This window comes from Myotis daubentonii, chromosome 21 (genome assembly GCF_963259705.1).
Source record: "Myotis daubentonii chromosome 21, mMyoDau2.1, whole genome shotgun sequence".
Taxonomy (NCBI): Eukaryota; Metazoa; Chordata; class Mammalia; order Chiroptera; family Vespertilionidae; genus Myotis; species Myotis daubentonii.
This window is the reverse complement of record NC_081860.1, coordinates 1,465,145-1,746,672: the sequence shown is the minus strand read 5'-3', so window position 1 is coordinate 1,746,672 and position 281,528 is coordinate 1,465,145. Positions and strand designations below refer to the sequence as shown.

General features: G+C 58.4%; 4 protein-coding genes and 2 non-coding genes across 8 annotated transcripts; 4 read left to right on the top strand and 2 right to left on the bottom strand.

Moving 5' to 3' along the window:
* The first annotated feature begins 44,990 nt into the window (after positions 1-44,990).
* On the top strand, positions 44,991-45,069 carry TRNAR-GCG (transfer RNA arginine (anticodon GCG)). The gene has a single exon. It is a non-coding gene; the product is annotated as a tRNA-Arg (tRNA).
* Positions 45,070-89,536: 44,467 nt separating this feature from the next.
* Positions 89,537-129,789, top strand: TMC3 (transmembrane channel like 3). Its single transcript, XM_059677973.1, has 22 exons — positions 89,537-89,722; positions 91,589-91,744; positions 94,543-94,618; positions 95,080-95,161; positions 95,898-96,004; positions 97,009-97,107; positions 97,383-97,525; positions 98,447-98,594; positions 100,561-100,604; positions 102,701-102,848; positions 103,848-103,957; positions 105,595-105,673; positions 111,420-111,626; positions 112,660-112,788; positions 113,025-113,092; positions 115,392-115,520; positions 118,935-119,045; positions 120,385-120,507; positions 121,355-121,433; positions 122,789-122,831; positions 127,181-127,430; positions 128,974-129,789. The coding sequence occupies exons 1-22, from the start codon at positions 89,634-89,636 to the stop codon at positions 129,740-129,742; spliced, it is 3,189 nt and encodes a 1,062-aa protein (XP_059533956.1). The 5' UTR covers positions 89,537-89,633; the 3' UTR covers positions 129,743-129,789.
* A 6,508-nt stretch (positions 129,790-136,297) lies between these two features.
* On the top strand, positions 136,298-143,971 carry STARD5 (StAR related lipid transfer domain containing 5). 2 transcript variants are annotated; one of them, XM_059678321.1, is made up of 7 exons: positions 136,298-136,487; positions 137,294-137,343; positions 138,436-138,568; positions 139,809-139,926; positions 140,557-140,650; positions 142,975-143,106; positions 143,671-143,971. In XM_059678321.1, the coding sequence occupies exons 1-7, from the start codon at positions 136,389-136,391 to the stop codon at positions 143,720-143,722; spliced, it is 678 nt and encodes a 225-aa protein (XP_059534304.1). In that variant the 5' UTR covers positions 136,298-136,388; the 3' UTR covers positions 143,723-143,971. The 2 variants fall into 2 exon arrangements, with proteins under 2 accessions (XP_059534304.1, XP_059534305.1); XM_059678322.1 differs by lacking the exons at positions 142,975-143,106; positions 143,671-143,971 and adding an exon at positions 141,507-142,968.
* Positions 143,972-144,108: 137 nt separating this feature from the next.
* IL16 (interleukin 16) lies at positions 144,109-206,539 on the bottom strand. 2 transcript variants are annotated; one of them, XM_059678320.1, is made up of 19 exons: positions 206,088-206,539; positions 182,755-183,098; positions 175,602-175,710; positions 171,322-171,473; positions 167,945-168,055; positions 167,438-167,552; positions 166,443-166,516; positions 165,267-165,495; positions 164,624-164,741; positions 162,094-162,226; positions 157,685-157,772; positions 156,615-157,015; positions 151,035-151,185; positions 148,811-149,804; positions 147,386-147,545; positions 146,161-146,259; positions 144,744-145,008; positions 144,478-144,615; positions 144,109-144,342 (listed from the first exon to the last, which is right to left on the bottom strand). In XM_059678320.1, the coding sequence occupies exons 1-19, from the start codon at positions 206,125-206,127 to the stop codon at positions 144,152-144,154; spliced, it is 3,912 nt and encodes a 1,303-aa protein (XP_059534303.1). In that variant the 5' UTR covers positions 206,128-206,539; the 3' UTR covers positions 144,109-144,151. The 2 variants fall into 2 exon arrangements, with proteins under 2 accessions (XP_059534303.1, XP_059534302.1); XM_059678319.1 differs by having other exon boundaries at positions 146,161-146,262; positions 206,088-206,538.
* On the top strand, positions 201,551-201,629 carry TRNAR-GCG (transfer RNA arginine (anticodon GCG)). Its single transcript has one exon. It is a non-coding gene; the product is annotated as a tRNA-Arg (tRNA).
* A 20,123-nt stretch (positions 206,540-226,662) lies between the features above and the next one.
* Positions 226,663-240,129, bottom strand: CFAP161 (cilia and flagella associated protein 161). Its single transcript, XM_059677999.1, has 7 exons — positions 240,049-240,129; positions 238,074-238,163; positions 235,970-236,202; positions 233,430-233,514; positions 230,438-230,596; positions 229,203-229,276; positions 226,663-227,521 (listed from the first exon to the last, which is right to left on the bottom strand). The coding sequence occupies exons 1-7, from the start codon at positions 240,115-240,117 to the stop codon at positions 227,260-227,262; spliced, it is 972 nt and encodes a 323-aa protein (XP_059533982.1). The 5' UTR covers positions 240,118-240,129; the 3' UTR covers positions 226,663-227,259.
* Between the last annotated feature and the right edge of the window lie 41,399 nt (positions 240,130-281,528).

Sequence of the window (281,528 nt, the reverse complement as noted above, 5' to 3'; positions counted from 1 at the left end):
AAAGGCTCCGACCTGGGAAAACCCAATTGCTGCTGGGAGGGGACGGCCGTGTTGCATACAGGAGCCGGAGAGGCACCCCCTCATGGGGCTGAAAGCCGACCCCCAGGGGCGCGTCTTGATGAGCGGGAGGGGAAGGCCAGTGAAATCGATTTCCTCAGAGCAGTGGTTCTCAGCCTGTGGCTGCCCGTGAGAACCCCCTGGGCATCCTTTTAAAATCCTGGTCTCTGGGCCTCGTCCTCCGGAAACTCTGTGTCTTTGTGACTCGTCTTGTGGCCCCAGCCCATCACCAAGACACAGAATTCCCGGAGGACGAGGCCCAGAAACCAGGATTTTAAAAGGATGCCCAGGGGGTTCTCACGGGCAGCCACAGGCTGAGAACCACTGCTTTAGTCTGTTGCTAAACGTGAATGTATGTATGTATATACATAGCTGAGCACACACACACACACACACACACACGGCCATCTCTCTATGTGTGATTTCTGTGGGTCAGAGAAGGAATGCCTCTGAGGGTGCTACCTCAGCTGCTTCCTGGGTTGTTTTTTTTAAAATTTTATTTAATTTTTAAAAAATTTTAAAAATATATCTTTATTGATTTCAGAGAGGAAGGGAGAAGGGAGAGAGAGATAGAAATAGTGAGAGAGAATCATGGCTCAGCTGCCTCCTGCACACCCCACACTGGGGATTAAGCCCGCACCCCGGGCCTGTGCCCTGACCGGGAATCGAACCCGGGACCCCTCAGTCCACAGGCCGGCGCTCTATCCACTGAGCCACACCGGCCGGGGCTAACTGTATTTTTTATTTCCAAACATCCCCAGATTTTAAAAAGGGGTTACTGTGTTTCCCAGTCTAAGGAAGGGGAGAGCAGGGGACGGTGAGCAGGGGCCGGAGGGGGTCCAGTCCCTGAGCCTCTGGAGGTGGGACAGAACCTGAATTTTTGTAGAAAACGGGTTCCGTCTGGCTGGTGGGGCTCAGTGGCTGAGCATCGACCTGGGAACCAGGAGGCCAGGGTTCGATTCCCGGTCGGGGCACAGGCCCGGGTGGCGGGCTCGAGCCCCAGTGGGGGGCGTGCAGGAGGCGGCCGATCCAGGATTCTCTCTCATCACGGATGCTTCTCTCTCCCTCCCTCTCCCTGCCTCTCTGAAGTCAATTAAAAATATTAAAAACAAAAAAAAAGGAATAAAAGAAAAGGGGTTCCACCTCCGCTGACACCAGCGAATGACTTGTCGCAGGGCTGCGTCTGGACCTGGGCTGTCATCACCTCTGGGGTGGCTCCCGCAGATCAAAGCGGGAGGCGGGCACAGCCCAGCCGCCTGCCACGGGCCCAGCGCGATGCCAGCCTGCAGCCCGCAGGGCTCCGCACACCTCCCGGGTTAATGAGCAGATGGTGGTGTCGCCTCAGCCTCCGCCGCCCCCCGGGGCACCAGGCACCGTATCTCAGTAGTGAATCCTTGCGGATGCAGCCACCGAGGCTGACAGGGGTTGGGGGGCTGGGGGGCGCGGAATGGGGAGGCCAGGAGACCCTGCGTTATTTTGCATGAGGTTTGCCTGGGGGGGGGGGGTCCCAGGCCTGTGGGCTACACGTTCAGTTACCTTAACAGCAGGTGGCGAAGGGGAAATGTGCAGCCTCACACTTCTACACTTTTTTCTTTTGTGTTTTTTATCCTCACCCAGAGGATATGTTCCCATTGATTCTTAGAGAGAGTGGGAGGGAGAGGGAGAGACAGAGAGAAACATCGATGGGAGAGAGACACATCGATGGGTCGCCTCCTGCACGCGCCCGACCAGGGCCTGGGACTGGGAGGAGCCTGCAACCGAGGTACCATGTGCCCTTGACCCGAATCGAACCCGGGACCCTGCGGTCTGCAGGCCGACGCTCTATCCACTGAGCCACACCGGCCGGGGCCAGAAGCCTGTTTGAATGCCGATGCCTGCTAAGGTGTGAGGGCCACTGGGTTGGTCCCACCCCTTCATCTTAGAGGCACGGTCAAGGTCATTCATGTGTCGGCGGTAGCCATGGGGTTGGAGGCGGACCAGGCTGGGGTCACCTGAATTCTGGGAAAAACATTTAAAGTATAGATTCTTGCCCTGGCCAGTGTGGCTCAGTGGATAGAGCCTTGACCTGCAGACCGAAGGGTCCCGGGTTCGATTCCGGTCAAGGGCACGGACCTCGGTGGCAGGCTCCTCCCAGCCCGGGCCCTGGTCGGGGCACGTGCAGGAGGCAACCCATCGATGTGTCTCTCTCACATCGATATTCCTCTGTGCGTTTCCCTCTCCCTTCCACTTTCTCTAAAAATCAATGGGAAAATATCCCTGAGTGAGGATTAACAACAACAACAAAATAATAATAAAAAGGAAGTATAGATTCTTCCCAAGCATCAGAGGCGACCCCTCATTAAAGCGTTGTCATTCCAGATAATAAAACCCTAATATGCAAATTGACCAAATGGCGGAACGGCCGGTCGCTATGAGGTGCTCTGGCCACCAGGGGGACAGACGCTCAACATAGGAGCTGCCCCCTGGTGGTCAGTGTGCTCCACCGGGGAGCCAGAAGCCGGGCTCAGCCAGAAGCCGGGCTCACGGCGAGCACGGGGGTGGTGGCCGGTGCCTCTCCTGCCTCCGTGGCAGCGCTAAGGACGCCCCAGGGGAGGTCCGACTGCCGGCTTAGGCCCACTCCCCAGCAGGCGGACATCCCTCGAGGGGTCCTGGACTGCGAGAGGGCGCAGGCCGGGCTGAGGGCCCACCCCTGCCCAGTGCACGAATGTCATGCACCAGGCCTCTGGTAATAATAATAATAATAATAATAATTATAATAAAAATCCCGTGTGCAGGGCTCGGTTACCCTCTGGCAATTGGTTGTCAGATGCCCAAGCAGCCCAGCCAGGCCTGTGCCATGGCCTCCGCCTCGTGGAGCAGGGGCCCGCGTGCAGGGAGGGAGGCCGACAGGCGCTCGGTGCTCCAGCCGGTGAGCTGAGGCCACCCCCGTGCGGGTGGGAGGACCAGCAGGTGAGCAGGTGGACGCACGTCCGAGCCGGGCCTCGTCCCTCCCAGGCCCAGGGCTGCTGCCTGGCGTGTGTGGGGCTGGGCTCAGGGCAGGCCCGGCCGCGTGGGGCTGAGCGGCACCCCCCCCCCGGGCGCAGTGGCCGTTCCTGGTCTCTGTCCGTGGACACCCCTAGGCCACACGGGAGCTGTCCTGGCCGACTGGAGGGGGGAGGAGAGGGTGAGCCGTAACGGCCGTGAAATGACCGCCCGCACCTGGCCAGCTGTTGTCCATCAGCCGACCGCCAGCCGGAGCGCCCCTGGGGCTGGTGCTGGGGCAGCTGGTGGGGGGGTGGCCGCGGTGCCAGCGCCGGTCTGGGCGCCTCCCCCTGAGGCCCGCCTCCCTGGGGATGGGGTGGGCACGGGTGACGGGCGGCCACAGCTGGGAGGGACCGGGGTGACCCTGTGGTCCAGAGGTTTACAAACTCGGCAACATGGTGGAGACCTGTTTCCCAATGAAACTGCAGGCAAAGCCAATCCAGCCCCGGCCGGTGTTGCTCAGTGGATAGAGCGTCGGCCTGTGACTGAAGGGTCCCGGGTTCGATTCCCGGTCAAGGGCACAGGCCCGGGTGGCAGGCTCCATCCTCAGTGGGGGGAGCAGGAGGCAGCCGATCCGTGATTCTCTCTCATCGTGGATGTTTCTCTCTCTCTCCCTCTCTTTTCCTCTCTGAAATCAATAAAAAAAATATATATATAAAAAAAACAACCAACGGAGAAAAAGTAAAAGTGTTTTTAACTCACTCAGATTCAGCGCCTGGAGGATTAGTTGCTGAACCCTGGAGTCCCTGGCGGTCTTATTATTACTGTTTTTTTCATCCTCACCTGAGGCTATTTTTCCATTGATTTTTAGAGAGAGAGGGAGGGCGAGGGAGAGACAGAGAGAAACAGCGATGGGCGGCCTCCCGCACGCGCCCCAACCAGGGGAGGAGCCGGCCACCGAGGTCCGTGCCCTGGACCGGAATCGAACCCGGGACCCTGCGGTCCGCAGGCCGGCGCTCTGTCCACTGAGCCACAGCGGCCAGGACTCGCTTAGCTCCTGAAGTGACCCCAGCCTGTGGCTGCAATAGAGGGCTTATCAGCCGCACACCAATTGCTACGTCCCCCAAGTTGCCGGGAATGGCGCCCCTGCAGGCACCACCTTTTTATTATCGGCTTTGGCTTTGTCTCCCCCTTTGTCTCCTCCACATCAACTCGAACACCCCCAGGACCCAGCACAGGCCGAGGATTGGAGAAGACTTATGTTTTTTTTGTGTGTGTTTTTTTTCTAAAATGTTTTCAATGATGTCAGAGAAGAGGGGAGAGGGAGAGAGAGAGAGAGAAGCATCAGTGATGAGAGAGAATCACGGATCGGCCGCCTTCTGCATGCCCCCGAGTGGGGATCCAGCCCGCAACCCCGGCACGTGCCCTTGACCAGAATCGAACCCGGGACCCTTCGGTCCGCAGGCCGGCGCTCTATCCACTGAGCCACACCGGCCAGGGCCTTAAGAATTCTTATAAAATGGCCCCGGCCGGTGTTCGAAGGACTGGGTCCCCTACTCTCAGGCATGGCTCCCCGCACACTGACAAATGCTCACAGGGACTCTGACGGGACCTGCGGCTCCCGGGCCCTTCCCGCCTGGGCCTCGCGGGCCACGCTGGACGAGGGGTTCCTTCGTGCAGTTGGGCTTGGACACGGCCACCCTGGGCCCTGGCCACGGAGCCCAGTGGGTTCGAGCGCCATCCCTTCTACAGCCGGGTTGTGGGTTCAACCCCTGGTCAGGGCACAGGCTCCACTCCACCGTCCAATGCCTCCGTAAGTGGAACAACAAATCGATGCTTCTCTCTCTCCCTTCAGCTCCCTAAAATCAATCAACCTACACCAGTAAAAGCCTAGGTGGTCCTCACGCCCTCGCGCGCCACGTCATCACAAGATGGTCCACGCACAGCAGAGGCGGGGTCTGGTGGCCGCTCTGCACGGTGAGGCCTGGGGGTCCCACGCTCAGCATGGCACGGAGGAGGCGGGTCCTGGCAGAGAAGGCGGGTTGCAGCAGGGGAGGGCCGTTGGGGGCGATCGGGCCGGCAGGGGAGGGCAGTTGGGGGCTATCGGGCCGGCAGGGGAGGGCTGTTGGGGGCGATCAGGCAGGCAGGGGAGGGCAATTGGGGGCGATCAGGCCGGCAGGGGAGGGCAGTTGGGGGCGATCAGGCCGGCAGGGGAGGGCCGTTGGGAGCGATCAGGCCGGCAGGGGTGCGTTTAGGGCAGTGGTTCTCAACCTGTGGGTCGCGACCTCTTTGTCGGTCGAACGACCCTTTCATGGGGTCGCCTCAGACCATCCTGCATATCAGATATTTACATGACGATTCATCACAGTAGCAACATGACAGTGATGAAGTAGCCATGAAAATAATGTTATGGTTGGGGGTCCCAACATGAGGAACTGTATTAAAGGGCCAGAAGGTTGAGAACCACTGGTTTAGGGGGCGATCAGGCTGAGCAGTTGGGAGCCAGTGGTCCTGGATTGTGAGAGGGATGTCCGACTGCCGGTTTAGGCCCGATCCCACAGTCGGACATCCCCCGAGGGGTCCCAGATTGGAGAGGGTGCAGGCCGGGCTGAGGGACACCCCCTCCCATGCACAAATTTTGTGTACCATGCCTCTAGTTAATAATAATAATAATAATGATAATGATAATAATAACGAAAAGAAACGGGAAATCTGCAGCCGGGATGGTTTGGTAAAGGCAGGGGGCTGTGGACACGCATCGAAGCGTTTCGAGATCAGCGGTACGACGAGACCCGCATAAAAGAACCCCAGTTTGCAGAAATGCGAACAAAAGCCTCTCAGCGCAAATTACAGCTTTTACAACCACACGGCAGAGACTTCCCAGCTGAATCCTGTCCCTGTGACAAGGGGGCATTTCCTGCGCACAAAACCAGCGAGAGCAGGATATTTCCAATTAGGATGAGGACCGGGGAACACAGCCTGGGTGCACTGAGTTGAAAAAAAAAAGTGGCAGATAAATAACACTTCCTACCGTGCGTTGATATGAGAACTAAAACGTTAACTGCACAGTGTGACGCATCGAGGTGGCATGCACTAATCTTCGGCCTTTTCATTAGAAATGGTTGTAATTTTCGACTCCGTCTTGGCAAGCGCCAACTTGAAAATATATAATATGTTCCAATGCTTCGGACTGGAAATTAGAATATGCTCAAATGACTCATGTACGGCAGCAACGGCCGAACTGTAAGGAGTTATTAAGGTGGAAATTGAACCAATTACCGATTTTTCCCCCCTGCCACTGTGGCATAAGATACTTGAGGAGATCATTTTCTGTTATTGTACGTATTAGAGGCCCGGTGCACGAAATTCGTGCACGGCTACCGTCCCGAGGCCTGGCCAGCGATCAGGGCCAATCTGTGGGGTGACCGGCCGGGGCGATTGGGCCCCGCCCCCCCCCCCCCCCCGGCTGGCACCCGCCTTGGCTGGCCTGGGGCCTGTGGGCTGGGGGCAGCTCCTGCATTGAAAGTCTGCCCCCTGGTGGTCAGTGTGCATCATAGCAACCGGTCGTTTCGCCGTTTGGTCTATTTGCATATTAGGCTTTTATTATATAGGATTGCCAAAGAAGTGCTTCTGGCCCAGCTGGTGTGGCTCAGTGGTTGAGCATCGACCTGTGAACCAGGAGGTCACAGTTCGATTCCAGGTCAGGGCACGTGCCCGGGTTGCAGGCTCGATCCCCAGTAGGGGGCGTGCAGGAGGCAGCCGGTCCATGATTCTCTCTCATCATGGATGTTTCTCTCTCCCTCTCCCTTCCTCTCCGACATCAATAAAAATAAAAAGTCCTTCTGTCCATACATTGCAGCCACACATTTCAGAATCTCTGTGATATTACAGGTTCTATGTTATGTCTGCTTTTTTTTTCTGGCTGATATCTGGCTGGAATCCGGAAGTCTCTCTCCTGTCTACCTAGACCAGAAGTTTTTGTTGTTGTTGTTTATTTGTTTTGTTTTTTGTTTTTAAAAAATATATTTTATTGATTTTTTTACAGAGAGGAAGGGAGAGGGATAGAGAGTTAGAAACATCGATGAGAGAGGAAACATCCATCAGCTGCCTCCTGCACACTCCCCACTGGGGATGTGCCCACAACCCAGGTACATGCCCTTGACCAGAATCAAACCTGGGACCCTTCAGTCCTCAGGCCGATGCTCTATCCACTGAGCCAAACCGGCCAGGGCTGGACCCGAAGTTTTAAAAAACATGTGTTTGTTGTGTATTTGGCAGCAAAACCCCTTTCGCTTTGGCAGCGGCGGCCTGACCCAGAACGGGGGGCGGGGAGGGCGTCTGGCCGAGGCGGCTGCGGGAGGGGGTCCCCTTCGGTTTGAGCGACGCTTCGCAGCATCCCGCCGCCCTCTGCCCGTCTGCGGCCGGAAGGACATCCCTGCCTTGCGTTGGGGCTCACTTTCCCCTGTGAAATGGGGACGGACATTGGGACGTTGCCCCCCGGGTTGTGGCCAGGACAGAAGGGGTCACGTCGCCGTGCCTGGCACATGTGCACACAGTAGGACCACAGGCCACCGCCCGCGTCCGCCTTCCCCAGCGGCCACCGCGCCCCGATTTCTTTACTCTCCACGTGTCACCCATTGACCAGAACTGATTTCACCTGCTCACTCCGTGGGGGCCCCGCCAGTCCACTGGGCACCCGTGGGTGCTGCCCGCCTGGCATTGGATGGCTCCACACTTTCTTCATCTTAATGGGATCGCCAAGCGAGGAGCCCTGGCCAGCAGGTGGCATCGGACGCACGGGGGCCGATTAGTGCTCTGCTGGGTGGGTCAGGGGTTAGCGTCAACCTAGGCACCAGGAGGTCAGGGTTTGATTCCCGGCCGGGGCGCCTGCCCCGGTCGTGGGCTCGAGCCACGATGTCGCTCTCTCCCTCCCCTGTCCTCTCGGAAATCAATACAGCTCCGTTTTTAAAAATCTTGAAGGAAGTCAGAGCGGATTTATTCAGACGAGGGCCCTTCTGCTGAGTTCCTAGGAGAGCGTCTGTAGACGGGGCTGTCTCCCATCACCTGGCCTCCCTCCCACCTACCTGGCCTGTCTCCCTCCCCCCTCCGGCCCTCCCCCTCCACCTGGCCTTTCGCACCCACCTGGCCAGGCCAAAGACTTGGCAAGCCAGCGGGAGGTGCGACTGCCCCTGGGTTCAGAGTGTGACCACCCTCATCCAGAAAGAAGCTGTTATTCCCCTTTTTAATTTATTTAAATATATCTTGATTGACTTCAGAGAGGAAGAAGGGAGAGAGAGAGAAACATCCGTGATGAGAGAGAATCATGGACCGGCCACCTCCTGCACGCCCCGCACTGGGGATGGAGCCCAGAACTCGGGCCTGTGCCCTGACCGGGAATGGAACCCTGACCTCCTGGTTCTAGGTCGACGCTCACCCCTGAGCCACCTTCTCTGTTTAGATGAGACGCCGCGTGTACGGCTCACGCGGCGGTGACGCGCCTCTCGGGCTCCTGCCCCTGCCGCCGCCCCTGCTGCACCCCGAGTGGCTGGGCGTCTTTCCTGGCACAAGCGTTGGGGAAGGGACCACTAATCTGTGTGAGTGGATGAGTTTCAAAGTCACTTTGGGGAAAAAAAAAAAAAAAAAAAAAAAAAAAAGGCTTGTTTTGGCCTCTCCTGTCATAGGAAGCTCACAGCCCTTGGTGTAGGGCGATTTCAGACAACATTTTCTATTTCTGTTGAAATGTTAACCTTCTGGGGGCTTGCTTAAAGTCAGGAATGAAGCCCTGGCCAGTGTGGCTCAGTGGATAGAGCGTCGGCCTGCGGACTGAGGGGTCCCGGGTTCGATTCCAGGTCAGGGCACAGGCCCGGGTTGCGGGCTCGATCCCCGGTGTGGGGCGTGCGGGACGCAGCCGATCAATGATTCTCATCATGGATGTTCCTATCTCTCTCTTCTTCCTTCCTCTCTGAAATCAATAAAGAGATATATTTTTTTAAAAAATCAGTAATGAGAATATCTGTGTGACAGCGAAAGGATGCCAATCATCAGAGCCATTTCCCGAAGACGCCGTGGATCAATCATCACCAATTGGCAGTCGACTGTGAAGGAATCATCCATTGATGATGATTAGTTTCACAAAGGATGGGGGGCCATAGCCCCGCGCCCACACAGCAGACCCCAGAAGGAGGGACTCAGGAGATACGCGGAAAATGCTCGTTCTGGTGTGGAGCAGAATAACACAGCAGCCCTGGCCGGTGCGGCTCAGTGGACAGAGCGTCGGACTGTGGACTGAGGGGTCCCGGGTTCGATTCTGGTCAAGGGCACGGCTCAATCCCCAGTGTGGGGCGTGCAGGAGGCAGCCCATCAATGATTCCCTCTCATCATGGATGTTTCTCTCTCTCCCTCTCCCTTCCTCTCTGAAATCAACAAAAATATATTTTAAAAAAACCAAAAACACACACACACAAAAACAGCAGGCTACAGAAATGTTTTGCATGTAAGTTTGTAGAAGACACTACAGACTGGTTTCCCAAACAACCTACAGCCCTAGCTGGTGTGGCTCAGTGGATAGAGCGTCAGTCTTTTCGATGCCTGGTCGGGGCACGTGCCCGGGTTGCGGGCTCGATCCCCAGTGGGGGGCGTGCAGGAGGCAGCCGATCTATGATTCCCTCTCATCATGGATGTTTCTCTCCCTCTCTCTCTCCCTCTCCTTTCCTCTCTGAAATCAATAATAATAATAATAATAATAATAATAATAATAATAAACTACCTATGAACTTTGTTTACCCGTCTCTTTCTCTACTCATGAGGCTGTCAGGGTAAAACATTTCCCAGACTCCCTTGCAGCTAGGGATGGCATGTGACCCATCTTGGCCATTGAGAGGTCTTTTCATCTGTCTTAAACATGTGTGTAACTGCTCACGGAAGCCTTTTTATCACACTTTAATATCGTTGTCAGGTAATTCTTTTTTTAAAATATATTTTTACTAGAGGTCCTGTGCACAAACTTCGTGCATGGGGGAGGGGTGCCTCAGCCCGGCCTGCACCCCCTCACAATCCGGGACCCCTCGGGGGATGTCCGCCTGCCGGTTTAGGCCCGATCCCACAAGGGAATCAGTCCTAAACTGGCAGGTGGAAATCCCTCTTGCATACCGGGACCGCTGGCTCCTAACCGCTGGCCTGCCTGCCAGCCTGATCGCCCCTAATGACCTCTGCCTGCCTGTCTGATCGCCCCTAATCACCTCTGCCTGCCTGTCTGATCGCCCCTAACCACTCGCCTGCCTGTCTGATCGCCCCTAACCACTCGCCTGCCTGTCTGATCGCCCCTAACCACTCGCCTGCCTGTCTGATCAGCCCCTAACCACTCGCCTGCCTGTCTGATCAGCCCCTAACCACTCGCCTGCCTGTCTGATCAGCCCTAACCACTCGCCTGCCTGTCTGATCGGCCCTAACCACTCGCCTGCCTGTCTGATCAGCCCTAACCACTCGCCTGCCTGTCTGATCGCCCCTAACCACTCGCCTGCCTGTCTGATCAGCCCTAACCACTCGCCTGCCTGCCTGATTGCCCCTAACTGCCTCTGCCTCAGCCCCCACTGCCGTGGCTTTGTCTGGAAGGACATCTGGAATGACATCTGGCAGGACGTTCAGCTGTCCAGTCTAAGTAGCATATTACGCTTTTATTATTATAGATTGATTTCAGAGAGGAAGGGAGAGGGAGAGGGAGAGAGAGAGAAACATCCATGATGAGAGAGAATCATGGCTCGGCTGCCTCCTGCACGCCCCCTACTGGGGATCGAGCCTGCAGCCCAGGCCTGTGCCCTTGACTAGAATCGAACCCGGGACCCTTCAGTCTGCAGGCCGACGCTCTATCCACTGAGCCACACCGGCCAGGGCCTGGTGCGATGCTTTGGAAAGCTCTTGGCCTTCCAGGATGGCTGGGGAGGGGGGGAGTCGGTCCAGCCAGAGCCCTCCCCCCTCCCCTGCCCGGTCCCCCTCCTTCCTCCCTTCCTCCTCTTTTTCACCGCTGCACGTGTTTGTGATAAAAGTGCACTGGGCCCTGGATCTGGGCGGAGGGGAGGAGCCGAGGGTGTAAGTGAGCGGCCACGGCCTGCCTGTGCAGCCAGCACACATCGGCTGCATGGACAGGAGCCCATCACACACAGCCCAGCACTGACAGGAGCCCGCTGCTGCCTGCTGGTTGGGTGTTACGCAACCCTGGGACCCGCAGCCGTAAAACTGGGGGGTGTGGGGGGCGGGGGGGGTGAGGAGGGAAACCTGACACTTGCAGGAGGAACACAGGCGCTGGGCCAGGGGTTGGAAATAGCTGAGCTGAGCTCAGGCCCCTCTCCCAGCGCCTGGAAGCAGTTAGTTCTGGAAGCTGGGCCTCTGTGTGGGCCCTGCCTGGGATCTGGGCAGGAGCCTGCGTCCCGAGTGCTTCTCAGGCCCTGACCGGTGTGGCTCAGTGGATAGCGCGTCGGCCTGCGGACCGAAGGGCCCGGGGTTCGATTCCTGGTCAAGGGCATGTACCTGGGATGCGGGCACATCCCCAGTGGGGGGCGTGCAGGAGGCAGCTGATCGATGTTTCTCTCTCATCGATGTTTCTGACTCTCTATCCCTCTCCCTTCCTCTCTGTAAAAATCAATAAAATATATTTAAACACACACACACACACACACACCAAAAAACCAAGTGCTTCTCAGGGGGCGGTCACTGGTCCTGTCCCCCGTTGCCGGTAGGTGATCAATTGATGAGCCCCGGGCGGAAAGGTGACTTGTAGCGCTGCCCCCTGTTTTGGGGTGCCTTGGGTGGGGCCCGGCACCCGAGGCAATGCCCCGAGGCCAGTGGTTCCCCACATGGGGCACCCGCCCCACAGGGGGGCGATTTGATGTTTCAGGGGGGCAATTCGAGGATGAGTTATTCACAGTGAACTTTTTGCATTTCTTAGGGTTCCAGGGGCCACACGGACAGTCTATACATATATATTATGACGTATTTATGCATTTCAGTTCTCTATGTTTTGAAACTGTATTTGCTATTTTTTCCACATCACTTCCTATTTTTTTAACATACTTTCTATTTTTTAAATATATTTTTATGGATGTCAGAGAGGAAGGGAGAGGGAGAGAGAGACGTCCATGATGAGAGAGAATCACGGATTGGCTGCCTCCTGCACGCCCCCACTGGGGATCGAGCCCGCAACCCGGGCATGTGCCCTGACTGGGAATCGAACCCGGGACCTTTCAGTCCACAGGCCGACGCTCTATCCACTGAGCCACACCAGCCAGGACTCACTTCATATTATTATTATTATTATTATTATTATTATTATTATTATTATTATTTTAACAATTTCTTAGCGATTTCTCCCTCAGTCCGTCCACCGTCCTTCCGCTCTTTTGTTTTTCTCTCTCGTGGACGCCATGTTCTTTGGCAGCTTGTTTAGCCCGAGTTCATGGCCTGTGGGCTTCCTCCCTGTGAACAGGAGTTCGCTTTTTGAATAATAAGAATTCTATGGCCCTGGCCACTTCGGCTCAGTGCAGAGAGTGTCGGTCTGCAGACTGAAGGGTCCCGGGTTCGATTCCCGGCCAGGGCACTTCCCAGGTTGTGGGCTAGATCCCCAGTGTGGGGTGTGCAGGAGGCAGACAATCAGTGATTCTCATTATTGGTGTTTCTCTCTCTCTCTCCCTCTCCCCTCCTCTCTGAAATCAATAAAAATATTTTAAAAAAAATAAAAATTCTATGCCTGGGGATTTGGGAGGTCAGGATTTTAGAGATGCTTAGGTGGGGGCGTGGCCAAAAAAAGTCGGGACCTCTGCCCTAGGCTGTGATTTTTGTCGTCAATCCTCACCCAAAGGTATTTTCCCATGGATTTTTAGAGAGAGCGGAAGGGAGAGGGAGAGACAGAGAGAAACATCGATATGGGAGACACACATGGATTGGCTGCCTCCCGCGCACGCCCCGACCATGAGCCCTGACCGGATTTGAATCCAGGACCCTTCAGTCCGCAGGCCGATGCTCTATCCACTGAGCCACACCGGCCAGGGCCCTAGGCCGTGATGTAAAGAAAATGGTCTCTAAGGACCAGTGGGAAATTGCAAAGCAAAGCTCAGCTCTCCTGGTGGAGAGGAAGAGGAAAGTGGAAGTTTTCATTGTCGGTGCCTTGCGAGGACTTGCTGAAAAGCAGGCCAGTGCGATGTGTCTATTTTCGGTTTTAGACACATTTTTCCTTCCCACAAGAGGGGTTTTAAATACCTTCAGGGCCAAGACGGCCACCCCAGACAATTCATTAAGACAACTTTTTTTTTAGCCCCGGCCGGTGTGGCTCAGTGGGTAGAGCGTCGGCCTGCAGACTGAAGGGTCCCGGGTTCAATTCCCAGTCAGGCACAGGCCGGGGTTGTGGGCTCCATCCCCAGTGTGGGGCGTGCAGGAGGCGGCCGATCCATGATTCTCTCTCTTCATGGATGTCTCTCTCTCTCTCCCTCTCCCTCTATGAAATTAATTAAAAAATACGTTAAAAATTTGTGTGTGTGTGTGTGCCCAGTTTTAAAACAAGAGTTGATGGTGACTGTGGCTGAAAGCAGGGTGCCGCTGGGAGCCGCCCAGGGGCACCCACCGCTGAGAGGCAGGCCCGCCCCCCTCTGTCTGGGACGGGATGGGGGGGGGTAGGCCTGCCTGCCGGGGGCCCATGTGCAGGGGATTGAGGGGGCTCCTGCAGATGCAAGAGAGTCCGATTTAAAGGAGGAGAATCATCTTGGCCGAGTGACAAACGCTGAGTCATCCTGGAAGGGCGGTCTGAGTCAGGCCCCTGTGGTTTCACTGAGGCTTGTCTCCCAGCCCAGCCTCCATGAATTCATCGGGGAGCGCAGTGGCCGGGGTGGAGGCCTCTGTGAGATTCAAAAGGGCTGGCCCGGCCGGCGCGGCTCAGGGGCTGAGCGTCAACCCAGGAACCAGGAGGTCAGGGTTCGATTCCCGGTCAGGGCACAGGCCCGGGTTGCGGGCTCCATCCCCAGTGGGGGGCGTGCAGGAGGCGGCCGATCCACGATTCTCTCTCAGCACTGATGTTTCTCTCTCTCTCCCTCTCCCTTCCTTTCTGAAGTCAATTAAAAAAAATATATATCCTATATAATAAAAGGCTAATATGCAAATCGACCAAACGGCAGAACGACCAGTTGCTATGATGCGCACTGACCACCAGGGGGCAGACACTCCATGCAGGAGCTGCCCCCTGGTGGTCAGTGCGCTCCCACAGGGGGAGGGCTGCTCAGCCAGAAGCTGGGCTCACGGCTGACGAGGAGCGGGCCTAAGCTGTCAGTCGGACATCCCCCGAGGGCTCCTGGACTGCGAGAGGTCACAGACTGGGCTGAGGGACACCCCCCCCCCCCAGTGCACAAATTTCGTGCACCGGGCCTCTAGTTTAAAAATAAAAGTGCTGGTTCAGGGAAAGGACATGGGGGCATGAATGGAGGGAGGACTCCTGGTAGGCACTGGGTGCATTCTGGGATGCAGCAGAGGGGCTGTTGCCGGGTGGGAGGGGTTGTCCTGAGATGGCCCATGGGGACATGCTGGATATTTTGAACAATTTCTTTGAAAACTATATTTTTATTGATGTCAGAGAGGAAAGGAGAGGGAGAGAGAGAAACATCAGTGATGAGAGAGAATCATTGATCGGCTGCCTTCTGCACGCCCCACACTGGGCATCGAGCCCGCAACCCGGGCATGTGCCCTTGACCGGAATCGAACCCGGGACCCTTCAGTCTGCAGGCTGACACTCTATCCACTGAGCCACACCTGCCAGGGCCAGCCGTGGCCTCCTGGACACCAGCCTCCATGGTTACCACTTGGGGGGGGGGGATTGCCTGCACCCGGGACTCCCCCTGGCTGACTGGCCCGCGGGGATGGCTTCTGCGGGAGGCTCACTCCTACACAGGAAAAGTCCATCCTTCTCACTTGGGGTCCCCCGGGGTCACCTCGTTTCCAAGTTCCAGGGGCCTCTCTGCGTGTGGAGATGGGATTCACTGGTCACCTCCTCGCAGGGCTACCCCCTGTCCCCCGGCCCCCGTGGGTGGGTGCGTGGAGCAGGAGCAGGTGGAGCGGAGCGCCTGGGGTGCGAGTGCGTGGGGAGGAAGCGCGTGGAGAGGGGGTGTGTGGAGAGGGGACACATGGAGAGGTGGAGAGGGGGCACGTGGAGAGGTGGAGAGGGGGCGCGTGGAGAGGTGGAGAGGGGGCGCGTGGAGAGGTGGAGAGGTGGAGAGGTGGAGAGGGAGCGCGTGGAGAGGTGGAGAGGGGGCGCGTGGGGGCGGGAGCGCGTGGAGCAGGAGTGCAGCCCCGCGCCCTCCTCGGATGGAAAACAGAAACCCGCGGAGCAACCAGCCTCTGGCCCACTTCGCCCTGAACCGGGCATGGCGCGCCTCACGCACAGTTTTTACAAATAATCGTCTTGGGTTTTATGGCCGTGGGCTCCCTGCCGGCTGCAGGCACGCCTACCCCGCGGCGTGGAAATCCAGTAAAAAGAGCAGGAAAGGGCGAAAGCGAGAGAGAGAGAGAGAGAGAGAGAGAGAGAGAGAGAGAGAGAGAGAGAGAGAGAGAAAGAGAGAGAGAGAGAGCGAGAGAGAGAGAGAGAGAGAGAGAGAGACGAGAGAGAGAGATGCTATTCCTCCACCCCTCCTGTCAGTAGAAAGAAAAGAAAAATCGATTCAGAAGGCACTTTCATTCAGTGGAAAGATACCTTTTATAGAAAAGTCTGTATTAAATTATTCGCTCAGTATTATCTTTACAGCATCGTCTCCTTATATATTTAATTTAGCCTTTATGCTGTAAGGCTACGGACGATCCCTTACAATTCGGATTATTTTGTGTAAAATGAAATAGACTACTTTTGCTTAAAACAACCCCCACAAAACATTGACAGTGTGTTTCAGCGGACATAGTGGCTCCGGAGCCTTCGTTTTAATTGGCCGATGTCCGCCCCCTCCCCCCTCGCCCCTCCCCCCTGCCCACTTCCCCTCCCCTTGGGAAGTTCAGCTCAGCGTGTGGCCTCGCCCCTCTGCGCAGGGCCTGTGGGTCTGCTCGGAGCTGGGGTGTGCGTTCCTGTTTCTCCTACTCACCAGGGGGATTGCCCTGGAATCGCCACAAAAGGAACCCCCCCTTCCCGCCCCCAGGCAGCGGAGGGCAACTGCACCAGGGGACCCTCGCCTGCGTGGCTTTGTGGCAGCGGCCACTTGCTTGTGTGGGAGAATCAGGAGTATTTTTTTACCTGTGGGATAAGACACACATATTTCTCTCTGTTTTATGTCTTTATTTACTAGAGGCCCGGTGCACAAATTCGTGCACAAGTGGGGAGTCCCTCAGCCTGGCCAGCGATGGGGGCCGAGGGGCCGATTGGGACAGGCCGGCCGGGGGGAGGGACCGCAGGTTGGCTTTGGGAACACACTGACCCTCAGGGGGCAGTTCCTGCATTAAGCGTCTGCCCCCTGGTGGTCAGTGCACAGCATGGCTACTGGCCGGTCATCTGGTTGTAATGGTCACGTAGGCTTATATATATATATATATATTTTTTAACTTATTTATTTATATTTATTTAAGTGTATTCTTATTGATTTCAGAGAGGAAGGGAGAGAGAGAGAAACATCAATGATGAGAGGGAACCATGGATCAGCTGCCTCCTGTACACCCCACACTGGGGATGGAGCCCGCAACCCGGGCCTGTGCCCTGACCGGGAATCAAACCCTGACCTCCTGGTTCCTAGGCCGACGCTCAGCCCCTGAGCCACGCCGGCCAGGCTCGCTCTGTGTTAGATGTGATGTTTCTCTCACGGGCACAGGAAGGGTGAAATCGTCCACGTTTGGTGGTTCTTATCTGGAGGAGGCGTTAGAGCTCAGATTTGCCCAAATTTATGGGAGAAGAATGGATTGGATGAAGGGGGCGGGAGGTCAGCGGTTCAAACGCGTGGGAAGCGGTTAGCACGGGGATGGGCAGCGCGTACACATGCAGCAAGTGAAGCTGTGATCATTCACAGCGTCGATAAAAGCTGCAGAGAGGTGAGGCGGGCCAGGCCACCGGGAGACATGACGACCAGGAAGTGTCAGGGTTGAGACTGGGCTGCAGAATGGCATGCATGTAGCATGCGTGCACTGCTCTTAAGAATGTTAGTAGCCCGGCCGGCGTGGCTCAGTGGCTGAGCATCAACCTATGAACCAGGAGGTCACGGTTCGATTCCCGGTCTGGGCACAGGCCCGGGTTGTGGGCTCCATCCCCAGTGTGGGGCGTGCAGGAGGCGGCCGATCCATGATTCTCTCTCATCATGGATGCTTCTCTCTCTCTCTCCCTCTCCCTTCCTCTCTGAAATCAGTACAAATATATTTACAAAATACTAACAAGGAGTGTGACAGTTTCTGTCTTTCGTCATCATGATTCCCTACAAGCTCTTTGAATGCAGAGCCCATGGGTGACCCTCGGAAACACACAGACGTCGTCTATTTGGAGTCGACGGACCGGAGGAACCCTGCATCTGGAGGCAGCGCCAGCCGGCCACACCGGTCGTGCGGGGCGCGCTGCATAAACCCTGCAGGTGGGTCAGGAGGCCTGGGTGTATCCGCTCCCTTCAAGCCCGGCCAGCTCTGCACAGGCAACATCCGCCTGTGTAATGAAGGCGCGCTGTTAGGCCCTGGCCGTGTGGCTCAGTGGATAGAGTGGCCTGTGGACTGAAGGGTCCCGGTCAGGGCACAGGCCCGGGTTGCGGGCTCCATCCCCAGTGTGGGGCATGCAGGAGGCAGCCGGTCCATGATTCTTTCTCATCATTGATGATGTTTCTATCTCTCTCTCCCTCTCCCTTCTTCTCTGAAATCAATACAAATCCTAAACAATAAAAGGCTAATATGCAAATTGAACGAGCAGCAGAACAACCGGTCGCTATGATGCTCACTGACCACCAGGGGGAGCGCCGCTCAGCCACAGCACGGATGATGGCTGGCGAGCGTAGAGGCGGTGGCGGGACGCCAGCTCCGACTGCTAAAGGGCACAGGCCAGGCTGAGGGGTCCCCCCACCCCCTAGTGCACGAATTCGTGCACCAGGCCCCTAGTATTTAATTAAAAAAAACATAAAACCACTGTTACCTTTAAAAATGAAACGACATGACCTGGTGTCACGGGGTATCTCAGGCCCCGTCACCCTCTGACAGGCTGTGGTTTGGGGCTCGCTGCTTGGAGCACCTTCCCGCCCCCATCCCTTAGCTGTGATGGGGGAGTTCCCCTCCCTGCAGTTTCAGCTTCAAGGTCGTGACCTCCAGGGGACAGCCCTGCCCTGTCCCTCACCCCTCCTCAGCCAGGGGATGAGCCCCCACTGCACATGCACCTCACACCGCAGTAGCCGCCAAGCAGCAGCGAGTCCTGCGATCGGTTTTCCCAACTCGTATGGGCCCGTGTGATGGCTGGTGTTACCTCCCCGTCCCTGTCTGGCCCAAAGTAGCAGCTTATAAATATTTTTATAATCGACGGGAGGCCCGGTGCATGAAATTCGTGCACCGGTAGGGTCCCCAGGTCTGGGCGGCGATCAGGGCCGATCGGGGACTTCTGGCTGCCGGCTGGGGCCTTCCTTTGTTCTGCGCCGCCCCCTGGTGGTCAGTGCACGTCATAGTGAGCGGTGGAAATCTCGGTCGGTTGAACTCCTGAGGGGACAATTTGCATATTAGCCTTTTATTATAATGGACAATACATGCATGGGTGAAGGAGGGATTAAATGGGTCAAGCATTTATTTTATTTTTGCATTTAATAGAAACACTCTCCCAGCACCACACACTTATTTTCTTAGCTTCCTGGACCTCGGCTGCACTTTCTTGAATACATTTGTGGGGTAATTTGCATATTCATGGAAAAATACGAACTATGCAAACTAGGGTAAGCGTCTGTGTCTCCAGTACCTAGTGGGCTACTTTGGCCTTTCTGTAAAGAAATAACAGCATTCGCCCTGGCCGGTGTGGCTCATTGGATAGAGCGTCGGCCTGCGGACCGAAGGGTCCCGGGTTCGATTCTGGTCAAAGGCACTTACCTGGGTTGCAGGCTCCTCCCCGGCCCAGGCCCTGGTCAGGGCACGTGCAGGAGGCAACCCATCGATGTGTCTCTCTGTTTCTCCCTCTCCCTTCCACTCTCCCTAAAAATCAATGGGAAAAATCCTTGGGTGAGAATTCACAACAACAACGAACGTTATAACAGAGATTCCACGTGCCTCTAGGCAGCTGACAAAGATGGCACAGACCAATAGTCATTAAAATGGCCCGAAACGATCTAGACAGGTCCAGCCATTATTTGTATGTGTGTGTGTGTGTGTGTTTGTTTGCTTTTAATCTATATTTTTATTGCCCCTGGCTGGTGTGGCTCAGTGGATAGAGCGTCGGCCTGCGGACTGAAGGGTCCCGGGTTCGATTCCCGGTCAAGGGCACATGCCCGGGTTGCAGGCTCCATCCCCAGTGTGGGGCGTGCAGGAGGCAGCCGATCCATGGTTCTCTCTCATCACTGATGTTTCTCTCTCTCTCCCCCTCTCCCTTCCTCTGAAATCAATAAACGTATAAAAATATTTTTTAAGTAAAAAAGAGGCTGGTAAATGTCGATTGTAAAAGTCCTCAGCTGGGTGACTTTGCCTCCTACCACCCCCCCTCCCCCCTGGGGACCCTGGGCAGCGTCTAAAGACATTTGGGGGGTGGGTGGGGGGCGCGCACTCAGGGCTGCTTCTGGCACGTAGTGGGTAGAGGCCAAGGATGGGGCTGAGCACCCACAATGCACCGGGCGGGTCCCCACAACAAAAAAGTTATCTGACCCTGGCCCGGCCGGCGGGGCCCAGTGTCTGAGCGTCGACCTAGGAACCAGGAGGTCGGGGTTCGATTCCCGGTCAGGGCACAGGCCCGGGTTGCAGACTCCATCCCCAGTGGGGGGCGTGCAGGAGGCAGCCGATCCGTGATTCTCTCTGATCATGGATGTTTCTCTCTCTCTCCCTCTCCTTCCTCTCTGAGATCAATAAAGAAATATTTAAAAATAGAGCCTTGGCTTTGGAGTCAGACACCACAGGGACGCGTCCTAGGCCCACACTGGCTGTGTGACCTGTGCAAACCCGTTGCCTCCCCTGGCTCCGCCCCCCGCCCCCACCTCCGCACGAACAGGCTGTCCCATCATCTCTAAGATGTCCCCTCCCCCCCATTTCTTTTTTTTTTTTAATATATTTTATTGATTTTTTACAGAGAGGAAGGGAGAGGGATAGAGTTAGAAACATCGATGAGAGAGTAACATCGATCAGCCGCCTCCTGCACATCCCCCACTGGGGACGTGCCCGCAACCCAGGTACATGCCCTTGACCGGAATCGAACCTGGGACCTTTCAGTCCGCAGGCCGACGCTCTATCCACTGAGCCACACCGGTTTCGGCACTCCCCCCGATTTCCACATTTCTGGACCCGGGGGCCTCTTCCGGCTGAGGGCAGGCCAGAGCCTAGTTGGCTCGGGGAATAACATCCCAGGCTGGAGCGCCTGCGGCCTGTGAAGTGTGGCTACGGCGACGCTCGCTTCCAGGCGTCGCGGAGCTAGAGGCTTGGCTGAGCCAGGCTCCCTCCCGGGGAAGCGGAGGGAGGCAGCCTGGGCCCGGCCGGGTCTCTAGAGGCGTCACCCCCATCCCAGCTCAGCCCTCAGCAGCGGGGGGAACGGGGCCCCACTTCTGTGTGTTAGTTGATCCTTCATACATCCCGGGCTCCACTTCTTTGAAGTGTGTGCTTGCATGTGTGTACACGCATGTATGTATACGTATATGCTTGTGCATGCATGCATGTGCACGTGCATATGGGTGCATGCGTGTATAAGCTTGCATGGATGAACATGTGTGCATGTGCATGTGCACACACTTATGAATATGTGTGCATGCCCACACGAACGTGTGTATGTGTGCATGCACATGCATGCACGAACTGTGTGCAGGCATGTGTGTAGGGATGCATGTGCATGCATGTGCATATGGGTGCATACGTACATGGTTATATGTGCATGTGTGCTTGCATGCGTGCATGCACAAGTATGTGCATGACTGTGCATGTGAATGTATGTGGATGTGTGCATGTGTGCACATATTGATGCATGCACGTGTATCCATGTGTGTATGAATATATGTATGTGTGCCTGCGTGCACAATGCATATGTGTATGGCTATATGTGCATGTGTGTGCATGTGTGTGTACCTATGCGCATGCCTCTGTGTGTATGTGTGTGCGCACGCACAGGCACACAGAGCTACAGCAGGAGAACACCTGGTCCACATCCGAGGAGAAGGCCAGGCCTCCAAGCCCTCCCTCCTCGGTCGGACGGGCCCAGGAGGCGGGCTGTGCCCGGGCTGCAGTGGGCACAGGCTTTCCCACCGGGTGGAGCTGGGCAGGGGATGCAGCAGTGCCGACCGGGCCCCGAGCCAGGGCGGTGCCTGTGCCAGGCAGGTGCTGCCCTGGGGGCTGCCTTCGATCGGCTGCTAGGAGCTCAGGGAGACAGGAAACACCGGCTGGTGACAGTGAGGATTCACAGGCCAATGGCTGAGCCGCCTGTTGCTCTTTTACTCTGAATTTTGGTTCACCTTCTGGACGTGGCCATAGACGTTAACAATAGCTGTGCCCTGCTGGCAACACAGAGATGGTCAGCCCGACCGGCGTGGCTCAGGGGTTGAGCATCCACCTAGGAACCAGGAGGTCAGGGTTCGGTTCCCGGTCAGGGCACAGGCCCGGGTTGCGGGCTCCATCCCCAGTGGGGGGTGTGCAGGAGGCAGCCGGTCCGTGATTCTCTCTCATCATGGATGTTTCTATCTCCCTCTCCCTCTCTCTCTCCCCCTCTCTCTGTGAAAAATCAATAAACATAGATTTTAAAGAATGAACTAAAGGGCCCGGCGTGGGGCGTGGTAGAGAGAAGGGCACGCGGCCAGCTCCCGGGAGAACCTGGATACATAGAGCAGCGGCCTGAGGGGCTCAGAGCGTGCAGCCCGCTCCCCCCAGCCCCACTCACAGCTCCCGCTCACGTCTTGGCAACGCGTCCCTGTGACTGTCCCTTGGAAAGAAACACGGCGAGAACCGCGAGGAAGTGGATACATCATGAGCCCGAGCGTCCAAGCTGCTGGGCACATTTCCCGGCTTCTTACTGCTCCCCCTCCCCCTCCCCCTCCCCCTCCCCTCCCCCCTCCCCCCTCCTGGACTGGGTTTCCCACTCGTCCCCCCTCCAAGTGCATGTCAGTCACAGGAAAGCCGGCAGATATGTGCACAGGCGCTCAGAACAGTATCATCATCTTGGGCAAGATCCTTTTTTAAAAAATATATTTTTTTATTGATTCCATAGAGGAAGGGAGAGGGAGAGAGAGAGAGAAACATCCATGATGAGAAAGAATCATGGACCGGCTGCCTCCTGCAGGCCCCACACTGGGAATGGAGCCCGCAACCCAGGCCTGTGCCCTGACCAGGAATCGAACCCTGACCTCCTGGTTCCTAGGTCGGTGCTGAACCACTGAGCCACACCAGCCGGGCAGACAGGGTATATTAGTGAGCGTTTCCCCAACCATGTAAGGATGGGACTTCACGCATGGGCATGCATGTGTGTGCATGTGTGTGTGTGTGTGTGTGTGTGTGTGTGTGTGTGATATGGACATAGGGATTCACGCACCTATAATAATAAAAAGGAAATATGCTAATTAGACCGAACATCATTCCGGACGTCCTTCTGGACGAAGCTGGGCCCAGAGCAAAGCCTGGGAAGGAAGGCCTACTCTTGCACGAATTTCGTGCACCGGGCCTCTAGTATTTCATAAAAAAAGATTTGGTTGACGTTGCCTTGGACTTATTTCCTGGCTTGCGTTTCAGCCCTGTGAATTGATCTGGGTTTAATCATTTCGTTACTGTTCATTTTTTTAAAATAAGAAAAGCATCGAGGCGGCCGGTCCTCTGAGCACCGGGTCGGCCGCCCCCTGCCGGCTGTGCTGCGTGATGTTTGCCCGGTGCCGTGGCTGCTTTCCAAACAACGTGCAGGTGCGACGTGGGCTTTCTCTCAGAGCTGGTTTTCAGATTTCCACGCGGTTGCCTGCTAAGTATTCATTGCTGTGATTGCTGCATTCCGGGTCGTTTTCACTGGAGGGAATTTATTGTCGTTTGCCCATTGCCCTGGGGGGGAACTTTTTGATAAACGTTTACATTTGTTAAAAACGGACGAATAGACTGTGAGTGACAAAGTTCATTATTTCCTATAAATAACACTCTACATTTCATTATTCAGTGTTTAAATTTGCCGTGGTGATATTCTCTAACTGTTAAAAAGAGGAGTTTAGCCCCAGTCAGTGGATAGAGCGTCGGCCTGCGGACTGCAGGGCCCTGGGTTCGATTCCCGGTCAGGGCACAGGCCCGGGTTGCGGGCTCCATCCACAGGGTGGGGCGTGCAGGAGGCAGCCGATCCATGATTCTCTCTCATCATGGATGCTTCGCTCTCTCTCTCCCTCTCCCTTCCCCTCTGAAATCAATAAAAATAAATAAAAATAAAAAAGCCAGAAGATATTTTAAACAAACAAACAGAAAACTAGAAACCAGTGTTTGCACAGCTACCCTGAGGCTCCCTCTGGGCACTGAAGCTGACCGACAGCGGGCACCTGACTCAGGGCTCCGGGGACGATGAATGGAGGGAACTCAGTGGTCGCCCCGGCGTGGCCACAGCTCACGGCCCCGGGGGCACCCTGCCTGCCACCAAGGCTGCAGTGACAGACCAGCCTCAGAGGCCACAGGCTCGGCAAGATGTATGACGTAATCGGCCGAGCCGGGGGAGTGGGCAGAGGGGGGTACAGCGGCCAGGAGACCTGCTGCCCGCGGGAGGCAGGCTGTGCACGCAGACTCCCAGCACACAAGGCATTGGCTCCTGCAACACCAGGCAATGTGCTGTGCTAGCCGGTGTGGCTCAGTGGATAGAGCGTCGGCCTGCGGACTGGAGGGTCCCGGGTTCCATTCCGGCACAGGCCCGGGTTGCGGGCTCGATCCCCAGTGCGGTGTGTGCAGGAGGCAGCCGATCCGTGATTCTCTCTCATCATGGATGTTTCTCTCTCTCTCTCTCTCTCCCTCTCCCTTCCTCTCTGAAATCAAAAAAAATATGTTTTTAAAAACCACAATAAAAAAACCAGGCAACGTGCCCAAATGTTAATGCTCAAAACCCAATTAGTCAACGTTTAACTCATCCAGGAGCCTCCTCGTTAACTTACCGTGTTTCCCGTCAATGGCAGCTTAAAAGCTTTCGTGGGGCTTTCCCCAGGTCGGCCCAGGCGCTCATTTCCGGTGCGTGATCGCATGGTCAGCTTTTCTAGTTATGAACCGATCTAGCTGGCGAGCACGTTCTAGAAGGTTGGCCAAAGAGAAGTCACAGCACACCAACAGTTTGCATAGGACAGCGGTTCTCAACCTTCCTAACCCGCGACCCTTTAATACAGTTCCTCATGCTGTGGGGACCCCCAACCATAACATTATTTTCGTGGCTACTTCATCGCTGTCATGTTGCTGCTGTTATGAATCGCCATGTAAATATCTGATATGCAGGATGTATTTTCATGGTGACACATTGAACATAATGAAAGCATAGTGATTAATCATAAAAACAATCTGTAATTATAGGTGTGTTTTCCGATGGTCTTAGGCGACCCCTGTGAAAGGGTCGTTCGACCCTCGAAGGGGTGGCGACCCACAGGTTGAGAACCGCTGGCCTAGGAAATACTGTTTTTCTGTAGCTCAGGCTTCTGTATTGTCAATGTACCGAGATCTGTGTTACCTCTGTCTCCTTCTTGATGCCTTGGAATGCATGTTTCTATCTTTAAAAGCTTTCACCCCGGCTCGTGTGGCCCAGTGGACAGAGCGTCTGACAGCGGACTGAAGGGTCCCGGGTTTGATTCCGATCAAGGGCACATGCCCGGGTTGCAGCCTCGATGCCCAGTGTGGGGCGTGCAGGAGGCTGCCATTCTATGATTCCCTCTCATCATGGATGTTTCTCTCTCCCTCTCTTTTCCTCTCTGACATCAATAAAATTATATTTTTAAAAAACTTTCATAAGTATTGGTTTGCTAATCCCTCAAATCAGCCTTCTGTACATTTCTAGCAATTAAGTTTTTAAAGACAAACTAAATGAAAAACTGCGAAAGAAATCAGAATGAACTGAAAACACGTTCCTAAAAATGTTGAAATGCTCATTTGTTTTAAGGAGCAATTTGGATATGCTGACTTGTTAATAGTTTGCAGAAAATTAGACATGAAAAGTTAAAGCCATTCAAATCAGGCCAAAAGAAAGGAGGATTCCCAAGGAAATGACTGTGATGGGCTCTATGTTTGCACCTAAGATTCCACATCCGTTCACTACACATGTGAAATTGTGGAGGTAGAAATAAAAATCCCTCAGATGCGGAAAGGTTTTACAAAAACAACAAGAAGGCACTTAAAAAGATTTCAAAAATTGATTCTAAAAACATCAGCATTAACTGAAAAAGCTATATATATAAAACCCTAATATGCAAATCGACCGAACGGCGGAACAACAGAACAACCCGTCGCTATGATGGGCGCTGGCCCCCAGGGGGCGCGTGCAGACCGTGGCCGGCGTCGGCAGCAGGCGGCAGAGCGTGGAACATGGCAACATGGCGGGATGGTGGAGCAGGTGGGCAGGGGCGCCAGGGCAAGGCAGAGCGCTGGTCACTGTCATTGGGGCGGGCCTCTGGTGGTGACGGAAAATTCTTTCTCCCACGCTCTGTGGGCGCCTGCACCTGCTGCCTTTGCCGGAGCTGCGGTTTGCACCCGGTGCCAGCCCCGTTCACTTGGCGCTGTCAGTGGGTGCAAGGGGCTGCTGCCAGCCCTGATCGCCCCTCAGGGCTTCTCCACCTCCCCCTGCTCCCAAGGGACGATCAGCTTGCACCCCCTGCTAGCGCCGGCCCCAACCTCTCCGTGCCATTGGCGGGTGCCAGTGGGGCCGATGCTGTCAGCGGGTGTGAGTGGCCGCAGGGGGAGGAGGGCTGCTGGCAGCAGGGGACCAGGGGCCACGGCAGGAGGGGCCGGGTGGGGGCACGGAGGACGGGCCGAGACCCACCCCTGTGCCCACCGCAGCCTCGCGGCCCACAGTTCGGTTCAAGGTGGGTGCACGAATTCGTGCACTGTGCCCCCAGTTCTCCTACAAAAGGCTTACGTTTCGGTTTTTGGTAATGAAATGTTTCATTTTTAGAAAATTACACATTTCATTATGAAGAATAGTCATTATTGACTTTTTTAAAGAGTATATATTTGTATTTTTTTAAATAGATTTTATTGATTTTTACAGAGAGGAAGGGAGAGGGATAGAGAGTCAGAAACATCGATGAGAGAGAAGCATCGATCGGCTGCCTCCTGCACGCCCCGCACTGGGGATGTGCCCGCAACCCAGGTACATGCCCTTGACTGGAATCGAACCTGGGACCCTTCAGTCTGCAGGCTGACGCTCCATCCACTGAGCCACACTGGTCAGGCCAAAAGAGTACATTTTTATTGATTTCAGAGAGGAAGGGAGAGCTAGAACAGCCTATATACTAAAAGCCTAATATGCTAAGTGTCCGGTTGTCCGTTCAACCAATCAAAGCGTAATATGCTAATGATATGCTAAGGCCGCTCAACGGCTCGCTATGACGTGCACTGACCACCAGGGGGCAGACGCTCTGACTGGTAGGCTAGCTTGCTGCTGGGGTCTGGCTGATTCGGACAGAGTGAGACGGGGCGGACATGCTCTGGAGCCCTCCTGTGTCCCTCCCCGGCCCTGATCGTGCACCAGTGGGGTCCCTCGGCCTGGCCTGTGCCCTCTCGCAATCCGGGCTGAGGAACCACCACCACCCCCTGAGTGCACGGATTTCGTGCACCGGGCCTCTAGTCAATGATGAGAGAGAATCATGGACCGGCTGCCTCCTGCACGCCCCCCCACGGGGGATCGAGCCCACAGCCCAGGTTCATGCCCTTGACCAGAATCGAACCCGGGACCCCTCAGCCCACAGGCAGACGCTCTATCCACTGAGCCACACTGGCCGGGGCAAGACTTTCCATCTTAGTCATTCTCCCTCCCCGAACACAATCCCCTGGAAAGCGATTCCCCAAAGGCCATGCCAATGTGCCTGCAAAGCCCAACAGATTGCTCTGCCACTTGAAACCGGGGGGGAGGGGGGGGAATGGAGAAATAAAGCTGCCCTTTGTATGTCCTGCTCCAGAAAGCACCGAGATTTTCCCAGGGCTGTTTCATAGGAGATTATTCATTCGGGGCATTTTTTTCTCTGTGTCTTTGTGGCTTTGCCAAATGACACATTTACGCTGGATGTGGGCATTAGGGGGATAATGACGGGGTAAAATGAGTGTATTTGAGGCTATTTTAGGATTTTATTAATCCTCCCCCGGGGGCATTTTCCCATTGGTGTTTAGAGAGCGTGGAAGGGAGAGGGAGAGACGGAGAGAAACATCGATGGGAGAGAGACACATCGGCGGGTTGCCTCCTGCATGTGCCCTGACCAGGGCCCGGGCCGGGGAGGAGCCTGCCACCGAGGTCCGTGCCCTTGACCGGAATCGAACCCGGGACCCTTCAGTCTGCAGGCTGACGCTCTATGAATTGAGCCACACCGGCCGGGGCTATGTTAGGATTTTAATATATTTTTATTGATTTCAGAGAGGAAGGGAGAGAGATAGAGAGGAGAGAGGAGAGAGAGAGAGAGAGAGAGAGAGAGAGAGAGAGAGAGAGAGAGAAACATCCATGATGAGAGAGAATCATGGACCGGCTGCCTCCTGCACGCCCCCCACTGGGGATCGAGCCCGCAACCTGGGCCTGTGCCCTTGGCCAGAATCAAACCCAGGACCCTTTGGTCTGCAGGCCGACGCTCTATCCACTGAGCCACACCGGCCAGGGCTATGTTAGGATTTTAATATATTTTTATTGATGTCAGAGAGGAAGGGAGAGGGAGAGAGAAACATCCATGATGAGAGAGAATCATGGACCGGCTGCCTCCTGCACGCCCCCCACTGGGGATCGAGTCCACAACCCGGACCTGTGCCCTTGACCAGGAATCGAACCCAGGACCCTTCGGTCTGCAGGCCGACGCTCTATCCACTGAGCCACACCGGCCAGGGCGCTATTTTTAGGATTTTCAACCTGCACGATCCTCTCATGCTCCTAGGGCCTCGGGAACTTGGGGAACCCTGAGGTGGTGAGACTCGCTCGCTGCGTGAGCACGAGATGCCCCCGGGTGCGAGGCCCCTTCTGCCCAGCTCATTGGGATGAATGAAGTGGCTACACTCAGGGACTGGGGCGGGCCATCCGTGCCCGCAGGTCTGTGCTGGGTCGAGGCGCAGGTCGTCAACGAGCCTTTATTTCCCTGTGGCATCCTCGGGGCTCCCCTGTTTCTGCAGGTGCCCCCCCTTTCCCCATTGTCCCGAGTGCTTGGAAGCCTGGCTCCCACGTAAAGGGGGTACCTTCGGGTAGGGCCCCTGGATTGTGTTTATTGGGGTTGGTGTGTTTGATGTCGGTCAGGAAGGCCTGGGAGAGGCTTGCACAAGCCCCAGGCACATCCGGGCGGGTGGGACATCCAAGCCAAGGAATTTTTAAATTTATTTAAAAATATATTTTTATTGACTTCAGAGAGGAAGGGAGAGGGATAGAGAGAGATAGAAATAGTCATGATGAGAGAGAATCAACAATGGACTGCCCCTGCACGCCCCCTACTGGGGACTGAGCCCACAACCTGGGCGAGTGCTCTTGGCTGGAATCGAACCCAGGACCCTTCCGTCTGCAGGCCAAGGTTCTAGCCACTGAGCAACACCAGCCAGGGCTAAGCCAAGAAATTCTGTGCCATGAAGGGAATCGGGCATTGAAAAGAGAAGAGAGATAAGGTGCAGGCTCGGAGGGGGCAGGGACGTCTGCGGAGTTACTCCACGACCCAGGACATCGTACGGCCCAGCAGTGAACCTCGATTTCGCACTGGCTTGGCCAGAAATAAAAACCTGGGCGGTGCCCTGGCCGGTGTTGCTCAGTGGATAGAGCATTGACCTGCAGACAGAAGGGTCCCGGGTTCGATTCCAGTCAAGGGCATGTACCTCTATTGTAGGCAAATTGCAATATGCAAATTGACCGTCATGCCGTAACAAGATGGCTGCGCTCACAGTGGAGGCCAAGTTTCCATAATGAGCCTTAATGAGCAATCAATAGGGACCTGAGGCTGCACCCCCTGCCCTGGCGGGATGAGCCTGGCCAGGTCTCGGTCCGGTGTGATTTCGAGGCGCCTGTGGGTGGGGGGAGACTTGACTCTGGGTCCCCCAGTGCACCCCAGACTCTGACAGGAGGAAGATTTTCATACACATTTTACTAATGCTCTTTCATCTCTGACACTTCTATTACAGTGAAAGGGCAAATGGCAATATTAAAATATTTCCGCTAATAATTCCCTTTTAATGTGCACGAATTTCATGCACCAGGCCACTAGTCCTATGTAATAAAAGCCTAATATGCTAAGTGTCTGGTCGACTAGCCAGCCTTTCAACCAATCAAAGTGTAATATGCTAATGATATGCTAAGGCCGCTCAACCGCTCGCTATGATGTGCACTGACCACCAGGGGGCAGATGCTCCAACTGGTAGGTTAGCTTGCTGCTGGGGTCCCGCCGATCAGGACTGAGCGAGACGGGCCCGACTCGCCCTGGAGCCCTTCCGTGGTCCCTCCCCGGCCCCGATCGTGCACTGCTGGGGTCCCTCGGCCTGGCCTGCGCCCTCTCGCAATCCGGGACCCCTCAGGGGATGTCGGAGAGCCGGTTTCAGCTCGATACTGCAGGCCAGGCCCAGAGACCCCACCGGTGCACGAATTCGTGCACCGGGCCTCTAGTACAAATATATATTTTAAAAATAATATACAAGTGAAGGAGAAAGGGCAGGAGGATCAAAGGGTCTCAGGTATCTGCACACTGCTTTTCTTTTCTTTCCTTTTTTAGGTTAATCCTCCCCTGAGGATATTTTTTCCCCGTTGATGTTTAGAGAGAGTGGAAGCGAGAGAGAGAGAGAGAGAGAGAGAGAGAGAGAGAGAGAGAAACACATCGGTTGGTTGCCTCCCGCACACAGGATGGAGCCTGCCACCGAGGTACGTGCTCTTGACTGGAATCGAACCCAAGACCCTTCCGTCTGCAGGCGGATGCTCTACCCACTGAGCCACAGCAGCCAGGGCTGGGCCCTGTCTTCCTGGAATCTGGTCCCACGTGGAAGCTGGAAGGCTGCTCCTTCCTGCTCTACCCACTGAGCAACACCAGCCAGGAGGATTCAGCAACTTTATTTATTTACTAGGGGCCCGGTGCACGAAATTCGTGCACTGGGTGTGTGTGTGGGGGGAGTGCCCCTCAGCCCAGCCTGCCCCCTCTCACATACTGGGAGCCCTCAGGCGTTGACCCCCATCACCCTCCAATCGCAGGATCGGCCCCCAGCCCAGGCCTGACGCCTCTGACAGAGGCGTAGACCCCCATCACCCTCTGATCACCTGATCGGCCCCTTGCCCAGGCCTGACGCCTGCGCCAGAGGTGTCAGGCTTGGACAGGTGACCCCCATCTCCCCCCGATCACTGGCTCTGGCCCCCGCCCAGGCCTGAGGCCTCTGGCCCAGGAATCATGCCTGGGCAGGGGACCCCCATCTCCCTCTGATCGCTTGCTCCACCCCCGCCCAAGCCTGACGCCTCTGACCCAGGCTTCAGGCCTGGGCAAGGGGACCATCATATCCCCCCAATCCCCGGCTCCGCCCCCCACCCAGGCCTGATGCCTCGGCCAGAGGAGTTGACCCTCATCACCCTCCGATCACCAATCACCGGATCGGCCCCTTGACCAGGCCTGAGGCCTCCAGCAGAGGTGTCAGGCCTGGGCAGGGGACCCCCAGCTCCCCATGGTTGCAGGCTCCGCCCCTCCCCAGGCCTAACGCCTCTGGCCTAGGTGTCCGGCCCGGGCAGTGGGGACCCGCAGCTGCAGCGGCCCCGCGATCGTGGGCTCCGCTTTAGGCCCAGGCAAGGGACCCCTAGCTCCCGGGACTGCCGGCTTCGACCGTGCCCAGCTCCCATCACTGGCTCCACCCCTACTTCCTGCTATCACTGGCCAGGGCGGCAAAGGCACCTGATTCTCCGATCATGGCTGCCCCCCCGCTCTTAGCTCCCCCCTGGGTTTCCGATCACTGTCAGTGGCAGGGGGCTTCTTCCTGCTTTCCCTTTCGCCTCCCTGCATTGTGCCTACATATGCAAATTAACCGCCATCTTGTTGTCAGTTAATTTGCATATAGCCCTGATTAGCCAATGAAAAGGGTATCATCATACGCCAATTACCATTTTCCTCTTTTATTAGTGTAGATTTAATATATATATACTTTTTATTGATTTCAGGGAAGAAAGGGAGATAGAAACATCCATGATGACAGAGAATCAGGGATCGGCTGCCTCCTGCACGCCCCCACACTGGGGATCAAGCCCACAACCTGGGCATGTGCCCTGGGCTGGTATCGAACCCAGGACCCTTCTGCCCGCAGGTCGACGCTCTACCCACTGAGCCACACCGGTCGGGGGGATTCAGCCACTTTAAACTCCCGTAGGCATGCAGCCTGGTCCTCTGGAATCTAACTTCCCAGCTTCCGCCCCCCGCGGTTTCCGGGGCGCCCACCCCCGCTGTCCTGGGTGAACCCGGAGGCCGGGCTGCTCAGTGGGCAGGGCGGGAAAGCCGTTGTTGCTGAAATTAAATTTCACGGTTCCCCCCTTCGAGGGAAGGTCAGGGCCGCAGAGAAGATATGGGTCATGTTTCCAATTATAAACCCACCAGTGAGGCTATTTTTCCTCCCGAAGGAATAAAAATAGAACAAGCGAGAGAAGCCGTGCGGGGGGGGGGGGGGGGGGTGGAGTCCCCATCCCCATCAGGGCTGCAGCCACCGCTGGTGACCAGGAACCAGACCAGCTCGCATCAGGAGGCCGGAGCCTGGCAGCCAGGGGCCCTGGGTGGCACCATCACTAAGACAGGATAACAAGTCCGGCCGGCGTGGCTCAGGGGTTGAGCATCGAACCAGGAACCAGGAGGTCAGGGTTCGAGTCCCGCTCAGGGCACAGGCCCGGGTTGCGGGCTCCATCCCCAGTGGGGGGCGTGCAGGAGGCAGCCGGTCCAGGATTCTCTCTCATCATGGATGTTTCTCTCTCTCTCCCTCTACCTTACATTCTCTTTAAAAAAAAAAAATCGCCCTGGCTGGTGTGGCTCAGTGGATAGAGCATCGGCCTGTGGACTGAAGGGTCCTGGGTTCGATTCCCAGTCAAGGGCACATGCCCGGGTTGTGGGCTCGATTCTCAGTGTGGGGCGTGCAGGAGGCAGCCGATCCATGTTTCTCTCTCATCATTGATGTTTCTATCTTTCTCCCTAATTTATAAGTTACACTTGATCATGAGTATGTATGGGTGGGTAGGAAAAACGCAGTATAATTAGGGTTCGGTGCTGTCCGAGATTTCAGGCCCCCTCCATGTCCCCGAGGGTCAGGGTCGACCCTGAAATCTGAGAACTGTGGTCCCTGCCCCCTGCCAGCCCTGATCGCCGGCCAGGCCTAGGGACCCCACCCATTCACAAATTCATGCACCGGGCCTCTCATAGAATTATAATTGTTAAACCCTCCTTTTTAAAAAAATATATATTTTTATTGATTTCAGAGGGGAAGAGAGAGGGAGAGAGAGAGAGAGAGAGAGAGAGAGAGAGAGAGAGAGAAACATCGATGTGAGAGAGACACATCGATGGGTTGCCTCCTGCACGCGCCCCAACCAGGGCCTGGGCCAGAGAGGAGCCTGCAACCGAGGTCCGTGTCCTTGGCCGGGAATCGAACCCGGGACCCTTCGGTCTGCAGGCCGCTGCTCTCATTCTCTTGCAGCACATGTCATGGTTTACATCAAAAGAGGGAATTGCATCCCTGGCCGGTGTGGCTCAGTGGATAGAGCATTGGCCTGCAGACTGAAGGGTCCCGGGTTCAATTCCCGGTCAGGGCACATGCCTGGTTGTGGGCTCCATCCCCTGTGTGGGGTGTAAATAAGGCAGCCGATCCAGGATTCTCTCTCATCATGGATGTTTCTCTCTCTCCCCCCTCCCTTCCTCTCTACAGTCAATAAAAATATATTTTTTTAAAATGGGGAAATGTAATCACAGAACGAAACAGGTATTATCCTATATCATAAATCCTATATAATAAAAGCCCAGCGACCGAACGCTGGAATGACCAGAACCAGGCGCGATGATGCGCACTGACCACCAGGGGGCAGACGCCCAATGCAGGAGCTGCCTCCTGGTGGTCAGTCTCTCCCACGGGGGGACCACCACTCCGCTGACCGGGATGATCGGAGCTCCCACAGCCGGCAGATCCCCGCAGGCCACGCCCCCACACCAGTGCACAAATCCGTGCACCGGGCCTCTAGTACTATAACAGGGGTGGGCAACCTTTGTGCGAGTGCGTGCCCAAACCAGCAAAATCTCTGACTCGGAATTCTCCTGCGTGCCCACCCTAACTTTTTGGGAACACGTCACGCCTGCTTGCTATCTCTTCAGGTGTACGCGTGTGAAGAACCCTGAAGAAATCATACAATTCACTCGAGCGACAAAAACACAGTCCATGATGATGAAAAACACATTTGTTTTTCAATGGCTACATGTTCGGTAAAATTATTTGTTTATCTAAGATGCACCTGCACTGGTTTTACCTGAAAAATAAAGAAGTCGATATTAAGAAGAAAATTGCAAGTGGAAGATGATAAGAGAGGGTTTCGCGCGCCGGCAGAAGTGACCGGCGTGCCAGGGATTGCCCACCCCTGCACTGTAAGGACGAATAAACTAAAACGAAACCACATGCAGCACTATGGCTGAAGCTTGCAAAAGCATTGCCGGGCAGACGACAGCTCAGAGCTCAGAGGGGGCTGTCCGTGCAGGGGCGGGGTGGGGCGGGGTGGGAGGGGAGGGCCGCCCTGGGTTGGGGCGCTGGGCTCGGTTCTGGCTGCGGGGATGCGTTCGGGTATGAAAGGTCGTTACTCTGTCCTCGCCCGGCCTGTGATTTATGGTTTTCTGTGAGGATGTCCTGCTTCGGTCAAAAGTTCAAAATGTTCCATTCCCAGCATCTGAAGGAAAAGAGAAGGCCCGGCCGGCGGGGCTCAGGGGTGGAGCGCCGGCCCAGGAACCAGGAGGTCCCGGGTTCGATTCCCGGTTGGGGCACAGGCCTGGGTGGTGGGCTCCATCCCCGGTGGGGGGCGTGCAGGAGGCGGCCGGTCCGTGATTCTCTCTCATCATGGATGTCTCTCTCTCTCTCCCTCTGCCTTCCTCCATGAAATCAATAAAAATGTATTTAGAAGAAAAGGAAACTATCCTTTCACAGCAGCCCCTCGCGATCCCACGTGACCTCTCACCCCCTGATCGTGTCTCCCAGCCTCAGCCCTTCTCTAGCTGGGCCCCGGACCACGGTAGTCCACAGCCCAGCGTCGCCCCGAAAGCGGGGCGTTCATTCTAGATCCAGAACAACCACCTGCTTCCTCCAGACCAGCGCCGGCCCGTCGCCCCCGCCCCAGCCTGTGCTCTGTGCGGTTTTCGCTTGTGCGTCTGTTTGCCTGCCCTGAGCCGAGTGCCTGTGGGTTCCCTGAGTGGACCGGTAGCATCATGCCTGGGACATGCCTGGCCTGGGACATGCCTGCCTGGGACGTGCGTGACCTGGGACATGCCTGCCTGGGATGTGCGTGACCTGGGACATGCCTGCCTGGGACATGCATGGCCTGGGACATGTGTGACCTGGGGCATGTGTGACCTGGGGCATGTGTGGGACATGCATGACCTGGGACATGCGTGGTCTGGGACATGCCTGCCTGGGAGGTTTGCCCTCAGGCCTGTGCCCACGTGCTGAGCAGGACCTACTCGCGACCTTCCCTGCCTCTGTCACTCCGCTGGCAGCCGGGCTCAGACGGCACCTTCTGCTGCTTCTCGCGCCGCAGGCAGAGGCCGTGCGAGCCAGTCCGGCTGCTGCTCCTGGCCCAGCGCCTCTGAGAGCCGCTCGCCGGCCAGCGCCGGGCAGGGGCCTGGCACAGAAGCCCTGGCTGCTCCGGGGGCGGGTGCCAGCTGGCAGCTCCGGGCGGCGTCCGGGGAGGGCCTCTCCGCCGGGGCAGGGGATCTGAATGCAGAGGCTTCTCCCTGCAGCGCCCACCCGCCCGCACCTGCCCCCCCTCACCTGCCCCCACCTGCCCCCGCACCTCAGACCTGCCTCCCGCTCTGGGGCCCTTGTAAGCACCCCTGTGATTAAAGGTCTCGCGGACCAACCGGGTGAGTCTCCCACCTCAAATGCATGGCCTCACTCATATTAGCAATGTCCCTTTTAATTTATTTTTTAAATCCTCACCCAAGGATATTTTCCCATTGATTCTTAGAGAGAGCGGAAGGGAGAGGGAGAGACAGAGAGAAACATTGATGTGAGAGAGAGACACCGATGGGTCGCCTTCTGCACGCGCCCCGACCAGGGCCCGGGCCGGGGAGGAGCCTGCAGGCACATGCCCTTGACCGGAATCGAACCCGGGACCCTTCAGTCTGCAGGCCGACGCTCTAGCCACTGAGCCACACTGGCCAGGGCAGCTTCTTTTTCCTTTGATCCCAGCCCCCGGGGCACAGTCCCTCTCCCTCTCTGGTCCGGCAGCTCGGTGGCCTCTGCATGTGAGCCCAGACCCCGTTACTTTTTTCATAACTTTTATTAAAAAAAATTCTTCATTGTTGAAAGCATTACATGTGTCTGGGGTGGCCTATCCCCCCATTGGCCTCTCCCCAGCCAAGCCCCCCCCCCGCCCCCCCGCACAGACCTCGCCCCCCTGGTGTCTGTGTCCGTGCGTTGAGCCTATAGGCATGCATACAAGTCCTTTGGCTGATCTCTCCCCCTCTCCCCTCCCTCCCCCACCTTCCCTCTGAGGTTGGACGGTCTGATCGATGCTTCTCTGTCTGGATCTGTTTTTGTTCATCAGTTTCTGTTGGTCATTATATTCCACACATGAGTGAGGTCCTGTGATATTTATCTCTCTCTGACTGGCTTATGTCCCTCAGCACCATGCTCTCCAGCTCCATCCACGCCGCTGCGAATGGTAGGAGTTCCTTCTTTTTCACGGCAGCGTAGTATTCCCTGGTGTAGATGGACCACCGTTTTTTAAAAAAATATATATTTTATTGATTTTAGAGAGGAAGGAAGACGGAGAGAGAAACATCCACGATGAGAGAGAATCACGGATTGGCTGCCTCCTGCATGCACCCCACTGGGGATCGAGCCCGCAACCCAGGCCTGTGCCCTTGACTGGAATCGAACCCGGGACCCTTCAGTCCGCAGGCCGACGCTCTATCCACCGAGCCACACCGGCCAGGGCTGTACCACGGTTTCCTAACACACTCGTCCGCGACGGGCACTTCAGCTGTTTGCAGATCTTCGCTCTGGTGAAGGGAGCTGCTGTGAACATAGGGGCGCATATGTCCTTTCTGACGGGTGTTTCTAGCTTCCTGGGATCAATTCCTAGAAGGGGGATCACTGGGTCCAATGGGAGTTCCATGTTTAGTGTTTGGAGGAAACTCCAGGCAGTTTTCCACGGCGCCTGCACCCATCTGCATTCCCTCCACCCACAGCCCACTTCTCCCCACGGTGGCCTTGCCTGTGCCCCCTCCCCCTCTCTCTCCCCCTGCCCCGAGAGTCAGGGAGCTGCCTACTTCCCTCTCCACATTGCTGCCACCTCGGTTCTCCCAGCTGCTTTCCATGCCGGCCCCAGAATTAGCCCCGGAGCGTGTGTCCCGGCAAGCCCGGGCCAAAGAGAAACCACAGCCGTTCTTGTAACGGAGACAATGGAATAGAAAGCGTCGTCCATTCATGAGTAAAGAGCCGACAGGCCAAAGGAACCCGCTCCCCTGTGAGGACGGAGCAGCTGTGGATGGAGGAGCTGCCAGCCCAAGGCAGCGAGGAGAGGGAAGACGCTGAAATGACCGGAGTTGGAGCTGAGGCCTCTGAGCGGAGGGCGGGGGCCGGGGGGGGGGGGGGCCGGCCGCTGGCGCTGAGGCTGGTTCTGTAAGGAAGGGTTCGACAGCCCCGGCCGGTGTGGCTCAGTGGATAGAGCGTCGGCCGGTGAACTGAGAGGTCCCCGGTTCGATTCCGGTCAAGGGCACCTTCTGGTCTGGCCACAGGCCCAGGGCACGTGCAGGAGGCAACCCATCAATGTGTCTCTCTCTCATCGATGTTTCTCTCCGTCTTTCCCTCTCTCTTCTCCTCTCTCTAAAAATCAATGGAGCCCGGCCAGCATGGCTCAGGGGCTGAGCGTCGACCTAGGAACCAGGAGGTCAAGGTTCGATTCCCAGTCAGGGCACCTGCCCGGGTTGTGGGCTCGATCCCCCGTGTGGGGCGTGCAGGAGGCGGCCGATCCATGATTCTCTCTCATCATGGATGTTTCTCTCTTTCTCTCCCTCTCCCTTCCTCTCTGAAATCAATAAAACTATATATTTTTTTAAAAAATCAATGGGCCCTAACTGGTTTGGCTCAGTGGATAGAGCGTCGGCCTGCGGACTGAAGGGTGCCGGGTTCGATTCCGGTCAAGGGCATGCACCTGGGTTGCGGGCACATCCCCAGTGGGGGGCGTGCAGGAGGCAGCTGATCAGTGTTTCTCTCTCATCCATGCTTCTAACTCTCTCTCCCTCTCCCTTCCTCTCTGTAAAAAATCAATAAAATATACATATATATATATTTCATTTTCAGCATTAAAATTTTATTTGTTCAATAACGATCTGCTTTTCCATGGTGCGATGGAAGGCATTGTAGAGAATAAGTATAAAGTGATCAACAGCCATTAATTATGCTAGAATAACTCATAGCTATTTCATTGTTAATTATGCTGTGAACATGCTTGTCATTGACTATTTTCTGTCAAAATGTCTTTAAAGTCATGTTTTTATGTCTGCAAAAAAACAGTCAAAAAGGATTTGGGTAAGATTCGTGGACTAGTGCTTGCCCAACAAAATGATTGTCTGGCTAATGGCTAATACGTGCCTTAAATTGGTAATTAAAGTATATTTTTAGCCCTGACTGGTTTGGCTCAGTGGATAGAGAGTCGGCCTGCGGACTGAAGGGTCCCGGGTTCGATTCCGGTCAAGGGCATGTACCTGGGTTGCGGGACATACCCAGTGGGGGGTGTGCAGGAGGCAGCTGATGGATGGCTCTCTCTCATTGATGTTTCTAACTCTCTCTCCCTCTCCTTCCTCTCTGTGAAAAATCAATAAAATATTTAAAACAAAAACAAAAACTCCGTGGACAAATGCGAACGCCCAGGACCCTGTCTCTGTGGCTGATGTCGCAGATCTGACCGGTCTCCCATCTCCATCAGCTACACGGGTGCCCCGGGACCCTGTGCTTGAGCCAAGTCCGGGGGTGTTGGGTCGCTTGGCTCCAGGCTGCACTCAACCCCCTTCTCTCTCTCCCTCCCGTCTGGATGGTTCCTTTTGTGGCACGAGGGTCGGGCCTGGCCCCCTCGGACACCCACCCAGGTGGGGGCTCACGTTTCACTCCCGCGCTGGCCCGGCTCAGCCCGAGGCCTGGAGGGGAGCACACGCCCTACACTCGATATTCTTGTTTACGGAGAAGCGGGCTTTGGGGGTTATTGCGTTTCCCTGATTGCACAGCCGGGGTGGGCCGCCCCGAGCCCCCAAATGACCCAGAGGGTCCCCCGGGGGGAGGCGATCTGTGGGCTTTCCACGTCCGCCGCTCTGACGGTGGAAGAAAGACCTGCTCCTGGCAGAAAGCTCAGGGGAAAGATAAAACCGTCCTCATGGAACCCATCGCCCAGGGAGGCCCCGTGTGAACTCTGGAAGGGAGCTTTCCAACAGACCGCTTCTGTTGGGATCTTATGTTTTTAAAAAATCGTGTGGAGCCCAGGCCGGTGTGGCTCAGTGGGTAGAGCGTCGGTCTGTGGACTGAAGGGTCCTGGGTTCGATTCCCGGTCAAGGGCACAGGCCCGGGTGGCGGGCTCCATCCCCAGTGGGGGGCGTGCAGGAGGCAGCCAGTCCATGATCCTCTCTCATCATGGATGTTTCTCTCTCTCCCTCTTCCGTCCTCTCATCAATAAACATATTTAAAACAAAAACGAAACACCGCAGTTGCTCTGACCTTTTAACGTTCACCGACAGAGACACAGGACATGGGTGCGTCCCCCCAAACCTGTGTCCGAGGATGGAGCGGGCCTGAGCTCACGGTGCTGGTGAACAGGGGTCCCTCCGGAACGCCCTCCGTGAAGAGCCAGTGTCTGTCTGGGTGGACAGAGCGAGGAATCGGGGGTCCGCGGGGCCCCCCACACGCCTGGCCGCGGCTCCCCGGGCTCAGCGTCCTGCCGGCGACCGAGGCAGCGGTGGCTCGCACAGGGGGACAGAGAGCGAGGGCGGAGGACAGTGATCCCCCTGAGCTCAGACACTCAGCGGGAGGCTCCCTCCTGTCAATAAGCATAGCACACTCGCCCTGGCCGGTGTGGCTCAGTGGACAGAGCGTCGGCCTGCGGACGGAAGGGTCCCGGGTTCGATTCCGGTCCAGGGCACGGACCTCGGTTGCGGGCTCCCAGCCCTGGTCCGGGTCATGCGGGGGACAACCCATCGATGTGTCTCTCTGTCTCTCCCTCTCCCTTCCACTCTCTCTAAAAATCAATGGGAAAATATCCTTGGGTGAGGATTAACAACAGCAACAGAAATAATGAAATTAGCTGGAAGAAATTGGGGGACTGGCGGATTAGAAAAGGGTTAAAAATATAGCAAATGGCACTGGGAACAGAGGCCCTGAGAGGAAGTCCCCAGTGCCGCCCGATCTCCTAGCCCTGCTCTCCCTTCTCCATCAGGGATGGTTTCCTGTTATTTTATTTATTTCTGACTAGAGACCCGGTGCACAAAATTCATGCAGGAGTAAGCCTTCCTTCCCCCGCCTGCCAGCACCGGCCTCCCTCTGGCACCCGGGACCCAAGCTTCCCTCCCAGCCCCGGCTTCGTCCGGAAGGTCGTCCGGAAGGGTGTCCGGAAGGACGTCCGGTCTAATTAGCATATTATGCTTTTGTTATTATAGATTGATGTCAGAGAGGAAGGGAGAGGCAGAGAGAGAAACACCCATGATGAGAGAGAATCATGGATCGGCCGCCTCCCGCACGCCCCACACTGGGGATGGAGCCTGCAACCCGGGCCTGTGCCCTTGACCAGAAATCGAACCCGGGACCCTCCAGTCTGCAGGCCGACGCTCTAGGCACTGAGCCACACCGGCCAGGGCCAGGGGCCGGTTTCGACGTCCCCACAAAGGGCTCAGCCAGGGCCGCACGCGTCTGAGATCATGTCCCGCCTGTGGGTAGCCGGGTTCTTGCCAGCAGAGCCGGCGCCACCTGCCCGTCACCTCCCGCCGGCCTCGCAGCATCGCGGGAACAGACGTGTGCCTCCCGCCCGGGGCTGCGCGGCACACCCGTGCACACACGTGTCATCTCCAGTCCCCAGCCCAGCTCCCCGCAGCCTCGCCTGTGTGTGCGCTCTCATGGCACCGGCCCGGGGAAGCAGGAGCTGTCTGGGGGGCAGCCGGGGCCCCTTCCCCTCCTCTCACCCCTCCCCCACTGCAGAGCCCAGCCACAGTGGGACCCTCGCCTCGCCCCCTGGTTGAGCTGCTGGGACGTGGTCCCCCGCCTGTGCCCTCCCCGCCTCGGGGACCTGACCTTCCCGCTGACAGCGACACATCCAGGTACGCCGGGAGCCGGTCCATCCTTGCTGTTTCAAGGGACCTGGCGTATATGGCATACGGTTCTTAATATGTTTGCTCACCTTCTTGGCGCTGTGTGTTTTAACCAAGGTCACCTCTCCGAGAAAGGTTGAATCCCCAGGTAGGGATTTTCCCCTGAAGTTAGGGAGGGAATAAAACCCCTCAACTAAGTGCCAGGCGGGTAATTAATCACTTTAACTACGAACAATCATGCTTAAGCTACATAATCTTTACTCCCTGGAATGGAGATAAGAAACGCCTTAACCTTTGGAATAGAGATTGATAGGATTGAATCAATTGGTATAAATACAGATGTAACAAGACAACAGGACACAGAACTTAGGAGACAGAACCTAGGCACAGAACCTACACAGAACGTTCTCTAGAGACAGAAGAACTTCGCTGGAGAGAACATGGCAAAAGATCCTGGACAGAAACTGGCTACAGAACTTGGATAGAACATGGCAAGAGAACCTGACTAAGAACCTGGTGACTGAACCTGGCTGGAGAACCTGGAGAACCTGGCTGGAGAACCTAGCAAGAGAACATGGACACAGAACTTGGCTGGAGATCCTGGCTAGGCTGCTGATCAACTGAACGCTGTCTCCGTGTCATTCCTTCTTCGCCGACTCCCTCCACACCTCTGGGGACCCCTGGACCTGCTGGGGCTGGACCCCAGCACAGGTACGAAGCACCTGGCGCCAGGGGGACCACAGAGACGGTCCCGTCTATGAAGGCCCCGCCGTTCGCTCAGGTCCGGGGCGCAGTGTTGCCTTCGCTCCAGTGTTCAAGGGCAGCCAGGCGTGCTGGCTTCTGTACGAAGTCTCTGAGTTTTTATGCGCCAACACCTTCCAAGACTTCTCTTTTTGTAAAAAAATATTTTTATGATTTCAGGGACAGAGAGAGAGGGAGAGAGAGAGAAACATCAATGATGAGAGAGCATCATGGATCAGCTGCCACCTGCATCCCCCATATGGGGGATGGAGCCCACAACCCGGGCCTGTGCCCTTGACCGGAATCGAACCTGGGACCCTTCAGTCCGCAGGCCGACGCTCTATCCACTGAGCCACACCGGCCCGCGCGGGAATGCGGACCTTTTAATGCTCCTGGGACTGAGCGAAGGGGCTAAGGATGCGAATGCTCACGGCCCAGCATCTGCTGCCGGCGTGAGACAGCCAGTGCGGAGAGACAAGATTCTTGTCCGGCCGGTGTGGCTCAGTGGTTGAGCATCGACCTATGAACCAGGAGGTCACGGTTCGATTCCCAGTCAGGGCACAGGCCTGGGTTTCAGGCTCGATCCCCAGTGGGGGGCGTGCAGGAGGCAGCCGATCAGTAATTCTCTCTCATCAGCAATGTTTTTCTCTATCCCTCTCCCTTCCTCTCTAAAACCAATAAAAATATCTATAATAATAAAAGCGTAATATGCTAATTAGGCAGGACAGCTGAACGACCTTCCGGACGTCATTCCGGATGTCCTTCTGGACAAAGCCGTGGTGGTGAGGGCCAAGGCAGAGGCGGTTAGGGGCGATGGGGCAGGCAGGTGAGTGGATAGGGGCAATCAGGCAGGCAGGCAGAGAGGTTAGGGGCGATGGGGCAGGCAGGTGAGAGGTTAGGGGAGATCAGGCAGGCAGGTGAGTGGTTAGGGGTGATCAGGCAGGCAGGTGAGCGGTTAGGGGCGATCAGGCAGGCAGGTGAGCGGTTAGGGGCAATCAGGCAGGCAGGTGAGTGGTTAGGGGCGATCAGGCAGGCAGGTGAGTGGTTAGGGGTGATCAGGCAGGCAGGTGAGCGGTTAGGGGCGATGGGGCAGGCAGGTGAGAGGTTAGGGGAGATCAGGCAGGCAGGTGAGTGGTTAGGGGTGATCAGGCAGGCAGGTGAGCGGTTAGGGGCGATCAGGCAGGCAGGTGAGTGGTTAGGGGCAATCAGGCAGGCAGGTGAGTGGTTAGGGGCGATCAGGCAGGCAGGTGAGTGGTTAGGGGTGATCAGGCAGGCAGGTGAGCGGTTAGGGGCGATCAGGCAGGCAGGTGAGTGGTTAGGGGCGATCAGGCAGGCAGGTGAGTGGTTAGGGGTGATCAGGCAGGCAGGCAGACAGGTGAGGGGTGATGAGGCAGGCAGACGAGTGGTTAGGGGTGATCAGGCAGGCAGGTGAGCGGTTAGGGGCGATCAGGCAGGCAGGTGAGTGGTTAGGGGCAATCAGGCAGGCAGGTGAGTGGTTAGGGGCGATCAGGCAGGCAGGCGAGCAGTTAGGAGCCAGCGATCCCAGATTGCAAGAGGGTGCAGGCCAGGCTAAGGCATGCCCCTCCCCCGTGCATGAATTTCGTGCACCGGGACTCTAGGATATATATGGATATATATTCAAATGCCACAGCGGGAGGTCTGATGTGTCTGCGCGCTGATGGGTCCCCATTATCTGCCCCCGTGGAGCCCTGGACGCCTGGCGACAGTGAGATCGCCCCGCAGGCGCCGTGCTTCTGTCAGCGCTGGTGCTTGCGACGCGGGGAGCAGAGGTAAGGAGTTTGGACCCCAGGTAGCCTCCGTGTTCCCCCGGCTGGTTTTCTCGGGTTTCCATCTCCTGATCTGTGTGGCGAGCCAAGCGGCTTTTCGTTTCTGTGGAAAGAGATGGTCTGTCCGCCCTGCAGACATTAGTCACCCCCCTCCTCCCTCCCCAGCAGGTACTGGCTCCCCCCGGGAACGGTCCCCGGGGGCGCACTCCCCCCCTCCTCCCCCGCCGGCTGGCTAAGGGGGTGGCCTCCCGTAGCCGTTGTGTCTTTAAGCCGAAGCCTGATCCAGTGCAATTCTGAGCAGAATTCAGGCCTCACGGAGGCTCAGCACATGGGCTCCTTTCCAAGATTTCGCTGCCGATTGGGTCGAAGGCGCCGGGATGCAGGGGTTTCTCCCTCCAGGGAACACGGAGAGCCGCAGAGCCCAGCGGCCACCCGATAACTATCACCCGCGGAGCTCACGGGTCACCCTCGGCCCAGCCGGTGTGGCTCAGTGGATAGCGCGACGGCCCGCGGACCGAAGGGTCCCGGGTTCGACTCCAGTCAAGGGCACGTACCTCGGTGGCAGGTTCCCAGGCCCTGGTCGGGGCGTGTGCAGGAGGCAGCCCATGGATGGGTCTCTCTCCCATCGATGTTTCTCTCTGTCTCCTCCTCTCTCTTCCACTCTCTCTGAAAATCAATGGAAAAATATCCCTGGGGAGGATAAGAAAAGAAAAGAAAAGAAAAGAAAAGAAAAGAAAAGAAAAGAAAAGAAAAGAAAAGAAAAGAAAAGAAAAGAAAAGAAAAGAAAAGAAAAGAAAAGAAAAGAAAAGAAAAGAAATGAAAAAGTTGGATTCCTTCTCTCAGACCCGTAGAAAAATATCCCAGCCCTGGCTGGTGTGGCTCAGTGGATAGAGTGTCAGCCTGCGGACTGGAGGGTCCCAGGTTCGATTCCCAATCAAGGGCACAGGCCCCGGTTGCGGGCTCGATCCCCAGTACGGGGCGTGCGGGAGGCAGCCGATCCGTGATTCTCTCTCATCATTTTTTTTTTAAAAGATTTCTTACCTCTCTGCACAAGTAGACTAGCTATTTTTCACATTTTTATTTTTTAAATATATTTTATTGGTTTTTTTTACAGAGAGGAAGGGAGAGGGATGGAGAGTCAGAAACATCGATGAGAGAGAAACATCGATCAGCTGCCTCCTGCACACCCCCCACTGGGGATGTGCCCGCAACCCAGGTACATGCCCTTGACCGGAATCGAACCCGGGACCTGTCAGTCCGCAGGCCGACGCTCTATCCACTGAGCCACACCGGTTAGGGCTCAATCTCATCATGGATGTTTCTCTCTCTCTCCCTCTCCCTCCCTGCCTCTCTGACATCAATAAAAATACATTTTTTTTTAGAAAAAGAAGAATCTTCCATTTCAGGTGAGAGTGCTCGCTCTGTCCCCCGGAAGGAGTGGTGGGGGTGGTGGGGGAGCTGGGAACGCAGGCAGCCGTGTGCACCTCACGGGCGGCAGGATCCTGGGTCGCAGCGGGATCTGGACGTAAAAAACGTAAAATAATCCCGTGAACGCGTGGCCATGCCCCCCGCCAAACCCCACCGCGAGGAGCGGGCTGCACGCAGCTTCCATGCAGATGGGCAGCCGGACACGTGGCCGTTCACGCCCCCGCGCGCCAGCGTGACTAACGTGGACCCAGCCCTGGCCCGTGTGGCTCAGTGGGTAGAGCATCAGCCTGCGGAGTGCAGGGTCCCGGGTTCGATTCCCGGCCAGGGCACAGGCCCGGGTTGCCAGCTCCATCCCCAGTGGGGGGCGTGCCGGAGGCAGCCGGTCCGTGATTCTCTCTCAGCATGGATGTTTCTCTCTCTCCCTCTCCCTTCCTCTCTGACATCAATGAAAATACATTAAAAAATAAAACAATAACAAGTCAGCCTTCTGCTCGCAGAGACTTCAGCCTCCACCCCTCGTTCAGAGCCACTGGCTGTGACGTCACAGGTCATCCATACATTTTCCCCGCGTCTCCGCACAATTCACTGGTTTGCAGATAAGGAAGCCTCGGACTGCGTTTTATTTTATTTATTTTTTTAATTTTATTAACTTAATTTTATATTGTATTTATTTATTTATTTATTTTATTATCTACTTAATTTTATTTATTTATTTTTAATTTTATATTTTATTTTATTGTCTAATTTTATTTATATTTTATTTATTATTTTATTTTACATTTTATTTTAATTAATTTATTTTATAATTTTATGAATTTACTTTTATTGTATTTGTTTATTATTATTGTATTTGTTTATTTATTATTGTATTTCATTTATTGTATTACCTAATTTATGTTACATTCTATTTTAATTAATTTATTTTATAATTTTATTAATTTAGTTTTATTGCATTTGTTTATTATTATTGTATTTGTTTATTTATTATTGTATTTCATTTATTTTATTTTATTACCTAATTTATTTTACATTCTATTTTGATTAATTTATTTTATAATTTTATGAATTTACTTTTATTGTATTTGTTTATTATTATTGTATTTGTTTACTTATTATTGTATTTCATTTATTTTATTACCTAATTTATTTTATTTATTTCATTTTATATTTTATTTATTTTATTATTTTATTTTATTATTTTATCTCATCTTGTCTTATTTTATTACTAATCCTCCCCCCGAGGATATTTTCCCATTGATTTTTAGGGAGAATAGAAGAGAGAGGGAGAGACAGTGAGAAACATCGATGTGAGAGAAACACTTGGATGGGTTGCCTCCTGCACGCGCCCCGACCAGGGCCTGGGCGGCCACCCTTTGGTCCGTAGGCTGCCGCTCTACCCACTGAGCCACACTGGCCAAGCCGCGCTTGTGCTTTATTTTAGCGCAGGAACCTGGAACCCAGAGTCCCCTTGTCTCCGGGTGGGCGGGGCTGGCGGCTCGCTCGCCCGGGGTCCCCCAGGCGGCCATCCGCTGGGTGCGGCCGTGTCCGCAGGTTCCCGTCCAGCTGGGTGTCTGCGATCACAGGGACCCGGGCTCCGGCTGGAAGCATGTTGCCTGTACATGTTAGCGCGTGTGCACGCGTGGCAGACGCCGCCAGCCCAGCCTTCCCTCCCCCCTTCCTTGCTCACAGACGCACCCGGCTGGGACCCCGATCCACGAAATCCTCCTGTTCCCCATTAGCCCTGAAGCTGGGGGGCCTCGAGGCAGAACCGGAGGGGATTAAACAGGAGTCAGTGAGGATTTCTGGTAATGTTCTCCCCCCCTTCCTCCCCCTCCTCCCCCTCCTCCCCCCCTCCTCCCCCTCCTCCCCCCTCCTCCCCCTCCCCTCCCCCCCTCCTTCCCCCTCCTCCCCCTCCTCCTCCTCCCCCTCCTCCCTCCTCTCCCTCCCCCCTCCTCCCTCCCTCCCCCTCCTCCCCCTCCCCCTCCCCCCTCCTTCCCCCTCCTCCCCCTCCTCCTCCCCCTCCTCCCCTCCTCTCCCTCCCCCTCCCCCTCCTCCCCCTCCTCCCCCTCCCCCTCCCCCTCCTTCCCCCTCCTCCCCCTCCTCCTCCCCCCTCCTCCCCTCCTCCCCCTCCTCCTCCCCCTCCTCCCCTCCTCTCCCTCCCCCTCCCCCCTCCCCCCTTCTCCCCCTCCTCCTCCTCCCTCTCCTCCCCCTCCTCCTCCTCCTCCTCTTTCTTCTTAAAAAAGATTTTTATTGATTTCAGAGAGGAAAGGAGAGGGAGAGAGAGAGAAACATCAATGATGAGAGAGAATCATCCATCGGCTGCCTCCTGCACGGCCCCATCCCCCCCCCCCCAAGCCCCTGGAACGGAGCTCACAACCCGGGCATGTGCCCTGACTTGGAGTTGAACTGTGACCTCCTGGTTTATAGGTCGACGTTCAACCACTGAACCACACCGGCCAAGTGAGTCTTTTTTTTTTTTGGTTAAATATATATTTTATTGATTTTTTTACAGAGAGGAAGGGAGAGGGATAGAGAGTTAGAAGCATTGATGAGAGAGAAACATTGATCAGCTCCCTCCTGGGGAGGTGCCTGCAACCAAGGTACATGCCCGTGCCCAGAATCGAACCCGGGACCCTTCCGTCCGCAGGCCGACGCTCTATCCACTGAGCCACACCGGCCAGGGCCGCGGTTCTGTTTGGACGGGTTGTGTTAGAACGCTTACAGAGAGGGAGGAGGAGATGTTTGCAGCCCCTAGAAGCTCTGCCTGGAGCACGAGCCTCAGGTGGCCTGCGAAGGAGAACATGAGTTACCGTCACCCTGTTGGTATTTTTAAAAATTAATAGATTTTTATTGATTTCAGAGAGGAAGGGAGAGGGAGAGAGAGAGAAACATCCATGATGAGAGAGAATCATGGACCGGCTGCCTCCTGCACGCCCCCCTTGGGGATGGAGCCCGCCACCCGGGCCTGTGCCCCGACCGGGAATCAAACCCGTGACAGAGCCACGCCGGCCGGGCCAGTCTCACTGTTCAAGGAAAAGGCCACGTGTCCCCATTCGCCGGGGCCCCTGGCAGATGCCAGGCCCTGAGGGCCAAGCCCACGACGGAGCCTCCGGCAGAAAGGACTGTGGAGCGAATGCGCAGCCGCAACCCAGAGGGGAGAGAGGGGAGCCGGGGATGGGTGATGGCGCATCCGCCGGGGAGAGCCCCCAGGACAGGACCCGAGTGGGGGGCGGGCAGGCGGGCAGCCGGGGGGCAGGGCCAGGAGGCCAGGGCTCAGCCTTGAGGAAGGATGGATGACGTGCAAGCTCAGGGCTCAGGGAGGGAGGGGAGGGCTGAATGGAGGCCGGATGAGGGCGGTCGACCTGGAGGCACCAGGCTCAGCCAGGAGCCGGCAGACGCTTTCGACAAAGGCCAGACAGTCCACGCTCTTGGCTTTCAGAGCTGCGAGGTCTCCAGCGAAACTGCTCAGCTCAGCACGTGCACGGCCGGCGGGTGTCAGGGGTGGAGGGTCGACCTAGGAACCAGGAGGTCGGGGTTCGATTCCCGCTCAGGGCACAGGCCCGGGTGGCGGGCTCCATCCCCAGTGCGGGGCGTGCAGGAGGCGGCCGATCCGTGATCCTCTCTCATCAGGGATGTTTCTCTCTCTCCCTCTCCCTGCCTCTCTGACATCAATAAAAATATATTAAAAAAGGAAGAAAGGGCCGGGGAGACAAGGCTGGTGCGTGATTTCAGCACCGACGCTCAGGGCACACGTTTAGGGAGACGGGACTGAATGGGGTCAGGGGACGGCCGAGCTCCAGGCGGGAGAGGCTGAGAGGAAGTGAGCTCTGGGCACGCTGTCCAGTGACATGTGTGGGGGACAGTGTTTACCTTGACATCCTGGCTAAGGCCTCCTACTGGTGCCCCCCCTTCTTGGGGCAGCTCTGGATCTGGATCCTGGGGCAGGGGGTACAGGGGGCAGGTGGGCAGGGGGCAGGGGGTACAGGGGGTACAGTGGACAGGGGTGCAGGTGTGCAATGGAGGCAGGGAGCAGGAGGGCAGGGGGTGCAGAGGATGCTGGGGGGCAGGGGGTGTGGTTGGCAGGGGGCAGGGGTGCAAAGGGACAGTGGGGGCAGGGGCAGGGGCAGAGGGCAGGGGGCAGGAAGGTAGGGGGACAGGGGGGCAGTGGGGGCAGGGCAACAGGGGTCAGGGGGTGGGGGTAGGGGGTGCAGGAGGTGCAGAGGATGTAGGTGAAGCAGGGGATACAAGGGACAGGAGGACAGGGGGTGCTGGGGTGCAGGGGGTGTGGTTGGCAGGGGGGCAGGGGAGCAAAGGGACAGTGGGGGCAGGGGCAGAGGGGAGGAGGCAGGAGGGTAGGGGGACAGGGGGCAGTGGGGGCAGTGTGACAGGGGTCAGGGGGTGTGGTTGGCAGGGGGCAGGGTGTAGGGGGCAGGGGGCAGGGGATGGAGGTAGGGGGTGCAGGGGGCAGGGGGCAGGGGGTACAGTGGGCAGGGGTGCATGTGTGCAGTGGGGGCAGGGAGCAGGAGGGCAGGGGGCAGAGGGTGGGAGCAGGGGGTGCCGGGGGCAGGGGGACCGGCTTCCGCTGGGGGCTCCGGGCCGGGGCCTGTGGGCGGGAGCACAGGGGCCCAGACAGGCCGCCCGCTCCCCAGGCGTCGCCCGGGATGAGCACCAGCTGCGCCCCGGCCCCTGCGCGCTGCTTCCTGCAAAGCGCTCCTGTCGGCCCGAGCCGGGCTGGGGTTTTGCCAGCTGGCCGGGGCGATGGCTTTTCCAGGCCCGAGTGTCGGAGCTGGGAGATGGGCTCCTAGCCCCGTCCTGCCCCCACATGGGGGGGAGCCCCTCCCCGCAGGGCGGGTGCAGCGGTGCCGGCAGAAGGGCAGGAGGGAAACTTCACTTTGCATTTTTAGGGGCCAAGTACAGACGGCTTGGAGCCCCGGCCGGTGTGGCTCAGTGGATAGAGCGTCGGCCTGCGGACCGAAGGGTCCCGGGTTCGATTCCAGTCAAGGGCACGGACCTCGGTGGCAGGCTCCTCCCTGGCCCGGGCCCTGGTCGGGGCGCGTGCAGGAGGCGACCCACCGATGTGTCTCTCTCACATCCATGCTTCTCTCTGTCTCTCCCTCTCCCTTCGGCTCTCCCTAAGAATCAATGGGCAAAATATCCTCTGGGTGAGGATTTAAAGGAAAAAAAAAAGAAGCAACTTAATATCTTAAAACTGTAAAAAAAATAAATAAATGGCCTACCCAACTCTAACAGAAAACACACACGCACGCACCTGCACACGTATGCGCACCCATGCACAGACATGCACAGACATGCACGCATGACCACCTGCATGCACATGCACGTGCACACACACATGCGCACACGCACACACATGCATGCACACACATACACGCCTACATGCACACACGCGCGCACATGCACACACGCGCACATGCACGCACATGCACACGCGCGCACGCACGCACACTCCAACCCTAAGGAAGCTCATGTCTGCTAATCGCAAGCATCAGGTAGCAGCGATCCAGCGCTTTCCTGGCAAGAAAAACCGCCAGGCCCACCTGCAAGGGTCTCCCCACCTGTGCACGAGCTCCCAACCCGCGGCCCGAGCCAAACTCCCACAGAATTAGGTGCCCCAACCCCCCCTCCCCCTCCTCCACGCCCCCCGCGCCTCCCCGTGCTCCCTGAACCAGGCGGACCATCACTGGGGAATGTGAGCCTCCATGGGAAGGGGAGACAGACATGGGACACGGTGCGGGGAAGGCACGGTGCGTCTGATCCATGTTAATCATGATGGTTGGGGGGGGAACGGGGGGTGGGGGGGCTTCCTGTGTCAGCATTGAAATGCACAGAGGAGCCCCGGCCGGTGTGGCTCAGTGGGTAGAGCGTCGTTCTGCAGGCTGAAGGGTCCCGGGTTCGATTCCCGGTCAGGGCACAGGCCCGGGTTGCGGGCTCCTCCCCAGTGCGGGGCGTGCAGGAGGCGGCCGATCCATGGTTCTCTCCCATCATGGATGTTTCCATCTCTCTCTCCCTTCTCCCTTCCTCTCTGTAAAAAATCAATAAAATATATTTTAAAAAAAACAAAAAACATTATCGAAGACACTCCGTCTTACTTGGTGGAATTGCGTACCTTGCCCTTAGCCATGCCCCTGCTGAGTTGTCTACGTGATGTCTGAAGGGAGGTCTGATTTCCCCACAGAGCGCTGACCAACAAGATGTGTGGTTTTTAAAATACACACTTATTTGCTTTAATAAAAGACGCCCGGCCAGCCACACGCATGTCATCAAGTGAGGACCCGTTCAGAGAACACATCGTTTCAGGATCTTAAAAAACACTCATTAGAAGAAACCGCCCATGAGTAGATCATCTCTATGAAGCTTTCGAGCTGCACGGCGCTTGCGAAAGGGCGTGAATTCTGACATCGTTTAGAAGCTTTGCCTTCTGTCTTTGTTTAAATGTAGAGCCGTTTGTGACTTTTTTTAAGTCCATATTTCATCTGTGACTCACGTCTGGCTAACGTGGCTGATGGAACGCCTTCATGGACGGGAGTGAGTCATGGCCAGGAGGTCAGGAAGCCGTGGCTGCCGTGAATGCTGCCCGTGCGACCAGGGGATCGGCCGTGGGCGCGTTTCTGGAATGTTCCTTCAGGGGCTGTGCCCAGGGGCTGTGTGCAAAAATAGCGGCCGGTTTAAGAACGGCATCTGCCAGCATCTGCACGCGTCTGGGTGACCATGACCGTCTTTGCCTCCAGCAAAGAGTCTCTCTCGTTACTCCCAGAGGGTACGCTGTTCATTAAGGAAGAGCTGCATAGGATTAGAGAAATCTGGGGGAATAAAGTGGGTGGGAGCCGACACGGCGGGCGGCACCGGGCACGCGAGCCTGGGCTAGACGGTCATCCTTCACAGCCTCCTTGCTCTCTGCTCACGGCCGTGCCCTTGACCGTGGACCTGGGGGACAGTGCTCCAGAGCGCAGTTTGGCAACCTGCTTGCTTTGGGTGAGGGCCGCGTGTGGGAGGGTCAGTCTTTTTAATTTTTAAAAATGTATTTTTACTAGAGGCCCGGTGCATGAATTCGTGCACCAGTGGGGTCCCTGGGCCTGGCCTGCGGGATTGGGCCGAAACCGGCTCTCCGACATTCCCCAAGGGCCCCGGATGGCGAGAGGGCGCCGGCCAGTTGGAGGGACCCCACTCGTGCAAGAATTTGTGCACCAGGCCTTTAGTTATATATAAAAAGTATACATACCCTATATAATAAAGAGGTGATATGCAAATTGACCATCACGCCCTCACACAAGATGGCCACCCCCATGTGGTCCAAAGATGGCCGCCACAAGATGGCCTGCAGGGGAGGGCAACTGAGGGGGGACCAGGTCTGCAGGGGAGGGCAGTTAGGGGCAACCAGGCTGGCAGGGGAGCAGTTAGGCATTGATAAGGCTGGCAGGGGAGTGGTTAGGGGGTGATCAGGCTGGCAGGGGAGCAGTTAGGCATTGATAAGGCTGGCAGGGGAGTGGTTAGGGGGTGATCAGGCTGGCAGGGGAGCAGTTAGGCATTGATAAGGCTGGCAGGGGAGTGGTTAGGGGGTGATCAGGCTGGCAGAGGAGCAGTTAGGGGCAATCAGGCAGGCAGGCAAGCGATTGGGAGCCAGCAGTCCCGGATTGTGAGAGGGATGTCTGACTGCCCTGTGGGATCGGGCCTAAACCGGCAGTCAGACATCCCCCGAGGGGTCCCAGATTGGAGAGGGTGCAGGCTGGGCTGAGGGACAACCCCCCCCCAGTGCACGAATTTCATGCACTCGTTTTTATATAAGTATATAAAAAGTACGATGAGTCTGTAGAAGCTAGGTTGTAACCCATTATTTTAATTTAAGACATTATCTTTAGCATCTATTTGTGTTGGTCAATTTTTGCCCCAAAACGTATTTGTAATGATTTCATAGCATTTGTAACCTGATGGGACCCTTCTGGAAATAACAATACGCAGCACAATTAAATCAAAACATATGGCAGAGCTGAAGTCACTTAAAAATTAGAACATTCACTGTATTTATTATTAAATAAAAGGGAAGTGAAGTGATTGAAATCGGTACCTAGTACAAGAAGTTGGGATGCATAATTAAATAAACATATGGAGAAAGAAGCAAGGAATTAACGGCAACACAGTTTTTAACGAATTGGAGAACTGATTTAGAGTGCACTGTGCCCATGGAGGCGCTGAATCTGGGGCGGGGGAAGGGGGCGGAGGGAGTAAGAACAAAACCAAAAAAAAAAAAAAAAAAAAAAGGATTGAATAATCGAAAGAATACAACCTTTCTACATTTTAGGCTCTATTAACATATTTTAAAGATAAACACAAATATAGAAATGAAGTGGCTATCGCCATGCAGATGGGATGATAAAATTATGGGGTTGCCATATGGAAGCACACAGCAATAAATTCGATGAGTGTGGCAAAGCACATGCTCTTTGAGGAACTTATCATGAACTGAAATTTGTTTAGGCCGAAGAGAAAGACGTGAATAGATCAAACACCTTGACATTTTTGAAAAATGTATCATAGAAGTAACTCTTTTTAGAAAACCAGGCTCAGGCCCAGCCAGTGTGGCTCAGCGGTTGAGCGTCGACCTATGAACCAGGAGATCAGGGCTCGATTCCCGGTCAGGGCACAGGCCTGGGTTGCGGGCTCCATCCCAGTGGGGTGCGTGCAGGAGGCAGCCGATCAACGATTCTCTCTCATCATTGATATTTCTCTCTCTCCCTCTCCCTTCCTCTCTGACATCAAAAAAATATTTTAAAAGCCCTAACCGATTTGGCTCAGTGGATAGAGCGTCAGCCTGAGGACGGAAGGGTCCCGGGTTCGATTCCGGTCAAGGGCATGTACCTTGGTTGCGGGCACATCCCCAGTAGGGGGTGTGCAGGAGGCAGCTGATCGATGTTTCTCTCTCATCGATGTTTCTAACTCCCTACCCCTCTCCCTTCCTCTCTGTAAACAATCAATAAAATACATTTTTTTAAAAAGAAAAGAAAAAGGCACAAGAATAGTAATTTGACATGATTCCTGGGAAATAAACAATCGCTTGGAAACTGCTAACAGTGGCAACTTGGAAAACCAGCTACAGAATGAAGTTTCGAAAAGCCATAATTTTCCTATAAAACATGAGTTATGGAAACGTAAGGGGGGATGTTTTAATGACACCCGAAAGGTGAAAACTTAGCAATAAACACAAAGGAAGCCTGCAGAGTGCATTTAAAAAACCCAACGAAGCCATATTAAGCTGCAGAAAAGAAGAACGGAGAAGCGCACGATGTTTGCAAGATCCCTGGTCTTCCCTGAATTAGCTCAGGCAGCATCTTCCTGCCCTGGCAGGTGTGGCTCAGTGGATAGAGCGTCGGCCTGCGGACGGAAGGGTCCCGGGTTCGATTCCGGTCAAGGGCATGTACCTGGGTTGCGGGCACATCCCCAGTGGGAGGCGTGCAGGAGGCAGCTGATCGATGTTTCTCTCTCATCGATGTTTCTAACTCTCTCCCTTCTTCTCTGTAAAAAAATCAATAAAAAAATATTTTTTAAAAATGTCTATTTTTTTTAAAAAAGCATCTTGCTAATCAAAATCTCAGTGTGGTTGTTCTTGACACAATTAGCATCTACAACAGTAAAGGAACAGCCAAACTGTGAACAGAATACAGAGAACGAAAAGAAACACAGGCCAATTCACACATGTATTTAAATTTAGCATAATGACTTTGTTATTTCACAAACTGGAGCCCTGGCCGGTGTGGCTCAGTGGATAGAGCGTCAGCCTGTGGACTGGAGGGTCCTGGGTTCGATTCCCAATCAGCCCACCCTCATCGGCCAGCCCACCCCGATTGGGCGATCAGGGCTGGGGCCGTGGTCGGCAAACCGCGGCTCGCGAGCCACAGGCGGCTCTCGGGCCCCTTGAGTGTGGCTCTTCCTAAGCCTTAGGAGCCCCCTCATTAAGTGAATCGCAATGGACCTGCCTACAGTGTTTACCTTTAAAAAATTTGGCTCTCCAGAGAAATTTCAATCGTTGTACTGTTGATATTTGGTTGTTGACTAATGTGTTTTGCGGACCACTGGGCGAGGCCATCTGGGGGGAGGAGCCGTGGGCAATTGGCCAGCGGGCTCCACGCCCCGATTGGGGTGGTGGGGGCTGATCTGGGGTGGGGCTGGCTGTGGGGAGTGGCTATGGGCAGTGGGCTGGCTGGCCCCAACCCCAAATGGAGTGGGGGGGCCAATCGGGGAGGTCAGCAGCCTGGGGGAGGGGCCATGGGCTGTTGGCTGGCCGGCCCTGACCAGGGGGAGAGGGGACGATCAGGGGCCAGCAGGGGCGGGGTGGGGGGGAAGGGCTGCAGGGGTGTTGGCAAACTGGGAGAGGCCCATGAGGTGTGGGGCAGGCTGGGGGGGAGGAAGCTAGGGAGGTTGGCCAGCTAGCCCCCCCTCCACTCCCCCCGCATCTGCTGGCAGTGGGTGTCATAGCGACCAGTGGATCTGGAATGCCAGTCGCTGGCTTTTTATATATGTAGGTATATTTTTATTGATGTCAGAGAGGAAGGGAGAGGGAGAGAGAGAGAGAAACATCCATGATGAGAGAGAATCATGGATCGGCTGCCTCCTGCATGCTCCCCACACTGGGGATCGAGCCCGCAACCCGGGCCTGTGCCCTTGGCCAGGAATCGAACCCTGACCTCCTGGTTCCTAGGTCGATGCCCAACCACTAAGCCACACCAGCCAGGCAATACATACCTCTTTTAAGGCATGGCCCGAGCGGGACCAGAGTTACCACGGAAACGTATGAGAAATGCATGTGAGTGTCAGCGCCGGGTCACACCGCATAGCCGCCCCCTTCCTTAGGAGAGAGGCCGGGACCCGGATGGAACCCCTGAACCTGGGTACCCGCCCCGCCAGGTGTGTGACACGAGGGCTACCCGTCCCTCCTCCCTCCCTCCCTCACTGACGTGGCCAACACCACAAACGGGAAAGCTGTGCTCGAGCGTAAGAGAAGCCAGGAGGGCCCTGGCCGGTGTGGCTCAGTGGATAGAGCACCGGCCTGTAGACCGCAGGGTCCCGGGTTCGATTCCCGGTCAGGGCACATGTCCAGGTTGCAGGCTGGATCCCCAGTGGGGGGCGTGCAGGAGGCAGCCGATCCGTGATTCTCTCTCATCATGGATGTTTCTCTCTCTCTCTCCCTCTCCCTTCTTCTCTGAAATCAATATATATATTTTTAAGCACCATGGGAGGATACTGAAGGTGATAGCGTTCTCTGGCGTGTGGAGAGGTGCCTTGTGTGCCTTACGGGACCCGGCAGAACTGAGCCCGGGAGCTCGATGCCAGCCATCTCCGTGGATGTACGCGTGTCTGCCCTGCTTCCCTTCATGAGAACTGATTTCATCGCCGGCTTCGGGTACCGCTGACTTGTGACTTTTATGTTTATCACAATTTTCAAATGTACACTTTGTTTTTCCCCATCACCATCTAGCCCCTCGATCCCTGTGGTTTTTAGTCGCTTCATAATATCCTAGCAGATAGCACTACCATTTGCTCCACTAACACCCGCGTGTGGGGATTTAGATCAGTGGTCGGCAAACGGCGGCTCGCGAGCCGCATGCGGCTCTCTGGCCCCTTGAGTGTGGCTCTTCCGCAAAATACTGACGTCTGCGCACGGGCCACGAAGTTTCAATTGCACTGAATGCATGCCCACACGTGGCATTTTGTGGAAGAGCCGCACTCAAGGGGCCAAAGAGCCGCATGTGGCTTGCGAGCCACAGTTTGCTGACCACTGCTTTAGCTGAAACATGAATATTTCAATCAGGCCCTGGCCGGTGTGGCTCAGTGGATAGAGCGTCGGCCTGCAGACTGAAGGGTCCCGGGTTCGATTCCAGTCCAGGGCATGTACCTTGCTGGCAGGCTCCTCCCCGGCCCAGGCCCTTGTCAGGGCGCGTGCAGGAGGCAACCCATCGATGTGTGTCTCTCACGTCGATGTTTCTCTCTGTCTCTCCCTCTCCCACTCTTTCTAAAAATCAATGGAAGAATATCGCCGGGGGAGGATTTATTAAAAACATAAATAAAAAATTTTAAAAATCGGCGGGCTCTCCCTCCATCACGTGGGTGGGCCGCCCTCGGGCGGTTGAAGATGTGCCTAAAACGAAAGCCTGACCTTCACCCCCGGGAGAGGTTTTCCCAGGAAAGCAAGGCCCCAGCCGCTGAGCGGCCGGCACTTGTCCTGCCTGGGACCCACGCCCGAGCCTGCTCTCGCCTGGGCCGCCGGCCTCGGACTGGGCCCGCCGCCCGCAGCCCACCCGGCCGGTCTCGGGCTGGCCAGCCTCCACGTCACACCAGCCAGTTTCTTTTTTCATTTATCTAATTGTCTAAAGTTTTACGTAAGTCTCCTCTTTCCCCTGTGCACCCCCCGCCTCCCCACCATCCCCACCCCGGGCAAGCCCCCACCGCCCCAGGATCTGTGTCCATCGGTTCTGCTCACACGCAGGCATACAAGCCCTTTGGTTGCTCTCTAACCCCCCCTCTTCCCCTCCATTTGTCTCTGGATCTATTCTTGTTCATCACATTATGTTGCTCATTATGTCCCACGTATGAGTGGGATCATGTGACACTTATCACAAGCCAGTTTCTTACAGTAAATCCCTCGTGTGTCCACGTCCTCTCGGTCCTCTGGGAGGCCCTCACGGACGCCCGGTCAAGCCCTCCAGGCGACTCCTCGGGGAGCCGCAGGGCGCGAGGGCCGTGCTGGGAACGCAAAGTCTGTTCTTCTCTTTCCTGGTTAGAAACCTCGTGGCTCAAGCATGTCAAACTCGGGGCCCGCGGGCCGCATGCAGCCACGATGAATATTTCTGCGGCCCAGCCAATATAAGGGTATGTAAGAAACGTTTTAATAAAAATGTCACCACTTAATTTTTACACTATCCTGTTATTCATAATCCTATGTAATAAAAGCCTATATGCAAATTGTCCCCTTGGGAGTTCGACCAAGAGTTCGACCGCTCGCTGTGACGTGCGCTGACCACCAGGGGGCAGCGTGGAACAGGGCGGGCATCAGCGATGCAGCGCTGGCAGCGGGCGGCAGTGGAGGTGCCGCTGGCCCTGAGGGCCCAGACGAGAGCAGGATTGTGGTGGGACGGTGGGGCCGGTGAGCAGGTAGCAGGTCAAGGTGTGAGTGGTCCCCCATCGCCCTGCAGATCGCCCCGCAGACGGCCGCCAGCAGCGGCGGGGGTGGGGCCACTGCCTGGCTCCCAGGCGTTGAGGGAGCCTGGCCCCAATCGATCGCCCCACAAGCGGGATGGTGGAGCAGGTGAGGGGGCGGTGCCAGGCCAAGGCGGGGTGCCAGGCGGGGCGCAAGCTCGGGCCTGCTCTCCGAAGGTCACACGAGGGACCCCACCTGTGCATGAATCCGTGCACCGGGCCTCTAGTTATTAATAACGAGCTACAACGTTCGCTAATGGCTGATGACCAGCATCGTGTTGCATTCGCGTCCCTCACGCACCTCACACGCAGGCGCACCGTCTCTCCCCACTGATACCGGCAGCGAAGGTTCCAGCAGCCGGTGGCCGCGTCCTCGGTCTGGGACTGACCTGCTTGGTGTGCGCAACAGGAAATACCTCGCTTTCGGAGAACGAGAAAAATACATTTATCTGCGTGACGCTTATCCATTTGTACAGTGACTCAGGGTCTGGTAAGTTCATGTTCAAGAAAAAATACTAATTTTTATTAAAATGTTCTGTTACTTTATATGAATGACGACTCATTCATTTCAGCCCTTGGTATTCGGCGTGTCTCTATCAAAACAAACCTATTTTTCTACAAAAACGGACGCTTTATTTTTTGGGGGGGGGGGGCCACATCCACTCAAACCTTGTTTATCTGGCCGGTGTCAGCCTCTGAGTGTGACATGCTGGTCCTGGGATGATATCTAAGGGGTAACATTCTCTGGCAGGTAGAGAAGTGCCTTTGTGTGGTTTATGGGATCGGTCTGAACGCGGTCAGGATTTTTCTATTATAAACACTAGAGGCCCGGTGCACGAAATTCATGCACAGGCAGGGTCCCTAGGCCTGGCCGGTGATCAGGGCCGGTCTCGGCCTTCCGGCTGCCGGCTGGAGCCTTCCTTCATTCCTCGCCGCCCCCTGGCGGTCAGTGCGCATCATAGCGAGCGAGTGAACTCCTGGTCGAACTCCCGCGGGGACACTTTGCATATTCGCCTTTTATATAGATAGATAACATTCCATCACAATCCGGTGTTTTCTGTTTCTCCTGGGATTCTGCTTCAACATTGCTTCTTCTGATAATAAATTATTAAAGCGTAACTGCAGTTTTACAGTGAGAGAACAAATGAGAAGTCATGCTATTTGGAGGTTAAGTGTCATGAAGCTGGAAGAGATTGCCTTTTCTTTTTAAAAAAAATATTTTTAAATTGATTTCAGAGAGGAAGGGAGAGAGAGAGAGAGAAACATCAATGATGAGAGAGAATCATCAATCAGCTGCCTCCTGCACGCCCCCTACTGGGGATCGAGCAGTTAGGAGCCAGTGGTCCCTGTGGGATCCGGCAGTCGGACATCCCCCGATGGGTCCCAGATTGGAGAGGGTGCAGGCCAGGCTGAGGGACACCCCCGCCCCCATGCACGAATTTCGTGCACCGGGCCACTAGTCTATAATAATAAAGGCGTGATATGCTAATTAGACTGGACAACATCCTTCTGGACAACATTCCCTCAAAGCCAGGGCTTCCAGGGAAGCCCGGGTCCCAGGTGCCAGAGGGAAGCCGTGTCGGCAGCAGGGGGAAGGAAGGCCTGCTCTTGCACGAATTTTGTGCACCGTGCCTCTGGTACCCTAATAACCAACCTCTCCTTGCCCATCGCTGTGAAATCAGAAGCAGAGGCATCGCGTGAAAAGTGTGTCCCATGGAAAAGAGCATGGGCCTGCGGACCAAAGGGTCCCGGGTTCGATTCCAGTCAGGGGTACATGCCTGGGCTGCAGGCTCGATCCCCAGTTGGGGCGGGGGGGCGTGCGGGAGGCAGCGATCCCTGATTCTCTCTCATCATCGATGTTTCTACCTCTCTCTCTCCCTTCCTCTCTGAAATCAATAAAAATAAAAATTTAAAAAAAAACCACGTGTCTGTGTTGAGTGTTGACAGGCTGGTCGGACCCCTGCAGGCCTTGCTGGGCTGGTCGCAAGCCGCTGGGGAAGCACCCGGAATGCGGGGTGAGTCTAGTCTCGCCCCCCGCACCCCCTCCGAGGGCCCCGATTTCCCAGGAGGCCCCGCGCTTGCACAGTTGCTTTGGCTCAGGCCTGATCTTTGCAGACGCTGATTCCCGTGACGGCGTCACGCCTCGGCGGCTGGGACGGACGCGCCCAGGTGTTTGCGAGGCGCCTTTGCGTGTCTGCTTCGCGCACACGCGGGGGCTGTGAGCCTGCGAGGCGCGGGGAAGTCATCGGATGGCACCGTCTGCGCACCCACACGTCTGGCTCCGTGGGCGCGTTTGGCCGGCTTGGTAGCAACGGGCGTGTCCATGGCAACCGGGCCCGCGTTGCCATGGAGACGCGGTGCTTTGGCGGGAAGCCAGCGCAGGGAGCGCAGTGGAATGGGGCCGGGGAGAGCAGCGACAGCACCTTTGCGCGGGGACAGATGGCTGCAGGCGCCGCGGCAAATGGGGGGAGGGGGGCCCCACAGAGAAGGCGGCCGCAGACGCATCACAACGGAGGGTCCTAATAGGATCTGTCCTGGCGCGCCCCTCAGCTGAGCAAAGGAAGCTACAGGATTCCAGCTCGTAAGCAGTTCCCCGAAGATGGCCATGTGCCAGTTAAACCAATAAAAGGCATTCCAGCCCGGCCGGCGTGGCTCAGGGGTTGAGCGCCGACCAAGGAACCAGGAGGTCCCGGGTTCGATTCCCGGTCAGGGCACAGGCCCGGGTTGCGGGCTCCATCCCCAGTGGGGCGCGTGCAGGAGGCGGCTTATCCATGATTCTCTCTCATCACCGGTGTTTCTATTTCTCTCTCCCGCTCCCTTCCTCTCCAGAATCGATAAAGATATATTTTTAAAAATTTCTTCAAAAAAAAAAATATGGAAATGTGAATTAGGGACACAAACCGAGCCGACACGAATGCACAGCATCACCTTGATCTTGGAGATGAGATTCCACTAGGCTTCCCTGTCACGGTGTCTAAGGAAGGCAGCCGCTTACATCCTCGTGTCTTTTTTATTTTATCTTTTGTTTTTGCTTTAGGCGGCTCTGCATGCAGGCAACAGAGGGGAGGGCCGGCGTCGGGGATGTTGCCATGGTTGTGGGCTCTGGGGAACCTGCGATGAGACCGCGGATGGGGATGGAGGGCGCTGTGGACGGAGGGGGGCGGCCGCCTGGGGTGCAGGGCGCCTCCTGCTCCCCTGGCTGAGCTGGTGCTGAAGTGAACCAGCTGCTCTGTGCAGCTGTCCCAGGAGAGCTGGTCACAGTCCTCTTTACAGGCCTGCAGCCGTGCTGGCATTTCTTGTATGTTCCATACGTGTGAGTGTGCATGTGCACATGAGTGTGTATATGTGTGAGTGTGTGTCTCTGTGTGAGTGTATGTGTATGCGTGCATGTGTGTCCACATGTGTGTTAGTGTGAGTGTATGTGTTTGAGTGTGTGTCTGTACGTGTATATGTGTGCAGATGTGAATGTGTGTGTTAGTGTGAGTGTATGTGTGTGTGTGTATGTGTGACTGTGTGTGTGTGTGAGCGTGTGAGTATATGTATGGATGTGTGTGTTTGTGTGTGTGAGTGTGTGTGAGTATATGTATGGGTGTGTGGTTTGTGTGTGTGAATATATGTATGGGTGTGTGTGCATGTGAGTGTGTGTATGTGTATAGGTGTGTGCATGCATGTGTGTCTCTGTGTGTGCTTGCGTGTGAGTATATGTATGGGTGTGTGTGAATATGTGTGTATGTGAGCGTGTGTCTGTATGTGCGTGTGTGTGAATATAAAATAAACGAGCAGCCGTATAATCATCTCTTTGGTCTCGAAGCTTCTTGGCATCCTGACACTTGCCTCCTTGCTCCTTAAACATTCCAGCCTCCCTGGTCCACCCGGGCAGCCCCGCGGCCCCCCCTATAACCAGGCTCTCCGGGCGGGGGCAGCCTTCCCCTGCTCCCGGGTGAACCGGCTCCTGCAGGGTCAGGCTGCGCGGACCTGGGGCTGCGCCTTCATGTGCCGGGCAGCCCGAGCCCATGCCCCCCCGCCCCCCGGGCACCCCGAGCCCACGCCGGCGCCAGGCCGGGCTGCTCAATGCTTCCAGGCTTCCCAGGGGAAAACGCCTGGATTTGTAGCATTTGCCAGTTTCCAGGGTGTGAAACTCCCCGCGTGGCTGATTTCAGGCTACGGAGAACGTAACACGCGGCTCCCAAAGATCCAGACAACCTGACCTGCAACTCCTGCAAACTTCCCCAGGCAGCTCCCCCGACAGCCTTCCAGCGGGTTTCCGGAAGATTCCCTGAGTAACTGGAGTGTTTTCTTGTTTGTTTAATCCTCGCCCGAGAATATTTTCCCATTGATTTCTAGAGAGAATGGGAGAGGGAGAGACAGAGAGAAACATCCATATGAGCCCTGACCGGTGTGGCTCAGTGGATAGGGCATCGGCCTGCGGACTGAAAGGTCCCAGGTTCGATTCCTTCAAGGGCATGTACCTGGGTTGCGGGCACATCCCCAGTGGGGGGTGTGCAGGAGGCAGCTGATCGATGTTTCTCTCTCATGGATGTTTCTAACTCTCTATCTCTCTCCCTTCCTCTCTGTAAAAAATCAATAAAATATATTTTAAAAGAAAAAGAAATATCCATGTCTTAGAGACACATGGATGGATTCCCTCCTGCACGTGCCCCGCCAGGGCCTGGGCTGGGGAGGAGCCTGCCACCCAGGTAGGTGCCTTGATGGGACTCAAACCCAGGACCCTTCGGTCTGCAGGCCGACGCTCTATCCACTGAGCCACACCGGCCAGGGTCTGGCCTCTTCATTCTTACAGTCACCCCTTTAAACCACCAGGTCCCTCTGGCCGGTGAGCGGTGACATTGGTCAAGGGCAGATTTGGGTTCAAACTCCCGCTCATGCGAGGACGCAAATTAATACTGAAGAAATACACCACCCATCCATTACATTGAAAAAGTTTTGGGCCCCAGCGGGTTGCCTCCTACACGCCCCCGACCAGACCCGGGGAACCTGCAGCCGGAGGCCCGCGCCCTTGACCGGAATCGAACCCGGGGCCCTTCAGTCCGCAGCCCGAGACGCTCTATCCACTGAGCCACACGGGCCAGGGCGAGAAGGTCCTTTTCATGGACGGTTTGCGGGTTCAAAAGGGGCAAGAAACCGCGGGGCCGTTTGCAAAAGGGCGATCCGAGTCAGGATTCCACGCCCCGCGCCAGCCAGCGTGTCCCCAGGGCGCAGGGGCGGGGCGGGGCGGGGCGGGGCTAGACGCACCAGGAAACGGGTCCGAGCGCTTTTCCATATGGAAGCAGCGTCCTCCCGCCAGGAGCCGGCGCCGCCAGCCGGGTCGGTTTCCAGGCAAACCCGCCCCGGGGAGGGGGCTGGGGGACCTGCAAAGATGAAGGGGTCACGGGGGAGAGAAGCCGGTACCCCCCCTTTTTTCCCCCGCCCCTTTCCCCATCCCCCAGCGCGTCTGGACTCACTTCCTCGCAGACGCGGGCGGGCGGCTGGGCGCAGCGCAGCGGCGGGGAGGGGGGGACCCCTCCATCCACAGGCAGCCCGCTGACTCCCTTTTTCCATAGAATGAACTCCGGAAACACCGTCTTTTCTTTTAAATATATTTGGATTGACGTCAGAGAGGAAGGGAGAGGGGGAGAGAGAGAAACATCCATGATGAGAGAGAATCAGGGTTCGGCTGCCTCCTGCACGCGCCCCACGGGGGATGGAGCCCGCCACCCGGGGCCTGTGCCCTGGACCGGAATCGAAGCCGGGGCCCTATCCACTGAGCCACACCGGCCAGGGCCAGAAAGGATGTCTCGTCCCTGATCCGAAGCAAAGAGGCGGGGTGACAGCCAGGGGCCCAGAGCGCTCCTCCTGGGGTGACCACAGCCTGACCTGCTTCCCGGGCCGAGCGCAACAAAGACCCCATTGAGGGGAGCGCAGGATGGAGCCTGAGGGACCCCTCGCCGACTTCCTCCTCCCAGACCCTCAAAGCGTCGCGTCTGCAAAATCCTCTTTTTTTTTTTAAGAAGGACCATGTGGGTTGCTGGGGGGCCCCCTTGGAACTCAGGGAGAATTTCCTTGTGGGGCGCAGACCCTGACCTGCCAGACAGCCGGGGCCTCCCGGAGCAGCCACTGGCGGGCGCGCTGCAGTCGGGTGTGTTGTGCGCATGCGGAAGTCTTTGCACACTTGGTCCCCAGCCCCCCTTCTCGCCTGCGGGTCTGGCAAATGCATTACCTCGGAGTGAGACACGCCGGCTGTAGGATCAGTTACAGTCCCATCGGTGACTGGGCAGGGATCCAAACGGGCCATGCGAACTGGCCCGGCCTCAGTTTCTTTGTCTGAGAAATGGGTCGAATGCCTGCTCCGTAGGCTGGTGAAGAGAAGGAAGGGAGAGCAGGAAGCTGGGGCCTGATGCCTGGGGTTCAGGGAGTCGGGGCTCCCCTCCCTCCTCCCACCCAGACGCAGCCTGGGATCTAACGGGAGTGTGTACAGTACATCCGGGCAGATGAGAAAATGCTGGAGGCCTCGTCTTGGGGTTAGAAAGAATGGTCTGAAACCACAGGCCAAAAATGCCTTGCTAAATTTGCGTTATGAAATGTCTTTGGTTTAAAACCATGGGATCAGCCCGGCCGGTGTTGCTCAGTGGTTGAGCATCGACCTATATGAACCAGGAGGTCAGGGTTCGATTCCCGGTCAGGGCACAGGCCCAGGTTGCGGGCTCCATCCCCAGTGTGGGGCGTGCAGGAGGCAGCCGATCCAGGATTCTCTCTCATCATGGATGTTTCTCTCTCTCCCCCTCTCCTTTCCTCTCTGAAATCAATAAAAATATAGAAAATATATATTTGGGGGAATAAACAACCATTTCAGTCAGAAACCTCCCGCTAGGAGCTCTGGACAGACCCTCAGACACCCCAAGCTCGCACCGGGGGAAGGGGAGTCCCCCTGTCCACAGGCCTCAGAATGTACCAGAAATGTACCAGCCTCTTGAGGACATTATTTTAGGGGAAAAAAAAATGACTGGTTTATCAGTTAACATCATTCCACACATCTTTCTATGCGTACATTGTCCTGCAGCTGTCATTCTGTCCGTCCTACTGCCCAGGGGAGGGAGGTGGCCAGCGGGCGGTAAGGTCGCAGCTCAGCCTGTGTAACCATAGCGGTAAGCGGTTGGTCCTCCCAGCCCATTCTCCAGAGCGCTGCATTTTGGTGAAATTTTCCCCCTAGAATTGTGTATTATTATAGACTAGGGGCCTGGTGCACAAAATTCGTGCACAGGTCGGTTCCCTAGGCCCAGCCGGGCCAATCAGGGCCTTTCTTCCCGGCTACCGGCAGCTGGCCGGGCCTGCCTTCATTCCGCACTGCCCCCTGGTCGTCAGCGCACATCATAGTGAGCGATCGACTGCCTGGTCTCCCAGTCGAACTCCCGAGGGGACACTTTGCATATTAGCCTTTTATATAGATAGATAGATATAGATGGTTTTCTATTTAATAAGTCAGGCTTCGGTTTAAATGTTGGAGGACAACAGCAGGTAAATGGGTTTGCATAGATTTGCTGTCTTAACCCCGAAGTGGCGTGATCAGATTTCTTATGAGTAGAGTTGCCCAATTATGTATATATATAAACATTTAAACGACCCTTACGACCAAACGACCGGAATGACCTGTTGACCAGTCGCTATGATGCTCTCTGACCATCAGGGGGCAGATACTCAATGCAGGAGCTGCCCCCTGGTGGTCAGTGAGCTCCCACAGCCAGTCTCCTGCTGGCCCCCCAATCAGCCCCAATGGAGGGACCGGCTAGCCAACCTCCTGCAGGCCCTCCCCCTGGCCGGCCGGCCCCCGATAGGCCCCGATCGCTGGCCAGGCTGAGGAACCCCACCTGTTCATGAATTTGTGCACTGGGCCTCTAGTAAAATATAACAACCCTTGCCCTGGCTGGTGTGGCTCAGTGGATAGAGCGTCGGCCTGCAGACTGAAGGGTCCTGGGTTCGATTCCGGTCAAGGGCATGTACCTTGGTTGCAGGCTCCTCCCCGGCCTGGGCCCTGGCGGGGCGCATGCAGGAGGCAACCCAACGATGTGTCTCTCTCACATCAATGTTTCTCTCTGTCTCTCCCTCTCTCTTCCTCTCTCCCTAAAAATCAATGGAAAAATATCCTCAGGTGAGGAGTAACCAAAAAAAACCCTAATAAAATAAAATAAAATAAAATAAAATAAAATAAAATAAAATAAAATAAAATAATAAAATAAAATAATAAAATAAAATAAAATAAATAAAATAAAATAAAATATAAAATAAAATAAAATAAAATAAATAAAATAAAATAAATAAAATAAAATAATAAAAAATAAAATAGAATAAAATAAAATAAAATAAAATAAAATAAAATAAAATAAATAAAATAAAATAAAATAAAATAAAATAAAAAAATAAATAAAATAAAAAAAATAAATAAAATAAAATAAAATAAAATAAAATAAAATAGAACAACCCAATTTACTTGGTAGACTCTTGTGTATCATCCCGCTCCCCATAACCTAAGGCTCGCATTCAAAACGTGTGTCAGCCCTGGCCGGTGTGGCTCAGTGGATAGAGCGTCGGCCTGTGGACTGAAGGGTCCCGGGTTCGATTCCCGGTCAGGGCACATGCCCGGGTTGCGGGCTCGATCCCCAGTGTGGGGCGTGCGGGAGGCAGCCGATCCATGATTCTCTCTCATCCTTGATGTTTCTCTCTCTCTCCCTCTCCCTTCCTCTCTGAAATCAATACAAATATTTTTTTAAAAAATGTTTTTTAAAAGCCAGTGTCCCAGCAGTTAAGATAAAAGGACTTTTCTATCTTCCCCTTTATGGTTCCACTTTTTTGGAGGCGAGTATATATATATGTTGGACTCCTAAGAGCTTTATCACCAAGCGTAATAAGAAACATATGCGAGGAGGGTGTTTTTTTGTTTTTTTTGTGTTTTTTTCCAACAACGTCTAGACTTGGGATCGTTCCCAGGAGAGCGCCCAGGTGTTTATCTCAGCCGCACAGACCGCTGGCTTCATTCCGGAGGCTGGAAGCAGGCGTGGCCTGACCGTGACCGGTGGCCTCCTGGTTCTGCGGGGGATCGGAAGCCGGACAGCCTGGCCCGACGTGAATGGGGGAGCCCTGGGGCTGGGGGGCAGGCGACGGTCTCTCTGATGACCCGGGGGTGCTGTGGCTGGGGTGCCCCTCTCCCTCCTCGGCCTCTGCTGTGTCCCTGAGCCACGGGAAGGGCCCCCGTCTGGCGCGGTGCACAGGGTCGCAGGACGCCTGGGGTCGCAAATCTCCAGCTGCTCCGTGGCACGAATCCCGCGTGAAACTCACGTCCACGTGACTGTGCTGAGATTCTGAGTCGCAGACACCCAGGCCCGTGCTGACTCACTATAGCGGCTCATGCATACGCCTCTCCTCCTCCTTGGACTACACTCTCTCTGTGGTTATTAATCCTCATCCAAGGCTATTTTCCCATTGATTTATACTTACTTTTTTTATATATATATTTTCATTGGTTTCCGAGAGGAAGGGAGAGGGAGAGAGAGACAGAAACAGCCATGATGAGAGAGAATCACGGACCGGCTGCCTCCTGCACGCCCCCCACTGGGGATGGAGCTCGCCACCAGGGCCTGTGCCCTGACCGGGAATGGAACCCGGGATCCTTCTGTCTACAGGCCGACACTCTATCCACTGAGCCACACTGGCCAGGGCACCCATTGATATTTAGAGAGAGTGGAAGGGAGAGGGAGAGAAACATCGATGTGAGAGAAACACATGGATGGGTTGCCTCCTGCAGGCGCCCCAAACCAGGGCCAGGGCCGGGGAGGAGCCTGCAACCGAGGTCTCTGCCCTTGACTGGAATCGAACCCGGGACCCTTCAGTCCCCAGGCTGACGCTCTATCCACTGAGCCACACCGGCCAGGGCCCTGTGTGGTTTTTTCATTGCTGACTGTTGGGCCTGGGACACAGACCTTCACGGCTGGGATACTGGTTTTCAGACGTTGTTCTGGGAAATACATCGCCTCCAGTATGGGCAAGGATGGGCGGGGGGGGGGGGGGCGGGGGGAAGGGAGGCGTTTGCTTGGTTGCAGGGTTGGGGGATAGCAGTCCGTATCCACAGTCTTGCCTCCCATTGATTGCAGTCTTCTGATCTTCGCCTCCGGGATCCCAATCATCTCGACACTAGAGGCCCGGTGCACAAAATTCGTGCACTGGGGGGGGGGCGTGTCCCGCAGCCCAGCCTGCACCCTCTCCAATCTGGGACCCCTCGGGGGATGTCCGACAGGGATTGGGCCTAAACCGGCAGTCGGACATCCCTCTCACAATCCGGGACCGCTGGCTCCCAACCACTCGCCTGCCTGCCTGCCTGCCTGCTTGCCCCTAACCCCTCTGCCTGCCAGGCTGATCGCCCCTAACCACTCCCCTGCCGGCCTGATCACCCCCAACGGCCCTCCCCTGCAGGCCATCTTGTGATGACATGGGGTGGCCGTCTTGTGGTGTGAGGGCGTGATGGTCAATTTGCATATCGCCTCTTTATTATATAGGCTTCCACAGACATCACTCCGGCCCCTGCTATGGTGTCATCACACTGATGGGATCTGTCAGACAGCAGTTCACAGACCTCCGGGGGTGGGACTGTGACGCAGGCGGGCCAGGCTGTGGGCCACAGAACCCCTGAAAATCCAGGTGCCCATCCGCTCAGGGAGGGCGTTCAGGGAGCCTGGGGCACAGATGTGCGCCCCGTGGAGCCCCAGCAGCTGCAGGGGGAGCCCCAACCAGGGTGGTGACCAAGCCACGCCCCCTTGCCTAGGCAGCCTTGAACTTGGGGGGAGCCTTTCCCCCTTTCCTCACAGGAGGAGTGACAGCTCACACGAGTGTGTCCCTTGTTTTTTTTAAATATATTTTTATTAGAGCATGATGCTGGTTTAATAAGCCAGTCGGAGAAAGATAAATATCACATGATCTCGCTCATGTGTGGAATATAATGAACAATATAAACTGATGAACAAAAACAGATCCAGAGACAGGGAAGCATCGATCAGACCGTGAACCTCAGAGGGAAGGTAGGAGAAGGAGGGGGCAAGGGGAAGAGATCAACCGAAGGACTTGAATGCATGCATATAGGCCCCAACCAACGGACACAGACACCAGGGGGGTGAGGGCATGAGTGGGGGGGCGGGGGTAACATGGGGATAAGGACACATACGTAATAACTTAATCAATAAAAAAATTAAAAAATAAAGAAAATAAACATATTTTTATTGGTTTCAGAGAGGAAGGGGGAGAGGGAGAGAGAGAGAAACATCAATGATGAGAATCATGGATCGGCTGCCTCCTGCGCACCCCACAACCTGGGCATGTGCCCTTGAGTGGAATTGAACCCGGGATCCTTCTGTCCGCAGGCCGATGCTCTATCCACTGACCCACACCAGCCAGCACCTGGGTCCCTTCTTTCCACGTACAAGGAGGAGCTGGTCATGATTGAGGCGTGATCTGCTGAGTCCGCGATCCCACGGCCCCCTGCCAGGACTCGGTCCAGACGGGAGGCGACAGCGAGCTAAATCCATATCTCGACTTCCTTCGCGCACCTAGTTCTCTCTCCCCAACCTTTTCTCGGCTTTTGTGGGGTTTGCCCTGTTTATGGAATTTTTTTTACGAATCATTTCGTGGAAACTTTCAGGTGGAGATGGAACTGTTTTGATTCAAACTGCCATCTTCTTCAGAGCTATAGGTGTGCTTTATTCGAAGAAAGGAACGCTGTGTTTTAAAACTGTGGTCTAATGATACCTTTATTAGATGTTGTAAAATCACAATCCTATATAATAAAAGGCTAATATGCAAATGGATCAAATGACCAGTCGCTATGACACACACTGACCACCAGGGGGCAGACGCTCAATGCAGGAGCTGCTACCTGGTGGTCAGTGCGCTCCCACATGGGGGAGCTCTGCTCAGCCACAAGCCAGGCTGATGGCTGCCAGTACAGTGGTGGTGGTGGGAGCCTCTCCCGCCTCCTCAGCAGCGCTAAGGGTGTCCGACTGCAGCTTAGGCCTGCTCCTCGCTGGCAAGTGGACATCCCCCGAGGGCTCCCGGGCTGACAGAGGGATGCCTGACTGCCAGCTTAGGCCCGATCCCCCGGGGAGCAGGCCTAAGCCAGCAGGTGGTCATCCCCCGAGGGGTCCCAGACTGCAAGAGGGCACAGGCCGGGCTGAGACCCCCCGCCCGAGTGCACAAATTTGTGCACTGGGCCTCTAGTTAATAAATAATAATGCACAAATCCAGGTGACTACATGATGACTCAAATTAATATGTGCACAATGAGCCCTAGCTGGTGTGGCTCAGTGGATAGAGTGTCAGCCTGCGGACTGAAGGGTCCCAGGTTCAATTCCGGTCAGGGCACATGCCTGGGTTGCGGGCTCCATCCCCAGCAGGGGTTGCGCAGGAGGCAGACGATCCATGATTCTCTCTGATCATGGATGTTTCTATCTCTCTCTCTCCCTCTCCCTTCCTCTCTGACATCAATAAAAATATTTTTTAAAAAAGAGAAAAAAACAGCAAAACCTCAGATGTGCTTTCTTCGGGGGGAATTCCCAGTGCTTTGGGAATGCTGCCAATCTCCACGCCAGAGCCCCCCTGGGTTTGGGGTGCTGGTAAAGGACCCGTGCTCCCCTCCACCCCGCACGGCTCCGTTTTCAAAGGGAACGTTTAGGAGCACACGTTCGGGGTCACCCCTGCGGGAGCCCCCATAAAAGGGTTTAAGGGGCTTTCGTGGCCTCCCCATGTGCTTCTGCTGAGATGGGGGGGCGCTCCTTGGTGCTCACACAAAAGCTAGCTGTGCAGCAGCCTGGGCTGTGGCTGCCTGCCCCTGGCCCGCGTCCAGCTTTGTTGGGGGCGGGGGGATGGGGGGGAGGGGGAGGGCTCGCTCACTGCAGAGCTGCAGCCCAACCCAGCCCGGCCCGGGTCTGCCCAGCGCGCACAATCCCCATCTCCAGCCGCCTGGCCTCCAGCCCTTTCTTTTTTTTCTTGTTCTCTTTATGTTAATCCTCACCCAAGGATCTTTTCCCATGGACTTTGTCATTTTTTATTTCTTTTCTGTTTCTTTTCTTTTCTTTTCTTTTTTAAAAAAAAGATAGGTGTTAATTCTTTTTTAAAAATATATTTTATTGATTTTTTACAGAAAGGAAGGGAGAGGGATAGAGATTTAGAAACATCGATGAGAAACATCGATCAGCTGCCTCCTGCACGCCCCCTCCTGGGGTTGTGCCCGCAACCAAGGTACATGCCCTTGACCTGGGACCCTTGAGTCCACAGGCTGACACTCTATCCACTGAACCAAACCAGTTAGGGCTCTTTTCTGTTTGTTTCTCTATTGGTTTTTTAAAAATATATCTTATTGATTTTTTTTACAGAGAGGAAGGGAGAGGGATAGAGAGTTAGAAACATCGATGAGAGAGAAACATCGATCAGCTGCCTCCTGCACACCCCCTACTAGGGATGTGCCTGCAACCCAGGTACATGCCCTTGACCGGGAATCGAACCCGGGACCCTTCAGTCCGCAGGCCGACGCTCTATCCACTGAGTCAAACCAGCCAGGGCTCTATTGATTTTTTTAGAGAGAGTGGAAGAGACAGAGAGAGACATCGATGTGAGAGGAAACACATCGATGGGTTGCCTCCTGCACGTGCCCCGACCAGGGCCCCGGCCGGGGAGGAGCCTGCAACGGAGGTGCACGCCCTTGACCGGAATCGAACCCGGGACCCTTCACAGGCCGACGCTCTATCCACTGAGCCACACCAGCTACAGCCCTTTCATCTTCAAACTGCCCCGCACGGACCAGCCACCCCCCTGCCAACCGCAGTGACCAGCTGCCCCGCCGCCCACCTCCCTCCAGGCGGGGCACAGAGCCAGGGGCTGCAGCCTCCTTGTGCGGGGGGAGGGGGAGAGGGGAGGGGGGAGGTGGTGGGAGGGGGCTCTGCCTGGGATGGTGAGCAGGCCTCTGCGTCTCCCGGCGCTTGCAACGGAGACGTTCTATTCAGCGAGAGCCCTGAGACCCCGTGCACGTGCGAAGCATCCTACTTTCTTGTCCCCAGGATGGTGGTCTGTTTTATTGTAAAACTAGAGGCCCGGTGCATGAAATTCCTGCACCGGGGAGTGTCCTCAGACCGGCCTGCACCCTCTCCAATCTGGGACCTCTCGGGGGATGTCCGATGGCCGGTTTAAATCGGCAGTTGGACATCCCTCTCCCAATCCGGGACCGCTGGCTCCTAACCACTTACCTGCCTGCCTGCCTGACCGCCCCTAACCACTCTGCCTGCCGACCTGGTCGCCCCTAACTGCCCCCGCTGCCGGCCTGGCCGCCCCACACAGCCTGCTGTTGGGTTGTTACTGTTACTGTGATGGCGCCTGGACAATTTGCATATTCCTCTATTATTAGTATAGATACCCCCTATTTGATTTGACTCAGTGGATAGAGCCTCGGCCTGTGGACTGAAGGGTTCCGGGTTCAATTCCGGCCAAGGGCACATACCTCAGTTGCAGGTTCGATTCCCGGCCCTGGTCGGGACATGTGCAGGAAGGAGGCAACCAACCTATGTGTCTCTCTCACATCGATGTTTCTCTCCGTCTCTCCCCCTCCCTCCCACTCTCTCTAAAAATCAATGTGAAAATATCCTTGGGTGAGAATTACCAATAAAATAAAATAAAATAAAATAAAATAAAATAAAATAAATAAAATAAAAAATAAAATAAAATAAAAACACCAACCCCTCTCTAAGGCTGCCTAGGACTCTGAGGCTGCTATCCCACCTGGCCCTATTTTCAGTTTTGTCACCATCTCCCCGTTCTAGGAGAGCGATTCTGACCTCCCTGGACTTTTGTCCCTCTATCCAGTTCAGTTTGTCTCTCTGTCCACTTCATGCTCAGCTGATAAAGACGCTGCTAGGCCCGGCCGGCGTTGCTCAGTGGTTGAGCGTCGACCTATGAACCAGGAGGTCCCAGTTCGATTCCGGTCAGGGCACAGGCCCAGGTTGCGGGCTCCATCCCCAGTAGGGGGCGTGCAGGAGGCCGCCAATGTTTCCCTCTGCCTTCCTCTCTCTCTCTCTCTCTCTCTCTAAAAAAAAAAAAAATCAATAAACTATTCTTTTTAAAAAAAATACCTCCATATCTCATAGCGTACAAGGTAACTTTCAAATACGTTCAAGAGTTCAATGATAATAATAAAATTATAGAAGCTGTAGAAAATAAAATATTTTCTAAACTTACATCAAATTGACCATCACATTTCTAGAAGTGATAGAAAAGTCACAGTTAAAACTCAATGAATTCGATTTATATCTATGTGCCCTGACCGGGAATCAAACCGTGACCTCCTGGTTCATAGGTCTACACTTTATCCAACTAAAATACCTATATATATATAAAAGCCTAACATGCAAACTGTCCCATTGGTAGTTTGACCCAGTGGGAGTTCGACTGCTTGCTATGACGTGTGCTGACCACCAGGGGGCCGCTAGGGATCCTACCCGGGCATGAATTTCATGCACTGGGCCTCTAGTTTTATATAAGAAAGAATGACAACTAAAAGAAAGTTAAAATAACAGCAGAAGACATCTGTAACAAATACGACAACGAGAATATTGTGCATTCCATTAAAAAAAATTATTTCTTTATGTATGAGAGAAGTTACTTTTTATTTTCAAACTGTTACTTGCCAATTTTTTCCTTTATTAATCTGCAGGAGATTTTAAGAGATGTGTAGTGAGTCATTGTCTGCCATAGATCTTACAAATAGATTTTATTTTTTCAGTTGTTTTAAAAATTATTTTATGGTTCTGTAAATGTTTATGAAATACAGATCTATTGGTCATTTTGTTTATAATTTCTGCCTTTCGCAGGGGTCACCTAAGACCATCAGAAACACATCTATAATTACATATTGTTTTTGTGATTCATCGCTATGCTTTCATTATGTTCAATTTGTAACAATAAAATTGGGGGTCACCACAGCATGGGGAACTGTATTAAAGGGTCGCGGCGTTAGGAAGGTTGAGAACCACTGCTTTAGACCCACACGTCAAAAGGCCTTCCCCTCCAAAACCAGTGTGGCTCAGTGGATAGAATGTCGGCCTGCGGACTGAAGGGTCCCAGGTTCGATTCCGGTCAAGGGCATGTACCTTGGTTGCGGGCACATCCCCAGTAGGGGGCGTGCAGGAGGCAGCTGATCATGTTTCTCTCTCATCGATGTTTCTAACTCTCTATCCCTCTCCCTTCCTCTCTGTAAAAAATCAGTAAAATATATATTTAAAAAAAGGCCTTCCCCACCTCATATGATAGAAATTCACCTACATTTTATGCTTTTTGTCTACATTTTCTTATATTGATTGGGGGAACATCCTATCTAATAAAAGGCTAATATGCAAACCGTCCCCTCGAACAGAAGTTCGACCAGGGGATGAGGCCGGCTGCTGGCCAACCACCCACAGCCCCTGCCCCCAGCCGGCCCCTCCCATGATCGCCCCCCCACCCGATTGGGGGTGTGGCTCATACATGCTTCTTGGAGAGTTCTGACATTGAGCAGAAGAGAGAGGGACAGACAGGCAGACAGACAGGCAGAGACACGGCAGGCTCCGTGCACCGGCAATGCCTGCAACCCCCTCTCTCTTCTCTGCCGCCTGAGCAGACAGCGGGCTAGAGTTACGTCCCCCTGTGCACCTCCTGCAGTTCTTAAATCTTCTTTATTGGCACTTTGCGTGAGAGAAGCCGTAGCGAGTTCAGGATGCATTTTAGGAGCGTTTACCGGGCCCATGTGCTTGCCAATCGTGCTCCCGCGGGGGGGCCGCTAAGAGGGAACCCCCCCAGGCCTCCCGATCCCTTCCCAGTCTCCTCTCCAGCCTCACAGTCCGGGGCCTCCTCTGGGAGCCCCTGCAGACCTCACAGGCGCCAGTGCGAACTACTCACGCTCTGAGAGACAGCGCCTGCCTGGCCGGTGTGGCTCAGTGGATAGCGCTTCGGTCCGAGGACCGGAGGGTCCCGGGTTCGATTCCGGTCAAGGGCATGGACCTGGGTTGTGGGCACATCCCCAGTAGGGGGCGTGCAGGAGGCAGTTGATGGATGTTTCTCTCTCGTTGATGTTTCTAACTCTCTAGCCCTCTCCCTTCCTCTCTGTAAAAAAATCAATGAAATATATTTTTAAAAAAATAGCCATGGCCGGTGTGGCTCAGTTGATAGAGCGGCCTGCAGACTGAAGGGTCCTGGGTTCGATTCCGGTCAAGGGCACATGCCCGGGTTGTGGGCTCGATCCCCAGTGGGGGTCGTGCAGGAGGCAGCTGATCCCTGATTCTCTCCCATCATGGATGTTTTTCTCCTCTCTCTCTCTCTCCTCTCTCTCTCTCTCCCCCTCTCCCCTCCTCTCTGACATCAATAAAAATGCATTTTTTTTAAAAAATGCGTGTCTACTTGTCCCATGAATATTTCATGCTTTTTATGATTTGCCTTTGAATAATTTAGCACCAACATTGTTGTTACGTCCTTTAACGTCCGACTTTCATTCCTAAGAGTGGGCTCTTCTCCTGGCACAGACGGAGCCGGCGAATAGCTGTTGATTAACGCGTGAGCGCCTCGCTTTCCTCTTTTCGTTAATGTGCTCTGTTCCCTTTTAGTTATTCCTCTTTTAATTTTTAGCATTTGCCCGTTTGTAGTTAAACTTGGGCATCCATCCTCCCATCAGCACAAGTTCTGAGCGGATGGTTTCGTCTGATGTGATTGTTTCAGTTTTTCCATTGGTGGTTAACGGGTTTCAAACTTTGATTTTGTTTATTTTAAATAAATCTTTATTGATTTCAGAGAGGAAGGGAGGGGGAAAGAGAGATAGAAACATCCATGATGAGAGAGAATCATGGATCGGCCGCCTCCTGCACGCCCCACACTGGGGATGGATCCCACAACCCGGGCCTGTGCCCTAACCGGAATCGAACCCGGGACCCTTCAGTCTGCAGGCTGACGCTCTATCCACTGAGCCACACCGGTCAGGGCCAAACTTTTAATTTTACCTTTTAAAGTCCTGATTTGTATATTTTTTTGCCCCCTTTAATCTCTCTATGTTTCACTTCTAAATTCTTTTTTAAAAAAATAGATGCCAGCTCTCTTTATTGTTATTGTGATTATGATTGTTATTATTACTGGTGTTTTATTATTTTATTTTAATATTATTCTGTATTACTTTCAGGTGCACATAGCGGTTAGACAAACATATACTTTACAGAGTGGGTCCCCCTAATATTTCAAGTCCCCCCCCCTCCGGCCTGTACATGGCTATTACAATATATTTTTTCCCTCCATTGACCTCTCCCCGGCCGCTCCCAGCCACGCCCCCCCCAGCCCTCACACCCCTAGTGTCTGTGTCCATTGGTTATGCTTATATGCATGCATACAAGTCCTTTGGTTGATCTCTTACCCCCTCTCCCCCATCACCTTCCCTCTGAGGTTTGATGGTCAGTTTGATGCTTCTCTGTCTCTCGTTCTAATTCTAAATTCTTATATTTCTTTTCTTTTAAAATATATTTGTTACTGATTTCAGAGAGAAAGGGAGAGGGAGAGGGAGATGGGGAGAAACATCAATGATGCTTGTGTATTTCTCTTAAGGAGATGTGTGTATTTCACCTCCTCAAGAATCAATGCCCTGCCCTGACCGGTGTGGCTCAGTGGATAGAGCGCCGGCCTGCAGACTGAAGGGTCCCGGGTTCGATTCCGGTCAAGGGCATGGACCTTGGTTGTGGGCACATCCCCAGTGGGGGGTGTGCAGGAGGCAGCTGATGGATGTTTCTCTCTCATCGATGTTTCTGACTCTCTATCCCTCTCCCTTCCTCTCTGTAAAAAATCAATAAAAACATATATTTTTAAAAATAAAAAGAATCAATGCCCTGATGGAAAATCGCACCAGGACCTCCTGGTTCAAAGGTCGATGCTCAACCACTGAGCCACACTGGCCGGGCTCCATATACTCTTAAGCAAATCGTGCCTGGTGGGTGGAAGCCCTAATCCCACGGTCCCATGGTAACAGGATGCCTTTGTTCCCCGGCAACAGGAGGCAGGAGCCCTCAGCTGTCGGGTTCCAGCGCGCTCAGGCCGGGAGAGGACGCAGCATCTCCGGGCCCAGAACCACTTACGGAATCTCACCCCGTCCTCTGGGACCGGGCGTGGGGCGGGCCCCTGGGCTCCGTGTCCCGTAGGAAGGAGCCAGAGTGTATGGGCGTGGAGGCCCCCCACACACTGGAGAAGCGAGAGCAGCCTTAGGCCATTTGTTTTATTTTAGTTTTTGAGGGGGGAGGGGGGAGGGAGGGTGGACTATTGGCGGGCGAAATCAGCCAAACTGATACATCAGTTACACTCCCTTCAAGCATTTTCCCAGTTGTCGGTGAATTTTTATTTTCTTTATACCTTTTGTTGTCAAAAAAAGATTTTTTTGTATTTTTATTTGTTTTTTTTAAACATGTATTTCTTGATTTCAGAGAGGAAGGGAGAGGGGGAGAGAGATAGAGACATCCATGATGAGCGAGAATCGTGGATCAGCTGCCCCCTGCACGCCCCCCACTGGGGATCGAGCCCGCAACCCGGGCCTGTGCCCTGACCGGGAATCGAACCCAGGACCCTTCTGTCCGCAGGCCGACGCTCTATCCACTGAGCACACCGGCCAGGGATTATTTTTTGCATTTTTAAGCGGGCTACATGTTTCTGTAAAGGTGTTCCGTTTCCTGCATTGATTAAATCATTTCTCTAACCCAGGGGTCCTCAAACCACGGCCCGCGGGCCACATGCAAATACAGATATTGTATTTGTTCCCGTTGTGTTTTATTACTTCAAAATAAGATATGTGCAGTGTGCACAGGAATTTGTTCATAGTTTTTTTTAAACTATAGTCCGGCCCTCCAACGGTCTGAGGGACAGTGAACTGGCCCCCTATTTAAAAAGTCTGAGGACCCCTGCTAATCCCTAAGTTACATAATGGTTGCGGTCGGCGGTATTCTGCTGTGGAACATATTCTAGGAGCACAAATCCGGGCAAAGCCCTGGCCGGTGTGGCTCAGTGGAGAGAGCATCGGCCTGTGGACTGAAGGGTCCTGGGTTCAATTCCCAGTCAAGGGCACATGCCCGGGTTGCAGGCACATCCCCAGTAGGGGGAGTGCAGGAGGCAGCCGATCCATGCTTCTCTCTCATCATGGATGGTTCTATCTCTCTCCCTCTCCCTTCCTCTCTGACATCAATAAACAATATATTTTAAAAAAAGAAGATATAGGGGGAGAAAAGGGAATATTTCTATTCTAGAGGCCTGGTGCACGAATTCGAGCACAGGTGCGTTCCCTCAGCCTGGTCGGTGATTGGGCCAATCAGGACCATCTCGCCCAGTCCCGATCAGGGCTGATGGGGGCCGGCCAGCCAGGGAGGGACCGCGGGAGGGCTCCAGGGCGTGTCCGGCCCGGCTTGCCCAGTCCTGATCGGCCGGACCCCAGCAGCCAGCTAACCTACTGGTCAGAGCGCCTGACCCCTGGTGGTCAGTGCATGTCATAGCGACTGGTCCACGGGTCAACTGAACGTCTACTGATCAGTTGGACACTTAACATATCACAGGGGTGGGCAACCTTTTTGGGAGTGCGTGCCAAACCAGCAAAATCTCTGGCTCAGAATTCTCCTGCGTGCCAACCCTAACTTTTTGAGAACATGTGACGCCGACTTGCTATCTCTTAAGGTGTACGTATGTGAAGAACCTTGAAGAAATAATAAAATTCATTCGAGCGACAAAAACAGTCTATGATGATGAAAAATACATTTATTTTTTAATGTCTACACGCACACGGATAGTCGGACAGAAAATGTTATGACTCCGTGTGATAGTATCAGTGGGACTTTTGCGGCTGCATCGCCGATGACAGAGATTTTACATCAGGTTTCTATTTCGTGGCCTTCAGAGATACGCACGCGCTACTACTGTCATCCGTCAGGCTCCTCCTCTTATGAGACCTAACAAAATCCACCCCTGAGAGCAAAGATTCACAATTGTAAACGGAAGATTACAAGAGAGGGTTTCATGTGCCGTGTTTGGCACGCGTGCCAGGGGTTGCCCACCCTGGCATATTGGGCTTTCGCATGTATAGATGGGTATGAAAACATAATCACAGTCATATGCGGGGAACGTATCCTCCATCAATTCCTGGTTTTCCTCAAAATAACCTGTCCGTGTCACGCAAGGCCAGTCCTATTCCCAGGTGTTACTTAGACGGGAGGTGGGAATGGGGAAGACACTGTAGGGAGGTTGAATACACAAGTTGGTGTTTTTTTTAAAAGTAAGAATTATAACATTTTAATGAGACTATAGGAATTAGCCCTGGCCAGTTCGGCTCAGTGGCTAGAGCGTCGGCCTGCTGACGGAAGGGTCCCGGGTTTGATTCCCGCTCAGGGCACAGGCCCGGGCTGCGGGCTCGATCCCCATCGTGGGGTGTGCAGGAGGCAGCCGATCCATGGCTCTCTCTCATCACTGACGTCTCTCGCTCTCTATCTCCCTCTCCCTCCCTCTCTGCAATCAATACAAATATTTTTAAATAAAAAAGGGAATCAAAGATGATAGGAGTGTGAAGTGAGAGGGACCGAGAGAGCTATGGCCAGGCGTGCCTGGCCTGCAGGAGTGGCCACGGCCCGGCTGGACGCCTGCTCCCGGGCCCGTGGCTGAGCTGCATGGCCACCGCCGGAGACAGCGCTCCAGGAAGCAGCCCTGAAAAGGGAGTAAAAATGGCCCCGTCCATTCTGGGCCCACAAAGGGCCCGGCTCGGGGAGGGATCCCGGGCTGCGTGTCATCCCCCTGCCCCCGCGCCACCTCGGCCGCTGTGCGGGTTATTTCATAACCGTGTCCACACGTCGCCGCCCGAGTATGTCTGTCTGTGCTCTTCTGGGGGCAGACGCCCCGCAGCCCTGCAGCGCGGAGGCCATCGGAGACGGGAAGCCAGCTCTCTGCTCTTCCCACTGCTCAGCGGGCGGGGCTGCCCTGGCACCCTGCTGACCACCCGGGGAGCGTGTCCAACCCGGATGCTTCTGTATTTTTTTAAAAATATATTTTATTGGTTTTTTTACAGAGAGGAAGGGAGAGGGATAGAGAGTTAGAAATATCGATGAGAGAGAAACATCCATCGGCTGCCTCCTGCACGCCCCCCACTGGGGATGTGCCCGCAGCCGAGGTCCATGCCCTTGACTGGAGTCGAACCCGGGACCCTGCAGTCCGCAGGCCGACGCTCTACCCACTGAGCCACACCGGTCAGGGCCGCACTTTTCTAATATATCCATATTCACAATCAATGGTCTTTTTATTTTTTTACTTATATTTTAAAAATATTTTATATTTCTTTATTGATATCAGAGGAGAGAGAGAGAGAGAGATAGAAACATCAATGATGAGAGAGAATCATGGATCAGCTGCCTCCTGCACGCCCCCCGCCCCCCCCACTGGGGATCAAGCCCCCAACCCAGGCATGTGCCCTTGGCCGGAATCGAACCCGGGACCCTTCAGTCCACGGCCGATGCTCTATCCACTGAGCCAAGCCGGCCAGGACTCAATGGTCTTTTTAATTGGCTGGGGGGGGGGGCCGGGGGGAGTCTATGAATTAGGTGCACTTCCGTTTACGTAAACATTTCCATACTGTTGACATTTCACCACCTCCAATATTTCATTATCCTTAACCACCTCACAATGAGCATGCTTGTGTGAAACTCAGTTTCCATATTTTTTAAAAATATATTTTATTGAATTTTTACAGAGAGGAAGAGAGAGGGATAGAGAGTTAGAAACACCATCAGCTGCTTCCTGCACACCCCCACCGGGGATGTGCCTGCAACCAAGGTACATGCTCTTGGCCGGAATCGAACCCGGGACCCTTCAGTCCGCAGGCCGACGCTCTATCCACTGAGCCACACCGGCCAGGGCTCCATATTTTTTTTTTATTAGGAACGTGAGCGAGACTCATCCTGGTGGGAATTCAGAGTCCAGGAGTCGGAGAGTTAGCAACTGGGTGCTCATCCCTCAACGATGGCTTGTCTTTTGTTGTTGTTGGTTCTCACCAGAGGGCAATTTTCCACTGATTTTGAGGGCAAGAGGAAGGGAGGAGAGACAGAGAGAAACATCGATGTGAGAGAGACACATCCATGGGTTGCCTCCTGCACGCGCCCCGACCAGGGCCCAGGCCGGGGAGGAGCCTGCAACTGAGGTCCGTGCCCTTGACCGGAATCGAACCTGGGACCCTTCGGTCCACATGTCGGCTCTCTATCCACTGAGCCACACCGGCCAGGGCAGCAGTGGACTGTTAAAGCCACAGTGCACTGCTCCTCACTGTCAGATGACAGACACCCAGGTCCCTCAGCACAACACAGAGCAGCACGTGCCAGCGTGGCCTTCAGCCTGGCCAGCGAGGGGCCGGGGGCTGGGGAGCTGCCCCAGGAGCAGGTCCAGGAGGCAGGGCGTTGGGGATGCAGAACGAACTGGCTCATCGACAGAAAGCTGTGCCTTGGCCCCACAGGGTGGTTTTAAAGGAAAGTAATTTTTGGAATTGGCTTTGGACCGGACAGGAATGCCCAAGGGAGCCTGTAACTTTAACACCCGGGTTCTCAATCACCTGGTCACTGCCCCGGCCAGTGTCGCTCAGTGGATAGAGCCTCGGCGTGGGGACCAAAGGGTCCTGGGTTCGATTCCGGTCCAGGGCATGGACCTCGGTTGCAGGCTCCTCCCCGGCCCGGGCCCTGGCCGGGGGTGCGTGCCGGAGGCGACCCATCGGTGTGTCTCTCACATCGATGTCTCTCTCTCTCTCTCTCTCCCTTCTGCTCTTTCTAAGAATCAATGGGAAAATATCCTCGGGGGAGGAGTAAAAAAAAAGATGAAGAAGAATAAATGCAGTGGATTGAAGTTCATCCAATTTGTTGAGCTCATAATGATAAAAAAATATAAAAGCTCCTTGAGAGAGTCCTAAGGGACTGACTATTCTGCAAACTGGTAAAGTGAGAAAAAGAATCAAACCTTTAAAAAAAGAACGAACGAAAGAAAGAGGGAGGGAGGGAGGGAGGGAGGGAGGGAGGGAGGGAGGGAGGGAGGGAGGGAGGGAGAAATCTCCTTTCCACCGGCTGGCGGCTGGCGGAGCTGCCCTGCTGGGCGCAGCTAACAAGGTGTGCATGTGTGCCCACTGTGTGCGCACGTGTGTATACATGTGTATGCGCTGTGTGCGCGCATATGCGTGCGTGTGTGCGTGTGCACGTGGGTGTGTGTGCATGCATGTGTGTATTGTGTGTGCACGTGCATCTGTGTGCATGTGCGCGTGTGCATGTGCTCGTGTGAGTGAGTGTGTGTGTCTGTGTGTGTGTGTGAGTGTGTGTGAGTGTGCATGAGTGTGTGCGTGTGTGAGTGAGTGTGTGTGGGCGTGTGTGCATGCGTGCATGTGTGTCTGTGTGAGTACGTGTGTGTGCGTGTGCATGTGTGTGAGTGTGTGTGAGTGTGAGTACGTGTGTGGGCATGTGTATGTGTGCGCGCCCATGTGTGTGAGTGTGTGTGTGAGTGTGTGTCCCGTGACAGGCAGTGACCCTGGGCGGCAGCTCCCAGTGACCTGCAGGGGCCTCCCGTTCACGGCCATGTGCGGCGGCTGCAGTTCTGGCTTCCGCCACCAGATGGCGCCCGCGTCCCAGCCCTGGGCCGTCACCGCCTGGGACCGCCTGCGCTTAGACTCTGGGTGAAAGGCCTCCCCAATGTGACCGCCTGGCAGGGCCCGGAGGGCTGACTCCGCGGGGTGTGGGCTGAGGGGGAGGAATTCCCGCCGGCTGGGCCTCCGGGGGTGGAGCTGAGAGCACCGTTCAGTGTCCGCTTAATACATATTAAATATATGTGTAAATGTTAAATATATATACATACATACTGGCATATACTCGAGGCCCGATGCATAAAATCTGTGCATATATTTTATATATGTTTGTGTGTGTGTGTGTGTATATATATATAATATAAACTAGAAGCCCGATGCACATAATCTGTGCACAAGCAGGCCTTCCTTCCCCCGGCTGCTGGCACCCAGGACCCGGGCTTCCCTCTCAGCTCTGGCTTTTGTCCGTAAGGTCGTCCGGAAGGACGTCCGGTCTAATTAGCACATTATGCTTTTATTATTACAGATTTTTATTGATTTCAGACAGGAAGGGAGAGGAAGGGAGAGGGAGAGAAACATCCACGATGAGAGAGAATCGTGGATCGGCCACCTCCTGCACACCCCACACTGGGATCGAGCCCGCCACCCGGGCCTGTGCCCTTGACCAGAACCAAACCCGGGACCCTTCCATCCACAAGCCGGCGCTCTATGCGCTGAGCCACACCAGCCAGGGCCCATTCGGTCTCTGGAACGAGGTGGCTTGGGCCCCCCGACCCCCTGGGGGGAGTAGGGGGCTGAGCAGCAGGCGGCAGGCAGGGGGAGTGGGGGGCCATCCCTGCTCTGTCCGGCTCTTACACCCCAGGCGCCCCTCCCACCTGCCGGCACCCCCGTGGGCCAGGCCTGGGCGCAGGTGGCAATCGCAGAGCATCTCCCCTCCGCGTGCCCTTGACCGGGTCTTGGTCAGGGGGGTCCCAGCCTCTGTCCTCACAGCGTCCGTCCGGCATGAGCCAGAGCGGGTTCCCCCATCTCCACTTCAGCTTCTCCCTGGAGAGCCGTGCTGTCTGCGACCTGGACACTTGGGGCGCAGCCTGGGGGTCCCCCTGGGGCCCAGCACGCTGTCCTGGTCCCTTCGTTCTCATGGAGGTGAATCTCTGATGGCCCTCAAAGCCCTCTCTCCTCCGACCCCAATGTGCCAAGTCATGAGTGCTGTCCCCCCAGGGGCCCAGCCCCGCTGGGTTCGAGGTCCCCGTCACCCAGGGGAGGGGGTGACAGGTTGGGGGCTGTGGCCTGCGGACCCAGTGCCTTCATGATTCCCTCCCTGGGAGTCAGGATTCTACTGCAAACGTGGGGGTGGGGGGCCGGAGGGTAGGGGGGGCTCATGATGTCCCTGAACAAGGCTGTCCCTAGGCCTCCGGCCCCCCCTGGCCAGTTCCTCCCCTTCCCACACCGGACACGGCGGGCGGGGCACCGGCTGGACACCACCCATCTGTCCGCGCCCGGCTGGCGGCCACTGTAATTGCATCTGTCCATTTCCTGTGCGGTTCACAGCGAGGTCAGGAGGCCGCAGGGGAGGACAGGGGTGGGGAGGTGTGAGCCGGGCCTGGGTGGGTGCAGGCGGCCATCGGGGCTCAAGGGCCAGAAGGGCCCACTCCGGGGACTCGCAGGAGGGTGTGGGGCGAGCTGTCAGCCTCTGGGGACCGGCATCCAAGAGCCAGGACTTCCCAGGAGGCGTGGATCACAGAACCGGCCGGGGCCACGGGTCATGTGACGACTGCAGGGCCCGGCCGGCGTGGCTCAGTGGTTGGGTGTCGACCTGTGAACCAGGAGGTCAGGGTTCGATTCCCGGTCAGGGCACAGGCCTGGGTTGCGGGCTCCATCCCCAGTGTGGGGCGTGCAGGAGGCAGCCGGTCCATGATTCTCTCTCATCATGGATGTTTCTCTCTCTATCCCTCTCCCTTCCTCTCTGTAAAAAACCAATAAAATAGATTTAAAAAATAATAATAATAACGACCCAGAGGAAGGCTGTCTTAGTGAACAACCGCAAACAGCCACCAGGGGGCGCTCAGCAGCCCGGCTTCTGTCCCCATTAATTATTCCAGGTCTTTACAGTCAGCGTGCCATTTGCACAAAAGGATTTGCATTTGGAAAGGTAGCTTAGAGCTTCCCGACCCCCACCCCCACCCCCAGCAATTGACACTGCTTTATTTTCAAATACCCTTTCTTTCTTTCTTTTTAAAAAAATTTTTTTTTATTGGTGTTTTCACAGAGAGGAAGGGAGAAGGATAGAGAGTTAGAAACATCGATGAGAGAGAAACATCCATCAGCCACCTCCTGCACGCCCCCCAGTGGGGATGTGCCCGCATCCGAGGTCCATGCCCTTGACCGGAATCGAACCCGGGACCCTTCAGTCCGCAGGCCGACGCGCTATCCACCGAGCCACACCGGTCAGGGCTACCCTTTCTTTTTATACTAGTTTAGCTGTTAATTTTTAATTTTTATTGTTTTGTGAATCCTCCCCTGAGGATATTTCTCCATTGATTTTCAGAGAGAGGGAGAGACAGAGAGGAACATCGACGCGAGAGAGACACATCGATGGGTTGCCTCCTGTGCCCAGGCCGGGGCGGAGCCTGCAACCGAGGCCAGTGCCCTTGACCGGACTCGAACCCGGGACCCTCCAGAAGGGCTAGAGGTTTCCCATGAAGGTGCGAGTCCCCCTGGTGTGGGCCGGCAGGGGGGAGGCACAGGCAAGGGGCCGCCAGCTTTCAGAAGACGTGGGTCCCAGGCCGGGGCAGGCAACCTGTCCGTCTGTCCTCCCGCGTGGCTGTCTGTCGGCTGCCTCTGTGTTCCGCGGCCCCTCGGGGGCCGTCTGAAGGCCGCTCCCCAATGGCTCTCCTGCTCAGCGGCCTTTGATGCAGAGAAATGATAATGCGTTCAGGATGCTCTCAGAAGTCCCCCGGGGGAGTTAATTTGTTTACAGGATTGTGGATCGCAGGGGGAGCCGGCAGGGGAGCCGAGGCCTCCCTCAGCCCTGCCCGGGGAGGTCACAAGGTCACGGACAGCAGGGTCTGCAGGCCCAGCGAGCCCCAGGGCCCCCCAGACCCAGGCCACCGGGCCCTGCTCTCGGGGTCGCCCTCACATCACCCACCAGCTCGCTCAGCTGTCTGCTCTGGGCCTGGTACCGAGCGGCGCACCTTCACGTAAAATGTCCAATCAACAGCCCTGGCCGGTGTGGCTCAGTGGACAGAGCGTCGGCCTGCGGACTGAAGGGTCCCGGGTTCGATTCCAGCCAAGGGGACATGCCCGGGTTGCGGGCTCCATCCCCGGCAGGAGGCAGCCGACCCATGGTTCTCTCTCACCATGGATCTCTCTCTTTCTCCCTCTTCCTTCCTCTCTGAATTCAATAAAAATGTATTTTTTAAATAAAACGTAAAAAGACATCGCTAAGCCTGGGCTGTCTGCGTAGAGCATCAGTCGGCCCCGGCGCTCAGGGCGTCTGCTCGGGGTCAAGCTGGTGGTTCGGGGGGAAAATTCAACAGCAAAATCACTCGTTCTCACGTCTCCACCAATCGCATTGCTATCCACACGCTTGGACAGTCGATTCTGTTAAAATATATATATTTTTATTGATGTCAGGGAGGAAGGGAGAGGGAGAGCGAGAGAGAGACCTCAAGGATGAGAGGGAATCACCAATCAGCTGCCTCCCGCACGCCCCCTACTGGGGATCGATCCTGCAACCCGGGCCTGTGCCCTGCCCGGGAATCGAACCCGGGACACCCCTCAGTCTACAGCCCGACGCTCTACCCACTGAGCCACACCGGCTGGGGCAGAAACAGTTTATTCTCGAGCCTCTTCCCTGAATAGCCTTTTCCAGACCCCCAAACACGTCTCCGAGGTGGGCAAGTCGGCCCGTCAAACCCAGAGCTACGAACTCGGTGTCTCAGGCGCAGGCGCCGGGCATGTCTCGGGATAGAGTTCGCTCAGCGACGGGAAGAGGCCGGTTTCACGGATGACGCGGGGCGTGGATGTCTGTGTTCTGGAAGCCAAGCCGCCCGCCGGTGTCTGCTCCGGCCTCCTGGGATCGATAACGAAATTTCACTCCTTTCTTCTTTTCAGGCTGAAAGGCACTGCCGTGTTGAACAAACAGGTTTATCCTGCGACGCCCTCCCCCTCCTCCCCTGCCTCCTCCCACCGCAAGGTCCTGTTGGCGTTTGGTCGGGGAAATCGCAGTGTTCGCCCGTTTTGACATTGCACCCTGAGTTTTTTTTTAAAAAATGTCCCACTTGTAAGCGTTTGAGGGATTTTTAGTCGTTTTCTCTATACACACACACTGGCCCTGGCCGGTGTGGCTCAGTGGATAGAGCGTCGGCCTGCGGACCGAAGGATCCCGGGTTCGATTCCGGTCAAGGGCACGGACCTCGGTGGCAGGCTCCTCCCCAGCCCGGGCCCTGGTCGGGGCGCGTGCAGGAGGCAACCCATCAATGTATGTCTCTCACATCGATGTTTCTGTCAGTCTGTCCCTCTCTCTTCCTCTCTCTTTAGAAATCAATCGGACAATATCCTCGGGGGAGGATTAACAACAAATTATATACGTACTAGAGGCCCGGTGCATGAAATTCATGCACTGGGGGCTGGGGGCGGGGGGTGCCCTCAGCCCCTCCTGCACCTTCTCACAGTCTGGGAGCCCCTCGATGGATCTCCCCGACAGTGGGAGGCCCCGCCCACTCTGTGCAGCCTGTTGATCAGTGGCCTGGGCCTCCCTCTTTGGGGTGATCTTGGAGCCCCCCGATTGATCCTCCTGCCAGCAGGTGGCCTGGGCCTCCCTCTGCAGGGCACTCATGGGGTGATGGCCAGGCCTCCGACCAATCGCATCGCACCCCCCTAGGCTGGCCTGGCACCAGGGGGTGTCGTAGCGTGGTCGTCTTGACGGTCGTTCCACTGTTTGGCTGTTCGGTTGATTTGCATATTATGCTTTTATTATTATAGACTAGAGGCCTGGTGCACAAAATTTGTGCACAGGGGGTGAGGGTGACCCTCAACCCAGCCTGCACCCTCTCCAATCCAGGACCCTTGGGGGATGTCCCTCTGCTGGTTTAGGCCTGATCCCATGGGCAGTCAGACATCCCTCTCACAATTCAGAAACACTGGCTCCTAACCACTCACCTGCCTGCTGCCTAATGCCCCTAACTGCCCTCCCCTGCCGGCCTGGTTGCCCCTAACTGCCCTCCCCTGCCGGCCTGGTCGCCCCTAACCTCCTGGAAGCCTGATCTCGCCCCCAGCTGCTCTCCCCTGCCGGCCTGATCGGCCCTAACTGCCTGTGCCTTGGCCCCCACCACCATGGCTTTGTCGGGAAGGAAGTCGGACATCCATAAGAGGGCTGGTCACCCCAGTTAATTAGCATATTATTCTCTTATTAGTACAGATGTGCTGGCTTCAGTTAAAACCCTCCAGCATATCTGAAGCCTCTAACCAAATCGAGAGAGGAGGTCCCGTGCATGCAGGAAATCTGTCCCCTGGCATCCCCTGCCCTCCCTTCCTCTTGCCTGGGCCCTGGGAGCCCAAGGAGCCGGAGCCAGGAAGGTGCCAGGGAAGGGAACCGGGGTCCCTCACCCACGGCCTCGCCTTACACCTGGGAGCCTGGCCGACTTCACATCAGAAACCCTCTTCCCAGTCATCATCACAACTCACCGCCACAATAGCTTGTAAAGAGAGGGACTTTTTAAAAATATAGATATTTTATTGATTTTTCACAGAGAGGAAGGGAGAGGGATAGAGAGTTAGAAACATCGATGAGAGAGACACATCGATCAGCTGCCTCCTGCACCCCCCTTGGGATGTTCCCACAACCCAGGTACATGCCCTTGACCAGAATCGAACCTGGGACCCTTCAGTCCGCAGGCCGACGCTCTGTCCACTGAGCCAAATCAATTCGGGCTAAAGAGAGGGACTTTTATCAACATGCTAGAGGCCCGGTGCACGAAATTCATGCACGGGTAGGTTCCCTAGGCCTGGTCGGGGATCAGGGTCGATCCGGGCCTTCCGGGTGCTGGCCGGGGCCTTCCTTCGTTCATGCCGCCCCCTGGTCATCAGCACACGCCAGAGCGAGCGATCGAATTCGTGGTCTCCTGGTCGAACTCCCGCGGGGACAATTTGCATATTAGGCTTTTATATATATATATATAAATTATTTTTAATGACAATCCCTTTGTCCAGTAATTTCACTTCTAGAAAACTAAACCTAAAGAAACAATATTTTTCCCGGCCCATGAGGCTCAGTGGTTGAGCGTCGACCTAGGAACCAGGAGGTCAGGGTTCAATTCCTGGTTGGGGCACAGGCCCGGTTTGCGGGCTCCATCCCCAGTGTGGGGCGTGCAGGAGGCCGCCGAGCCATGATTCTCTCTCATCATGGATGTTTCCCTCCCTCCCTCTCCCTTCCTCTCTGAAACCAATGTTTTAAAAAAACCGGATAAAAATGCATCAGCACAGATGTTTTGGCTGTGCCTCTCGCGGACGATGCTGGCGAGGGCGGTCAGGAATCTGACGTGCTCTCACCCTCTTTCCTGAGAGCAAACTAGGGGGAAACAAGCTATGCTTTGCCTTGTCCCCCAGCGTTTTGTGGACACCAGGTGTGGCACCCGGTATGTGTGCCGCTTTCCAAACCACAGAGCCCTGTCCGGGCACAGACGGTCCCAGATGGGAATCCTGCGTGATGTCTACCTCACTGGCCACGCCCACCACTGGGCTGCTAGACTCAGGCCAGTGTCTGCTGCTGTCCCCACCGTCACATTCATATCGGTGATAAACATTCATATTCATGAGCGATGTGCATATTCATGAGCGATATGCATAGTCATGAGGAACATGCATATTCATGACTGGCCTCTGGCCTCTCCCTGCCCAGCCCCAGCTGCAGGCAGTCCTGCTCTGGGCAAAGAGGGGGAGCAGCTGGCCGCCCATCCAGAAACTTCCTGAGCAGACCCTGCCGCCTCCTCCCGCGCCCTCCCCATCCCTAGGGGACCCCCAAGACCTCTCCGCTCCATGACACCCTCCAGGGCGTCCCAGCGCCCCAGAGGCACCCGGAGAAATGCTAGCCAGCACTACCTGTTCCAGGAGTCCCTGCTGCTCAGGTGAGCCGGGCAGCGCGGGGGGCAGCCGGGGCAGGGGTCTGGGATTGGGGGGGGCCTGGAGGGGGGCTTCGCTTGCCTCTGACCTGAGGGCTGAGTCCCCATCCTGTTCAGAAACTCCCTCCTCCAGGTCCCCCTGCACCTGCCACCCCGGCAGCCCGGGCAGGTGCAGGAGGGGGAGGGCGCTGCCCGCTTCCTAGTCCCGGGGGGTGGGGGACCGGATCCCCAGGCCTGCGCCCCCCTGGCTTCCTGCCGGCCAGGCCACAGGCGCCCTGATCCGTCCGTGAGCTCGGGCGGCAGCGGCCACAGACGGAGATAATGAGATCTGTCTTCCTGAGCGCGTCTGTGCGCACTGGTCCCTGTTGACGGGGTGGAGCGGCGGTTCCCAACCTTCCTGACCCGCGACCCCCCATACGGCTCCTCATGCTGGGGGGACCCCAACCATAACGTTATTTCCGCTGCTGCTTCATCGCTGTCATGTTGCTGCTGTGATGAACCGTCATGTAAATACCTGATATGCAGGATGGATTTTCATGATTACAATTGAACATAAAGCACAGTGATTCATCACAAAAACAATATGTCATTATAGGTGTGTTTTCCGACTGTCTTAGGTGACCCCTGTGAAAGGGGCGTTTGGCCCCCAAAGGGGTCGCGACCCCCAGGTTGAGAACCGCTGGGGTAGATGAGCCCTCCGTGTGCTCAGGGGACGTGGGCGAAGCTGTTCTTCCAACAGGGGAGCCCCCTAACCTGGGGGACAGCGAGGGGCGGCTCTCTCCTCCCGTTTTAAAGCACATCCCTGGGACCTGGCCGGTGTGGCTCAGTGGATAGAGCGCCGGCCTGAGGACCGAAGTGTCCCGGGTTCGATTCCGGTCCAGGGCATGGACCTCGGTGGCAGGCTCCTCCCCGGCCCGGGCCCTGGTCGGGGTCATGCAGGAGGCAACCCATCGATGTGTCTCTCTGTCTCTCCCTCTCTCTGAAAGTCAATGGAAAAATATCCTGGGGTGGGGATTAGCAATAATAATGAGCCCTGACCAGTGTGGCTCAGTGGATAGAGCGTCGGCCTGCGGACTCAAGGGTCCCGGGTTCGGTTCCGGTCAAGGGCACGGACCTGGGTTGCGGGCACATCCCCGCAGGAGGCGGCTGATCGATGTTTCTCTCTCATCGATGTTTCGAGCTCTCTATCCCTCTCCCTTCCTCTCGGTAAAAAATCAATAAAATATATATGTTTTTTAAAAACACCAATAATAATGTAATGAAATGCAGTAAAGCGTATCCCTGGTGAAATAGCGGCCGCAGAGCGCACAGGTGCCACCCGAGGGGGCGCTCCCCAGGCCCCAGGTCTCCCTGGGGTGGCGCCGCCGCCCGCGGAGAAATGACTCTCCCCCGAGAAGAGCCGTCCGCGCCTGCTCCGCCCCCCTCGGGTCAGTTTCCCAGGAATCCAAGAGGAACGGCGGGGAGGGGTCTGGGGGGGAGGGGGGTGCAGCGTTGGGTTCCTATTAAATTTTATTTAATTGTTAGATATGTTTTTATGGATGTCAGAGAGGAAGGGAGAGGGAGAGAGGAACATCAGTGATGAGAGAGAATCCTGGACCGGCTGCCTCCTGCGCGCCCCGCACTGGGGATGGAGCCCGCCACCCGGGCCTGTGCCCCGACCGGGAATCGAACCCTGGCCTCCTGGGAATATCGCTCATCCCGAGTTGGGGTGCCCTCCCGACCCCCAGGGAGGGGCGGCCCGGGACTGCTAGCTGGGGGTGCTCCCGCTGCTCCTCCCGCCTCCCCCTCCCCCTTTCCCTCCCCCCTCCCCCTCCCCCCTCTCTCCAGGCGTTGCAGCCCCTGACCATCCCCCCCCCCCACCCCCCTGCGCAGCGGCCCGGAGGCGGAGGCGGAGGGCGGCCTGCCCGCCGACGTGGGGGACAGCAGCGACCCCGAGCGCATCTTCCAGAGCCTGCAGTTCCAGAAGGACCTCATGGCCAACATCCGCGGCCGGCCCTGGGCCATGCGCCGGAAGCTGCGGGCGCTCAGGTGAGGCGGGTGGGCGGGCGGACGGTCGGATGGACGGACGGCCGGGCTGCGATGGAAGGTGCGGCATCACTGGCACCTGCCCGCCCCTGGGGAGTGGTGGCAGACCCTGTGTGATGGGCAGGCAGGGCTCTGTGTGTGTGTGTGTGTGTGTGTGTGTGTGTGTGTGTTACATGTGTGTGTGTCTGGGTTACATGTGTGTGTGGGTTACGTGTGTGTGTGGGTTACGTGTGTGTTACATGTGGGGGTTGCATGTGTGTGTGGGTTACGTGTGTGTTACATGTGGGGGTTGCATGTGTGTGTGGGTTACGTGTGTGTTACATGTGGGGGTTGCATGTGTGTGTCTGGGTTACATGTGGGTGTATCTGGGTTATGTGTGGGGGGTTACATGTGTGTGTGTCTGGGTTACGTGTGTGTCTGTGTTATGTGCATGTGTGCGTCTGGGTTATGTGTGCATGTCTGGGTTACGTGTGTGTATCTCAGTTACATGTGTGGGTTACATGCACTACATGTATGTGTGGTTTTGTGCGTGTTACATGTGTGTGGGTTACATGTGTATGTGTGTCTGCGTTGTGTGTGTTACATGTGTGTCTGTCTGGGTTACGTATGTTGCATGTATGTGTGGCTACGTGTATGTTGTCTGTGTGGTTACATGTGTGTGTGTGTGTGTGCGCGCGCTGGGGGGAGGTGCTGGCTTCTCTCTCCTTTCCCAGCACCAGCTTCCAGCCCTGCGCCCGGTAAGAGCCAGTAACCGGCTCTAATCCCGACGGCACTGCCTGGGAGGGGCCCGCCCTCAGCTCTCCCTCCGCAGGGAGCCGCCCGCAGCCCTGGCCCTCCTGGGAGGGGGGTGCCAGCCAAGGGCGGGACAGGTCGCGGGTCAGACAGGGACCCCCCCGCTCAGCCAGATGGGAGGGGGGCGTCCGGTCTGCGCCCGGGGCAGCGGCCCCTGCCTGGGGGGCTGTCGCCCGCATCCCTGTGCCTGTTGTGCTCAGGCCCCCGGAATCGGCACTGGTCTGGGCTCCCCGGGGAGACCCCTGCCCCTCAGGTCGCCCCCCTCCCCTCCCGGCGCCGGCTTTCCTCCCTGATGGCTACTGGGCCCTCCTGGGTGTGCCAGGCGGTTTGTGGGTGTGAACACCCTCCCTCTGCTCCCATTAAGCAGGCAGCACCTTTTCCCAGAAGGAGGTGCTCTGAGTGCAGGGGCCGGGGGGGGGGAGAGGGCCAGGGAGGGGCCAGGCCCTGTCCGCTTCCAGGATTTGGGGGGGGCGGAGGACACTCCCTTGGGGTGTGGCCCCGACTTTGGTTGCAACAAGGTTAGTAAGGGACTTGCTGACTGAGGGGCCGTGAGCAGGGAAGCTGGGGTCCACCCCCAGGGCTCTGATCGGGGGCATTTGTGGTTGTCGTGTCCACATCAGAGGATGGGTGTTAGCAAGACCTACTGTGTGTTACCGAGACCTACTGTGTGTCACCGTCACAGCACTCGAACCTGTAGAGCAGTGGTTCTCTACCTTCTGGCCCTTTAAATACGGTTCCTCATGTGGTGACCCAACCATAAAATTATTCTCGTGGCTACTTCATCACTGTCTTGTTGCTACTGTGATGAATCGTCATGTAATATCTGATCTGCAGGATGGTCTTAGGCGACCCCTGTGAAAGGGTTGTGCGACCACCAAAGGGGTTGCGACCCACAGCTTGAGAACCGCTGATCTAGAGGATTTTGGGGAGTTTACTTGAGCTGTGGACGAAAGGGCCCACGTGCTGACCCGACAGCTCAGGGGGGGCCGGCGGGCGGCCTTGCAGACTCAGAGACCTCAGGGCACCACACGGGAGGGGCTGACGTTAAACTTGAGCTAGAAGCAGTGGTGGGGGGGTCACCTCCTGGGCCGGCGTCTTCCCCGACAAGGGCAGCCTGTGCCTTCACGGAGCCTGTCTGTCTTTTTGCCTCTGTGGTAACACACCCTGAAATGTCTGGGTGCCTGGGAACGTCCCTTTTCCCGGACCCCTCGGGGCAGAGCCTGATGCGCTGGGCGCAGGACAGAGACCACAGATCCCCTCATTGTCATGTTCATTGTCCCCGCTCCCACCTAAGCGTGTGTCCATCACTTTACCTTTTATCCAATCCCAGGGGTTCCTCGCTCTGCTTGCTCCCGCCTCCCTCCTCCATCCCCAATGGATCTCACGTCACCCACCTACGTCCCTCCTTTGATCGCACCGTGTAAACACAGATGGAACCCCCATTCTCCAGAGCTTTATCCCAATCCCTTGAGGTTCTGCTTCCTGGCAGCTGTCGACAGTTTGGCTCAAATAAACTCACAGAAATTCTTTACAGGTTTCCGTGGTTTTTTACATTAACACCAGGAATGGAACCCGGGACCCTTTGGTCCACAGGCCGAGGCTCTATCCACTGAGCCACACCGGCCAGGGCTCAGAACATCCTTTTTTTAAAAATATATATATTTCATTGCTTTTTTACAGAGAGGAAGGGAGAGGGATAGAGAGTCAGAAACATCGATGAGAGAGAAACATCGATCAGCTGCCTCCTGCACACTCCCCACTGGGGATGTGCCCGCAACCAAGGCACATGCCCTTGATCGGAATCGAACCCGGGGCCCTTCAGTCCGCAGGCCGATGCTCTATCCACTGAGCCACACCGGCCAGGGCTCAGCACATCCTTTTTAAGGGAGTTTCCCCGTTACCAGAAGCCCGGGAGATGCGAGCCCTGCACGGCTGCACCCCCACCCCGCCCCCAGCAGCCGTCTCGCGTGGCCGGGCCCTGAGCCTGCGTGACACGCCTGTCCCCGCAGGCGGGCGAAGGCGATCGTGCTGCGGTTCGAGGGGCGGCTGACCAGGACCCGCGGCTACCAGGCGGCGGGCGCGGAGGTAAGGGCCCGGGTGGGCGCCCCGCCTGGTCTGGGCCCGGGCACCCACCCTGGCGGCTGGGGGTGGGCACAGTCCTGAGCGGTCGGCTGGGCAGGGAGGTCTGTGTGGCCCCAAACCCCGGCTTCAGTCCCCGACAGTCACTTGCCCATCGCGTGACCCCAGAAGCCAAAGCCATAGAAACGGACTCCCCCCTCCCCCCAGACCGATCCCGCACCTCCCGGCTCACCCACCTCCCCTGTGGGTCTCCCTCACCGTGTGCCCTTGTAAAGGGAGAGAGACAGCCCTGGCCAGTGTGGCCAAGTGGGTAGAGCGTCGGCCTGCGGACCGAAGGGTCCCGGGTTCGATTCCGGTCCAGGGCACGGATCTGGGTGGCAGGCTCCTCCCCGGCCCGGGCCCTGGTCGGGGCACATGCAGGAGGCGACCCATCGACGTGGGCACCTCTGACCCCGCCCCTCCCCCAGCTCTGGCGGAAGCTCGCCCGCCTGGCCTGCAACTTCGCTGCGCTCTTCATCCCCTGGGAGGCGCGGATCAAGAAGATCGAGAGTGAGTGGGCGCCGGGCGGACGGACGGGCAGCGGGGCGGCGGGGGGCCCCGGGCCCGGGCTGACCCCGCTGGACACGGGATGGCCGTGAGGGACAGGCGTCCGTCCCGCCAGCCCCGGGTGACACCGCCCACACCCCACGGCGACGCGGCTGTCCCATCCGCTCATCCCCCTGGACACAACGCAGACCCCAAAGCCTGGAGGGAAAAACTGCAGATCGCCCTGGCTGGTGTGGCTCAGTGGGTAGAGCATTGGCGTGCGGACTCAAGGGTCCCGGGTTCGATTCCGGCCAAGGGCATGTACCTGGGTTGCGGACACATCCCCAGTGGGGGGTGTGCAGGAGGCAGCTGATCGATGTTTCTCTCCCATCGATGTTTCTAACTCTCTCTCCCTCTCCCTTCCTCTCTGTAAAAAATCAATAAAATATATATTTTTTAAAAAAGAACATAAACTATAGATCCATCAGAGAGGAAGGTGGGCAGTTGGGAAACAGAAACACATCATCCCGTGCAGGCCCAGACCTGTCGGCTGTGGGGGCTCATGACTGGGCTCTCTCTCTGTCTCTGTCTCTCTCTCTCTCTGTCTCTGTCTCTCTCTGTCTCTCTCTCTGTGTCTCTGTGTCTCTCTGTCTCTCTATGTCTCTGTCTCTCTCTGTCTCTCTCTATGTCTCTGTCTCTCTCTGTCTCTGTCTCTGTCTCTGTCTCTCTCTGTCTCTGTCTCTCTCTCCCCCCCCCCCAGGTCACTTTGGCTCGGGCGTGGCCTCCTACTTCATCTTCCTGCGCTGGCTGTTTGGGATCAACCTGGTGCTCACGGTCATGACGGGGGCTTTCATCGTCGCCCCGGAGGTGAGACCCGCCCGGAAACCATTCGTCTTAAATTAATAAAAAAAGGGAACCTTAGAGAAACGCTGGAAATTCCCAAGACGGTGACCAACACATAAGTCACACGAAGCGGTAGCTTCCGGAGAGAGAGAGAGAAAGGTGCCATTCGCTCAAAAGAGCCGTCAGAGCCCCGGCCGGTGTGGCTCAGTGGGCAGCGTGTCGGCCTGCGGACCAAAGGGTCCCGGGTTCGATTCCGGTCAAGGGCACGGACCTGGGTGGCAGGCTCCTCCCCGGCCCGGGTTCTGGTCGGGGCGCGTGCAGGAGGCAGCCCATCGATGTGTCTCTCTGCCTCTCCCTCTCCCTTCCGCGCTCTCTAACAATCAATGGGAAAACATCCTCAGGTGAGGATTAACCAAAAAATAAAAACAATAAGAAAAATAAATAAAAAGCAAATAAAAGAGCCGAGAGAGGCCTACCATGAAGCGCCCACCTTCCCCTCCTGGGGGGAGGGTCCGGGGTGGAGCGGGCGCCCACTGCCTCTGTGAGGGTCCGAGGGTCGGTGTGAGGCTGTGGGCCCCGTGGGGGGGACCCCAATGTTCCGTGTCCTGCGAAAGCCAACACCATAGCTCGCACCCCGGTGAGCGTGGCCTGCAAATCAGCTCCATACAATTCTTTTTTTAAAAAAGTATATATTTCTTTATTGATTTCAGGGAGGACGGGAGAGGGAGAGAGAGAGAGAAACATCTGCGATGAGAGAGTCATGGATCAGCTGCCTCCTGCCCCCCGCCCCACACTGGGGATCCAGCCCGCAACCCGGGCCTGTGCCCTGACCGGGAATCGAACCCAGGACCCTTCCAACCGACGCGCTACCCACCGAGCCACACCGGCCAGGGCCTTACAAGCCTCGTGTTGCCAAACGCTGTTCTTTTGATTCCCCACCATTTTCATTTCTTTCGCTGTTTCTCTGCTGATCCTCACCCGAGGGTGTTTTTCCCTCCCTCCCCTCGCCCCACACCCTCCGTGCCCAGCTCATCGCCGGCCAGCCCTTCGGCAGCACCGCCAGCAAGAGCATCCCCAAGACCCAGGCCGCCTCGGCCCAAGACCTGGACACCGTGTGGTCCCTGGGGGTGAGCCTGGCCGGCCGCGTGCCGTCGGGGGGGCCGGGGGCAGGGAGGGGGGTGAGCCTGGCCGGCCGCGTGCCGTCGGGGGGGCCGGGGGCGGGGAGGGGGGTGAGCCTGGCCGGCCGCGTGCCGTCGGGGGGGACGGGGGCGGGGAGGGGGGTGAGCCTGGCTGGCCGCGTGCCGTCAGGGGGGACGGGGGCGGGGAGGGGGGTGAGCCTGGCCGGCCGCGTGCCGTCGGGGGGCCTGGGGCGTCGGAGCTGACGGGGCTGCCCTCCCTGCAGGGCTACCTCCAGTCCTCCGTCCTCTTCTACGGCTTCTACGGCCGCGAGCGGCGGATCGGGAGGGCGGGCTACCGGCTGCCGCTGGCGTACTTCCTGGTGGGCATGGCCGTCTTCGCCTACAGCTTCATCACCGTCTTGAAAAAGTACGGCCGCCGGGGTGCTCACCGCACGGCCCGGGGCCACGCGTCTGATCTCGCCCGCAGGCCCGTCACGTGAAGGCCGCTGGGCCCGCTGTCCAGCTGAGATCGAGGCGAGATGTTTGTACTGATGTCAGGGAGGAAGGGAGGGAGAGAGAAGCATCCGTGATGAGAGAGGATCACGGACCGGCCGCCTCCTGCAGGCCCCCCACTGGGGATGGAGCCCACAGCCCGGGCCTGTGCCCCGACCGGGAATCGAACCCTGACCTCCGGGTTCCTAGGTGGACGCTCCACCGCGGAGCCACGCCGGCCGGCGAGATGCCCATCTTAACCAGCCCTCACTGGCTGCTCACTGCTCTGGGCTCTCCCGTGTGGGGTGCGGAGGGACCAGGATTAAACAGACTTAGCTGTTCCTGCCAGTTTGGACAAAGGGGGGTGGGGTGACCCTCTGGGCAGCGGCTGCAGGAAGACTGATGAACTCAAAGGGGAGAATTTTATTTCACATGAGCCCGGTCGGCGTGGCTCCGTGGCTGAGCGTCGACCTAGGAACCAGGAGGTCGGGGTTCGATTCCCATCAGGGCACCTGCCCGGGTGGCGGGCTCCATCCCCAGTGGGGGGCGTGCAGGGGGCAGCCGATCCATGATTCTCTCTCATCGTGGATGTTTCTCTCTCCCTCTCTCCCTCTGCCTTCCTCTCCGACATCAATTTTAAAAATGTAAAAAAATGAATGTGACTTCGCAGTCACCGCTGCACGAGGTGGCACGGGCTGGCTCAGGGCCCGCAGCCTCCGTGGCCTCCCGGCGTCGCCCGACCGCAGGCCACGGCCGTGTCCACGTGGCCCCAGGGGCACGGGTGGGGCGGGGCCCGGCGAGGCGGCGGCTCACACGCCGGGGCCGGCACCGGGCAGCCTTGTGGTCCTGTTGGCAGGATGGCCAAGAACTCCCGCCTGAGCCTGGCCAGCGCCTCCAGCGACAACTACACCTTCTGCTGGCGGGTCTTCTGCGCCTGGGACTACCTCATCGGGAACCCCGAGGCCGCCGAGAGCAAGGCGGCCGCCATCGTGAACAGCATCCGGGTGAGTGGGCCGCGAGGGTGCCCAGGGAGGTGCGGGGGCAGGGCGTGGGGTCCTGGGCACAGAGTCCCTGCTGTTCAGACCCACCCGGCCAGAGTGAGGGGCGTCAGGCGTGCCCCTGAGCTGCCCCACCGTCCAACCGATACAGGAAGAAAATATTGCAACTCCTCTTTCTTTTTATTTTATTTTTTAAATACGTTTTTATTGATGTCAGAGAGGAAAGGAGAGGGAGAGAGAGAAACATCCATGAGGAGAGAGAATCATGGATCGGCTGCCTCCTGCCCGCCCCCCACTGGGGACCGAGCCCGCCCCCCGGGCCTGTGCCCTGACGGGGAATCGAACCGTGGCCTCCTGGTTCCTAGGCCGACGCTCAGCCACGGAGCCACGCTGGCCGGCTGTGTTTCTTAGACCCTCTTTCTAACATGTTAATTGCGTATTTGGGGTCATTTGCACAATGGATTTCTACTGTGTCACACGCGGACACTGTGATGAATGAACAGCTGACTGCGGGGCGTCAGCTTTGGCTGTGAGCTTAGAAGACCGAGCCCTGAAGGCAGCGGTTCTCAACCTTCCTGACGCCGCGACCCCTTAATACAGCTCCTCCTCATGTTGTGACCCAACCATAACATCATTTCCGCGGCTACTTCATCGCTGTCATGTGGCTCCTGTGATGAATCGTCACGGAAATATCTGATCTGCAGGATGGTCTGAGGCGACCCCTGTGAAAGGGTCGTTCGACCGCCAAAGGGGTCGCGACCCACAGGTTGAGAACTGTTGCCTTAAGGCCTTCGGAGTCCAGGTCAGCCGGGCAGGCAGGCAGGCCACGGAGTGGTGCCACCTTTTGAGAAAAACGTTACTCAGGTCACATCACACGTCTAAGGAGTTCACCCCCATCTCCCCTTCCCGGCTCCAGTTTTCTGTTTCGCCCATTTACTGCGATTCAAAGCATCGATCCCGACAGAATTGCACGGCGAAGTCTAGACTTCGAGCCACGATGTCGCATGCTCACTCCACCAAGCGTGTCCCACGCCGAGGCGAACACGGGCCAGATACACACGGTTTGCGTGGACGTGGCCGCAAAAAAAACACACACACAAAAGCTTCCGTTTTCATAGAAACGCAGGTTTGTTTCGATGGAGACGGGCTGAATGCAAAGGGCTGAGATGAATGAGTCACCATGAACGTAAAATAATAGAACATTTTATTTATTTTTATTTTTTTAAATATATTTATTGATTTTTACAGAGAGGAAGGGAGAGGGATAGAGAGTCAGAAACATCGATGAGAGAGAAACATCGATCAGCTGCCTCCTGCACACTCCCCACCGGGGATGTGCCCGCAACCCAGGTCCATGCCCTTGACCGGAATCGAACCCGGGACCCTTCAGTCCACAGGCCGACGCTCTATCCACTGAGCCACACCGGTTAGGGCATAACAGAACATTTTAATAAAAATTAATACTTTTCCTTGAACATGAACTCACCAGACCCTGAGTCCCTGCACAAATGGATAAGCGTCACGCAGATAAACCTGATAAACCCATTTCTCTCGTTCTCCGGAAGCGAGGTATTTCCTGTTGCCACACCAAGCAGGTCAGTCCCAGACGGAGGACGCGGCCACCGGCTGCTGGAACCTTCGCTGCCGGTGTCAGTGGGGAGAGACGGTGCGCCTGCGCGAGAGGCGCGTGAGGGACGCGAATGCAACACGATGACCGTCATCAGCCGTTAGCGAAGCTTGTGGCTCGTTGTTCATAATGACGTACAACAGGACATTGTAGAAATTAAGTGATGACATTTTGCTAAAACCTTTCTTACACACACCGTTCGATTGGCTGGGCCACAAAAATACACATTGTGGGCCGCATGCGGCCCGCGGGCCACGGGTTTGACACGCTCGCACTAAATCATTTCTGACACGGGATCCGTGCCAAGGTTCATAATTAAAATGCTTCACGGGCCTCTCCCTGCAGGAGGCGATCCTGGAGGAGCAGGAAAAGAAGAAAAGCAAAAACCTGTAGGTGCCCAGACCCCGACGGGAGAGCGCTGCCACGCTGGTGTCAGAAACCCGCGCAGAAATCCTCGCCAGGCGGGCTCGGTCTTGCTTGCACACACCCCGCCAGGCAGCCCCTCTTCCTCCTGAACACCTAGGCTTCTGCACTGTGACCTGGGGGACCCCATTCTCTCGATATCGGGGTTCAGGTCCCAGGCCTGCAGCCGGGAGGTCGGGGGGGGCGGTGGCTGGGAGAGGGGGCGGTGCTGAGGTTGACCGGCGGCCCGTTCTTTCACAGTGATAATAGCACAGGAGTTTTGAGCACCAGGTGTCCACTTTGCCAGATTAAGCAAAGATGAGTTGTATGTTTGGTGGTTATGAGTCCTCCCCTGAGGACGGTTTTTATTGATTTTGAGGGGAGAGCGGAAGGGAGAGGGGGAGACAGAGAGAAACCTCGATGTGAGAGAGACACATCGTTGGGCTGCCTCCTGCGCGCGCCCCGACCAGGGCCTGCAACCGAGGTCCGTGCCCTTGACCAAGAATCGAACCTGGACCCTTTGGTCCACAGGCCGATGCTCTGTCCACTGAGCCACACCGGCCAGGGCTCAGATTACTTGTGTTTAGCAACCACAGTCTTCTAAGCCATAGAACACAGGCAGCACCGAATTCTTTTTTTCTATATGCACTAGAGGCCCGGTGCACGAAATTCATGCGGGGGGGGGGGGGGGGTGTCCCTCAGCCCGCCTGCACCCTCTCGCAATCTGGGACTGCTAGATCCTAACCGCTCGCCTACCTGCCTGCCTGATCGCCTCTAACCATTCACCTGCCTGCCTGATCACCCCTAACCCCTCTGCCTGCCTGATCGCCCCTAACCACTCGCCTGCCTGCCTGATCGCCCCTAACCCCTCTGCCTGCCTGATCGCCCCTAACCACTCGCCTGCCTGCCTGATCACCCCTAACCCCTCTGCCTGCCTGATCGCCCCTAACCACTCGCCTGCCTGCCTGATCACCCCTAACCCCTCTGCCTGCCTGATCGCCCCTAACCACTCGCCTGCCTGCCTGATCACCCCTAACCCCTCTGCCTGCCTGATCGCCCCTAACCACTCGCCTGCCTGCCTGATCGCCCCTAACCACTCGTCTGCCTGCCTGATCACCCCTAACCACTCGCCTGCCTGCCTGAACGCCCCTAACCACTCGTCTGCCTGCCTGATCACCCCTAACCGCTCACCTGCCTGCCTCATTGCCTTTAACTGCTCACTTGCCTGCCTGCCTGATCACCCCTAACCACTCGCCTGCCTGCCTGATCGCCCCTAACCACTCGTCTGCCTGCCTGATCACCCCTAACCACTCGCCTGCCTGCCTGATCGCCCCTAACCACTCGTCTGCCTGCCTGATCACCCCTAACCACTCGCCTGCCTGCCTCATTGCCTCTAACTGCTCACTTGCCTGCCTGCCTGACCACCCCTAACCGCTCACCTGCCTGCCTCATTGCCTCTAACTGCTTGCCTGCCTGCCTGATCACCCCTAACCGCTCACCTGCCTGCCTCATTGCCTCTAACTGCTCACTTGCCTGCCTGCCTGATCGCCCCTAACTGCTTCTGCCCTGGCCCCTGCTGTGGTGCCTTCGTCCGGAAGATCGTCCGGAATGACATCCGGAAGGGCATTCGACTGCCCAGTGTAATTAGCATATTATGCTTTTATTATTATAGATTTTTATTGAATCCAGAGAGAAGGAGAGAGAAACATCCATGATGAGATGGATCGGCCGCCTCCTATACGCCCCCTCCTGGGGATCGAGCCCACAACCCGGGCCTGTGCCCCGACCGGGAATCGAACCCGGGACCCTTTAGTCCGCAGGCCGACGCTCTGTCCACTGAGCCACACCAGCCAGGGCGTTCGGTGCCAAATTCTGGTTGATGCGCCTTCAGGGTGATGTCCCAGACCTGGGGTGCTTCTCAAGGTTTGGGGGCCACCGTGGGAGGCGGGGCCACGCACAGAGGGCAGTCCCTAGGGGAGGGCACGTCCCCGCGGACAGACGCGCCTGCTCAGGGACGCCCGGACGGGCTCAGCCCCGCGGCCGGCGGCGCCCCTCACGCCCGCCCGCCGCCGCCTCTGCGCAGGGCGGTGACCGTCTGCCTGCGGGTCGTGGCCAACGTCCTGGTGCTGCTGTCGCTGGCCGGGAGCATCTACCTCATCTACTTCGTGGTGGAGCGGTCGCAGCGGCTGGAGCAGTCCGAGAAGGAGCTGACGCTGTGGGAGAAGAACGAGGTACCCCCCCCCCCGCGGGTCTCCCGGGGCGCGGAGATGCTGCGGGGGGACCCCAGCCACGGGGCCCGGGGCAGGAGCGGGGCGGGGCCGAAGGGTCTCCCGGGGCGTGGAGATGCTGCGGGGGGACCCCAGCCGCGGGGCCGGGGCAGGAGCGGGGCGGGGCCGAAGGGTCTCCCGGGTCTCAGCCGGGAAGATCTTCATTCAAAACAGCCTCGCGCCCTGGCCGGTGTGCTCAGTGGGTAGCGCGTCGGCCCGCGGACCGCAGGGCCCCGGGTTCGATTCCCGGTCAAGGGCATGGACCTGGGTTGCCGGCACTTCCCCAGTGGGGGGCATGCAGGAGGCGGCTGATCGATGTTTCTGACTCTCTATCCCTCTCCCTTCCTCTCTGTAAAAAATCAATAAAATATATATATATTTATTTTTTAAATGTATTTTATTGACTTTTTACAGAGAGGAAGGGAGAGGGTTAGAGAGAAACATCGACCAGCTGCCTCCTGCACACTCCCTGCTGGGGATGTGCCCGCAACCAAGGTCCATGCCCTTGACCGGAATCGAACCCGGGACCCTTCAGTCCTCAGGCCCACGCTCTATCCACTGAGCCAAACCAGCCAGGGCAATAAAATATATTTTTTTAAAAAAACAGCCTTGCACCACGGCCAGTGTGTCTCAGTGGGTAGCGCATAGGCCAGCGGACCAAAAGGTCCTGGGTTTGATCCCGGTCAGGGCACAGGCCCGGGTTGTGGGCTCGATCCCCAGTGGGGGGCGTGCAGGAGGCGGCCGGTCCATGGTTCTCTCTCATCATGGATGTTTCCCCCTCTCCCTTCCTCTCTGAAATCAATAGAAATATATTTAAAAAGGGGAAAAAAAAGCTAACTATCAGAGCTCGGGAGGCCTCCCTCCCCTGTAAGAGCCGGTGGCCCCAGGCCGGGCTGAGGGCCGATGGGGGCGGGGGAGCTGGGCTGGGGCGCCCGGGCCCTCAGCGCCACTCTGCGTCCCCAGGTGGGGGTGGTCGTCTCCCTGGTGACCATGCTCGCGCCCTCGGCCTTCGACCTCATCGCCGCCTTGGAGATGTACCACCCGCGGACCACCCTGCGCTTCCAGCTGGCCAGGTACCGGCCCCCCTCTGGGTCCCACGGCGGGAACCCCAGTCCCGCGAGAGCCCAGGCTGCTGCACTGTCCCCCAAAGTTAGCACAGCCCGGCCAGCGTGGCTCCGTGGCTGAGCATCGACCTAGGAACCAGGAGGTCGGGGTTCGATTCCCGGTCAGGGCACAGGCCCGGGTTGCGGCCTCCATCCCCAGTGGGGGGCGTGCAGGAGGCAGCCGGTCCATGATTCTCTCTCATCACGGATGTTTCTCTCTCTCCTTCTCCCTTCCTCTCTGACATCAATAAAAATATCTTAAAAATAAAACAACTTAGTAGAACTTCCCTGAGATGTATCCAAGATGAGCAGGATGTGCAGGAGAGAAGGGGGGGGGAGGAGGGGGGAGGAGGAAAGAGAGAGAGAGAGAGAGAGAGAGAGAGAGAGAGAGAAGGAGGGGGGAGGAGAGAGAGGGGAGAGGGGAAAGGGAGAGAGAGGGGAGGGGGGAGGAGAGAGAGAGGACCGAGGTGACCGAGTGTGTGTTGGTCCCGCCCTGCCCGGTCCTCTGTGACTGATGGGAGGTGAAGGAGACCCACCCTTTTAAGACACTTTTTTTTAAATTGATTTTTCACAGAGAGGAAGGGAGAGGGATAGAGAGTCAGAAACATCAATGAGAGAGAAACATCGATCAGCTGCCTCCTGCACACCCCCCACTGGGGATGTGCCCGCAACCCAGGTCCATGCCCTTGACCGGAATCGAACCCGGGACCCTTCAGTCCGCAGGCCGACGCTCTATCCACTGAGCCACACCGGCCAGGGCTAAGACTCTTTTAAGACACGAGGGGAACATGAAGCTTTGCTCACAGCTTCCACCAGCCTGGACGGCGAGGTTCCCCTGCATAAGCCAGGGGGCCGGGTGCGGAATGGGGGGTCACAGGCTGAGCAGCAGCAGGCCCGGAGCCCGAGGGGGCGTCCTGGGCTCCCCCAGGGGGTCAGGGCAGCCGCCCCAAGTCCACCTGCCCCCACCCGGCCCCGGCCCCGGCCCCGGCCACGGCGCTTCCTCTGTGACACTGAGCTGCCCCACAGCCCACCTCCCTCCACCAGCCCGGGGGCCGGCTGCCCCTCTCCAAGGTCGGCAGGTTTTTAAAAAAATATTTATATTGATTCCAGAGAGGAAGGGAGAGGGAGAGATGGAAACACCCATGATGAGAGAGAGTCACGGATCGGCTGCCTCCTGCACGCCCCACACTGGGGATCGAGCCTGCAACCCGGGCCTGTGCCCTTGACCGGGAATCAAACCCGGGACCCTTAAGTCTGCAGGCCGACGCTCTATCCACTGAGCCACACCAGCCAGGGCCTATGAAGCCCGTTTAAACCAGACACAGGACAGGCACACGGAGGGTCTGTACTCACCTCGGGGCGGCACTGGCCCCGACCTCTGCTCCCCTGTGTGAGGACACAGCGCCCTGGCGGGGGGAGGAGGGCACACAGAGGCCCCCGGCCCCCGACGGCTGAGGGGGGCCCCGGAACACGGTGTTTTATCCCCCAGTGAGGCTCTGAGGGACCCCGGAGGCAGCCACTGCCCCAGCCGCCCCGGCACGGCCCCCCCACGGGCAGGTCTGGGCCGAGGGCGTCCGGTCGCGTCTCTCACGGGCCCTGCCTCTCAGGGTGCTGGTGCTGTACCTGGGGAACCTCTACAGCCTCATCATCGCCCTCCTGGACAAGGTCAACAGCATGAGCACCGAGGTGAGCGCCCCCCAGCCCCCAACCGCGCCCCACACGGACGGGTGGACGGACGGACACACAGACAGACAGATGTACATATAGATATACACACACCCAGACACACAGACACACAGACAGACACAGACACACACACACATGTACATATAGATATCCAGACACACAGATACACATACACACAGACACATGTATACATACACAGAGACACACACACACAGATGTACATATAGATATACACACACCCAGACAGACACACAGATACACAGGTATACACACAGACACATATATACACACACAGAGACACACACACAGATGTACATATAGATATACACACACCCAGACAGACACACAGATACACAGGTATACACACAGACACATATATACACACACAGAGACACACACACAGATGTACATATAGATATACACACACCCAGACAGACACACAGATACACAGGTATACACACAGACACATATATACACACACAGAGACACACACACAGATGTACATATAGATATACACACACCCAGACAGACACACAGATACACAGGTATACACACAGACACATATATACACACACAGACACACACACAGATGTACATATAGATATACACACACCCAGACAGACACACAGATACACAGGTATACACACAGACACATATATACACACACACAGACACACAGACACATATATACATACACACAGACAGACAGACACACAGACACACAGATATACACATAGATATACATACAGACAGGCACACAGACACACAGATCTACAGAGACAGACAGACACACAGGCTGATATATAGACACCCCCCCCCCGCCCCCCAGGCCGTCATGGCCGGCACCACTGCCGTGTTCACACTCCCCGCTCACTGCGGGCTCAGCTCCGCGGGAAGACTAGCCCCGTTTGCGGGGAAAGACACTGAGGCCAGAGGTGTGGCTGCAGGACAGCCTGGGCCAGAGCTGGCTGGGGGGGGGGGGGCGGGGGGAGCCATGCAGGGCGGCGGGGGGTGGGCAGGAGGGGGGTGGGCAGGCGGGGGGTGGGCAGCGGGGGGTGGGCAGGCGGGGGGTGGGCAGCCGGGAGGGCCTGAGAGCTTGGAGGAAAGAACGTTCCAGAGGGAACGGATGAGAGGGGATCCACGGCAGCGGGGGCCCCAGCCCAGGTCGCGGGGAGCTGCTGTGACCCTGCCCCCTGAGGACGCCCACGGCGGGGGGGACGGGGGGGCTCAGGGTGTCTGTCCGGCCGCACGGCCCTCGAATCCCGAGGCTCCAGCAGGAGAGCCGGCAGGACAGCGGCTCTGTGTCCGGCCCTGGGTGCACAGAGGGTCCTGGCCTGAGCACGGGGCCCGGACGTGGGGCCTCAGGGGCGGAGCTCGGCCGTGTGACCGGCAGCCGTGAGGACGCGGGGACACACGCGGTTCGCCCAGAGCCGTCTGGGCAGCTGCTGAGAAGCTCAGTTCCCCCCACAGCTCTGCTCCCGACGGGCCGGCTCCTGGCAGGTGGCCTCCTCCCAGGCTAGAGCGAGACGGAGGGACAGAGGGACAGAGAGACAGAGAGACAGAGAGACAGAGAGTCAGGGGGACAGAGGGACAGAGGGACAGAGAGACAGAGAGACAGAGAGACAGAGGGTCAGGGGGACAGAGAGACAGAGGGACAGAGAGACAGAGGGACAGAGGGACAGAGGGACAGAGAGACAGAGGGACAGAGGGACAGAGGGACAGAGGGACGGGGGACAGAGGGACAGAGGGACAGAGGGACAGAGAGACAGAGAGACAGAGGGACAGAGGGACAGAGGGACAGAGAGACAGAGAGACAGAGAGACAGAGGGACAGAGAGACAGAGAGACAGAGAGACAGAAGGACAGAGAGACAGAGGGACAGAGAGACAGAGAGTCAGGGGGACAGAGGGACAGAGGGACAGAGAGACAGAGGGACACAGGGACAGAGACACAGAGAGACAGAGAGTCAGGGGACAGAGAGACAGAGGGACACAGGGACAGTGAGACAGAGAGACAGAGAGTCAGGGGACAGAGGGACAGGGGGACAGAGGGACAGAGGGACAGAGGGACAGAGAGACAGAGAGACAGAGAGTCAGGGGACAGAGGGACAGAGGGACAGAGAGACAGAGAGACAGAGAGACAGAGAGTCAGGGGGACAGAGGGACAGAGGGACAGAGAGACAGAGAGACAGAGAGACAGAGGGACAGAGGGACAGAGAGACAGAGAGACAGAGAGACAGAGGGACAGAGGGACAGAGGGACAGAGAGACAGAGGGACAGAGAGACAGAGAGACAGAGGGACAGAGGGACAGAGGGACAGAGGGACAGAGGGACAGAGAGACAGAGAGACAGAGGGACAGAGAGACAGAGGGTCAGGGGGACAGAGGGACAGAGGGACAGAGAGACAGAGAGACAGAAGGACAGAGAGACAGAGGGACAGAGAGACAGTCAGGGGGACAGAGGGACAGAGGGACAGAGAGACAGAGGGACAGAGGGACAGAGGGACAGAGGGACAGAGGGACAGAGAGACAGAGAGACAGAGGGACAGAGAGACAGAGGGTCAGGGGGACAGAGGGACAGAGGGACAGAGAGACAGAGAGACAGAGGGACAGAGGGACAGAGAGACAGAGAGACAGAGAGACAGAGGGACAGAGGGACAGAGGGACAGAGAGACAGAGAGACAGAGAGTCAGGGGACAGAGGGACAGAGGGACAGAGAGACAGAGAGACAGAGAGACAGAGAGTCAGGGGGACAGAGGGACAGAGGTACAGAGAGACAGAGAGACAGAGAGACAGAGGGACAGAGGGACAGAGAGACAGAGAGACAGAGAGACAGAGGGACAGAGGGACAGAGAGACAGAGGGACAGAGAGACAGAGGGACAGAGAGACAGAGAGACAGAGGGACAGAGGGACAGAGAGACAGAGAGACAGAGAGACAGAGGGACAGAGAGACAGAGAGACAGAGAGTCAGGGGGACAGAGGGACAGAGGGACAGAGAGACAGAGAGTCAGGGGGACAGAGGGACAGAGGGACAGAGGGACAGGGGTACAGAGGGACAGAGGGACAGGGGTACAGAGGGACAGAGGGACAGAGGGACAGAGAGACAGAGAGACAGAGGGACAGAGGGACAGAGAGACAGAGAGACAGGGGGACAGAGAGACAGAGAGACAGAGAGTCAGGGGGACAGAGGGACAGAGGGACAGAGGGACAGGGGTACAGAGGGACAGAGGGACAGGGGTACAGAGGGACAGAGGGACAGAGGGACAGAGAGACAGAGAGACAGAGGGACAGAGGGACAGAGAGACAGAGAGACAGGGGGACAGAGAGACAGAGAGACAGAGGGACAGAGAGAGAGAGGGACAGAAGGACAGAGACAGAGGGACAGAGAGACAGAGAGACAGAGGGACAGAGAGACAGAGGGACAGAGAGACAGAGGGACAGGGGGACAGAGAGAGAGAGGGACAGAAGGACAGAGACAGAGGGACAGAGAGAGAGAGACAGAGAGACAGAGGGACAGAGAGACAGAGAGACAGAGGGACAGAGAGACAGGGGAACAGAGAGACAGAGAGTCAGGGGGACAGAGGGACAAAGGGACAGAGAGACAGAGAGACAGAGGGACACAGGGACAGAGAGACAGAGAGACAGAGAGTCGGGGGACAGAGGGACAGAGAGACAGAGAGACAGAGAGACAGAGAGACAGGGGGACAGAGAGACAGAGAGACAGAGGGACAGAGAGACAGGGGGACAGAGAGACAGAGAGACAGAGGGACAGAGGGACAGAGAGACAGAGGGACAGGGGGAGAGAGAGAGAGAGGGACAGAGGGACAGAGACAGAGAGACAAAGGGACAGAGGGACAGAGAGACAGAGAGACAGAGGGACAGAGGGACAGAGAGACAGAGGGACAGACAGAGGGACACGCGGACAGAGAGAGAGGGACAGAGAGACGCCAGAGAGACAGAGGGACAGGGAGACGGACAGAGAGACAGAGGGACAGAGAGACAGGGGAACAGAGAGAGAGGGACAGAGAGACAGAGGGACAGAGAGACAGGGGGACAGAGGGACAGAGAGACAGACTGAGAGACAGAGAGTCAGGGGGACAGAGGGACAGAGGGACAGAGAGACAGAGGGACAGAGGGACAGAGAGACAGAGAGACAGAGGGACAGAGGGACAGAGGGACAGAGGGACTGAGAGACAGAGACAGAGGGACAGAGGCACAGAGGGACAGAGAGACAGAGAGACAGAGAGTCAGGGGAGAGAGGGACAGAGGGGCAGAGAGACAGAGAGACAGAGGGACAGAGGGACAGAGAGACAGAGAGACAGAGGGACAGAGGGACAGAGAGACAGAGAGACAGGGGGACAGAGAGACAGACAGAGGGACAGAGAGACAGAGGGACAGAGAGACAGAGGGACAGGGGGACAGAGAGAGAGAGGGACATAAGGACAGAGACAGAGGGACAGAGAGAGAGAGACAGAGAGACAGAGAGACAGAGGGACAGAGAGACAGACAGAGGGACAGAGAGGGGGACAGAGAGACAGAGAGTCAGGGGGACAGAGGGACAGAGGGACAGAGAGACAGAGAGACAGAGGGACAGAGGGACAGAAGGACAGAGAGACAGAGAGACAGAGGGACAGAGAGACAGGGGGACAGAGAGACAGAGGGACACAGGGACAGAGGGACAGAGAGACAGAGAGTCAGGGGGACAGAGGGACAGAGGGACAGAGAGACAGAGGGACAGGGGGACAGAGGGACAGAGGGACATAGAGAGACAGAGGGACAGAGGGACAGAGAGACAGAGAGACAGAGAGTCAGGGGGACAGACGGACAGAGGGACAGAGAGACAGAGAGACAGAGGGACAGAGGGACAGATGCACAGAGAGACAGAGAGACAGAGGGACAGAGAGACAGGGGGACAGAGAGACAGAGAGACAGAGGGACACAGGGACAGAGAGAGAGAGGGACAGAGACAGGGGGACAGAGGGACAGAGGGACAGAGAGAGAGAGGGACAGGGGGACAGAGAGAGAGAGGGACAGAAGGACAGAGACAGAGTGACAGAGAGAGAGAGAGACAGAGAGACAGAGAGACAGAGGGACAGAGAGACAGAGAGACAGAGGGACAGAGAGACAGGGGAACAGAGAGACAGAGAGTCAGGGGGACAGAGGGACAAAGGGACAGAGAGACAGACAGAGGGACACAGGGACAGAGAGTCAGGGGACAGAGGGACAGAGAGACAGAGAGACAGAGAGACAGAGAGACAGAGGGACAGAGAGACAGAGAGACAGAGGGACAGAGAGACAGGGGGACAGAGAGACAGAGAGACAGAGGGACAGAGGGACAGAGAGACAGAGGGACAGGGGGACAGAGAGAGAGAGGGACAGAGGGACAGAGACAGAGAGACAAGGGGACAGAGGGACAGAGAGACAGAGAGACAGAGGGACAGAGAGACAGAGGGACAGAGAGACAGAGGGACACGCGGACAGAGAGAGAGGGACAGAGAGACGGACAGAGAGACAGAGGGACAGGGAGACGGACAGAGAGACAGAGGGACAGAGAGACAGAGGGACACAGGGACAGAGAGACAGAGAGTCAGGGGGACAGAGAGACAGAGAGACAGAGAGTCAGAGGGACAGGGGGACAGGGGGACAGAGAGCTGACCCCTGAGCCGTGCGGTGATGCGGGGTTCTTGCAGACAGACACAGGGACAACCCTTCTCCTTCCCTCCCCTCCCCGTGCCCCTGTCTCCGCAGGAAGCCGCCGTCAGCAGTAACAGGAGCCACTGGCTGGGGGCCCCCGTCCCCTCCGCCCCCAGGACGGCCCCGTACGGGGAGAAGTGGCCCACGCCGGGGCCGGGGCCGGGGAGGAACGGCTCCTGGGCCCGGGCGCTCCCAGCGGCCAACGGGACCCTGAGCCCTGAGAGCCCGCAGGACCAGTGCTGGGAGACCTACGTGGGGCAGGTGCGTCCCCGCGAGGCCCCGGCCGCCCGCACTCGCCCGCAGCTCTGGAGTCATTGCCCCCATTTCACAGGAAGGAAAAGAGAGGCCGGGACGGCTTCGGGCTTTCCTGTCTCACCGTCCGCCAGGGAGCCCTGGCCGTGTGGCTCAGTGGATAGAGCTAGGCCTGTGGACCGAAGGGTCCCGGGTTCGATTCCCGGCCAGGGCACGTGCCCGGGTGGCGGGCTCCATCCCTAGAGTGGGGGGCGTGCGGGAGGCGGCCCATCCATGATTCTCTCTCATCATGCATGTGTCCCTCTCCCTCCCCCTTCCTCTCTGAGATCAATAAATATTTTTAAGAAAATCTGTCCAGGACTCGGGCAGCCCTGTTCCAAGGGCTTGTCCACGTCAGATCCTATTGCCAGCCTCCTGTAGGCGCAGATGAGGAAACTGAGGCACAGAGCGGCGGGCCCGCCTAGGCACCTGCTCAGCCCCGTGCCCCACCCCTGTGCCCGGCCCCTGTGCCCCGCCCCCTGTGCCCCGCCCCCTGTGCTCCACCCCCTTGCTCCGCCCCTGTGCCCCGCCCCTTGCCCCGCCCCCTGTGCCCCGCCCCCTGTGCCCCGCCCCCTGTGCCCCGCCTCCTGTGCCCCGCCCCTTGCCCCGCCCCCTGTGCCCCCGCCCCCTTGCTCCGCCCCCTGTGACCCGCCCCCTGTGCCCCGCCCCCTTGCTCCACCCCCTGTGACCCGCCCCCTTGCCCCGCCCCCTGTGCTCCGCCCCCTGTGCCCCGCCCCGTCCCCCACCCATAACTGCCTGCAGAGACTTGCCCCTGAGACCGAGTCAGGGCCCCGAGCGGTCCGTCTCCTGCCGCCCAGACCGCTCTGTGTCCCTGTCCCTCTGGCCTCGAAGTCCAAGTTCCAGTGAACAAACACTGAGCCCCCGTGAGCCGGGTGTGAGTCAGAAGGGCCCGGTCTGCAGCCCCGGGGAGGGAGGGGCGGGCAGGGCCTCGGGGTGGCCCGGGGACACTGCGCTCACTGAGCCCCTCCCCACACGCTTCCAGGAGATGCTCAAGCTGTCCGTCATCGACATGCTCTTCACCGTGGCCAGCGTCCTGCTCATCGACTTCTTCCGCGGCCTCTTCGTCCGGTACCTGAGCGACTGCTGGTGCTGGGACCTGGAGAGCAAGTTTGTGAGGAGACGGCCTCCCGGGGGCGTTGGGGGGCTGGACCGTCCTCCCTGGCGGGGGCTGGAGACAGGGTGGCCCAGAGGGAAGGCCTGAGGCAGGGAAGGGGAGGAGAGAGGGGGGAGGGGGAAGGGGAGGGGAGGGGTGCGGGTCGGGCCTCCCTGAGAGCAGAGTCCTCTCTCTGCGGGAGCCGCTTCCTGCCGGTGGGGGGCGTAGGTCACGGAAGCCCACTTTCTCTGCAGCCTGAATACGGGGAGTTCAAAATCGCGGAGAACGTGTTGCATTTGATCTACAACCAAGGGATGATCTGGTGGGTTTGTGGTGCTCAGCTGCTGCTTTTTTAAAATATAGAGACTAGAGGCCCGGTGCACGGATTCGTGCACTGGTGGGGGGCGTGGCCTGTAGGGATCGGCTCGCTGTGGGAGCGCCACTCATCCCGGTCAGCAGAGTGGCTGTGGACCTGCCCTCTGAGTGGCTGCTCCCGCTGTGGAAGCGCACTGACCACTGGGGGGCAGCTCCTGCATCGGTCATCTGCCCCCTGGTGGTCAGTGTGCGTCATAGCGACTGCTTGGCTGGTAGTTCTGTTGTTTGGTCGCTGGGCTTTTATATATATATATAGACTAGAGGCCCGATGCATGAAATTCATGCATGGGTAGGGTCCCCAGGCCTGGCTGGCGATCAGGGCCGATCTGTGGGGTGACCGGCAGGGTTATTGGGGGGGTCCCCACTGGCACCTGCCTTAGCTGGCCTGGGCCTGCAAGCCGGAGCCAGCTTTCTGCATTGAGCGTCTGCCCCCTGGTGGTCAGTGTGTGTCATAGCGACCCATCATTCCACTGGTCATTCCACCATTTGACTGATTGGCATATTAGGCTTTTACGATATAGGATTTTTTTTTTTATTATTTCAAAGAGGGAGAAAGAGAGAGAGGGAAGCATCCATGATGAGAGAGAATCACGGGCCGGCCGCCTCCTGCACGCACACCTCACCCTGGGGATGGAGCCCACAACCTGGGCCTGTGCCCTTGACCGGGAATGGAACCGTGACCCCCTGGTTCATAGGTCGACGCTCCACCCCTGAGCCACGCCGGCCGGGCTCCGCTGGCTCCAGCCTGCGCTCACGTCTCTCTCGTCTGGGCAGATGGTCACGTCCTTCGTCTGGGTGGGCCGTGACCGCGATAGGTCCCTGGGGTGGCCCAGTTCTCGCCGACCGACCCAGACCCTGTCCCTCTCAAAAGCATCTCTGCCTGGGGACGCAGGCTCGCCCCTCCTTCATCGGCCGCATGTGTGGGTGAATCCCTCCATCTCCCCAGTCCCCCTCCCCCTCGTGGCTGGAACCCGCGTGGCTAAGCCTCCTCCCACGACTGCGGAGATTACGTGAGCCGGACTGTGTGAGGCCCAGCACCGCGGCCGCTCCACGCGCCGATTAAACCTGAAGGTGGAAGTTCCCTCATCAGCGCCCCACAGACCACACCCTCAGCCTTCCCCGTCTCACGGCACAGAAGCTCAGGCCTGGATTCCGCGGCACCAGGGAGGTTTATGCCGACGTGACCGAAACACAGGTCTAGTTTGTGTCCGGTCACACCGGGAGGCCATTGTTGTGTTGGCTCTTGTCACCTTTTTTCTTTTTTTAAAAAAAACTTTTTAATAAATTTTTTCTTTTTTTATGGACGTCAGAGAGGAAGGGAGAGGGAGGAAGAGATAGAAACATCCATGATGAGAGAGAATCATGGGTCGGCTGCCTCCTGCACGCCCCCCACTGGGGATCGAACCTGCAACCTGGGCATGTGCCCTTGACCGGGACTCGAACCCGGGACCCTTCAGTCCGCAGGCCGACGCTCTATCCACTGAGCAACACTGGCCAGGGCTAAAAGAAATATTTTACTTATTTATTTGTTGTTGCTGTTAATCCTCACCCGAGGACATTGCTCTACTCATTTTTTAGAGCGAGTGGCAGGGACTGGGAGAGACACAGAGAGAGAAGCATCGATGTGAGAATAGGTGGCCTCCCACTCACACCCAGGCCAAGGCCTGGGGTCGAGCCTGTGGCAACCGAGGGCCATGCCCTCGGCCGGAATCGAACCCGGGACCCTGTGGTCCGCAGGCCGACGCTCTACCCACTGAGCCACACCGGCCAGGGCCATCTTTTTTCTTTTCAGACTCTAAGGCAGGCGCGTCAGCCTCGCGGCATTTATTTCAGCGGGGCGTGCGGCGCCGGCCCGAGTGTGACATGCTCGCGGGGAAAAGGGGTCAGGCCCCCGGCTAAGCGGCCAGGGGTGGCATCTGTGAAATCCTCGCCTGAAAACCGCTGCCGTGGACAGAGACGGGGGGAGCTGGCCCCAAACCCCAGTTGCCTGTTACTGGCCCCGGGTCTGGGTGAGGGCCACCCCCTGGCCACGTGTGCGGAGCGGGACTCAGAGGGCCTGGGACACGGGGTCACTACTCACCTCCAGGAGGCGCTGGCTTCACCTGCAGGCGGTGGGGGTGGCGGCCTGGGGTCTCAGATCCCAGGGGTCCCCCCAGTTCCTCGAGCACCACGTGGGGGCCCCCGAGGGGCTCAGGACCACGGCAGACGAGGCCACGTACCTGCTCACGGCCCCTCCCCGGTTCCAGGATGGGCTCCTTCTTCTCCCCGTGTCTGCCCGCCTTCAACGTCCTCAAGCTGATCGGCCTCATGTACCTGCGGAGCTGGGCTGTGCTCACCTGCAACGTGCCCCACCAGCAGGTCTTCCGGGCGTCCAGGTGGGTGGGTCTGTGTGCGGCCCCCTCCAGGTCCCCTGCGGCCAGGGCACACCCCTCCCCCCATATCCCCTCCTCACCCCCACCGGCCTGTCCTGGTTAATTCCCTCCCCAAGCCGTCCGGGGCCCAGCCTGGAATTAACCATCGCTCCCCAAAGCTCCCAACACAATTTTAAAACCTTTTTATTGTTGCTAATCCTCCCCTGAGGACATTTTCCCATTGATTCTAAGAGAGAGTGGTAGGGAGAGGGAGAGACAGAGAGAGGTGTCGATGTGAGAGAGAGAGATATCGGAGGAGCCTGCCACCGAGGTCCGTGCCCTTGACCGGAATCGAACCCGGGACCCTGTGGTCCGCAGGCCGGCGCTCTGTCCACTGAGCCACACCGGCCAGGGCTGAAGAACTTTTCCTGAGTTTGATGACCCAGTGTGGAGTGGCTTTCATAAATATCCTGCTTGGACAATGTTCACACACTGAACGCCGGGATGTCACAGTGCGAGGCGGGTGGGACGGGTCTGACAGGGTCCGTGGATGGTGCTCCTAGGTGAGGGCTGTGGGGTGGCCTCACTTGGTTTGAGGGGGGCAGGCTGGGCCGGGCGACCCATGGAGTAAGTCCCTAGTTTGCTAAGCTCCTGTGACCCCCCCTGACACCCCAGCCTGGGGACTGGGGGGCAGATGGTGTTTTATTTGCAGAATCAGACTGTGGGTTCTGTGTCCCTGGGCAAGTGGCTGTGGTTCTGTGTCCCTGGGCAAGTGGCTGTGGTTCTGTGGTTCTGTGTCCGTCCCTGGGCGTGTGGCTGTGGTTCTGTGGTTCTGTGTCCGTCCCTGGGTGTGTGGCTGTGGTTCTGTGGGTTCTGTGTCCACCCCTGGGCGTGTGGCTGTGGTTCTGTGGGTTCTGTGTCCCTGGGCATGTGGCGGTGGTTCTGTGGGTTCTGTGTCCGTCCCTGGGCGTGTGGCTGTTGTTCTGTGGGTTCTGTGTCCACCCCTGGGCGTGTGGCTGTGGTTCTGTGGGTTCTGTGCCCGTCCCTGGGTGTGTGGCTGTGGTTCTGTGGTTCTGTGTCCCTGGGCGTGTGGCCGTGGTTCTGTGGTTCTGTGTCCCTGGGTGTGTGGCCGTGGTTCTGTGTCCCTGGGTGTGTGGCCGTGGTTCTGTGTCCCTGGGTGTGTGGCCGTGGTTCTGTGGTTCTGTGTCCCTGGGTGTGTGGCCGTGGTTCTGTGGTTCTGTGTCCCTGGGTGTGTGGCCGTGGTTCTGTGGTTCTGTGTCCCTGGGTGTGTGGCCGTGGGTTCCGTGTCCCTGGGTGTGTGGCCGTGGGTTCCGTGTCCCTGGGTGTGTGGCCGTGGTTCTGTGGTTCTGTGTCCCTGGGCATGTGGCTGTGGTTCTGTGTTTCTGTGTATCTGGGTGTGTGGCCGTAGGTTCCGTGTCCCTGGATGTGTGGCTGTGGTTCTGTGTCTGCCCCTGGGTGTGTGGCCGTGGTTCTGTGGTTCTGTGTCCCTGGGTGTGTGGCTGTGGGTTCCGTGTCCCTGGGTGTGTGGCTGTGGTTCTGTCTGTCCCTGGGTGTGTGGCCGTGGTTCTGTGTCCGTCTCTGGGTGTGTGGCCGTGGTTCTGTGGTTCTGTGTCCCTGGGTGTGTGGCTGTGGGTTCCGTGTACCTGGGTGTGTGGCTGTGGTTCTGTGTCTGTCCCTGGGTGTGTGGCTGTGGGTTCCGTGTACCTGGGTGTGTGTCTGTGGGTTCCGTGTACCTGGGTGTGTGGCTGTGGTTCTGTGTCTGTCCCTGGGTGTGTGGCCGTGGTTCAGTGGTTCTGTGTGTCTGGGTGTGTGGCCGTGGGTTCCGTGTCCCTGGATATGTGGCTGTGGTTCTGTGTCTGTCTCTGGGTGTGTGGCTGTGGTTTTGTGGTTCTGTGTCCCTGGGTGTGTGGCTGTGGTTCTGTGTCTGTCTCTGGGTGTGTGGCTGTGGTTCTGTGTCTGTCCCTGGGTGTGTGGCTGTGGTTCTGTGTCTGTCTCTGGGTGTGTGGCTGTGGTTTTGTGGTTCTGTGTCCCTGGGTGTGTGGCTGTGGTTCTGTGTCTGTCTCTGGGTGTGTGGCTGTGGTTCTGTGTCTGTCCCTGGGTGTGTGGCTGTGGGTTCCGTGTACCTGGGTGTGTGTCTGTGGGTTCCGTGTACCTGGGTGTGTGGCTGTGGTTCTGTGTCTGTCCCTGGGTGTGTGGCCGTGGTTCAGTGGTTCTGTGTGTCTGGGTGTGTGGCCGTGGGTTCCGTGTCCCTGGATATGTGGCTGTGGTTCTGTGTCTGTCTCTGGGTGTGTGGCTGTGGTTCTGTGGTTCTGTGTCCCTGGGTGTGTGGCTGTGGGTTCCGTGTCCCTGGGTGTGTGGCTGTGGTTCTGTGTCTGTCTCTGGGTGTGTGGCTGTGGTTTTGTGGTTCTGTGTCCCTGGGTGTGTGGCTGTGGTTTTGTGGTTCTGTGTCCCTGGGTGTGTGGCTGTGGGTTCCGTGTCCCTGGGTGTGTGGCTGTGGTTCTGTGTCTGTCCCTGGGTGTGTGGCTGTGGTTTTGTGGTTCTGTGTCCCTGGGTGTGTGGCTGTGGTTTTGTGGTTCTGTGTCCCTGGGTGTGTGGCTGTGGGTTCCGTGTCCCTGGGTGTGTGGCTGTGGTTCTGTGTCTGTCCCTGGGTGTGTGGCCGTGGTTCTGTGTCTGTCTCTGGGTGTGTGGCTGTGGTTCTGTGTCTGTCCCTGGGTGTGTGGCTGTGGTTCTGTGTCTGTCTCTGGGTGTGTGGCTGTGGTTCTGTGTCTGTCCCTGGGTGTGTGGCTGTGGTTCTGTGTCTGTCTCTGGGTGTGTGGCTGTGGTTCTGTGTCTGTCTCTGGGTGTGTGGCTGTGGTTTTGTGGTTCTGTGTCCCTGGGTGTGTGGCTGTGGTTCTGTGTCTGTCTTTGGGTGTGTGGCTGTGGTTTTGTGGTTCTGTGTCCCTGGGTGTGTGGCTGTGGTTCTGTGTCTGTCTCTGGGTGTGTGGCTGTGGTTTTGTGGTTCTGTGTCCCTGGGTGTGTGGCTGTGGTTCTGTGTCTGTCTCTGGGTGTGTGGCTGTGGTTTTGTGGTTCTGTGTCCCTGGGTGTGTGGCTGTGGTTCTGTGTCTGTCTCTGGGTGTGTGGCTGTGGTTCTGTGTCTGTCCCTGGGTGTGTGGCTGTGGTTTTGTGGTTCTGTGTCTCTGGGTGTGTGGCTGTGGTTCTGTGTCTGTCTCTGGGTGTGTGGCTGTGGGTTCCGTGTCCCTGGGTGTGTGGCCGTGGTTCTGTGGGTTCTGTGTCCCTGGGTGTGTGGCTGTGGTTCTGTGGGTTCTGTGTCCCTGGGTGTGTGGCCGTGGTTCTGTGGGTTCTGTGTCCCTGGGTGTGTGGCTATGGTTCTGTGGGTTCCGTGTCCCTGGCCGCAGCGTGACCCCTGGCGGCCCGCAGGTCCAACAACTTCTACCTGGCCATGCTGCTGTTCATGCTGTTCCTCTGCATGCTGCCCACCGTGTTCGCCATCGCGCGCTACAAGCCATCCCCGCACTGTGGGCCCTTCAGGTGAGTGGCTCCGCCCCCAGGACACACATGTCCTTCTCCTCCGGCCCCAGACAGGTCGCCAGGCCCTGTCCTCCATCGGCCGCCTCCCTGCAGCGTCTCTGCTCCTCGCTCCCTTCAAGAGACGCAGCCCAGCTGGCACCCCAGGGGGCACCGGCCTTGCTCGGTGCTTGAGGGAGATCCCAGCTGATCCCAGACTCAGAGGGTCCCTAAGACAGCCCTCGCCACCCCTGATCCACCTTCTCCCATCAGGGCAGGGCCCGGTCACCTCCCAGCACGTGAGCTTTTGTTGTTGTTGTTAATCCTCATCTGAGGATATTTTCCCATTGATTTTAGAGAGAGTGGACGGGGGAGGGAGAGAGAGAGAAACATCAATGTGAGAGAGACACGTCGATGGGTTGCCTCCTGCACACGCCCCGACCAGGGCAGGGATTGAGCCTGCAACAGAGGCCCGTGCCCTTGACCAGAATCAAACCCGGGAGCCTCCAGTCCTCAGGCACTCTAACCACTGAGCAACACCGGCCAGGGCTATAAGTCCATTTTGATACAACATCTTAGAACATGTAGGGTCTGGGTTTGTGGACACTATTCACACACACTCTCACTCACACACACACTCTCACACACACTCACACTCGCACACTCATATACACATACATACAATCACACTTGCACACTCATACACTCATACACACACTCTCACACACACTCTCACACTCACACACACACATACACACTCATACACCACACTCACAATCTCACACTTGCACACTCATACACTCATACACACAGTCAAACACACACTGACACACACTCGCACACACTCACACGCACACTCACATGAACACACACACTCACATGCACACTCTCACACTTGCACACTCATACACACACTCAAACACACTCACGCTGACACACGCACACACTCACACACTCACACATTCATACACACACTGACACACTCGCACACACACACTCACTGACACACTCATACACACATACACACACACATGCACACACACACTTGCACACACACTCGCACTCACACACTCATACACACATTCAAACACACACTGACACACACTCTCACACTTGCACACTCACACAGGCTCACACTGACACACTCGCACACACGCACACTCACACTGACACACACACACTCTCTGTGATTCTGGACCCGCCTCCAGCTGTGCAATGACTGGGACTCTTCCTAGGGGCCCCCCTGAACCCCCCCCAGAAGATGCTGGTGTCCTCCCAGCCAGGGGTGCACCCCGGCTCCTCACTGACCTTGGGGACGCCCTCTAGCCAACCAGGCCCCCTCCCCCCCCCCCCCCCCCCGCAGCGGGCAGGAGAAGATCTACGACATCGTGGCGGAGACGGTGGCGGACCTGCCCGCCTGGTTCGCCGCGGTGGTCGGCTACGTGAGCAGCCCCGTGGTCATCCTGCCGGCCGTGCTGCTGCTCTTGTGAGTGCCCCCCCCCCGCCCCCCGCAGACGGGTCCCGCTGCTTGGCTGCCGGTCAGCACCGCCCCCAACAATCCCGTGCACATCAGCGAGTCGGTGCAGGTCACCGCCGGGCGGGGGCCTGAGCAGGGGCCTGGGCGGCAGGAGGGCAGCGTGAGGGGTCCCGCGGCCTCCGGGCGTCCTGTGGCCCGCGATGGGGCGGAGGCCACGGGCGCTCCTGTTCCCGGAGGTCAGCAGCCGCAGGAGGGACCGCCCGTGCGCTGAGCTCCCGCTCCTCTGGGCTGCACCGCGCAGACCGCGGGCCGGTGCACGCAGATCCGCTCCCGTCTGGGCTGCACCGCGCAGACCGCGGGCCGGTGCACGCAGATCCGCTCCTCTGGGCTGCACCGCGCAGACCGCGGGCCGGTGCACGCAGATCCGCTCCTCTGGGCTGCACCGCGCAGACCGCGGGCCGGTGCACGCAGATCCGCTCCCGTCTGGGCTGCACCGCGCAGACCGCGGGCCGGTGCACGCAGATCCGCTCCCGTCTGGGCTGCACCGCGCAGGGTCCCAAAGCAAGACCAGGAGAGGGAGGCAGCCTCTGGCCCGGGGCTCCTGGGACCGCGGTGCCCGTGGGAACGGCTGTGCCCTGCGGGAGGGCCGGGTGCCCCCCTGGCCGGGACCCCAGGGAAGTGGGGCATGTGGTGCACCCAAGCTCTGAGCTCCCAGCCCGAGCCCCGAGCCCCAAGCCCCAAGCCCTGATCCTCAAACCCTGAGCCCCTAACCCCAAGCCCTCAGCCTCAAAACCTGAACCCTGAGCCCCGAGCCCCGAGCCCCGATCCCTGATCCCCGAACCGCCTTCCTCCCCAGCATGCTCATCTACTACCTGCAGAGCATCGCCCGGTCCCTAAAGCTCAGCAACCGCCAGCTCCGCAGGCAGATCCAGAACGCAAGTACCGCCCTCCCCGCCGCGCGAAGGGGCAGGTCCCGCCAGCTGGGGGCGCCCGCGGGGCCTCTCATTCTCAAATCCCTGGGACTCCGGCCCCCCGGGGGGTGCCAGGCCACCTCCCCGCCTCCCGGGGTCTTTGCTGAGAGTCCCCGGGGGCAGGGGCCCCCATCTGCCCAGGAATGAAGCTGCCCCGGCACTTGAGCGCCATCTGGCGGCCATGCCCAGCCCTGCAGGCGGGGCTCTTCCGTGGGCTGTGCTGGGCGGGAGGGGACAGAAGGGATCCCTGGGGTCCCTGTCACCGCGGGCACCTGACCCAGAGGCACTATTTGGGCCCGAAGACCGCCTTTTTCTCGTCTTTTAGATTCTGGTGATTCTTAAACCTTAGCTGTCAGAACAGCCAGAGGGAGCCCAGGTTCCACCCCCCCCCATCCTTCCACACTCTCCACTCCTCCCACACCCAGCGGCTCCCCAGGGCCCCGTCCCAGAACCCCATGCCAGGAACCTCCACCTCTTTAACCTTTTTTATTTTTATTTATTTTATATATATATTTTATTGACCTTTTACAGAGAGGAAGGGAGAGGGAGAGAGAGTTAGAAACATCGGTGAGAGAGAAACCTCGACCAGCTGCCTCCTGCACGCTCCCTACTGGGGATGTGCCGGCAACCGAGGTCCATGCCCTTGACCGGAATCGAACCCGGGACCCTTCAGTCCGCAGGCCGACGCTCTATCCACTGAGCCACACCGGCCAGGGCTCTTTAACCTTTTTAAAAAAACACCTCCCATGATTCTCGATTCCACTACAGAAATACTAGTGCGTCCCCTGAGCCAGTGGTCGGCAAACCGCGGCTCGCGAGCCACATGCGGCTCTTTGGCCCCTTGAGTGTGGCTCTTCCACAAAATACCACGCGCGGGCGCGCACGTCCAGTGCGACTGAAACTTCGTGGGGCATGCGCAGAAGTCGGTATTTTATGGAAGAGCCACGCTCAAGGGGCCAAAGAGCCGCATGTGGCTCGCGAGCCGCAGTTTGCCAACCATGGCCCTAAGCCATTTAAAAAGAAACGCGTTTGGAGCAGCAAAGGGCGTTTTTCTGGAAGGGCGTCCCCCGTGGTGCCCGGCACAGCTTGTCTGTGTCCCGGCCGCCCACCGTTGGCGGGACCTCACGGTCCGGTCCGTCCAGGCCCGGATGCCGCCTGTGAGGCGTGAGCGTCAGGACCAGGTGTGAGCATCTGTTTGCGCCCCGGGGGCAGGGTCAGGGCCGAAGGTACCAGCAGGGCGGCTCCTGTCTTTCCCCAAGAGCAGTACCTGTCACTGCTTCCTGCTCCGTCCAAACGGACGTGATGATCATCTGTTTCAGGCGAGATCGGAAGATAAGAAAAGGGTTGCCCAGATGGCGGAAGGTGAGTACCGGGCGGCCGCACACTCCCGCCCCCCTCTGCTCCCCCGCGCACCGGCACCGGCACCGGGAAGTGGGATCTGGGACACACCTGTGGGTCTAAGTCCACGGTGTTCCCGTGATGCCGGGCCTGGGCGGAACCCCAGCACAGGGGTGGGGTCAGGAGGGTGTGGGGTCAGGGGGAAGGGGTGGGGTCAGGGGGAAGGTGTGGGGTCAGGGGGAGGGTGTGGGGTCAGGGGGAAGGGGTGGGGTCAGGGGGAGGGTGTGGGGTCAGGGGGAAGGGGTGGGGTCAGGGGGAGGGTGTGGGGTCAGGGGGAAGGTGTGGGGTCAGGGGGAAGTTGTGGGGTCAGGGGGAAGGGGTGGGGTCAGGGGGAGGTGTGTGGGGTCAGGGGGAAGGGGTGGGGTCAGGGGGAGGGTGTGGGGTCAGGGGGAAGGGGTGGAGTCAGGGGGAAGGGGTGGGGTCAGGGGGAAGGGGTGGGGTCAGGGGGAAGGTGTGAGGCCGGAGAGGGAACCATGAGAACGGCTGTCTTGTTCGCTTCTGTGCTTCTCTCCATGTCCCCTGGGTTCCTGCAAGGCTCTCACTCAGGCCTCTGCCCAGGCCCCGCCTCCTTAGGCCCAGGCCCCGCCTCCTTAGGCCCAGGCCCCGCCTCCTTAGGCCCAGGCCCCTCCTCCTTAGGCCCAGACCCCTCCTCCTTAGGCCCAGGCCCCTCCTCCTTAGGCACAGGCCCCACCTCCTTAGGCCCAGGCCCCTCCTCCTTAGGCCAAGGCCCCTCCTCCTTAGGCCCAGACCCCTCCTCCTTAGGCCCAGGCCCCTCCTCCTTAGGCACAGGCCCCTCCTCCTTAGGCCCAGGCCCCTCCTCCTTAGGCCCAGACCCCTCCTCCTTAGGCCCAGGCCCCTCCTCCTTAGGCACAGGCCCCACCTCCTTAGGCCCAGGCCCCTCCTCCTTAGGCCCAGACCCCTCTTCCCTAGGCACAGGCCCCACCTCCCTAGGCCCAGACCCCTCCTCCTTAGGCACAGGCCCCACCTCCTTAGGCCCAGGCCCCTCCTCCTTAGGCCCAGGCCCCTCCTCCTTAGGCCCAGGCCCCTCCTCCTTAGGCACAGGCCCCACCTCCTTAGGCCCAGACCCCTCTTCCCTAGGCCCAGACCCCACCTCCTTAGGCCCAGGCCCCTCCTCCTTAGGCACAGGCCCCACCTCCTTAGGCCCAGGCCCCTCCTCCTTAGGCCCAGACCCCTCCTCCTTAGGCCCAGGCCCCTCCTCCTTAGGCACAGGCCCCACCTCCTTAGGCCCAGACCCCTCTTCCCTAGGCCCAGACCCCACCTCCTTAGGCCCAGGCCCCTCCTCCTTAGGCACAGGCCCCACCTCCTTAGGCCCAGGCCCCTCTTCCTTAGGCCCAGACCCCTCTTCCCTAGGCACAGGCCCCACCTCCCTAGGCCCAGACCCCACCTCCTTAGGCACAGGCCCCTCCTCCTTAGGCACAGGCCCCTCCTCCTTAGGCCCAGGCCCCTCCTCCTTAGGCACAGGCCCCACCTCCCTAGGCCAAGACCCCTCCTCCTTAGGCACAGGCCCCACCTCCTTAGGCCCAGGCCCCTCCTCCTTAGGCACAGGCCCCACCTCCTTAGGCCCAGGCCCCTCCTCCTTAGGCCAAGGCCCCTCCTCCTTAGGCCCAGACCCCACCTCCTTAGGCCCAGACCCCACCTCCTTAGGCCCAGACCCCTCCTCCTTAGGCCCAGACCCCACCTCCTTAGGCCCAGACCCCTCCTCCTTAGGCCCAGACCCCACCTCCTTAGGCCCAGACCCCTCCTCCTTAGGCCCAGGCCCCTCCTCCTTAGGCCAAGGCCCCTCCTCCTTAGGCCCAGACCCCACCTCCTTAGGCCCAGACCCCACCTCCTTAGGCCCAGACCCCACCTCCTTAGGCCCAGACCCCACCTCCTTAGGCCCAGACCCCACCTCCTTAGGCCCAGACCCCTCCTCCTTAGGCCCAGACCCCACCTCCTTAGGCCCAGGCCCCACCTCCTTAGGCCCAGACCCCTCCTCCTTAGGCCCAGACCCCACCTCCTTAGGCCCAGACCCCTCCTCCTTAGGCCCAGACCCCACCTCCTTAGGCCCAGACCCCTCCTCCTTAGGCCCAGACCCCTCCTCCTTAGGCCCAGACCCCACCTCCTTAGGCCCAGACCCCACCTCCTTAGGCCCAGACCCCACCTCCTTAGGCCCAGACCCCTCCTCCTTAGGCCCAGGCCCCGCCCACAGTCCCAGCCCAGGCCCCTCCTCCTTAGGCCCAGACCCCTCTTCCCTAGGCACAGGCCCCACCTCCCTAGGCCCAGACCCCTCCTCCTTAGGCCCAGGCCCCGCCCACAGTCCCAGCCCAGGCCCCTCCTCCTTAGGCCCAGACCCCTCTTCCTTAGGCACAGGCCCCACCTCCTTAGGCCAAGGCCCCTCCTCCTTAGGCACAGGCCCCTCCTCCTTAGGCACAGGCCCCTCCTCCCTAGGCACAGGCCCCACCTCCTTAGGCCAAGGCCCCTCCTCCTTAGGCCCAGGCCCCGCCCACAGTCCCAGCCCAGGCCCCTCCTCCTTAGGCCCAGACCCCTATTCCCTAGGCACAGGCCCCTCCTCCTTAGGCACAGGCCCCTCCTCCTTAGGCACAGGCCCCACCTCCCTAGGCACAGGCCCCACCTCCTTAGGCCCAGACCCCACCTCCTTAGGCACAGGCCCCACCTCCCTAGGCACAGGCCCCACCTCCTTAGGCCCAGACCCCACCTCCTTAGGCCCAGACCCCTCCTCCCTAGGCACAGGCCCCACCTCCTTAGGCCAAGGCCCCTCCTCCTTAGGCCCAGGCCCCGCCCACAGTCCCAGCCCAGGCCCCTCCTCCTTAGGCACAGGCCCCGCCCACAGTCCCAGCCCAGGCCAGGGTCTGAACAAGGAGCCACACCCCATGACACACCTCATCCTCCCTCTGTCCCAGCCCCAGAGCTCAGAGGGAAGGAGAGACTCCCCAGAACCAGGGACAGAACGAGGAGCAGGGGTCGGGGGGCCGAAAGGGGGTGCGGCAGGCACAGGGGCAGGGAGGCATCCTGGGGACCCCTCCCAGCTCCGAGGGTGACAGGCAGGACCGGCCCAGGGCACGGCCTCCCTCGGAGAAGGGCCGGGAAGGAGACCCACAGGGCCTGTGGGCGGCTCGGTCTGCTCTGCTCTGAGTGAGTGGGGGGGGCCGTTGCCCCGGGAGGAGCCTGGGTGAGGGTCCCGGCCCCGGACCCCGCCTGCCCAGCCTGGAGGTCCCTGTGGAGGGGATGCAGCTCAGGCTGTCACCCCCGCTCTGAGGGTCCCGTGTGTCGCTCAGGGCAGAGCCATGGCCTCCTCGGGGTCCCGGTAGCATTGGCCAGGAGTGTGTGCTCCTTGGCTGTCCCACTGTGTGCTCCTGGCTGTCCCACTGTGTGCTCCTGGCTGCCCCACTGTGTGCTCCTGGCTGTCCCACTGTGTGCTCCTTGGCTGTCCCACTGTGTGCTCCACTAGTGCCATCCTCTGTGTGCTCCTGGCTGTCCCACTGTGTGCTCCTGGCTGTCCTATTGTGTGCTCCTGGCTGTCCCACTGTGTGCTCCTGGCTGTCCTACTGTGTGCTCCTGGCTGTCCCACTGTGTGCTCCTTGGCTGTCCCACTGTGTGCTCCACTAGTGCCATCCTCTGTGTGCTCCTGGCTGTCCCACTGTGTGCTCCTGGCTGTCCTACTGTGTGCTCCTTGGCTGTCCCACTGTGTGCTCCTTGGCTGTCCCACTGTGTGCTCCACTAGTGCCATCCTCTGTGTGCTCCTGGCTGTCCCACTGTGTGCTCCTGGCTGTCCTATTGTGTGCTCCTGGCTGTCCCACTGTGTGCTCCTGGCTGTCCTACTGTGTGCTCCTGGCTGTCCCACTGTGTGCTCCTTGGCTGTCCCACTGTGTGCTCCACTAGTGCCATCCCACTGTGTGCTCCTGTCCACCCCCCTGTGTGCTCCTGGGTGCACTGTCCTACTGTGTGCTCCACTGGTCCCCTTCCCAGCTCGAGGTCAGACCTTTTTTTCCAGAATGCTCTGTGAGTGTCCCCCCAACATCGAACCCGAGCCCGACGCTGGGGATCACCCGCTTTGCCTCCTGGGCCCCGACGGTGCACCCCCAAAACCTGGGGCTGGCGTGGCACCTCCACACATGCCCCCCCCCCTCCCGCCAGCTCTCTGCAGATTAGGACGCGTGGAGGCCCCCTGAGCTGGGTGCCTTCAAGGCCCAGCTTTTGGGAGTTGTGACATGTACAGTGCCATCCCTGTGACTGTCCCCCCCCTTCTCCCTCCCCCACCCCCAGCTCACTGCTCACGGCCTCTCTCCCTGCAGCCCGGATCCAGACCCAGGAGGAGGGCCCCACAAGGCTGCCCCTCGACGGGGACCCCGGCAGCCAGCTGACCCCCTCGGGGACGCCCCAGGACAACGGCCACGCGGTCAGCGTGGACTCGCCCAGCAGCAAGGGAGGCCGGGGGGACACGGCCGCCCAGCCCGCGCCCCAGAGCCCCCCGCCAGGGCCCCGCAGCCCCAGCGCCCTCCTCCCCGGCGCCCCCAGGTCCTGGCCGGAGCGCAGCGCCAGGAGGTGAGCTTGCTGTCGCTCACGGCGGGGGGTGGGGGGGTAGGGGTGTCCTGGGTCTGTCCCCCACGTGAGAGCAGTGGGACCTGCACGGCTCTCCAGCCTCGTGTGGGAGTGAGAGTTGTCGATCTGCGTGTAAGGGGGGTGAGGGGGGTGGGGGGTGTTTTTGTTTAAAGACAAGAACTAAGTTAACAAAGACCCAGAGTCAGTGTCTCGCTGTGCGAGGGGTCGCGCGCCTGTCTCTGTGGGGCCTGGACAAGGGCGAGGGTCCATGGGTCCCGCAGGCTCTGGGGTGACTGTGAGGCTGAGGGGTCCAAGGGGGTGAGGGCATGCTTCTCACTCGTGCCCACCAGTGCCGCCCCTCTGTGTGCTCCTGGCTGTCCCACTGTGCTCCTGGCTGCCCCTCTGTGTGCTCCTGGCTGTCCCACTTTGTACCCCTGACTGCCCCACTGTGTGCTCCTGGCCGCCCCACTATGTGCTCCACTGGTGCTGCCCCACTGTGTGCTCCTGGCCGCCCCACTGTGTGCTCCACTGGTGCTGCCCCACTGTGTGCTCCTGGCCACCCCACTGTGTGCTCCACTGGTGCTGCCCCACTGTGTGCTCCTGGCCACCCCACTGTGTGCTCCACTGGTGCTGCCCCACTGTGTGCTCCTGGCTGTCCCACTGTGTGCTCCACTGGTGCCGCCCCACTGTGTGCTCCTGGCCGTCCCACTGTGTGCTCCTGGCTGTCCCACTGTGTGCTCCACTGGTGCCGCCCCACTGTGTGCTCCTGGCTGCCCCACTGTGTGCTCCTGGCCGTCCCACTGTGTGCTCCTGGCTGCCCCACTGTGTGCTCCACTGGTGCCGCCCCACTGTGTGCTCCTGGCCATCTCACTGTGCTCCTGACATTCCCACTGTGTGCTCCACTGGTGCCATTCCTCTGTGTGCTCCTGGCTGCCCTACTGTGTGCTCCTAGCCATCCCACTGTGTGGTCCTCAGTGCCCCACTGTGTGCTGTGTGCTCCTGGCCGTCCCACTGTGTGCTCCTGGCCATCTCACTGTGTGCTCCTGGCCATCCCACTGTGTGCTCCTAGCCATCCCACTGTGTGGTCCTCAGTGCCCCACTGTGTGCTGTGTGCTCCTGGCCATCCCACTGTGTGCTCCTGGCCATCTCACTGTGCTCCTGACATTCCCCCTGTGTGCTCCTGACATTCCCCCTGTGTGCTCCTGTCCGTCCCACTGTGTGCTCCTGGCTGTCCCACTGTGTGCTCCACTGGTGCCATTCCTCTGTGTGCTCCTGGCCACCCCCCTGTGTGCTCCTGGACCAAGGAGCCATGCTGGGACCTGTTAGCAACGCCCTCGGAGCCGCCCTGGAGATGCGGGCGCCCTCCTCGCATTAGGGCTCCGTGCATCTCCCCCCCCCCCCAGAGGAGAGGCCTGTGTCCCGGTGCGTGTCCCCAGTGGACACCCTGTGGCGCAGAGAGACCTCCCGGACCCCCTGTTCCTGCCCCGGGGCCCAGAGGCGGGGCCCGAGAGCGCCAGCCACACACGTGACCACCCCCGTCCTACAGGCGCCCCCGTGGTCCGCGGGCGGGCCCCTGCGACCGGCCCAGGAACCGGGCCCGCGCCCCGGTGACAGCTACAAGGCACATGGAGGATGTCCACTCCGAACCCCTCTTCCAACGGGGCTGTGAGCGCATGCGCCCGGGGGCCCCCAGGTACCACCTCGTCCATGAGCGTGGCGCCCACAAAACAACCCACCCGGTGCTCTGGCCTGAAGGACACCCCATGGTCAATGCCTGCGGTGCCGTGGTGGGGGTGGAGGCGTGCCCCAGGAGCATGCGCAGTGCGCCAGGGGCCCCCCGACTTGCAGGCTCCCCGGGGCTGAGTGACAGCGAGGAGGAGCCCCTGAGAGGGGGGCCGGGCCTGAGGCCTCTGCACCCCCGCTCCCTGGGCGGCCTGCCCGGGGCTCCCCACTTCTATGTGGGCAACAGATCGGGAAGCTGGGGTTGGGGGCAGGCCCCGCCTTGGGACGAGGGTTTGGGGAGTCCCCTGGACACTCCGAGGTACGTGCAGAAGAAGCCACGCCCCCGGAACTCCCCACACCCCCACCTCCCGAGGCAGCCCAAGGGGAACCCCCAGTTCCAGCCGCCCCTCGCAGAATCGGACTCCCTGTCGGGGTCCAGCAGCGACCCCCAGGACAGCGGCGCCGACCAGTACCTGCAGGTCAGCCGCAGACACGGCCGGCCGCCCCGGTGCGCGCGCCCCAGGGGCAGGAGCCAGGCCCCGGCGAGGCGGGAGCGCGTGGATCTGAGCGGCCTGATCTGCTCCCATGTCTAGCGGGGCTCCCGGTGCGGGGCTCCCCGAGATCAGAGCCCCCCCGCCCCCCGCACTGGGGGGCCTCCCCTCCAGAGAGAGCCTGTGCACCCATGGGCACCTCCGGGACAGCGACTGACTGCAACAGAGGCATGTGCTGTGTGCGGGAAGGTGTACCTGCACCTCCTGCATGGTAGGCCCTCATTTCAAAGACATCAGCCTTTGCCCCATCGGGTGCCCGCACCTGAGGCCAGCCTGAGGCTGTGCCTGCCACAGAGGCCTCCCGGGAGTCTGTGCTTGTCTGGATCCTGCAAACACTGTGGGTACCTCCATCCTGCAGGCCACATCCACGGGGAACTCATCCTCCCTGTCAGCCCGGGAGGGAGGGGCTGCCGTGGAGGGCACCACCACCGTAGGCTCACGACTGGGCTCTGTGCCTGTCAATCAGGCTGGGCACCGAGTCTGGAGGTGGCAGGACCCGCAAGGTTTCTCGCTCCTCGAACCTAGAAGGACGGGCTTCAGGCCCGGCTGGATCCAGGACCTCAGAGGTCTCCGGGATTCTGTCTCCACCCCTCAGCTCTGCTCCGGCTTCTGACGGTTCTCTCCTGCGGCCACAGGTTCCCCCTCCCTCCCGCCCGCCCCCCGCAGGTGGAGCCAGAATTCCCAGCCGCAGGAAGGTCCCGGTTCCCGCCCAGCCCTCAGCAGGGAGGGCAGCACGGCCCCTCCCACCAGGTCCTCCCTGGAGGCCGAACCCCTTTCCTGCTGTTATGGGGGGCTGGGCAGCAGTGGGTCCTATTGCAGGGTGAGCCAGATGTCCACCCCCTCCTGTTTCCATGACAACCATCACTCTTCCGTGGCGCACCCCGGTGCCTGGCACCTGAAAGAGGAAGCGACCGAGAATGCCAGGGACACCCTTCTCTGCTGGTGCCCGCAGGGTTCTGGGACCACTGTTCACACTTGTGGCGGGGGCTGTGGTGCCGTCTCCGGGGACACCCGGCAGCTTTGGGGGTGGCCCTGCTTCTGGGGCCTGCGGTGCAGGGTGTGTGAGGGGAGAGCACAGGCCCAGCAGGCCCTGCAGGGTTCCTGCACGTGGGCACGGCCAGGGCACACCCAGGCTGCAGCACGGATTGCCTTTCGCAACAGCTCAGTGCGCCCCAGTGCTCAACACGGGGCCCGGTGCGCCCCAGCGCTCAGCACGGGCTCGATAACACATGGGAGACAGCAGGGGGACTGGCTCGCAAGCACCCCCTTCACCTGTGGTAGCAGCAGCAGTAGCAGTGAGTTACAAAAACAAAAAATACAAAAAATACAAATTACAACATAACAACAACAAACAAAAAAACAACAGAAAACAACAACTACAAACATAAACAACAAGAAGCGAAGATACAGTGACAGTGATAGAGTTACAGTGATGCAGTTACAGTGTTGGATACAGTGTGACAGTGACAGTGTTGCGGTGATACAGTGATAGTGTCCCAGATGTTCCAGATGTAACCAAAGTCCACGCTCACCCCCTTCTCGTCTCACGCCCCCCACACCACTGCCGAGAGTCTGGTGTATGTCCATTCAGTTTGTGGAGTACAGTTATGTACATGTGCAAATGTGTGTTATGTGTGTGCGTGCGAAAATGCACTCTATGTAAATGTACATAGAGTGTGTAAATGTACATGTTATATGTGTGTAAGTGTATCTTATGTACATGAGCGTAAATGTATGCTATATACGTGTGTAAATGTACCTGTTATATAAGTGTAGATGTATATGTTATGTGTGTATAGATGTACATGTTACATGCGTGTAATACATGCGCTATATAAGTACATAAATGTACATGTTATATAAATGTATGTAAATGTGTGCTATATACATGTGTAGATGTACGTATCATGTAAGTGTGTGTATGTACATGTTATATACATATGCATAAATACACATGTTATACAAGTATGTGGACGTACATGTTATATATGTGTATGTAAACACACGCTACATGTGTGTAGATGTACGTGTTGTGTGTGTGAATGTACATGTTATATGTGTGTAAATGTCCACGTTATATACATGTGAGTGTACATGTACCTGTATGTGCAGAGGCATCCCTAAACAGCACCCGTGTTTAGCGCTGCACGGCCTGCACACACGTGTGTGGGGCCTGATGGACACACAGAGCCGCTAGCTCCCGCCGCTGTTGGCGTCCATCCTGGGGATCAAGTGCCCACTGCCCCCCGCTTCCCACCAACAGGCGTGGACATCACGTCCACTCTCTGAGCTGCGGTCACCGGGAGGCCCTGGCTCCGGATGGGCAGGGCCAGGCTCGCCCTCCCCTGCCCCCCGCTGCCCTGCTGGCTCCCAGGTCCAGCCCCCGACAGACCCGCGGGCAGGGGACGGGGACCATGTCCCTCGCAGCCTCGCCAGCGCTTCCGATCGCCCCGAGGAGGCCGGTGTGGCCAGCCCGGTGGGAACGGCATCCACGTGGTTTGAATGAACGTGCGTTTCCTGGATCAGCACCCACCGACCGCGGCAGCCCGGGCTCGGTTCCCATAAGCCCCTGTGCAGGGCGGGGGTGAGGGGGAGAAGGGGGGCTGCACAGGTCCCTCTGGCTGGTGGGGGGGGGGCGGCGGTGAGGGTGGGAGCCACCTGTTCCAATCTCTCCCTAAAGGCCTGTGGAACTCGCTCCCCCAGGACTCAGATCATCACAGGGGCACCCACTAACATCTGAGGGTCCCTAAGACTCCCCTCCCTGGTCTGGGGGCTCCTGTGCCCAGCCACGGTGTGTGTGTGTGGGGGGGGGTTCTGCTTTACTTATTTTTTTAAAATATATTTTTACTAGAGGCCTGGTGCATGAAATTTGTGCACAGGTAGGGTCCCTAGGCCTGGACAGAGATCAGGGCCAGTCTGTGGGGTGACCAGCAGGCAATCAAGGGGCCCCCGATGGCACCCGCCTTGGCTCGCCTGGGGCCTGCGGGCTGTGGGCAGTTCCTACATTGAGCATCTGCCCCCTGGTGGTCAGCGAACATCATAGCGAGCCGTCATTCTACCGGTCCTTCCCCTGTTTGGTCCATCTGCATATTAGGCTTTTATTATATAGGATTGATGGAGGGAGACAGAGAGAGAAACATCCATGATGAGAGAGAATCATGGACCGGCTGCCTCCAGCACGCCCCCCACTGGGGATCGAGCGCACAACCCAGGCCTGTGCCCTGACCGGGAATCGAACCCGGGACCCTTCAGTCCACAGGCCGACGCTCTACCCACTGGGCCACACCGGCCAGGGCCGCTTCGCCCTTTGCCCTTTGCCGGTTCCACGGTAAATGCTGCATCTCGTTCGAGCAAACGTGAACCAGAAGCTGGGTGTGTCCGGCCCGGCCGCGTCCCAGCCCTGTGGCCTTGGGTCCTTGTGCGAGCCTCAGTTTCCTGGCCTGAGAAATGGGGTTGTGGTCTCTGCCTCCTCGTGCCCGGGCGGTGCCCTGAGCGGAGAGTGGCAGCCTGTGGATCAGGTGCTGAGGGAGTGGCTGGGCTGAGTGAGAGCGTTGCTAAGCGAAGAGTCAATAAACACAACCCCTCCCAGCACAGCCGCCCAGCAGCTGCCCAGCTCCCGCAGGAAGCAGGCTGAGGCCCTCCCGCGAGTCTGCGCAGAACAGGGGCTCATTCCAGGAGCCGTAGCAGCACGGCACGAGGACACGGCTCGTCCCCTCTGTGAGCTGGGCTCCGCACGCCTTATCCATCATTTTTTAAAAATATTCTTACTGATGTCAGAGAGGAAGGTAGAGGGAGAGAGAAACATCCATGATGAGAGAGAATCATGGATCGGCTGCCTCCTGCCCGCCCCCCACTGAGAATCGAGCCCGCAACCCGGGCCTGTGCCCTGACCGGGAATCGAACCCTGACCTCCTGGTTCCTAGGTCGGTGCTCAACCCCTGAGCCACGCCCGCAAGGATCTCAGGGAGCTGAAAACAGCTTTAAGGCCACGCTCCATTCTGATGAGCATAAAAATGTCTTCCGTGTTTGTTGTCTAATGAAAGTCACCTCCACAGCCGGACCCATCTCCCTCCACTGGGGCCACAGTGCTAGGTCCCCAAACCAAAGCTGTATCTTCAATAGAAGTAGTTTATGCTGATCCTAGAGACCTGGTGCATGAAATCCGTGCAAGGGGCTTGGCCCTTGCATCCCCTCACAGCCCTGGCTGGCCCTCAACGCCCCTCACAGCCCCTCGCAGCCTCGGCCGGCCCTCGCAGCCCTGGCTTTGTCCGGAAGGTCATCCGGAAGGACGTCCGAAGGTCGTTTGGCTATTCAGTCTAATTAGCATGTCATTAGCATATTAGCTCTTTATTATATAGGATTGTCCCAGAGATTTTTATTTTATTTTTTTTAGTTTAAAAATCCCTACATGTTAGCAGTTAAGCCAATTCAGTGGTACTTGATGAAAGAAAGTGATAAGGAGCCCTGGCCAGTGTGGCTCAGTGGATAGAGCTCTGGCCTGTGGACCGAAGGGCCCCGGGTTCGATTCCGGTCAAGGGCATGTACCTCAGTTGCAGGCCTCTCCCTGGCCCGGGCCCTGGTCATGGCGTGTGCAGGAGGCAACCCATCGATGTGTCTCTCTCACATCAATGTTTCTCTTTGTCTCTCCCTCTCTCATTCTCCCTAAAAATCACTGGAAAAATATCCTGGGGTGACAATTAACAAATAATAAAAGCTTAATATGCAAATTGTCCCCTCAACCAGGGGGCGGGGCAGCAGGCGGCCAGGGGAAGGGAGGCCCCCAGCCAGCAGCTGGCAGTGCTAGGGACCCTGCCCTCCCATGAATTCCGTGCACGAGGCCTCGAGTCATAATAATAAAGAAAATGATAGGGAGATACACGTTGCCGTCCTCCCTACCGGCAACAGTCCATTCTATGCCTCTCTCCCCCTCCATGTACATACATAACATATAACACGCGTGCGGCATCACACGCGCTGATTGCGATGCGGGCACCGTTCTCATTGCTATTCATTTGTCAGCTCCTCAGCCTGGAGGCCCACTCATTGTTATTGTTCTCATTTTGCAAATGAGGAAGCGAAGGTCAGCAGTGGCCGGTCCCTCCCCAGGTCACAGCCGAGGTGGGGACGCTGAGATGTGCGTCTGAGCTGGGAAGTGACCGAGTCACCTGCCACCCCGCTCACCTGCGGCTGACAGTCCCTCCCTTCGGTGTCCTCACCTCACTCCTCCTCAGCACGTGCACAAAACATTGCATTTTCAGAGGGGAAAGGAACAGGGGATTTGGAAAACATTAAGTTATTTTTATGTATGTCTTTGTTTTTTGTGACTCCTCAGTCAAGGATATTTTCCCATTGGTTTTTAGAGAGCGTGGAAGGGAGAGGGTGAGACAGAGAGAAACATCGATGTGAGAGAGAGACCCATCCATGGGTTGCCTCCTGTCCGTGTCCCAAGCAGGGCCCCGGCTGGGCAGGAGCCTGCCACCGAGGTACCTGCCCTTGACCGGAATCGAACCCGGGACCCTTCCGTTCGCAGGCCGGCGCGCTACCCACTGAGCCACACCGGCAGGGGCTCTGGAGTTATTTTAGAGTTGAGTGTTAAATGCCTTTCTCTCCTCTATAGAGCGTAAACGGCTCTGGTTAGAACAGTCTGCTCCCATCAGCTCCTATTTCTAACCTGGCCTCGCGGCACTGAGCGCCTCGGGGCGCCAGTCCCCCCTACACAACCCCCCAGTCACACCACGGGGTGGCCACTAGGGAATATCCCGTATCTACAACTGGGCATCTCCAGTTGCAAACCAGTCTTCCCTGACTTTGTGCAGGAGTGACTGGGTGAAAAAACACACAAAAGTTACCGTTTTAGAAATGATTTTACTCCCAGAAAGTTCACTAAGTAGATAGGCCCACGCACAGCACACAGGCTTCTCCCATTGAGAAGGGCACCCCCCTTGTTTTGCTATGGGGTTCCCTCGTGGGAGGAGGCGCCTCACCCTCCTTCGCCCTGTTTCTGCCCGGGGTCCGTGCTCGCCCCAGGCCTCCCCTTGTCTGTTGGGTTGTCTGCAGGCCTCCTGATCCCTAGGAACACTTTGTGCTCTAAGAAAAGTTAGTTTTAGTTCAAACAGGCCCCGGTTTTTCTCCCAGATCTGACTTTTTTATACGTTGGATGAGCTTCATTGTTTCAATGTGGTGACTTTATTCATCTTTGCTTTTTTAAAAAATATATTTTTTTTATTGATTTTTTACAGGGAGGAGGGGAGAGGGATAGAGAGTTAGAAACATCAATCAGCTGCCTCCTGCACACTCCCTACTGGGGATGTGCCCGCAACCAAGGTACGTGCCCTCGACCGGAACCGGAACCGGAACCGAAACCGAACCCGGGACCCCTGAGTCCGCAGGCCGGGGCTCTATCCGCTGAGCCACACCGGTCAGGGCTGATCTTTTCTTTTAAGGCTCCTGGCTCTCCGCCTGCGCCCTCGCAGGCCCCGCCCCCAGGGCCCCGCCCAGCGCCCTGTGGGCGGAGCCGGGCTCTGCTGGACCCGCCCAGGGGTGAGGCGTCCCGTGGAGCCCGTCCTGCCAATCTCAGCGCGGGGCGGGGCCGGCCTGGCCGGGTCGGGGCGTTTCGGCTTCCGCCGCGCGTTCCCCCTGTAGCCCAGCCCGGAGCCTGGACCCCGAGCCTCGCGCAGCCCCGGGCGCGATGGACCCCGCGCTGGCGGCGCAGACGAGCGAGGCGGTGGCGGAGAAGATGCTGCGGTACCGGCGAGACGCGTCGGGCTGGAAGACATGCCGGGAAGGCGTGAGTGTGGCGGGAGGCAGGGTCCTGGGAGTGCCCCCTGGTGCTGGGGTCCACTAGGCCCGCCGGCTCCTCCTCTCCCTGCTGCTTTGCGTGCTCCCAGCCCTGGCGCTGGATTGAGGAGGGCGGGCGCGGGGTGGCGGCGCGGGCGGGCGGGACGGGGAAGAAGAGGGAGGCGTTTCCCTAAAAACAAATACTGGGTCATTGTGCTTGCAAAGAGGTATCTGCCCTTTCCTGGGTGACCTTGTTCCAGGTCACCTGACTGGAGCTGTCCATCACGGTGTGAGCCCCTCCCTTCCTCTGCGTTCCCAGGAGGGTGTCCTGGGCACAGTTTCTTTTTCTTTTTTTTTTTAAAAAAAATATATTTTATTGATTTTTTTACAGCGAGGAAGGGAGAAGGAGAGGGATAGAGAGTTAGGAACATCGATCAGCTGCCTCCTGCACACTCCCTACTGGGGATGTGCCCGCAACCAAGGTCCATGCCCTTGACCGGAATCAAACCTGGGACCCTTGAGTCCACAGGCCGGCGCTCTATCCACTGAGCCACACCGGTTAGGGCGGGGCGCAGTTTCTTACCTGACACTTCTGATGTTTAACACAAGGGCCTCAACCGTTCCAGGAAATGAAATGGTGGCTTTTAAGGTGGTTTTAAAAGCGCTCCGAGCTCCTGTGGTCCGCCTGTCAGGTCCCTCTCTCCGCCCCGCCCAGCCTCAGCCCCCCTAACCCTGGGGTCACCCCATCTCCTCAGGCTCCCAGCCCCTCACCCCCTCTCCTCGCTCTGAACCCTGCGGTTCTTTGCCTTTTGACAGGACGGAGTTACAGTTTCCTGGAGGCCATCCGTGCAGTTCCCAGGGAACTTGTAAGTGCTCGCTGCTCGCAGCCCGTCAGGGCGCCGCACCTCCTGGGGACTCTCGGGGTTCCTTCCTAGCAGATGCCAGTCAGCCCTGGCCCGTGTGGCTCAGTGGATAGAGCGTCGGCCTGTGGACTGAAGGGTCCTGGGTTCGAATCTGGCCAAGGGCACATGCCCGAGGTTGCAAGCTTGATCCCCAGTAGGGGGTGTGCAGGAGGCAGCCGATCAGTGATTCTCTCTCATCATTGATGCTTTTTATAAAATGTATTTATATATTTTTTTAATATATTTTTTATTTTTTTACAGACAGGAAGGGAGAGGGTTAGTTAGAAACATCGATGAGAGAGAAACCTCGATCAGCTGCCTCCTGCACACCCCCTCCTGGGGATGTGCCCGCAACCAAGGCACATGCCCTTGACCGGGAATCGAACCTGGGACCCTTCAGTCCGCAGGCCGACGCTCTATCCACTGAGCCACACCGGTTAGGGCTATTTATATATTTTTTGTTAATCCTCAGCCAAGGATATATTTCCATCGATTTTTACGTAGGGAGAGTGGAAGAGAGAGGGAGAGACAGAGAGAAACATTGATGTGAGAGAGACACACCGATGGGTTGCCTCCTGCACACGCCCGGACCAGGGCCCGGGCTGGGGAGAGGCCTGCAACTGAGGTACGTGCCCTTGAATGGAACCGAACCCGGGACCCTTTGGTCCACAGGCCGACACGCTACCCATTGAGCCACACCGGCCAGGGCTCATCATTGATGTTTCTCTCTCTCCCCCTCTCCCTTCCTCTCTGAAATCAATTAAAATATGTTAAAAAGACAAAAAAAAAGGTGCCAGTCGGCCCAGCACCCAGCAGCGGACTCGCCAGCTCTCTCCAGAACCCCTCCCCCGCACCCCCTTCTACTAACTCATTCCCAGCAGCCACGTCCCGGGAACACTCGGCCCACATCTGTCTGCAGGCCTGCCGGCGGGCGGGGCTGGCGGCTCGGCCCGCTTCCCCGCATGGCTGGCCGGAGTGGAGACGGACATGGCCCCGGTCCTCCCGGGCTAGACGGGCTGATGGGGGCCGCCCGCTCAGCCCCTGTCTGCGCCGCAGGTACCGCGGGGACGGCGTGGTGGACGCGGCCCCGCGGGACGTGTGGGCCTTTGTGAAGCCGCTGCCGGGGAGCCTGCGGGAGACGTGGGACGAGAACGTGAGCAGCTTTGAAGTCATCGAGAGCATCACCGACGTGAGTCTCCCCGGACCCCGCCCGGGAGGACCTGGCCGGCCCGCTGGAGGGGCTGGTGGCACCTTGTGGCAAGTGTGGGGGGGACTCTGCAGCCCCCCCAGTGTCCACTGGGCAGGAAGCAGGTGACCCCGGAGCTCAGAGAGCAGTGGAGGCTGACGGAGGCTGTGAGGGCGGAGGCAGGGACTGGACGTGACCGTGGGCTGTTGAGTTAATTGTCCCCCCAAACCCCACACCGCCCCCCGCATGGGGCCACAGGGTCAGGGTTCCCTGCCAGCGTCCGGCTCGGCCAGGGGCAGCTCCTGGGTGACAGTGGCTCCCTTGGTGGGTCACTAGGCCAGCCCCACTGGTTAGAACTTTCTGGAAATGTTCCCTGTCACTGTTCAGTAGTGGCCGCCAGCCCACGTGGCCCGAGAGCATTTGAAGGGAAGAGAATTGTTTATTTGATTCCGTGACCGTCCGTGTAAATTTGTTTTATTTGTTTTTTGATATATTGTTGATGTCAGAGAGAAAGGGAGAGGGAGAGAGAGACACGTCAATGATGAGAGAGAATCGGGTCGGCTGCCTCCCGCACGACCCACACTGGGGATCGAGCCCGCAACCTGGGCCTGTGCCCTGACCGGGAATCGAACCCTGACCTCCTGGTTCCTAGGTGGATGCTCAGCCACGGAGCCACGCCGGCCGGGCTCGTTTTTAACATGTAACACGCCTGGCAGTTTGGAACAAAACAGGACGTCATGCTTTTAGCTGCGCCTAAATCCCATGATGCAGTTGCCAGCATCTGCTCCAACAAAGTCCTCAGTCAGAAATGGTACATGCGAATCTCTTACCAGGGACCTCAATTCCCGTTCCAAGCAGCCCATGCATTTATCCTAATCATTTATCCTTTTTAAAATATATATATATATATATATATATATATATATATATATATATATATATATATTTTATTGATTTTTTACAGAGAGGGAGAGGGATAGAGAGTTAGAAACATCGATCAGCTGCCACCTGCACACCCCCTACTGGGGATGTGTCCGCAGCCAAGGTACATGCCCTTGACCGGAATCGAACCCGGGACCCTTCAGTCCGCAGGCCGGCGCTCTATCCACTGAGTCACACCGGCCAGGGCTGAAACTAAATATCTAAAACTCACCCGCTCCCTGTAACCACAAGCCTAAGTGGTGAGCAGCTGTGGCTCGCGCTGCGGTGGTCAGTGGCTGACACCTCAGCATGGGCTCCGCAGAACCTGTGCGTCACCAGGACCGCCACGCCCTCAGCCGCCATGAAGCTCATCTCTCCGAGGGACTTCGTGGACCTGGCGCTGGCCACGGAGCTGGAGGACGGGACCCTCATCTCCAGCGGTGAGCGACCGACAGGCCGGGCCACGGGCCTGGGGGCGGCCTGGGCTGCTGCTGCTCCCACCCACTCACTTCCCAGGGAAGCTGGCGGCCGCCCGGCTCCCACGGCACCGTGCCCTGCCCTGTCGGGTGGGGGCAGGAGCCACGGCCATCGGAGACAGGACGGTCCAAGGCCGTCGTTTTATGATCTTATTTTATTATTGTTTTCGTTAAGCCTCGCCCGAGGATATTTGTGCATTGATTTTTAGAGAGAGAGGAAGAGAGAGGGAGAGGGAGAGAGAAACATCCATGATGAGAGAGAATCATGGATCGGCTGCCTCCTGCACGCCCCCTACTGGGGATCAAGCCCGCAACCAGGGCATGTGGCCTGAGCGGGAATCGAACCGGGGACTCTTCCATCTGCAGGCCGACGCTCTATCCACTGAGCCACACGGGCCAGGGCTGATATGTTTCTTGCTCTCCTTGCTGGGTTGGCGGGGGAAGCTGTGTGGGAAGGGCCAGTGGGTGGGGCCGCGGGGGCTCGGGACCTTGGAGCAGGTCCCTGGCTGCCTCCTCGGGCCCCAGGTTGGGGTGCACACTGTGGGGCCCCACCTTCTGCTGCGGCGGCTCACGGCCCTGTGCCCTGTGTTCCAGCTGCCAACGTGGAGCACCCGCTGTGCCCCCCAAGGCCGGGCTACGTGAGGGGACGGAACCACCCCTGTGGCTGCTTCTGCGAACCTGTGCCAGGGTGAGGGCGGGCTTCTGGGCCAGGGGACTGGGAGGAGGGACAGGGAGGGGGGACAGACAGGAGGGACAGGCAGGAGGGACAGGCAGGGGGGAGGAGGGACAGGCAGGGGGTGGAGGGACAGGCAGGAGGGGACAGCAGCTCGAGCGGGATTCTGCTCACAGCGACCCAGCCCCGCCCTGTCCCCTCAGTGATGTGCGCGGAGCACTGGGCATGGGAGAGGCTGTGGGAGCGTTATTCTCCGTGGACAAGTGGGGACCCTCCCTCCGGTCCAGGCAGCTGGTCCCATGGAGCAGATGTGAGCTGAGGCCCAGGGAGGGTCAGGGACGTGTGCGGTCCTCTCTGTGTCCTCTGAGCCCCGCCCCCCAGCCTGGGACCCCTGTCCCACAGGCCGCCTCTGAGTGCATCCACCGTGCGTCCCCCAGAGCTCAGCCCGGGTGGAGTGGTCCTTGCTCTCACAGGGGGTGGCCAGTTTGCACCAGGTGGTTCTGGGTAATAACCTGAGGTCACTGGGTCAGGCTGACAGCCGGCAGGTGGGTCAGAGGCCCCGAGTGGGGCGGGGTGCGTCCAGGGAGTCGCGGAGGCTGTTGGGTAGAGTGGGGGTGCAGGAGGTGGGGGTCTGGGCCTCGAGTAGCAGAGGCCACACTGTAGGGTTTGGGGCCCTGTGAGGACTGGGCGCCAAAGAGGAGGCCACTGTGGGCCCAGTGCTGTGATTGATCGAGGACAGGCGGTCAGAGAGCATTCAGCAGTACTCTCAGCGGTCCGCACACTTTGTCGGCAAACATTCACTGACCTTAGAGGCCTGGGTTCGATGCTGGGCGCTCTGCTCTGTTCCACGGGTCTGCGTGTCTGTGTTTAGGCCAGGGCCAGGCTGTGAGATGACCCTGGGCTCGTGGTGTTTGAGATCAGGCAGTGAGGCTCCTCCAGCTCTGTTCTTCTTTCTCAAGATCGCTGTGGCTCTTCGGGCCCTTTTGTGGTTCCTATAAATTTTTTTTGGAGTATTTGTTCCAATTCGGTGAAATATGCTGTTGGTTATCTTGATAGGAACCGTGTTGAATCTGTAGATTGCTTTGGATCGTGTGGACGTTTTAATGATGCTAATTCTTCCCATCCATGAACATGGTATGCACTTCCCATCCATGAACATGGTATGCACTTCCCATCCATGAACATGGTATACACTTCCAACCCATGAACATGGTATACAGTTCCCACCCATGAACATGGTATACACTTCCCATCCATGAACATGGTATGCACTTCCAACCCATGAACATGGTATACAGTTCCCATCCATGAACATGGTAGGCACTTCCCACCCATGAACATGGTATGCACTTCCCACCCATGAACATGGTATGCACTTTCCATCCATGAACATGGTATGCACTTCCCATCCATGAACATGGTATGCACTTCCCATCCATGAACATGGTATGCACTTCCCATCCATGAACATGGTATGCACTTCCATTTATTTGTATCTTCTTCAATATCTCACAGTTTCCCGAGTCCAGGTCTTTACCTCTCTGGTTAAGTTTATTAGCAGGTATTTTATTCTTTTTGATGCTGGTGTAAATGTGACTGTTTTCTTCGTTGGTTATTGGTGCGTAAAAAAAACATTATACTCGTAAATTTTTTTCAGGGCTTTAGAGTTTTTTGTCCATGTAGATCAAGCATGTCAAACTTGCAGCCAGCGGGCCGCACCCACGAGTTTGACATGCTTGATGTAGATTATAACCATCAGTATTTACTGTGTTTGGAGGTAAAAATGGGAAATTTTTAGAATGTTTTAAAGTAACAAATTACATATTAACAAATGTTTTTATGAAAAATCACAATATTTTTCCAAACAACCACCAAAAACAGTGAAAGGAGTGGTAGTGTTTCACATTTGCCTGTCTCTGCAATGCCGGGCATCAGGGAAGCCCATGTCTGCTCCTGCGCCCGGGGTGTTGTGATGCCAACTGCCCATCCTGTGGCCTGGAGCACACGCTACCCTCGTGGGTGAATGAGAGTGAAAATGGTTTTGACCTTCAGATGCCCTTGAAAGGGTGTCAGGAGCCCCCAGGTCCCCCAGACAGAGTGCGTGCCCTGTGTCCAGAGCAGGGGGTGAAGGACCTTCTGGCTGGGGGTGGGCCGCTCCGTGTGGCCACTGGTGTGACCCTAGCCTAGAACCTGCCCCGACCGCAGCGCCCCCTGCGCACAGCAGGTCCAGGGCCCAGGGCGGTGCCATCGCCGTCCGGCCACGCCAGGGCGGCTCCCTGCCTGCCCCACCTGCGGGCGCCTCAGCGGACGCCTCACCCAGCTGTGCTGTCGCCTCCCAGGGAGCCCGGCCAGACCAGGGTGGTCACCTTCTTCCAGACGGACCTGAGCGGGCTCCTCCCGCAGCGCGTGGTGGACGGCTTCTTCCCCCGCAGCATGGCCGGCTTCTACGCCAACCTCCGGAGCGCAGTGAGGTCAGCAGTGCCCTCTCGTGCCCACGCTGCTCTGTCTGTGGCCTCCCCCCCCCCCCGTGTGTTCCCCGTACACTCCCTGCATGCCCCTCGCATGTCCCCTGTGCCCCCCCACGTGCCCCCATCCCCCCGCGTACCCCTGTACACCCCATGCCCCACACCCCCGTGTGCCCCCGTACACCCCCTATGTGCCCCCCACATGCCCCCATCCCCCTGCGTGCCCCCCGTAACCCCCACATGCCCCCAGTGCCCCCATGTGCCCCCTTACACCCTCTGCCTGCCCCATACCCCCCCGCGTGCCTCCCCTACACTCCCCGTGTGCCCCTGTCACCCTGCCTCATGTCTCCCGTCCCCCCCATGTCCCCCGTCTCCCCGCGTGACCCTGTCCCCCCCGCCACGTGTCTCCTGTCCTCCCCATGTGCTCCCACCCCCTCCTGGCTTCCCCGCCCCACAGCTGGGACCCCGGGTCTGGTGCGCTTATGCTGCCACAGCAGCTCCGCAGTTTGGTGTGATGGGCAGTATTTTCCAAAAACAGCCCAGCAACCGCCCCCTCCCTCCCACCCGCAGGCTGGTGCCAGCGCACGCAGAGGGCACAGAGGCCGCGGGGCCCATCCAGTGACGAGGCGCACAAACCGGGTAGCCCGCCAGGGACGCCCGCCTGCGGCACCCAGCACCTGCGGGGAGAGGCCCCGCGAGGTCGGCCGCCAGCCCTGTGAGCAAGCCCTGCCACTGGGGTCCCGCCGGTGCCCGTGAGCGGCCCTCCCAGCCCGCCCGCTGCCGGGGACCGTGGGGGTGGCTCGTCACGGCGCTGCCTGGGGACAGCAGGACAGGGCACCGCAGCAGGTGCAATACACCCCACTTTATTCCAGCGCGGTGTCCGCGTGGGCTCTGTGCATCGCCCGTTTCACCAGCCGCCCCGCGCTGCGGCCTGGCCTTCGGTACCTGGTGCTGGGCCGTCCCTGCAGGTCCGAGCCCCGGCCGAGGCCGAGCCCTGGGCGGGCTGAGTGACCCTGAGAATCGTGTGCTGCGGCTCCGGCGTCCACGCGGCCTACGGGTTTACAGGGCTTGGGGTCCCCTGGGGCCGCGGGCTCTTCCTCCGGATGAGAATGGGGACCGGCCCGTCCGGCAAGGCCTTGATGAGGCTCCAGGCCTCAAAGCGCGTGAGACCCTGTGCGGCCGCCCCCGCCAACTGTAGCACCTCGTCCCCCGGCTGCACGCTCTCCGGTCCTGAGGCTGACCCTGGGGAGGGAGAGGGAGGCGTGGGCTCAGGGGTCGGGACGGGACAGGCACCTCCTCCCGCCCGCGGCTGCGGGGACGGAGGGACGGCTGGAGGGACGGAGGGACGGCTGGAGGGACGGAGGGACGCAGGCGCACCTGTGAAAACCCGGTTGACGGTGAGGGGCCTGTCCCCTTGCAGCGAGCCCCGCCCGCCTTCCAGGCTGAAGCCCAGCCCCGCAGGCGTCTTCTCCAGCGTCAGCGTCAGCGTCACCATGGCGACCGCGGCCTCCGTTGCTGGGGGAGACGGTTGTTAGGGACGCTCGCCCTTGGCCACGCGCCCTTTGCTGACCTGTGCGTGCTGGCCACACGGCCCAGCAGCCCCAGGCCCGGCCAGTGCCCCCCGTGCCCAGCGGGGGACTTACCGGGGTCTGCGGGGATGTCACTGGCCGCGGCGGCCGGGGTGGCAGCCGCCGGGGAGGAGCGCAGGGCGGGTACGGCCTCCGCTGGGGGTGCCGGCCGCCGGGTGACCACCACGGCCTGCCGGGGGTCCCGCGCCTGGCGCAGGATGGCCAGCGCGTCGTTGTGCGTGGCCCCCTTGAGGGACTTGCCGTTGATGGACAGCACCTCGTCGCCCTTCTGGATGGTGCCCTCCTGGGCGGCCAGCCCGCTGGGGAACACCCTGTGGACCTGGGGGCAGAGGTCAGGGCTCCAGCCTCCTGCGTCAGGTCCAGGGTCTCGCCGGGGGTCGGAGCGCGTCGCCAACGTGGGGGTCTCGGGTGTGTCCGAGGCCCGCATCCCCCCCCCCTCAGAGCAGCCCGTCCTCCCCGCCCGTCTCAGCCTCTGATTGCAGCGGCCTCGGCCCCCAGGGGCCACCACCGTCCAGTCGGCATCCCGCTCCCGTGGCAGCACCAGGACGCAGCACCTGCGGGACCTGCCGTCCCGGGGCCTCCCGCCAGGGGCCTGATCCGCGTCACCGGCAGGTCCCCGTCCCGGCTGCACGGCCGCCCTCAGGCCCCGAGGTCACCGGTCACCAGGCCCCGTGTCAGGGCTCCAGAGGGAGGCCAGGCCCTGGGACTGGGTGTCCTTGGGCGATCACGCTCCTGCCCGCGTGGGAGATCTTTGTTAAGTGAGGGTCCCGCTGAGGCTGGAGCTGGTCACAGGCGGGATGGGAACTGAGCTCCTAGGAAGGGCGACTGCCTGCCCTGAGCCCCCCCACCCCCCTCACCCCCCGGCCTGGCCTACCGCCCCTCTTCCCCACACAGGCCGCGGGGCCACTCATCGTGACCTCCAGGTCCCAGCCCCCTGCCCCTCACCCTGGCCCCCTGCCCCTCACCCTGACCCCTGCCCTCCAGGTCCCCGCCCCCTGCCCCTCACTGTGACCCCCTGCCCTCCAGGTCCCCGCCCCCTGCCCCTCACCATGACCCCTGCCCTCCAGGTCCCTGCCCCCTGCCCCCTGCCCCTCACCCTGACCCCTGCCCTCCAGGTCCCTGCCCCCTGCCCCTCACCCTGACCCCTGCCCTCCAGGTCCCTGCCCCCTGCCCCTCACCCTGACCCCTGCCCTCCAGGTCCCCGCCCCCTGCCCCTCACCCTGACCCCTGCCCTCCAGGTCCCCGCCCCCTGCCCCCTGCCCCTCACTGTGACCCCCTGCCCTCCAGGTCCCCGCCCCCTGCCCCCTGCCCCTCACCCTGACCCCTGCCCTCCAGGTCCCCGCCCCCTGCCCCCTGCCCCTCACCCTGACCCCCTGCCCTCCAGGTCCCCGCCCCCTGCCCCCTACCCCTCACTGTGACCCCCTGCCCTCCAGGTCCCCGCCCCCTGCCCCCTGCCCCCACCCCCACTCACCGTGACCTCCTTGCTCTCCAGGTCCGCGCCCCCCGCCAGGCTGAAGCCCAGGCCGGCGCCCTCCTCCTTGTGCAGGATGGTGACGTGGATGCTCTCCAGCTGCTGCGGGGAGAAGCGCGGGACTCGGTCCGAGCTGCTCCGGGGAAGCCGCTTCCCCCCCCCCACCCCCCTCCCCCTGCCCCACGTGGGGCGCGGCAGGAGCACCGCGGGGCCCAGCCGAGCCCCCACCCCAGCACCTGCGCCCAGCCCCCGAGCTGCCCGCACATGGCACCCCCCAGCCTGTCCCGCTCTGGATCTGGGGTCCCCGCGGGTCACTTCTAGGAGCCAGACGGGCCCTGGGGAGACCCGGAGGCTCCCGCGCCAGTTCCCACGGGCCCCCGCGGGGAAGGCAGGCCCCCGGGCGACCGGGTGCTTCGCGCTCGGAAAGGAGAAGCCAGAAGCCAGGCGGTTCCGGTTTCATGGTGTTTGGAGGCTAATGTCTCCAGAGACCAACCTGCGACCCGATCGATGCTCCTGCAGGGCACGTGGCTCCCCGGCCACCAGGTGGCGCCCCGGAGCCCCAGCGAGGACGCCAGCAGGACACCCGCAGCCCCTGGCCCTGACCTCTGACTGGGAGGCCCCAGGCCTTGCTGCAACCCCCCCCCAACCCCCCGGCCCAGCCTCCCAGCAGTCCCCCCCCCCCCCGGTGCAGAGGCCCTGGGCGAGGGAACCCCAGGGTCCTGACCTGGGATGCAGCTCTCACCCAGGCAGCCCTGGGGTGCACCCACCGCCACCCACCAGGGCCTCAGCCGCCCCCCCCCCACACACACACACCCTGGGCTGGCGCCTGGCCCCGCAGCCACTGGTGATCAGAAAGCGCGTGGGAAGCGGGACTTGCAGGGGCGGAAGCGCGCGCGCAGCTTGGCCACCCTGGGAGGCCCCTCGGGGTGCAGGGGAGGCCCCATGGGAGATCGCGCTCTGCTCCCCGGCAGCATCTCCCTGAGATGCGGGGGGGGGGGGGGGACGACGCGTGGGACAGGAAGTGGCCCCCGCGGAGCGAGAGCAGGCCCTGCAGCCGGAGCCTCGCCTCTGCTCAGAGACTGAGCTTTGCACGAGCTGCACCCAAGCCCAACCCTCCCCCGTGGAGGCCTCGTTGCGGGTCCGGGACGCTGTCCCTCCCCACGGGGCTCAGCTGCCTCCCCGGGGGCCTCGGAGGCACGCGCTGTCCCCCCAGACGTGAACCCACCTTCAGCGTGGCCGCGTCCAGCTCCTTCACCTCCTCGATGAACTTCCTCAGCTCCTCGGCGCTGAGCAGGGACAGGACCGCCTGGCCGGGCGCGGGGGCGCAGGCCTCGGCCTCCGCGGGCTCCCCGAGGCCCTCCGTGTACTCCCGCAGCTCCGAGAGGCTGCAGGGGGAGCGGCGGCGGGGTCAGGGCTGCGCCCAGGCCAGGCAGGCCGGGTGCCCAGCGCTGTGCAGGTGCGCGTCCTGTTGCCCATGGCAACAGGCCTGCGGCTCTGGACAGACACCTTCCCCATGATGGTGAGGTGGGAGCCCGGATGGCAGGTGACTTGTGGGCCCACAGCTGTGCCAGGTGAGGTCCCCCGTGGCCCCACCGTAGCCGGCCATCAGGGGTCAGCTCACTCGCTATGGGGGTGCCCCCAGCTAGCCATCAGGGGTCAGCTCACTCGCTACGGGGCGCCCCCAGCTGGCCATCAGGGGTGGCTCGCTCGCTCAGGGGTGCCCCCAGCTGGCCATCAGGGGTGGCTCGCTCGCTCAGGGGGCGCCCGCGAGCCAGCAGCCGGCTCTCCTGGTCTGTGGGACTCATGTACGCGTCTAGCGATGTCTCGTGGCTTCACTCTGTTTTGCCTGAAGCTGGTCCTAGTCTTGGGGGATCAGCCCTCTGGTTGGCAGGACTGTGGGGGGCCGCGCCCCAGCACCTCCCAGAGCAGAGCAGCTTCTCGCGCCCCCCCCCCCACCCCCGCCCCAGCCGGGCCCTGGGTGGGCCCTGCACAGGCGCGCTGTCTGCAGAGGCTGGGCCTGGAGGAAGCGATGCGGGGAGGCGAGAATAGAGGAAATTGGGGAACGCAGAGTCCCCAGAAGGAGGGAGGAGTGAATGGGGGTGCCCAGGGCATCGCTGGGGCCGCCGGACTCTGGGGCAAGTGTCGCCACTTCCTCATGAGACTCGGGAGGAATCGGGGAGCCCGGGAGGGACTTGCGTGAGGCCAACGAGGGGGGGCGCCGGGGTCATGACCTCCTGTCGGAGGAAGGAGCCCCTGTGCAGGGCCAGCAGGAACCCCAAGGGGGCACCCCTGGCGCCGCGTGTGCGTCCCTGAGGGGGGCGTCCCAGCTCACCTTCACCCCTCCCAGCCCAGCGCTGGGCAGCTTCCTCTGCAGGAAGGCTGAGCTGCCCCTCCCTCTCACGCACACACGCGCACACACATGAATGCACACACATGCACGCACGTGTGCGCGCACATACGCACTTGCAGGCACACATGCATGCACACACACACGGATGCATGTGCACGCGTGCACTCATATGCACTTGCACTACATGCACACGCATATGTGCACACAGGTGCACTCGTGTGCATGCATCACACATGCAGCCATGCACACGGACAAGAGGAGGAGGGCAGGCCGCCCTGGGGGGAGCCGGGGCGCCCTTACTTGAGGGAGAACCCCGAGTCGGTGCTGCTGGCCGCCGGGTCCGGGCCAGGCGAGGACGCTGCCGACCCCGCGTCCCGGGGGCTGCCGGGGGCCGGCCCGCCGGAGAGCGCGGCCGAGGCCGGGAGGCACAGCAGGGAGCGCATGACGGCCGAGGACACGCGGCTGCTGAGGGCGTAGAGCGGGCCCGTCCGGTCGTCCGCCGGCGGCACGTCCAGCGACCGCGTGCGGGTCAGCGGGAAGCTGCGGGCGCGCTGGCCGGGCGCCTTGAGCCCCGAGCCCGGGGGCCCCGCCGTTGGCGCGGGCAGCAGCCGGGGCAGGGGGTCCGGGGAGGGGGCTTTCTCTCGGGGCGGCGGCTCCGGGGGCGGGGTCCCCGGGGCACCCCCCTCGCCGGCCTCCGTGGCCGCGTGGGGACCAGGGCGCGGCTCCTCCTGCTGTGGCCGTGGCTGCTCCGCGGCGGGGGGCGCCCCTCGTCCCCAGGGGCCAGGACCCCCCCGAACTTCCTGCTTCCCGGGCGGCTCCGAGCGGGGGCGCTGCAGGCTGGGTCTCAGGGCGGCTTTGGGGGGCAGCGGGGAGGAGCCGAAGGTCTCGAAGGAGCTGATTTTCTGGCGGATGGAACCCGAGGCCGGGGCGGGCAGCCCCGAGGGCTTCCTGGAGGCGGCGACCGGCGATTCGCCAGGGTCCGGGCCGCGAGGCCGCAGCCCCTTCAGGCTCTGGCGGAACCAGGCCGGCTTGGGGGCCACGGGGGGGCCCCTCTTCACGGCGCCGCCGTCGGCGGGCGGGTGCCCTCGGGGGGCGCCGTGGCTGGTGTCCGGCTTCGGGGGGCCGCCCTCCGCGGGGCCCGGCGTCCCGTCCACGGCGAGGCCAGGGGGCTGGAGGGCGAGGCTGTGGCTCTCGCTCATGATGGGGCTGAACAGGCTCCGGATGCAGCCGGAGATGCGCACCCACGGGTCCTCAGGGCCGCCGTCCACGCGCGCCGGCCGCTGCAGCGCAGTCACTGCGGACAGACACCGGCGGGGTTGCCGTTGCACCGGCCGAGGGGCCCTCCTGAGGCCTGGTTTCGGGGTGCAGGGCGCGGGGGAGGGGCGGGCAGGAGGGGTGACCCTGTGGGTAGGAGCTGCGGATGGGGTGGGGAGGGGGTGCAGCGGGCAGGAGGCTCGCCCCGGTGGAGGGACTGGGTGGAGGCCTCGCCGGCCAGGGTGCAACCCCGTGGTCCTGCCCCCCCACCCAGGACACGCCCCCAACTTGCTCCTTCTAAGGCACCAGGTCTGCAAGGAGCATCCCAGGTCCCGCCCGGCTCAGCCGGCGGTGAACACCCTCCCGGACCTGCCCACCGGCCTGTGCACGGGCCCCGGCCTGCTGGCCATGTGCTCGCCGGCCTTCCACCCCTCGTACCCGGATCCCCCACACAGACACCCCGGATCCCCCACACAGACACCCAGGATCACCCACGCAGACACCCAGGATCCCCCACGCAGACACCCCGGATCCCCCACACAGACACCCCGGATCCCCCACACAGACACCCCGGATCCCCCACGCAGACACCCCAGATCTCCCACACAGACACCCCGGATCCCCCACACAGACACCCCGGATCCCCCACGCAGACACCCCGGATCCCCCACACAGACACCCCAGATCTCCCACACAGACACCCCGGATCCCCCACGCAGACACCCCGGATCCCCCACGCAGACACCCAGGATCACCCACGCAGACACCCCGGATCCCCCACGCAGACACCCCGGATCCCCCACGCAGACCCCAGGATCCCCCACGCAGACACCCCGGATCCCCCACGCAGACACCCAGGATCCCCCACGCAGACACCCAGGATCACCCACACAGACACCCCGGATCTCCCACACAGACACCCCGGATCCCCCACGCAGACACCCAGGATCCCCCACGCAGACTGCAGCCTCACCCACTCAGACACCCTGGATCACCCACACAGACATCCCAGATCCCCCACACAGACACCCCAGATCCCCCACGCAGACACCCCTGATCACCCACACAGACACCCCCGATCTCCCCACAGACAGGAGGCTCCCACCCCAACAGCACCCTCGTTCCCGCTGCCTCAACGCGATGGCTCCTGACCCTCCACCTGCCCGTCTTCCGCCATCGCCAGATGCAAGACATGGATCCCCAGGTCAGACTGGGGTCCCACCCTCCGTGGCCTCTGCACAGCCCTTGTCCTGGGGGCCCGCAGTCCTACCTGGGCTGCCGCCTCTGCCCCCCGGCTCGGCCGCCTCGGGGGACGCCGGCTGCAGGCCGCCCGCAGGTCCCGGGCAGCAGGCGAGGGCAGGGGGGGCTCCGGCCCCCGGGACTTCCCGCGGTGGCAGCGGTGGCAGCAGCTGGCTGGCTTCCTGTGGCGTAAACAGGAAGCGAGACTGTGTCAAAACGGTGGCCTCCGTGTGCGACAGGCAAGCGCCGGGTCGGGCAGGAGGCGGGCGAGGGGGGCCTCGGTGAGAAGTCGGCAGCTCCCGGCCCGTGAGCAGGGCCCCGGGTGCCGTGCGGGCCCGGTCCTCACGCCTCATCCCTGCGGGCATCGGGAACACGGCCTCCGTTTGTATCGGGGTGTTTTGTGTTATTTTTATAGAAAACAAAGGTAGTAATTTTTAACTTAGAAAAAGATGCCCTATTTTTTAAAAAAATATTTTTATTGATCTCAGACAGGAAGGGAGAGGGAGAGAAAGAGAAAGATCCATGATGAGAGAGAATCATGGATCGGCCGCCTCCTGCACGCCCCCTACTGGGGATCGAGCCCGCAACCCGAGCCTGTGCCCTGACCGGGAATCGAACCCAGGACCCTTCAGTCTGCAGGCTGACACTCAATCCATTGAGCCGAACCGGGTAGGGCAAAAATACCCTATTTTAATACGAGACAACCATGCGTGAGAATGCAACCAAATTGGGGTTTTTTTTAAATTATTTTTTTCAGAGAGGAAGGGAGAGGGCGAGAAACATCCATGATGAGAGAGAACCATCGATCAGCTGCCTCCTGCAGGCCCCCTACTGGGGATCGAGCCCGCAACCCGGGCATGAGCCTGGACCGGGAATCGAACCCAGGACCCTTCAGTTTGCGGGCGGATGCTCTATCCACTGAGCCACACTGCTCAGGCCCGAATTGGTCTTTAAACAAACATCCTAGTGTCAGAAGCAGCAGCGGACTCTCCGCGCTGGAGGAGCCTGCAGCCGGGCACCTTGGGAATGAACACACAACTCCCACACAAACGTGCAGGTTGTCTGAGCAGAGGCGTGGCGGCCACGTGGGGCGGGAGGACAGACACACCCGGGTGTCCTCCCCCACACGTGATCGTGGGTAAAGCAGGTGTTTGGCATGAGAGGGGGCGACGGGCGGTGCGAGCCGCGGCCCGATTCCATGAATGAAGCTCTGTGCCCTTCACTTACTGCTAAATCCTCCTTTGGTTGAGGATCGCACAAACACTTTCCGCCAAGAAATACTGCCCTTGAAATCCAAAATGGGGCCCCTTTCCTGCCACCCCATGAGCTACGCGTGACCTCGTGTTGATAGGCTACGTGTCTGCGTTGCTGTGGTCCATGGAGGCCAGCGGTTCTCAACCTTCCTAGCGCCGCGACCCTTTCATACGGCTCCTCATGTTGTGGCGACCCCCAATTTCATGGCTACACATTGAACATCATGAAAGCAGAGCGATTCACCACAAAAACAATCTGTAATGATAGATGTGTTTTCCGATGGCCTTAGGCGCCCCCTGTGAAAGGGTCGTTCGACCCCCAAAGGGGTCGGGACCCACAGGTTGAGAACCGCTGATAGGCCAAGCCTGTCAAACTCATGAAATAAATGAGGCATGCGGCCCGCGGGCCACGAGTTTGACATGCTTGGTGTAGGTAGGCGGTCAGCAGGGTTGGTGGGCGATGTGTATCGGGATTCCGGCTACAGAGCAGGCTCCTGGATGGGGCCTAAATCACCACCAGCTCAGCCCTAACCGGTGTGGCTCAGTGGATAGAGCGTCGGCCTGCGGACTGAAGGGTCCCGGGTTCGATTCCTGTCAAGAGCATGTACCTGGGTTGCGGGCACATCCCCATTGGGAGGTGTGCGGGAGGCAGCCGATCGATGTTTCTCTCTCATCAATGTTTCTAAGTCTCTACCCCTCTCCCTTCCTCTCTGTAAAAAAGAAAAATAAAAAATCAATAAAATCTATTTAATAAATAAAAAATAAATCGCCACCAGGTCTCTCGAATTTTAACCTGTCTCGATGCTCAGGCGAATAACTCTATGGGCGTCGGTCATTGCTTGGGTCTAGGGCTCAAGATAGCGGGGCCTCGAGTCCCCGTTTGGGTCTCAGCTGTTGTGGAGTCGGGCCCCTAACGTCAGTTTTGTGGGGTTTGTTTTCGATACAGCTTTCGATTTCAGCCCTGAAAATCCTCCGACCAGGTCGGTGCCGGGCCAGATGGATCTGGGTCAATGGCTTGGCGGTGATTTCGGGCAGGAAGTTGTGTACAGTGGGGCCTTGACTCACGAGTGTCCCGACGAACGAGCGTTTGGAGATCCGAGCCGTCTCTCGGCCGGTTTTTTGCTTTGAGTTTCGAGCTAAAATTCGGGTTACGAGCCAGCTTCAGATACCCCACCGCTAGCTGGCGCAGCGAACGTCACAGTGAACCCCACCACATCAGCCCAGCACCACGTGTCTCACTCGTTCACTGTTGATTTGACATACGAGTAATCTGAGTTACGAGCTCCGTCACGGAACGAATGAAACTCGTCAGTCAAGGCCCCACTGTACTGACACAGGCGAATAGGAGCATCCCTCCGCGTGGAGAGGTGCGGTCAGTGTGCGGGTTGCACACATGGGAGAGACGCCGACATGGGAGTGTGTGGCAGGGGCCGGGGGCCAGGTGCTGCTATGCGATGTTTCTGTTTGTTTGCTGTCGTTTTTTAAAGATATTTGTATTGATTTCAGAGAGGAAGGGAGAGGGAGCGAGAGAGAAACATCCGTGATGAGAGAGGATCGTGGACCAGCTGCCTCCTGCGACGGTGAGCAGAATTGGCGGTGACTTAGACGGGGCCGGACACAGAGTCAGAGCGGCCGTGGCTGGTGGTACAAGTAGGGAGTTTGTAGCAGAACTTGCATAGAATGTAAGTCAGGGCCTCTGGCCCTAACCGGTGTGGCTCAGTGGATAGAGCGTCGGCCTGCGGACTGAAGGGTCCCAGGTTCGATTCCGGTCAAGGGCATGTACCTGGGTTGCGGGCACATCCCCAGTGGGGAGTGTGCAGGAGGCAGCTGATCGATGTTTCTCTCTCATCAATGTTTCTAACTCTCTATCCCTCTCCCTTCCTCTGTAAAAAAATAAATAAAATAGATTAAAAAAAAAAAAAGTCAGGGCCTCTGCCCTCCGGCGAGCGTCCACGGGCGAGGCCACGCTGTCAGGATTCCACGGGGCGAAGGGACGCGGGGCAGCGCCGTCAGTGTTCGTCTGGTTGAGATTATGTTGGGATCGTGTGTGACGTAGACCGATGGCTGGCAGGACGTCAGGTAGGAGTGGAGGACGGGAGTACAGTGTTTAGGGCCAGCATGTCAAACTCGCGGCCTGCGTACGTACGGCCACAACGAATATTTTTGCAGCCCAGCCAATATAAGGGTATGTAAGGAACGTTTTAATAAAAATTTCGTGACTTAATTTTTACACTATCCTATTATACGTAACCCTATGTAATAAAACCCTAATACGCAAATTGACCGAACAGCAGAACAACCCGTCGCTATGACGCGTACTGACCACCAGGGGGCCGACGCTCAATGCAGGTGCTGCCCCCTGGTGGTCAGTGCGCTCCCACGGGGGGAGCGCTGCTCAGCCAGAAGCCGGGCTCACGGCTGGTGAGCTCAGTGGCGGTGGTGGGAGCCTCTCCCGCCTCCGCTGCAGGTGGGTGGTAAGGAGCCAAGGGTCACAGACTGTGAGAGGGATGTCTGACTGCCGGCTTAGGTCACAGGCCAGGCCAAGGGACCCCATCTGTGCACGAATCCATGCACCGGGCCTCTAGTTATTAATAACGAACTACAACTACAACGTTCGCTAACGACTGATGACTGTCATCGTGTTGCATTCGCGTCCCTCACGCGCCTCACGCGCAGGCGCGCCGTCTCTCCCCACTGATACCGGCAGCGAATGTTCCGGCAGCCGGTGGCCACGTCCTTGGTCTGGGACTGACCTGCTTGGTGTGCACAACAGGAAATATCTCGCTTTCGGAGAACGAGAGAAATAGGTTTATCTGCGTGACGCTTATCCATTTGTGCAGGGACTCAGGGTCTGGTGAGTTCATGCTCAAGGAAAAGTATTAATTTTTACTAAAATGTTCTGTTACTTTATGTTCATGGTGACTCATTTATCTCAGCCCTTTGCATTCAGCACGGCTCTATCGAAAGAAACCTACGTTTCTATGAAAACGGAAGCTTTTGTCTTTTTGCGGCCACGTCCACGCAAACCTTGTTTATCTGGCCTGTGTTAGCCTCTGAGCGGGACATGCTTGGTTTAGGGGTGCAGTGGGGGTGCTTGGGGTAGCGAGAGGAGAGCAGGGTGTAGGTCCCACAACAGAAACGTCAGAGGATCTAAAGAAACGTATGCTCACGCGACGGGGCCAGACCCACGCTTCCTGTGTCATTCCTGACTGTGACCACATACTGACCGGTACAGTGGGGCCTTGACTTACGAGTTTAATTCATTCCCAGACCCAGCTCGTTAAGGAGCTCGTTAACTCAAATTACTCTGTCAACTCAATGCAAAAAGTCCTTGGAGAGACAGCTGGTATCTCAAAAAACTCGTTAGTCGGGACACTCGTAAGTCAAGGCCCCACTGTATGGAGGCTGGTGGGGCAGGAGTGAGTGCTGGCATTTTCATTGCATTTATAGCGCGGACAGCCGTTCGCCAACCCGTAAGGTTTCAGGTGTAAAAATTCAGCAGGACCCCGTCTGCCCCTGCTCCTGCCCCCGCCGCCCCCACCCCCCTCCCCCACAGCCTCTGCCCTCCCCCCGCCATCAGGTCAGGGCAGAGGCCGGGGGCGGCCCTGCAGTGACCAGCGCCCCGACGGGAGGAGGGACACCGGGTGAGGAACCGGAGCCCGTGTCTAGGAAATGCGGGGCCAGCAGCCGGCAAATCAGACGGGTGGGTGTGAGGGTCCCTTTACGGGGAATCAGCGGGCAAAGGTATGAGAGCTTCCGGGAGGCCCGGTTCCGGTGGGCGCGGGTGGGCGCGGGTGAGCTCGGGTGGATTCGGGTGGGATCAGGTGAGCTCAGGTGGGTTCAGGTGAGCTCGGGTGGGCGCGGGTGAGCTCGGGTGAGCTCGAGTAGGCTCGGGTGGGCGCGGGTGAGCTCGGGTAGGCTCGGGTGGGCTCAGGTGAACTCGGGTGGGCGCGGGTGAGCTCGGGTCAGCTCGGGTGGATTCGGGTGGGCTCGGGTGAACTCGGGTGGGCTCGGGTGGATTCGGGTTAGCTCGGGTGGGCTTGGGTGGGCGCCGGTGGGCATGGGTACACCCCACTCTGCGGAAACTGCTGCACCCCGCGTGGCCCCATGCTCACCCATCAGCCCTCACCTCACGCTGCCGTCTTCCCAAGCCCCTCAAACTCGGGGAGCTCTGGACTCCCCCAAACCTACCTGGCATAGGGGCCAGCGCCTCCCACCGCGCGTCAGGCCTGAAGGCGAACCAGCCTCGGCCACGCGTCCCCACGAGGCTGTCCCGGCGGGCGGAGCGCCGAGTGCCCGCGGGGCCGGCGCCTTCTCTCGGGGCAGCGCGCGGGGCCGCAGACCGGGGGGCCACTCACCGGGGCGGGGGCCGGGCGCTCCGGGCTCGGGCTGGGCGGCCGGTCGCCGTCGCCCTTGAAGTGTTTCCGGGGCGGGGGCTTGGGCTTGGAGGCCGTGGGCTTCCGCACCAGGATCTCCAAGGACTTCTTCGTCCGCAGGGGCGGGGGCGGCTCCCGGGCCTCGGGCAGGGGCGGGCTCTCCCGGGGGGACCCCCGGGGGCTGTCGGCGCGGCCCCCCAGGTCCCGGGGCAGCGGGCCCCCACGGCGGGGGCTGCCCCCGGGGGACCCCGACATGCAGCTGCTGTCGCTGCTGGAGCGCACCATGGGCTTCGGGGCGCGGCGCTGGGGGGGCGCCGAGCTCTTGCCGGGCTCCCGCTCCACCGAGGGCCGCCCGTGCCAGCTGCTCTCCAGCCGCTTGGCGCCTGCGTGGGGGACAGAGAGGCCGAGCTGAGCCAGCCGGCAGCCGGGCACCGCCAGCACCCCGCCCTGCACCCAGTACCCCGCCCTGCACCCAGTACCCCCTCCCACAGCCAGCACCCCTGCAGGGCCCGCACCCCGCCCGCCTGCAGCCAGCACCCTGACCCACAGCCAGCACCCCTGCAAGGCCAGCACCCCGCCCTGAGACCAGCACCCTGCCCCTCGGCCAGCACCCCACCCACCCGCAGCCAGCACCCCGCCCCAGGACCAGCACCCTGTCCAAGGGCCAGCACCACGGCTTGAGACCAGCACCCCGCCCGCCCACGGCCAGCACCGCACCCCAGGGCCAGCACCCCGCCCCTCGGCCAGTACCCCTCCCCCACAGACAGCATCCCGCCTGCGGCCAGTGCGGCTCAGTGGATAGAGCGTCGGCCTACAGACTGAAGGGTCCCAGGTTCGATTCCCGGTCAGGGCACAGGCCTGGATTGTGGGCTCCATCCCCAGTGTGGGGCGTGCAGGAGGCAGCCGATCCATGAGTCTCTCTCATCGTTGAGGTTTCTCTCTCTCTCTCTCTCTCTCTCTCTCTCTCTCTCTCTCTCTCTCTCCCTTCCTCTCTGAAATCAATAAAAATATATTTAAAAATAAATAAAAAATAAAAGTCCCAACTCCCTTACCTTCCAGGCTCCACGGGGGCCGCTCCTTGCCGAACCGGAGGCCCTCGGCAGCCTGGGCCACGGCGGCTTTGAGCTGCTGCTCCGAGACCTAAGGAAATGACAGGCACTCGCTGAAACAAACCCCAGGGGCCCGCGCCAAGCTCCCGGCCAGTCCCGGCTCCCCCGCCCCTCCTCCGGGCCCGGGTTCCACTCTTTCCTGCCTCCCATGTTGCAGATCACTGGGAGCTGGTGAGTCCCATCCCTGGCGCTCCTGGGCGGCTTGGCTCCCAGGCACCTTCCAGGCAAAGTCCACGCCTACCCTAGCGGGGCCCTCCGGCTCTGCCTCCCTGCCCGCTGCCAACTCCAGGCCACGCGACACCTCCCAGCTGACCGGGATCTCTCTCGTCCATTCTCGCCATCGCACCTGAGAGCGTCAACTCTCGGAACCAAACACCTTGGGCTCTAGGCCCGCTGCACCCACTTCTATCGCCCTCCCCTCAACTCCCGCTGAAGAATGACAGCAGTGGCCCTGGCTGGTGTGGCTCAGTGGGTAGAGCCTCGGCCTGCGGACTGAAGGGTCCCAGGGTCTATTCCCGGTCAAGGGCACAGGCCCAGGTTGCGGGCTGGGTCCCCAGTAGGGGGTGTGCAGGGGGCAGCCGATCCATGATTCCCTCTCATCATTGATGCTTCTATCTCTCCCTCCCTCCCGTCCTCTCTGAAATCAATAAAAATATATTTTAAAAATTTTCATTGTGTGTACACAGCACTATTTTTTAACATCAATTTAGAATGCTTTATTTTTTAAAGATATATTTTTATTGATTTCAGAGAGGAAAGGAGAAGGAGAGGGAGAGAGATAGGAGCATCTATGATGAGAGAGAAGCATGGATCAGCTGCTTCCTGCACGCCCCACACTGGGGATCGCGCTGGCAACCCGGGCCTGTGCCCTGACCTCCTGGTTGATATGTCAATGCTCAACGCTCAACCACTGAGCCACACCACCTGGGCTCAACCTTATTCTTTACATTTGCTTCAAGTGTTTGTTTGGGAAGACTCATCTGGGACTTGTCTCTGGTCTCCTATTTGGCTGACAGATAACCAGTATTTCTCTTACTTCACAGGTGAATTTTACCAAACATCCAAAGAACTCACACCACCCTTCTCAAGCTAGTCCAGAAGATTCAAGAGGAAGGAAGACTTCCAAGCTCATTTTATGAGGCCAGCATTATCCTGATCCCAAAACCAGATAAAGACACGACAAAGAAAGAGAATTACGGGCCAGGCTCCCTGATGAACATAAAGGGTGTCCCAAAATTCACGCAAGATTTGAATTCTGCATGAGCATTAACAACAACAACAAAAAATAAAAGCCTAATTTGACTTGGTTTATTGAATCAGATTCTAATATCTGTTGCCCTTTGATTTCAATCCTTTCAATTTGATAAGCATCACCAAGTACCAATAATGGCCCAGGAGCGGGGTCAAGGAAGACCAATGAAGACCGCGGCTTTGCGTCTGTGCCAGCAAAGCCGTGGAGGCCATTTACCCGATGTGCTATTCCATACATACCCCTATACTGTACCCTTTATGAATCAATAAAAATTTACAATTTTTAATTATAAACATGTGTTTTCTATCAAAATTACTTCTTGCGTAAATTTTGGGACACCCTTTTAGATGCTAAAATCCTCAACAAAATATTAGCAACCCGGATGCAGCAATACATGACAAAGATCATACACCACGACCACGTGGGACTTATTCCTGGGACACAAGCGTGGTTCAGCATCTGCAGAGTAATGAATGTGTCAATCAAAGACTCATATAAACAAAATAAAGAATGAAAGTCACATGACCATGTCAATCGATGCAGAATAAGCATTAGACAAAGCACAACACCCATTTTTGATAAAAACTCTCAGCAAAGTGGGACTAGAGGAAACACAACATAAGAAAGGCCATATATGACAAACCCACAGCCAACATCTTACTCAATGTGCAAAAACCAAAACCATTTCCCCTATGAACAAGAACAAGACAGGATGTCCGCTTTCACCACTCTTGTTCACAATAGTACTGGATGTCTTAGCCACAATGATGAGACAAGAAAAAAACAAAAAAACAAAAAACTTATCCAAAAAGGAAAAGAGAAAGTAAAACTGTCATTATTCGCTGATGGCATGACACTGTAGGTAGAGAACCCTAAAGACTCCACCAAAACACTACTAGAACCGATCAATGAATTCAGTAAAGTAGCTGGCTAGAAAATAAACCCACAGAAGTCCGTTGCATTTTTATTCACCAATAATGAACTATCAGAAAGGGGAACTAAGAAAACAATTCCATTTATAATCTCTCTCTCACACACACACACACACACACACACACACACACACACACACACACACACAACACACCTCAGAATAAATTGAACCGAGGATGTAAAAGACCTGTGCTTGGAAAATTATAAGACTCTGAAGAAGAAACCCAGAAAGCTACACCAAGTGGAAGTGTATGCCATGTTCATGGATGGAAGTATATACCATGTTCATGGATGGAAGTGTATACCATGTTCATGGATGGAAGAGTATACCATGTTCATGGATGGAAGTGTATACCATGTTCATGGATGGAAGAGTATACCATGTTCATGGATGGAAGTGTATACCATGTTCATGGATGGAAGTGTATACCATGTTCATGGGTTGGAAGTGTATACCATGTTCATGGATGGAAGAGTATACCATGTTCATGGATGGAAGTGTATACCATGTTCATGGATGGAAGTGGATACCATGTTCATGGATGGAAGTGTATACAATGTTCATGGATGGAAGTGGATACCATGTTCATGGATGGGAAGAATTAACATCATTAAAACGTCCATACGACCCAAAGCAATCTATAGATTCAACATAATTCCTATCAAGATACCAATGGCACGCTTCACAGAACTAGAACAAATATTCCACAAATTTACATAGAACCACAAAAGACCCCGAATAGTTACAGCGATCTTGAGAAAGAAGAACAAAGTTGGAGGGATCACGCTGCTTGATATCAGACTATACTACCAGGTTATAGCAATCAAAACAGGCTGGTACTGGCATAAAAAAGACATATAGATCATTGGACCAGAATAAATCCGCGCCTTTAGGTTAATTAGCATTTAACACAGGAGGCAAGAGCATACAGTGGGGTAAAGACAGCCTATTTAACCAAGGGTGTTGGGAAAATGGGTACGTGCCAAAAAACGAGACTAACCCACCTTCTAACACCACATAAAAGAATGAATTCAAAATGGATCAAAGACTTCAATGTAAGACTCAAAACCATAAAAATCCTAAGGAAACAGAGGCAGTAAAATCTCAGACATCTCTCATAGCAATATTTTTTCTCATCTATCTATCTCCTCAGGCAAGAGAAACGAAAGAAAAAAATAAACAAATCGGACGACATCAAAATAGAAAGGTTTTGCACAGCCAAGGTAACCATCAAGACAGCCTACTGAGTGGGAGAACATATTCGCCAACAACACATCCAATCAGGGGTTAATATCCCAAATGCATAAAGAATGGATAGCCCCGGCCAGTGTGGCTCGGTGGACAGAGCATCGGCCTGTGGACTGAAGGGCCCCAGGTTCGATTCCCTGTCAAGGGCACAGGCCCAGGTTGCGGGCTCGATCCCCAGTGGAGGGTGTGCAGGAGGCAGCCGGTCCATGACTCTCTCTCATCATGGATGTTTCTCTCTCTCTCTCCCTCTCCCTTCCTCTCTGAAATCAATAAAAATATATTTAAAAATAAAACAAAATAAAAAGAACATATAAAACTCAAGACCAAAAAGGCGGACAACCCAATTGAAAAATGGGCAGAGGACCTGACTCGACGCTTCCCCAAAAGAGACACACAGGTGGCCAAGCGTCACATGAAACGATGCTTCACGTCACTGATCATCCGAGAGATGCAAATTAAGCCACAGCGAGGGACCACCTCACGCCTGTCAGAATGGCTTCCATCCACACATCAATAAGTGCCCAGTGCTGGTGAGGATGCGGAGAAAAGGGGTCCCTGTGTACAGCTGGTGGGGATACAGATGGGTGCAGCCACTGTGGGAAAGTGTGGAATTCCGTGGCACCCCGGCCTCGGGGACAGAGTGCTCTCTCTCATCCCCTATCGGGGCCTGGTCAATGGTTTCCTTCCCCGGGGCCTGTCTGCCAGCTGCAGGAGCCGCCCTGACACCACCTGTCTCCCCCCTGAACGCCCCCTGCCCCCCGATGCCACCTGCCTCTGTGTCTAGAGCAGGTGGGTGAGCCTCGCTGTGGTCTTGGTCCCGTTCTAAGAACCAAGGCGGAAACCCAGCAGTTCTCGCTCTGATTTCAGCGCTAACCGGGTGAGCCATGGACGAGCGAGACTCCCCGCGCGTGGGGTTACCTGCGGGTCCGGGTGTCGGCTGACAAGGATGGGGACGGGCCCCGGCTCGCAGTGGCTCAGGACCGCGTACACGTCGTTGAGCGTCATGCAGGTCACGGGGGCCTCGTTGATCTCCACGATCTCATCGCCACACCTGCGGGGGCACCAGCGGGGCCCCGGGGAAGACAGTATGGAGTTAACTCCAAAAATTAAAAAGACAACTGCCTTAGGGCAGCGATGCCACTTCTGGGAGTATATCCGAAGAATCCCGAAACACGGACTCGAAAGAATGTACGCAGCCCGTGTTCATTGCAGCATTATTTACAACTAGAGGCTCGGTGCACGAAATCCGTGCGCTCGGGGGCAGAGGGGGGGTGTCCCTCAGCCTGGATTGCAAGAGGGCGCAGGCCAGGCCGAGGGACCCCACCAGTTCACAATCAGGGCCAGGGAGGGAATGCAGGAGGTTGGCCAGCCAAAGAGGGACCACAGGAGGGCTCCAGGGCATGTCCGGCCGGTCTCAGTCCCGATTGGCTGGACCCCAGCAGCAAGCTAACCTACCGGTTGGAGCATCTGCCCCCTGGTGGTCAGTGCACGTCATAGCGACTGGTTGACCAGTCAGCTGTCTGCCCCCTGGTGGTCAGTGCAGGTCATAGCGAGCAGTTGAGCAGCCTTAGCATATCATTAGCATATTTCACTTTGATTGGCTGAATGGCCAACTGGACGACTAGACACTTAGCATATTAGGCTTTTATTATATAGGCTAGCCGAGATCTGGAAGCACCCCAGGTGCCCATCAGTAGTGGAGCGGATAAAAGCGCCCTGGGACATCCACACCGTGGAATACTACGCAGCTGTGACAAAGGAAGAGATCTCACTTTCTTCGACAGCACGGCGGGACCCGGAGAGCGTGACACTCAGTGAAATAAGCCGGTCGGAGAAAGACAAGTGCCTTATGACTTCACGTCTCTGGGGAATCTCAATAAACGAGCAAACGCAACGGAAACGGACTCATAGAGACAGGGGCCAGACTGACAGGTGTCAAGGGGAGGGGCTGCAGGACGGGATGAAAGAGGCGAAGGGATTAAGCAAACAAACAAACAAAAATTCACCAACGCAGACTCCAGCAGGGTGATGCCCAGAGGGGGAGGGGGCGGGGGAGGTAGAAGCAGGGAAAGGGGGGACCAATGGTGACGGAAGGAGACTTGGGGCAGTGAACACACAATACAATACACAGAGAACGTATCATGGACTTGTACCCCTGACACCTATATAATTGTATGAACGAGTGTCACCCCAATACATTCAATGAAATCGCTGAAAAAGTTATGCTGCCCTGGCCGGTGTGGCTCAGCGGATAGGGCCTCAGCCTGTGGACTGATGGGTCCCAGGTTCGATTCCCAATCAGGGCACAGGCCTGGGTTGTGGGCTCGATCCCAGTGGGGGGCGTGCAGGAGGCAGCCGATCCTTGATTCTCTCTCATCATGGATGTTTCTCTCTCTCTCCCCCTCTCTCTTCCTCTCTGAAATCAATAAAAATATATTTTAAAATAAAAATAAAGAGTTATGCCCGAAACTCAGTTCTTCAGGCCAGCATGAAAGCCAGCTGATACCACAGACTCGCTCATCACCGCGTCTGAGCAGTGGGATCTGAGTCCGTGGCTCCTCCCACCTCCGCCTCCTCCTTGGCCCGGCTGCTCTCTCAGGCCTCGCCCTCACCTGCACCTCCTGGGACCTTAGCCAGGGTAGCCGGACTCAGCAGAGCTGGGCAGGGCTGCGATTCTGCGCCTCTAACCACCTCCCTGCTATTGCCTCGATTCTGCGCCTCTAACCACCTCCCCTGCTATTGCATCAATTCTGTGCCTCTAACCAACTCCCCGCTATTGCCTCGATTCTAAACCTCTAACCACCTTCCTGCTATTGCCTCGATTCTGCGCCTCTAACCACCTCCCTGCTATTGCCTCGATTCTGCGCCTCTAACCACCTCCCTGCTATTGCCTCGATTCTAAACCTCTAACCACCTTCCTGCTATTGCCTCGATTCTGCACCTCTAACCACCTCCCTGCTATTGCCTCGATTCTGCGCCTCTAACCAACTCCCTGCTATTGCCTCGATTCTAAACCTCTAACCACCTTCCTGCTATTGCCTCGATTCTGCACCTCTAACCACCTCCCTGCTATTGCATCAATTCTGTGCCTCTAACCAACTCCCTGCTATTGCCTCCATTCTAAACCTCTAACCACCTCCCTGCTATTGCCTCGATTCTGCGCCTCTAACCACCTCCCTGCTATTGCATCAATTCTGTGCCTCTAACCAACTCCCTGCTATTGCCTCGATTCTAAACCTCTAACCACCTCCCTGCTATTGCCTCGATTCTGCGCCTCTAACCACCTCCCTGCTATTGCCTCGATTCTGCGCCTCTAACCACCTCCCTGCTATTGCCTCGATTCTGCGCCTCTAACCACCCCCGTGCTGTTGCCACGCACCTGCCCGCCAGCCCTCCCGCCAGCCCGAGGGACCCCGTTTGTTCCAGCCCCGAGTGAGGGGGGACCTACCGGAGCCGGCCGTCCAGGTGCGCCACCGACCCCGGGGACAGCGTGTGCACGAAGACGCCCGACAGGCACTGCAGGTAGGGGACGCTGCACAGCCCGATGCCCAGGCCCACGCCGGCCTCTGCGGGCACACGGGGGGGGGGGGTGGTGACGGCTCTCCCCGGAGCGAGCCCCTCGGGTGCCAGCACCCCGTCTCCTGGCGCTGTGCCCCGACCCTCCTGTTCGCGGGACATCCCCTGGGTGGGCGCTGCTCCAGGGTCAGCGACCCCGGCAGGAGGGTACTGAGTGCAAGTGGGGAAGACAGAGAGGGAGGGGGAGAAAGGGGGAGGGAGGGGAAGGGAGGGAGGAGGGAGGAGAAGGAGGGAGGGAAGGGGGAGGAGGGAGAGTAGGGAGGGAGGGAAAAGAAAGGAGGGGGAGGGGGAGAGGGAGGGAGGGGCTGGTGTTTGCTCTGTCCCTGAGCTCTGGGGGAGCCTCAGTACACGGACTGGGGGCCCTGTCCCGGGACCCGTGGGCACACAGAGCCTGGATCTGCTCTGAGCAGCAGCGTCCTGACGGGGGACCCACTCCACGCTTGGAGAGTCTGGGGTGGCCTGGGTGGGGGCCCGGGCAGCAGGGAGGGGACAGTCCTGGGGGGTGGGGCCGGTACCTTTCTGCAGCGAGACCTCCACCAGGACCCTGTAGCTGGGCCTGGCGCTGCCGGTGCCGGTGCCGCCGGGAGCCTCCGGGGCCGCCAGGAGGAAGGCGCTGCCGGCCCGCGGGGCGCAGGTGCCGGAGCTCAGGGAGCGGCCCAGCGGGGGCGACAGGCGGCCGCCCAGGGCGGGGGGCGCGGGCAGGCGGGTGCGCACCGTGAGGCTGAGCAGCCCCTTCTTGGCGAGCTGCAGGGAGAGGGTGCACGCGTCCAGGGCCGGGTGCGGGCGAGGGCACGGGTGTGCGTGCGTGTGTGTGCGCGCGCGTGTGTGTGCATGAACATATGCATGACATTCCTGTGTGTATGCACACAGGTAGCACGTGCTACACGTAGGACACAGGTGTGGCACATGCAAAGATCAGAGTCTGGAGCTATTCAACTAGATGGAGACTCAAAAATATCTTCAGGCCCCGCCGGCCTGGCTCAGGGGTTGAGCATCAACTTAGGAACCAGGAGGTCACGGGTTCGATTCCCGGTCAGGGCACAGGACCGGGTTGTGGGCTCCATCCCCAGTGTGGGGCGTGCAGGAGGCAGCCGATCCATGATTCTCTCTCATCATGGATGTTTCTCTCTCTCACTCCCTCTCCCTTCCTCTCTGACATCAATAAAAATATAATTAAAAAAAAAATACCTTCAGCCCTGACCGGTGTGGCTCAGCGGATAGAGTGCCGGCCTGCGGACTGAAGGGTCCCAGGTCCGATTCCGGCCAAGGGCATGTACCTGGGTTGCGGGCACATCCCCAGTAGGGGGTGTGCAGGAGACAGCTGATCGATGTTTCTAACTCTCTATTCCTCTGCCTTCCTCTCTATAAAAAAATCAATAAAATATTTATTTTAAAAAATCATTAAAAACATTTTTAAAAATGCCTTCGGGACCTGCCTGCAAAACCTGAAGCAGATTTGTCACTACGTCCACACGAACACAGATGTGTAACCCCCCGGCCAGGCTGCAGTGGCTGAAATCTCCCCGGACAGTCCCGACCCACCACTGCCCGCCCCAACCCAGGCCCCCTTCCCCGGCCCCCCAGCCCCGCGGCCGCCCGGGGGCCCGGGTGGGAATGGGGGTGTGAGCGAGGCCGGTGAGGCTGAGTCTGGTCCCCTGCCCGGGGCCCGTGCCCTGGGAACAGCCGCTCACCTTGAACTTCTGCAAGGCGTCCTGGTGAGTCAGCCCCGCCATGGACTCACCGTTGAGCTCCAGAATCTCGTCGCCTGTGGGGCCGGGAGAGATGGGGGCTGGCAGAGGGCTGCCCGGCCAGGGACCCTGAGACCTGGCCCCTGCCCAGCGTTTGCACCACAACACCCTGAAGACATTCTCCTTCCGTATCTGCCCCCCAGGAAGCTCTGGGGGGCAGCGTGACAAGCCCCCTGGCACCTCTGGTCTGGGGGGGGGTGGGGTCTTAGCCGGGTGCATGTGGCCTGGCCTGGTCCCTGTCCACCTCCTGCCCCACCTCCTAGGCCACTGACCGCGAACCTTTCGAGCTCAGCGTGTCAGCATTTTGAAAAACCCTCACTTCACTCTGGTGTCGTGTCACACAGAGAAATTTTTGATATTTGCAACCATAGTAAAACAAAGACTTATATTTTTGATATTTATGTTATATATTTAAATGCCATTGAACCAAGAAAAATCAACCAAAAAAATGAGTTCGCGTGTCACCTCCGACCCGAGTGTCATAGGTTCGCCATCGCTGTGTGGGCGCCCCTGTGGCCTCCCCTAGCCTAGCCCGTCCTCGTCTCGCTGTCCCAGCTCTAACAGGCGTTCCCTCACGGTCGCCGCACAGGGGTCGCCGCACAGGACTCGTCGGTGAAATCTTTCCTGCTTGCAGTTCGGAGCCCACACACTCCCAGTCGCCCCCACCCCCCCAGACCCGCCAGGGCCCTGCCCACCCCAGGCCATCCCTGTGGTTATGAGGGAGGGGCAGGGACCCCGAAGGGGAGGGAGGCCAGGGGGTGCAGGAACAGAGGGGACCTCGGAAAAAGGCAGCGTCGGAATGAGGGGGACTCGCTGGGTCTCTGGCCCGGCTGGACGGAGTGTGCAGACCCCGGCGCCCAGGCCCGGGGTCCCCACAGGTGGCTCCGCAGGCCCCGCACCTGCTTGGCTGGGGGTGCTGGGAGGGGCTGGGAGCGTACCTTCCTGCAGCCGGCCGTCGGCCGCCGCGGCTCCCCCCTCGAAGATGGTTTTGACGTAAATGCCGATGGGGCCGTAAATGCTGTCTCTGCCCCCCACGATGCTGAATCCCAGCCCCTGGGGGAAGAGCGGCCGTCAGAGGGTCCTGAGGTCCCCCCCACTGGGCAGCCCCAGGGAGGGAAGAGGTGGCAGGGGTGAGGGAGGAGCTGAGGGGGGGAAGAGACGGCAGGGGTGAGGGAGGAGCTCAGGGAGGGAAGAGACGGCAGGGGTGAGGGAGGAGCTCAGGGAGGGAAGAGACGGCAGGGGTGAGGGATGAGCTCATCCCTCACCCCTGCCATCTCTTCCCTCCCTGAGCTCCCGGGACCCAGAAGGAAGGAGGGACGGTGAGAGAGACTGGGGTGTCTGGCCCCGCCCCTGCCAGGGTCACCCTCCCTGTGTCACCCTCCCTGCGACACACAGCTGCTCAGAGCCCGGTGTCTCCCAGAAGCTCCCTGGCCGGGTCCCCTCACCTTGGCCTGGCCCTTCATCAGCACGACGCTGGAGATGACGGACGCCTGGGCGCCCCCCGAGGGCGGGGCCAGCTGCGCTGTGCTCAGCGACCTCGTGGGCCTGCCTGTGCCCTGCAGGGAGGACCGGGTGGGGAGCTGAGGCCAAGGACAAGGACACACACCCTGCGGCGAGGGGAGGGGCCCAGCGAGGAGAGAACCCCGTCTCCCAGAGCCGCCTCCCTGCAGACCAGCCCCAGGCGCACAGTAGGGCCGTCCAGGCGACAGGGCCCGGAACCGTCACAGCCACACTGACCAGGACGTGAGTCCTTTAACCAACGTCTCCAGCTGGAGAGCCAGCGGCCAGGAGGGCCCTCCACAGAATTGGGGGCAATTAACGGAGCCCCCTCTTTGGGCCAGGCCAGGGGGATGGGCAGGGGCAGGTGCCGAGATTGAACGTGGACAGCAAGCGTGTCAAACTCGTGGCCCACGGGCCGCATGTGGTCCACAGGGAATATTTTTGCAGCCCAGCCAGTATAATGGTATGTAAGACACTTTTTAACAAAAGTACCATAACTTAATGTTTACAATATCTTGTTATACATAATCTGTAATAATAAAAGGGTAATATGCTAATTAGACTAGACGTCTTCCGGACGTCCTTCCTGACGAAGCCGGGCCCAGGGTGCCAGCCGGCGGCAGAAGGAAGGAAGCCTGGGTCCCGGGTGCCAGAGGGAAGACAGCGCCGGCAGCCAGGGGAAGGAAGGCCTACTCTTGCATGAATCCGTGCACCGGGCCTCTAGTTATTAACAACAAGCTACCACGTTCACTAATGACCGATGACCGTCATCGTGCTGCATTTGCGTCCCTCACGCGCCTCTCGCGCAGGCGCACCGTCTCTCCCCGCTGACACTGGCAGCGAAGGTTCCAGCAGCTGGTGGCCCCGTCCTCGGTCTGGGACTGACCTGCTTGGTGTGGCAACAGGAAATACCTCGCTTCCAGAGAACGAGAGAAATGGGTCTATCTGCGTGATGCTTATCCATTTGTGCAGGGGCTCAGGGTCTGGTGAGTTCATGTCCAAGAAAAAAATATTCGTTTTTATTAAAACGTTCTGTTCCTTTAGGTGAGCGGTGACGCATTTATCTCAGCCCTTTGCATTCAGCACGTCTCCATCGAGATAAACCTGCGTTTCTAAGAAAACGGAAGCTTTTGTTCATTTTGTGGCCACGTCCACGCAAGCCTTGGTCATCGGGCCCGTGTTCGCCTCCGAGTGTGACACGCTTGGTGTAGAACCGTGGTCGGTGAACCGCGGCTCGCGAGCCACAGGCGGCTCTTTGGCCCCTTGGGTGTGGCTCTTCCACAAAATACCACGTACAGTGCGATTGAAACTTCGTGGCCCAGGCGCAGAAGTCGGTGTTTTGTGGAAGAGCCACACTCCAGGGGCCAAAGAGCCGCCTGTGGCTCGCGAGCCGCGGTTTGCCGAGCTGCAGTTTGCCGACCGCTGGTGTAGAACGTAGGTTCGGGGAGGCGGACACGCCTCAGCCACGTGCACAGGAGCCGGGAGCACCTGCCTCCCACACTCGGGCACCGGGAGCCGCCGGGCGAGGGCCCCGGGCGTGGGGGCCACAGGGGACCCGGAGCCCACAGACTGCCCTGGCCCTGGCCCTGGCCGCGGTCACCTGGTGACCTGGGCGACGGGCGGGCCCTCTGTGCCTCGGTTTCCCCGCCTGTGGGATCCTCTGCCCGTGGGAAGCCATCGTGTCAAGCCCCAGGCCCCCCGGGCTACCCACTTGCCATCAGAAAACATGCTCAGCCCTGGCCGGTGTGGCTCAGTGGATGGAGCGTCGGCCTGCGGACTCAAGGGTCCCGGGTTCGATTCCGGTCAAGGGCATGGACCTGGGTTGCGGGCTCATCCCCAGTCGGGGTCGTGCAGGAGGCAGCTGATCGGTGTTCCTCTCTCATCGATGCTTCTAACTCTCTCTCCCTCTCCCTTCCTCTCTGTAAAAAATCAATAAAATATATTTTTTTAAAAAAAGGAAAGGCGGCCATTCAAGGCAGCACCTGCCAACCATGGGGGACAGGCACCCCTCCCCCGGCGCCCCGGCTGGGGGACAGGACCCTGGCAGAGAGGGGGGCACCCCGAGACCCGCCGGGGAGCCCCGGTGCTGGTGCCAGGCCCTGGGGGGTGGGGGGGGGGGGGTCAGGAGCCGCCAGTGGGGAGGAGGCCGCTGAAGGTGGGGTGTCCAGGGGGAGGTGCACGCGTGGCCACCAGGGGGCGCTGCGTGACCACCAGCGGCAGAGGGAGCCTTGGTGAGGGGGGCAGGGCTGGGGGCTTAGGGGACCGGACGGAGGGCAGCTGCGGGGACCTGGGGGCGCACTGGCTTCCGGTCGGCCGGGCGCCCCCCCTGCAGCTGGTGCCCCCAGCGGAGGGCATGGCGGGGAGCCGCCCGGGGTTAGGTCAGACGCTGGCCGCTTAGGTCTCCAGCCTGGCCGGGCTTCCGGTCCCCCCCCCCCCCCCCCCCGCAGATCGGGGGCGGATAGGAATGCCTTCCCACCGTTAAGAGTTAGAGGCAACGCCCTGGCCGGTGTGGCTCAGTGGGTAGAGCGTCGGCCTGCGGACTGAGGGGTCCCGGGTTCGATTCCAGGTCAGGGCACAGGCCCCCGGGTTGCGGGCTCCATCCCCAGGGTGGGGCGTGCAGGAGGCAGCCGGTCAGTGATTCCCTCTCATTATTGATGATTCTGTCTCTCCCTCTCCCTTCTTCTCGGAAATAAAAATATTTTTTAGATTAATTTATTTTTTAAATATACTTTTATTGATGTCAGAGAGGAAGGCAGAGAGAGAGAGAGAGAAACATCCATGATGAGAGAGAATCATGGACCAGCTGCCTCCTGCACGCCCCACACTGGGGATCGAACCCACAACCCGGGCCTGTGCCCTTGGCCAGAATCGAACCCGGACCCTTCAGTCCACAGGCCGACGCTCTATCCACTGAGCCACACCAGCCAGGGCTGAAATAAAAATATATTTTTAAAAAATGATTAGAGGCGATGATTAGAGGCGAAGTGCGTGACGTCATGGCTCAGGGTTAAGTTCAAGCCAGGCTGTGAGCCCTGAGGCGCCAGCGTCCAGTCCCCGCTGTCCGACCGCCGTGTGACCTGCCCAGGCCCGGCCCTCGCCCGCCCCCGGGGTCACTGAGCCGGTGGCATGGGGTCCACACAGCCTGGTTCGGGGGCGGCCGGGTCCCTGGCGCCCGGGGCGGGTGACCGTCCTGATGGGGGCCTGCGCCCCGCGGTGGCCATGCCCCCAGGTGGCCCTCCCTGCAGTCTGTGGACTGAACCACCCCGAGTCCTGCTCAGCCCCCTGCGTGGGTCCCGTCCCCCCTCCCGGCCCGCAGCCTCACCCCGGCCCTGCCCATGGGGCCGTCCAGCTGCTGGGACAGCGCCTTCCGGCCGCTGCAGAGCGAGAAGGGCAGCCGGTCCGGGGGGTCCGTGGAGGCGGCCACGGTCCCGGCCCCTGGGAGATCCGTGTCCACTGTGCTGTAGGGGTTGACACCTGGGCAGGGGAGGGGGGAGAGATGGGCAGGGGAGGGGGGGAGAGATGGGCAGGGGAGGGGGGAGAGATGGGCAGGGGAGGGGGGAGAGATGGGCAGGGGAGGGGGGAGAGATGGGCAGGGGAGGGGGGGAGAGATGGGCAGGGGAGGGGGGAGAGATGGGCAGGGGAGGGGGGGGAGAGATGGGCAGGGGAGGGGGAGAGATGGTCAGGGGAGGGGGGAGAGATGGGCAGGGGAGGGGGAGAGATGGGCAGGGGAGGGGGGGAGAGATGGGCAGGGGAGGGGGAGAGATGGTCAGGGGAGGGGGGAGAGATGGGCAGGGGAGGGGGGAGAGATGGGCAGGGGAGGGGAGGAGAGATGGTCAGGGGAGGGGGGAGAGATGGTCAGGGGAGGGGGGAGAGATGGGCAGGGGAGGGGAGAGATGGGCAGGGGAGGGGGGAGAGATGGGCAGGGGAGGGGGGAGAGATGGTCAGGGGAGGGGGGAGAGATGGGCAGGGGAGGGGGAGAGATGGGCAGGGGAGGGGGGAGAGATGGTCAGGGGAGGGGGGAGAGATGGGCAGGGGAGGGGGAGAGATGGGCAGGCGAGGGGGGGAGAGATGGGCAGGGGAGGGGGAGAGATGGGCAGGGGAGGGGGAGAGATGGGCAGGGGAGGGGGGAGAGATGGTCAGGGGAGGGGGGAGAGATGGGCAGGGGAGGGGGAGAGATGGGCAGGGGAGGGGGGAGAGATGGTCAGGGGAGGGGGGAGAGATGGGCAGGGGAGGGGGAGAGATGGGCAGGCGAGGGGGGGAGAGATGGGCAGGGGAGGGGGAGAGATGGGCAGGAGAGGGGGAGAGATGGGCAGGGGAGGGGGGAGAGATGGGCAGGGGAGGGGGAGAGATGGGCAGGGGAGGGGGGGAGAGATGGGCAGGGGAGGGTGGAGAGATGGTCAGGGGAGGGGGGAGAGATGGGCAGGGGAGGGGGGGAGAGATGGGCAGGGGAGGGGGTAGAGATGGGCAGGGGAGGGGGGAGAGATGGGCAGGGGAGGGGGGGAGAGATGGGCAGGGGAGGGGGGAGAGATGGGCAGGGGAGGGGGAGAGATGGGCAGGGGAGGGGGGAGAGATGGGCAGGGGAGCGGGGAGAGATGGGCAGGGGAGGGGGGAGGTGAGGGGAAGAGGGTAGAGATGGGCAGGGGAGGGGGGGAGAGATGGGCAGGGGAAGGAGAGGAGAGATGGGCAGGGAAGGAGGGGAGAGATGGTCAGGGGAGGGGGGGAGAGATGGGCAGGGGAGGGGGAGAGATGGGCAGGGGAGGGGAGGAAAGATGGTCAGGGGAGGGGGGGAGAGATGGGCAGGGGAGGGGGAGAGATGGGCAGGGGAGGGGAGGAAAGATGGTCAGGGGAGGGGGGGAGAGATGGGCAGGGGAGGGGGAGAGATGGGCAGGGGAGGGGGGAGGTGAGGGGAAGAGGGTAGAGATGGGCAGGGGAGGGGGGGAGAGATGGGCAGGGGAAGGAGAGGAGAGATGGGCAGGGAAGGAGGGGAGAGATGGTCAGGGGAGGGTGGAGAGATGGTCAGGGGAGGGTGGGAGAGATGGGCAGGGGAGGGGGTAGAGATGGGCAGGGGAGGGGGAGAGATGGGCAGGGGAGGGTGGAGAGATGGTCAGGGGAGGGGAGGAGAGATGGGCAGGGGAGGGGGTAGAGATGGGCAGGGGAGGGGGGAGAGATGGGCAGGGGAGGGGGGGAGAGATGGGCAGGGGAGGGGGGAGAGATGGGCAGGGGAGGGGGAGAGATGGTCAGGGGAGGGGAGGAGAGATGGGCAGGGGAGGGGAGGAGAGATGGGCAGGGGAGGGGGGAGAGATGGGCAGGGGAGGGGGGAGAGATGGGCAGGGGAGGGGGGAGAGATGGGCAGGGGAGGGGGTAGAGATGGGCAGGGGAGGGGGGAGAGATGGGCAGGGGAGGGGGGAGAGATGGGCAGGGGAGGGGGGGAGAGATGGGCAGGGGAGGGGGGAGAGATGGGCAGGGGAGGGGAGGAGAGATGGGCAGGGGAGGGGGGAGAGATGGGCAGGGGAGGGGGGAGAGATGGGCAGGGGAGGGGGTAGAGATGGGCAGGGGAGGGGAGGAGAGATGGGCAGGGGAGGGGAGGAGAGATGGGCAGGGGAGGGGGGGAGAGATGGGCAGGGGAGGGGGGAGAGATGGGCAGGGGAGGGGGTAGAGATGGGCAGGGGAGGGGAGGAGAGATGGGCAGGGGAGGGGAGGAGAGATGGGCAGGGGAGGGGGGGAGAGATGGGCAGGGGAGGGGGGAGAGATGGGCAGGGGAGGGGGTAGAGATGGGCAGGGGAGGGGAGGAGAGATGGGCAGGGGAGGGGAGGAGAGATGGGCAGGGGAGGGGGGGAGAGATGGGCAGGGGAGGGGGGAGAGATGGTCAGGGGAGGGGAGGAGAGATGGGCAGGGGAGGGGGTAGAGATGGGCAGGGGAGGGGGGAGAGATGGGCAGGGGAGGGGGGGAGAGATGGGCAGGGGAGGGGGGAGAGATGGGCAGGGGAGGGGGAGAGATGGTCAGGGGAGGGGAGGAGAGATGGGCAGGGGAGGGGAGGAGAGATGGGCAGGGGAGGGGGGGAGAGATGGGCAGGGGAGGGGGGAGAGATGGGCAGGGGAGGGGGTAGAGATGGGCAGGGGAGGGGGGAGAGATGGGCAGGGGAGGGGGGAGAGATGGGCAGGGGAGGGGGGGAGAGATGGGCAGGGGAGGGGGGAGAGATGGGCAGGGGAGGGGGGAGAGATGGGCAGGGGAGGGGGTAGAGATGGGCAGGGGAGGGGAGGAGAGATGGGCAGGGGAGGGGGGAGAGATGGGCAGGGGAGGGGGAGAGATGGTCAGGGGAGGGGAGGAGAGATGGGCAGGGGAGGGGAGGAGAGATGGGCAGGGGAGGGGGGGGAGAGATGGGCAGGGGAGGGGGGAGAGATGGGCAGGGGAGGGGGTAGAGATGGGCAGGGGAGGGGGGAGAGATGGGCAGGGGAGGGGGGAGAGATGGGCAGGGGAGGGGGGGAGAGATGGGCAGGGGAGGGGGGAGAGATGGGCAGGGGAGGGGGAGAGATGGTCAGGGGAGGGGAGGAGAGATGGGCAGGGGAGGGGAGGAGAGATGGGCAGGGGAGGGGAGGAGAGATGGGCAGGGGAGGGGGGGAGAGATGGGCAGGGGAGGGGGGAGAGATGGGCAGGGGAGGGGGTAGAGATGGGCAGGGGAGGGGGGAGAGATGGGCAGGGGAGGGGAGGAGAGATGGGCAGGGGAGGGGGGGAGAGATGGGCGGGGGGGGGAGAGATGGGCAGGGGAGGGGAGGAGACAGCGTGTGTGCCCTCGGAGAGAACAGGGTGCCGAGGCCCCCAGAGCGCAGGTCTCCTGGGCCCCGTGAGCACGGACACGTGGCGCCCAGTGCGCAGGCCATGGGGACACGGAGGAGCCCCGGTTCTGCAGCACGGGCCGCAGACAGCTCCACCACCTCCTGTCCGCTCACCTCGCAGCAGGACAAGCGTGTGCGGGGGTCGGGAAGCCACACGCAGACCCTGCTGTCAGGGGGTGCAGTCCCCACAGAGGAGACAGGAGCGAGCGAGACGGTGCCCAGGACCCCACAGCCAGAGCGGACAGGCAGGCAGCACCCCCTGCCCAAGAGGACCCGACTGCCTCCCCCACACACACATGCACAGCATGCGTGAGCACACGGATACATCGCATGCACACACACAGCATGTGTGCCCACACATGCACACACAGCACACACAGCATATACATGTGTACACAGCACTCGTGCACAATGCACACTCGCACACGTGCATGCACCCCCTTCCCCTCCCCTCTCTCCCCCTCTCTCCCCCACCCCTCCCCTCCTATCCCATCACAGACGAGGTGACAGGGGCCGGGGAGAGAGGGCCTTGCTAAGACCAAGGAGGATGCCACGTGACTGGGCCCCGTCTTCCATCCTCTGTCGCATCTCACCGTGTGGAGCCCACAGAGGGCTGACCTGAACCCAGACCCCAGGCCCTCCCGCTGGCGGGGGCGCACGCGGGAAAACGCTCCGAGGCCAGCGGGCACAGCCTGGCCCAGCGGGCCCAGCGGAGACCCGCCCTCCCCACGCGCCCGTCACGGACCCGGGGGGCCCCCGGGGCACTCACTGGTGGAGTTGCTGCGAGTCCTTTGGTGACAGGCTTTGGGGAGCAGGGAGCTGCCACTCTGGGCCTCCAGTTTCCCGGGCTTTTCCTGGGAGGAGGCGGTGGGAGCTTCCTGCAAGACAAGCCCGTCTTTCATCCACCGGGTCAGCGCCGACCGCCAGCTGTGCCCAGGACACTGAGGGGCGGGCCCCGAGCCTGGACGTATCCTCTGTCGCCTCCACTCATCCCAGGCTCCCCGAGGGAGGGAGTGAGCGGCTCTGCCTTCCACGGACACGGGTCCACGAACACGGAACCCTGAGCAGAGGGGCTGTGTGGATGTGGCTCTGACGCAGGAAGTGGCAAGGACTGTGGCAGCGATCACATGTCAGGGTCTCCGTGGGGGATGCGGCCTGAACAAGGACGCTGATCGTGGGGAAATGCCAGTTTAGTGAAATGTGGGCAAGAAAACAAAGGAAAGTGAGAGATCATCACAGAGAATGGTCAGGGTTATGCGTGGCATCAATGGCGAGCGGGGGCAGAGGGGAGGTTTTAGAGAAGGCGGCCAACTACGTTCCATCGCTCTGGCGCGTAGTAGGCACTTAGAAACACTCGTCGTGGGAACGTTGTATAAGTAGATGTCTTCGGATTGAACCATCCTTGAATTCTTTTTATTTTTTTCAAAACTAGTTTATTGTGTTCAGGTACTTAGTATTTATATAGAATCTCCTTTTTGAAGTGTAAATGTTTGTTTGTTTTTCATATATTTTATTGATTTTTGCTTTATTTTATCTAGAATGTATTTGTACAGCAGTGAATGGCGTTGTGAAAAGAAAATATGGGGGATTGGTTAAAATAATGTAAAATAGATGGCAATATTGCTAGAGCTGGGACTCTGGTGTTAAACAAACAAAAAAAAAAGCTAGCTTATTTGTCTCATTGTCATTCGTTAGACTTTCTGCAAGGCCACTTAATCCAGACTATTAGATTCTCAGGCGTTGCATGGACTCCCTCTTGAACTTGCCAGGCAACTGCCTAGCTCTCATCTTCATGTCTTTGTTATCACACTCAATCTCTATTTTATTGATTTTTTTACAGAGAGGAAGGGAGAGGAATAGAGTTAGAAACATCCATGATGAGAGAGAAACACCGATCAGCTGCCTCCTGCACGCCCCCTACTGGGCATGTGCCCACAACCAAGGTACATGCCCTTGACCGGAATCGAACCCAGGACCTTTCATTCCCTAGGCCAACGCTCTATCCACTGGGCCACACCGGTCAGGGCCATCCTTGCATTCTTGAGTATCCGTCTTCTCATACTGCTGTCTTAACTTCAAAATACAGATTTCTAGAGTCCGAGATTAAATCTTCACGCCTGCATGAAGATTTAATCTCAGACTCTAAAAATCTGTATTTTGAAATTAAATCAGGTTATTGTTCTGTTATCTTTTTCTACCATGCCCTATGGGTCATGTTTCCTTTGCTGGTTCTTCTTAAAAGAAAGAATTTTTTTTAAAACTTTTAAAATTGCATTTTCATACACCAGAAAACAGTCGTCTATAGATATAAAAGCCTAAGGGACTGAACGACCAGGCGCTATGACACACACTGACCACCAGGGGCAGACATTCAATGCAGGAGCTGTGCCCTGGTGGTCAGTGCGCTCCCACAGCCAACCTCCCTCGGCCAGCCAACCTCCGCGGTCCCTCCCCCCCCCCGGCCAGCGGGCCCCAGTCGGCCCTGATCGGAACTGGGCGAGTCAGCGATGGGCCCTGATCGCTGGCCAGGCCAGGGGACCCCACCGGCGCGCGAATTCGTGCACCGGGCCTCTAGTTGGAAGATAAAATCATTAAAAATGGAACATGCACAATTCGATCAGGAGATAAAGACGGCCCAGGAACTGATCTGATGAAAGATACGGAAGCCGCTTCCACAGAAAACGACAACACTTTCTGAAAGCCATTTGCATGTGAATACGGAGAAATACATCACGTCTATGAAACTGCAGACTTAATGATGTACGAATGTCAATCCCCCCCCCAAAAAAAAAATTCATCTACAAATTCAGAGAAGCACTAATAAAAACTCAGGTGTTTGTTTTTGTTCTGTTCTTTAAATATATATTTTTTTATTTATGTCAGAGAGGAAGGGAGAGGGAGAGAGAGAGAAACATCCATGATGAGAGAGAGAGTCATGGACCGGCTGCCTCCTGCACGCCCCCCACGGGCAATGGAGCCTGCAACCCGGGCCTGTGCCCTGACCGGGAATCGAACGAACCCAGGACCCTTCAGTCCGCAGGCCGACGCTCTATCCACTGAGCCACACCAGCCAGGGCAGGATTAACATGGTTAACCAGACACAAAACCCACAGACTCTAAAGGGCACGATGGGCAAACTTCACGTTAAAATGAACAGCTTCTACTCATCAATGAAAAGAGTCAAACAGCCCCGGCCGGTGTGGCTCAGTGGATAGAGCGTCAGCCTGTGGACTGAAGGGTCCCGGGTTCGACTCCCGGCCAAGGGCACAGGCCCGGGTTGCGGGCTCGATCCCCAGTGTGGGGCGTGCAGGAGGCAGGCGATCCATGATTCTCTCTCATCATGGATATTTCTCTCTCTCTCTCTCTCTCTCTCTCTCTCTCTCTCTCTCTCTCTCTCTCTCCCTTCCTCTCTGACAACAATAAAAATGTATTTTAGAAAAAAGGGAATAAAAACTGGGGCGATGCTTTCCTGGTCAGACACCAGGAAAGGGGAGCGCCAGCCCCGCCCCACGAGGAGGGCGCAGCAGGGCGGGTCCACCTGCAGGGGTCAGCTGATTGCACCGCGATCCTCCCCCCCGCCCCCCGCCCAGTGATGGAAGGGGCCTAGCAGCCCTGCCCCCCCTCCCGCCCCCCTCTGAGCAGCGGATGGCCACCCCGCGGAGCCAGGCCAGCCGGGCAGCCCTTCCCACCCAGCAGGCGGAGCGGCCAGGCCCAGCGATGCCTCTGGCCGAGCCAGGAAACAGAGCTGACGGGAGAGCCAGCTGCACCGGCTCCGGCACCAGCTTCCCTCGTTCCACCCGCGGGGCCCTGCCTGGACCCTGGGCCACAGGACTGGCTTCCGGGCACCAGCTCCAGGGGCTCTGGCAGCGGGTTTGGGGGATGGTCAGCCAGTGCGGTGCGCAGTCATCATGTAACTGGACAAGGGGTCCGGCCGCCTGTCCCTCCCTGAGCCGATGCGGCCGAGACAGGCTGTGAGCATTGATTCCAATCCCGCCGGCAGCGTGGGGAGCAGCAGGTCACCCACAAACATCTGCTCTGCCCCCACCACAGGCGGCTGCTTACACTGGGGAGAAGGACAGAGATGGCATGGGAAGTAGGCAAAGGGTGGGCCAGGGGGGCGGTGCACAGGCAATGCGGGCTGGGGCTTTGCAAAGGCCTGTGGGTCTGCAAAGGCCGGTGGGTATGCAAAGGCCTGTGGGTGTGCAAAGGCTGGGGGTCTGCAAAGGCTGGGGGTGTGCAAAGGCCTGTGGGTGTGCAAAGGCTGGGGGTCTGCAAAGGCTGGGGGTGTGCAAAGGGCTGGGGGCCCTGGTTTCTGCAACCAGGTTGTTATGTTTCCATGGTAACAGGCAGCTCCTGGTGGGGAGGATGGGCTGCACTTCCAGGTGAGCCCCCAGGTCCCACTGCAGCTCCCATCAGGTCAGAAGGCGCCTCCTCTACTCAGAACAGCACAGTCGCGGTTAACTGAGCGTGATCGCTATGTCTTACAGTTCTAGCTGGTCCCCGATATTCTCTTTCTGCTTCTGTCCATCACACCTGTGGCCCCTGCTCCCGCTTCCTGCATAGGAACCACCCCTGCCTGTTCTCCCTCCCCCACACACACACTCACACACAGACGTGTGCACTCACACACACACACACACAGGCACTCACACACACTCACACACACACACAGGCACTCACACACTCACATACACACACACAGACACACACACTCAGACACACACAGACACACACACAGACACACACTTACACAGACACACACTCACACACACACACACAGACACACGCAGACAGACACACACACTTACACAGACACACACACAGACACACACACTCACACACAGACACACACTCACACACAGAGACACACACAGACACACACACACACACTCACACACACACACAGACACACACTTACACAGACACACACACACACTCACACACACACACAGACACACTCAGCGGGCTCCGTGGGAGACCTGCAGCCCACACACTCCCCCCCCCCCCCCTCTGTGGCAGGAAGAGGCAAGTGCCAGTCCCATGGCAGCCGGGGCCTCAGCGCCCCCCCTCCCCCCTCCCCCCCCACCCCGCCAGCCGCTCACAGGGGCAGACAGAGCAGCCGTGTGCTCGCAGAGGCCTGACCACCGGCCTCCACCCACAGCCGTCGGCGGGCTGACCTCATCCCGCTGAGTCACCCACAGGCGCGGTGACTGCGTCCGACCCACACATTGAATTTGTGAGGGACGAGGAGGCCGTCCCCACGGAGATCAAAGCCTCTCAGTCCTTCCAGCAGGCGGCCCGGGGGGCACCCCCACACATCGGGCTGGGCCAGTGGGGCAGCCACAGCCCTGCCCGGTGGAGACCCCTGAGCCCACTCCAAACCTGGGGCTGTGTCCGCAGGCTCCCTGCCCCCGGGCGGCCTTGCGGACTCCATGGCAACCGCCCCTGCCACAGCGTGTACAGAGCGGCTCTGTGTGCCATCCGGTCCCACCGGGCGCCAAGAGGCGGGCATGGCGCCTGGCAATCTGGGGACCTGCCATCGAGTGGGCGGGAGACTGAGAACAAATTGGGGGGGGCACAGACTCATCCCAGAAGCCTGGGTCGCCCTCCCCGGGTCTGTCCCCGTGGTCGGCAAACTCATTCGTCCACAGACCCAAACGCCCTCAGCACAGCGATTGACATTTCTTCGGAGAGCCAAATTTTTCAACTGAAACTATATAGGTATCCTGCTTCTTCTTTGTAGCCATGTCAAACAGGGCACCTAAAAAATATGTTCCATTGTATAATAGTAAAGCCGCCAACACAAAGGAACCACAATTCTTAAACCGATGGCAGAAATACCTGTAGGATTTGCAGCGGGTTGGGGAAAATGCAGGTAACTCTATGCTTCGAGTGGATGCCTTTGTCGCCCTCCCGCGATTTGCGGACGCGACTAGCGCTAACCACTGCACAAAGAGGCCGCTGACCGGCTGGCTCACTCAACGGGTGCATGAATCGCGGGCGCCTCCCCCGCCTGCCCGCGTCTCCCGTTGCCCGACCGACCGACCAACACCTCCACTTCTTCTAAGGCCACTTATCAAAAATAGACTCACCCCAGCCGAAAACCGACTTCTGCGCACGGGCCACGAAGTTTCAACTGCACTGTACGCCCGCCCGCACGTGGTATTTTGTGGAAGAGCCACACTCAAGGGGCGAAAGAGCCGCATGTGGCTCGCGAGCCGCGGTTTGCCGACCACTGCACTACCCCATCAGGAGCCATCACATCAGGGTGTGCCCAGCAGCCCTGGGCTGCAGGGGCCATGGGGGTGGGGGGCGCTGGCTGGGGCGTGGGGGACGGTCAGAGAACTAGGGGCGACCACGTGCTGGCCCGGGAGGCCCCTGTGGTCAGTACGGGTGCCCCTGGGCGGCCCCGTTCCCGCGCGGAACCCTGAGAAACGCCACCACTAGCCCAGTCCTTGCGAAGGCGTATTTGTCGGGCTGGGTGGGCAGAAAACATCCCTTTCTTAAACATGTTTTCCCTTCATTTATGACTCTCAGGTGTGCAGACATCTGGGTGTCGATGTGGATCTGTGCCCTGTCCCTGTCGCTGTCGCTGTCCCTCCCGGGGGAGAGGCAGGGCGGCCTCAGCCAGCGGGACCCTGACCCTGTCCGGGGGAGGCCGTGGGAGTGGATCACAGTTGACCAGGATTTTTGAACATCGAGGAGGCGGAGGGGCGGCGGGGCCAAGCGATTTCACGGGGAAATCACTTCGATGCCCGTCCTCCCGGCTCCTCTGCAAGGTCCGTGTGCCTGAGACGGCACGGGAGGGGGCGAGGATCCCAAACGCAGTGCCCGGGGCCAGCACCACCCCGATGCCAAATCCCAGATGGCGCTGGGTTTCGCCAAATGCTGTCTTTGCATCTCTTGGTCACAGCATTTTTATCCTTCCTTTTGTGTATGTGGTGCATCATCTATATATATATATATGAGGCTAATATGCAAAGTGTCCCCACGGGAGTTCGACCGGGAGTGCGATTGCTCGCTATGACGTGCGCTGACCACCAGGGGGCGGCGCGGAGCGAAGGAAGGTCCCAGACAGCAGCCGGCAGCCAGGGAAGGGAGGCCCCTATCGGCCCTGCTCCCCTGGCCAGGCCTAGGGACTCTACCGGTGCACGAATTTCATGCACTGGGCGTCTAGTAAACAAACATATTGAGAGAGAGAGAGAGAGAGAGAGAGAGAGAAAGGGTGTGGCCTCTGCGCCTTTCCTCCTTCCAAAGTTCTGATGAGTCACTTTTTCCTTTGTTAGGCGGGGAGTCTGGCTTTTTTAATAAAAATATTTTTATTGACTTCAGAGAGGAAGGGAGAGGGAGAGCCAGATAGAAACGTCAATGATGAGAGAGAATCATGAATCAGCTGCCTCCTGCATGTCCCCTGCTGGGGACGGGGCCCACAACCCAGGCATGTGCCCTTGACTGTAATCAAACCCGGGACCTTTTGGTCCGCAGGCCGGCGCTCTATCCACTGAGCCACACCAGCTGGGGCGGGAGCCTGGCTTTTAAGGCGATCCCGTGTGACGCCATCCGCGGGGTCTGGAAGGCCCACAGGCACCTCCACGCAACACAAGCCAATGCTTCTAGATCAGATGTCCCCCCCAGCCCCAGTGCAGCCCCCTTGGCCCCAGGCAGCCCCTCCAGGCCCCAGGCAGCCCCGCTGGCCCCAGGCAGCCCCTCCAGGCCCCAGGCAGCCCCTCCAGGCCCCAGGCAGCCCCCCCAGATCCCAGGCAGCCCCCCAGGCCCCAGGCAGCCCCTCCAGGCCCCACGCAGCCCCCCAGATCCCAGGCAGCCCCCCAGACCCCAGGCAGCCCCTCCAGGCCCCAGGCAGCCCCTCCAGGCCCCAGGCAGCCCCCCAGGCCCCAGCAACCCCGCCCCGCGGCCCGACCTACCTTCATGAAGAACAGCCTCCTGCAGGCCTTGCCCCGGTCACTCCTGGTCACCGGGAGGGCCGCGTCCTCCGATGTGTCCGCCAGCTGCACGGGCGAGTGGAAGAGCCCCTCTCTGCCCGCCTCCGGGCCCCTCTCGTCGGGGCTGGAGCCCTCGTCCCCGGCCTTGGCGTGGCAGAGGAGCAGGGACCGCGAGAGGGACCGGAGCTTGGCCGGTCTCCGGCTCCGGGTGGCGCGGCCGAGCGGCTCCATGCGCAGCGGGGAGGGGAGGCGGCCCTTCTTCCCCTCCGGGGCCCGGGGTGCATGGGGGGCGATGGGGCTGGGCCTGGGCACCCCCTCACAGGTCCCTGGAGGAGAGAGGAGGCAGGAAGGACAATGGGACCCCTGATGACAGGGCCCTGCCCTGCCCCTGAGCTGAGCGCGGGGCCGGGACACGCAGAGCAGGACAGACGGAGACCGTCCTTCTGTCCCCTGGCCCGTCCCTCCTGTCGCCAGATGGAGCTCGGGGACCTCAGTGGCTACCGCCCTGTCCACTCCCAGGCTCAGGGAGGCCAGAGCTTCCCAGATGGGGAAACTGAGGCACATAGAGAAGGGAAGCGCATGCCCAGAGCTGCGGGAGCCTGTGGGGGGAGCCAGCGTTCATCACAGGAGGGGCTGGTGGGTCAGGCAGGCCTGGGCCCGCGGCCCATTTAAACGTAAATCCACTCTTCACACAAAAGCTCACAGGAGGCCTGGCTCAGCGGATAGAGCATCGGCCTGCGGACCGAAGGGTCCCGGGTTCGATTCCCGGCCAAGGGCACATGTCCGGGTTGTGGGCTCGATCTCCAGTGCAGGGCGTGCAGGAGGCAGCCGATCCGTGATTCTCTCTCCTCATGGATGTTTCTCCCTCTCCCTCTCCCTTCCTCTCTGACATCAATAAAATCTCTCTCTATAAAAGCCTGATGTGCAAATTGTCCCCGCGGGAGTTCGACCGGGAGACGGATGTGCGCTGACCACCAGGGGGCGGTGTGGAATGAAGGAAGGCCCCAATCGGCCCTGATCGCCGGCCTGGCCTAGGGACCCTAACCGTGCATGAATTTCGTGCACCGGGCCTCTAGTAAGAAATAAATTTAAAAAGCTCACAGAAAATCCAGGCGATGGCACAGGTTGGAGGGCAAAGGGGGAGACTGAGTCACACCTGCCTGGCCCCTGCTCCGCCCTGGTGACCCTGCAGCCCCTCAGAGACACCCCAGGACTCAGGAGCCCCTGGGAAGGCCCCGCGTCTGGCCCTTGGTGCCCAGGCCGGGAGCCCACGCCAAGGAAGGTGGCAGCCTGGCCAGATGCTGAGCCGCCGGTTGATGATGTTGACAAGGGGAGCTGGGCGGGCCCGTGGCCAACCCGTGTGCCCGCCCTCGGCCTGCGTCTCCCCAGCCAGGGCCCTCAGCACCTCCCCATCCCCACCGGCTCCCCCTCTCCCGGCCCCAGGGCCCCAGGCTGGTCCGCACAGTGGGGCGGCTCGCTCAGCCAGGCAGGCTCAGCATGGCCAGCAGGCCCCGCCCATGACCCCGTTTCCATAGGCGGGTGGCGAAGGGGCCTGTCGCCGCCCCCAGTGGAGCTCTGACTGGGACCCAAGCCACAGAGCTGCCCCGCGGCCAGAGCGTCACACCGCGGGCGCCCTGGCCGTGTCCGCTGCCTGTGCGCGGCCAGCAGCGACAGAAACACAGACCTGCCAGCCCCTTGAGCGACAGCCCTTCTCAGAGCGTCCTCCAAACCAATGCTTTTTTTTTTTTTCTTTAATCCTCACCTGAGGGTATTTTTCCATTGATTTGTAGGGAGAGTGGAAGGGAGAGGAAGAGACAGAGAGAAACATCGATGTGAGAGAGAGACACACCGATGGGTCGCCTCCTGCACGAGCCCCGGCCAGGGCCCGGGCCGGGGAGGAGCCTGCCACCGAGGTCCGTGCCCTTGACCGGAATCGAACCCGGGACCCTTCGGTCCGCAGGCTGACGCTCTATCCACTGAGCCACACCGGCCAGGGCCCAATGCTTCTTAAGAGATGACCGAGTTTCAATACCCAAGTTGCACAAATGTATTATTTTCTGTATCAGCCTTTTGCTCACCAACCAGCTACAGTGGCCAGCGGCAGGGAACCGGAATGAATGAGTGCCTGTCTGCGAGCCTACTACGTGCAGCAGTGCTCCTGACACGCCCACACCGGAGCAGACCGGCACCGTTACACACACAGGGCCACCCCCCGGCCTCCAGCTCTGGCCAGCAATGCACTGTGATGACTAAGCTAGCATTCTCAGCAACGGCTATCGCAAAACTTCACTCCCTTTCTTCTTTAAAACAATATATTTTTATTGATGTCAGAGAGGAAGGGAGAGGGAGAGAGAGAAACATCAATGATGAGAGAGAATCATTGCTCAGCTGCCTCCTGCATGACCCCCACTGGGGATCAAACCTATAACCCGGGCATGTGCCCTTGACCAGAATCGAACCTGGGACCCTTCAGTCCACAGGCCGGCGCTCTATCCACTGAGCAACACTGGCTAGGACAAAACTTCACTTTCTTAAAAAAGAGACTTACCTGTCTCCTCCTCATCCTATATAATAAAAACCTAATATGCTAAGTGTCCGGTCAACTGGTCGGCCTTTCAACCAATCAAAGCATAATATGCTAATGATATGCTAAGGCCGCTCAACCGCTCGCTATGACGTGCACTGACCACCAGGGGGCAGACGCTCTGACTGGTAGGTTAGCTTGCTGCTGGGGTCCGGCTGATCGGGACTGAGCCAGAGGAGCGAGACGTGCCCTGGAGCCCTCCTGCCCCCCGCCCAGCCCTGATCGTGCACCAGTGGGGTCCCTCGACCTGGCCTGCGCCCTCTCGCAATCCAAGACCCCCTGGGGGATGTCAGAGAGCTGATTTCAGCCTGATCCTGCAGGCCAGGCCGAGGAACCCCACTGGTGCACGAATTCGTGCACCGGGCCTCTAGCAAACAGATAACACCACCTCCTTCTTCACAGACGCATACAAGGTACCAGGGAGCAACTCCCCAAACTCGCCACTGGATATACGATCCCCCCACATCCACCGTGCACACAGACCTCCTGCAGGGAGCGCTCGCCCCGCCCAGGCCAGTGCACCCCCGTTCCCTGGACCCTCCCCGTGCCTGTGGGCGGAGCAGCAATTCCAGAAACAACCATCCCTTACTCAGAGCTCAGGGAGCCATGCCGTTCTAACTGCCTCACCGGTTGGTCCTCACAGGCTCCATTGAGAACCTCATTTCAGCAGAAAATACCACCGGGGCACAGAGAGGTTCAGCCACTTCCTCCCGGTCACACAGCCTGGGACAGTGGGCCCATGTGGGGGGAGGGGGGGTAGGAGGGGGTGATCGGTGCCACCCCCTCCAGCCTCCGGCCACAGGCCAGAGCCCATGTGCATCCTCAGCTCCTGGAGCCGTGGCCCTGCTCCTGCCACATCTTCTCTGCCTTGTGGGTCCCTTCCGGAAGCTTCCAGGGATGCCCAGCAGAGGTTTCCCATATGGCTCAGCCCAGAGGTCAAAGCTGCCACCTCCCAGCAGCGGGTCTCAGGGATCTGCCTTCCCAGGAAGCTGCCCTGCCCCTCTCGGGGACCCTTCCCCCAACCACTGGCCGGGCTCGCTGTCACACGTCCCCCGGATGCCAGGGCTGGCGGGTCCCGCTCACCTGGGAGACCCTGCAAGGGGGTAAGGACAGACTCATCGTCTCAGTCCTCGGGGCGCTTCCTGCTGTGATTGCCATCTGCACAGGAGGCGCCCCGAAACGGACAGGGCTGGCGGCACAGACATGGAGAATGGAGGGGCCCCCCAGCGGGGAGAGTGACAACTTCCAGTCCGCCACCCCCCCCAGCCTCCCTCCTCCCTCCTCCCTCCCCCACAACCAGCCAGCTCCTGGGAACAACGCAGTCTGTCACCAGGCCGGCGACGCTAACCCCCACCCCAAACCCCCAGGTTAACATCTGGATGCACCGCACCTATTCGGCCCGGCCGGCGTGGCCCAGTGGTTGAGCCTCAACCTATGAACCAGGAGGTCAGGGTTCGATTCCAGGTCAGGGCACATCCCCAGTGTGGGGCGTGCAGGAGGCAGCCGATCCAGGATTCTCTCCCATTACAGATGTTTCTCTCCCTCTTCCTCTCCCTTCCTCTCTGACATCAATAAAGATAGATTTTTTAAAAATGCACTAACTCGCGAGCTCTGGGAGGGCACGCGGCGGGTGGAGAGAGGGAACTCGTGGACGGCCCGTGTTTTAGTTCCTGAATCCCCGACGGTCCCACATCAAAGGCAACGTTGAAAGTGCGGCCACGCCAGCCCAGCGGGAAACTCTGGCTTGAACTGAGGAGCGACTCGGAGACAGGAGGTGAAGGGAGGGGATGCAAGATCCCTTCCAGCAAATTTTACATCTTTTTTTCTATATATATTTTTATTGAATTCAGAGAGAGGAAGGGAGAGGGAGAGATAGAAAAACATATTTTTTAAATATATTTTTATTGATGTCAGAGAGGAAGAGAGAGAGAGAGATAGAGACATCCATGATGAGAGAGAATCATGGATCAGCTGCCTCCTGCACGCCCCACACTGGGGATCAAGCCCACAATCCAGGCCTGTGCCCTTGACCAGAATCGAACCCGCAACCCTTCAGTCCACAGGGCAACGCTCTAGCCACGGAGTCGAGCCGCCTGTGGCAAATTTCACCTCTTCTTCATACAGGCTCTGAGTACGGTATCTCGCATCACACGTTTCTCAGCACCTGTTTCCATTTTGAGTGGAAACATCCTGTATACTAAAAGCCTAATATGCTAAGTGTCTGGTCGTCCGTTCAACCAATCAAAGCGTAGTATGCTAATGATATGCTAAGGCCGCTCAATCACTCGCTATGACATGCACTGACCACCAGGGGGCAGACCGGTTGGTTAGTTTGCTGCTGGGGTCCAGCTGATCGGGGCTGAGTGAGACAGGCCGGACATGCCCTAGAGCCCTCCTGCGTCCCTCCCCAGCTCCGATTGTGCACCGGTGGTGTCCCTCCGCCTGTCCTGCGCCCTCTCGCAATCGAGGCTGAGGACACCCTCCCCCCACCCGGGTGCACGAATTTCATGCACCAGGCCTCTAGTCCTATATAATAGAAGGCTAATATGCAAATTGTTCCCTCGACCAGGAGTTCGACCAGGGGGTGCGGCCTGCTGGCCGACCACCCACGGCCCCTCCCCCCGGCCAGCCCAGCCCGATTGCCCCCCGATTGGGGGTAGGGGATGGCCAGACCCCACCCGTGCACAAATTCGTGCACCGGGCCTCCAGTTGGTGAATAGACTTCCCACGGCGATTGCTTTCGTCGGCAACAACTTTCGCACGTACACTTCACAGCCTGCCACCTCACCGATCTCCCTGGTTCATGCTGGTAACTCCCCACCGCCCAGCCCAGCGCTCGAGACTGTGAGGGGGGTGCCCTACGCCACCTCTGTCAGCATCACCTTCAGCATTTGCATTATTTCAGAGCCGTGTAAGGGGCGTGACTGAGACGCTCCGTCAGGCTGTCCCCGGGCTCAGGGCCAGCTCTGCCCCAGCGGTCCTTCCGGAACTCTCCCTCCCGCGTGCGACACCTCGGCCTCCTGAGCCCCTGGGCCTTGCGTGGGTCTCCACCCCCGATGCTAAATCTCCGTCCCTCTTAGGGTCCGTTATTCGTTATTCGGTGGCGCTTCCTTCAAACCCGGCCCCCCTCCTCCCTCCCCGACCGAGTGCCGCCTCGGAACCCTGCCTGGGGAAAGACCTGACTCTCCCGTGGGAAACCCACCAGGCCTGGCTCAGGATGACTCCCATCCGCTCTGCCATCCACGTTCGCCGCGGGACCGAGGGGCCTGCGTTTAGACCGCCAAGGGCTTCCGGCCGGATACGGCATGGAAAGCAGACCAGACACGCGGGGTGACACCTCTGCCGGCCCCCGAGGGGGACGGTTATTGGAAACCCCATCCGGGGAGCTGCCCACGCTCACCTGCATGCTATCTGGGGCGACCGGAAAGATACACGGGCCCGCCCTGGCCGGTGTGCTCAGTGGGTAGAGCGTCGGCCTGCGGACTGAAGGGTCCCAGATTCGATTCACGGTCAGGGCACATGCCCGGGTTGCGGGCTCGATCCCCAGTGGGGGGCGTGCAGGAGGCGGCCGATCCATGGTTCTCTCTCATCATGGATGTTTCTCTCTCTCTCCCTCTCCCTTCCTCTCTGAAATCAATAAAAGTATATATTTTTTAAAAATACACGGACGCTGTGCAGCCATGCGAAGGAGGTAAACCTTGGAGATAAATGTTGCTGGGCTGTGCGTGTGTGTGAGATGACCTGACCGGTGTGGCTCAGTGGATAGAGCGTTGGCCTGCGGACTGAAGGGTCCCAGGTTCGATTCCGGCCAAGGGCATGTACCTTGGTTGCGGGCACATCCCCAGTGGGGAGTGTGCAGGAGGCAGCTGATCGATGCTTCTCTCTCATCGATGTTTCTAACTCTCTATCCCTCTCCCTCTGTAAAAAAATCAATAAAATATATTTAAAAAATAAAAAGATGATGGCTTTGGGTAAGATTATCCCTGTTTCTCTCTGAACACACACACACACACACGCGCGCGCGCGCGCGCGCGCATACACATCTACACACACATACATACACACATACACATACACATATACACACACATACACATCTACACACAATAACACACACACATACACATCTACACACACACATATACACACACATATATACACACATACACATCTATACACACACATACACGCACACATATACACACATACACACATACACATCTACACACAATAACACACATACACACACATACACATCTACACACATATACACACACACATATACACACATACACATCTACACACACACACACACATACACATCCACACACACACACATATACACACACATACACATCTACACACACACACACTGGTGATCTGCCCTGAGCGTCTGAGGGCCCGGCCTGTGCCAGGAGCAGGGGGAGGGGGGTTCCCTGTCCGCACGGGACAGGAATCTGCTGGTGACCAGGCCTCACCACCCCGAAGGCCAGAGACCCCAGAGGGACGAAGATTGCGCCTGGGCCCTCGCCTGAAGCTACAGGATGGCAGGCAGGCAGGGGTCAGGCCTTCGCGTCTGAGTTGGGGGGGGTGCACGCGGGGGTGGGAGTGGGAGGAGGAGCCCACAGGCAGCGGGAGGCCTCCAGGTGCCTGACTTTCTCCCACCCCCTCCCCTTCCTTCATCCACCTCCTCCCACACCCCTAGTCCCAGGGACGAGGCCGAGGCTGATGCATCGGAAACCCCAAAACCGCCCCGGCTGGTGTGGCTCAGTGGATAGAGCGTTGGCCTGCAGACTGAAGGGTCCTGGGTTCGATTTCCGCTCAGGGCACAGGCCCGGGTTGCGGGCTCGATTCCCAGTAGGGGGCGTGCAGGAGGCGGCCGATCCATGATTCTCTCTCATCATGGATGTTTCTCTCTCTCTCTCTCCCTCTCCCTTCCTCTCTGAAATCAATTAAAAAAATATTTTTAAAAAAAGAAAGAAAGAAACCCCCAAACCCAGGGCTCCCAGGGCTGCAGAGCGAGGACCAGCCACCCCTGCCCCCACCTCAACCCCCAAAAGTGAGTCGTCCCCACCCCCTGGGCCCTCACCCCCCAGCCCAGCATCCAAATCTGGCATGAAGGTCCAGCACCCAGACCCTCCCTCCCCACGCCCTTGTCCCAGCCAACAGCCGCCCGGCAGGGCCGCTGCCCGGGGCCTCACTCACCTGGGCCCACCTGCCTCCCCGCTCAGGCCCCCAGGGCGGCCGCCTCCGGGCTTCTCTCCGGCTGCCCGGCCGGGCCAGGCACCATCTGTCCAGGACGGACGGGGCCCGGGGCTGGGGCAGAGCCCGCGGAGAAGGAGACACAGACAGGCTTTTCCCACGGAAGCCGGTGTCAGGCGCTGAGGTCCGGGGTGCGGGAGTGAGAGCTGCCTCTGCCCCCCACCTTCATCCTCCCCCTCCCCCCGACTCCGGACAGGTGCCGCGGGCCTGTGGGCAGGGGTGCGACCTGGCACGCGTGGCTGGGGCTCCGGGCGCAGCCATCTGACGTCTCCGCGGGAAAGGCCGGCTCAGAGGAGGGGCTGCGGGCGTGGGGCGCTGGGAGCAGAGCTCACCATCTGCTGGGCTGGCAGAGGACAGCGGGGCCGGGCCAGCACCCCACCAGGCTTCCCCTCCCCAGACAGCCCGGCAGCAGCTGGGGGGGGGGGGTGGGCAGGAAGGGAAGGGACATTGCACGGTGCCTACTACGCGCCCGGCACACAGTAGGAGCTTTAACATCGACGCCAGCCACACCATCCTGTCGTCAACCGCGTAAGGACCACCGGACCCGTTTCACAGGCCAGTCACTGCACACGAATTCATCGGGCCCTGGCCGGTGTGGCTCAGTGGGTAGAGCGCCGGCCTGCGGACCGAAGGGTCCCGGGTTCGATTCCGGTCAAGTGCACGGACCTTGGTTGCAGGCTCCTCCCCAGCCCTGGTCGGGGGCGCGTGCAGGAGGCAACCCATGGATGGGTCTCTCTCACATCGATGTTTCTCTCTGTCTCTCCCTCTCCCTAAAAAAAAACCAACAGAAATATATGCGCGGTGAGGATTCACAACAACAAACAAACAAACGAAAGAATTCCTGGAGCACCTGTATCCCAGGCCGGGACCAGGCCCAGCCCAGCCCTGGCCAGCAGCTCACCCAGCGAGCGTGTGAGCCACTCAGACGCCCGATCAAGAGCCCCCCGGTACTGCCCTGGCCGGTGTGGCTCAGTGGATAGAGCGTCGGCCTGCAGACCGAAGGGTCCCAGGTTCGATTCCGGCCAAGGGCACATGCCCGGGTTGCAGGCCCCGGTTGGGGGCACGGGCAGGAGGCAGCCAATGGATGGGTCTCTCTCACGTCGATGTTTCTCTCTGTCTCTCCCGCTCCCTTCCACTCTCTCTGAAAATCAATGGGAACATAGCCTCGGGAAAGGATTTATAAAAAATAAATAAATAAAAAGAGGCACCGATGCCACTGCCTGGCCGCCTGCAGGACCTCCCACTGCCCGCCTGTGCCCGGCTGTCCCTGCACTCACAGCCTGGGCCCCGGGAGCCGGGGCAGCTCTGTGGCTCCTCTGGTCCCCAGGCGGCTGGGTCAGCATCACCATTCTCCGTGTGCCCGCCCCCCGCCCCCCGCCGCAGCCCGGAGCTGAGGCCGGCCCACCCCTGTCCTGACCCCGGACGCACTCACACAGCGCGAGGCCGCGGGCACCCCTGTCCCAGCGCATGGCGGGCGCTGTCTCCCACCCGGCCCCCGGGAGGGGTGGGGGGTGCTCGTCTAAGGTAAGGGTGACATTCACCCAGCGGCCCCCTGACGCCCGTCCCACCCTCCCGCTGCTCCTGGGCACAGCCTGTGTGCGCCATGGTGTGCCCACGGCCACGTCTGTGCGGCCCTCTCTCCTCCCGGGCTGTCAGGAGGGAGTGGGTGTCCCCGTGGGAGCCCCGGAATGACCCTGCGAGGCTGAGACCTGGCCCCCGGGGCCCGGGCCGCGGTCACGGGGAGGCCCATGGGGACAGAGCTGCCTCTGTGGGCGGCGGGTGCGGGGACAGCGGCTCAGTGCAGAGAGCGGGCGGCCAAGTGCAGGGCATGGGCCTGGCGCCTGCCCCTGCTCTGCTCCCCCCCCCCAACTTAGCCCCCTGGGCACAGAGCAGCCGGGGCTCAGGCCCGGGGTTCGGCCCCAAGGCCTCTCACTGGAGGCCACCTCGCCCTCCCGGCCCTGTGGATGCGGAGGGACCCCGCCCCCTGGCCTCCCACAGGCCTGAGCCCCCTCGACGGCTGCGCCTGAGTCGGCTCCTGCCTCCCCTGTGATCAGGGCTAATTTTTTTTTAATCCTCCCCCGAGGATATTTTCCCATGGATTTTTAGAGAGAGCGGAAGGGAGAGGGAGAGACAGAGAGAAACATCGATGTGAGAGTGACACACCGATGGGTTGCCTCCTGCACGCACCCCAACCAGGGCCCGGGCCAGGGAGGAGCCTGCAACCCAGGTACGTGCCCTTGACCAGACTCGAACCCGGGACCCTTGGGTCCGCGGGCTGATGCTCAGAAGGCGGCTCACTCTGAAGTCCAGCTGAGACCCCCCACGGAGACTTCTCCTTGGCACGGACCCGTCTCCATTCCCCCCTCACGCGGTCCCGCTGGAGACAGGCACATGCCCGCACACAGCTCCACATCAGGGACGTGAAGAGTGGCTACCAGCCCTGGCCGGTGTGGCTCAATGGGCAGAGCATCCGCCTGCAGACTGAAGGGTCCCGGGTTCGATTCCCGGTCAGGGCACAGGCCCGGGTTGCAGGCTCGATCCCCAGTAGGGGGCGTGCAGGAGGCAGCCAATCGATGATTCTCTCGTCATGGATCTTTCTCTCTCTCTCTCCCTCTCCCTTCCTCTCTGAGATCAATAAAGAAATATATATTTTTTAAAATATATTTTATTGATTTTTTACAGAGAGGAAGGGAGAGATAGAGAGTTAGAAACATCTATGAGAGAGAAACATCGATCAGCTGCCTCCTGCACATCTCCTACTGGGGATGTGCCCGCAACCCAGGTACATGCCCTTGACCGGAATCGAACCTGGGACCTTTCAGTCCGCAGGCCGACGCTCTATCCACTGACCCAAACCGGTTTTGGCAAGAAATACATTTTTTTTTTAAAAAAAGGAAAATACTAAAGGCGTCCGCCACTACCAACCAGGATTACAAGACGTGCTAAAGGGCCCTCTTTGAAAAGAAGAAGAAAAAAATAACAAAAATATGAATAGGGGTGGGGGTGGGGGGTAAGAGATCAACCCAGGGACTTGTATGCATGCATATAAGCACAACCAATAGACGCAAGACCCTGGGGAGGGGAGGGGGGAGAAGGGCATATGGGGGAGGGGGATGGCGGGGGGGGGGTGAGGCCGGGGGGAGGTCAATGGGGGAAAAAAGGAGACATATGTACTACTATTTGTAAGACCTTAACCAATGAATGAATTAATTGATTTTTAAAATACGAATAGCCGAAACCGGTTTGGCTCAGTGGATAGAGTGTCGGCCTGCGGACTGAAGGGTCCCAGGTTCGATTCCGGTCAAGGGCATGTACCTGGGTTGCGGGCACATCCCCAGTAGGAGATGTGCAGGAGGCAGCTGATCAATGTTTCTCTCTCATCGATGTTTCTAGCTCTCTATCTCTCTCCCTTCCTCTCTGTAAAAAATCAATAAAATATATTTAAAAAAAAATAAAAATAAAAATAAAAATACGAATAAAATGGCAGCCAATTAACATATCCACCCGCAGCGACTTTACATGCAAATGGATGAAATCTCCAATCAGAAGACGCAGGGTGGCTGGCTGGATGAGAGTACAAACCCTCACATGGGCCAGAGACCCACTTCCGATCGAGACACACACACACACAGGCTGCAAATAAACGGGTGAAAAAAGAGATATTTCGTGAAATTGGGGCGGGGGAGGGGGAGGGGGGTAGCCATCCTTATACGAGACAAAACAGGCTTTAAAGCAAGAGACGACGGGCATGACAACATGAGAAAAAGATCAGCCCAGCTAGAGGGCATGTACCCACCAGGGGAGCCTCAATGGATAAAGCAGGTCCCCCCGACATAAAGGCAGAGGCCGGCAGGGACAGGAGGGCTTTTAACACCCCGTTCACGTCACTGGGCGGGTCTCCCAGAGAGAAAATCAACAAGGACGCGCTGGCCTTAGAGGACAATTAGACCAGAGGGAGTTCATGGATATTTTTAGAGCGTTTCACCCAAACGCAGACTATACATGCTTTTCTCTTTTTCTTTTAAAATTTTTTAATTGATGTCAGAGAGGAAGGGAGAGGAAGGGAGAGAGAGAAACATCCATGAGGAGAGAGAATCATGGATCGGCTGCCTCCTGCAGGCCCCGCACTGGGGATCGAGCCCACAACCCGGGCATGTGCCCCGACAGGGAATCGAACCGTGACCTCCTGGTTCATAGGTCTGCGCTCAGCCCCTGAGCCACACCGGCCGGGAATAGACCACATGTTTGGACTGAATACATTGAAGAAGACTGAAATCATATCAAGCATCTTCTCTGACCACATGGTATGAAACCAGGAATCGATTACAAGAAGAAAACTGGAAAAAACACACAAACACACGGAGGCCAGATAAGATATTACACACAACGAATGGGGTAACAACGAGATCAAGGAGTCAATCAAAAATTATCTTGAGCCCTGGCCGGTGTGGCTCAGTGGACAGAGCGTCGGCCTGCGGACGGAAGGGTCCCGGGTTCAATTCCAGACAAGGGCACATGCCTGGGTTGTGAGCTTGATCCCCAGTGTGGGGCGTGCAGGAGGCAGCCAATCAATGATTGATCTCTCATCATCGATGTTTCTCTCTCTCCCTCTCCGTTCCTCTCTGAAATCAATAAAAATATTTTTTTTTAAAAAAAAAAGATCATACACCGTGATCAAGTGAGAAATATTCCTAGGATGTAAGGCTGGTACAAAACCCAAATATCGATTAACATGACACACCACCTACACAAAATGCAGACTAGAACTCCTACCCTCTATCATAAAAGGCTAACATGCAAATCGACCAAACAGCAGACGACCGGTCGCTATGATGTGCACTGACCACCAGGGGGCAGGCGTTTAATGCAGGAGCTGCCCCTGGTGGTCAGTGCGCTCCCACAGGGGGAGCAGCTGCTCAGCCAGAAGCCGGGCTCATGGCTGGCGAGCGCAGCGGCGGTGGCAGGAGCCTCTCCCGCCTCCGTGGCAGCGCTAAGGATGTCCGACTGATGCCTCCCGGACTGCGAGAGGGTGCAGGCCAGGCTGAGGGGCCCCCTGCCCCCCGTGCACGATTTTCGTGCACTGGGCCTCTAGGGCTCATATAACTATAGGGGTCGGCAAAAGTAGGCTCCCAGTGTGAGTATGTGAAACTGTATGTGTGAAAGGCATCTGACGAAATCCAGCATCTACTTATGATTAAAAACCCTCAGCCAAGTGGGACCAGAGGGGATGGACCTCGACGTAATAAAGGCCACATGACAAACCCGCAGCTAACACCCAACTCGACAGTGACAACTAAACGCATCTTCCTTAAGACCCGGAAAAAGACGACCCAGTGAATGGGAGAAGATGCTCCCAACAATCTATACTAATAAAAGGGTAATGTGCTAATTAGACCAGACATCTTCCAGACTACCTTCCGGGCAAAACCATGGTGGCAGGGCTGAGGCAGAGGTGGTGAGGGGTGATCAGGCAGGTAAGGGAGAGCAGTTAGAGGGATCAGGCCGGCAGGGGAGAGCGGTTAGGGGCGATCAGGCAGGCAGGGGAGAGCAGTTAGGGGCGATCAGGCCGGCAGGGGGAGCAGTTAGGGCGATCAGGCCGGCAGGGGAGAGCAGTTAGGGGCGATCAGGCCGGCAGGGGAGAGTGGTTAGGGGTGATCAGGCCAGCAGGGGAGAGCGGTTAGGGGGATCAGGCCGGCAGGGGAGGGCAGTTAGGGGGGATCAGGCCGGCAGGGGAGGGTAGTTAGGGGGGATCAGGCCGGCAGGGGAGAGCAGTTAGGGGTGGTCAGGCTGGCAGGGGAGAGCAGTTAGGGGGGATCAAGCTGACAGGCAGGTGAGCTGTTAAGAGCCAGGGGTCCGGGATTGCGAGGGGGATGTCCAACTGCCGTTTGGGGCCTAAACCCGAGGGGTCCCAGATTGGAGAGGGTGCAGGCCGGGCTGAGGGACCCCCCCTCCTGTGCACGAATTTTGTGCACTGGGCCTCTAGTACGTATGGTAAGGGGTTAATGTCCAGAACAAAGAACTCAGACTACTCCACAAGGCTCACCCCCGTGCTGTACGTCCTACGGGCTCTGACAACGCATCATGTCACGCACCTGCCGTCGCAGAACCGTGCCCTGAACACCGCCCCGCCCCACGCCGTCAGCCCTCCCCAAACTGTGCCTTGTTCTCAAGACGAAATGCAAATTCCTCACCACGTCCCTATGATTTCCATGATCTCGCCCATTCGTCTCCCCTTTTCCAAGAGGCCATGTCCATGTCACCCCAAGGCGTCTGTCCCAGCCGCCCCCCCCGCCCCAAAGTCCCCACCCATGTCTCCGTAGGCTGGCTCCTCCCATGTGGCCGCTGCTGCCCACCCGGTGAGCGACCCCCTCTTACGCGTCCTTCCTTCACGGAGCATGTGCCCCATCTGTGGGTCCCCCCGGATCATGGGCACCCCAACAGGACCTCCGCAACTGCTGCGGCCGAGCCCCAGCCTGGGGCGTGCCTGGCCCACAAGCCCAACAAACGCTCTCTGACTGAATCAACCCAACTGAATGTGTAAGTAAACGACGCTGCCGCATGTGTGGGCGTCTGAGAGTTTACGAAGCGCTCTGCGTGGCCTTCATCTGGCTCTGGTTTTTCTAAAACATACTTTTGTTGATTTCAGAGAGGAAGGGAGAGGGAGGGAGAGAGAAAAAAACATCCTATATAATAAAAGCCTAATATGCAAATTGTCCCCTCGCCTGGGAGTTCAACCAGGGGGTGGGGCCGGCCGGCCAACTGCCTGCAGCCCCTCCCCCCTGCGAGCCCACATCAGGGTGGGCGGGGCTGGACGCCACACGCGCACCAGGCCTCTAGTCTATACTAATAAAAGGGTAATATGCTAATTAGACCAGACATCTTCCGGACATCCTTCCTGACAAAGCTGGGCCTGGGAGAAGCTGCCTGCCCGCGGTCCTGGGCACCTACGCCTGTGGCTGGCCCAGGCGAAGCCGGCTTGGGTCCTGGGTGCCTGCAGCTGGCCAGAGGGAGGGAAGCCCGGGTCCCGGGTTTGGGGCCGAGGCAGAGGGGTTAGGGGCGATCAGACAGGCAGAGGGGTTAGGGGCGATCAGGCAGGCAGAGGGGTTAGGGGTCATCAGGCAGGCAGAGTGGTTAGGGGCGATCAGGCAGGCAGAGGGGTTAGGGGTGATCAGGCAGGCAGAGGGGTTAGGGGCGATCAGGCAAACAGAGGGGTTAGGGGCGATCAGGCAGGCAGAGGGGTTAGGGGTGATCAGGCAGGCAGAGGTGGTTAGGGGTCATCAGGCAGGCAGAGTGTTTAGGGGCGATCAGGCAGGCAGAGGGGTTAGGGGTGATCAGGCAGGCAGAGGGGTTAGGGGTCATCAGGCAGGCAGAGTGTTTAGGGGCGATCAGGCAGGCAGAGGGGTTGGGGCAATCAGGCAGGCAGAGGGGTTAGGGGTGATCAGGCAGGCAGAGGGGTTAGGGGCGATCAGGCAGGCAGAGGGGTTAGGGGTGATCAGGCAGGCAGAGGTGGTTAGGGGTCATCAGGCAGGCAGAGTGTTTAGGGGCGATCAGGCAGGCAGAGGGGTTAGGGGCAATCAGGCAGGCAGAGGGGTTAGGGGTGATCAGGCAGGCAGAGGGGTTAGGGGCGATCAGGCAGGCAGAGGGGTTAGGGGTGATCAGGCAGGCAGAGGGGTTAGGGGTGATCAGGCAGGCAGAGGTGGTTAGGGGTCATCAGGCAGGCAGAGTGTTTAGGGGCGATCAGGCAGGCAGAGGGGTTAGGGGTGATCAGGCAGGCAGAGGGGTTAGGGGTGATCAGGCAGGCAGAGGGGTTAGGGGCGATCAGGCAAACAGAGGGGTTAGGGGCGACCAGGCAGGCAGAGGGGTTAGGGGCGATCAGGCAGGCAGAGGGGTTAGGGGCGACCAGGCAGGCAGAGGTGATTAGGGGCAATCAGGCAGGCAGAGGGGTTAGGGGTGATCAGGCAGGCAGACAGGCGAGCAGTTAGGAGCAAGTGGTTTCAGATTTCGAGAGACATGTCATCTCCTGAGGGGTCCTGGATTGGAGAGGGTGCAGGCCTAGCTGAGGGACCCCCGTTCCTGTGCACGAATTTTGTGCACCAGACCTCTAGTCTATGTATATAAAAGCCTACGCGACTGGACGACCTAACAACGGGAATGACCAGAACGACCGGACGCTATGACGCTCACTGACAGCCAGAGGGCGGACGCTCAATGCAGGAGTTGCCCCCTGGTGGTCAGTGCGCTCCCAAAGGGGGAGTGCCACTCAGCTGACCCACCCGTCCCAGTGGCCCACCAGCCCAGCGGCAGCCACTCACTCCCTCGGTCGTCCAGTCTCCAAGGACTGGGCCAGGCACCGGCCGACCAGCGCTGCTGGCCTCGTCGGCCTGGGGCACCGCGGCCACTTCCCCTCCCTAGACGCTCTGCAAGCAAGAAACAATATAAAAGCGGCCACCAGGGGACTTTTATCTGCCCACACAGAGGGCCAATCATATCCTGCCCCCCTCCACCCCCGGGGGACCCCACCTGTGCACAAATTCGTGCACTGGGCCTCTAGTCCACGATGAGAGAGAATCCTGGATCAGCCGCCTCCTGCACGCCCCACACTGGGGATCGAGCCCGCCACCCAGGCACGTGCCCTGACCAGGAATCGAACCCTGACCTCCTGGTTCCTAGGTTGACGCTCAACCACGGAGCCACGGCGGCCGGGCTAGGCTCAGACTGAGATGAGGCTACAAAACCGCATTCACTCTCTCCTGGCGCCTCCAGGCCATGGGTTAGGAAGGAGGGGGGAGAGGGCCGGCTCCCTCGAGCTCTGGGGACCCTGGATGAATCGAGCGCATCGCTTGGCTGACTCTGAGCTACGAGACGCAGGGAACACGCCTGCAGACACAGAACCGAGACCAATGGGTAACAGGGACGCTGCCATCACCGTGGGCCAGACACCGCGGCCCTGACACCGCCTCCACAGCCAACGGGGGGCTGCCCTCAGCTCCCCAGGTTCCTGACGGGGGAGGGGGGAGTGACCTTCCCCAGGCCCAGACCCAGCGCTTCAGCCCCAGCTCATCTGACCGTGGGGTCCTCAGAATAGCAGCTGATGAGACACTCCAGGCAGGAGCCCCCTGTCCGCCCATCAGCGGCAGGTGGCTGGGCTCGCAGAGGGTGACACGGCCCAGCGGGAGGGGTGGCTGGCAGGAAGGGGGTGCTGATCCCAGGCCACGAGGAGTCTGGGGGCAGGCAGCTCTCTGCACAGCCCACAGGGGAGGCAGGTGCTGATGGAGGACACACCACGGCGGGTGCAGGCAACGGAGGCTGTCGTCCCTTCTTTCTTTCTTTCTTTCTTTTTTTTTTAAAATATATTTTGTTGATTTTTTACAGAGAGGAAGGGAGAGGAATAGAGAGTTAGAAACATCGATGAGAGAGAAACATCGATCAGCCGCCTCCTGCACACCCCCCCCTGGGGATGTGCCCGCAACCGAGGTACATGCCCTTGACCGGAATGGAACCCGGGACCCGTGAGTCTGCAGGCCGACGCTCTATCCACTGAGCCACACCGGTTAGGGCTCTTTCTTTATATATATATATATATATATATATTTTTTTTTTTTTTTTTTTTTTTTTTTTTACTGATTTCAGAGAGGAAAGGAGAGAGAGATAGAAACATCCATGAGGAGAGAGAGAGAATCATGGACCGGCTGCCTCCCACTGGGGATGGAGTCCGCAACCCGGGTCTGTGCCCTCGACCGCAATCGAACCCGAGACCCTTCAGTCCACAGGCAGACGCTCCGTCCACTGAGCCACACCAGCCAGAGCTATTTCTTTCTTTCTTCCTTTCTTAGTACTTTTTATTGATTTCAGAGTGGAAGGGAGAGAGAGAAACATCTATGATGAGAGGGAATCATGGATCGGCTGCCTCCTGCACGCCCTACACTGGGGGATGGAGCCCGCAACCCGGGCCTGTGCCCTTGACCGGGAACCGAACCCGGGACCCTTCAGTCTGCAGGCTGACGCTCCATCCACTGAGCCACACCGGCCAGGGTGAGTCGTGTCTTTTCTGCTTTCCCAGGGGATGCCAGAGACGCCCAGACCGGGGCCGGCCCCTCCTGAGTGCTCAGACCGGGCCGTGCTGAGCTGCGCAGGGCAGCTCTCTGTCCGCCCATCTGTCTGTGCCCCGCTTGTAGTCCATCTGCCCACACAATTATCTGAGGCACGCGGCTCGCTGCCTCCCATCAGAAAGCAAGATGTTTCAAGATGAAGAAACCCCAGCTTTCTTTTCTTAATTTGTTATTGTCATGACAGGCCTGATTCAGTGCATAAGAATGCAAGGCCTCTCCCCCGCTATCCCCCCCCCGCCCCCCCCCCATGCCCCTGAGGCTGCTCCAGCCCCGCCCCTCGCCTCCTCCCACCTCCACACCCCAGCAGGCGCCTGCCCTGCCCTTTCTGCTCTGACATCCAGCTTGCTGGCCAGCTGGCCTAGGTTTTCAAGGATTGGCTCCAAGTCACCTCCTCCAGGCAGCCTGCCCTGATGCCACCCCTCCCCGCCCTGGCTGAATGGGGAGCTGCCCCTGCCCTCGGCAGGCACTCCAGGCTGCCCTCTCTCACCTGGTCTCACCCAGGAGCTGTGAGGCCCTGGGTGCCAGGGACTACGCCTTCCGGCTCTCCGTGGCCCCACACAGCCCCTGGCATCAGTGGGCGCTAAAGGGCGGTGAGAGGAGGGGCTGAGAGGGAAAGAAGAGGAGGGAGAGGGAGAGCGGGGTCTCGGTGGTCGCCCACAGACAGACTAACAGACACGGAGCGATGGAGGGAAGGGGCTGGGGCGCGGGTGCACGCAGGCTCGGGCACAGGAGGCCTCGGGTGTGCCCGGGCCCGGCCAGGCTCCCTCCCGCACATCAGCGCTTTCGCTATGCAACGCCCTGAGACCTAAATAAGAAGCCCTCTGCCCTGACCGGTGTGGCTCAGTGGATAGAGCGTCGGCCTGCGGACTCAAGGGTCCCGGGTTCGATTCCCGGTCAGGGCACAGGCCCGAGTTGCGGGCTCCATCCCCAGCGTGGGGCGTGCAGGAGGCAGCCGGTCCGTGATTCTCTCTCATCATGGATGTTTCCATCTCTCTCCCTCTCCCTTCCTCTCCGGAATCAATAAAGATATATTTTTTAAAAAATAAACAAATAAAAATAAAAGAACAGCGAACGAATACGGAGCCCGAGTTATTCAGGCGCGTGCTGAGGGTTTAGGCGTGAACTGCAGTGTCGCCTGAAGGTCATTTGGAAACAAGGAGGAGGCGTGACGGACAGAGGGATGGCGAGACGGGTGGCCACCTGGGAGGCAGGCGGAGTCCATCTGGCTCTGCCCACCGACAGCCCGTCCTTCCACCGCCCCGTGTGTGAGAAGTCGCAGGCACCTGCCGGGGTCTGAGGCCCCAGCGAGCGGCGGTTCTGGCGCCTGAGCAGGGACTGGGGGGTGACCTCTGACCCCGCCCGGCAGGGGGCCAGTATGGGAGCAGCGGGTGCGTGGGGACCACGGCTGGGCTTCCGCTCAGCGCAGGGCTTGGAGCCAGAGCGTGGGTGTGGGAGGGGGGACAGGCAGGTTCCCAGGAGGCCAGCTGTGAGGATAGAGCCACCAGCCAGAGCTCTGACCCCCTGAGCTAAGGGGTCACCATGATTATATTTATTTTTGTATTCTTTACTGGAGGCCCGGTGCACGAATTCATGCACTCGGGGCAGGGGGGGCAGGGGGGGCAGGGGGGGGCAGTCCTCAGCCCAGATTGCGAGAGGGCGCAGGCCAGGCCGAGGGACCCCACCGGTGCACGATTGGGGCTGAGGGGTGGGGGGTGGGGGGGAGGTTGGCTAGCCGGGGAGGGACCCTGGGAGGGCTCCAGGGCATGTCCAGCCTGTCTTGTTCAGCTCCGATCGGCCAGATCCCAGCAGCAAGCTAACCTACCGGTCGGAGCATCTGCCCCCTGGTGGTCAGCGCACATCATAGCGAGCGAGTGAGCGAACTCCCGGTCGGTCGAACTCCCGAGGGGACACTTTGCATTTTAGGCTTTTATAGACATAGATGCTGCCAGCAACCCAGACTGGATGGGAGTGCACTACCGAGCGCCCAGCCCTGGCTCCCACCCAACTCCTCAGGCAGCACCTCCTCCTCCAGGAAGCCCGCCCTGACCACCAGCTGGGTCGGCTCCCCAGTGAGAGCGCCGGCCCCTGGCCCTCTCCGCCATTTGTTTGTGTGTAAAACTGTCCCATGTGCCCGCTTCTCCCTGGAGCCCAGAGCTGGGGCACTGCACGCCCTGGCCGAATGGGCTGGACACGAGGTCCATGCGTTTGACAAAGCGACTTCACCCCTTGCTGATTGAAGATAAATAGAAACTGGGCTGTTGGCCCGGAGGCCAGGAAACTCGCCTTGGCTACGTCTGTTTGTCCCCAGGCGCTCAGTCACGGAGCTTTAACTACCGAAGTTGCACCGCAGGGTCTCCGGTGGCTTTAGGGGGGAATGGGGGGATGGGGGGAAGGGCGGAGCTGCAGCAGACTCCCCCTCAAACCTGCACCCTCCCTGCCCACAGCCGGCCTGGGGCGCCCAGGTCTGCAGGCGTGTGATTCCGTGTCCCAGCAGCAGGATGAGGCCTCCGTGGAGGACCAAGCGCTGGGGACACACCACCCAGCAGGCCACGGGCCGGCACCTGCTCTTGAGCACAGGACATCGTCCCAGCCACGGGGGCGTGTCCCAGCCAGGGAGGGCGTGTCCCAGCCACGGGGGGCGTGTCCCAGCCAGGGAGGGCGTGTCCCAGTCAGGGAGGGCGTGTCCCAGCCACAGGGGCGTGTCCCAGTCAGGGAGGGCGTGTCCCAGCCACAGGGGCGTGTCCCAGTCAGGGAGGGCGTGTCCCAGCCACAGGGGCGTGTCCCAGCCAGGGAGGGTGTGTCCCTGCCAGGGAGGGCGTGTCCCAGCCACTGGGGGCGTGTCCCAGCCATGGGGGCGTGTCCCAGCCACAGGGGCGTGTCCCAGTCAGGGAGGGCGTGTCCCAGCCACAGGGGCGTGTCCCAGCCAGGGAGGGCGTGTCCCAGCCACTGGGGGCGTGTCCCAGCCACGGGGGCGTGTCCCAGCCACGGGGGCGTGTCCCAGCCACAGGGGCGTGTCCCAGCCAGGGAGGGCGTGTCCCAGCCATGGGGGGCGTGTCCCAGCCAGGGAGGGCGTGTCCCAGCCATGGGAGGGCGTGTCCCAGCCATGAGGGGTCGTGTCCCTAGCGCTGCTGTGCAAGGCCGCGCCCGTGGGCGTCCGGGTGTCCGTGTGTCACTGCCCACCCAGCCTTCCCACAGCAGGGCGGGCAGAGCAAAGCAGGTCCGTGCGCCTTTATCCGCTGATGTTGAGGGGTGTTGCCAGCAGAGCCCCGGCACCCAGCACCGGGCACCAGGCACGGGTCACCCATTCCCACGGTTGGCAAGGCTCTGTGAGAGCTCCCAGGGCAGCCACGCGTGGCCACAGGCCACTGCAGGGCCCGGGGCTCAGGGGTCAGCTGGCATCTCCCCTCCAGCTCGGCCTCCCTCGCCCTCACAGGAGGGGCTCCCAGGGGTGCTCCCCTGTGACCCTCACCACCAGGGCCTGTGAGTCTGTTGCCAGGGAAACCGACCACAGAAGGCGATGCAGCCGGGACAGGACATGGCAAGGCCGCCCACGAATAACGGGGTTTAGGGAACATGGGGCACCCACACCCCCAGCCCCAGCCCCAGCCCCAGCCCGGGGACCTCCGCGGGGTAAATGCGCCTCCTCTACCCCCAGGGGAACCTGTGAGCGCCTGGCCCGGTGCCCCGAGGTCGCCGTGTCCGCTGGGCGCCCCTCGGGGCTGACCTGCTCGCTCGTCACCCACGTGCTGCTCGGGCCGCCCCACCGCTCCCTGCTGCGCTCATCGCCCCGCGGAGGAGGCTGAGCCCGGGCAGTGGACAGGCCCCCGGACCCCGCACCCTGTGCCCCGAGGGGCGCCCCGCCCGCGCCCGCAGCCCCGCCGGTTCCCGCGCCCGCCGCCCGCACAGCTCAGAGCTGCTCCTGCGGAACACGTGGGCCCAGGGAGGCGGGCGCAGCTCCCCTCCCACCCTCGACCCGAGCCCGAGCCAGGCCTGGCCTGCTCCTCCCTAAAGACAACACGAGTTTGCTGGGAGGCCAGCTCCCGGCGCTGACGCCCCGCCTGCGCTCACTGTGAAGCGGGTCAGGATCAGAGCTGCTCCTGGCCCCTGCCCCGCCCCCTGCCCCACGACCCCCTGGCCCCGCCCCCTGCCTCACCGGCCCCGCCCCCTGCCCCACGCCCCCCTGGCCACGCCCCTGCCTCTCCGGCTCCGCCCCCTGCCCCCACGACCCCCCTGGCCCCGCCCCCTGCCTCTCCGGCCACGCCCCTGCCCCCCCGCCCCTAACCCCGCCCCCCGCCTCTCCGCCACGCCCCCTGCCCCACGACCCTCCTGGCTCCGCCCCCCGCCTCTCCGCCACGCCCCCTGCCCCACGACCCTCCTGGCTCCGCCCCCTGCCTCTCCGGCCCCGCCCCCTGCCCCCCCCGCCCCTCCCTGCCCCCTGCCTCCCGGCCCCCGCCCCCGGCCATGCCCCTGTACCGGCCCCGCCCCCTCTCTACCGGGCCCTGGGCCCGCCCCCGGCCTCCCGCTCCCGGCTCCCTGCACAGGTTTCTGGAGGGAAAGGAGGAGGCGGTCCTGAGCAATCATCGGATGTGGTGTCCCTGCCGCGGATGCGAACCCCAAGTCCCGGGGACAGGGACCCCCGAGTGTGAGGGCCTGGGAGGCTCCGGGGGTCCCTGCGCCCCCACCCTGGAGCCCCTCAACAGACTCTCTGTTCTGCCCCTGCAGGACCCTGCCCCCTGGCATTCACATCTGATGCTCCGGGCGGTGCCGGCAACACCCACAGAGAAAGTGGGCTTTTAGAAACCGCCGCCCTGGCCCTGCCGGGCTGGCTCAGGGGCTGAGCGTTGACCTAGGAACCAGGAGGTCAGGGTTCGATTCCCGCTCAGGGCACAGGCCCGGGTTGCGGGCTCCATCCGGGAGGCAGCCGATCCCAGGATTCTCTCTCATCATTGATGTTTCTCTCTCTCCCTCTATAAAACCAATAAAAAATATTTTTGAAAGAAAGAAGAGAGAAAAGAAAAGAAAAGAAAAGAAAAGAAAAGAAAAGAAAAGAAAAGAAAAGAAAAGAAAAGAAGAAAAAGACACGGCCAGGCAGGCTGTCTCCCCACCTTGGGGGTCCGGCGAGCCCCCCCACGCGCCCTGCCAAGCAGCCTCGGGAGCTCAGCCCGGACACTGGCAACAGAGCGGGCCCTGCCGCTCCGCGCGCGCGCACACACACACACACACACACACACACACGTGTGCACAGGCTCCGCACACGTGAGCAGACGCACACGCACCCTGCGCGGCTCCCCATCCCGGGGAGCCACTGCGCGCCCTCCTCCCCCCCCTCTCCCGGCTCCCCGGAGCCCCCACGCACTCACCGGCGCCCCTGCGAGGGAAGATCCTCTTGTGCAGACCCATCCGCGGGGCCGGAGGACGGCGGGGACCCGGCGGGCCCTCCGGGGCGGCGGGGGCGGATGTGGAGACGAGTTGAAACTCCCCTAAAACTCCGCTGGGACGCTCCCCTGGGCAGGGAGGGAGGGAGGGGGGTCCCTGCCCAAGCCCCCGAGCCCCCGAACCCCCGGGCCGAGCCCGCAAGTCCTGGGCGAGCGTCGGGGCGCCTCGCTTGCAGCCCTGCCCTCCGTGCGCGCGCGCGCAGCGAGGGTGCAGGGAGAGAGGGTGCAGGGAGCGAGGTTACCCCCAAAGCGCGCTTCTCCCTGCGCCGCAAACAGATGCAAAACCTCGACCTCAGGCCTCCCTCTGGCCTCGCAGCCGGAGACGAGGTCCAAGGTGTGGAAATCGCTACAGTGTTCGGCCCCCTCGCCCCTCCCCCCCCACCCCCACCCCGCGCACACACACACACTCTTTTCCTTGCAGGCGCGCGGGCGTGTTTCTGGACGTGCCAGCGACACACACACACGGCCCCGCGCGCCCTCCAGCCCTGGGGTGATTCATTTTCTCCTGGGCGCGCAGTGAACACGCCTTTTCATGAAACCCGCCCGGCCCGGGCGCGGGCTCAATGCGGCCTGTGTGTCCCCGGCCGGGCAGGGCGCGGCGGCCAAGGTGGAGGAAGGCTGGTTTCCATCAAGACGCGCAGTCACTCCGGGACGGGACCGGGAGAGTGGCCGCCAGCCCCGCCCAGACCCGGGCTCTGGAGTCCCACCAGCCCTGTCCCCGCTCCCTGCCCGCTCCTACCAGGAGGGCCTATTTTTAGATTTGGACAAGACGGACTATGACTTTAAAGGACCCGTTTGGTTTTTTGTGTGTGTTTTTTAAAAATATATTTCTTTATTGATTTCAGAGAGGAAGGGAGGAGAGAGAGAGACATAGAAACATCAATGATGAGAGAGAACCAGGGATCGGCTACCTCCTGCCGGACACGTGACCTTGACTGGAATCGAACCCAGCACCCTTCAGTCTGCAGGCTGCTGCTCTATCCACTGAGCCACACCAGCCAGGGCCACACACACCTTTATATAACCACATTCTTCAGGCGGTGCTGTGTGGCCAGAAACCCTGGCTCTGGGCACCCAGAGTCAGAACAGCTCCCCACAGTCAGCATCTCCCCGAGGAGGAGGATTGAGGCCACAAGGGACTGTCCCCCCCCCCTTCCTCCCCGCCACCAGCACCAGGGCTCTGAGTAACACCTAAGTCCTCGCTGCGCCTTGAACCCGAGGCCGGCCTGCCGGGCCTGTGGCTCATGGGGGAAGTCCCCACAGGTGCATGCGGATCCTTCACAGAAATTGGAGCGATTCGCTGTCACAGAGAGGTGTTTGTGTGATGTGGCTGAATGAATGGATCCGGCCACCAATGCAGGTACGTGGTCCGAGTCCTGTCCGTGGAACACGACTACAGGTGGAGAAGTAACACGGAGGGTTGCTTTTTTCCCGCCTGAGCTTTCCAATAGCCATCGGGGCTTCCCAATAGCTCTGTGCCCCCCCCTCCCCCCCAGTTCAGGGAACAGCAATAACTTTCCACTCAAACCATCTAGAGTAGCGGTTCCCCACCTTGTTCTGGCCACCCCCCCTCAGCCTCTCTAACATCCTGACGCCCCCCTGGGACACAGAATTCTTATTATCCACAAAGCGAACTCCTATTCACGTGGAGGAAGCCCGAAAGGCCATGAACTTGGTCTACACAAGCTGCCAAAGAACATGGCGTCCATGAGAGAGAAAAACAAAAGAGCGAAAGGACAGTGGACGGACTGAGGGAGAAATCACGAAGAAAATGTTTTAAAAAAATAAAAATAATATGAAGTGATATGAAAAAAAAGCAAGTAAAGTTTCCAATCGTAGAATAGAGAACTGAAATGCATAAATATGTCATATATATTTACTAGAGGCCTGGTGCACGAAATTCGTGCACGGGTAGAGTCCCTAGGCCTGGCCGGTGATCAGGGCTGATCCGGGCCTTCTGGCTGCCGGCCAGGGCCAGGGCCTTCCTTCCCTGGCTGCTGGCCGCAGGTCGGGGTCTTCCTTCATTCTGCGCTGCCCCCTGGTGGTCAGTGCACCTCATAGCGAGCGGTCGAACTCCCGCGGGGACAATTTGCATATTAGCCTTTTATTATATAGGATAGACTCCTGTGAGGCCCCTAGAACCCTAAGAAATGCAAAAAATTCATTGCATTTCTGAATTGCCTCTCTGAAATCAATCTGAACTCCCTTCCTCTCTGAAATCAATAAAAAATATATCCTAGAACCCTAAGAAATGCAAAAAATTCATTGTGAATAACTCATCCTCGAATTGCCCCCTTGAACGTCAAATTGCCCCCCTTGAGGCATGTGCCCCATGTAGGGAACCACCGGTTTAGAGAATAATAGAAAAGAATTTACTTTAAAAAGTTTTGTTTTTTTATATATATATATTTTATTGATTTTTTTACAGAGAGGAAGGGAGAGGGATAGAGAGTTAGAAACATTGATGAGAGAGAAACATCGATCAGCTGCCTCCTGCACGCCCCCCACTGGGGATGTGCCCGCAACCAAGGTACATGCCCTTGACCAGAATCGAACCCGGGACCCTTCAGTCCGCAGGCCAACGCTCTATCCACTGAGCCACACCGGCCAGGGCTTGGTTTGTTGTTGTTTTTTGTTTTTTTCAGTTAAACCATTGCCTTTGCAGCTCCTAAGTGGACTCTGCTCAATCGATGGCAGAGGCTGCGATTTGGAAAGTCATGGCCTTTGATCATATGAATCCAGCCTTGGACAAAGACAGAGCTATTTGATGTGGGGGACAGAGCCACGGCCCCCCAACGCCGCCCACATCCTGTTCTCCTAACCTGTGATCATGTCATGGGAGGGCCTTAAGGCTGCTCATCTGATGACCTTACACTAAAGGGGTTCGTCTCAAGCTCCAGCCGGGAGGGGGAGGCGGAGGGGGCGGGGTCAGGGCCGGAGACAGACCCGCCGAAGCCACGCCCTGCTCTGCCGATGGGGGTGGGGGGGGCCAGGAGCCAGGGCTGTGGGTGCCTCAGGAGCTGGGAATCCAGGACACAGACCCTCCCCCAACACCGTGAGTGCAGCCGTGTGAGACCCACTGTGGACTCCTGACCTTCAGAACTGTAAGAAAATATCCCGGGCCCTGGCCGGTGTGGCTCAGTGGGTAGAGCGTCGGCCTGCGGACTGAAGGGTCCCGGGTTCGATTCCCCATCAGGGCACAGGCCCGGGTTGTGGACTCGATCCCCAGTTGGGGGCGTGCAGGAGGCGATCCATGGTTCTCTCTCATCATGGATGTTTCTATCCGTCTCTCCCTCTCCCTTCCTCTCTGAAATCAATAAAAAATATATCCTATATAATAAAAGCCTAATATGCTAAGTGTCCAGCCGTCTGGTGACCGGTCGACTGTCCAACCAATCAAAGCGAAATATGCTAATGATATGCTAAGGCCACTCAACCGCTCGCTATGACATGCACTGACCACCAGGGGGCAGACACTCTGACCGGTAGGTTAGCTTGCTGCTGGGGTCCGACTGATTGGGACTGGGAGAGATGGGCTGGACACGCCCTGGAGCCCTCCCATGGCCCCTCCCTGGCCCCAATCGTGCACCAGTGGGGTCCCTCGGCTTGCCCTGTGCCCTCTCGAAATCCGGGACTCCTCGGGGGATGTCAGAGAGCCGGTTTCGGCCCGATCCCGCAGGCCACTCCCCTCAGAAGGACACCAGACACAAGGGGCTGGCGAACGCTGCTGTGACAGCGCGAGCCTCTCCGGATCGGGACTGATTGGGCGCGAGCCCGCGAGCCCGCGGCAGGTGCAGTGGGGCTGGGATGAGCGGGAGCAGCTGGTAGGAGCTGCAGGCGGCATTGGACTGCGGGTTTCGGCCCGATCCCCGCAGACCGCCCAGAGGGACCCCACCCGTGCACGAATCCGTGCACCGGGCCTCTAGAATATACATAAAAAAAGAAGAAGAAAAGCTGATTGTGTTAAGCCCCTGCTCTTGCGGCCATTTGTCACAGCAGCGATAGAAGATGGATGCCTTTGCGTTTGTTTAGACTTCGTTTCTTTTGTGCCAAAGTTTGGTTCTGATGGCAGAGAGCCAAGCCTGGGGGACTCAAATCACACATATTATACCGTCAGCCCACAGCTGGGGGAAGAACCGTGACGATAAAAGAGCAGTTGTTTCCTTGAGTAAAAGGCGATGAAAGGCGGCCCAGCCAGAGCGAGGAGGGGGGCCACCCTGAATCGGCAAAACCCAGTGTCCTTCGTCCGCAGACATGGGGCCCAAGCAGAAACATAGTTCAAGTGCAGAGACGTAAGGACGGCTGCATGTTTATGCGTGACTTTTAAAAAATATAAATATTTTTATGGATGTCAGAGAGGAAGGGAAAGGGAGAGAGAGAAACATCCATGATGAGAGAGAATCATGGATCAGCTGCCTCCTGCACGCCCTGCACTGGGGATCGAGCCCGAAACCCGGGCCTGTGCCTTGAGCGGGAATCGAACCCTGACCTCCTGGTTCAGAGGTCGGTCGATGCTTAACCACTGAGCCATGCCGGCCGGGCAGTACACATTTTTTAAAATTTATTTCAGATTCGAAAGGAGGAGAGAGAGATAGAAACATCAATGATGAGAGAGAATCATGGATCGACTGCCTCCTGCACGTCCCACACTGGGGATCGAGCTCGCAACCCGGGTGTGTGCCCTTGACCTGGAATCGAACCCGTGACCCTTCAGTCTACAGGCCAAGACTATCCACTGAGCTAAACTGGCTTGGGCCATTATCATCATCATCATCATTATTATTATTTTGTAAACAGCCTGTGAGGTGCATGTCCGGATGTGTGAAGAGGTTATCTCTGGCTAGTGGATCATGACTGCTTTTTATTTCTTTTCCTCTAAATTTTCTAATTTCTTTTTTTCTTTCCTTAAAAGGCACAGGTTTGCTTCTTGGTTAAATAAAAAGGTGACGTCATATACATACCGGGGGCCCTGGTCCTGGGAGGCAGAGCCTGTCCCCCTCACAGAACCGCACCCCTGGCCCCCTCCCCCCCATCAGTGCCTGAGGGGACCCTTTGCCCCCAGGGTCTGCAGCAAAGAGCTGGAGGCCCTGCCTCTGACCAGTTACATCCTGGGAGAGCGTGACCTCAACCACCACCTGCCAGCCCTGGCCTCTGCCTTTACCCCCCACCCCGCTTACACTCCCACCCCCCCAACCTCCAGGACCTGGGTTGGGCATGGGCTGGACTTACCTCCCTAGCAGTCAGACACCCCGTGAGGGGTCCCAGATTAAAGAGGGTGCAGGCCGGGCTAGGGACACCCTCCCCCCCTACCCCATGCACGAATTTCATGCACCAGGCCCCTCGGCTGTGCTCACACCAGGACTGTGTCACCTGCCTCAGCTGGTCCCGTGTCTCCCAGCCCCTCAGGGCACAGACACCCCCCTTTGCACGGTGGCCCAACCCAGTGCCAAGCCGGTTCTGCCCCGGCCGCCGGGGTGCCCAGCCCTCGTCCTCCCGGCTCCCATGGAGGGCCTGGCGGCCAGGCCTGCTCCAATCCCATTGGCTGGCCTGTCCGCTCCCTGCCGGACCTGGAGCCTGCCCTTGACCGTGTCCCATCGTGTGTGCGACCTCCACGTGGACAGGGGCCTGTGCCCTGTTCCCCCAGCCAGGAGCTGCTGCCCCCACGGGTCCAGCATGGCCTCCTTCCTGGGGGGGGCGCCCCACCACGCCCAGCTCCTCCTGCAGCCCCGGGAGCACATGCCACAGCCCCTGCCGGCATCCTCTCATGGCACGTAACCCGCCACAGGGCCCTGTGCACCATGGCCTCGAACCCTGGCCACTTCCCCACATTCCCGCAGGCGTGGCTGCCACCTGCATGGGAAGGTGGGGGGGTGGGGGATGACAGCCTGCACGGCAGGCCCCGAGGCCGCCTGGGGCCCGGGGAGGGCCAGGGACTGTCTTCCGGCCCTGATGTGCCATCATGAACCCGAACCTCCAGCCAATGGTGGTAAACGCGGCTACAGATCCACGTTCCTGCTCAACCGACCCATTCGTGTCGGACTGTTCGCTGCCTGAAAAATTCACGTTCGCACTCAGAGCTCCAGCCGGCCTCGCACGCCACCGCACGGCACTGGAGGCACTTTCTAATGTCGTGAGCACTGTAAGGACAGAGCGGGCCCCGCGCAGCGTTCACTGAAGGCCACGGGCACAGGCCTAGCGAGCCCCGAAATCTGTCAGGTCGTCGGTGAGGGCGCTGGGGGCCACGGGCGCTGCGGAGCTGCCAGCTGCCCAGCACTGACGGTCCATTCTCGCTCCCCACTCACCTGGGCCCTGTCCGAGGTCATCAGTCCATCCGCACGGTGTGCCCATTACACAGATGGGGAAGTGGAGGCTCGGGGAGGTGAAGGGACTTGCCTGCCGTCACAGAACTAAGACACAATGGAGGCGAGACATGGGTGTTTCTATAGAAAGGCCAGAAAAGGGCCTGCTTGTTACAGTTTCTCGATCAAGAACTCGATATATAGCCCTGCGGCCTGTGGACTGAAGGGTCCCGGGTTCGATTCTGGTCAAGGGCACGGACCTCAATTGCAGGCTCCTCCCCGGTCCGGGCCCCGGTCGGAGCGAATGCAGGAGGCAACCCATCAATGCGTCTCTCTCACATCGATGTTTCTCTCTGTCACACTCCCTCTCCCTTCCACTCTCTCTAAAAATCAATGGGAAAACATCCTCAGGGGAGGCTTTTAAAAGAGAAACAAAAATGACTCCGTATATAAGTGCATTGTGGGAAGGACCTACCCAGCGTGTCTCCATATGGAGGCCATGGTCTCCGGGACCCACACCACGCCCTGGCGAGCACAGTCGTGGAACCACGAAGGTCAGAGCTGGGAGGGCCTAGGGGTGCGCTCAGCCACGTGGTCTGCAAACCGGTAGCAGGACCAGGTCCCTGTTGTCAAGCATCGTACCTGCAGCATCGACGCATAAACGGGGCCCGTGGAGTTGTGTTGGCTGAAGGCAGAGGATGAGTCTGTTCCCAGCCCCCAGCCTCGCTGATGGTGACGGTGATGACGGTGATGATGGTGATGACAGTGATGATGGTGATGGAGGTGATGGAGGTGATGATGGCGATGAAGGCGATGATGGCGATGATGGCGATGGAGGTGATGGAGGTGATGATGGTGATGATGGTGATGAAGGTGATGGAGGTGATGATGGCGATGAAGGTGATGATGGCGATGGAGGTGATGGAGGTGATGGAGGTGCTGAAGGTGCTGAAGGTGATGGAGGTGATGGAGGTGATAAAGGTGATGGAGGTGATGGAGGTGATGGAGGTGATGAAGGTAATGGAGGTGATGGAGGTGATGGAGGTGATGAAGGTAATGGAGGTGATGGAGGTGATAAAGGTAATGGAGGTGATAAAGGTGATGGAGGTGATGGAGGTGATGAAGGTAATGGAGGTGATGGAGGTGATGGAGGTGATAAAGGTGATGGAGGTGATGGAGGTGATGAAGGTAATGGAGGTGATGGAGGTGATAAAGGTAATGGAGGTGATAAAGGTGATGGAGGTGATGGAGGTGATAAAGGTAATGGAGGTGATGGAGGTGAAAAGGTGATGGAGGTGATGATGGTGATGGAGGTGATGGAGGTGATAAAGGTGATGGAGGTGATGGAGGTGATGGAGGTGATGGAGGTGATGGAGGTGATGATGGTGATGGAGGTGATGGAGGTGATAAAGGTGATGGAGGTGATGGAGGTGATAAAGGTGATGGAGGTGATGGAGGTGATAAAGGTGATAAAGGTGATGGAGGTGATGGAGGTGATGGAGGTGATGAAGGTAATGGAGGTGATGGAGGTGATAAAGGTGATGGAGGTGATGATGGTGATGGAGGTGATAAAGGTGATGGAGGTGATGAAGGTAATGGAGGTGATGGAGGTGATAAAGGTAATGGAGGTGATAAAGGTGATGGAGGTGATGACGGTGATGGAGGTGATAAAGGTAATGGAGGTGATGGAAGTGATAAAGGTGATGGAGGTGATGATGGTGATGGAGGTGATGGAGGTGATAAAGGTGATGGAGGTGATGGAGGTGATGAAGGTAATGGAGGTGATAAAGGTGATGGAGGTGATGATGGTGATGGAGGTGATGGAGGTGATAAAGGTGATGGAGGTGATGATGGTGATGGAGGTGATAAAGGTGATGGAGGTTATGGAGGTGATGGAGGTGATGGAGGTGATGAAGGTAATGGAGGTGATGGAGGTGATGATGGTGATGAAGATGATGGAGGTGATGGAGGTGATGAAGGTAATGGAGGTGATAAAGGTGATGGAGGTGATGGAGGTGATGGAGGTGATAAAGGTGATGGAGGTGATGATGGTGATGGAGGTGATGGAGGTGATAGAGGTGATGGAGGTGATAAAGGTGATGGAGGTGATGATGGTGATGGAGGTGATGGAGGTGATGGAGGTGATGATGGTGATGGAGGTGATGGAGGTGATGATGGTGATGATGGTGATGATGGTGATGATGGTGATGATGGTGATGAAGGTGATGATGGTGATGGTGATGGTGATAATGGTGAGGATGATGACTGTGATGATGGTGATGATAGTGATGATGGTGTGGGTGATGATGATGACATGGTGGTAATGGTGAAGGTGATGGTGGTGATGGTGATGGTGATGGTGGTGATGCTGATGGTGATGGAAATGATGATGACGATGATGGAGATGATGGTGGTGATGACGATGGTGGAGGAGTGGAAAGGAGGGGGAGGTGAGGGGATTAGTGGAGTGGAGTTTGCACACAGTGGGTCTGGGGCATCTATGGGTCCCAGAGAGTAGAGACGCCTGGTGGGCACATGAAGGCAGAAACTGGAGGTGGAAGAGAGATCTGGTGGAGCACTGTCAGAGCACAGAGACCCGTCAGACCAGGGACTCGGGTGGGAAATCACCGAGAAGGGACAGTGAGAACTGCGGGCTCAGGGGGAAGGCTCCGGAATCCCAGACGTCAGGGACAAGCAGCGGGTGAGGTGGGCAGCGTCAGGCCAGAGGAGAGACCGAAGAGATAAAACGCGAGGCCGTTCCAGCCCAGAGGCCGGGGGAGGGAGGAACCTTCGGCAACTGGCTTGGCCTCCCCTCTTCCTGGGAGGAGAGGCTAGCTCTCGGCACCCCTGGAATCCAACAGCTGTCCTTGCTGAGGTGCTGAGACGGGAAATGCTGGGGCGAGCACACGGACATGAGGGAGGATCTGGTCAGCGGTTCAACCGATTTCCCACACCCAGCGCTCATGTGTACAGCCCACAGCCCTTTCCCATTAACTGAACACCCCGTGCGTTGGAACAAAAACACAGCCCATGTGTGCATGATTCACCCGCACTCTACGTAACCCAGTGCTGGATGTCCAAGACTCTATCCCCGTGGTCGGCAAACTGCGGCTCGCGAGCCACATGCGGCTCTCGGGCCCCTTGAGTGTGGCTCTTCCTAAGCCTTAGGAGGACCCTCATTAAGTGAATAACAATGGACCTGCCTATAGAGTTTGAGTTTAAAAAATTTGGCTCTCAAAAGAAATTTCAGTCGTCGCACTGTTGATAGTTGGCTCTGTTGACTAATGAGTTTGCCGACCACTGGTCTCTCCGAAGACACTTGGCGGCGGGCAGTGGGGAGTCGCCAAGGAGAAGAAGAGGGGATGGGACTTGGCCAGCCCCTTCCGTGACTGGAGGCGGTTGGCAGGGAGTGGACAGGTCCAGTGCGAAGACAGAGGCCCCAGTCGGCCTGTTACCGGGTCAGATCCACGCTCCGTCCCTCGGGCTGCAGGCCTCGGGCACTAACCGAGACTCATCCTGCCTGGGAGCACCGCCCTTCATGTCGCTACGTGGTTCCCGTCGGACACTGAGATGATCCCTCATTCTGATCTTAGAAATAAAGCTATGATTGGTCGGTGTGGCTCAGTGGATAGAGCATCGGCCTGCGGACTGGAGGGTCCCGGGTTCAGTTCCTAATCAGGGCACATGCCGGTGGTAGGGGGGGTCCCTCAGCCTGGCCTGCATCCTCTCCAATCTTGGACCCCTCAAGGGATGTCCGACTGCCGGTTTAGGCCCGATCCCACAGGGACCGCTGGCTCCTAACTGCTCACCTGCCTGCCTGCCTGATCGCCCCTAACCACTCTACCTGCCGGCCTGCTCACCCCCAACTGCTCCCCCCAACCACCGGCCTGCTCATCCCCAACTGGTCCCCCGGCCAGCCTGATCACCCCCAACTGCCCTCTCCCCCTGGCCTGATCGCCCCTAACCGCCTCTGCCTCAACCCACCACCATGACTTTGACTGGAAGTGCGTCCGGAAGGTCTCCCGGAAGGTCTCCTGGTCTAATTAGCACATTACCCTTTTATTAGTATAGATAGAAGGTTATTCCTACTCACAGTCTGCTGCGAGCTGGGCCACTCTGCAGGTGCCCGGGACCCAGGCTGCCAGGGGAGAGTCCACAGCCCCTCCACCCCCAGCACCCAGCTCCCCTGCGGCCAGCATCTGGCCCTCTTGTCCAGAGGACTGTCTTTCGAGAACGGGCAGAAGCAAAGCTGTCCTTAAAGGGCCACGAAGTCCATGTGTTTCCCTGGCGGGCCACGAAGTCCTGTTGTGATGACTCGCCCCGTCATGGTCGCCTCACCGCAGCACAGGCGGTCTGCACATGGACGGGCCTGGCCGTGCGCCCAGCACGCCTCCTTCACAGCCACGGGCGGAGCGCTGCAGTGGCCAGTGGGCGGCCGTCTGCGGTGAACATTCAGTTAGGCCCTGGCCGGTGTGGCTCAGTGGATAGAGCATCGGCCTGCGGATTGAGGGGGCCCGGGTTCGATTCCCGGTCAGGGCACAGGCCCGGGTTGCCGGCTTGATCCCCAGTGTGGGGCGGGCAGGAGGCAGCCGATCCGTGATTCTCTCTCATCATGGATGTTCCTCTCTCTCTCTCCTTCTCCCTTCCTCTCTGAAATCAATAAAAATCTATTTTAAAGTGTAGTTACCACCCTAGCCAGTGTGGCTCAGTGGATAGAGTGTTGGCCTGCAGACTGAAAGGCCCCAGGTTCAATTCTGGTCAAGGGCACATGCCCGGGTTGTGGGCTCGATCCCCAGTGGGGGGTGTGCAGAAGGCAGCCAATCCCTGATTCTCTCTCATCATGGATGTTTCTCTCTCTCTCCCTCTCCCTTCCTCTCTGACATCAATACAAATCTATGGAAAAGCGCAGTTAGCTGCACCCTGCATCCCTCACGGTGTGACAGGGACAGAACAGTAGCCACACACCCCCTGAAGTCCTGGAGGGTGTCCCTGAGCAGCCAGCCCTGTATTTTGCTCCGGGGAAGGCCCTGCCTGGGCGACTGCCCTCCCAGCACGCATTCTGGAAGGTTCTTCGGCACTGCCTCCTCGGCCACACCCGAGGGGGGCTCTCTGAACAGCCTGTCCAATCTAGGGCTCGCTTCTCGGCCCGTTCGCTCCTTGTACACAGTCGGGTCTCAGGGCTGTTAGAGGGTTAAGGCTCTCCCACAGCCACAGGTAGAGAGCACCGGGGAAGGTGCAGGAGCTGATGGTCACTGAGCCCAGTGGCGGCGGCAGAGCCACGTCCCGGAAACATACCGGGCCAGGCGCGGGCGTGTGGTCAGCCTGACCCTTAGCTCAGGGCCCAGGGGGTGGGGTTCAATATCTAAGGTCAGCCAGCCCCCAGGGACGGACGCAATTATCCGGGCTCAGCCGGGAGTGAGGATCACAAAAAAGCCACAAGAATGAAGAATTGGCTGAAACCGGTGTGGCTCAGTGGCTAGAGCATCGGCCTGAGGACTGAAAGGTCCCAGGTTCGATTCCGGTCAAGGCCATGTACCTGGGTTGTGGGCACATCCCCAGAAGGAGATGTGCAGGAGGCAGCTGATCGTCAATGTTTCTCTCTCATCGATGTTTCTAACCCGCTCTCTCTCTCCCTTCCTCTCTGTAAAAAATCAATAAGATATATTAAAAAAAAAAAAAAAAAGAATGAAGAATTGCAGCCTGGTCCTTTACCATGATTTCACACAATTTCCTTTGTCTTAAACCAGCGTTTCTCAACCTGTGGGTCGCGACCCCTTTGGGGGTCGAACGACCCTTTCACAGGGGTCGCCTAAGACCATCGGAAAACACATCTATAATCACATATTGTTTCTGTGGTGAATCACGATGCTTTCATTATGTTCAATTGGTAGCAATGAAAATCCATCCTGCACATCACGTATTTACATGACGATTCATCACAGTAGCAACATGACAGTGATGAAGTAGCAACAAAAATAATTTGATGGCCCTGACCGGTTTGGCTCAGGGGATAGAGCGTCGGCCTGCGGACTCAAGGGTCCCAGGTTTGATTCCGGTCAAGGGCATGTACCTTGGTTGCGGGCACATCCCCAGTGGGGGGCGTGCAGGAGGCAGCTGATCGATGTTTCTCTCTCATCGATGTTTCTAACTCTCTATTCCTCTCTCTTTCTTTCTGTGAAAAATCAATAAAATATATATTTTTTAAAAAAATAAAATAAAATAATTTGATGGTTGGGGGTCACCACAACATGAAGAACTGTATTAAAGGATCGCAGCGTTAGGAAGGTTGAGAACCACTGTCTTAAACTCTAGGAAAACTTCCTGGAATCACACTGTATAAAATAAACGTGCTGCGCCTGGTCTGGGTCCCTGTCCCTCCATCCAAGGGCCAGCTGCCCACCCGGCCCCAGCTTTTCCCCTGTGTCTCTTTCTCTCATTTCCTCGATCCCCAGCCACCCCGACTCAGGATGCATGGGCCGCTCTCTCGCTGCGCTGGACTTGGTAAAAGAGAGAATGCTTATAGCCCCTGGCCTTCCTTTCGGGATTCGTCCTTCCTTCCTTCTTTCTCTGGCAGCGAGATGTCCCTCTCATCTTCCGGGAACCACACCCTCTGCTCTTTCCAGACTCCGTGCCCAGCCTGCTCTCTCTCTTTCTCTCTTTCTTCCAGGCCCCCAAGCAGGTCCCTCGGGACCCTCAGGGCAGCTGCACCACCATCCCAGCCACCTTGGGTGTCAGGCCGCACCTTGCCTGGGGTTTACCAGGATTCCCATGGCGACACCCCGGGCCCCACACCCTCAGCCGGCCCCCCTCCCAGCGCCGAGCTGCCACCCCGAGGCGGCCACTTCCCGCCGCTGGCCGGTCTCCATCGTCCTGTTACCCCTGGACGCGGGTCGCTTGCTTGTCTCCGACGCCCTGTTAAGCAGCCGGACGCACCTGCACCCTCGGCCGGCCCGCCAGCTCCCGCCCTGGAGCTGTGGGTCCCTCGGGGACCCCATGTGCCCCCACGTCCTCCCATGTCCTCCCATGTCCTCCCATGTCACCCATCTCGCCCCGGGGAGCCTGGCCAGCTTGTCAGTGCAAGGAATTTCACGCATCTAAAGGGTGTCCCAAAATTCACGCAAGAAGTAGTTTTGATAGAAAACACAGGTTTATAACTAAAGATTGTAAATGTTTTATTGATTCGTAAAGTAGACAGTCTAGGGTTACGTATGGAACAGCACATGGGGTCCATGGGGTCCATGGGGTCCCCGGCTTTGCTGGCACAGACGCAAAGCCGCGGTCTTCATGGGTCTTCCCTGTCCCTGCTCCTGGGCCATCATTGGTCCTTGGGGATGGGATTGGCATCCCAGGGCAACAGATATGAGAATCTGATCCAATCAGCCAAGTCAAATCAGGCTTTTATTTGTTGTTGTTGTTGTTAATGCTCACGCAGAATGCAAATCCTGCGTGAATTTCGGGACACCCTTTACAGCTGATTTCCCACTCAGTCAGAATGAGCTGGGATCTGAGGGCCCTGGGTGAACCCCCAGATTGCGGGGTTCGAGGGAGCGAGGCGGCGGGAGGCGGGCAGGGCCCCGGCCCAGTCAGCGTGGGAGGAGGAGACGCGGGGGAAACGGGGTGCTGCGTCTGCTTCGCGTTTTTCCAGAGAAGCCGGGACGAGTCAGGAGAGCCAGCTGCACGTCCTGCAGTCCCCCCACCCCCACCCCCACCCCCACCCCCCGGCGTCGGTTCCACCAGCGGCCGCTGGCCTTTCCCGCTCAGGGGCCCCCGGGGCCCGCGGGCCACCGGCTGGGGGACCCCGTGCTTAACCCGTCACCCGGCTTCAGGCGTGGAAACCTCAGTTCTCGCTCAAGGTCACACGCGTGTGCAGGCCCTTCCTGCTGGGCTAGACGGTGCATCTTCCTAACCCCACAGCATCCCAGCGCCCCTCCCTGCCCACCCTCCTTCCCCAGCCTCCCTCCCCATCCTTCCCTCCCTCCCTGCCCACCCCTCACTCCCTCCTTACTGGGGTCCAGCCCCAGCGGGTCCAGGGATTCCCAAAGGTGTGGACGGAGTCGCCGAAGAATGTTTTACACAGAGACAGCGTTCAGAACTCTCTAGCTTTCCTTAGTCTCCGTGGGTCTTCCTGTGCCTGGCTGAGGCCACAGAGAGATCCCAAGGCAAGCTGAGCCTTTATTTTATAGTGAGAGGTAAACAAGGTAGTGGTTTCCATTAGTTACACAGTTCTTGTGAGTTTCACTTGTTTACACTGTTCTTGTGAGTTTCACTTGTTTTTGTTCTTGTGAGTTTCACTTGTTTACACCATGGTTATACTTCCTGCACTTCCTCAGCCCATTAGCTTCCCAAATAAGATCTAGGGAGTGTTATAAGGTCAAGCCTAATTATGCTAAGAGGACTGTGCCCTCTAAGCTGGGAATTGTTTGTGACTTTGCCCACAGGTCAGTCCGAGGCTTAACCCTATATCAGCTCCCTACACCTCCTCACCCTTCCTTTCTCACCCCTCCCTCCTCACCTCTCCCTCCCCACCCCTCCCTGCCCACCCCTCCATCCTCTGCCCTCCTTCCCCGCCCCTCCCTCCTTTACCCCTCCCTCCCTTATCCCTCCATCCTCAGCCCCCCTCCCCACTCCCTCCTCAGGCCTCCCTCCCCGCCTCTCCCTCCCCAAACCTCTCCCCTTCTCCCCAGGAAGGAGGGGACCATAGCACACCCCTCTCCCCCTCCAGCTATGACCTACATCCCCTTCCATTAAAGGTCCCTTCCTGGCCGGCTGGTGTGGCTCAGTGATTGAGCATGACCTAGGAGCCAGGAGGTCACGGGGGTCAGGGCACAGGCCCGGGTGGCGGGCTCCATCCCCAGTGTGGGGTGTGCAGGAGGCGGTCGATCTGTGATTCTCTCTCATCACTGATGTTTCTCTCTCTCTCCCTCTCCGACATCAATAAAAATATCTTTTCTAAAATGTCCCTTCCCAGGAAGATGGGAGGACGTACCACCCAGAGGCCCGCCCCCCACCCCTTCGCCCCCCACCCCGCCCCCAGAAACCAGGTCTCGGAGGCTCAGGGTCCGGGCAGCGCCCCGGTGCAGCTCCCGCCCTGGCTCTGGGGGTGCGGCTTCCTGCGTCTGTGTGCGAGCCCGTCTGTCTGTCCGTCCGGGAGGCACGAACAGATGTTTGGCCTCGGCCCAGCCTCGCGCACATCGGCCAACAGGCCGGGCAGAGGCTGCGGAAGCAGGAAGGGCGGCTCCTGCCAGCAGCTGGGACGGTGGACAGTCTCCGAGGACACCAGCTCTGCACCCCGAGGAGGGCGGGGCTTCCCGGGAAGGGCGGGGCTTCCCGGGGAGGGCGGGGCTTCCCGGGGGGAGGGCGGGGCTTCCAGGGAGGAAGACAGAGCTGCCCTTGGATGAGGGCAGAGCTGCCTGGGAGGGGGGCGTGGCTCCCCCTGGAGGAGGGCGTGGCTTCCCCTGGAGGCGGGCGGAGCTTCCTGGAGGAGGGCGGAGCTTCCCAGAGGAGAGCAGGGCTGCCCTGGAGGAGGGCGGAGCTTCCCCTGGATGAGGGCGGGGCTTCCCCAGAGGAGGGCGGGGCTTCCCCTGGATGAGGGCGGAGCTTCCAGGAGGAGGGCGGGGCTGCCCTGGAGGAGGGCGGGGCTTCCCCTGGAGGAGGGCGGAGCTTCCCCTGGAGGAGGGCGGGGCTTCCCCAGAGGAGGGCGGGGCTTCCCCAGAGGAGGTCGGGGCTGCCCCTGGGGACCCACACGCGGTGCCTGTGCTCGGGGTGGGGCCTGGGTGGCCAGCTCCCCAGGCAGAGCCCACAGCCCCGCGCTGGCTCTGGGTCCTCCCTGGAGGCCTGGGGGGCAGCAGGCGTTGCGGACCATCAGGAGGGGAGGGTGGGGCCCGCTGGCTAGTCCCCGGATCACGTGGCCCACGGCCTCCTCCTACCCTCTCTCCACGGACACGGCATCTGCCCCACATCCCGCTCGGCACCGGGTCCAGAGCCTCTACGTGGACAGAGCTGGGACCCCAGACGACCCCCAGGCACCACCTGCCCAGGCCTGCGGGGGGCGGCGGGGTGACCGGGTTTCCAGGCGAGGTCGGCAGCTGAGGTGTCGGGGCTCGGGGACCGCCTTCTGCACAGGGAGCTGCCTGCCCCTGGTCCCCCCCTTCAGCCCACTACGCCTCCTGTCCCAGCGGGGTTCAGCCCTCCCCGAAGGCTGGGCTCTCCCGTCCTCCATGGAGGACACGGTGCCCGGGTCTGAGCGCAGACTTGCATGATCCCCGCCCCCCCCCCCCACGGCCACTCCCCATCATGCACTAAAGTGGGGCTCAATCTCCGATCTTACTGAGTCACTCCAACCCAAGCATGTCAAACTCGCGGCCCGCGGGCCACATGTGGCCCGCAACAAATATTTTTGGGGCCCAGCCCATATAACGGTGCGAGCAGTTACTATTATTTACAATCATGAAAGAAAATACGACTCCTGTCAGATCCAGAATCACTGACATTCACCTGGGGGCAGTTTTAAAAGTGACCACTGCAAACAAGACCCCCGCCCACACCCCCCAGGTGGGAGAGATAGTAGCAGACAGAACACGCCAAGTGTCAGGAAGGAAACATGAATTTTATCATCTCTCGTGTGCTTTTTTTTTTTTTTATATTAGAGCCCATGATCGGCAAACTGCGGCTCGCGAGCCAAATGCAGGTCTTTGGCCCCTTGAGTGTGGGCGAACCTTACAGTGATGGCGAACCTATGACACGCGTGTCAGAGGCGACACGCGAACTCATTTTTTTGGTTGATTTTTCTTTGCTCAATGGCATTTAAATATATAAAGTAAATATCAAAAATATAAGTCTTTGTTTGACTGTGGTTGCAGATATCAAAAAATGTCTATAGGTGACACGGCACCATAGTTAAGTTAGGGTTTTTCACCCTCATTAAGTTAATAACAATGTACCCACCTATGCAGTGCGGCCTTGACTTACGAGTGTCCCGACTAACGAGTTTTTCGAAATAGGAGCCATCTCTCGGCCAGTTTTTTGCTTTGAGTTGCGAGCTAAAATTCGGGTTAGGAGCAGCTTCAGATACCCCACCGCTAGTTGGCGCAGCGGACTTCACAGTGAACGCCACCACATCAGCCCAGCACCACGTGTCTCACTCGTTCACTTTGTGATTTGACATACGAGTGATTTGAGTTACGAGCTCCGTCACGGAACGAATTAAACTCGTAAGTCAAGGCCCCACTGTATAGCTTAAGTTTTAAAAATTTGGCTCTCAAAGGAAATGTCAGTCGTTGCACTGTTGACATTTGGCTCTGATGACTAATGAGTTTGCCGACCACTCGACTTTTCAAAAGAGACCTCCCGCTTCTATGAGAACGGGGGCGTTTGTGATTTTGCAGCCCGCATCCGCTCACACCCGGCTTATTTGGCCCGCGTTAGCCCTTCGAGCGTGACGTGCTTGCTCCAAGCCAACAAGTCCCCGGGTCAGTTCACCGCCCTGTGCCTCAGTTTCCCCTCCTGTCAAGTTCAGAGGCGCGTGCGGCGCCTCTCACAGGTGCACGTGGGGATGCGATCGGCTGACACACCCAAAGGGCTCAGAACAGCGCCTGCCGCCAGCGAGGGCTCGTCCAGGCGAGGGGCATGCTGAACCTGTTTGTTGTCCCTGCCAATCCTCACCCGGGCATGTTTTCCCCATTGATTTTTAGGGAGGGAGGGAAGGAGAGAGGGGCATCCATGTGAGAGAGACACATCCATGGGTTGCCTCCTGCATGCGCCCCGACCAGGGCCCGGGCCTGGGAGGAACCTGCAACCCAGGTACGTGCCCTTTGACCGGAATCGAACCTGGGACCCTTCGGTCCACAGGCTGATGCTCTACCCACTGACCCACACCGGCTGGGGCACACTGGATGTGTTTTTAAACCTACGCGCAAATGGGGGCGCCGAGAGGCACGGTGGCAGCGAGGGGCGGGCCGGTGTCCGCGCTGTGCTGGCTGACCCACAGCCAGGGTCATGCCAGTCCCCCCCTCCCCCCCTGCCCCCCCCCAGCCTCTCTCCAATACATTTCCTCATTGCCCTGGGCCTCGGACAACTCGGAGAGGAAGCGAGCCACCCCGTGGGGGAAACTGAGGCTTGGCGAGGAGGTGGCGTGGGCAAGGCTGGCGGGAGCCCTGCGGATTACGTGGGTCACTTAAGGGCAGTTTTGGGGGTCGGGGCCCTAGGCCTGGGTTCTGAGTACATTCTCCTGGGGGGGGGGGGGCGGGGGGACTCTAGGCGTCCATGGCAGGTCTGTAGGGGTCCCAGAGGGGCTGTATTCGAACTGGAACTCCCCTGACCAGCCCCTTAGAAACCCCCTGGCCAGCCCCTTGGGACCCCCCTTCACCCCACTCCCGCCCCAAGTCCCTGGGAACACGCTGTTACGCCCTTACATCTGCCCTCTTCCTTTATAAGGAAAAAAGCGAACCAATACCCTGACCACAGCGCTTTTACGGGTTTTCCCCTCTTATAAAACGTATGTGTGCAATGGGCAACTCCCTCGTGTTTTGAAATTAACTTTTTTTAAATTGTTTTATTGCTTCAAGTATTACAAAGAGTATTACATATGTCTCCCCTTTTTTCTCTCTCTCCTTGACCCTCCCCTAGCCTCCCTTCCCCCCCAGTGTCTTGTGTCCATTGGCTATGCTGATCTGCATGCATACAAGTCCTTCGGTTGATCTCTTACCCGCCCCCCTTCTGCCCCCAAACCTCCCCGGCCTTCCCGCTGCAGTTTGACCGTCTGTTCGAGGCTGCTCTGCCTCTGTGTCTATTTTTGTTCATCAGTTTATCATGGTCTTAATTATCCATAAATGACTGAGATCACGTGGTGTTTTTCTTTCATTGAAATGAACTTCTGAAGCCAGAACGGACCAGCGTGGACCTGCTGGGGTTCTCAACAGCGACGCCTTCTGGCCACTTCGGGGAACTACAAGACCAAACCCCCGGGAGAGACCTGGGTGCTCCCACACCCCCCCTCCTTCCATGCCCCCTCCCCCCACCCCCAATGAGGCGCACAGAGGTAGGGCCACACCTCCATGCATCTTAAAGGTGAAAATAGTGACACACACAGAAGTTGCGAGCTTCCCCGTGCCCATCTCCGTGCGCCATCTGTGGGCCCGCCGCGGCCTTGTCCTGCAGGGCCAAGGTGCACAGCCCTCTCCATGCCCACCCGGGCCCGGGCAGGTGCCCACGCGGGCTATCAGCGCCCCTGGAAGCGACCTCGGAGACCACAGGTCCCCTCCTCCACGGGAAACGCTCCCCGGCATCCTCTGTGGGCGGGAAGTGGAGGTCTGCAGGCCCGGGCGGTGGTACCCGGGGACAGAGCACGCCCGGACACTTGGGGGTGTCACGGCTCAGGGGTGCAGCTGCCCCCGCGCGTGGACGCTGCAGACCCCCGTGCACGGGACAGCCCCGCACAGGCCAGAGCGCGCGAGGCTGGGCGCTGCGGGTGGGAGGGGTGTGGCACGTCTGGCTGGCCTGCCCGGAGCTGCCACTTGCGGGCTGTGTGACCTTGGGCTCAAGGTCACCTCCCTCCACAGCCAGGCGGGGCCGTGAGACAAGCCGTCCCCGACTCTGGGACCACCGCTCCCTCCTCCGCACCCCACCCCGCGGCTCTCCACCTGCTGCCCGGGAATCAGAGTCCCCACAGGTCAATCCAGGGCCCAGCCAGATGGGCACCGCCGCCCTGAACCCCGCAGCTGGGCGGCCGGTGCCCGCCCCCCTCCTCCCCAGAGGGCCAGGCCACGCAGGCTGAAGCCACCCCCGCTGGCCACGCATGTACCACCTCTGCCTTCCCTTCACCCACCAGGACACCCCGCCCACCACAGGTCCCCCTCAAAGAAGGAGCAGATGGCCGGACACCGGGGAGGACACGGGGATTTTGTCAGGAACGTTCTGGCCACGTGGGCATTCCTACCACTGCGCCAGTTTCCAAGCAAGATAGCGAGAAAGAGAATCTGCCATTTAAAACTCATCACAAAATAATATGTGACTGGCACCCGGCCAGTGCAGCTCAGTGGTTAGCGTGTCAGCCCATGGACTGAAGGGTCCCGGGTTCGATTCCAGTCAAGGGCATGTGCCCGGGTTGCGGGCTCCATCCCCAGTGGGGGCATGCAGGAGGCGGCCGATTAGTGTTTCTCTCTCATCGCTGTTTCTAACTCTCTAATCCCTCTCCCTTCCTCTCTGTAAAAATATTAAAAAAATCAATGAAAATATATTTAAAAGAATCCTATATAATAAAAGGCTAATATGCAAATCGTGCCCTCGGGAGTTTGACCACTGGCTATGACATGCACTGACCGCCAGGGGGCGGTGCGGAATGAAGGCAGGCCCCGGCCGGCAGCCGGATCGGCCCTGATCACCAGCCAGGTCTAGGGACACTACCCGTGCACGAATTTCATGCACCGGGCCTCTAGTAATAATTAATAATAATAATAATAATAATAGCACGTGGCTGGTCAGGTAGAGCTCCTGCTGCCCCTAAGCCGGAGGCAGAGCGGAAAGGACAAGGGGACATGGTCAACCCCAAGGCCGGCCGCGGCTCACAGCGGCCACCGCTGGGATCTCAGGACACTGCCCGGAGCGGGAGGAAGCGCACGGCCAAGCTCAGAACAGTCCTCGCGCTTTATTGCAGACGCGCCTTCCAGGGACACGCAGGAGCCCGGTTCTGCCGCGTTTGGTCACCAACAAAGGGACCCGCGTGCCCCTTTCCTGGCTGAGCTATTCCCAGGACTGACGGTGTTCCAGACCCCGCACCACTAACTCAATCATGGGCTATCGCTTTATTCCAAAACCTGCTCAGGGGGCTGGGAACCTGGGACAGCACCCCCCTCCACCACCCCTTCCCCCTGGTGAGCGCGCCTGCGGTCACTGGGCCCCGGGGCGGGCGCGCGCTCCACGCGCGGCTCGGGCACATCCAGCATGCTGGACGCCTCCTTCCTGGGGCTGCCGGTCACCAGCATCCAGTGGTTGCGCGGCCTCTCCACGCGGTGGGAGTCCAGGTGGGTGTGCGCGGCCACCTCCGCCTCCTTCCCGAAGTAGGTCCTGGGGGGGAGAGAATGAGGGGTGGGAACACGGAACCGGTCCAGCCCGGGTGCCTTCCTGGCCGGGCAGATGCTACAGGGAGCCTGGGGGGCGGGGGGGGGGGGGGGGGGGGCTCTACAGCAAGCATGTCAAACTCGCGGCCCACGGGCCACATGCGGCCCCCAACGAATATTTTTGCGGCCCGGCCAATGTAACGGTGTGTAAGGAACGTTCTAATAAAATTTTCGTCACTTATTTTTTACAATATCCTGTTGTACGTCATTATGAACAACGAGCCACAAGGTTCGCTAATGGCTGATGACTGTCATCGTGTTGCATGCGCGTCCCTCACGCGCCTCACGCGCAGGCGCACCGTCTCTCCCCACTGACACCGGCAGCGAAGGTTCCAGCAGCCGATGGCCACGTCCTCGGTCTGGGACTGACCTGCTTGGTGTGGCAACAGGAAATACCTCGCTTCCGGAGAAGGAGAGAAATGGGTTTATCTGTGTGACGCTTATCCATTTGTGCGGTTAGTGTCTGGTGAGTTCATGTTCAAGGAAAAGTATCAATTTTTTTTAAAATATATTTTATTGATTTTTCACAGAGAGGAAGGGAGAGAGATAGAGTTAGAAACATCGATGAGAGAGAAACATCGATCAGCTGCCTCTTGCACATCCCCCACCGGGGTTGTGCCCGCAACCCAGGTACATGCCCTTGACCGGAATCGAACCGGGGACCTCTCAGTCCGCAGGCCGACGCTCTATCCACTGAGCCAAACCGGTTTTGGCGAAAAGTATTAATTTTTATTAAAATGTTCTGCCGAAGCCGGTTTGGCTCAGTGGATAGAGCGTCGGCCTGCGGACTGAAAGGTCCCAGGTTCGATTCCGGTCAAGGGCATGTACCTGGGTTGCGGGCACGTCCACAGTAGGGGGCGTGCAGGAGGCAGCTGATCGATGTTTCTCTCTCATCGATGTTTCTAACTCTCTATCTCTCGCCCTTCCTCTCTGTGGAAAATCAATAAAATCTATAAAAAAAAAATGTTCTGTTACTTTATGTGAACGATGACTCGTTTATCTCAGCCCTTTGCATTCAGCACGTCTCCATCGAAATAAACCTGCGTTTCTATGGAGATGGAAGCTTTTGTTCATTTGCAGCCACGTCCACGCAAACCGTGGTCATCTGGCCTGTGTTGGCCTCTGAGTGTGCACGCTTGCTCTAGGGTGCAGCCTGTGCTGGAAGCTTCGCCCGTGGGCAAGGCTGGGGGTGGGGGGTCCCCACCGGGGCTCACACCCTCCCAGGGCAGGCGCTTGGGGATCCGAAGGGGCTGCCATGGGACCTTTCACACCCAGAAAGTGCCGGGTGACAACATTTCATCATGCAAGGATTTTTATGCCTGTTGCCACACTCTGACCCCAGCTTCTTTGCTGATGCCCACAGCCCCGCCCATAGCCCCGCCCACAGCCCTGTGTGACTGTGCCCCTGCCCTCAGCCCCGCCCACAGCCCTGTGTGACTGTGCCCCTGCCCTCAGCCCCGCCCACAGCCCCGCCCACAGCCCTGTGTGACTGTGCCCCTGCCCACGGCCCCACCCACAGCCCCGCCCACAGCCACATGTGGCTATGCCCCGCCCACAGCCCTGTGTGACTGTGCCCCGCCCACAGCCCCGCCCACAGCCGCGTGTGGCAGGGCCCGGCAACCCAGTACCTTAGGAAGAGATAGCGGTGGACCGCCAGCCCCCGGTTGGTGTGGCAGTGATTGATGAGGACTCTGGTGTTTGCCTTTGAAGATAAAGGGCGCCATTTGCAGTATGAGCTAAGGCCTCCCAGTTCCCACAAGCAAAAGTGTGTAAATGTACTACATGTTCATTTAAAATCTATACATACTAGCATAGCCCTGGCCGGTGTGGCTCAATGGATAGAGCATCCGCCTGCGGACTCAAGGGTCCCAGGTTCGATTCCAGCCAAGGGCACATGCCCAGGTTGCGGGCTTGATCCCCAGTGTGGGGCGTGCAGGAGGCAGCCGGTCCATGATGCTCTCTCATCATGGATGTTTCCAACTCTCTCCCCCTCTCCCTGCTTCTCTGAAACCAATACAAATATATATATTTTTTAAAATCACTAGTGTACCTTATTAATAAATAAATAAAAATAAAATACGTACATATATATGGGGTAACCTAGAAGGCGAGTCATGATAGAGTGATTAAGGACATTAAGGTAGAGACACAGATGCTAAAACATTACACGATCATTCAAAGTCACCTTGGACACCATCTGACAACCTAAAATATGTGCAGGGGAGTTATTTTTAAAAAATATATTTGCATTGATTTCAGAGAGGAAGGGGGAGAGAGAGAGAGAGAGAGAGAGAGAGAGAGAGAGAGAGAGAGAGAGAGGTGGAAACATCAGTGATGAAAGAGAATCATGGATCAGCCGCCTCCTGCACGTCCCACACTGGGGATCGAGCCCACAACCCGGGCCTGTGGCCTTGACGGGAATCGAACCCTGACCTCCTGGTTCCTAGGTCAACGCTCAGCCACTGAGCCACGCTGGCCAAGCAGGGGTGTTATTTTTTTGGATCCTCCCCTGAGGACACGCTTAGAGAGAGGGGGGGGAAGAGAGAGGGAGAGGAAGAGCGAGAGGGAGAGGAAGAGAGAGGGAGAGAGGAAGAGAGAGGGAGAGAGGAAGAGGAGGGAGAGAGAAGAATGGAGAAACAGCAGTGCAGGATGCTGCCACAGGGACAAAATCCTGTCCTCCAAGCTTGAGGTATGAAGAAGAAGGGGAAGGAAGAGGAGGAGGGGGGGGGGGAGGAAGGAGAGGAAGAGAGAAACAACATAAGCAACACCGAGCCCCCATGTCAGACACAGCGAACCCCCCCCCCCCGGAACAGCAGGGGCTCCCACATGCCCCTCCCCACCTCCCCAGGGGCACCGGGCTCACCGGGACGGGGAGGCCCTCCCACTCCAGGCGCAGCTCGGGGTCGGGGTGGGCGGCCTGCCAGCAGTTCAGGAAGGAGTCCTCGTCGGTCAGGAACACCTCCTGGAGCCAGGACTTCTTGGCCGACCGCAGGAGCGTCCTGAGGTCGCTGGACAAGTACACCTGGGGGGCGGCAGGCAGAGGGGCCGCGTCACAGGGTGCCAGCGCCTGGGGAAGACGGAGCTGACCGCCGGGCTGCTCCAAGGCCCTGTTCAGAATCCCTGTTCTTTTTTTTTTTTTTAAATATATTTTATTGATTTTTTACAGAGAGGAGGGAAGAGGGATAGAGAGTTAGAAACATCGATCAGCTGCCTCTTGCACACTCCCTACTGGGGATGTGCCCGCAACCAAGGTACATGCCCTTGACCGGAATCGAACCCGGGACCCTTCAGTCCGCAGGCCGACGCTCTATCCACTGAGCCAAACTGGCTAGGGCTCCCTGTTCTTTTTTTTTTTTTTTTTTTAAATACTTTCATTGATTTCAGAGAGGAAGGGAGAGAGAGAGAAACATCAATGATGAGAGAGAATCACGTACTGGCTGCCTTCCTGCACGCCCCACACTGGGAATCGAGCCCACGACCCGGGCATGTGCCCTGACGGGGAATCTAACTACCCTGACCTCTTGGTTCCTGGGACGATGCTTAACCACTGAGCCACACCAGCCGGGCTGGAATCCCTGTTCTCAAGGACTAATTGTATGAGGACTCTCATTTTTCCTCCACCTCGAGTTCTGTATCACCTCGAACTGCTTGCTGTTCCTTCTTAGAATACGAAACTCAACCTCGCTCTGTTCCGATGCCTGTCCCCAACCCCCTCCTCTTTTGTAGGGCACTGGGCCTGTCTCGGTATTTATTTATTAGACACTAGAGGCCCGGTGCACGGATTCATGCACCGGTGGGGTGCCTCGCACCGGTGCACGACCGGGGCAGGAAAGGGGCCGCGGGAGGGCTCTGGGGCATGTCCGGCCCGTCTCACCCAATCCCGATCTGCCCCTGTGATCCCCGCAGCCACACTCTCCTGTGAGTCAGATAACACTTGGGGATGCCCTGGCCACTTTAGCTCAGTGGATAGCGCGTCAGCCTGCCGACCGAAGGGTCCCAGGTTTGATTCCCATCCAGGACACGTGCCTGGGTTGCGGGCTAGGTCCAGCGTGCAGGAGGCAGCCAATCAATGAATCCCTCTCATCAGGGATGTTTCCCTCTCTTTCTCAGACCCCAGCAGCAAGCTAACCTACCAGCCGGAGCGTCTGCCCCCTGGTGGCCAGTGCGCGTCATAGCGGCGGGTCGGGCGGTCGAGCGGTCGGAGGGGCACTGAGCGTATTGGGCTTTTAGGAGGATGTTGCCGGAGGCGGGCTGTGACCTGGAGCGCTCTCACAACCCTCCTTGCGTCGTCATCCATTCCTCTGGACGCCTACGCCCGCTGGAGCGGATGCTCACACGTGGAATTTATTTGGCCGGCCATCTGGCGGCCTGCGGCTGCCAGGGGCCACGCCGTCCAGCCAACGAGTCCGAAATGCCGGTGCCTTTGTGAGCGCCTTACGGACCCACCTTCACCCTGACTCTGGGGGTCGTTTCTGCCTGTTTAGATGGATTTCGCAGGCAGAGCTGTGCCCCGGGGACTATGGGGAAGGCACAAAGGGGTTACTGTGCCCAAGTGGCTAGTTTTCTTTAAGAATATATATATATACTAGAGGCCCGATGCACGAAATTCGTGCAAAGGGCTCGGCCCCCTCCGCAGCAGCGGCTGCCTCTCCTCCGCAGCTGTAGCTTCATCTGGAAGGTCGTCCAAAAGGACGTCTGGTCTAATTAGCATATTACACTTTTATTATGATAGATTATTGATTTCAGAGAGGAAGGGAGAGGAAGAGAGAGATAGAAACACCCATGATGAGAGGGATTCATGGATTGGCTGCCTCCTGCACACTGGACGGAGCCAGCAACCCGGGGCATGTTTAATGTCAGATCCAGCATTGGGGACATTAAATGATTCTTAGGTAACTCCTTTAACGTACAGGTAAAGGCGGTCTGCATTTTTACTTTTGCCAGCTGCATGGGAAGTAAGGTTTTCGTCCTGACCGGTGTGGCTCATTGGATAGAGCTTCGGCCTGCGGACTGACGGGTCCCGGGTTCGATTCCGGTCAAGGGCATGTACCTTGGTTGCGGGCACATCCCCAGTGGGGGGTGTGCAGGAGGCAGCTGATCGATGTTTCTCTCCCATCGATGTTTCTAACTCTCTATCCCTCTCCCTTCCTCTCTGTAAAAAAATCAATAAAATATATATTAAAAAAGAAAGAAAGAAAGTAAGGTTTTCTCCTGTTAAGGGTGTATGTCTGAAACCTGCAAAGTTGGGCCTTAGCCAATTGGCTCAGTGGAGAGGGTCGGCCTGCGGACTGAAGGGTCCTGGGTTCAATTCCGATCAAGGGCTCATGCCGGGGTTGTGGACTCCATCCCCAGTGGGGGGCGTGCAGGAGGCAGCCGATGCATGATTCTCTCTCATCATTGATCTCTCTCTCTCTCTCTCTCTCCTCCCTGAAATCAATAAATATATATTTTTTTAAATATACGCAAAGTTGGGAGGAAAGGCCTGGCCCCAAACTCCTGTGCAAAGCTGCAGAGAGGCCTGACCGGTGTCGCTCAGTGGATAGAGCGTCGGCCTGCGGACTGACGGGTCCCGGGTTCGATTCCGGTCAGAGGCATGGACCTTGGTTGCGGGCACATCTCCAGTAGGGGGTGTGCAGGAGGCGGCTGATCGATGTTTCTCTCCCATCGATGTTTCTACCTCTCTCTCCCTCTCCCTTCCTCTCTGTAAAAAAAATCAGTAGAATACATTTTTTTAAAAAAAGCTGCGGAGACGCAGCCCAGGGCCGCAGAGCTCCCTGTCCAGCTGGGAGGGAGCCAGGCGCCCGCCCGGGGCCCAGAAGGCCGGCCCCACGTCCACACGCCACAGGGCGACTCACCATCTGGTCTTCGCACCCCAGGGTGATCCCCAGGCGGAAGCTCTGCCCGAACCGCAGGACCTGGCCGATGGCCTCTCTGTCCGCCCTGTCCGGGAAGAGGACGCACCATTGACATGTTTCCGCGGGGGAACCCTTCCGAGCTCCTCGTTTTGCGCCTGCGATTGTGCCTACAAGCTTCCTGATCGTGTCTATTCACGTTCCCCGCCGCAGCGATGTCACTAGGCACACGCTGCCCATCCAGCGGGCACCCAGCCCTCCCACCCCCCGCCCCCACCTCCCAGCGTGGCCCCGGCCCACAGCGCCCCCGCGTGGCCAGCTGGAGTGGACCAAGCACTGCTACACGAAGGAGCTGCGTCAGGTGCAGCGAGGTCTTCTATTTATTTATTTTTTAAAATATATTTTATTGATATTTTACAGAGAGGAAGGGAGAGGGATAGAGAGTTAGAAGCATCGATGAGAGAGAAACATCGATCAGCTGCCTCCTGCACGCCCCCCACTGGGGATGTGCCCGCAACCCCCGTACCTGCCCTTGGCCGGAATCGAACCCAGGGCCCTTGAGTCCACAGGCCGACGCTCTATCCACTGAGCCACACCGGTCAGGGCGAGGTCTTTTTTATTTATTTATTTTTTAAACTGGAAGTTGAGATTTATTTTTAATATATTTTATTGATATATTACAATTGACATATTGATATATCACAAGATATATTATTGATATATTTTTACAGAGAGGAAGGGAGAGGGAGAGGGAGTTAGAACCATCGATGAGAGAGAAGCATCGATCGGCTGCCTCCTGCACGCTCTCTACTGGGGGATGTGCCCGCAACCCAGGTACGTGCCCTTGACCGTAATCGAACCCGGGACCCTTCAGTCTGCAGGCCAACACTCTATCCACTGAGCCACACCGGCCAGGACACGGCGAGGTCTTTAGAGAAAACCAAGGCCATGCATTGGTAGCACTTCATGCTATCTTCCCTCTGAATCCTCCAGGAAGCTTTGAGGTTCAGGCCAATGACCTGGATTCAGACCTGGCCGGTGTGGCTCAGTGGACAGCGCGTCAGCCTGCAGACCGAAGGGTCCCAGGTTCGATTCCGGTCAAGGGCACGTACCTGGGTGGCAGGCTCCTCCCCGGCCCGGGCCCGGTCAGCGCGTGTGCAGGAGACAACTCATCGATGTGTTTCTCTCACATGATGTTTCTCTCTGTCTCTCCCTCTCTCTTCCGCTCTCGATAAAAATAAATAAATAAATAAAGCTAATAGAAAAATATCCCTGGGTGAGGATTAAAAATAAATAAGTAGCCCTCACCAGTGTGGCTCAGTGGATAGAGCGTCGGCCTGCGGACTGAAGGGTCCCGGGTTCGATTCCGGTCAAGGGCATGGACCTGGGTTGCGGGCACATCCCCAGTGGGGAGTGTGCAGGAGGCAGCTGATGGATGTTTCTCTCTCATCGCTGTTTCTAACTCTCTATCCCTCTCCCTTCCTCTCTGTAAAAAAATCAATAAAATATATTTTTAAAAAATAAGTAAATAAATACACACAAAGGCAACTTAAAATAAATACATTACCTGTATCCAAAAATAAACCTAAATTCAAGATTTGGAGTCTATATTCCTGTGCTATAAACGTGCCCATCAAAATTTAGCAACAAAGTAAAGGAATAGTTTTTTAAGATATATTTTTATTGATTTCAGAGAGGAAGGGAGGGAGAGAGAAACATCCATGATGAGAGAGAATCACGGACCGGCTGCCTCCTGCACGCCCCCCACTGGGGATGGAGCCCGCCACCCGGGCCTGTGCCCTGAGCGGGAATCGAACCGTGACCTCCTGATTCATAAGTCGATGCTCAACCACGGAGCCACACCGGCCGGGCTGAAGCACTATTTTTAACTATCATTATGTGTCTGTTCTCTAAAGGTTCAAATGCTCATTTAAAAGATATCCTCACCTACATTTATAGCGGACAGTGAATTTTTTTAAAAAAAAGTTTTTCAGAGAGGAAGGGAGAGGGAGAGAAAGAGAAACATCCATGATGAGAGAGAATCACGGATCGGCTGCCTCCTGCACGCCCCCCACTGGGGATCGAGCCCGCACCCCGGGCCTGTGCCCTGACCGGGAATCGAACCGTGATATAGGGGACAATGAATTTTAAAACAGCAAACCCCCATGATGCCACCTGGCATGCAATGACATATGTCTGGTGTGAACAATAACATTAAAAACAAACACTGAAAGCCCTCAATTTTGCTCCAAGCACTAAGGAGTGGCTAGGAAACCCCAATTTGCTTCTACACTGAGGATGAATTTCACCCTCTGGATCCAATGCTTGTGAATGGAGCCTTTTGAATGGGACACGAGTGACAAGTGACCCCGATGGTTACGGTCCAAGGAGCAGCAAAGGCCCCTGGGCTGTCACTCTCCAGGGAACAAAGCAAGAACGTCCGCGGGACCGCCGCCTCCAGGCAGCCCGCCGGCTCCAACCCCGGGACGGCCTTGGGCTGCAAGGGAAGCAGGCGCGTATGCTGTCATGCGTGGCGTCCTCACCTCAACACGGTGAAGGTGTTCCTGCCAACGGGAGACCTGGTGGGCGATGCGCTCAGGCCGCAGGGCAGCTCGAACCGGTCGCTCAAGTGGGCTGTGACCTCGTCCGGAGTCAGGCACAGGCTGAGGTCTCCGGTGAGAAACTGGTCGGCCTGGGCCTCGGGGTGGTCGGGGTTCACCAGCATCACGCTGTCCCCGAAATGCACGTAGCCGTCCTCCGTCACCGAGAGCTGCATCTGCGGTGGGAATCAGCGTGTTTCTATTTATTTCTCGTTTTAAAAATATATTTTATTGATTTTTTTACAGAGAGGAAGGGAGAGGGATAGAGAGTTAGAAACATCGATGAGAGAGAAACATCGATTGGCTGCCTCCTGCACGCCCCCCACCGGGGATGTGCCCGCAACCCAGGTACATGCGGAATCGAACCCGGGACCCTTCAGTCCGCAGGCCGACGCTCTATCCACTGAGCCACACTGGTAACTGGTTAGGGCCCTATTTATTTCTTTAAAAAATATATTGTTATTGCTTTCAGAGAGGAGGAGAGAGGGAAAGGGAGAGAGAAAGAGAGAGACATCTATGAGGAGAGAGAATCATGGAGCAGCTGCCTCCTGCACAGCCCACACTGGGGATGGAGCCCGCAACCCAGGCATGTGCCCTCGGCCAGAATTGAACCTGGGACCCTTCAGTCCGCAGGCCAACGCTCTAGGCCAGGGGTGGGCAAACTTTTTGACTCAAGGGCCACAGTGGGTTCTTAAACTGGACCGGAGGCCGGAACAAAAGCATGGATGGAGTGTTTGTGTGAACTAATATAAATTCAAAGTAAACATCATTACATAAAAGGGTACGGTCTTTTTATTTTTTAGTTTTATTCATTTCAAACGGGCTGTAGTTTGCCCACGGCTGCTCTAGACACTGAGCCACACTGGCGAGGGTAACATGAAATTTTTTAAATACTTTTTTGAAGAGAGGAAGAGAGAGGGAGAGAGAAATAGAAACATTCGTGATGTGCCCTAACCGGTTTGGCTCAGTGGATAGAGCGTCGACCTGCGGACTGAAGGGTCCCGGGTTTGATTCCAGTCAAGGGCATGGACCTGGGTTGCAGGCTCCGGCCCCAGTGGGGGGTGTGCAAGAGGCAGCTGATCAATGTTTCTCTCTCATCGATGTTTCTAACTCTCTCTCCCTCTCCCTTCCTCTCTGTAAAAAAATCAATAAAAAAAAAAATCCATGATGAGCGAGCATCATGGATTGGCCGCCTCCTGCACGCCCCCCACTGGGGATGGAGCCCACAACCCGGGCATGTGCCCTGACCGGGAATCGAACCCTGACCTCCTGGCTCACAGGTTGATGCTCAGCCACTGAGCCATGCCAGCCGGACACGGGTGTTTCTATGGAAACCATGCCAGCCCCCAGCGGCCAGCAGTGTGCCACCTCAGACAGGCCTTCTCTCCTTCCCTCACTAGGGATTTCAATAAGGGATCCGCCCGGATTCCCCAAATCCTCGCCTTCCTTTTGCTGCCACCCACCTGCTGCCATAGTGGCAGATCCAAGTCCCTCCAATAACCCCAATGGAGAATGATGAAACTGACGAAAAAATCCCACGGGTTGAGTCCATTCTTAATTTATTCCACATTCACTGAAAGTTTCTTCAGCATCCACTGACGGGCATTTTACTAATCCACGTACTAATGTAGGCTTTTCTTTCCTTTTTTTAATGTTTTTTTTTTATTTATGGATTTCAGAGGGAGGAAGGGAGAGAGAGAAACATCAATGAAGAGAGAGAATCATTGATTGGCTGCCTCCTCCCCACCCCCTACTGGGGATCAAGCCCGAAACCCAGGCATGTGCCCTGACCGGTACATCGAACCATGACCTCCTGGTTCAGGGGTCGATGCTCAACCACTGAGCCACACAGGCTGGACTTAACGCTGGTTAACATACCAGCAAACTTCCCTCGTGTGTCTGAAATCCTAGGGACATTGAAACACCGTGGTGTTCAGATCAGAAAGGAACTACTGGTATTTCCCAAATGATAACGCGTTTCTGGAATTCTCGCTGGTTTAGCACAGACTCGCGGTTGATGGGAAAGAACGTTTGAATTTAAAATTACCGGCCGCAGAAGATGGCTCTTTAGTCTTCTGTTCCTCTGTATGAGCAGCTGTCCCTTCTCCCTCTTCTCTAAGAAGTCTTTCATGATCTCCTGGTGAGGGGAAAAAACACACGCACACACACACGAATGAAAACCCAGAGACACTCATAGCTTTCAGGTCAGAAGTGAAAAAAAAAATTGGAGAACAGAAAAAAGAAACCTGGGCATCATGGGAAAAATGTTTGCAGCATTATTTTAATACTAGAGGCCTGGTGCACGAAATTCGTGCAAGGGGGCTCGGCCTGCGCAGCCCCAGCTTCGCCTGGGAGGTCGTCCGGTAGGACGCCCGGAAGGACGCCCGGAAGGTCATCCGGCTGTCTGGTCTAATTCGCACCTGATGCTTTTATTAGTATAGATTTTCATTTCGCGGTAACAGTGTTTAGGAAAATGGCAAAGATTCGAAAAGGGAAACGTCACCTAGAATTACTCCAGCCGGCGGCAGGCGGGAGTAACATGGGGAGGCCCTGACCGGTGTGGCTCAGTGGACAGAGCGTCGGCCTGCGGACTCAAGGGTCCCAGGTTCGATTCCGGTCAAGGGCATGTACCTTGGTTGCGGGCACATCCCCAGTAGGGGGTGTGCAGGAGGCAGCTGATGGATGTTTCTCTCTCATTGATGTTTCTAACTCTCTCTCCCTCTCCCTTCCTCTCTGTAAAAAAATCAATAAGATATATTTTTTTAAAAAGAGTAACATGGGGAGGCCACGTGTCCCCCACTAAGGTCCCCCTGGTGATATGATGATTGACACTGGATGTCCCTGTCCCCTTACCCCCAACAAGTCTGATACACGGATAGCCCAGGGCCTTGTCAAGACCATCATAGGAGAATTCAAGGCAGAGCGTGGATGGTCAGTAGTAGGGACATCGCGGGGGCACGCAGGTGGGCGTGTGTGACAGGTGGGCATATGGGGGGGGCGGGTTCCTGTTTAGAGCCCGCCTCCTCACCATCCTCACCCGGGACCGCAGCCTCTGGGACTATAACTGTCCAAGGAACAGAGGAAAAGTAACTCAGAAGAGAGCTCTAGACCTGGGGTGGGCAACCCCTGGCACGCGTGCCAAACAGGGCACGCCAGTAACTTTTGCTGGCACGCGAAACCCTCTCTTGTAATCTTCCGTTTACAATTGTGAATCTTTGCTCTCAGGGATGGATTTTGTTAGGTCTGGTCATAGGAGGAGCCTGACGGATGACAGTAGTAGCGCGTGCGTATCTCTGAAGGCCACGAAATAGAAACCTGATGTAAAGTCTCTGTCATCGGCGATGCAGCCGCCAGAGTCCCACTGATACTATCACACGGAGTCATACAGTTTCCCGTCGGACTGTCCGTGTGCATGTAGACATTAAAAAATAAACGTATTTTTCATCATCGTAGACTGTTTTTATCGCTCGAGTGAATTTTATTATTTCTTCAAGGTTCTTCACATACGTACACCTTAAGAGATAGCAAGTAGGCGTAACACGTTCTCAAAAAATTAGGGTTGGCACGCAGGAGAATTCTGAGTCAGAGATTTTGCTGGTTTTGGCACGCACTCACAAAAAGGTTGCCCACCCCTGATCTAGATTAAAGAGAAGGCGCAGGTGGGGAGGGGGTAGTTAGGGTGGGGTGGGATGGGGTGGGGATGGGGTAGGGTGGGGTGCGGTGGGGGTGAGGGGTGAGGATGGGGTGCGGTGGGGATGGGGTGGGGGTGGGGGGTGAGGGAGGGCTTGAGCACCAAGGCAGCTTGAGAAACCAAGGGACCCAAAGGAAGAGAGAATCAAAGGGCACAGGCCTCAGGTGAGATTCCCGGGTGGTCAGAGAGGGTGGGACTGTAGGGGGACTCCGGGGTGTGCCAGGGGCGAAAGGAAACGGGGTGTTCAGAGTCCAGGGGGGCTGAGGGCGGGCCGGGGGCCGGGGCCGGGGGCGGGGGGGGGCCTGAGACACCCGGCCACGTCTATCTGCACCTCCTCCAGGTAGATGTCCTCGTTCCAGTTGCCCATCCGCACCCCGGGACCGTACATGTTCCGCGCCATCGCCTTCCCAGGGGCCGCTGCTGCCGCTGCGGCGTTAGCGTCCCCGTCGCCATGACGACCCGCCTCGCAGCGCTGATTGGCCAGGGCGTGGACCCCGCCGGCCAATGAGAGGCAGCGGCCCCGCCCCCGGAGCTGTTCTGCCCCGCCCCTCCCGCTGCCACCCCTTGGGGTTCCTACACGTAACGACACAGCCGGCGGCGAGAGGACAGGCTGAGGCCCCTGCAGCTTTTTTTCTTTCTTCTTTTCTTTTTTTAATTTTATTTTATTGTTTAAAGTATGACAAGTAGTAATAGTGCCTCTGTCCTTTTCTCCCCATTGACTTTCCCCCGGCCTCCCCTACACCCCCACGCCCCGCACACGCCATCATCCCCCCCCCCCCCCCCGCACACACACCCAATGTCTTTTTTTAAAAAATATATATATTTCATTGATTTTTTACAGAGAGGAAGGGAGAGGGATAGAGAGTTAGAAACATCGATGAAAGAGAAACATTGATCAGCTGCCTCCTGCACGCCCCCCACTGGGGATGTGCCCGCAACCAAGGTACATGCCCTTGACCGGAATCGAACCCGGGACCCTTCAGTCTGCAAGCCGACGCTCTATCCACTGAGCCACACCGGTCAGGGCTCACCTTCCTTTCGTAAGACAGGTTTCCTGGGTAGGAGGCTTTGGGTCACAGTCTTTTCTTTCAACACGTGATATACGCTACCCTCCTGCCTTCCTGGGGACCCCTTGTAAACCTACTAGGTGTCTCACACCAGCTCTTGCAGTTTCCAAAATGTCCTCTCTGCCTTTCATCATTCTGACTCCGGTCTGCGGTGATCTCTTCGCATTTATCCTACTTGGAATCCGTTGGCCTTCCTGGGCGTGTGGGTTCATGGTTTTATTTTCATCAAACGTGGGATTTGCTATCATTCCTTTGAGTATTTTTTCTGTCCCTTCCCGTCTCTCTTCTCTTTCTGAGACTCCAATGACATGTGTGTTGTCCTCGTGTCCTCGTTCCTGTAGGTCTGTGTTCGTGCTCCTTCCTCCTTCTTTCTCTCTGTTATTCAAATGGCATGATTTCTATGCAGGTTTTACAATTTTTTTAAGGAACAGAACATTCTGGATAATATATTGTGCCGAGTCTGCATACGGATTGCCTCACCCTGGTGCCTGTGTGTTTGCTTGTCTGCTGAGCGATCTGGCTAATGAGCTCAGCTGAATGGTTAGGTAAGGTCTGTTTCCCAACAGTGTGTACCCTCCGATTCCCTCATCCAGGGGAGAAGCTGTGAGCATGCTCAGAGCCCCCTGGCCCCCTAACCCAGTGGTTCTCAACCTTCTGGCCCTTTAAATACAGTTCCTCATGCTGTGACCCCCAACCATAAAATTATTTGCGTTGCTACTTCATCACTGTCATGTTGCTCCTGTGATGAATCGTCATGTAAATACCTGATCTGCAGGATGGTCTTAGGCGACCCCTGTGAAAGGGTCGTGCGACCGCCAAAGGGGTCGCGACCCACAGGTTGAGAACCGCTGCTAACTGGATCCAGTGATAAAAATCACATAGAGAAGGATCTCACAGGTGGATTTAAAACCCAGGTGATCATAACAAAACGATTGACAAACATGTAGGGAGTTCTTTAAAAGCATATGTTACTAATTGTTGAAATCATAAAACAGTTATTTCGTTGTAACTAGAGAAAATTTTACATTTACATCCCTCAGAAAACCTCAAACCTCAGATGAAGACAGGAATGCACTCATATATTGCTGGTCACTGAGTCATGAGCTCAGTTCTTATGTAGCAACTAGAGGCCCGGTGCATGAATTCGTGCACCAGTGGGACCCCTCAGCCTGGCCTGTGGGATCGAGCCAAAACCGGCTCTCCGACATCCCCCCAGGGGTCCCGGATTGCAAGAGGGCACAGGCCAGGCCGAGGGACCCCACCCATGGTGGTCAGTGCACATCATAGCGATTGGTTGACCGGTCAACTGTCTGCCCCCTGGTGGTCAGTGCATGTCATAGCGAGCGGTTGAGCGGCCTTAGCATCTCATTAGCATATTACGCTTTGATTGGTTGAACGGCCGACCAGTCGACCAAACACTTCGCATATTAGGCCTTTATTATAGAGCTGTGGTTCTCAACCTGTGGCTGCACATTAGAATCACCTGGGAATCTTTTTTAAATCCTGATTTCTGGGCCTCATTCTCCAGAAATTCTGTTTTCTTTGTGATGGGGTGGGGCCACAACATGAATAACAAAGACACAGAATTTCCGGAGGATGAGGCCCAGACAGCAGGATTTTAAAAAGATTCCCAGGTGATTCTAATGCGCAGCCACAGGTTGAGAACCGCTGTTATAGAGGATATGATCTCCTTGAAATCAGGCTGTCAGTCCCTTCCCTCTGCAGTTATGATTTTGACATAAACCAGGTATAGGCTGGAACCCTTACTTGCCTGGGACTTTTTCCCTGACTTATTTGAGGCTCTCAGAAAAGTTTAATTGGAGCCTTTTTTACGTCCTTGTGCAACCTCGGGCAGGAAAAGCCAAGGAAATACTTGGCCAGAATCGTTTTAGGAGAGAGAAGTGGGACAAAGTTCAGATGTTGGGAAAGAGAAATGAAAGCTACAACCATAGAGGCAGGACCCTCCCGGGTGCGGAAACCCAGCTCACCGTCCTCAGCGGGTGACCCAGAGGATGAGCCATCACAGTGCAGGAAAGAAAGAAAAAAAGGGGGAGCCTGGCTGGTGTTCTCAGTGGGTAGCGCGTCGGCCTGCTCACTGAAGGGTCCCGGGTTCGATTCCAGGTCAGGGCACATGGCCGGGTTGCGGGCTCGATCCCCAGTAGGGGGCGTGAGGAGGCAGCCGATCCATGATTCTCTCTCGTCATGGATGTTTCTCTCTCTCTTCCTCTCCCTTCCTCTCTGAAACCAATAAAAATATTTTTTTTAAAAAAAAAAGAAAGAAAAAGAAAAGAAACGGCACTGAACCTCCTCTCCCTCAGTTTGTGTCAGTGTTGTCTGAGCTCAGGACTCTCATTGATGAACATGAGGTGCCGGGGGGGGGGGGGGTAGGGGGGTGCTTTTCCAACTAGTCTGTGATGTGTTAGTCAGTGGAGAGAGGAAGAGTTCTGTGGTCCATACGCCTGGGAAATGCTGGCTCCTGGCTTCCTATTGGGGCCATCTTCATAAGGGCATGCATTGTTATTATTTTTAATGTTTGTATTTATTTATTGTTATTGATTTCAGAGAGGAAGGGAGAAGGAGAGAGCTAGAAACATCCATGATGAGAGAGAATCGTTAATTGACTGCCTCCTGCACGCCCCACGCTGGGGATGGAGTCTGCAACCCAGGCATGTGCCCTTGACCTGGGAATTGAACCTGGGACCCTTTGGTCTGCAGGCCGATGCTCTATCCACTGAGCCACACCTGCCGGGGCCCCATTGATTTTTAAAGAGAAGGGAGCTGGAGAGACAGAGAGAGAGAAGCATCGATGTGAGAGAGACGCATCGATTGGTTTATCAGGGCCAGGGACAGAGCCTGCCACCAATATAGCCAGCATATGTGCCCGTCCGTGCCCTGGACCAGAATAGAACCCAGGACCCTTCGGTCACCGGCCGACGCTCTATCCACTGAGCAACACCGGCCAGGGCAACAATGCGCTTCTGACTCCGCAGCCAGGCAGGTGCCCAGAGCCCAGCAAGCACCCCCAACCCCAGGGCAGACACCCCTAACCCCCCCCGACTGCCCTGGGCCTCCCGCAGTCCATCCGGGCCTCCAGCAGGCCCACCCCCGGGCCACGTGCCCACATGCACCCTGCAGTCCTGGTGGGAGGAGGGCTCTGGCCTTTGTGGCTTCAGACCACAAAGATTATGGGGATTGTGGGCTCCATCCCCAGCAGGGGGCGTGCCGGAGGTAGCCGATCTATGATTCTCTCTCATCACTGATGTTTCTATCTCTCTCTCCCTCTCCCTCCCTCTTATCTGTACGAATAAAAGGTTAAATGCTAATTAGACCAGGAGACCGGGTGTGTTTCTGGACAAAGCCATGGTGGCCTGGCCGAGGCAGATGCAGTTGGGGGTGAGCAGGCCGGCGGGTGGGGGCAGTTGGGGGCAAGCAGGCGGGAGGGGGGGTGCGGGGCAGTTAGGTATGATCAGACTGGAAGGGGGGCAGGTGGGGGTGATCAGGCTGGCATGCAGAGTGGTTAGGGGCGATCAGGCAGGCAGGCAGGTGAGCAGTTAGGAGCCAGGGGTCCCGGATTGCGAGAGGGTGCAGGCCGGCTGAGGGATACCCCACCCCGTGCACGAATTTCATGCACCGGGCCACTAGGCTACACGAATAAAAGACAAAGATGCTAATTGACCATACCTTCGCTAAGCCCATCAGCCAATCAGAAGAGTATGCAAGTTAACCCAACAAAGATGGCTGTTAAATTTGCATACTGCAGGCAGGGTGGCAGAGCGCGAGCCACCGCCCGCCCGCCACCATCTGGGCATGCCATCTGCCACCGGGGGAACAGGCCTAAGCCAGCAGGTGGTCATCCCCCGAGGGGTCCCAGACTGTGAGAGGGCACAGGTCTGGCTGAGGGTACCCCCCACACCCCCGCCAGGGCACAAATTTTCGTGCACTGGGCCTCTAGTCTTTAATAATAAAAGTGTAATATGCTAATTAGACTGAGTGTCCTTCCGGACGACCTCCCAGACAAAGCCGGGGCTGCGAGGGAAGCCTGGGTCCCGGGTGCTGGCAGCCGGAGGGAGGCCGGTGCCGGCAGCCAGGGGTAGGAAGGACACGAATTTTGTGAATTGAGCCTCTAGTAAATAAATAAAAATATATTAAAAAGAGAGAGAGAGAGCGAGCCTGTTTCTGCTCAGGTAACGGTTTGCAGCTTGCACACAGTCGCGTGGCCGTAATCTCATCCAGGAAGAGTGTGCGGCCGGTCCCCATCTCTCTGTGGGCGAGCTGGAGCCCACGCCTGGGCAATGGCGCCCCCGTGTGGCAGGCCCGGGTACAGCACTTTCCCTGAAGGGGGAATGTCATGAGATGACCTGGGCCCCCAGGCGGGAGCCCCCAGCTCGCCAGGGGGTGTCTGCTCCCAAAGCGAATGGCGAGTGGGGCTTCTAGAACTTTCTGTGCCATCCCTGCTGGGTGGTAAACGCCGCGGCGAAGAGCCAGGCAAGTATCAGAAGCCGGTCAGGCCCCTGTCTGCGGCTCCCGGCACACCCCATTCCAGGAGACCCCAGTGGGTTGAGGTTTCCCACGGCGACGCCTCTATAGCCCTGGATGGCCCATGGGACCCTGCTCCACGTGACTCCTCCTCATTCATCAAGGACCCCCCCCCCCGGGCCATCTGCCTCAGCGGCACCTCCAGCTGGATTGAGCCAGCCGCCCGCCCTGGTTCTCACGGAGCCCCCCATCTTCCCTGAAAACCCTCTGTTAATGTAAAAACCATGGAAACCTGTAAAGAATTTTTGGGAGTTTATTTGAGCCAAACTGTCGACAATTCCTGGGAAGCAGAACCTCAAGGGATTGGGATAAAGCTCCAGAGAATGGGGGTTACGTCTGTGTTTACACGGTGCAATCAAAGGAGGGACGTAGGTGGGTGACGTGAGATCCACTGGGGATGGAGGAGGGAGGCGGGAGCAAGCAGAGCGAGGAACCCCTGGGATTGGATAGAAGGTAAAGTGATGGACACACGCTTAGGTGGGTGCGGGGACAATGAACATGACAATGAGGGGATCTGTGGTCTCTGTCCTGCGCCCGGCGCATCAGGCTGTGCCCCGAGGGGTCCGGGAAAAGGGACGTTCCCAGGCACCCAGACATTTCAGGGTGTGTTACCACAGAGGCAAAAAGACAGACAGGCTCCGTGAAGGCACAGGCTGCCCTTGTCGGGGAAGATGCCGGCCTAGGAGGTGACCCCTCACCACTGCTTCTAGCTCAAGTTTAACATCAGACCCTCCCGTGTGGTGACCTGAGGTCTCTGGGTCTGCAAGGCCACCCGCCGGCCCCCCTGAGCTGTCGGGTCAGCACGTGGCCCCTTTCGTCCACACCTCAAACCTAACATGAAAAATTAGAGTCCTTACTCCCTGGTGATTGGGGGGCACCGTGAACTGACCCCCCTCCGTGTGTTTTAACCTTTCCAAAGTCCTGGACTGGAAATGTCTAAGGCTCAGACATAAGACATTTGGGAAGAGTCTATATATATAAAAGGCTAAGTGACCGACCGTCCGTCCGACCGTCCATCTGTCTGTCCGACCATCCAACTGTCCAACCATCCGGTACATACGACGCACACTATAATTTAAAAAATAAACGTTGACTCGCGCATGCGCGATACCTACAAAGCTCTCGCTGGCGCCAACCTGGGAAGATATGACTGACGGTGCGCTCATCCTTAATACGCCCAAACAACGACGGCACCAACGATCGCAATTTGTCTTTTCATGCTGAGGATTTTGCCGGTAATTTTCTTTCATCTCTGACACTTCTATTATAGAGGAAGGGCGCAGAGCGACATTAAAATTTTTCCTCGAATTAATTTCCTTTCGGTGTGCGCGAATCGTGCATGGGGGCGCCAGTTCCTTTATACGGCTCCTCAGTGTGTGTTCTCCAAAGGCCGTCATTCCGGAACGTTCCACAGAAGGTCCGACGTGTGTCCGACCCCTTGGCACGGCCCCAGGCCCCTCCTGGGACAGAACCCCGCCCCTGCGGCTCCGGCTTCCCTCTCTGTCCTTCGTGCCTGAGGCCTCGCTGCCCAGGGCAGAGCTACCGCCCCTCCCCCCTCCCCCCGCCCCCGGGAGAGGGAACCAGCCCCATGAGACGGGCGCCTGTGTGACCTCACACACTGGCTGGCACAGCCATGAGCCGGGAACAGGGCTGAACAATAGAATTTCCAGAAGGCTGGACGCGGCCGCTCCGCCCAGGCCCATGCACAGCCGTGCCCACCGTATCCCTCGCGCTCACGACCTGCCCGGAGATGCCAGGTCCCAGGGCGCCTCCCCTCCCGTTCTTATCCGGGGACGGGCACCCACCACTTCTCACAGGACGAGGTGCAGTGACCCACAGCCCAGCTCTGCCTGGCGACCGCCCCCCTCGCTTACAGAAGGAAGGCTACGCGGACCCTAAGTTTGAGATGGAAAGTGGCCCCGGTCGGGTGTGCTCAGGAAAAACACAGGCGTGAGAATTCTCTCTCCTCCAAGCTGGGGTCACCTCCTCCCTGAGTTCGTGACACGGACGCAGTCGGCCGCCTTCTCCCTTGGGCAACTGAGAGGACAAGCCAGCCGGGGACCCACCGACACCCCCAAAGCACGGCCAACGTAAGCCTCTTCTTGTTAAGAATGAGCCCTGGCCGGTGTGGCTCAGTGGATAGAGCGTCGGCCTGTGCACGGAAGGGTCCCGGGTTCGATTCCGGTCAAGCGCACGTACCCCGGTGGCAGGCTCCTCCCCGGCCCGGGCCCTGGTCGGGGCGCGTGCAGGAGGCGACCCATCCATGCGTCTCTCTCTCACATCGATGTTTCTCTCTGTCTCTCCCTCTCCCTTCCGCTCTCTCTAGAAATCAGTGGGAAAATATCCTCAGGGGAGGGTTTAAAAAAAGAAACAAGAGTGAGAATTCCTCAGAGATAGAAAGTGGAGGCTTTTTTATCTCAAGGATAAATGGAGATGACCATAATCGCAGGGACGACGGTGCCTATGGAACGTCACAGGAGAAGGCGGGACACGGCTGGCCACTCCTCGTCTAGCCCTATTAATAAAAGCCTAACATGCAAATCGACTAAAGGGCCAAACGACCGGTCGCTATGATGCACACTGACCACCAGGGGGCAGACGCTCAACCCAGGAGCTGCCCCCACCCGCAGGCCCCAGGCCGGCCCAGGCGAGTGCCAGCAGGGGCCCCCTAAATGCCCCGCCGGTTGCCCCGCAGAGGGAGGCGACCAGCTGCAGTGGCAGGGTGTGGGGCCGGTGAGCGGGCGGCGCCAGGCCGACCAAGAACGGTGTGAGTGGGGGCCCCCAATTACCCTGCCGGCTGCCCCACAGATCGGCCCTGATTACTGTCGGGGCCTAAGGATCCTACCCATGCACAGATTTCGTGCACCGGGCCTCTAGCCACCGATAAAAGCTCAGAAGCCTGCAGAGCCAGGCTTCAAAACCCGGCGGGTTGCTGCTCAGGACTGGAGGCAACGGGCAGACAATGTGAGCTCTGACCCTGTCTCTCACTTCACTCAAAAACATGAGGCAGTCAGGCTGTAAACCCAGTTAAACAGCCCGATCACTGGGAGGCTGTATTATAAAAGGACTTATCATGGCCCTGGCTAGTGTGGCTCAGTGGATAGAGCGTCAGCCTGCGGACTGAAGGGTCCCGGGTTTGATTCCCGGTCAGGGCACAGGCCTGGGTTGTGGGCTCGATCCCCAGTAGGGGGTGTGCAGGAGGCAGCCGATCCATGATTCTCTCTCATCATGGATGTTTCTTTCTCTCTCTCCCTCTCCCTCTCTGAAATCAATAAAGATATTATCATTTAAAAAAAAAAAAAAAGAACTTATCCTATATAATAAAAGGCTAATATGCAAATTGACCGAATGGCAGAACAACTGGTCGCTATGACATGCACTGACCACCAGGGGGCAGACGCTCAGTGCAGGAGCTGCCCACTGGTGGTCAGTGCGCTCCCACAGGGGGAGCGCCACTCAGCCAGAAGCCGGGCTCACAGCTGGTGAGCGCAGCGGTGGTGGCGGGACCCCCTCCCACCTCCGTGGCAGGCGGACATCCCCCCGAGGGCTCCCGGACTGTGAGAGGGCGCAGGCCAGGCTGAGGGACCCACCCGCCCCGCCACCCCGAGGGCATGAATTTCATGCACTGGGCCTCTAGTTATTATATAAACTGTGAAAATGTATATATTACACAGACACTGACATCATTTTAACATACAACTAAGGTAAAATAATTACTGTGAATGTAGTGACAAAAGAATGCCCTACTAAATAATTCTAGAAGAAATGAATAATAATAAGCATTGAACTCTGACAAATCACAGGAGTCAATAATATCGTAGTAACTATATACAATGACAGATGAGTAATAGTCTTACTGTGGTGATCACTCTGTAAGGTAAATGTCGAATCTCTACGTTGTACACCTGAAATGAATATAATATTGCATGTCCGGTGTAATTAAAAATACATGTTTAAAAATACATGTTGAGCCCTAACCGGTGTGGCTCAGTGGATAGAGCGTCGGCCTGCGGACTGAAGGGTCCCGGGTTCGATTCCCGTCAAGGGCATGGACCTGGGTTTCGGGCACATCCCCAGTGGGGGGTGTGCAGGAGGCAGCTGATCGATGTTTCTCTCTCATCGATGTTTCTAACTCTCTATCCCTCTCCCTTCCTCTCTGTAAAAAATCAATGAGATATTTTTTTAAAAAATTCATGTGCAAAACGCAGGAGGCCGGCAGAGGTGGGAGAAAGGTAAAATGGAAACTTCTCCCCCTTATGACCTTTAGGGAACGTTTGCAAACCTTTTAAGTGCTTTACCTGCGTCGTGTCCTTTATTTTCATCCCCACACACCAACGACTAAAGATTGCCATTTCATCGATGACCAAACAGATGCAGAGAAGGTAATTATTTGTGTACATAAGAGGAAAAAAGCTTTAGAAATATGACAGAGCCCGAGCTGGTGTGGCTCGGTGGATAGAGTGTCGGCCTGCGGACTGAAAGGCCCCGGGTTCGATTCCTGGTCATAGGCACAGGCCCGGGTTGCCGTGGGCTCCATTCCCAATAGGGGGCATGCAAGAGGCAGCCGATCCGTGATTCTCTCTCATCATGGATGTTTCTAACTCTCTCTCCCTCTCCCTTCCTCTCTGAAATAATTAAAAAAAGAAATATGACAGATGTGAGGAGAAAAATAGAAGAGAGATTTGCATAACTTAATGTGCAATAAAAGATTTTTTAAAAAATAAGAGTTTAGCCCTGGCCGGCTTGGCTCAGTGGATAGAGTGTCGGCCTGCGGATTGAAGGGTCCCGGGTTCGATTCCGGTCAAGGGCACATGCCTGGGTTGTGGGCTTGATCCCCAGAAGGGGGCGTGCAGGAGGCAGCCAATCAATGATTCTCTCCCATCATTGATGTTTCTATCTCTCTCCTTCTCCCTTCTTCTCTGAAATCAATAAAAAAAGAAATATAAAAATAAGAGTTTAGGGCCTTAGCCAGTTTGGCTCAGTGGATAGAGCGTCGGCCTGCAGACTGGAGGGTCCTGGGTTCGATTCCAGTCAAGGGCACAGGCCGGGGTCGTGGGCTCCATCCCCAGTGTGGGGCGTGCAGGAGACAGCTGATCCATGATTCTCATCACTGATGTTTCTCTCTCTCTCTCCCTTTCCTTCCTCTCTGAAATCAATCAAAATATATTTTTTAAAAAATAAGGGTTTAGGGCCTGGCCAGTGTGCTCAGTGGATAGAGCGTCGGCCTGCGGACTGAAGGGTCCCGGGTTCGATTCCCAGTCAGGGCACAGGCCCGGGTTGCGGGCTCCATCCCCAGTGTGGGGCGTGCAGGAGGCAGCTAATCCGTGATTCTCTCTCATCATGGATGTTTCTCTCTCTCCCTCCCCCTTCCTCTCTGACATCAATCAAAATATACTTTTTTACAATAAGGGTGTAGGAAAGCTGAAATGACCTCATGAATACGCTTGCCTGTTGGCCTCTGGGTGTAGGACTGGCTTCCTTCCTGCTCTGGGGGTGAGAGCTTCCTCCCCGCAAGCCGGGCTATCTGCGCAGCCCCTGGAGCTCCCAGAGCCGGACGCCACGGGCTGAGATGCTCATCACAGGCCCCATGTTCCCCCACACCTCCCCCCCACGAGGCCAGGACCCAAATCCCCCCTTCAGAGGAGCTGCTGGGGCCCCCACCCCACGGGGTCCCCCGTCGGTGCTGGCCTCTGACCTGCAGAATCCTCCCTCCACCCCCCAATGACAGCGGGTGCTCCCTGGCCAGGGTCCTGGCCTGTGACCCCCCACTCCCTCCCCTGACTCACTGGGCCCCTTTGGGGTGCAGCCCTGGGCGGGGCCCGTCTGCTTCTGGAGATAAGTGTGGGTGACTGTGCGGCCTCCCCTTCTGGAAGTCACACCCCCCTTTCCCAGGGGAGCAGGCCCTGTCCCCCCACCACCACACCCCCTGTCTGCCTTGGACGCGGTGGGAAGCGACCACACCCAGGCTCCCCACCCCGGGAAGCTCAGAGCAGGAAAGATAAACATCGCGGATCCCTCACTCCCTCATTGTTCCTCGGGGTCACAGAAGGCGCACAGCTCGCCCATCTGCTGGCGTCGTTAAGGGAAACCGCTGCCTTCAATCCCCCCCTCCCTGCGGGCGCCTCCCTTCCCTCCTCCTAGCACCCCACCCTCCTCTTGAGGAAAACAAAACAGGACGGACTGGCATCCCCGAGGTGAGCAGCACCGGCCTGGCCCCTGGATGGCCTGGCCCCGTGTCTCCAGCGACCAGAGGAGCCGGGATGGGGTGAGAAAGGGCTGCATCTGGGTCTGAGGAACTGGCTTCCACCTCCAGCCCCCCTGCCCCCCCGACCCCCCCACAATGAGTCACTTAGGGCTCCCTCTGCAGCCCCACGACCTGCCACAGCAAAGAGCCGTCATTCTCCGCTGCCTCCCTCACGGGGGCTTGAACAAAGGAATGTAGGGAACTCAGCATCTGCTCACAAGTGACAAGGACATGTCACTGTCAACGCCGATCCTTAACTCCCACGCCTCCTTCCTGTACCTTTTTTTTTTTTCTCTAATACTTTTTTTTTTAATATACTAGAGGCCCGGTGCACGAAATTCATGCACGGGGGGCGGGGTGTCCCTCAGCCCGGTTTGCACCCCCTCCAATCTGGGACCCCTCGGGGGATGTCCGACTGCCCGGGACTGCTGGCTCCTAACCGCTCACCTGCCTGCCTGCCAGCCTGATTGATGCCTAACTGCTCCCCTGCTGGCCTGATCGCCCCTAACTGCCCGCACCTGCCAGCCTGATCGCCCCCAACTGCCCATTCCTGCCAGCCTGATCATCCCCAACTGCCCTCCCTTACCGGCCTGTTTGCCCCCAACGGCCCTCCCCTGCTAGCCATCTTGTGATGACATCGTGCAGGGACGTAATGCCACCTAGGTTTTTATTATATAGGATTTCTTTATTGATGTCAGAGAGGAAGAAAGAGGGAGAGGGAGAGAGAAACATCCATGATGAGAGAGAATCACGGATCGGCTGCCTCTTGCACGCCCCACACTGGGGATGGAGCCCACAACCCGGGCTTGTGCCCTGACCAGGAATTGAACCCGGGACCCTTCAGTCTGCAGGCCGACACTCTATCCACTGAGCCACACCAGCTAGAACCTCTCTAATATATTTTTATTGATGTCAGAGAGGAAGGAAGACAGAGAGAGAGAGAGAGAGAGAAACATCCATGATGAGAGAGAATCGTGGATCGGCCGCCTCCTGCACGCCCCACACTGGGGATGGAGCCCGCAACCCGGGCCTGTGCGCTGACCGGGAATCGAACCCGGGACCCTTCAGTCCGCAGGCCGACGCTCTATCCACTGAGCCACACTGGCCAGGGCTCCTTGGTGTGTCTGACCTGCCGACCGAACTCGAGTCCTAACGTTCTGGTCCAACGTGGAGGGCCATTCGCTTCTCCCCAGACCACGCCCCCCAGTCCGAGTGTCCTGGCTCCTTGACCTCTTGACCTCTGCGTTCAAAACCCTTTCCACCCTCCAGGCCGGTCAGGAGCCCCTTCCTTCGTAGAGGCCTCCCTCTCCCCTCTGACCCCTCCACCTTCCCCCGCCCAACCCCCCTCTGCCTGCGGTCAAGGTCTTGTCCGTCTGCTTATCTCCCAACACTCCCAGGGCCTGGACCGGGGCCTGGTGGGGCGGATGGGAAGAAAGGGGCCAGGGGATCTGTGTCATCCATGTGTGCGTGGAAACGGGGACTTGCTGGGGGGGGATCGCACCTCACTATCCCCCCAAAGAGCCCACAGAACCCCTAGACGCAGACCAGAAGGGCGAGTTGGAGAGGGAGAGCAGCGAGTGCGCAGCCCCCAGTTTCCTGGATGAGGGGGTGCCCGCTGGCCCAGACGCTTCTCCTCGCACCAACGCTCTGGGCTCAGACCGGACGGACAGCGCTCCTGGCGCCAAGTTCAAGGAGAAACTGATGGAGGGGGCCCTCACTTAACGCACCCGAGGGAACGCACCCGGCGGCGTCTCCAGCCGGCATCTCGCAGGAGGACACGCGAGTCTGCAGGTGGGCGCTCCTGCGGGAAGTGAGGCGGCAGGGCCCCCGTCCAGGGCCCCCTCTCCGCTGGCAGGCGTCGGCCGAACCCAGAAGACACAAAAGCCGGGGTCTGCTGGGCACCTGATCTGCAAGGCCACGTCCAGACTGTGGGTGAAAGGGGCCACGTGCTGACCCGACAGCTCAGGGGGGGCCGGCGGGCGGCCTTGCAGACCCAGAGACCTCAGGGCACCACACGGGAGGGGCTGACATTAAACTTGAGCTAGAAGCAGTGGTGGGGGGTCACCTCCTGGGCCGGCATCTTCCCCGACAAGGGCAGCCTGTGCCTTCACGGAGCCTGTCTGTCCTTTTGCCTCTGTGGTAACACACCCTGAAATGTCTGGGTGCCTGGGAACGTCCCTTTTTCCGATCCCACAGGGATGGGGCCTAAACTGGCAGTCGGACATCCCTCTCGCAATCCGAGACTACTGGCTCCTAACTGCTCCCCTGCCTGCCGGCCTGCTCACCCCCAACTGCCCCCCCCAACTGGCTTTCTCGCCCCCAACTCCCCCCCCTACCGGCCAGATTGCCCCTAACTGCCCCCCCACTGCCAGCCTGCTGACCCCCAACGACCCCCCCGCCAGCCTGATCACCCCCAAATGCCCCCCCGCCAGCCTGATCACCCCTAACCACCTCTGCCTCGGCCCCACCACCGTGGTTTTGTCCGGAAGGACGTCCGGAAAGTTTCCCAGTCTAATTAGCATATTACCCTTTTATTAGTATAAATGGAGGCCTGGTGCACTGGTGGGGGCCCGCTGGTCTACCCTGAAGGGGGTCCTGGATCAGAGTGGGGTTCCCCTTGGGGGGCGGGGCCTGCCTGGGCGAGGGGCCTGAGGTGGTTTGCAGGCTGGCCATGCCCCCATCAGAATGGGGGTCCCCTTGGGGGCGGGGCCAGCCTGGGCGAGGGGCCTGAGGTGGTTTGCAGGCTGGCCATGCCCGCATCGGGGTGGGGGTCCCCTTGGGGGGCGGGGCCTGCCTGGATGAGGGGCCTGAGGTGGTTTGCAGGCTGGCCACACCCCTGGCTTTGTCCAGAAGGACATCTGGAAGGTCTCCAGAAGGTCTCCCAGTCTAATTAGCATATTACTCCTTTATTAGCATAGATTGTCCCTGCACCCACGTAAGCGTGTGTCCATCATTTTGCCTTTTATCCAATCCCAGGGCTTCCCCGCTGTGCTTGCTCCCGCCTCCCTAGTCCATCCCCAATGGATTCCATGTCACCCACCTACGTCCCTCCTTTGATTGCAATGTAAAGGGTGTCCCACAATTCACGCAAGAAGTCATTTTGATAGACAACACAGGTTTGTAATTAAAAATTGTAAATTTTTTATTGATTCGTAAAGTACACAGTCTAGGGTTACGTATGGAACAGCACATCGGGTCCATGGCCTCCCCGGCTCTGCTGGCACAGACGCAACGCCACGGTCTTCATGGGTCTTCCTGGTCCCTGCTCCTGGGCCATCATTGGTACTTGGGAATGCTCATCAAATACAAGGGATTGACATCAAAGGGCAACAGATATGAGAATCTGATTCAATAAAACAAGTAAAATCAGGCTTTTATTTGTTGTTGTTGTTAATGCTCACGCAGAATTCAAATCTTGCGTGAATTGTGGGACACCCTTTATAAACACAGACGTAACCCCCATTCTCCAGAGCTTTATCCCAATCCCTTGAGGTTCTGCTTCCTGGCATTTGTCCACAGTTTGGCTCAAATAAACACAAAAATCTTTACAGGTTTCCATGGTTTTCTTTTCACGTAACCAAGACCCTTTTAAAGGACCAGGGAGGTCGGCCTGCGGCGGCTCCAGGCAGGAAGTGAGCGGGACCTGAGGCCGACTCGAGGGGCTGATCGGCCGAGGTGGGCAGGGCTGTGTCCCCATGTCCGTCCCCCCAGGGAATCGTGGGGGCCTCGCCGGTGTTATGACAGAGGTGAACGGGATAGGAGGGATGTTGGGGGCGGGGGGGCGGGCAGACAACGCTCAGGCAGCCACACCAGCCCCAGAGCGGAGGGCGCCAGGTGCCGGGGCGACCCAGACACAGACAAGGGTGCCCGGTTCCTGCGTGGAGCCAGGAAGGAGGAGCCTTGGGGTGGCCACTGTGAGTGTCAGAGGCAGGAAGGAAGGCGGGGGCACCCGTCTCCACGCCCTCCTTAGGGTGGGGAAACTGAGGCCCGCGGGAATCGAGGTGCCAGCCTGAGTGAGGGCTCCCGGGTGAAGCTCTCAGGCCCTTCGGTTGTCAGTTTTGTCTCCACCTGTCAGGAGTCAACCGCTGACATGCCAGGGCTGCAACTTGAGATCTGTGTGTCTAGGAGTCTCTCTCTCTCTCTCTCTCTCTCTCTCTCTCTCTCTCTCTCTCTCTCTCCCCCCTCACTGTGCCAACAGCCATCCCAGCGCCCCCTGCAGGCCAGTTCACTTGGCTGTGCCCGGGCATCTCGGGCACCTCAGGCATCGCCAGACTGGCAAAGGCAGACTTCCCACGACCTCACCAGCAGGTGCCACAGAGAGGGGAGGACTGGACAGCATCGCAAGGTCGGGCAGGGACAGCCCGGAGGCCAGAGGAGGAGGGACTCTGTCCGTCCCCCGTGGCTGAGCCCGGCTCTGGGGGCTCTGCGGGCACCTGCAGCCAGGCCCGGGCGGGGGGCGGGGGGAAGGGGTGTCTGTGAGGTCCTTCCTCTGAGTTCTGTTCACAGCAGCCGGGTGATCAGGTGGAAGATCCAGTGCAAGCCGAGCCTGAAGTGAGGGCGTCAGACCCACTGTGCGCTGGAGTCCCTGGGTGTCGGACACACTGTGTGCGGGAGTCCCCGGGCGTCGAACCCACTGTGCACGGGGGCCCCTGGGCCATCAGACCCACTGTGCGCGGGAGTCCCTGGGCCGTCGGACCCACTGTGCGCGGGAGTCCCCGGGCGTCGGACCCACTGTGCGCGGGAGTCCCCGGGCGTCGGACCCACTGTGCGCGGGAGTCCCTGGCCATCGGACCCACTGTGCGCGGGAGTCCCTGGGCCGTCGGACCCACTGTGCACGGGGGTCTCCGAGTGTCGGACCCACTGTGCGCTGGAGTCCCTGGGCGGCCCTGAGGATGCAAACTCCACCGTGTCCGACAGGAAGTGGCCCTGGGCCCCGGGTGTGGCCTCCACCTTGCACTGCCATTACGTTGTTTAGTTATTTTTTTTTTAAGGGAAAGGAAACCTTAATACCTCCCAGGTCCTCCGGGAAGAGTTTTGTCTTTTATTTATTTATTAAATATTTTTAAAGTATATCTTTATTAATATCAGAGAGAGGAAGGGAGGAGAGAGAGAGAGAAACATCCATGATAAGGGAGAATCCTAGATCGGCTGCCTCCTGCACGCCCCACACTGGGGACCGAGTCCGCAACCTGGACGTGTGCCCTGACCAGGAATCGAACCCGGACCCTTCAGTCCCCAGGCCGACGCTCTATCCACTGAGCCACACCAGCCGGGGCGAGAGCTCTCTGTTCTTGCTGACAGAGAAGACCAGGCAGAAAGGATTCGCTGAACAGCCCAGGACACATGGTCATCTGCCCGTGAGGACTAGGATTCCAGCCCAGCCCGGCCCTGCTCCCGGCCGGCACTGAGGTGAAGGAGCTACCGACACCAGCACACCTTGGAAATACTGGGGGTCCTTTCCCCAACACTGCAGTGAAGCAAATGCTGCAAAAACGCGAGTCACCGCCCTCACCGGACAGAGCGTCAGCCCGCGGACTGAAGGGTCCCGGGTTCGATTCCCGCTCAGGGCACAGGCCCGGGTTGCGGGCTCCATCCCCAGTGGGGGGCGTGCAGGAGGCAGCTGATCCATGATTCTCTCTCATCATGCATGTTTCTCTCTCTCTCTCCCTCTCCCTTCCTCTCTGAAATCAATAAAAAAATATATATATTTTTAAAAGTGAGTCACACGAAATTTTCGGTGTCTGGTGACCTACAAAAGTTACATTCACACCACAGTGCGGTCTGTTAAGCGTGCAATAGCATTGTGTCTAAAACAACATGCCTTAATGAAGAATGCTTTCTTGCTAACATGTGCTGGCCGCCCTAACCGGTGTGGCTCAGTGGATAGCGCGCCAGCCTGCGGACTGAAGGGTCCCGGGTTCGATCCCGGTCAAGGGCATGTACCTGGGTTGTGGGCACATCCCCAGGGGCAGGGGGTGTGCAGGAGGCGGCCGATAGATGTTTCTCTCTCATTGTTGTTTCTAACTCCCTATCCCTCTCCTTTCCTCTCTGTAAACAATCAATAAAATATCTTTTTTAAAAAAATACAATAAAATGTGCTGACCATCGTCTGAGCCCTCAGGGGGTGGGGCAGGGGGAGGGCTGGCCTCAATGCTGACGGACACACAGACTCTGGGAGGCCCCATCGAGGTCTGTATGCACGGTGAGGACAGACCCTAACTTCATGTCTGGGGTTTGTCCAGAAGGAGGCTGCGTTTGGGGAAGCCCTGTGTCCACGCAGACAGCAGCCAAGGGTCGGGGCGACTCACGGGGTCGCCCGCTCCGGTTACTTCTCTTGACCCCTTCTTGCCTCCTTCCTGTCTTCCTTCCCCTCCTTGCTGCACGTTGGCTCCTTCCTCCTCCTCCGCGTCTCTTTGTCTGAGAGGTCAGGGTCATCGGGAGCTCACGTGACCGTGGCTGGGCCTCTGAGCCCGTCCGTGGGCCAGGGCGAAGGAGAAGTGAGCTGGGAGGGGGAGGGAGGGACGGGAGGGGACTGGCCTTGATCTCACGGGCCTGCTTCTAATTTTAGCAGCATCCAGCCAGCGCTGGACTTCCCGGAGGGATCAGATGGCCCGCCCTGCCTCCTGCTCGCTCTCTCTCTCTCTCTCTCTCTCTGGCTGGGCCACCGCAGCCACGTGGATAGAGGGTCAGATTACAGGAATCACCAAGCCAGGCCACACCCACAGCTCCTCCTGGGCCAGCCGGTCTCAGAACGTGGGGACAGGGCGTGGTGGGCTGTCCAGGCGTGCCCAGCGCCGGGGGAAATGCCCTCAGTTCACAGTCAAGGGCAGAGGCAGCGAGGCGGGCAATCGCCCACACGCGTGGCCAGCAGACCCGCATCTGGTCTTGCGTGTTATCTGTCAGCCACCCTCTCCAGGTGAAGGCTGTAGCCCGAGGCTCTCCTCTCTCTCTTTGGGAGTGTGCTGCCGCACAGGAATATCTATACTAATAAAAGGGTAATATGCTAATTAGACCAGACGTCTTCCGGACGTCATTCCGGACATCCCTCCTGACGAAGCCAGGGCTGGAGGGAAGGCAGCCTTGGTCCCGGGTGCCTGCAGGTGACTGGAGGAGGAAAGCCTAGGTCCAGGGTGCTGGAGGGAAGCTGGTGCCAGCAGCCGGGGGAAGGAAGGCCTATTCTTCCACGAATTTTCGTGCACCAAGCCTCTAGTTTCTACATAAATCGCCCTGCTACTCCTATGTGTTTACTTCCATTTTTTATTTATTTTTATTTTTTAAAATATATTTTTATTGATTTTGTAGAGGAAGGAAGAGGGAGAGAGAGAGATTGAAACACCCATGATGAGAGAGAATCATGGATCGGCTGCCTCCTGCACGCCCCCCACTGGGGATCGAGCCCGCAACCGGGGCCTGTGCCCTTGACCAGGAATTGAACCTGGGACCCTTCAGTCCGCAGGCCGATGCTCTATCCACCGAGCCAAACCGGCCAGGGCTACTTCCATGTTTTAAAACTGACATACACTGACACGCACACATCTTCACTGTACACTCTGATGAGTTTGGAAAGACAGGTACGTCCCCATCAAGAGAAAGAACCTGCTCATTACCCTCTCGGTCCCCCCCTTCTGGTCACTCCCCTCCCACCCCCCGTCCACACCACAGGCAACCACGTTCTGGCTCCTATCCACGTGAGAAGCTCCCACGACAGCATGAGAAGCAAAGAGCCACGTGGTCCCGAGAACGAAGACCTCTGGAATCTCGCCCGGCTCTGCCAGGGACCTACCTGCGCCACAGCCCACGAGAAGTTACCTGCCTCTGAGGCCGCCATGATCCCTGTGTGCAAAACGCAGGCCAGTGGCCCGGCCGGTGTGGCTCAGTGGGTGGAGCATCGACCTAGAAACCTGGGGGTCACAGGTTCGAGTCCCGGTCAGGGCACATGCCTGAGTTGCGGGCTCGCCATGCGGGAGGCGGCCGATCCATGGTTCTCTCTCATCACTGATGTTTCCATCTCTCTCCCTCTCCTGTCCTCGCTGAAATCAATATTTTTTTTTTTAATTTAAAAAGTGAATAAAATGCAGGCGAGTGAACGAGGAGGCCTCGGCGTTCTTCCAGACTCGTTCCGGAAGGATCAGACGTGACTACGGAGGAGGCCGGGGCGCCTCTCACTTAGGAGCCGTGGGCCGTGCAGTGTTTGGGGCGTTGGCCCATCCGACCTTTCCTGGCCCCCAGTCTCTGCCCACCCCTGGGGGACTTTCCGAGACAGCCCTGACTCTCTCCACCCCACGAATCTGCCGTCTCGGGATTTGCCTATGAAAGGTTTTCAGACCAGGGCACGGATCAGCCACAGGGACGCTCTGTTCTGAGTGAGCGTGGACGGGCCGTTCTCCGAGGGATGCTCATCTGGGGTTGCAGGGGGAGAGGCCGGCCAGGTCCCCCCGCAGACGGCACTGCATCGCCGTCTGGAGAGCGAGGGCCCTGCGGACGGGCCGGCAAGTGGGCCTCCAGCGGCAGGAAATGGGTGAAGCCGGCTCGGGGCGGTTACTCAGACGTTTTGTGGTGCGAAGGAAGCGTCTCCTGATAGCGCAGGGCTATGGTTTCCTGCTGTGCTCCGAGGAGCCCGGGCCTGCCCATCGCGACAGGAAAGGAACGGACAGGACAGGACAGGGTGGCTGTCCCCTGCAAGTCCTTGCTGAGTGGCCAGGCCAGCGCGGGGGGCCGCCAGGACACTCCGGGCGGCCAGAGGGAGGGTGGCGAGGGAGTGCCTGCATCAGGGAGGCCCCGTGGGCACCAGGCGTGGCTCCACATGCGTGTGCTGTGGATCCAATCCGCTGGGCTCTGGGCTCTGCTGGGATCTGCCAGGTAGCTGAGGCGGTCCTCTCCTTCCTTGTAGTCGCCTTAGAGGTGGAAGCTGATGTGAAATAATTTTTTAAAATATATATTTCTTTATTGATTTCAGGGAGGAAGGGAGTGTGGGGCGTGCAGGAGGCAGCTGATCCATGATTCTCTCTCATAAGTGATGTTTCTCTCTCTCCCCCTCTCCATTCCTCTCTGAAATCAATCCTATATAATAAAAGACTAATATTCAAATTGTCCCCTCGACCAGGAGTTCGACCAGGGGACGGCCGACAGCCTCGGCCCCTCCCCTGGCCTGCTCCCCCCCATTGGTCCCCCCACCACAATCAGGGGCGGGGCCGGCCGGCCAACCTCCCGCATCCCCTCCCCCCGGCAGGCTGGGCCTGACCTCACCTGTTCACGAATTCGTGCACTGGGCCTCTAGGAAAAACATATTCTCTGTCTGATCAAAGACACGACGACGACTCCTGGTCGTCAGCCCTGGTCTATTGCGTGCCTCTGTTCATTCGAATACTTAGGAGGTTTCATGTTTGTGCCAACCACGGGCCAAGTGCTGCCCCAGGCACCGGGGATTTGGGGCAAAAATTCATGGGTGGTTCCAGTCCCCGGGTGGTGGGTCCAAGCCGAGGGGGTGCTGTCTGACCCCGGAAGGCAGGCAGGCTCACCCGCTGGATACCTCGTCCCAACCCCTCCCCTTTCACCCCCCTGTGGTACAGCGATCAGGGGGCTGAGACTCGCTCATCTGCCCTCCCATCCAGCTAGGAACGGCTCTGCCCCTGGTCCAGGTGGACACCCAGGCCACGCAGCCACCATCTTGTGATGACAAAAGGTGACAGGGCAGCCAGCAGGATGGGGAGGGATGGAGACAGTCCCTGTGATCCTGATGGTGCTTCTGAGGGCATTTCCCCGCTGTGGACGGCCTGTGTTTGCATGTTGTGTTGGGAAAGCGTAACCCCACTTGTCTAAGCCGCCGTCTGCAGTTGGAACTCTTATCGCTGTGATGCGTCGCGGACCAGTCGTTTCATTGCTGGCTTGACCCGGCGGCCAGATACGACTCTACGGAGCCAGGACAGAAAACGTTTTACATAAATGCTAAAGGCGCGCCTTAAAATCAAACACCCGTTGCATTTGGAAGTTATGTATCCCATGTTCTTGCAAGCTAGTAGCGTTTTATTTTTATTTTATTTTATTCTTTTAATATATTTTATTGATTTTTTACAGAGAGGAAGGGAGAAGGATAGAGAGTTAGAAACATCGATGAGAGAGAAACATCGATCAGCTGCCTCCTACTGGGGAAGTGCCCACAACCAAGGTACATGACCTTGACCGGAATCGAACCCAGGACCCTTCAGTCCTCAGGCCGATGCTCCATCCACTGAGCCACACCGATTAGGGCACTAGTAGCTTTTTAAAGTAGGAGGCTTCGTAAAACACTGTGTCATAGGAAGCGAGAATTCCCGAGACCCGTCTTCAGACATTCCTCACACCTCCAAGAGCAGGAACAGCGATGCAAGAGGTGCTGTCGGCCCTGGCCGGTGTTGCTCAGCGGATAGAGCGTCGGCCTGCAGACTTAAGGGTCCTGGGTTCAAGTCCCAGTCAAGGGCATATGCCTGGGTTTCAGGTTCGATCCCCAGTGTGGAGCATGCAGGAGGCAGCTGATCCAGGATTCTCTCTCATCATTGATGTTTCCAACTCTCCTTCTTGCTTCCTCTCTGAAATGAACAAAAATCCTATATAATAAAAGCCTACTATGCTAAGTGTCCAGTCCACCCTTCGGCCGTTCATCCAATCAAAGCGTAATATGCTAATGAGATGCTAAAACGGCTCAACCGCTCGCTATGATATGCACTGACCACCAGGGGGCAGATGCTCCAACCGGTAGGTTAGCTTGCTGCTGGGGGTCCGGCTGATCGGGACTGAGTGAGACGGGCTGGACATGCTCTGGAGCCCTCCTGCGGTCCCTCCCTGGCCCTGATCGTGCACCGGTGGGTCCCTCAGCCTGGCCTGCACCCTCTCTCAATCCAGGACCCCTCAGGGAATGTTGGAGAGCCGGTTTCGGCCCGATCCTGCAGGCCAGGCCAAGGGACCCCACTGGTGCATGAATTCGTGCACCGGGCCTCTAGTATATTTATAAATAAGTAAATAAATAAATAAACAGGTTACTAAAGGTGCCCTCCTCATCAGATTACAAGGAGCACTGGCTAGAATCATCCGCATAGCACACCGATTGGCACCCGGCACACCCTCCATAAAAATAAGCTACTTTCTAAGTACCTGCAGACTTCCAATAATATCGATTTTATTTCCCGGTTGCCTATAAGCCACCCACTTGATAGACTCTCCAACAAACGTGCCAGAAACGAAAATCAATTCGCTGTCAGAGAGTTTCTGGATTCCCTCTTCTCTTCTCCCTTTACGGATAGAACTAAGGCCCTGGCTGGTTTGGCTCAGTGGATAGGGCGCTGGCCTGCGGACTGAAGGGTCCCAGGTTCGATTCCCGGTCAGGGCACAGGCCCGGGTTTTGGGCTCAATCCCTAGTGGGGGGCGTGCAGGAGGCAGCTGATCCAGGATTCTCTCTCATCATGGATGTTTCTCTCCCTTTCGCTTCCTCTCTGAGATCAATAAAAATATATATATTTTATAAAAGAACTCAGAGCAAGGTTGCCAGCAGCGGTTTCCAGTTGCCCCGGTCCCCCTCACCCCACCCCCTTGCCCTCTCCCCCTCACCCTCTCCTTCCCCTACCCCCCCCCCCCCGCCCTCGAGGCTGGGCGGGGCCTGGTGCCTCTCAGCTTCCTCAGAGGCACTTCCTCCCCCGCGGCTGGAGTTTCATTCATCTGAGCTCAGAGGCCTGACCCAATGAGAGCAGTTAGACACCCCCCTCCTTCCCCATCACTCACCTTCACTCCTTCCCCATCACACACCTTCACTCCTTCCCCATCACACACCTTCACTCCTTCCTTCCACAGATATTCTCTCTTCTTTCTTTTCCTCTTAATCCTCTCCCGAGGGTATCTTTCCATTGACTTTTAGGGAGAGCGGAAGGGAGAGGGAGAGACAGAGAGACACATCGATGTGAGAGAGACATCGATGGGTCGCCTCCTACACGCTCCCCAACCAGGGCCCGGGCCGGGGAGGAGCCTGCCACCGAGGTCCGTGCCCTTGAGCGGAATCGAACCCGGGACCCTTCGGTCTGCAGGCCGACGCTCTAGCCACTGGGCCACACCGGCCAGGCCCTTCCAGGAACATTGTGGAGCCACAGCTGTGTGCCAGGGCAGGGCCGGTCAGCGGCTCCCTTCGCCCGCCACGGCCACCCTTCTGAGGTGAAAGGTGAGGACCCCCGCCGCTGCGGAAAAGGGAACCACAGCCCCCGTGAGCGGTTTCGCTTCCCCTCCGGCCCGGGTCACTTGACATCACTTCCTGCAAGCGAAGGGCCTGTCCTGATCTTGTTCTTCTTCCCCTGGAGAGGTCAGCGTGTCCCCCAGGCCTCTGCCCCTCCCGGCCCTGTTTCTGCAAAAGCGCTGCTTCCATCGCTTCTGTGTGATCTAGATCGCCCCAAGGTTGAGCTCCTGTGGCCCTGGCTGGGGTGGCTCAGTGGATAGAGCGTCGGCCTGCGGACCGCAGGGTCCAGGGTTCTATCCAGGTCAAGGGCCCAGGCCCGGGCTGCGGGCTCCCTCTCCAGTGTGGGGGGTGCAGGAGGCAGCCGATCCATGATTCTCGCTCATCACGGATGTTTCTCTCTCTCTCCCCCTCCCCCTTCCTCTCTGAAATCAATCCTATATAATAAAAGGCTAATATGCAAATCGTCCCCTCAACTAGGAGTTTGACCAGGGGACAGGGCAGCTGGCCAACAGCCCGAGGCCCCTCCCCTAGCCTGTTCTGCCCCCTATTGGCCCAACACCCCATCAGAGGCAGGGCCGGCTGGCCAATGTCCCTCGACCCCTCCCCCTGGCCAGCCCAGCCAGACCTCACCTGTTCACAAATTCGTGCACCAGGCCTCTAGTAAAAATATATTTTTCTTTTAAAATACTGAGCTTCTATGTCACCTCCCTGGCTCCCTTACAGGCCTCTCACTGGGAGGGTACCAGTCGCGATAAGCCAGCTTTCTGCTGCAGCAACAAACATCACCCATATCTTAAAGCAACAGCAGCATCATTCCTGCACCCTTGGCCTAGGCCCGTGGTCAGCGAACTGCGGCTCCCGAGCCACATGCGGCTCTTTGGCCCCTGGAGTGTGGCTCTCCCACAAAATACCACGCGCGCGGGCACGCACGGACAGTGCGATTGAAACTTCGTGGCCCATGCGCAGACGTCGGTATTTTGTGGAAGAGCCACACTCAAGGGGCCAAAGAGCCACATGTTGCTCCCAAGCCGCGGTTTGCTGACCACTAGGCCCTAGGGTGACTCAGCAAAGCAGGCTGCCACGTGGCTCCACCTACCCACATGAGGGGGGGGGGGTTGGGAGGGAGAGGAGCAGAGCTGAGTCATGGTCACGCGAGGAGAAATGCGGGACCAGGCCCACCCGCCGGGGTCTGACGCGGCCGCGGGCCACACCTGTTTCCCACGGACTCGCCCTTCCTGAAATCTGAACTCAGCGTCCAGTTACTCCGACCCCTCTCCTCCTCACGCCTGTGCCCATTCGGACTTCATTCCTTTTGCAGCAACTGTGCCAAGAACCGGGATGAGAGCGGACCAAGGGGAGGGTCACCCGGGCCGCCTGGGCCCCCCTCCCCCGTCACCTGGCTCTCAGTCCCACCCCAGGCTCCGAATCTTGCATTTTATTTTTATTTTTTTGAATCCTCCCCCGAGGATATTTTCCCATTGATTTTTTTAGCGAGAGAGTAAGGGAGAGGGGGAGACAGAGAGAGACATGGACGTGAGAGAGACACATCCATGGGTTGCCTGCTGCACGCGCCCCGACAGGGGCGGGGCCAGGGAGGAGCCTGCAACCGAGGTCCGTGGCCTTGACCAGAATTGAACCCAGGACCCTTCGGTCTGCGGGCTGATGCTCTACCCACTGACCCACACCGGCCAGGGCCACACAGGGACATGTTATGCTGCTGGACACGGAGGTGTGGCACCGGCATGCAGGTCACCACGATGCTGGCCACCGAGCTAACCCGTCTGTGGGCCCAGGGAGGAGCCGCCCGCCCCTCCTGCGCCCTCCGCCTCAGGCCCGGGCTGCCCGCCGGGAGGCACTAGCGGGTACCGGCTCTGGGCCTCCCTGGCCATCTCCAGAGCAAGGAAAACGCACACCCCGCTGGAGGCAGGCAGAAGGCCCCGCCTCCCCCTCCCCGGGGCCTCCTCCCACAGGCGCCAGGGGCAGCTGTGCAAGGGAGGCGCGCATGTCCCCCTGCTCCTGGGCTGTGCGTCCGGGGAGACGGGGAGATGCCGTCGGGGAATCCGTGCGTCCACACTTTGCCGGCTCCGGGTCAGGCTCCCGGACACCGGACACCGATCGGGAACGGCAGAGGCGGGATCTGAACCCAGATCTGCTGGGCTCCGGAGTCCCGGGCCGCGCTGAGGCCTTGGCCGCGCGCACCGAGCACGGGGACCTGGCGGAACCGGCTCAGGCTCGGGCTCAGGCTCGGGCTCAGGCTCCGCAGGGTGAGACCTGAGCCCCTGTTCCCCACGGCTCTGCGCTCAGGGGACGGACCCCGAGGCTGTGCCGCGCGCACTCGGGTACCAGGACCCGGGGACACCGCGCGCCCTGGGCGCTCAGGTTCCTGGGGAGCTTTGCCATCGGTGGCCCGTGGGAGCGGAGGGGGCTGGGCCCCCCGCTAACATCTGGGCCACATAAGCCTCTCATTGCACAAAACACAGCCTTTTTTTGTTGTTTTTGTCCAACAGGCAAAACAGCTTGGAAACCCTTGTCTGTCCTGCAAGCGCAGCCTCCCCGGGAAGAAGCGCATCCCTGCGGGACCCCTGCTCCTTCCGGGGCGTGGTCTGCGCCCCGCTCCCCCTCCCCCAGCTCTCCGTGAGGCCCCCCCTCTGTGCCCCCACCCCCACCCCCAGGAGCCGCCCAGTCTCCCCTCATCCCGCCCCTCCACGTGCTCCCCAAATGCTGAAATGACAGCCCTTATGCGCACCGCGGGGAGGGGCGGAACCGCGAGGGATGGATGAGTAGGATGGAATGCGCGTCATCATCCCTGGGAGAAGCCCAGCTAACTTTTCAGGAAAAACAAAAATTATTTTGGAAAGAAAAAAAACTTTTTTGGTACAAATGCCAGAAGGGGGAGAACCTTGCGTGGCTGCTGGCGGGTGTGTGCTGGGCGGGGCGGGCCCGGTGACAGCTCAGCTCCCTGCTCAGGCCCACGAGCCGGGCGCTGCGGCTCAGGAGCCAATGAGATGTCGCCATGGCTCCTTTGTGACTCGTGCTCCTCGTCTCTTACCCCTCAGGAGCTGCAGCGTTAGCCGGTCCCCCAGCAAGTTGCAGAGCTGCCGGGAAAATTCACCTTTCAAAACCCACACTCACGCCCGGCCTGTGTGGCTCAGGGGTTGAGCATCGACCTGTGAACCAGGAGGTCACGGTTCTATTCCCAGTCAGGGCACCTGCCCGGGTTGCTAGCTCGATCCCCAGTGTGGGGCGTGCAGGAGGCAGCTGATCCATGACTCTCTCTCGTCATTGATGTTTCTCTCCCTCTCTCTCTTCCTCTCTGAAATCAATAAGAATATATCTATATATATAAAAACCTAAGCGGCTGTCCCACAGGTAGCTATGACGCACACTGACCACCAGGGGGCAGATGCTCCACACAGGAGCTGCCTAGCTGCAGTGACTGGACAGCTGTGGTTCTCGGGTGACACACCCAGAACCAGAGCGGGGGGGAGCCCGATTCCGGGGTGCATCACCTGAGAACCGCCCTCTCTCAATCCAGGGGGGTGTCGGAGAGCCGGTTTCGGCCCGATCCCCACAGGCCAGGCCAAGGGACCCCACCAGGGCACGAATCCGTGCACAGGGCCTCTAGTCCATATCATAAAAGGCCTGTGGGTGTCAGGCGAAACGCGGAACGACCAAGATTGGACTCACCAGGAGGCGCCTGCGGGTGGGAGCCACTCAGCCAGAAGCCCTGAGCCGGGCTCCTGGTCAGCACCGTGGCAGTGGTGGGAGCCTCTCTTGCCACTGCGGCAGCACCAAGATGTGCGTCGGACATCCCCCGGGGGCTCCCGGACTGCGAGAGGGCGCAGGCTGGGCTGAGGGACCCCCAAGTGCACAAATTTTGTGCACCGGGCCTCTAATCCTATCTAACAATAGACAAACATGGGAATTGACCATACCTTCGCTACGCCTCCCATCGGCTAATCGGCGCGATATGCAAATTAACCGCCAACAAAGATGGCAGTTAATTTGCATACGTAGGCTCCAAGTGGTGGAGCGAGGCCTCACGGCCCTGGGGCCAGCGGAGCAGCGAGGCCTGGCGTTTCTGGGGCCGGCTCCGGCCAGAACTCGGCCAGAGCGAAGACCTGGGCCCTGGGTGCCAGCAGCCAGGGGAAAGGAAGGCCTAGTGCACGAATCTCTTCATGCAACAGGCCTCTAGTTTTTATATAAATATAAATATATAGATTTAATACACAGAAAGTAAACTCAGCAGGGAGAAGCCCGCCCGCCCAGTTTCCCGGCCACCACTGATGACACAGCGAGTCTCCTGCAGCCACGCGAGGAGCCGCTGAGTCATGCTGAGTCACGCGTGGCGCTCACTCATAGCAGGGACGGAGGTCACAGGGCTCTGAGGTCAGCTGCAGCTCACGGCGCTATTTCCCCTCCCCCGGGGCCGGCCGGGCCCTTCGGGGAGGCGAGTCGGGCAGGAGTTGCCGGCCTGCGGGCCAGGGCTGGCACGTCCCCACCCGACCCCGGCCAGGCGGGGCAGCGGGAGGACTGCAGATAGAATGAGGCAACGCGGCCGCGAGTGCCAAGGGAGCCAGCCACACGCAGAAGCACACGGGGCCCCACAGCACACCGGGGGCGGGGGTGTTACCCCGCGTTTCTGACCTGCCCAGGGACCCTCCCCGACGTGAATGCCAGGAAAGGGCCAGGCGAGACGCTCCCCCCCTTACCCACCCCAAAAGGGCCCACACGCTGGCTCGGCTCCGGGCCGGCTGGGTGACCTCGGACACCTGGCCTGGTCTCCCAGACCCTGGCTGCTCACCAGTGAGATGGTGACGATAGTGCGTATCCCCCAGGTGTTGTGCAAAGTGAGAACGCAGGTGAAGCGCCTGTCTTTTTTCTTTATCTTTTTTTTTATATATATTTTTATTGACTTCAGAGAGGAAGAGAGAGGGGGAGAGAGAAACATCCATGATGAGAGAGAATCGTGGGTCGGCTGCCTCCTGGACGCCCCACGCTGGGGACCGAGCCTGCAACCCAGGCATGTGCCCTGACCGGGAATCGAACCCAGGACCCTTCCGTCCGCAGGCCGACGCTCTACCCACTGAGCCACACTGGCCGGGGCGAAGTGCCTGCCTTTGCATCAACCCTCTAGGGGCCCAGCTTCCCCACACCCTCCCTTCTTTGCCTCCCTTGTCCTGTGTCTTGCAAACAACGGCGGACGCCCGTGTGACACCCAGAGGGAGGCAGAAGGGAAGGTGTGACCCAACCCTGGACTCGCCTGGCGGAGGCGGCCTCAGGGGGCGGACGCGGAGGCGAGATTAGTCTCTTCCTAAGCGTCGGCCTCAGGGGGCGGACGCGGAGGCGAGATTAGTCTCTTCCTAAGCGTCTCTCCCTTCACGCTGTCGCATCTGAAATTCTACCAGCCTCCTGGGGACGCGCACCCTCTTTTTATTTACTTTTAAAATATATTTTTATTGATGTCAGAGAGGGAGTGGGAGAAAGAGAGAAACATCCATGATCAGAGAGAACCATGGACCGGCTGCCTCCCGCATGCCCCACGCTGGGGACCGAGCCCACAACCCGGGCCTGTGCCCTTGACCGGGAATCGAACCCGGGACCCTTCCATCCAGGCCGACGCGCTATCCATTGAGCCACACCGGCCGGGGCCAGAACCCTCTTTTGAAGCAGGAGCCCCTTGGGAAGAGGAGGTGTCACGCACGAGGGCACAGGGGCAGCCCCCCGTGAGCAGGGGTGGGAGTTGGAGGAGGCAGCTGGTTCAGGAGGACAGTCCACGCAGAGGGGTCGGCCGGCCGGCGGGGGCCTCCCCTGAGAGGCCTTGGGGAGCAGCACCTTTAAGAGCCTGGACACTGCCCGGGTCCCAACCCCCTTTCTTTTTCCTTTTTTTTGAAGTTTATAGGTGATTAATCCTCTCACGCAAAACCTGCACAGCCATCCCAGATACAGCCGCCGAGAGAATCTTGACTCCTTTCTGCCAGCACCAGCGTTGGCCATGGCAGGCCCCCGGCTTTCTTCCTTCTGTTCTCGCTTCCCTTCTCTGATTCCTGGAGGTCTCCTTTTAAAAATATATATATATTTTTTTTTATTGATTTTTTACAGAGAGGAAGGGAGAGAGATAGAGAGTTAGAAACATCGCTGAGAGAGAAACACCCATCAGCCACCTCCTGCACCCCCCCCCCCACTGGGGATGTGCCCGCAACCCAGGTACATGCCCTTGACCAGAATCGAGCCCGGGACCCTTCAGTCTGCAGGCCGATGCTCTACCCACTGAGCCACACCGGTCAGGGCTCCTTGAGCTCTCCTTCTCTTAGAGGCCGCGTCTGGCAAGTCTGTGTTTGGGTCTGTTTGTTCTTTCCGTTGGCGTCATCCCAGGAGTCAAATCGTGCAAAGGCCCGTGGTCTTGCCGCCACCCAACTGGGTTCTGAATCCTGTTCACGTAAAAACCGTGGAAACCGGTAAGGGATTTGTGCGAGTTTAGTTGAGCCAAACGGCCGACAATCACCGGGAAGCAGAACCTCAATGGATGGGGAGAATGCTCCGGAGAATGGCTGTTTTTTGCCTATTTTTATACGTTGCAATCAAAGGAGGGGCGTAGGTGGGAGACATGAACTCCATTAGGGATGGATGAGGGAGGCGGGAGCAAGCAAAGCAAGGAAACCACTGGGATTGGATAAAAAGTGAAATGATGGACACGTGCTCCTCTGACACAGGTGGACACGGGATAGTTCAACATAATCAAGAGTTGACGATGAACTTGACAACAATAACGATGAGGGAATGTCCTGGGGTCATTTGTTGTGGCCTGAGGGGTCTGGGGTGAGGGGGCCGGGAAGGGACGTTACAAGTTACCCCGACATCTCGCAGATCTGTGGTCTAGAGGCACAAAGGCAAACGGGCTCAGTAAAGATCAAAGCTGATCTTTGTCAGGGAAGACACCGGCCTAGGCCCACGGTCGGCAAAGCGCGGCTCGCGAGCCACATGCGGCTCTTTGGCCCCTTGAGTGCGGCTCTTCCACAAAATACCACGTGCGGGCGCCCACGCATACAGTGCGATTGAAACTTCGTGGCCCGTGCGCGGACGTCGGTATTTTGTGGAAGAGCCGCACTCAAGGGGCCAAAGAGCCGCATGTGGCTCCTGAGCCGCGCTTTGCTGACCATTGGCCTAGGCCAGTGATGGCGAACCTATGACACGCGTGTCAGAGGTGACACGCCAACTCTTTTTTTTTGGTTGATTTTTCTTTGTTCAATGGCATTTGAGTATATAAAATAAATATCAAAAATATAAGTCTTTGTTTGACGATGGTGGCAAAGATCAAAAAATGTCTCTGTGTGACACGGCCCCAGAGTTAAGTTAGGGTTTTTCAAAATGCTGACATGCCGAGCTCGAAAGGTTCGCCGTCACGGGCCCAGGCCATGACTACCCACCGTAACCTGTGTGTCGTTAAGTATTTAACTTTCAGACCCTCCTGTGTGGTGAGTTTAGGTCTCTGAGCTTTTAAGGCCGCCACCCAGGCCTCCCCTGAGCTGGTCAGGTCAGCACGTGGCCCCTTTCGCCCACAGTCCAGACGCAAAGAAGGCATCAGGTGGGGTCTTATACACTGTGGCTCGTTTTCCCCGAATTTCTGTCTTGGGGGCTGTTGCCTTCCGGGGGGTGCAGGACGTCCATGAGCATTTGCTTCCGCTGAAGAAGCCGCAGGTCATGGACTCCCTGGTCCGGACAGTGACTGTCGTTCATGACGAAGGTTGATCTCCACGCAGCCGGGGAGGAGACGACCGCGATCCCCTGGTCGCCACTCACCAGCTGTGATCGGGGGGAAGCGGACGGACCCCTCTGGGCCTCAGTTTCCCCGTCTGTGAAATGGGGATGATGGTCACAGGTTTTGCCGTGAAGATTAAATGAGTTGTTATACGTAAGTGCTTGGAACCGAGCCTGGACCATGGAATCATCCTATATGTGTTCGTTATTATGAAGAAACTAGGGGCCCGGTGCACGAAATTCGTGCACTGGGTGTGTGTGTGGGGGGAGTGTCCCTCAGCCCAGCCTGCCCCCTCTCACATACTGGGAGCCCTCCGGCGTTGACCCCCATCACCCTCCAATCACAGGATCGGCCCCTTGCCCAGGCCTGACGCCTCTGGCCTAGGCGTCCAGCCCGGGCAGCGGGGACCTGCAGTGGCAGCGGGGGGCGCCGTGATCCCGCGGGCTCCGCCCCTGCCGGACACCTCTGGCTGAAGCATCCGGCCCGGACAGCGAGGACCCGCAGCTGCAGCGGCCCCATGGTCGTGGGCTTCGCTTTAGGCCCAGGCAAGGGACCCCTAGCTCCTGGGACTGCCAGCTTCGACCGTGCCCAGCTCCCATCGCTGGCTCCACCCCTACTTCCTGCTATCACTGGCCAGGGCGGCAAAGGCGCCTGATTCTCCGATCATGGCCCCAGGGCCGCCTTTGCCCTGCCCCCCAGCTCTTAGCACCCCCCTGGGTTTCCGATCACTGTCAGTGGCAGGGGGCTTCTTCCTGCTTTCCCTTTCGCCTCCCTGCATTGTGCCTACATATGCAAATTAACCGCCATCTTGTTGGCAGTTAACTGCCAATCTTAGTTGGCAGTTAATTTGCATATAGCCCTGATTAGCCAATGAAAAGGGTAGCTCGTACGCCAATTACCATTTTTCTCTTTTATTAGTGTTGATTGGGGAGCCCGGCCAGTGTGGCCCAGTGGTTGAGTGTCGACCTAGGAACCAGGAGGTCAGGGTTTGATTCCCAGTCAGGGCACACGCCTGGGTTGCGGCCTCCATCCCCGGGGTGTGCAATGATTCTCTCTCATCACTGATGTTTCTCTCTCTCCCTTCCTCTCTCTAAAAATCAATTAAAAAACACGTCAAAAACAAAAACAAATATGGAGCAAAAAATATTCATTCATAAAGATGTCCAGGCCCTAACCAGTGTGGCTCAGTGGACAGAGGGTTGGCCTGCAGTCTGAAGGGTCCCGGGTTCAATTCCGGTCAAGGGCATGGACCTTGGTTGCGGGCACATCCCCAGTGGGGAGTGTGCAGGAGGCAGCTGATCGATGTTTCTGTCTCATCATTGTTTCTAACTCTCTCTCCCTCTCCCTTCCTCTCTGTAAAAACACCAATAAAAATATATTTTTTAAAAAAAAGATGTTCAGCCCTGACTGGTTTGGCTCAGTGGATAGAGCCTCGGCCTGCGGACTGAAGGGTCTCAGGTTCGATTCCAGTCAAGGGCATATATAAAAAAAGATGTTCAGGCAAGTAGTCCTTGTCATAGTAAACTATTTTTTTATATATATTTTTATTGATCTCAGAGAGGAAGAGAGAATGAGAGAGAAACATCCATGATGAGAGAGAATCACGGATCGGCTGCCTCCTGCACGCCCCACACTGGGGATGGAGCCCGCAACCCAGGCCTGTGCCCTGAGTGGGAATCGAACCGTGACCTCCTGGTTCCTAGGTCGATGCTCAGCCACGGTTCCTAGGTCGACGGTCAGCCACGGAGCCACGCCGGCCGGGCTGTCGTATAAACTATTGACAAAAAAACAGGCGAATGTCTGACTGCGAGGGAATGACCGTCTATACTGCGGTGAACCCAGGCAACAGGGTTGGAACGGTATTGTAATGAACTTAACTTTATCAGGAGGGGAAGATGGGAGGTTAACAAAAGCGGGTTCTCACCCACAGGCCCGGCCCTCGGCCAGCACCGCGGTGACAGCCAGCGCCAGCCCTGGACTCCCCGGGACATTATGTCATGGCTTGCAGGGCCTTCCAACTCGAACCAGGAGTCGATTGCAAGCGTGGCTGTAACCTTCAGCACCCAATGGCCACGGCTCACACATTTCCCCCCTCCCCCCCCCCCCCCCCCGCCCCAGCCCCGAGCCGGCCTCAGGGCTCAGCGGTGGCGAGTCTATGGCACAACTCACATAGTTCGCCAATCTTCACCGTGAAGAGCAGCAGCCAGGCTGGAGCATGCCGCTAAGGAGGTCCGCGTGAGTAAGGCCCATTTATAAAGACGAGGGAAGTTGTGCCCAGTCTGAGGCCCCCTCCCCCCCAGCGCGACCCCACCCCGACTCTAAAGGGACAGACTGCGCCCCTCCTAGGGGACGCGTTCCCCAAGTACAGTCTCTTTTTATATATACACTAGAGGTCTGGTGCATGAAATTCGTGCACTGGGGAGTGTCTCTCAGCCTAGCCTGCACCGTTTCCAATCTGGGACCCCTCGGGGGATGTCCGACTGCCGGTTTAGGCCCCTCAACCGGCAGTCGGACATCCCTCTCACAATCCGGGACTGCTGGCTCCCAACCACTCACCTGCCTGCCAGCCTGATCACCCCCTAACCATTGCCCTGCCAGCCTGATCACCCCTAACCACTCCCCTGCCAGCCTGATCGACGCCTAACTGCTCCCCTGCTGGCCTGATCACCCCCAACCACTCCCCTGCCAGCCTGATCACCCCCTAACCACTCCCCTGCCAGCCTGATCAAGGCCTAACTGCTCCCCTTCCGGCCTGATCACCCCCAACCACTCACCTGCCAGCCTGATCACCCCCTAACCACTCCCCTGCCAGCCTGATCAAGGCCTAACTGCTCCCCTGCCGGCCTGATCACCCCCAACTGCCCTCCCCTGCCGGCCCGGTCACCCCCAACAGCCCTCCCTACCGGCCACCTTGTGGTGGTCATCTTGTGACCACATGGGGGCGGCCATCTTTGTGCGAGGGTGTGATGGTCAATTTGCATATTGCCTCTTTATTATATAGGACTAGAGGCCCGGTGCATGAATTTGTGCACAGGAGGGGTCCAGCCAGCCTGTCCCTATGGGGGCCCATCAGGGGTGGGGCCAGCCGGGGGGGAGGAGCTGCAGGAGGGCTCCAGGGCTGGTCCAGCCTGTCTCACTCAGTCCTGATCGGCCGGACCCCAGCAACAAGCTAACCTACAGGTCAGAGCGTCTGCCCCCTGGTGGTCAGTGCACATCATAGTGAGTGGTTGAGCGGCCTTAACATATCATTAGCATATTATGCTTTGATTGGTTGAATGGATGACCGGACACTTAGCATGTTAGGCTCTTACTATATAGGATATTTTTTAAAAGATATATTTTATTGATTTTTTTACAGAGAGGAGGAGAGAGGGATAGAGAGTTAGAAACATCGACGAGAGAGAATCATCGATCAGCTGCCTCCTGCACACCCCCCACTGGGGATGAGCCCGCAACCCAGGTCCATGCCCTTGACCGGAATCGAACCTGGGACCCTTCAGTCCGCAGGCCGACGCTCTATCCACTGAGCCAAACCAGTTAGGACTATATAGGATATTTTTATTGATTTCAGAGAGGAAGGGAGAGGGAGAGAGAGAGAGAGAAGCATCCATGATGAGAGAGGATCATGGATTGCCCGCCTCCTGCACACCCCACACTGGGGATGGAGCCCACAACCCAGGTATGTGCCCTTGACCGGAATGGAACCCGGGACCCTTCAGTCCACAGGCCGACGCTCTATCCACTGAGCGACACCAGCCAGGGCTCGCACCGTACTTGAACAATGTGTTTTTATGGATTTGAGAGAGAGAGGAAGGGAGAGGGAGAGGCAGAGGGGAGCATCGATGTGCGAGAGGAAAGCCTAGTGGTTGGCTCCCATGTGCACCCTGAGCAGGACTACGGCGGAGCGCCCCATTTCCCTTCCCTACAGCTCAGCCTCTCCCCTCCCTGCACGGGCCTGGGCCTGAGCCTGGGCAGGCAGGGGTGCGGGTGGGGGCCGCTCACCCCCAGCCCTGCCTAAACCCGCAGTTCCGACCCTCACCTGCGCGTGGACAGTCCTGAGTGGGTCGTGTGATGACGGTCATGGAACGGGCAGCCAGGGCCCCTCCCTCCCTCTGTCCGTTCTCACGCTGCCCTCCGTGGCTCCCCCCCCCCCCGGGGAGCACGGTTCTAAACTCGGGTGTGGGAACAGGGCGCCCTTCTCCATCCCTGTCCCCGCGAGCGGGCGGGAGCCGTGGCCGCGGGCACGCGTCTGCAGCTCCCAGCCTGGGGCCAAGGTTTCCGGAGGCCCAGGACCGGACCAGCTGGGGGACATTGGGGGGGTGGGGGGTCGGTCCCTCCGGGGCCCCTTCGTCTCCCGTGGGCTCCACCCCAATCCCTGGACGGCTTCCGAGGACCCGGGCAGCCCCCTCTGGGGCACGGAGGCCTGGACTCGGCCTGCGCCGCCCGGGGGATGGAGGACACCCCATGTGGAGGCCACACCAGCCCGGGGGGTGGCCTGATATCAGTGACGCTGACATGAGGCTTGGGTGGGGGGTGGGTGTGGGAGGCTGGGGGGTGGAGATGGCCACAGCCCGGCCAGGCAGTCCCGTCCTGTCCACTGTGGGCCCGGGCCCGCTGCATACAGTCGGTGCTCAATAAGTGCACTGAAATGCCGACTATTAGAAGCTGCCGTTTCAGGTCTAAAAATTGGCTGCCCGCCCTGGCCGGTGTGGCTCAGTGGATAGAGCGTCGGCCGGCGGACTGAAGGGTCCCGGGTTCGATTCCGGCCAAGGGCACGAGCCTGGGTTGCAGGCTCCATCCCCCATAGGGGGCGCGCAGGAGGCAGCCGATCCATGATTCTCTCTCATCATGGATGTTTCTCTCTCTCTCCTTCCCTCTCCCTTCCTCTCTGAAATCCATAAAGACGTATTTTTTAAAAAATAATTGGCTGCCCCAGGCATGGGCGATGGGGAGGGGGAGGATGAGGAAGCAGCCACGGGGACTCGGGGCGCAGTCCAGCCGAGGCCACCGAGGACCTGGGCCCGGGTCCGGGCAGTGCAGGGGGTGGGGAGGGGGGAGGGGCGATAAGGAACCAACGCTGAGGGTCCCAGAGCGGAGAACGCAGGTAACTGACTGCAGACAAAGGGGAGAGAGGTTCCGGAAACGGAACAGGACTCGGCAACGCCGCGCCTGTCCAGGCAGAGGGGTTTGCCGGGGGCCCCCCAGCTTCAGGCATGGAGATGAGAAGATGGCTCGAGCCCTGGCCGGTGTTGCTCAGTGGGTAGAGCGTCGGCCTGCAGACTGAAGGGTCCCGGGTTCAATTCCCGGTCAAGGGCACATGCCCGGGTTGGGGGGGTCGAGCCCCAGTGGGGGGCGTGCGGGAGGCATCCGATCCGTGATTCTCTCTCGTTGTGGATGTTTCTATCTTGCTCCCTCTCCCTCTCCCTTCCTCTATGAAATCAATATACGTATATTTTTAAAAATACACATAAAGATTAAATATATATATATATATATATATATATATATATATATACACTTTTTAATTGATTTCAGAGAGGAAGGGAGAGGAATAGAGACTTAGAAACATCGATGTGAGAGAAACATCGATCAGCTGCCTCCTGCACACCCCCTACTGGGGATGTGCCCGCAACCCAGGTACATGCCCTTGACCAGAATCGAACCCGGGACCCTTCAGTCCGCAGGCCGACGCTCTACCCACTGAGCCACACCGGTCAGGGCAAGGCTCGCGCGTTTTAATATAAGGTACAGACAGAACGTGCCTGACACGGTCCCAGACGCACAGGAACTGTCTGTTAGATCAGAAACGTGTGACCACCCGACTTGCTGAGCCCGACGCTGCTCTAGACTCAGCTGATGACACAGTCCGTGCCCTTAGCAGCCTGGCCTTCGGCGACAAGGGTCCCCGCCCTCCCCTGCTGTCCGTGGGGACCTCTCAGGGGCTCTGTGCTCGCCTGGGAGGCGAGACGTGCTAGTGACACCCTGAGCCCTGGGCTGAGGTCCAAGGAGGAGGAAGGACCTCGGTCACCTACAACATGATTCCTACCCATTCAGTGGGGAGTTCTGCTTTAGCTATATAGGTCACCTTGGTGGGAAAATTATTTAAAAAAAAACAAAACATTTTTTTATTTATTTACTAGAGGTCCGGTGCACGAATTCGTGCACCAGTGGGGTCCCTCGGCCTAGCCTGCAGGATCGGGCTGAAACTGGCTCTCCAACATCCCCTGAGGGGTCCTGGATTGCTAGAGGGCGCAGGCCAGGCCAAGGGACCCCCCTGGTGCACGATCAGGGCCAGGGAGGGACACGGGAGGTTGGCCAGCCGGGGAGGGACGACAGGAGGGCTCCCAGGCATGTCTGACCGTCTGGCTTAGTCCCGATCGGCCGGACCCCAGCAGCAAGCTAACCTACCGGTCGGAGCGTCTGCCCCCAGGTGGTCAGTGCACGTCAGAGCGAGCGGTTGAGCAGCCTCAGCATATCATTAGCATATTATGTTTTGATTGGCTGAGCGGATGACCAGACACTTAGCATATTAGGCTTTTACTATATAGGATTGGTTTTAGAGAGAGGAGAAAGGAGAGAGGGGGAGAGAGAATCATCAAGCCCTCCCTGCATTCACTGGTTGATGTGCCCCAACCGGGGACCGAACCGGCAACTCCAGCTCACCCAGACGATGCTCAACCAGCCAGGCACCCGGCCAGGGCGGAAAACTCCCACTTCGCCCTGAGTTATCAGGGCCCCTGTGGCCAAGCAAACTGGGTGTTAGAGGCGTCTGCACGGGGCTCTCCGGTCACAAGCCACATCCACCGAAAGCCCACGGAGCAGACTCCACGTAACGACACGGCCTCCGGGAAACTGCTCAGACGGCTGCAGACACCCCCGCCCCCGTTCTGGCTGGTTCTCCCGCCGACAACGTTCCCCAGCATCACGAACCACTTCAGGAATTCAATCCCAGCCCCGGCCGGGGAGCTCAGCTGGCCAGAGCATCGCCCCGGGACGCGGAGGTTGTGGGTTCGATCCCTGCTCAGGGCACAGGTAAGAATCCACCCGTGAACGCATCAACACGTGGAACAACGAAGTTGATGTCTCCCTCTTTCCCTTCCTCTCTCTCTACGATCAAAAAACTTTTAAAAAGATAAATTCTAAGTGAGGATAAAACTAGAATCCTATTCACGTTTTTAGAAATAGCTTAATCATGGACTGACAGGAAAAGGAAAGTTTAACTAAAACCGAACCACCACGGAGATGTTTAAGAAAGTCATTTTAGCCCTGGCCGGTGTGGCTCAGTGGATAGAAAGTCGGCCCGTGGACGGAAGGGTCCCGGGTTCGAGTCTGGTCAAGGGCACGGACCTCGGTTGCAGGCTCCTCCCCGGCCCGGGCCCTGGTACAGGCGCGTGCAGGAGGCAACCCATCGATGTGTCTCTCTCACATCAATGTTTCTCTCTGTCTCCCCCTCTCTCCTCCACTCTCCCTAAAAATCAATGGAAAAATATCTTCGGGTGAGGCTGAACAAAAAAAAAAAAAATTCACCAAATTTTTATCTGAGGGGAGGTGCTGGAATGACCTTCCAATCCTATCGAATAAAAGGCTAATATGCAAATCAACCAAACGGCAGGACGACCAGTCGCTATGACGTGCACTGACCACCGGGGGCAGACGCTCAACACAGGAGCTGCCCCCTGGTGGTCAGTGCGCTCCCCGCTCAGCCAGAAGCCGGGCTCACAGCTGGCGAGCGCAGCGGCGATGGCGGGAGCCTCCCTCGCCTCCACGGCAGCGCTAAGGATGTCCGCCTGCCGGCTGAGGGACCCTCCCTCCCCCAAGCGCATGGATATTGTGCACCAGGCCTCTAGTTACTTGGGAACAGGAAGCTGACAGTCATCACGCACAGAACAGCTGGCGGAGAGGGCGTCGGTCGGTGAGCGTGGAAGTAGCCCGGGTTCCCACCCCACATCTCCAACGTCAGAGGTCTGACCCCGACCTCAGCCCCGTAAGAAGCTGCCGACAGCGTCGCCACGGCGACTCGCTGCCGAGGTGTCACTCGGCCAGCATCCTGAGTGGCACCGAGAATGTGGGCACACGAGAGCTGGGCCAGAAACCAGCAGCGCCAGCGGGTTTGGGGGGGCTGCCCGCACACGGCGCCCTCTCCAGACGTCAGCAAAACCTGGAGACGGTGTGCTCTTAGGAAGTGAGGTTTAACATCAGGGTGTGGGGGGTGTGCAATCACGCTGACAGATCTAGATGCGCTTGCAGCCCCGGCCGGTGTGGCTCAGTGGATAGAGCGTCAGCCTGCGGACTGAAAGGTCCCGGGTTCGATTCCCGGTCAAGGGCACATGCCCGGGTTGCGGACTCAATCCCTCAGTAGGGGGCGTGCAGGATGCAGCCGATCCGTGATTCTCTCTCATCGCTGATGTTTCTCTCTCTCCCTCTCCCTTCCTCTCTGACATCAATAAAAATGTAACAAAAACATAGAAAGCTAATTTGGCCGTTTACTCTGACTTGGGTTCATCCCAAAAGGGCGGCAGGGGGAGGGGGAGAACTCTGTACTTGTAAACACACACACACACACGCACACACGCATGCACGCACACAGAACACACACACACACACATACACACGCATGCATGCACACAGGAACACTCACACGCACATGCATATACGCGCACGCATACACACATGTGCACATCCCTGCACACACTCACACACGTGCATGCGCACCCGCGCACACGCGCGCGCACACGCATGCACATGCACAGAGTCATGCTCACACAGAAACACAGAGAAAAACCTGCCAATTCCAAGAGGCAGGCGGGTCGGCGTCACCTGCCCCACCTGAAGGGAGGGGCTCCCGGCACCCCGGGAACCCACGCCTGAGCAAACGCGCAACTTGCGGGAACGCTGCTGCCTCCGGACACAGACACAGCCGCGCTGGGCACCGGGAGCCGCCGGGGAACAGAAATGGGGTCCAGCCAAGCCGTCGTGGCTGAGCCTCGACCTGGGAACCAGGAGGTCAGGGTTCGATCCCCGGTCAGGGCACAGGCCCCACGATGGCTCGGTCCCCAGTGTGGGGCGTGCAGGAGGCAGAAAGGCCCGCAGGCCGTGGGTCTGCAGCCTGGGCACCCGTCAGCGTCAGCAGGGAGGCCTGGAACCGCAGGCTGAGCCACGCCGGTTCCTTTTCTTTTTTTTAGTGCATTCTTTTAAATATATATATATTTTTTTATTGATTTCAGAGAGGAATGGAGAGGGAGAGAGAAACATCCATGATGAGAGAGAATCACGGACCGGCCGCCTCCTGCACGCCCCACACTGGGGTCCGAGCCTGCAACCCGGGCCTGTGCCCCGACCGGGAATCGAACCCTGACCTCCTGGTTCCTAGGTCCCACGGGGCTCAAGCTGGGTGGCTTGGCTCGACCCCATTTCTATCCAACAGCCGGAGGGAGGGCCCAGCCGCTGCTGACGCCGTGTGTCCAGGGCCCGCGCCTGTAGCAGCTCCGCGTGTCTGCAAGCGGAGGGACCAGGCCTCGCCCCCCTGCGCTCCGTGCCCGCACCCACGGGGCCCCCGATGAACACTTGCCGAATGAATGGCCGTTCGAAGCGCCGTTTCTCCGGTCACGGGATGACCTGCTGATGCGTACTCATCGTGGGCGTGCTGCGCACACAGGCGTGTCAGAGTCACACGCGTGCCGGGCCCTGAGCCGGAGGGAGGGGCTGTCCGGGCACCTCTGGCCCAGTCACAGACCCGGCAGCACACTTTCCCCTCCACTCCCTGCATAGTCAAACTCCAAGCCTTCTCCTGGCAGCAGAGCTGACCACTCACTCACCCACATGACCCTAACGCAGCGGTGCTCCACCTTCAGGCCCTTTAAACACAGCTCCTCATGTTGTGACCCTCCAACCATAACATTATTTCCGTGGCTACCTCATCACTGTCATGTGGCTCCTGTGATGAATCATCTTATAAACATCTGATCTGCAGGATGGTCTCAGGCGACCCCTGTGAAAGGGTCGTTCGACCGCC

Coding starts and splice junctions, on each gene's coding strand:
- TMC3 (XM_059677973.1), top strand. CDS start 89,634: ATGACACCCTCCAGGGCGTCCCAGCGCCCCAGAGGCACCCGGAGAAAT. Junction 102,849..103,847: donor CGCTGTGGGAGAAGAACGAG/GTACCCCCCCCC, acceptor CTGCGTCCCCAG/GTGGGGGTGGTCGTCTCCCT. Junction 113,093..115,391: donor TACAACCAAGGGATGATCTG/GTGGGTTTGTGG, acceptor CCCCGGTTCCAG/GATGGGCTCCTTCTTCTCCC.
- CFAP161 (XM_059677999.1), bottom strand. CDS start 240,117: ATGGCGCGGAACATGTACGGTCCCGGGGTGCGGATGGGCAACTGGAAC. Junction 238,164..240,048: donor AGGACATCTACCTGGAGGAG/GTGCAGATAGAC, acceptor TCCCCTCACCAG/GAGATCATGAAAGACTTCTT. Junction 233,515..235,969: donor AACACCTTCACCGTGTTGAG/GTGAGGACGCCA, acceptor CTTCCCGGACAG/GGCGGACAGAGAGGCCATCG.
- STARD5 (XM_059678321.1), top strand. CDS start 136,389: ATGGACCCCGCGCTGGCGGCGCAGACGAGCGAGGCGGTGGCGGAGAAG. Junction 138,569..139,808: donor TCATCGAGAGCATCACCGAC/GTGAGTCTCCCC, acceptor TGGGCTCCGCAG/AACCTGTGCGTCACCAGGAC. Junction 139,927..140,556: donor CGGGACCCTCATCTCCAGCG/GTGAGCGACCGA, acceptor CCTGTGTTCCAG/CTGCCAACGTGGAGCACCCG.
- IL16 (XM_059678319.1), bottom strand. CDS start 206,127: ATGGGTCTGCACAAGAGGATCTTCCCTCGCAGGGGCGCCG. Junction 168,056..171,321: donor GCCCCATGGGCAGGGCCGGG/GTGAGGCTGCGG, acceptor TCCTCCCTGCAG/GGCACAGGCAGGCCCACGAG. Junction 144,616..144,743: donor TGACATCCCCGCAGACCCCG/GTAAGTCCCCCG, acceptor CGTCTCCCCCAG/CAACGGAGGCCGCGGTCGCC.